Source organism: Jaculus jaculus, chromosome 12 (assembly GCF_020740685.1).
Source record: "Jaculus jaculus isolate mJacJac1 chromosome 12, mJacJac1.mat.Y.cur, whole genome shotgun sequence".
Taxonomy (NCBI): Eukaryota; Metazoa; Chordata; class Mammalia; order Rodentia; family Dipodidae; genus Jaculus; species Jaculus jaculus.
This window is the reverse complement of record NC_059113.1, coordinates 29,339,606-29,627,963: the sequence shown is the minus strand read 5'-3', so window position 1 is coordinate 29,627,963 and position 288,358 is coordinate 29,339,606. Positions and strand designations below refer to the sequence as shown.

Sequence of the window (288,358 nt, the reverse complement as noted above, 5' to 3'; positions counted from 1 at the left end):
TCTCCAGCCCACTAGCTCCGTTTTCTGGTGAATCAAGTGGCTGGAACACCTGCAGGTTGGAGGAATCTCAATGTTGAGCCAGGTGACCTTTTCTGGATGGGGTCCAAAACCCCTTTACTCTGAACCAAAGAGAGATGCAAAGAAATTTGATCACTGATTTGCAGTTGCTCTCTGTGTGACTTTGATTCACATCTTCAGGAGATTTTGAAGGGGGTATGAGGATGCCCTTCTCTGTTCTTAATTCATTTCTAGAACTTAGCACTTACCACATTACCCTGAACCTCACATGCTCCCCACTGTGTAGAGAAGTCTGGGACCTCTCTACCCCAAACCCTGCCTCAGACCCTCCTGGAGTGAGGATCCCTGGTCAGCTCTAGAGTTAGGATCCATGGAGTGGGTTCCACACCATAGCACTCCTTCACGGTGTCAAGGCAAATGGCAATCTCCCTCTCAGCACTCAGGAGGCTGAGGTAGGTGGATCACTGTGAGTTCGAGACCACCCTGAGACTACATAGTGAAATCCAGGTCAGAGCTTGGCTACAGAGTGAGACTATAGCTCGAAAAAAAAAAGCAAACAAAAAAAGTGTACTTCTAAACTCTGTCTAGATTTGCTTAACCTGTTTCTGCTCAAAGTACAGGTATAAAACTGTGGCTTCTCCACCATGAGACTACATAGTGAATTCTAGGTCAGCCTGGGTGAGATTGAGACCCTACCTTGAAAAACCAAAACAAACAAACATAAACAACAAAGGGGCTGGAGAGATGGCTTAGTGGTTAAGCACTTGCCTGCAAAGCCTAAGGGCCCCAGTTTGTGGCTTGATTCCCCAGGACCCACGTAAGCCAGATGCACAAGGTGGCACATGTATCTGGAGTTTGTTTGTAGTGGCTGGAGGCCCTAGCATGCTCATTCTCTTTCTGTTTCTCTCTCTCTCTGCCTCTCTCGAATAAATAAATAAAAATAAAAAGTTAAAAAAACAAAACAAAACAAAAAACTGGCCACTAAGAATGGCCTCCAGCCCATTCCACAGATTCGCCTTTGTGTGTCTGGCTTATGTGGGATTCCACTGGTTTTGTCTTGTGCTTCTTGACTTCCGCCTTCAGTATTTCCAACATGACCCACTTTCCCAGAGAAATCTCCCTATGACCAGCAGTCACATGGCAACACAAAGACTCTGTTCTCCCTCTGGGTGGACCCACACTTACATTCATGAGAAGTGGCCACACGGATTGTTTTTAGTGGAGCCAGTCAATATGACCTGTCCATCAACTCCATGCTATGCACCTTCTCCCAAGGCATGCAAGGCTCCTCCACATTTCAGTCATGAGTCTTCCCAGAGGCAAATAAAAAAATGTGTCACTGTGGGGGGAGGGAGGGTATTACCATGGGATATTTTTTATAATCATAGAAGTTGTTAGTAAAAATTTGAGAAAGAGAGAGAGAGAGAGAGACAAAAGCTGAGCTGGAGAGATGTCTCAGTCGTTAAGGTACTTGCCTGCAAAGTCTAAGGACCAGAGTTCAATTCCCCAGTACCCACGTAAAACCAGATGCACAGGGTGGTGCATATGTCTGGAGTTCTTCAGTGGCTAGAGGCCCTGGTGCACCCATTCTCTGCCCCTCTCTCTCTTTCTCTCTCTCTCTCTCTCTTTGTCTGACTCTTTCTCTTTCTCCTTCATTCTCTCTTAATAAATAAATAAAAGAGAAAGGTAGCTGAGCCCTAGCATTCATTGATCTCTTGCTTCCTCACTGTGAACTGAATGTGACCAGCTCTGCTTCAAAGTCCTGCCTTCCTCACTGTCAGCTAAAATAAACCCATCCCTTCTCTCTCTCTCTCAAAAAAATTAATTTATTAATTTAAAAACTGTGTCACTGTCACCCTATTGCTGAAGACTCCACATGCATGGGCTTCAGGTCACTGAGAAAAATGGGAGCTGAGTTTGAGCCTCCCCACAGTTAACTAGTTGTCAGGATGCCGGAAAGAGCTATACGGCCTTTGGGGGGAGAGAAGTCATCAATGGTCTTAATCAGCAGTGGGCCCTGCAAGCCTTACAGATGGCCAGACAGGCCAAATATGTCATCTGGTGCAATGGTGGCATGTCTGCTTTGGAAGAAACCAACTGCTCTCTGATTGGACAGGTGAGAATTCATGCCTGGGCTGAAAACTTTGTCAAAAGCCTATGGCTGGGGAAATCATAAGCCCTGGGAGGGGGGAAACTACTATTGCTGTCTGCTCAAATGCATACGGTATGCCCACCAAGCTGCCTCTAAATGCTTATGTTTATGCCCATGTATTAATGCTGCTCTCACTTTTGTTGGAGAAGCTTCTCTTTTCAGATGGGGGTGACCACTGGGGGGACTCAAAACTCACCATGGTGCTGAGGAGAAGTGATGGTGAGGTGTGAGGACTCGCGTGGATTTAAAATTCTCAAGTTAGCTCAAGTCCCTCTCAGTTTAAAGCATAACTAAAATTTTCAAGACAGAGACACCTATCACCTTTATTAGAATTAAATGTTCTTTGTCATCTGTCTAAGGCTGGCCAGCTTTTGTCATGTGTTCATGCATTTCATGCAGTCCGTCTTTATGTGTTTTGTGTCCAAAAACCACATAAATAAATCTGTGGCCATTAAGCATTATGATTTTTAAATATGCACACGTACTTGGATATATTTTAAGATACTAAATTGCTAAAAACAGGTTACAACATATTTAAAACAATTTCTGTGCTTTCAGCTTTAAAAAAAAAAAAAATCTCGGGCTGGAGAGATGGCTTAGCGGTTAAGCGCTTGCCTGTGAAGCCTAAGGACCCCGGTTCGAGGCTCGGTTCCCCAGGTCCCATGTTAGCCAGATGCACAAGGGGGCGCACGCATCTGGAGTTCGTTTGCAGAGGCTGGAAGCCCTGGCGCGCTCATTCTCTCTCTCTCTCTCTCTATCTGTCTTTCTCTCTGTGTCTGTCGCTCTCAAATAAATAAATAAATTTAAAAAAAATTAAAAAAAAATAAATCTTGTGGCGGGCATAGCAACACATGCCTTTAATCTCAGCACTCAGGAGGCAGATATAGGAGGATCACTGTGAGTTTGAGGCCGTATAGAGTGAGTTTCAGGTCAGCCTGGGCTACAGTGAAACTCTACCTAGAAAACCAAAAACTACTTGTTCAGCTTAATGCAATGATAGACAGGTGTCTTGAGAGGTAAACAAAAATGCCAGTTTAGTCTTTTTTTTTTAAGTCTTGCTTTTTTTTTTTTCTTTAATTTACGCAAAAAGACAATGAATAGTTAAGCATGCCAGGACCTCTGCAAGCGAATTCTTGACACATGCACTGCTTTGTGTATCTGACTTTATGTGGGTACTGGAGAATTGAACTCAGGCCAACCCAGGCTGGCAGGCTTTTCGAGCAAGCACCTTTAAATACAGAGCCACATCCCCAGTCCCCCTAATCTTGATTTCTAAATTGCCTTCCAGATTCAATTAAAAGGCAAAATTTTTAGATGTCTTTAAAAGTTTACTACAATCACTTAAATCTTTAAGATATTGATTAATTTTGGTTTCCTAACAAAGCACAGGACTATTGAGATGTCTTGCCTATATTTATAACTGTTAAGATGTGTACATGCTTTCTGCCAAGCACATCTTCCTGGGTTTTTATGTGGTAATAATTTCTAAATGTTATAATGACAACAATGATGGTAATAGACAAATAATACAAAAAAGGGGCCATCAAGTAAAAAGAGATATAAATATAAAGTGTGTGTTCAATTTTAAAAAAAGTTAAAATAAAAGGACATATTTGCCAGGTATGGTGGTGCACACCTTTAGTCCCATCACTCAAGAGGAGAGATAGGAGGATCACTGTGAGTTCAAGAGCACCCTGAGACTACATAGTGGATTCCAGGTCAGCCTGGTCTGGAGCAAGACACTATCTCAAAAAAAGGACATATTTAAAAAATATTTTATTTATTTATTTGAGAGAGAATGGGCATGACAGGGCCTCTAGTCACTGCAACCAGGACCTTATAAAGTAAAAGATTGGAGCCGGGTGTGGTGGTGCACGCCTTTAATTCCAGCACTCGGGAGGCAGAGGTAGGAGGATCGCCATGAGTTCAAGGCCACCCTGAGACTACACAGTGATTTCCAGGTCAGCCTGAGCTACAGTGAGACCCTACCTCGAAAAAGAAAAAAAATAAAAGATTGTTGCAAATGACAATAGAAACAAAAAAAAAAAGATGAACTGTTAAAAGAAGGTTATGAGAGCTGAAGTGAGAAAGATTTACTGCCTGATGACACAGATCACTGAGATTTATCCCATGACATAAAAATGCTCCAGATGCCTGTGATGAGAACGGTTATCACAGGAAGTATTTGGGTTCTCTGTATTTCCTCTCTTGCCTTAATTGTTTACAAAAATACTTGACAGTCCATGGTCTTCCTCCTTATATTACAAGATCTTCCTAGAACATAATTCAGATTCAACCCTTTTTAATAAGTTGGTAAATGTGTTTGTGTGTCATGTCTTATGATCTCAAAGTTAAAATTCAGCTGGACATGTTCTTAATATCAGCACTCAGAAGGCAGAGGTAGGAGTATTGCTGTGAGTTTGAGGCCATCCTGGGACTACAGAGTTCCAGTTCAGCCTGGGCTAGAGTGAGACCCTACCTCAAAAAAAAGTAAAAAAAAAAAACCTCACTGATCTTCTCATAATCACAGTTACATAAGCTGGCTTTGAGATGTTTGTTAGACTTTTAACTACTGAAGAAATTGAGTCTTAACAAGATGAAGATTTATTTAAACTGTTTGGGTTTTTTGTTTAATCTTAATCTAAATGTTATAGGAAAGCCCAAATGACAAGACTGATGTAAGCAACTTTCTGGGTGTTCAATAACCATACTTGGAAACAAAACCTAATGACTATACAGGGGCTAAAAGAGCATCCAGTGTTTTGGTCCCAAGGTCAAGCAGGAGGTGACAGGAGGGTCATATAGCTCCATAAACCCCCTAAGATAGTCCTACAATAATCAAAATCCATCTATCTAGGTCCATTTTGATTGTCCTCTAAGGCCTAAAAATCAAAAGAATGAAATCTCACTCCACATCCCACTCCAGCCTGAAGTAGCTAGATCAGTGAACACCTGTCCCTAATTGAATTTAGGGTCTCAACTCTTGAAGGGGGAATGATAGATGCCTAAGTAGGCGTTAGGCTTGGAGGTCAGTAAAGGATGGGCCCAAGTTCTTTCTCCATGGCAATGTTAGAAAGGAAAGATCCGCTCCCTCCTAACCAGAGGACGGTCCTAAGTGGATCTATAAAAGGTGTAATGTATACTGCTAAATTAAAAGTTTAGATTAAATCATACTAAATTTCTGATTAAGGCCTATTTGAGAAGTAAATTAAAATGGATGTCATGATTATGTTATAAAATTTCTGAAGTAAAAAAAAATCAAGTTTTTTAAAATATGGTTCTGATCATAATTTATGCAAAATGGTACATTTTCCCATTAGACAGAGCCTTTGTTTGTTTGCTATAACACCTGATTCTCCCTTTATAACAATGGGGCTTCTTAAATATTATTCTGCTCTTACATGGCTTTCCATTGGGCAAAAGATTTGTTTAATAGAGAACTTATTGTAGTAATAAAAATTACACATAATTATACATAATTTCATTGTGCCTATGAAATGAGCAACTGATGACAATAAATTGTCAAGGTTCATCAAAGGTTTTAGCTTTTTCAGCCTGACACACCTCTATTAGTTCTTCCAAATCTCAGACCTCTTTTGATCTTTGTACCACATAAGTAAAAATGATGAACCAAGATACTAATGACTATTATAAAGAACTTGTAAGCTGAGGGTGGTGGCACACACCTTTAATACCAGCCCTTGGAAGGCTGGGCTAGGAGGATCACGGTGAGTTCAAGGCCCACCTGGGGCTACAGAGTAAGTTCCATGTCAGCCTGGGCTTGAATGAGACCCTGCCTCAAAAACAAAACAAAACAAAACAAAACAAAAAAACAACTAAATCATTTCATGCTTAAATAAATTTAAATTACCTAAGATATTTCATATTTTTCTTGATATAACAAATTGGGCTAATCTCAATTTCTATTAAGATGCCAAAACATAAGTTTCTTATACTTCCTACCTTACCTATGCTGTCTTCCTATTTAAAAAATTAATTAACTCTTATTTTTTAATATTTTACTTATTTGAGAGAGAGAGAGAAAGAGAGAATGGAAACACCAGGGCCTTTGCAAACTCCAGATGCATGTATCACCTTGTGCATCTGACTTATGTGGCTATCAGGGAATCAAACCTGGGTCCTTAGGCTTTGCAGAAAAACACCTCAACTGCTAAGCCATCTCTTCAGCCCTAATTAGCTCTTCTTATCCAAATTAAGAATGCCTTCTTCCTTCCTTCTACAGACAACACTGTTTGTTTCCTCTCCTACCACCTATGTTAGTTACTATTTTCAACCTCAGACATACTACTCCTTTGATATGTCCTATCACATACAGAAAAAACTATGTACGAAAATACCAGATTGTTATAGTTACCTTCACATTGCTGGGACAAAGCACCTGACCAAAAGCAGCTGATAGGAGAAAAGGGCTTATTTGTGGGATCTAGTCGCAAGGGGAAATTTCACAATGGCAGGGAGAAGATGGTAGGACAGAGCCTGGACATCACTTCTTACCACAGTTGCTGGCAGAAAACAGCAAGAGAATGAGCTGAGCTCCAGCAAGGGAGAAACTGGCTATGACACTCCGAAAAGCCCATCCCTAATAACACACCTCCTCCAGCAAAGTTCCACCTCCCAAATTGTCATGAGCTGAGGACCAAGCAAGCAAGACACATGAGTCTATGGGGGAACATCTGATTCAACCATGAATCCTAATGGCTAACAGATTAATGTGATCCAAGAGTTTCTTCCCTAATGGCTCTGTTAATTCTCTCTCTTTCTCTCTCTCCTGAAGAGCTGCCTTCCTGCCTATTCAGCCTCATCCACAACAGACCCTAGGAGTAAAGCTTCTTAGCAATGTGGGCCAACAGCTTGCCATGTGCACAACATGTAACATGTAACATGCCTGGCAAAAAAGGGAACAGAAAGCTGAGGCTGCTAGAAGTCATAGAATTTACTGGAATTTTAACAACCAACCTCAGAAATTGTGGAGAACAAAACGTTACAGGTTCAGACTAAAATTATTTGGGACTATATTAGCCTTTCAAAATAGCCAGCTTATTATGTTTTTCTGTGGATGACTTGACTTCTCTGTGACCAGCAGAGACACCTGCTGTTCTTGGTTATAGTTTTTTTAGACATAGTCCTTTTAAGTTTGATTAAATGGATAGGAGATCTATGATTCCATTTAACCAATAGTTTTAAACTTTTTGACAAAATTCCCCAAATTAAAATATGAATTATGGTTTGGTTTTTTTTTTTTTTTTTTTTTTACTCCCACAAAACTGGGTATGAGGCCTGGCTCTCCTTCCACCTGACCATGCTCAGGCTAGGTCTAGGATTTTGAAAGTATCTCCTATTATGGTAACTTAGTAGACCTCTGGGATGAGAGAATGCCATTTCCCCCACCCCTACACCTCAGCACATCACCCAAGTCCTCTTCATCACAGGGCAGTTTCCCTCCTCTTCTCCCATAACCCTTAACACCCTCTTTCTCGCCTTCATATATCCATGCATCCTCCCCCCCTGGCTGTCCTCTATTCTCTCCTTCCTTTATTCTGATATCTCTATTTCTCTATGGCTTCAAATCCCACCAGTCTCTCCTGGCATTAAAATAAAATCTTAGGGCTAGAAAGATGGTTTAGCAGTTAAGGCATTTGCCTGCTAAGCCAAAGGACCCCGGTTTGATTCCCTAGGACCCACATAAGCCAGAAGCAACAAGGGACATATGTATCTGGAATTCATATGCAGTGGCTAGAGGCCCTGGCGTGCCTGTTCTCTCTCTCCGTGTCTGTCTCTCTTCTCTCCTCTCTCTGTCTCTCTGCTTGCAAATAAATAAAATTTTAAAATTCTTTGTAAAAAATAGGGCTGGAGAGATGGCTTAGTGATTAAAAATTCTTTAAAAAAATGAACTCAAATAATGTTTTTTTCAGTGTCTCTATCTCAAACCCAGATCCTGACATCTGGTGCCAAGTCTCAGATTGAGATATTACCAGAACAAACTGCCTTATTTTAATTTGTGTGTGAGTATGTGTCTGCATCATTGTGTGCACACGAGGGTCTCTTGCTGCTGCAAAGGAATAGCCAGTTGACTTTACATGGATGGCTGGGCAATCAAACTTGGGCCAACAGGCTTTACAAGTAAGCACCTTTAACCACTGAGCAATCTCCCCAGACTCCAGCCTGCTTCCTTGCCATTCTTTTTTCCTTTTCCATATGCCTTTGCTGTGGTTTTGGCCCCTTCCACTGTCCACACAGGCTGGCAAACTTATCAGGTCTCTGGGACGCCTGCCATCTTCAGAAAAACCCAGCACTGAGCCAAGTGGCATATCCCTTAGGCAAGGGATCTGGGGTTTTCCATTGCCCAAACCCAGTCAAGTTACAAAGATGTTTGCCCCCCCCCCCCACTTATTTTTAAAAAGAGATATACACACCACTTATTTCTGTCCACCAGTAGGTTACCAGACCGGCTCTACCAGGTGTTTGCCCTCCTAGAGCTAGAATCCCCAATAGGTTTCAGAGTTAGGATCAACATGGACTCTCCTTCCTTCTCAACAGCACAGTGGCAAATAGAAATCTCTCTCTCCCCCAGCTCCTCCATTTGGCAATCCTTCTCTCTCTCTCTTCCTGTGATTCTTCTACTCCAAATGATGTTTCCAGAATTTTTTCTATGCCTCTACTAAAAGATTGATTACAATGAAATCTGTTGCTGAAATGGTGTTTGTCTAGGTGGTCGCTCCCGCCCTATTTCTAATCAGATTACAAGAGTTCCAGTTTCTCCCAAGCAAAAGGAACAGAACTGCTTTGCCTGTAGTTTTCCCTTAGATAGGATTCCCAACAGGTCACATCCGGGTTGGCCAAACTTTCACATTTACCTCTGATGGCTTCAGTGGAGTGGACTGACTCACCAGGCAGTACTCTGTGGTACACTCTGCCTCTTTGCGTCTCTTCTCCCCACTCTTAGAACTTCCCCACCACTTCCTCCTCACCCTGGCCTCTCTGCTGCCATGACTCATTTAAAACTTCGTGTTAAGAAAAATAGTTCACCTCTGTGATTTTGGCATTAAAAGAAAAATGCTTATTCATGCTTCCTGCAACAATAGATGTTTTAGGATGAACACATAATGCCAAGCTGTAATACTGCCCTTCTTTTTTTTTTTTTTAATTTTTTATTTATTTGAGAGCGACAGACACAGAAAAAGACAGATAGAGGGAGAGAGAGAGAATGGGCGCGCCAGGGCTTCCAGTCTCTGCAAACGAACTCCAGACGCGTGCGCCCCCTTGTGCATCTGGCTAACGTGGGTCCTGGGGAACTGAGCCTTGAACCAGGGTCCTTAGGCTTCACAGGCAAGCGCCTAACCGCTAAGCCATTCTCCAGCCCTGCCCTTCTAAATCATCTCACAGGTTCAAAAGCTAAGGTTATTTTTTTTTTAATGGTTCGGCATTTTTTTTTTGTTTGTTTGTTTACTTGTTTGTTTTATGAGGTAGGGTCTCCCTCTAGCTCAGGCTGACCTGGAATTCACTATGTAGCCTCAAACTCATAGTGATCCTCATACCTCTGCCTCCTGAGTGCTGGGATTAAAGGTGTGCACCACCACAACAGCCCCTAAATGCCCCTTATAATGACTTGAACCTTTTTAAAAAATTACTTTATTTTATTTAGCTTATTTATTTGAAAGAGAGAAAGAGGCAGATACAGAGAGAGAATGGGCACACCAGCGCCTCTAGCCACTGCAGATGAAGTCTAGATGTATTTGTCATCTTGTGCATCTGACTTTATATCGATACTGGGGAATTGAACCTGGGTCCTTTGGCTTTGCTGGCAAGTGCCTTAACAGCTAAGCCATCTCTCCAGTCCCATGACTTGAATCTTTAACAAATTAATTTGGGTTTATTAATAAGACATGGGATTGCTAATATGATGACTCTGCACCCAGGTGGACACATGAGTGTTACTATCTGCCTGGCATCATCCATGCAACCCAGCTGCATAATAAGCTATTTCTGGGAGTAGAAAGGGTGCCACGTGACAAATTTATCAGGGTGAATTGGAGGTGCAGAAGTAGTACGTGGGTGTATTAAAGTCACAACAGGAAAACCAGACCCAAAAACTAACTGGATACACCAGACTGAGGAAAGGGTGAAACTCCCTCACCTGGTCCCCATAAAGAGGTAGACACCTCACACTGCCCCAGCGACTGCCCCATCAACCTGCTGTCTGACCACTCAGTGTGTGTATCCAGGACCGAAAGGTGGAGAATTCCTGACTGTCCCAGGGGCTTTAGCTCACCTCTGCCCTTGCTTTTGATGCAGCCTACTTGAATCGCTCTGCCCTGTCTCTATATGTTGATCTGAACCTGGGTCCATTGGTGTGGCTTTTCGCTAATCTGGACCCAGTTCTGACCTTTCACCTCTACAGCTAGACTCAGCTTTGCAGCTCCACTAAACCTGTTTATTTGGGGGGGGGGAGTATTTATTTGAGACACACAGAGAGAGAGAGAATGGTGCACCAGGGCCTTCTGCTGCAAACGAACTCCAGATGTATGTACCATCTTGTCCATCTGGCTTACATGGGTCCTGGGGAATCGAACCTAGGTCCTTTGGCTTTGCTGGCAAGCGCCTTAATTGCTAAGCCACTTCTCCAGCCCTAAACCTGTTTTGTTTTAAGATAAGAGAAATAAGTTGAACTGCTTCCATATTTTTAAATTTTTGTTTATCTCAAACCTGGTTGGAACCTGCATCTTTTGAGCAGTGTAACTTCATACATAATGATATTGTGAAGACACTTAGGTATGCTTCCTGCTGAGAAATCCACACACATCTTGGGTAAGTATCACTATGCTATTTCAAAGTGCACTCTCAGGCTGGAGAGATGGCTTAGTGGTTAAGCGCTTGCCTGTGAAGCCTAAGGATCCCGGTTCAAGGCTTGATTCCCCAGGACCCATGTTAGCCAGATGCACAGGGGGGTGCATGCATTTGGAGTTCGTTTGCAGTGGCTGGAAGCCTTGGAGCACCCATTCTCTCTCTGCCTCTTTCTCTCTCTGTCTGTCGCTCTCAAATAAAAAAAAAAAGTGCACTCTCAGCCGGACATGGTGGCACATGCCTTTAATCCCAGCACTCGGGAGGCAGAGGTAGGAGGATCGCTGTGAGTTTGAGGCCACCCTGAGACTCCATAGTGAATTCCAGGTCAGCCTGGGCTAGAGTGAGACACTATCTCAAAAAAAAAAAAAAAAAAAACCACAAAAACAAATCAAAGTGCACTCTCATTACTTTTCATCAGCTTATTTAATTCCATACAAACTGTTTTTTTTTTTTTTTTTTTTTACTGTTTTAATTTACTATTTGCAAGCAGAGAGAGAGGGAGAGAAAATGGGGGGGGATGGAGAATGGGCGTACCAGAGCCTCTAATCACTACAAAGGGCTCTAGATGCATACACTACTTTGTACATCTGGCTTTATGTGGGCACTGGGGAATTGAACGTGGGTCATTAGGCTTTGCAAGCAAGCACCTTAATTGCTGAGCCATCTTTCTAGCTCATAGACTATTATTTTTCTTTACCTAGTAGTTTTAAGAATCTCTCAATTTCTTTATCAGTGTTCTGAAAAATTATTTAACCAAGAGCATAATCTTAAGGCTACTAAATGTGTGCACTTACCTATAAAGTACGTACCACCCCTTGTTTCCACTTACTGAGCTCACTAATTTTGCTTCATTAGCCTGAATTATTATTTTATTTATTTATTTACAATTTTTGGTTTTTCAAGGTAGGGTCTCACTCTAGCCCAGGCTGACCTGGAATTCACTATGTCATCTCAGGGCGGCCTCGAACTCACGGCGATCCTCCTACCTCTGCCTCCCAGTGCTGGGATTAAAGGATTGCGCCACCATGCCCGGCTTCTCCTGAATTATTTTCTCTTCCTCCTCCTCTGCCTCCTTCCCCTCCCCCCTCTGGTGGTATAGTCAAGCGTCCCATTTGTGAGAGATGGAAGGGATTGCACGGCACACAAATGTGTAGTGAACCAGAGAACAGGGGTGGGGTGGCATTGCATTTAAGGGCAGTAATTGTATGACTGTGGCCCCATGCTGAAGTCTACATGGGCTTTTAATAGGGATAGACAACGAATAGGGGTCAGAGGAAGAAGGAGCCGAGGAATCTAAGGTCTCTCTCTAAGGCCAGAAAAGTTTAATCAGGACAGATTAACTCCAGCAGGACAGTGTGTTGTCTGAGCAGGTTACTGAAGTCAGTAAATATCCTATCTTTTCTCTTTTTTTTTTTCATTTTTATTTATTTATTTGAGAGTAACAGGCAGAGAGAGAGAGAATGGGCGCACCAGGGCTTCCAGCCACTGCAAATGAACTCCAGACGCGTGAGCCCCTTGTGCATCTGGCTAGCATGGGTCTTGGAGAACCGAGCCTCGAACCGGGGTCCTTAGGCTTCACAGGCAAGCGCTTAACCGCTAAGCCATCTCTCCAGCCACTATCTTTTCTCTTACAAGGAAATCTCAGATGTCCAGGCAACGGCAGGCTGATGTTCCAGCCTAATGAATTGTGTTCAGTACCTGTTTCCCTGCCTACTCGTGGTCTGCATGGCCACTCATCATGGCATCTCCCACAGGCAAAGATCTGGGTTTATCTGAGTCGGGGTCCTTCAGAGGAGAACTTAGACTACTGGATGGCAAGAAAATATCCTGGAAAACTCAAGAATACAGGAATTATGGGCTAGGGCTGTAGCTTGTCACATAGCATGCACAGCATGGTTGATTCAATCCACAGCACTACCCCTCCACACATATTCACAAAGCAATCACTTCAAATCTATATGTATTGTAGGGTAATGCCTGGAAAGCTCTTAAGAGGCTGCATTAGTTACATTTTGCACCACCATGACAAAATTCTGACAGAAACAATTCAAAAAGGAAAGATTTAATTTGGCTCATAATTTCAAAAAGTTCAGCACAAAATCCCTTGGCTCCGCATTTCTGGCCCACTGTAAGGCAGAACACTATGGCGGTGGGATTATGTGGCAGATGTGGCTCACATCGTGGTGGACAGGAAGCAGGGGGCTACAGGAAGGAGCCCGGATGAGATACATCCCCAAGAACATGCATCCAAGTGACCCACTTCCTCTGGTTAGGACCCTCCTCCTTTTACTTCTCAAAACTGCCACCATATTTTGAATTCATCAAGGGATGATCTGTTGATTAGCTCCGAGTCCTCATGATCTGGTTGTCTGTGGAAAACACCATTCACAGATATATCCTGAGGTGTGCTTCAACTAATCTTCTAGGTGTTTCCTAACCCGATTGTCAAAAGTCTCATTTAAGATTCCTTATTAAAAGTTCCAACTAGAACCTGGCATAGTGGTGCACGCCTTTAATCCCAGCGTTTGGGAGGCACAGGTAGGAGGATTGCCATGAGTTCGAGGCCACCCTGAGACTACATAGTTAATTCCAGGTCAGCCGGGACCAGAGTGAGACCCTACCTCAAAAAAAAAAAAAAAAAAGTTCTAACTAGGCTGGAGGGATGGCTTAGCAGTTAAGGCGCTAGCCTGCAAAACTAAAGGACCCAGGTTCAATTCCCTAGAACCCATGTAAGCCAGATGCAAAAGGTGATGCTTGTTTCTGGAGTTCATTGGCAACAGCTGGAAGCCCTTTCTTTCCTTCCCTCCCTCTTTCTTTCTCAAATATAAATGAAAATAAAATATAAAAAAAATTTTAAGTTCTAACAAAGCAGACTTTAAAAGAGGCTGTTCAGTAATGTTTGTGGAAGTAGGACCTCTACTCACTGATTAAGTCATGAAGGCTCCACTACCATGAATAGGATTCATATTGTATTGCAGGAATGAGTTGGTTAGCTTTGAAGTGTTTTATTGTAAATCTGTTCCTACTGCTTTCTACTATTGAAGCTATCCACCAATAACAGTCTTATCTCACTCCAGGGTTTTCATCTGAATCCATGTTCACAAAGTGAAACCAAACAATCCTAACTCCATGTTTTTGAGCTCAGACCTCACTATGTGTGGTAATCTATATTCTATGAAAAATTTACAATTTATTAAAATGTTTAGGGCTGAGCTGTATTGTTGGGAAATAGAATTGGAAAATATATTAAATAAAGTAACTCCTGACCTTCTTGTCTCCACCTCCCAAGTGCTGGGATTTCAGATGTGTGCCCACACATCCAGCTCCTTTTGCTTTGACGCGGGGTCTCACCATGCCTCCCAGGCTGGCCTTCACTTTGCAGTCCTCTTTAACTGAGCTCACGGTGTGTGCCTTTTCTCCCGGCTAGGATATTGGCTTTGATAAGTGCACACCATCAACATGTGTGGATGTACCACAGTAAACCCCACGAAGTTTGTTTTTAGTTAATTAATTAATTTATTTCAGAGAGAGAAATACAGAAATAGGCAGGGAGAGAAAGAATGGGCACACCAGGGCCTCCAGCACTGCAAACGAACTTCAGATGCATGCGCCATCTTGTGCATCTGGCTTACGTGGGTCCTGGGGAGTTGAACCTGGGTCCTTTGGCTTTGCAGATAAATGCCTTAACAGCTAAGCCATCCATCCAGCCTACAAATTTGTTTTCATTTTTAAGTTTTAGAGATTTACTGATCAGTGAAATCAACTCCAGGAAATCAACATGATATCATGCATTTAAAGGAGAAATATTCCTGGTTAAGTGGAAAATTGTGCGGATAGCCTCTGATAGATCTTCACTGTGTGCAGCTTTATAGCGAAACGTCTCACTTAGAATCCTGACCTTACTTCAGCTTGCTCTAGTCCACGTGCGCTGAGAACTTGTATTGATCACTGGGGTCCAGGTTGTTCCAGGGTTCTGGGTTACTCTTCCTGTCCCAACGACATTTGGATTGAATAATACCAAACGCATCACAAACAGCGTTGCTCCAATACCTCTTGCTCCAAGAAATACAAAGAAGCAGGGATTGAGCTTGGATGCTTCCTGGCCTGACCAATGATCTGGCTGAGCATGTTGCAGTGGAGAACTACAGCCAGAAAGAGAGCAACGGCCAGGGTGGGACACTGAGCGGACTCTGCACCAAGTTGAGCAAATGTCTAACATCCAACATGAAGGGCCCTTGGCACAGACAGCAGCCTAGGGAACTCTCCCCTTCCCCATTAATTTGTACAATTCGTGTACATTAATAAAAAAAAAAAAGAATTGCTCATACTGGCTTACAAGCAAACAATGTGCGCGGCTTGTATCTCTCTGAATGCCGGTTCTGTAATAAATATTTTCCTATTAAACAAGGGATTTACCTCCAGGCATGGTGGTGCACACCTTTAATCCTAGCACTCGGGAGGCAGAGGTAGGAGGATTGCTGTGAGTTCAAGGCCACTGTGAGACTCCATAGTGAATTCCAGGTCAGCCTGGGCTAGCGTGAGATCCTACCTCAAAAACCAAAAAAATAATTTTTAAATGGGATTTACCTACCATATCAGCAAAGCCTTATCCAAGTCAAAAAGTAAAGACAAGGTCAGCTATCAAATCTAGGAAAAGACGCAGTACTGGAATTAAAGATGGAATAAACAATTATAAATGTTCATGGTCAAATAGCTCAAAGGAGGATTTGATACTAAAAACAGTCCATACAGTACTCATGTACCCCTTTACCTCAAGGGAAAATCTGTAATTCATAAATGACAATTTTATTGGAACAAACAGAGATGAGTCAGAACATGAGAGGTGGACTGAAAGGCACGCATGAGTGAATCAACTCAGTCTATCAGGGGCGTAGCCCAAAGACTGAACTCACATCTGCCCTTCCCCAAGCTTAACGAATTGTACTTCATATTTCCCAAAACACTCATGTTGAACCATCAATGTGAAAAGCACTGGAGATTCAGGAAAGGTGCTGTCGAAAAAATAAAAGTAATTGTCAAAATTAGCAAAAAGCAAAACTCACATCTTTCGTATTAAAAAACGCAGAACTATACTCCCAATATCTTATCAGTTTATAGGTCCACAAGTCAATGAACAGCTCCTGAGCAATTAGCAGGATGAAGTCACTTATATTGCAAAATTGGAAGAGAAATTATTCATTGGGGGGAGAGGCCAATTCCACACAGAGATCATGGTCTAAGTAGAATTTAGGTTAAATGTTATCAATGATAACTTTCAGCAATGAACCTACCTAAAGCTTATTTTATGGTTTTATTTTTTTCTTCAAATTTTTTTTATTAACCACTTCCATGATTATAAAAAATATCCCATGGTAATGCCCTCCCTTCCCCCACTTTCCTCTTTGAAACTCCATTCTCTATCATATCCCCTCCCCCTCTCCATCAGTCTCTCTTTTGTTTTGATGTCATCATCTTTTTCTCCTATTATGATGGTCTTGTGTAGGTAAGTATCAGGCACTGTGAGGTCATGGATATCCAGGTCGTTTTGTGTCTGGGGGAGCACATTGTAAGGAGTCCTATCCTTCTTTTGGCTCTTACATTCTTTCTGCCACCTCTTCTGCAATAGACCCTGAGCCTTAGAGGATGTGATAGAGATATTGCAGTACTGAGCACTCCTGTCACTTCTTCCCAGCACCATGATACCTTCTGAGTCATCCCAAGGTCACTGCCATCTGAAAAGAGAAGGTTCTCTACCATAAGTGAGAGTAGCATTAATATAAGGGTATGAACATTAAGAGAAGTGCTTACTGGGCAGTTTTATAAGCATAGTATATACATTTAGCCAGACAGCAGCAATTACACCCCTAGGGTTCATGACTACCCCTGTTGTAGGTTTTCAATATCAGGGATGTATTTCCTCCTATGGAACGGGCCTCCAGTGCAATTAGAGGGCAGTTGGTTTCCCCCATAACAGACGTGCCACTATTGCACCTGCTGGCTCATTTGTCCTGGCTGGCCAAATATAAGGCTTGTAGTATTCACTGTTGAGTGTGTTCACTGGTGATTTCTCTTTCTCCCATTGAACTGCATGCAGAATGGCTTCTTCCAGCTTTCTGTCAGCTGGTCTACATGGAGGAGGTTATAAGCTCAGTTCCATCAGGATTTCTCAGTGGCTTTGCAGCCCAAGTATATGGAGTCTTTAGCAATAGGGTCTTACCACCTATTCCTGGTTGGGAAACCAAGGGCCTCAGCAGTGACCTATAATGTTTTGGGGGCATCAGGGACCTCCCTGATGGTTTTATTTTGTAGGATTTACTTTCGCATTGCTGGCACAAAGCACCTGACCAGAGCAGTTTATGGAGTTTATTTCTGGCTTACAGTTTCCAGGGGAAGCTCCATCAAGAGGGGGAGGAGGGAGCTTCCAGACAGCAGGCATCACATTCCCTCAGCAGGAGGAAGGAAGTGGGAAGAGTGAGCTAAGTGCTTCAAGTGGGGCTGAGCTATAACACCCAAAGGCCTTCCCCAGCAACACACCTCCTCCAGCAAGGCTCTACCTCCTAAAGGCTCTACAGGCTTCCTAAGCAATACCTCCATCTGGGGGGTAAATATGCAGCTTAATCACAATCCCACTAGGCCACGGAGGACACTTTACATTTAAACCATCACAATTCTGTTTTTTGTTTGTTTGATTTTGATGCTGAGGTATTGAGCCCAGAGCTTTGTGCATGCTAAGTACATGCTCTATACAATCATCATCTTCTTTTTCCTTTCTTTTTTTTTTTTTTTTTTTTTTTTTTTGAGTTAGGGTTTCACTCTAGCTCAGGCTGACCTGGAATTCACTATGGAGTCTCAGGCAATCCTCCCACCTCTGCCTCCTGAGTGCTGGGATTAAAGGCGTGAGCCACCACACCTGGCTAACACTATCATCTTTAAGGTTACTTTAATTAAAAAAAATTAAAGAAGATAAGTCTTGTTTTGATATAGGAGATATTATTTGTTGCTGAATAAAAATATCACTATCCCTTTTAGGTTTAAGAGCAACATCAATTAAGCTTCTTAGTTGCTTTAGTTCACCACATTCTCCAGCTATTAGACTCCTCCAGCTCCTCCCAGGCCTGAGCCAGCATCTCTGGAATTCCTTGCATGTTTGACCTCTGGCAAAGTGGCTGCTGCCCCTTTGCTGAGTGGCAAGTGGGCCTCAGCCAGAATACAGGAACAGAGCAAGAGCACTTCCTCCTCCCTGAAGGACCCAGGGCTTCCCTGGCTCCCAGTGGCCCCAACACTGCAGTGTCCAGGGGCCACCGCCTAACAGTGATCAGTGACTGGTGACCACGGACCAGCGCCATCTTTCCTCCTGGAGATCCCTGTCTGTACCACCTAGGTCCCAGCGCTCTTTCCTCTAGCAACTGACATCCCATCTAGGCCAGTCCTGGGAAGTCGTGGAATTCTCGAAACCCTCTGGTGGGCTGGAGCCAGCACTAGCAACAGAAGCAGGAGGAGTGCATTACTAGGAGTGGGCTCAGGAGGAGACATCAGCTAGAGAGGGCAGACCTGGGTTTGAATCCTGATCCTGCCACTAGGGAAACACTGACCTTGGTATTGTCATCAGCAAAAAGGGGTCACGAAGTCTGGCGTGGTGGCACACCTCTTTAATCCCAGCACTTGGGAGGCAGAGGTAGAAAGATCACTGTGAGTTCGAGGCGAGCCTGAGTCTACAAGAGTGAGTTCCAGGTCAGCCTGGGCTAGAGCGAGATCATTTATGATGAGATCATTTACGTAGTCCGCCTGGCTGAAACACAGCAACCCCATCCGTGGTCTTTCCTCTTCCCCCGCCCCCCACATATCCTGAGGATAGACTTAAGGGCTAGGAACAGGTGTGCATCACTTCTGGTGCACGCAGCTTAGTACGAAGCAAGAACCCAACCAGAAAGGCATGAAAACCAGTGCACGGGTAACTTGGGTTATGTCTCAGCTTGCATGGCGCAGAGCCCATTGTGTGGCTTGAATATAGAGGCAGAACATCTAATTCCTGGTCACAAGGCTTCCCAGCTCCTAGTAAGGATATCAAAAAGCAAGCAGCAAAATCAAGCAGCTGATCTAGATCTCATAACCAAGGCCAGCCAGATCCTTAGGACTCTGCAGTGGTCACAGGCTGTAACATCTGCGCACCGTGGTCTCATGGTGTCAGTGACCCATGATGCGGAGCACAGACTGAGGGAGGAGGTGTCATGCAGAGATCAGCAGAGAGAAGGGGAGCAAAGACCAGGGTCTGCTACCTGGCAGGCCAGCTCCCTCCTTACCCAGGTCAATGATTCCCTGGTCCACAAGCCCGCCTTCCATCACCAGGAACCAGCATGTGAAGTCCATGTTTTTCACAGTACTTCAGGCAGCTGCCTGCCACGGGCCTAACGCTGCTGGTTCCCGTGTCCCTCACAGTTCTCTGGGGAGAGTCTCACCTGGGAGCTGAGGTCGATACCAGGTGGTATTACACAGCGTTATTTATACAGGCAGACTCCAGTCAGACTGAATTAAATCCTCGTTCTGATACTCAGCTGCAGCTGTCAGTGCTTCTGTTTCCCCATCTGCAACATAGGGACAATCCCAGGACCTACCTCATAGGACAGAATATATTTGAAGTCCCTCTGCATGGAAAGTTCTGTGTAAAAGGTGTCTATGAACATTCCCCAATATGGCCTCTTTTTTAATTGAAATTTTATTGGGAACTTTAATATATGGGGTGTTTTGGCTTTTCAAATTTAGATTTTTAGTGAGAACTTTAATATATGCAGTATGGCCCCTTTTAGCAAATGTATAAAAATTGTATTTTAATTTATAGCCAAGTTGGCCAGTAGTGGTGGCATGTGCCTTTAGTTCCAGCATTTGGGAAACTGAGGTAGGAGGATCACCATGAGTTCAAGACCAGCATGGGCTACAGAGTAAATTCCTAGTCAGCCTGGGATTTTGCTTTAAAAAAAAAAAAAAAGTGCCGGGCGTGGTGGTGCACGCCTTTAATCCCAGCACTCCGGAGGCAGAGGTAGGAGGATCGCCGTGAGTTCAAGGCCACCCTGAGACTACAGAGTTAATTCCAGGTCAGACTGGACCAGAGTGAGACCCTACCTCGAAAAACCAAAAAAAAAAAAAAAAAGCTAGCCATATTAAAAAGCTAGGGGTGGTGACATGTTGGAGCCCTTAACAGCAGGAGTGGCAGTGGTCATTGTAGGTTCTGGCAAGAGGCAGCCTTCTTCCTGCGCATCTTATCTCACTGTGGCACAAGGAAGCCGCAGGGAACGGTGCACTTGCGGCTTCCCCAGCGCAGCCTCACCTGTGGACCTGACCCGTGCGCAGACAAGAATGCGGGCCCAGGGTCTCAGGAATGTTCCCTCGGCGGGGCGCGCCAACGTGTGCCGATCGGGGGAGTCACAGCCCTGTGATGGCTGTTCGTGCAATTGAGGAAGTTTGGACCATTGATTGTAACAAGATCTCCTTTCGGCACGGGAGGGCTGGTGACCTGAGTGCAGCAAGGACAGCTGTGTTTGACTTTTCGTCCAACTCCCAGCGGATCGAGCAGCTTCAGACGCATTCTTGTCGATCGCTTTACCTTGAATCACTTATAGGAATTCAGCACTCAGGCACCACTTCCTGTTTAGGAGAGGAAGAAATGCTTCAGGGAAATGGTGCCACAGAGCTTTCTTTTTTTAGCCTTTGCTCCCCGGCAACCCCTAGTGCCTAATTCCTGCTCCCCCTGCCCAAGAGCTGGCCCCCCAACAAAACCCCGGAGGCTGGGCTGTGGCGCCCTGGCCGAAGAGGCGGTGCACCTTTCCCCAGCACTTCTGTCCCACCTGCTTCCCCGTCTGGATTCTATGAAAGACCTTCTTAGGGAGTTCTTCTTTCCTTTTGCAATGCTGGGGTTGTCATCTGGGGTCTTGTACAAGTGTTCTACCACCAAGCCACACCCTCAACTGGGGAATAATAATTCAACGTACGGAGCTGGAGAGATAGATGGCTTCGTGGTGAAGGCGCTTGCCTGTGAAGCCTATGGGCCCAGGTTAGATTCCCCAGGACCCACATGAGCCGGATGCACAAGGTGGTGCATGTGTCTGGAGTTCGTTTGCAGTGGCTGGAGGCCCTGGTGTGCTCATTCTCTCTCACCTGCCTCTTTCTCTCTCTCTCTCAAATAAATAAATAAAAATGAAATAATTCAATGTATGTTGATGTACCAGTTATCACTGGATTTTCCCAGACCCCTCTGAAAGTCAAGAGCATCCCTCTTGCAGACCCATGCACAGGCTTGGAGAAGCTTTAGGCGCCTTGCTCAGTGGCCCTCAGCAAATGCTTTTGGACTGTGTCACTGCTAACACAGAATGCCGGAGCCTTCAAGCCATGTGTTTCAGATATAGCCCATTCATCCCACCTGCCTCCTCCTCCTCTCAGACAGTAGCAGTGGGCCAGGCCATTCTCTCAGAGGAGCCCACCCCCCCCACACCCCCATAGCTAAACACTGGCCAGCAAGTCTCACTGCCACCAAAGTACTCCGCACATCTACAATCTCCTCTGACCACAAGATGCTTTGGGGGTCTCAGGGAGGGAAGGAGGAGCCTGTTCCAAGCCGCACAGGGCTGAGAAGGGTGAGGCAAAGTGCCTCTATAGCTGCAGCTTCCCAGGTCAACAGCCTCCCTCAACCACAACGTTGTGGCCTTTGAGAGGACTCATTCCTGTGTGCGTGGGCGTGTGTGTGTGTGTGGGGGGGGGGGGGTTCTGATGGATCTGAGGGCAGAGAGACCCAGGGGGAGACCTGGTGATCACAGGACTCAAGGGAGGGGCCTTCTGCTCCCATCAGGGAGGAGATACAATTTGAAATCTCTGGAACACTCTGCAGAGGCCAGAGCCCAGTTATATTTGAGAACTGAACACGTAAGTCATGGAGCAAGCGGGAGGTGTCACTCGGCATGTGGCTCCGCCTTAGCAGACACTGGCTGGGCTCTGTGTGTAGCAAGCAGACAAAACCACAGCCACCTCTGTTCTCACTGAGGTGCCTGCTGGGAAAGGCTGACATTAGGTTCCCCATGTGCCACTGACATGGGGAGCTGAAGCAGAGCCTCTGCTGCCTGGTGTCCTGCTGGAGCCCAGGTTTTATTTTAGTTGGCTCTTAGGGTCCCCTCGTGTAGTGATGAACCATTTTGTGGCTACAGGCAAGTCACCTGGCCTCCCTGGGTCCTCTGGTGGACCCTTGCTTCCTTTGAGTATGAATGACACTATGATGGTTTGGATTTTGAATGTCCTCAAAGATTCCTGTGTTGGTTTAATCCATGGCCTTGTCTCTGGGGCTATCCTACTGGGATGAGCCATAGACCTTAGACTCAGTTGAAGGTACCTGGGTGACTGGAACATGCCCTTGAAGAGGATTAGGTGACCTCAGCCTGTCCTGTTCATTCTTCCTGACTCATGAGATAAGTGTCTCCCTGCCTCCCTCCTTCTCTCCCCCCACTTCACATGGTCACTAAAACCCATCCTTGGCTCAATGGGCTGTACATTTAAAATTGAAATGTTTACAATTGAAACTGTATCTTTCATGGCTAAGAAGCACCCTCCCAGGACCAAAGAGCTGTTCTTGGGAATGTAGTTCTCTAAAGAGAAATACCTCGGTCTGCAGGACTCCAGGAAGACAGATAGACTCCAAATTCGCTTTGGTCATTAGCAGTACACACACACAGCTGGCATCTCATTTACCCAGAACCCCTCACTGCTTCGTTCTGGCTGCCTTTCTGCCTCTGAGCAGCCTCCTCCTCCTCCTGCTTCTAGTTGGAAGCTTTTCTCAGAAATCGCCACCTCGGGTCTCACTATGTCCTCCTGCTGGCTTTGCTGATGCCTCCTGCATGTAGGCTATATGTACATGGAATGGACAATCGTAACCTGGGTTACCTTTCAGGGACCTGAAAGCCATCTTCGTCAAATCCACTGACTCTTTGTTTGGGTCTGCCCCAGGTGTTCATGGGTGAGCTTCAGATGTCAGGGTGCCACCACTGTGCTGAGGACACACCCATGGAGAGCCACGAAGAGCTGCGACATGTGCGTAGACGCTGATCGCTTTGCCTCTAGCTCCTTTCCGCACGCCTTGAACTGCCCTGCATCGCTTCCTCCTTTCCTTTTTGGTGTCACTGAGATTGAACCCAGGGCTTTGCATATGCCAGGCCAGTGCTGCACCACTGAGCCATATCCCCAGCACCCCGGCCTGCTTTTTTTTTTTTTTAAATTTATCTTTATTTATTTATTTGCACCAGAGAGAAAGAGGCAGAGAGAGAGAGAGAGAGAGAGAGAGAGAGAGAGAGAGAGAGAGAGGGAGAATAGGCGCGTGCCAGGGACTCCAGCCACTGCACATGAACTCCAGACGCGTGCATCCAGCTTTACGTGGGTTCTGGGGAATCGAACCTGGATCCTTAGGCTTTGCAGGCAAGTGCCTTAACCACTGAGCCGTCCCTCCAGCACCTCAGCCTGCTTCTTGATCTCACAAATATCCTAAACCCCATCCTGTGGGTTTGAGACCTTGTGCTCCTACCTCTGTGCTATGCTGTCTTGAGAAAGATCTCCCCCCCCCCGCAAATCCCATTATCTCAGTGACTGGCATACTACACAGTAGGCAAAGTGAGCCTGGTTGGGTCATGCCACCTTCCTTTGGGCATCATGGCCATGGCATGATGTAGTTGGGGGATCATGCCATCAAGAATTAGAAATAGGGCTGGAGAGATGGCTTAGCGGTTAAGCGCTTGCCTGTGAAGCCTAAGGACCCCGGTTCGAGGCTCGGTTCCCTAGGTCCCACGTTAGCCAGATGCACAAGGGGGCGCACGCGTCTGGAGTTCGTTTGCAGAGGCTGGAAGCCCTGGCGCGCCCATTCTCTCTCTCCCTCTACCTGTCTTTCTCTGTGTCTGTCGCTCTCAAATAAATAAATTAATTAATTAATTAAAAAAAAAAAAGAATTAGAAATAGGAGCCAAGCGTGGTGGTGCACGCCTTTAATCCCAGCACTCGGGAGGCAGAGGTAGGACTGCCGTGAGTTCGAGGCCACCCTGAGACTACATAGTGAATTCCAGGTCAGCCTGGGCCAGAGTGAGACCCTACCTCAAAACAAACAAACAAACAACAGCAACAACAACAACAAAAAAAAAGAATTAGAAATAGAGGGCTGGAGAGATGCTTAGCTGTTAAGGTGCTTGCCTACAAAGCCTAAGGGTCCTGATTCAATTCCCCAGTGCACACATAAAGCCAGAAACACAAGTTGGTGCATGCATCTGGAGTTCATTTGCAATGGCTGGAGGCCCTGGCATGCCTATTCTTTCTCTATGTGCTTCTCTCTCTCTTTCTCTCTTTCAAATAAATAAATCAAATATATATATTTTTTATTTTTTTGTTATTTTTGTTTATTTATTTGAGAGAGACAGAGAGGGACGGAAAGACATAGAGAGAGGGAGAGAGAACGGGTGCGCCAGGGCCTCCAGCCACTGCAAACAAACTCCAGACGCGTGCGCCCCCTTGTGCATCTGGCTAACGTGGGCCCTGGGGAGTCGAGCCTCGAACTGGGGTCTTTAGGCTTCACAGGCAAGCGCTTAACCGCTAAGCCATCTCTCCAGCCCAAATATTGTTTTAAAAGAATTAGGAATAGGGATTAAAGTAGCCAGTATAGTAATCAAGAGAGCCATCAAAATGCAGAGCATCGCCGGGCGTGGTGGCGCACGCCTTTAATCCCAGCACTCAGGAGGCAGAGGTAGGAGGATCGCCGTGAGTTCAAGGCCACCCTGAGACTCTGTAGTGAATTCCAGGTCAGCCTGGGCTAGAGTGAGACCCTACCTCAAAAAAACTAAAAAAAAAATGCAGAGCAGCGGGGACGCTAAGGGCCGCAGGCACCTGGATGCTCCCTTGATTACTCTACTGGCCATCTTCCCAGTGCTGGGACAAAATAATCCACTTGCTGCAGCCCAAAGGAGGAAAGGGTTTATTTTCGGCTCACAGTTCCTGGGGGTGTTCATCAAGGCAGGAGCAGGAAGCTGGCACACAGTCATGTTAGCAGGGAGGAAGGAGAGAGAGAGAGAGAGAGAGAGAGAGAGAGAGAGAGAGAGAGAGAGAGAACAGCAAGCAGAGCTGGGCTGCCACACTCCAAGGCCTGCCTTCCCTCCCCCCCACACTCCCCCCCACACTTCCTCCAGCAAGGTGCTACCTCTTAAAGGGTCCACGACCTTCTCAAAGAACACCACCAAAGGGGGACTGAGTATTCAAACACACGAGTCTATGCAGAATATTTGACAGTCAAAGCACCACAATTATTTTATTTTCCATTTCTTTCCCTCCTGTTCTTCTTCCCTCCCTCCCTCCCTTCCTCTTTCTCTTCTTCCTGTTTCCCTTTGCAGGGTTGGGATGGAAGCACACAGGGCTTTGCACTTCGCGTGCTAGGCAAGCTGAGCTATCCCTTCAGTTCACTTCTTTAATTTGTTTTGTTTTGTTTTTTTGGAGGTAGGGTCTCACTCTAGCCCAGACTAACCTGGAATTCACTATGTAGCTCATAGTGGCCTCAAACTCACAGTAATCCTTCTAACTCTGCCTCCCGAGTGCTGAGATTAAAGGTATGCACCACCACACCTGGCCATTTCTTTCTTTCTTTCGTTTTTTTTTTTTTTTTTTTTTTTTGTTTGTTTTGAGATAGGGTCTTACTCTAGCCCAGGCTGACCTGGAATTCACTGTGTAGTCTCAGGGTGGCTTTGAACTCACAACAATCTTCCAACCTCTGCCTCCCGAATGCTGGGATTAAAGGCATGTGCCACCACGCCTGGCCACTTCTTTAATTTCTTTTTTTTTTTTAACAAAAAAATTAAAGCTTTTATTATGTTGAGATCAATTCACGTCTTTAATTTCTAATAATAGCTGTAGACTCAGCCTCTCCTGCACAAGTAGTGAGACAGCTCAATTTGAGTTATCACCCATCCAGTCTGTGAGCACAATCAGGCAGGAAGGTCTGTGTCCCATAGATAAAGGAAGGCTGGGGTGGAAGATGATCTCAGAACTTTTTGGATTGGTAAATCCGTCACAGGAAAAAAATGTTCGAAATGAGGTACTAAAAAGGGCATCTTTATAAATCATACCATGTCATCCATGGGTGGGAGACAAAAGTGGTGCTGAAGTCATGTTCACTGGCAGCGGTGGCGGGGGTTGGGGTGATGCCTGGTTCAGGAAGAAGGCTGGAGATGAGTGTCCTGGGCTGTGGCACAGGGCGAGAGGACCCTGTGTAAACAGTAGCGTTCCTGTCGCCCTGGACATGGGCAGCCCCTGGTTGGAAAACATGATACAGAAGGACTCGCTGCTGACCGGAAGGTGCTTCTCTCCCGAGGAGCTTGGTGAGCTCGCGGCTGAGGTGGGGTTCTGGGGACTCTCCAGGAGTCCACTCACGAAGAGCCACCACCTGACACTTTGGGGTCACCATGGGGTCAAAAGGGAAAAGGATACCTATGTCCACTTGTCTTGGGTTATTTCCATTGTCATTAAAAAAAAAAAAAAAAAGACCTGGAGCTGGGCGTGGTGGCACACACCTTTAATCCCAGTGCTCGGGAGGCAGAGGTAGGAGAGCTGTGAGTTCGGGGCCACCCTGAGACTATGTAGCAAATTCCAGATCAGTTTGAGCTAGAGTGAGACCCTACCTTGAAAAACAAACAAACAATGACCTATTAGAAAGGCTGAAAAAGCAAACAAACAAGCAGATTCCTCCACATAAGGCCACCAGGAACAGAGGAACAAGGGCCTACACATAGTGTCTACACTCTGCCCGGCAGTGACTCAGGGCACTCAAATTCAAAATACCGAGGCAGAGCTGAAGAGATGGCTCAGCAGTTAAGGCACTTGCCTGCAAAGCCTAACAACCTAGGTTCAGGTTCTCAGTACCCATCTAAAGCCAGATGCACAAAGTGACACATGCATCTGGAGTTCATTTGCAGCAGCTGGAGGCCTTGGTGTGCCCATTCATTTTTCCTCTCTCTAGAAAATAAATAATATATAATAAATTATTTATTATACATACACACACACACACACACACACACACACACACACACACAAGACAGTGTGAGAAAATTTGAGACATAAAAAATCTTTAAAATCTGGGCTGGAGAGAGGGCTTAGCAGTTAAGGCACTTACCTACAAAGCCAGAGGGCCCAGGTTCAATTCTCCAGGACCCACGTAAGCCAGATGCGCAAGGTGGCACATGTGTCTGGAGTTTGTTTGCAGTAGCTGGAAGCCCTGGCACACCCATTCTCTTTCTTTCTCTCTCTTTTTCCCTCTCCCTCCCTCTCAAATAAATAAAAATAAACTATTTTTAAAAATCTTTAAAATCAGGCTGGAGAGATGGCTTAGCGGTTAAGCGCTTGCCTGTGAAGCCTAAGGACCCCGTTTCGAGGCTTGGTTCCCCAGGTCCCACGTTAGCCAGATGCACAAGGGGGCACACGCGTCTGGAGTTCGTTTGCAGAGGCTGGAAGCCCTGGTGCGCCCGTTCTCTCTCTCTCCCTCTATCTGTCTTTCTCTCTGTGTCTCTCGCTCTCGAATAAATAAATAAATAAATAAATAAATAAAAATTAAAAAAAAATCTTTAAAATCTCTAGAAAAGGAATAGGAAGCCTTCCTTTGCAAAGGGCTTTTCACCTAAGATGTAGGTGCTTTGCCAAAGGGCTACATCCCAGCCTGCCTAGGTGTGTAGAAGACACTTCACAAAATCCTCAACAGCAAGTCATTTAGCGGAAAGCACTTTTGTTCCCATGGCATCCTAGCTGAGTCACATAATAATCCTCTGAGTCTGCTACTCTCATCTGAAACACAAGAAAGCAAAAGTTGGGCATAAGGCAAACAGACTGGCCCACAGTCACGCAACCGACAGAAAGAGCAAACTTCCTGGTGGCCAGCCCAGGTCTCTGCATTGGGCCCCTCAGTTCTCAGGGTGCTTATTCACCCGATTGGATCCTCAAAAATTGAAGGCAGAGTTCTCTCCAGAAGCTCAAAAGAGGTAACTGTATGCCCAAGGACAGGAAGTTCTATTTTAGAAATTCAGAAAAAAAAAATCCTAAGAAACTCGGTTTCCAAAATCATGGATAGCTTCATAACAAGTTATTGAGGAAACTATCCTTGCAAGCTGCTCCTGGGGACAGCCATGCCTTTCCCATGGCTGTGTCAGAGCGAGTCCTGGGTGGGACACACTCTGTCTGGCATGCACCCAGTGTGGGCTCACTAATTATTGATCAAAGCAGTGTAAGTACCCTGAAAGGGATTGAGAACAATTCACCAATAACCGCAGTGCTCCGATACGAATGTTCTGTTTTAATCTTCGTCTGCACGTCCCCTATGGGGCTGACCTCACGTTTTGTACGTGAATGTTTTGTACATCTCTGGGGCAAGGTGACAGCATGATTGACATGTCCACATCACTGTGCTGACTCTGTTCAGCACTAGGCTGGCCTGCATGGCACTGGCCCTCTGCTTTTGCACATCTAAGTGATTTTCAGCTTCAGATAGTCCGAACAATGCTTCAGCCAGCCTCGATGGGGCAGGCCTTTTTTAATCTCAGCACTCAGGAAGCTGAGGCAGGATTGTGAATTTGAGATCAGCCTGGGTTACATAGCAAACTTGAAGCCAGCCTAGGCTTACATCGTCTGCCTCAAGCCGGAAACAGACAAAACTCAACGTTTTAGACCTATCATTATCATGTGTAGGGAATTTTGAAAATTATTATTATTGTGCTAACGTTTCAGAATTGTGCTCTAGAGAGATATAACCCGGTTTTTAAAACTTTTTGTTTTTATCATTTCAAACTCACCAGAGATTGCAAGAATAGTTCAAAGGCCTCACCGTACAACTTGGTGAATAATTCTTCCTAAGCGTCACCGTTTATCAGGGCTGCTTTCAGCTGTCAGCTTGTTCCGTCTGCTGTGTCAGCCGGGAGCTGACCAGTGGGAGTCCCTAGTATCCATGAAAGCCTAGACAACGCACATGTTGCGCTGACATTTCCTGGGAGATGTGAACCAACTTTTACTTACAACAAATAGGGCACCGAAGAAATCATTCCACCTCAGTCCAGCTTGGTGAATCAATTAGAGTAATCTGGGGTGACTGACCAGAGCAAGGGTGAGGGGCTATCTACAGGAGCATGGGTGCAGGGTTATTGCCGACCGCTTATGGGTGCTACATCACTGAAAGAAGATGTCCTCTCACCCCAGCAACTATTCACCCCTCATGTATCGCCAGGGAGGTGTGGAGCCTCAGAGGTGCCTATTTAGTGTCTCAGCCTCCCTCGATGCCCCATGAACCCTCCCCTCCAGAAGGAATGTTAGTGAGGGTTTCCCATGAGTAACCATATCTGTTCTGTTTTCAAGATGGCAATAGTTATGGCACGTGTAAGGCTTTCTGCCATAATATGTCGCAATAACACCAATCTCGGATCCATCCTTGTTCATTCCTGAAAAACCAGACCGCTTCCAAAATCAAACCCTCTTTGTTTATAGACAGTTTCTTTTTCCCTTCCCTCCCTTCCTTCCTTCCTTCCTTCCTTCCTTCTTTCTTTCCTTCTTTCTTTCTCTCTTTCTTTCTTTCCTTCTTCTTTCTTTCTTTTTTTTTTTTCAAAGGTAGGGTATCACTCTAGTCCAGGCTGACCTGGAATTCACTATGTAGTCTCAGGGTGGCCTCGAACTCATGACGATCCTCCTACCTCTGGGATTAAAGGCATGTGCCACCATGTCCGGCTATTGACAGAGTTTATAACATGCCATTCAAAGCCACATTGTCATGAACTTCCTGCCCACTTGTCTTCTTTGGCTTCCTGCAGCCATCACACCGCGTCTTACTCAGCCCGGTTCTCTGTTCCTCAGGTGGGGAGGAGTCCCCCTGCAGAAGGGCCTGTAGAGATCTTTCTTCCTCTTCCTCCTGGCCCACTCCATTCCCATGTTATCTGGGCCTGGGTTTTATTTCTTTTTCTCCAAATCAAAGGTTTTTCAGCAAGCTTCCCAAGATGTGATGTCACCAAGATTTATTTTCCTTCCCCCCACCCCCACAGTGGCCCTTTGACTAAAATCAAAGTCTCTATTGTCACCATTATCAACCGCCCCCTTCTCGGGCTTCTCAGGAAAACAAGCTCCTATGTACAAGGAACACAAAAGCCCGGTTTCTAAGGCTGCTGGGTTTTAACTGGTCTGAGTCAGTTGGGTACATTTCAGCAGAAGTCACAGCACCTATGACAACCAGCAAACCCTCCTCTTAGCTAAACGTGCTCCTTGCTGAGGCCCTCCGATGATGAGCTCACAAGTGCCTTGTCTCCAGTTCTCACACGGTGGGCAGATAAGGAAAGTGCTTGACTAAGCCCCAAGCCTGGGCACTGCTAAGCTGGATTCAAACCCGACTTCCCCACACAGTGCCCACAAGCTTTGTTATTTCCAGGTAGGAAATTTAGAATGTGGATTGGCTCAGGATTGGCTCATGGTGGTTGACGGCTCACCCAGTCCTTCCTTCACCTTGGAGAAGGGAGACAGTCCTCCAAGAGCTCCAGAGCAGGTGCTAGGTGGGAGCAGTCCCCCCTTCTGTGTGTGCTGTCCCCACCCGTCCGTCCGTCCGTCCGTCCCCAGTACCCTGATCCTGGCCTGCCCGCCCCCCTCCTCACGTGCCTCCCAGCAGGTGGTCCTGGTATCCTGAGGGGACAATGACTGCTTCAATTTCTAGAAGCCCCTCTTTCCAGCCCCCTCCCATCTTGTCCAGTGTGACTGCTCAGAGCTATAATCACTCCTTTTCATGAGAGGGACTTAGAGACACAGGATGTGGAGAGTCCCTTCTAGGCCTTTGAGAACAGGATTCTAAAGGAGGATGATTCTTAAGGTCCCTTCCAACTCCGAAATTCCTGTGTTTCGATGACATCAGGACGGTGAATAATCGGGCTGGCGTGCAGCCAGGATTGGCCGCGCGGCCTCCAAAGCGCACTTCCTCCCCCTCCTTCTAAACACTGGCCCTGCCCGGTGGCTCCCTGGTGGCCCTGTCCACTGAGCATCCTCCGCTAAGGAGAAACCCGCCTACTCAGGGCCACCAGCCCCACCCCCTCCCTGAACCTTAAAATTGGCTGGGACAGTTGAGAGAGTAACAGCCGCAGAGAGCTTGCAGGAGGCCAGCTGCCCCGAGGGAGGGAAAGGAGGCGAGAACTCTTGGTAAGTGGAATTTCGGTGCCTCTCGGACCGCCAGCTCCCTCTTTTCGGCGACCAAGCCGGTGCAAGAAAGCTCAGAAGGATGGATCGTATGTATAGCAGGCATAAAGAGGACCGGCTAGCATCCACCCAGTGGGGAGGGTTCTTTTGCGATGGCTTGGGGCGTGCTGACGTGATTTGGAGAGGGTGTGGGAAGCCAGGGAGACGGAGAGGAGAGGAGGGAGGTATTTCTTACAGAAGTCACAGCAGAGGGGAAAGTGAGAAGAGTGACACAGAAACGCGCTGAGCAGACAATGGGAGCGCCACATGATGACTAACAAGCACTAATGTAGAATCAGTTGGCTGGACTTTGGCCTGGAGAGCAGGGAAGGCCCGGCGGGAGCTGTCTGGCTGTTTTCTGCCCTGGTGTGCCATGCCCTGAAGAAGCCGAGCCGGGATGGGGATGCAAGGAGAAGGACGGCTTATCTCACAGAAGGAATCACTGGGCAGGAAGTGCTGGGGGAGAGAGCAGGTGACTTTTGGAGACCTTCCATTTCCACTTGGAGTGAGAGTGGAAAAGTGCCTCTGATTTCCTCGTATTCCCTCCAGCACTCCCAGCAAACAAAAATATATCAGTTTTGCCTTTTACTCAGCGTGCATCAGTCAAGTGTGCTGACATCTTTAGGCATTTTTAAAGCTCCCCTGCTGCAAAGTAGCAAGGCTCTCTCCATTCTCACGTCAGTACTTTTGTTTTCTCGGCCTCATGGGCAAGGTGGGAAGATGGAACAGAGGGGAAGGGGGAGGAGGGCGGAGGGAGGGCTAGCATGTTAGCTTCTGGTAACTGAAGTGGACTAGCGGCGACGTGTTTGGTGGCTGATGTGGAATGATATAATAGTCTTCTGCCGCCGGATTTTTGTGTGGGCTGTACTCTCATGAACAAATCCGCTAGTGAAGGGTCGCATGGAAACGGAGTGTCTGAAAGATGACCTGGCAGTTCTTGCCCAAATCCAGACTCTGGTCTGTCCGGAGCCAATCCATGTCCGCCAGCAGCATTCTTGGGTGCATGCAGGCAGCGAGGGCCGACCGAGTCAGATAGGGTAGCGGGAAGACTGAAGTATAAATTGCACCCTCCACCCATCAGTTCTCTGAGAAGCCAGCCTTATCTTAGTAGGAACAATGCTAGCTATGTCCCCCAGCTGGCTTAAGCTTGACCCAGAGTCCCCAGGACACTCCAGACGGGAGCCTCCTATGACATTAGTATCTGGCCTGCTTATCCCCCAGAGCCAGCAAGGTTGATGCAACCAGGAGGAACCATCCCAAAGCCCTCTGGCCTGCTTCCCAGGCTCAGCGAGGTTGATGAAGCCATGAGGAACTGTCCCCTCTAGGCCTTCTGTGTTGATGACCATAGCATAGGTCAGTGATTCAAGTCCTTGATACCCCTTTACCTAGCTGTAACCAGTAAGGCTTTGGCATTGGTGAAGGGAAGGAACGTGCACCCTTGGAAGGCTTGGTATCTGTTGAGGCTCGTACTTACCTAACCTGCCACAGTGGGCTCAGTCACAGGGTTATCGAGACACACAGAGGTCTTGAGGGGAGAAGCTCTCGCCCATTTGGAAGGACTGGCGTGAGCTTTAGGACTTCTAAAGCTTCCAGAATTTATGTGAGTTGCTCTCGTTCAGAGGGTTAAGGTGACAACATGACAATGGGAGTGGACTTTGCTACACGTATACTGCAAACCCCATATACTCCTCTGGGGCACGAGCTTCTGCTAGTGAGAAAATTTTGGGTTTTGAGTTGAAATGGTCAGTTGTAAGCTGATGACTGGGCAATTGGGCATCTGCTGTCTCAGGTATTTTCTGAGTGATTTTCAGCTCTGTTCTGATGAACTAGGGTAAACAATGGGGCCACTGGAATACTCCGCTCATGCCTTCTTTGGGACATGGGTTTTGGGCATGCCGTAGGAAAAATTTGTATGGGGAAGCTAATTCCAGAAACCCAGAACAAATGCTAGTCACGTGATGGCTCGCACATCAAACTAGGTCAGAGCGAGGATGACTTACATTAGCACTAGAAGGGGCGGGGGGGAGGGGGGGTTGTAGCTCAATTGGCAGAGTGCCTGCCTTGCACACAGGAAGCTCTGGGTTTGACTGCCAGCACTGCATAGATCATGTATAATGCATGTCATCCCAGTACGCGGGAGATCAGAAGTTCAAGGTCATCCTCAGCTACACAGTAAGTTTGTGCTCAACTGAGATACACGGGACTCTGTCAAAGAAGGTAAGGAGAGGAAAGAAGGAAAGGAAATGGAAAAAAAAAAAAAAAAGATTAGTGCTAGAGTGTCTTAGAGACACTCTAAGCCAGGGTCAAGCCCCAGAGTCTCATATACAACCTGGCTGTCCACTTGCACCTGACCTGAGAGAATCTGTAAGGCGAAGGCAGAAGGGAAGACAAACTCAATTTCTGGTTGCTAGAAGGGAAAATGACATGCGTCTCATGGTTATTAGAAAGGGAAAATGAGGGCTGGAGAGATGGCTTGGCGGTTAAGCGCTTGCCCGTGAAGCCTAAGGACACCGGTTCGAGGCTCGGTTCCCCATGTCCCACGTTAGCCAGATGCACAAGGGGGTGCACGCGTCTGGAGTTCGTTTGCAGAGGCTGGAAGCCCTGGCGCGCCCATTCTCTCTCTCTCCCCCTCTATCTGTCTTTCTCTCTGTGTCTGTCGCTCTCAAATAAATAAATAAAAATTAAAAAAAAAAAAAGAAAGGGAAAATGAAGTCTTTCTGGGCACATAGCATGCATCTCGTGGACATGTTTGAAGGAACAGCTTAGGACAGCACTGTGCTGGTCAGCATGGTCCAGGAGAGACCAGCCAGTTGCTCTCCCTGTAGGACTTCTACAGCTGAGTGTCTTTGGCAGTCGCTTGACATGCCGCTGGCCAACACCCTGGGGGTGAGCTGTGGCTGACAGGTCCTGCCGAAGTAGACAGACTGACTCTCCAATGCTTTTGACACATCAAATGGAGGTTTCCAGAAGTTTGTTTGGGGGTTGACCTAGTAGACCCGATCCTGCCTGGAGCTTCTGGAATATTCACTGTGGAGCTGGGCTGGTGCCAGCCACGGCAGATCTTTGTACCGAACGCCTATTCTGCTTATTATATCATAACAAATATATAACAAATGCGTAGCTTCTGCCTACGCATTAAGGAGTCCATGGGGAATTCCTCAAAGCCAACGCACGACTTCCTCAGAACTCTAAGGGATTCCAAAGCACACCTACCCCTAGGGGCATTCTCAGGAAGTGCCTGGCATGTGTGGCTCCTAGGCTCCTATCCCTTTGCCCCCAAGAGGTGTGTTCCCATTGATCTGGACTATGAATATCTAGTTATTGATCACCCCATCCTAAACGATGGGTTCCTTGAGCCCAAATCATGTGTGTCTTTGTTTTGGTTTTGGTTTTTGTTTTTTGGCTTTTCAAGGTAGAGTCTCACTCTAGCTCAGGCTGACCTGGAATTCACTCTGTAGTCTCAGGATGGCCTCCAACTCATGGCGATCCTCCTACCTCAGCCTCTCAAGTGTTGGGATTAAAGGCGTGCACGGCCACGCCTGGCCCACCATGTGTGTCTTTTGTCCCTGGTCCAGGTCTCCTATGTGTCAACGGGTATTTGACAGCAGGGGCAAATCAGGGCCTATGAGGGCCAGGAAAGAAGAAGTGCGTCTGAGCTGGGTTTGAGGTCCTGGGAGATGGCGATGGGTCCCACAGGTACTGGAAAGATAGCGTCCTATTGTTTTGGAGGTATTTAATGAGCACCTTGCTGTCAGCTGGATGGCTGAGGACAGCCGTGGGGAAGCTAAGCCAGTAGTGCAGTGCCCACAGCACAGAAGAGGTCACTTGCCACCACTTCACCCCTCCTGGCCATTGGCACTGCACGAAGTTCACAGAGGGGGAAACCTTTCCTCCCACCAAGCCGTGGCAAAAGCTGGTGTCTGCCACCTGAGCTCCAGAAAGAGATCAGATAGGGAAGCTCCAGTGTCCTTGCTGTCCTGATAGCCTCCCTTGCTTTGTAGTCCCAGACACAGGTGCCAGGTATCTCAAAGGCTTGATCTGTCCTGACACCTTGATCTCCCAGATGCCTCAATGGCCAATGCAGATTCCTCAGAGGGTGACGGAAGACCTGCATATGTTCTAAATGGGCCTGGGAAAGGCACATAAGAAAACAGATTAGAGATAAGATGCAGGACACCACCTTGCATCCAGGAAATAGTGGCTCCTGTGTACACTGGTCTCTGAATGTGGATGGAGGCCCTGGCATTTTCTGTCAGTTGCCAGGAATAGATTATAAGAACCGGGTTTGGCACAAACACTTGAACTCCATGAAGGGCCCGCCCCCTCCCCTCACCAGAGCTTGACCTCTCTTTTCCTGTCTAGCTTCAAACAGTTCGCACCCCCCCCACGTTTATAAGAGAGTTAGTGCTATAAACACAGTTCACACCTATCTGCTGCTTCTCCAGCTTCCAGAATAATTCAGCAAGGTGGAAATGAGTGTTCATTAGCAAGCCAAGGGAACCGAGGGTCACAGAAGCCATTTGGCTCACCCACACCTTCAGGTGGCAGTTGGGGGTCCACACTGAGAGTCCAAAGGTCGTGCTCCTTGCACTGAGACACGCTGCTCTCAGATGTCAACTGTGAGCACATTAAGAATGTCACCAGCAGGGAAGAGGTGTAGCTGAGTAGTAGAACATGTGCTTAGCATGTGCAATGCCCTGGGTTTGACACCCTCACACACCTACCAAAAAAGAAAAAAAAAAATACCAAAAGCCTATTGGGCTGGAGAGATGGCTTAGTGGTTAAGGTGTTTGCCTGTGAAGCCTAAGGACCCATGTTTGACTCTCCAGAGTCCATGTAAGCCAGACACACAAAGGTGAGGCAAGCACAAGGTCGCACATGCCCACTAGGTGGTGCAAGTGTCTGGAGTTCAATTACAGTGGCTGAGGCCCTGTTGTGGCAATTCTCTCTCTCTCTCTTGCTCTTGCTCTCTCTGAAAAAAAATAAAAATTTAAAAATTAAAAAAAGAATGTTTCTGTATGCTTTGCTTTTCTATTAAAAAAATCATGCAGACAGTGAGTAGGCAGAGTGCAGGGTTTTGACTAGGAAAACTCAGTATTTTGGGTTTCTGTCCCACTGTCACCTTGGGAGAAGTCCCATCTGTTGCTCTTTTGAGCTTCTGTCCTCAGAGCTATAAAATGAGGTGATGTTGCCCTAAGTGGCTTAATGGAGATATGAAGACCCACTACCAGCAAGTAGCATGAGCTCAGATCCCTGCTGAATGTCATTCATTCAGCCATGTGTATTACTATTTTTCAATATTTTATGTCTATTTATTTATTTGAGAGAGAAACAAGCACAGAGAGAATAGGAGCACCAGAGCTTCCAGCCATTGCAAAGTAGTCCAGATGCATGCACCACCTTGTGCATCTGACTTACATGGGTCCTGAGAAATTGAACCGAGGTACTCTGGCTTTTGCAGGCAAGCACCTTAACCATCTCTCCAGCCCCAGCCATGCACATTTCTCATTCAGCATATCACACCAGCCCACGAACCTGCTGAGACAGATGAATTTGTGCAACGATGTCTTCACTTGAAAAAAAGTTATTTATTTATTTGAGAGAGAGAAAGAGGGAGGGAGAGAGAGAGAGAGAGAGAAAGAGAGAGAGAGAGAGGGAGGGAGGGAGAGAATGGGCGCACCAGGGTATCCAGCCACTGTAAACAAATTCCAGATGCATGTGCCTCCTTGTGCATCTGGCTTACATGGGTCCTGGAGAATTGAACCGAGATCCTTTGGCTTTGCAGGCAAATGCCTTAACTGCTAAGCCATCTATTCAGCCCAGGTCTTCACTTTTAAAAAATATATATTTTTTATTTATTTATTTACTTGAGAGGGAAAGAGAGAGAAAGAATGGGCACACCAGGGCCTCCAGCCACTGGAAATGAACTCCTAATGCATACACCTCCTTGTGCATCTGGCTTATGTGGGTACTGGAGAACTGAACCAGGATCCTTTGGCTTTGTAGGCAAAATGTCTTAACCGCTAAGCCATCTCTCCAGCCCTGTACCACGTCTTCACTTTTTGATACAAGTGTTTTGAAGTCAAGAGGCAGACCATTTGTCAAATATCATTGTTGCTGGATCAGGTGCTGTGTGATCGAGGCAGAGGAAGGAGCATGAGGATGTATCCTTCTAGATGACTCTGGGTTCTCTTTGTTTAGATTCAGAGATAGGGTGAACATTTTATGGTACTGAGTTACCTTTGGCCAGTTGAACTGGGGCTTTTCTTAGAATGATCTGAGTTTATTGAAAAAGGTCTGGGAAGCTAAGAAAATGCCTCAATGTACAAATGTGAAAGCCTGAGTCTTATCTCTGCTATCCACATAAAAAGCACCCCCTCCCAGCCTAGAGAGTGTGGAGACAGGAGGATCACTGGTGGAAAAACAGTGGGTTCCAAGCTCAGTGAGACATTCTGTGTAGGGAAATGAGATAGAAGAGCAATAGAGGAGGAGGACACCTGATTCCTCCTCTGGCCTCCACACGTGTGCACATGGGCTGCACACATCTGCAACATACCACATGCACACACAAAAAATTAACTAATAAAAATAAAGGCTTTCTTTTGTTTTTAATCCCAAAATGAGGCAAAAAAAGAAAATCCAACACATGGCCCGGTCACCTGATTGGAGGGGGTAAGTGGAGGAGGCAACCACTCTGTGCTCAGTGAGGTCTCCCTGAGGTTAATTCCACGCCGCTTACACACAGATCATGCTTACATGCTGGAAGTGCTTCGGGGAGAGTCGTACCCTGAAGGGTCAGGCGAGGGGTATAAGAGGGGACTCTATTCTGTTCACTTACTTACAGTTGACCAAATTACATCCAGAAACAGACTCTTCTCAGATCTTGGGAAGTAGTAGCAAGAGAATCAGGAGTTCAAGGTTAGCAAGTTTAAGGCCAGCCTGGCTTCCATAAGACTGTTTCAAAAAACAAAAAGGAAAGGAATGCAGAAAGAAAAAAGAAACAGATTCTTCTCCATTCCCCTTCTTGTAACAGAGTTGAGTTCAAAAGGGAGAGGGAGTAAGCATTTGGCCTATGGAAAATTCCCTCTAGGGAAAGTAAGAATGTCTCATATGATAGTAGTTTTTGAAAATAGTTTAGTTGGGTGTAGTGTATGCCTGTAATCTCAGTACTTGGGATTATAGGATGGTCGAAGGGTTCAAGGCTAGTCTGGACTAGGCGACAAGTTCCAGGCCTGGGTTTCATAGGGAAATTATATCTTGGGGAAAAAAAACACAAACAGGGAATGTGTCTCAGTGCAGAGCACTTGCCTTAGCGTGCACAACGCCCTGAGTCTCATCCCCAGCTGTTCTGCTCCCAAAAGGAAAGTCTGGCCTTCTACAGTAAATGGGACTCATAGACTAGAACTGCCACAGGACGTGTCTCTGATTGGACAAGACAGGGGAGCTATTATTATTGTATTTTATTTTTAGAAAGAGTCTATGTGCCTCTCCCTGGCATGGAGTTCACTATGTAGTTCAGGTTGGCCTCAAACTTGCTACAGTCCTCCTGCCTCTGCCTCACTTGTGCATGCTAGGCAAGTGCTCTACTGCTGAGCTATGTCCTAAGTTTCTGTTCATTTGCTTGTTTGTTTTTGTCCCACCAGCCCTGCCTCCTATAGAATCTCCATATGTAGCCCAGACTAGCCTGAAACTTGCTATATAATCCAGGCTGGCCTTGAACTTTTGGCCTTCTGCCTCTGCTGAGTGTTGGGATTACAGATTTGTGTCACTACGCCTGGTTTAAAGGTGAGCTTTGCTGGGACTCACTACCCCTGTATAACTACGCCTGGCTTAAAGGTGAGCTTCCCTACCCTTGTATCACTACGCCTGGCTTAAAGGTGAGTTTCCTTGGGACTCACTACCCTTGTATCACTACGCCTGGCTTAAAGGTGAGCTTCGCTGGGACTCACTACCCCTGTATCACTACGCCTGGCTTAAAGGTGAGCTTCGCTGGGACTCACTACCCTTGTATCACTACGCCTGGCTTAAAGGTGAGCTTCGCTGGGACTCGCTACTATTCCCGGACATAGTTCCTCCTCTCAGCTGCTTACATCTTCTCTCACCCTGTTCTGGAAACATGGCTTTGCTGTTGCAGGATTTCTGGCCACCTCTCTTCTAGCTTGCTGGGATCCTTTGTGGGCAGTGGGGAGTGGGGATGGTTTAGGGGTGGGGCTTCAAAGTGGTGAGTCGTTTTAGGGTTATTGGTTCTCTTGGAGGCTGCCTCTCTCTTACTCAGATTTCCAGGGAAGAGTTTGGCCAAGCAATAACAACCTGGGAGTCTCCACAAAGAGTAGCTGTAAACCTTGCACATGGTATGATGTCAGTTCCCTTCGGCCTTTCCTCGCAAGCGCAGGCCTGCTCTGGTTTGTTGGCATTTCTGCATTCGCTCTGGCTGGAGTAGGAAGTCAAGTCACCCAGTGCACAGACACTTAGGCTGCACGCAGTGGGCACACAGAATCCCAGGGTTGACTGCATTTGCATAATTCCTTATTGCGAATCATTTTCATGTGTGATGTAAAGAACTACATAGCCCACTGGGTGTGAGAATAAAATAGGACACCGGGTTATAGGAGTGTCACCGTCAGTGCATCTATATCACATATTCTTTAACAAAAGTCCCAGAATGTTAGCTCTGGAGGACGCTTCCAACAGTACAGCCCTCTTGGTTTGGCTCTTTTGGGGAGCACATTTTTCTTAGTATCAGTGCTGCTTGTAGTGGCAGCACATTAATTCTTTTAATGTTTATTTAGAGCTGGAGAGATGGCTTAGTGGTTAAGGCGCATCACTGCAAAGTCTAAGGACCCAGGTTCGATTCTCCAGGTCCCATGTGAGCCAGGTGCAATTTGTGGGGCATGTGTCTGGGACTCCTTTGCAGTGGCTAGAAGCCCTGGCGTGCCAATTCTCTCACACACACATACACTCTCTCTCTCTGTCTCTAATAAATAAATAAAATAAATCTAAAAACACTTTAAATGTTTATTTATTTGAGAGAGACAGAGTATGGATGTGCCAGTGCCTCTTCCTGCTGCAAACTGGAGAATCGAACCTGGGCTGACAAGCTCTGCAAGCAAGTGCCTTTAACGGCTGAGCCATTTCCCCAGCCCAACACATTAATTTTTATGCCAACATTTTTACTATCTTCTGGAGGTAAGATGATAAAGGTCTGAGGAAAGTAGAGGAAAGGGTGACGCAGAAACTCTGAGGATATGTCACCTAGCCTTTCCAGAACTTTGTGCCAGCTAGCTTACTGCCACTGAAGTGGTTTCACTAAATCTAGGATCAAGCTGCCTGGTGCCCATCAAACGCCACTCCCCCAGGCTGAACACTATGCATGCTTCCAATGTAACCCCTCGCTTCTTGAAATAGCTCATGCCCAGGGCATGGTGGTACATGCCTTTCATACTAGCACTCAGGAGGCTGAGATAAGAGGAGTGCCATGAGTTCAAGGCCAGACAGAGCTACAAAGTGAATTCCAGGTCAGCCTGGACTACAGTGAGCTCCTGCCTCAAAACAAAACAGAAAACAAGTCATGCCGTCGATTCTGGAAAGCAATCCATTTCCAAGGAAAGCCAGTTTACAGCCAGGTCCACCCTCCCTGGTTACCATATCATTCCCTTTATCACGAGAATGGTCATTATTGACAGGTCATTCAGAGGGGCCAGTAAACAGGATCACTGTTACTGTAGCCACGGGGACTGCAGGTGGTGTCCAGACGGGAAGGCAGAGTTGCCCCACAAGGTCACACACATTTCACAAGCAGATGCGGCGCGCTAAGTTTCGACGTGCGGGTTTATATACTGCACAAGAACGCCTGCCCACACTCCCTTGAAATGCAGGCAGTGCTTCATTGTTAAAGCCATACATCCTGTGTTTTCTAATTCACAGGTGTTGTCAAGTTGCCAAGCCAGGAGCTGTGGAACTCCTTCCACCAAAGAGAATTAACTCTTTCCAATCTGTAAAATCAATTTCGTGTGCTTAGAATGTGTGCCTATCAGGGTTGGGGCTCTGAGGCCTTGGAGGTCACAGGCCTTATAGCCGCCACCTCTCTCGGTGACATTTAGGGAAGACAGTCCGAAAACTCAGGTTGCACTTTTTTTTTCCCTTCCTTCCTCTTGTTTGCTTCCGTGTGTGTGTGTGTGTGTGTGTGTGTGTGTGTGTTTCTTTAATAATTTTAGGGAATTGTTATATATAGCAAAACACAGAGAACACTGGGGTGGGGAAAGCCTTAAGTCATTACACGCATGAAAGGAAGGCTTTCTCTGATACGTAGTCCTCGAGACCTGCTGGCCTCTGTGTGAATCCACGAGCACCCCCTTCTATGGGTGCCCAGGTTCTGCCATCACGGGGTTCTTCTCCAGACACTGCCCTCACCCCCATCTCTGCACCCACACCTTCACAAAGGTAAACCAAGGCCACAGCTTTCTTCCCTCCCTTCCTTCTCAGACTCTGTGGATCACACTGTTTTTTTTGCCTAGTGGGTGACTAATTCCCTTGTCATCCTCTTACCCCACGCAGCCCATCCAGACGCTCCCCTGGAAAGCATGGAGCGAGCTTTTGTGTTGCTTATGTGCAAATCATCCTTACTGGCTCAAGGCCCGGCAAGGCCAACAGCTCCAAGGAAGATAAGAAACAGTTCTAATTCTCAAAGCTAAGACTCAAGCACACTCCTGCGCCCAATCCTGCTGCTGAGAACACAGCCCTGCCTTCCCACCTGCTTTCCAGGAAAAGAGCTGGCCCCTTGGGGAAGGGCAGGGAATGCAAGTGTGCCCGGACATCACATTTCACTCTGCAACTGTCCAATGTCTAGAACTGTTTTCTGTTTGGGAGGAACTTGAGTTGTTGAAAGGCACTGGTCACTTGCCTGGGTGGGGATGGCTCATGCTTGTAATCCTGCCACCCCCCAGGGGCTGAATGAAGCAGGATTGGAGTTCAAGATCAAACTGGGTTGCACAGCAAAATCCCATCTCCAAACAACAAAAACAAGCCCAGTCATTTGGTGGGTGTCAAGAACAAAAACTCATCCAGCCTTCCAGGGGGAAGCCATGTAGACCAAATGGGCGGGTTGATTTGACAGAGAAGGACAGGCTTTGAGAATCTTAATCCCGAGAGTCCCCAGCATGCAGTGCATTCCTGACCTCCAGGCTGCTTAGCTAACCAAAGGCCTGAAAGGCAGGGGAATCTACAGTAGGGAACAGCCCGGAAAAGTTTATGACAGCTTCTTTTCAACACGTTAAAATAACATTAAGGGAGAACTTTGGGAAATTTTGAGAAAGGGGAAATTTGAAGAAAGCTGAGAGGGAAAATTTCCTGTCATCAGAAAATTCCACCATGTACCTCTTCAAGGTGTCCTCTACTGCCCCTTGCTCCCCTCTATCTCTGGAACAGACAAAAGCGGAGAGGTGCTCACCCTGAGGCCAGAGTGAGTCCTCAGTCTACTGACATGGGGCATGAAGGTGGGTAAGGACCCAGAAACGCTTCTGTTCCTGCCACAGAGAGAGTTCCCAGAGGACCAGACTTCTTGTGAGCCTGAGCCTGCACTTGCTCACTGATCCACTGGTACTCCACAGCTCCGGCAAGGCTACCCTGACTCGCTCTCTGCATCTGAGTCTCCTCTGCCTGTGGCTCTGTGCTCCTCTGCATCTCTGTCTCCTCCTCTGCATCTCTGTGTCTCCTTCTCTGCATCTCTGTCTCTTCCTCTGCATCTCTGTGTCTCCTCCTCTGCATCTCTGTGTCCTCCGCTGCATCTCTGTGTCTCCTCCTCTGCATCTCTGTGTCTCCTCCTCTGCATCTCTGTCTCCTCCTCTGCATCTCTGTGTCTCCTTCTCTGCATCTCTGTCTCTTCCTCTGCATCTCTGTGTCTCCTCCTCTGCATCTCTGTGTCCTCCGCTGCATCTCTGTATCTCCTTCTCTGCATCTCTGTGTCTCCTCCTCTGCATCTCTGTGTCTCCTCCTCTGCATCTCTGTCTCCTCCTCTGCATATCTGTGTCTCCTCCTCTGCATCTCTGTGTCTCCTTCTCTGCATCTCTGTGTCTCCTCCTCTGCATCTCTGTCTCCTCCTCTGCATCTCTGTGTCTCCTCTGCATCTCTGTGTCTCCTCCTCTGCATCTCTGTCTCCTCCTCTGCATCTCTGTGTCTCCTCCTCTGCATCTCTGTCTCCTCCTCTGCATCTCTGTGTCTCCTCCTCTGCATCTCTGTGTCCTCCGCTGCATCTCTGTGTCTCCTCCTCTGCATCTCTGTGTCTCCTCCTCTGCATCTCTGTCTCCTCCTCTGCATCTCTGTGTCTCCTCCTCTGCATCTCTGTGTCCTCCGCTGCATCTCTGTGTCTCCTCCTCTGTATCTCTGTGTCTCCTCTGCATCTCTGTGTCCTCCGCTATATCTCTGTGTCTCCTCCTCTGCATCTCTGTCTCCTCCTCTGCATCTCTGTCTCCTCTGCATCTCTGTGTCTCCTCCTCTGCATCTCTGTGTCCTCCGCTGCATCTCTGTGTCTCCTCCTCTGTATCTCTGTGTCTCCTCCTCTGCATCTCTGTGTCTCCTCCTCTGCATCTCTGTCTCCTCCTCTGAATCTCTGTGTCTCCTCCTCTGCATCTCTGTGTCTCCTCCTCTGCATCTCTGTCTCCTCCTCTGCATCTCTGTGTCTCCTCCTCTGCATCTCTGTGTCTCCTCCTCTGTATCTCTGTGTCTCCTCCTCTGCATCTCTGTGTCTCCTCCTCTGCATCTCTGTGTCTCCTCCTCTGCATCTCTGTCTCTTCCTCTGCATCTCTGTGTCTCCTCCTCTGCATCTCTGTCTCCTCCTCTGCATCTCTGTGTCTCCTCCTCTGCATCTCTGTGTCCTCCGCTGCATCTCTGTGTCTCCTCCTCTGCATCTCTGTGTCCTCCGCTGCATCTCTGTGTCTCCTCCTCTGCATCTCTGTGTCTCCTCCTCTGTATCTCTGTGTCCCCTCCTCTGCATCTCTGTGTCCCCTCCTCTGCATCTCTGTGTCCTTCTCTGCATCTCTGTGTCCCCTCCTCTGCATCTCTGTGTCCTTCTCTGCATCTCTGTGTCTCCTCCTCTGCATCTGTGTCTCCTTCTCTGCATCTCTGTCTCCTCCTCTGCATCTCTGTCTCCTCCTCTGCATCTCTGTGTCCTTCTCTGCATCTCTGTGTCTCCTCCTCTGCATCTCTGTGTCTCCTCCTCTGCATCTCTGTGTCTCCTCCTCTGCATCTCTGTGTCCTTCTCTGCATCTCTGTCTCCTCCTCTGCATCTCTGTGTCCTCCTCTGCATCTCTGTGTCTCCTCCTCTGCATCTCTGTCTCCTCCTCTGCATCTCTGTGTCCTTCTCTGCATCTCTGTCTCCTCCTCTGCATCTCTGTGTCCTCCTCTGCATCTCTGTGTCTCCTCCTCTGCATCTCTGTGTCTCCTCCTCTGCATCTCTGTCTCCTCCTCTGCATCTCTGTCTCCTCCTCTGCATCTCTGTGTCCTCCTCTGCATCTCTGTGTCTCCTCCTCTGCATCTCTGTCTCCTCCTCTGCATCTCTGTGTCCTTCTCTGCATCTCTGTCTCCTCCTCTGCATCTCTGTGTCTCCTCCTCTGCATCTCTGTGTCTCCTCCTCTGCATCTCTGTCTCCTCCTCTGCATCTCTGTCTCCTCCTCTGCATCTCTGTCTCCTCCTCTGCATCTCTGTGTCCTTCTCTGCATCTCTGTGTCTCTTCCTCTGCATCTCTGTGTCCTTCTCTGCATCTCTGTGTACCCTCTCCCCGTGGCACTGTGCTCCCTTCTCCGTGCTCTGTGTTTCCTTCCTTGGCACTCTGCCCCCTCACTCTATGACTCTAGTCTCTCCTCTGCCTGTCACCAGCAGCCCCAAGTGAACCAGCCAGGTGAACAGTCTCCCAGCTCACTCTCCCTTCTGCATTCATACTGGCCCTGAAAGGAGCTTGGAGCATATGAGAAGGCTTGGATGGTACTTTCAATAGTCAGTTTTTTTCTTTTTTTTCTTTTTCAAAGAAGCAAAGAAGCCCAAGCCTACCCCGTGCAGGATGGAGCCTAGCACCCTCTGAGACAGTGGGCCCTGGGGTCCTGAGGGGGGAAGGATGGGAACCAGAGTTGTTGTGACTGAAGGGAAGTGAGTCAGGGGAAGAGAAGTCCTGCTTTGATGTTGTGGATAGAGAGTGAGAGGGCCTGCCAGACCACAAAACAACACATGGTTAGCCAGTCTATTTAACCTACTTTCAACTGCTGACGACTCCTAAGCACAGGAGCTGTGCAGAAAGCAAGTGGACTTTGGAGTTGGGGTCCAGGGAGGAGGGAGTTCAATGAGCAAACACCAGATGCCAACTCTGCTTCTGCAAGTCTATGCTTTGACAGAGAAAGAGAGAGGAGAGGAGAGGACACAGATCTCTCAAGGGAAATGGAGGTGGAGGTGGAGGGAGCTCTCCCTTTATGGGAGGAGATATCCCTTTGGAAGTAGCTCTGTCTAGTATACTGACAAGAGCCCAGGTATCTGAGGCAGGTGGGTTGGCACCTTGACTTGCCAGCCATGGACTCCCTGCAGGTAGAGAAGACAAGACTCCATGTAGCCCAGCCCAGGTCAGGGATCCCCTCCCAGGAAGCCAGTCCTTGATGCTGTGGTCCCTGGGTGGCCAAGATGTGCCAGAGATGGCCCTGTCTTGCAGGAAATCCCTGGGTAAAAACATCTTCAGCAGCCAGTGTCCATTACCCAGTGACTGGATAAGCAAAATGTGTCTGATCAGACAATGGAATGTCATCCAGCTTCAGAAAGGCTACGAATTCTGACACCATCGGCCCTGTGGGTCTCTCTTGAGGAGACCACAGTAAGTGAATTAAGCCAGTCATGAAAGGATTCCTCGCCAGTGGTATGTGAAAAGCAGTCAAATCTGCAGACACAGACAGAAGTCTGGTGGTGGCCAGAGCTGGGAGAGCAGAGATTCCTTCCTTAATGACCAGTCTCAGTTCACCATGATAAAATTCTAGAAACAGTGGGGGTTGTGTGACTGTGTGTAATTAATACCACCAAACTGAACACCTAATAATTAAGGTGGTGAATTTCATGCTGCCTGAACTTTGTAGCCATGTATATAGTTTAAGAAAAAAATCACTTTCCAGGGGCTGGTATGTGAGCTGATGTGGGCAAGCTTAGCTGGGATAAAGACTTAATTTTTTTTTTTTAATTTTAGTGGGGAAGGGAGAGAGAGAATTGGTGTGCCAGGGCCTCAGCCACTGAAATCGAACTCCAGATGCTTGCACCACCTAGTGGGCATGTGCGACCTTCCGCTTGCCTCGCCTTTGCGCATCTGGCTTACGTGGGATCTGAAGAGTCAAACGTGTGTCCTTAGACTTTGCAAGCAAGCGCCTTAACCACTAAGTCATCTCTCCAGCCCAAAGTCTTGAATTTTGCTGTGCCCTTTGCCCTCATGCATCACACTCTTGATTTTCTCCTTCTTCCAGATTTTAAGGGACACTGAAGAAACTGGTAGAAAATGAAGAGTGAGCTCCTGTGGGTACTGCTGCTTTGTGGAACGGTCCTTACTGTGCCCAACCAGGTGGGTGCCTGGCCACCTCCATGTTGTGCCTCACACCCAGCTAGGTCGCCAGATGTTCACTTGCAGAAGTTCCTGCTGTAACCAGGAGTCTACATCCTCCCAATTACCCCAGCATGGAAAAATTTCCTAGAATGGAAAGGCAAAGGCACACAGGGCCCGCATAGCCACGGACACACATGCACACACTCCCTCTAAATGGAATACTTGGGATTCAAGTTCTAGCAGTAGAACTTAGGCCCTTATTCTTTTTGTCAGGGTCTCACTCTAATCCAGGCTGGCCTGAAACTCAGTATGCAGCCCAGGCTGGCCTCAAACTTAGGGTGATCCTCCTACCTCAACCTCCTGCGAGCTGCCCACTTGGCAGCACACTTGCTCTGACTCAATCAAGTGGTTCTTAATTCCACGTACCTGTCTTTGACTACCCTGTTTGGAGTCTTTTTTTTTTTTTTAAATGTATTTGTGATCTCTGGGGATATAGCTCAGGGGAAGAGTATTTGCCTAGCACATGCAAAGCCCTGGGCTCAACCCTTAGTACTGTTTTTCTTTTAAAGGAAAAGGAAGTAAGTGGAAGAAAGAGAATCAGTTCAGGGTCAGGCTTAGCTACATAGTTCAAGGTGGCCTGTGACACTCTATCCTAAAAAACCAAACAAACAAGAGTTTGGGAGGATGGTTCAGCATTTACAGGCACTTGCTTGCAAGACTGCTGGCCTGAATTTGATTCCCCGACACAAAGTGGCACATGCATCCGTGACCCCAACATGCCTCTAGCGGTGGGAGATGGAGCCAGGAGAATCCAGAAGTTCAAGGGCTAGATAGACTGGTGTGTGCAGTGGCAAAACAAGAGACCCTGTTGCAAAAAGATGGAAAGAGAAGACAAACATCATAAGTTGCCCTCAGACTTCCACACGCATGCTGAGGCATGTACACGTCCACATGCACATGACATATACATCCACAAAAACCTAATGCCACACACATGCAGGTGTGTTGGTTCACGCCTGCATTCCCAACACCGAGTAGTGGAGACAGGATGATCATGAGTTTGAGGCCAAAATAGGTTACATAGCACCCTTGCTTCAAAAGCATATGAGCTCTGCTATGCCCAGTGTAGCTTAGTGGCAGAGAGAACTTACCTAGCATGCATATGGCCCAGGATTTGAACTCTAGCATGGCAAATGTGTGTGTGTGAGTGTGTGTGTGTATGTGTATTCTTAAAATTCATCAAGAGCAACAGACATAGGTAAGTTGATAGGGATAGAAGCTTTACTGACAAAAGGGCACCATGACACAGGGCATCATATAAGACCCAGTAAGCAATACCTTAACAGCAAGGTTTTAGAGAAGAGAGTCCTGGAGGGCTACAGGAAGGGCAAGAGGAGCTACAACTCTGCTGTCTATTGTAGAAGCCAGTAACCACAGGCAGGTACTTTAATTTAAAATGAATTAAAGTCAAATAAAATTGGAGATTCAGTTTATCAGTCACACTAGCCATATGTTCAAGTCCTCTGTGGCCACAAGAGAATCGTCCCTACCATATTGGACACAGCACAGACTGGAAGCATTGCTGCTGTGTGTAAAGTTCTTTTGCACAGCACTCAGGCAGAAGAGCGAGGATTAGAAAAGCAGGAAAAGACTAGCCCAGCTGGGCTGGTTCCCCTCCGGGAAGATCATGAGCAGCTGGCACCGTACTGGAAGACTCATGGTTGGTCTTCCCCAGCTGGTGCTGACCGTTCTCCATTGCTGGTCTCTTTGCAGGAAATGTACAGTCGGTTCAGAAGAGGAGCCCGGTCCTACAGAGGTGAGGGGCGAGGCAGGGGCAGGTGGGCCTCAGGGTGTTTTGTCAGGAGATTCAGCTCCCACCCATGCCCTGCTAGGGTGCGGGTAAAACTTTTCAGGTGGTTCTGCAAAGATGCCTACTTATTTACCATTTACTTGTTGGCTGGCGCCAGTGAGCCAGATTCCATGGGGAACCAAATCGGGCTGCCCAGGACTCCCAGAAGCTGGTGGCACATAGCTGGATGTGGTGGCGCATACCTATGATCCCAGCACTTGGGAGGCTGAGGCAGGAGGATCACAATTTCAGAGCCAGCCTAGGCTGTACAGCCTTTCTCAACATGGCCCCAAGTCCTTGGTATAGAGATGAAAAAACTGAGCCCCACAGAGCTTGAGTGGCTTGCCCCAGAGATGCCAAACCACCAGCTGTAGAATCTGGGCAGCCATGGCTGCCAGGTCCTACCAGGCTTCCCTGGGGCCATGGCTTGGCCAGTGTCCACTGCATATTTGCTAACATCTCTGTGCTCAGATCAGGGTGACTAAGCTGGGCTGCTTCATAGACACAGTGTGGAAGGAGCTTCTCTGCACAAGCCCATGTCTACAGTTGATCTAGACAGCAAAAGGCATTGCCATCATGATTCCAAGAGGATAAAATGCCAAAGCTGACTTCCTTGGCTTGGATTCAAGGAACTCTTAAGTCCAGCTTCAGGTCCAAAACTACCAACTTAGGTCCTCATCTCTCTTTCCCTTCATGATCTGGTTCCTTTGAGTCTGGAAAACTTTGGTGAATGGGCTGGGTAGACAGGGAAGGGGCTGGAGCTTTGAACCCAGACTCTCATACACACACACTGCCACTGAGCTATGCCCCAGTTCTCTGACTTTCATTTCTTTCCTCTCCTTCTCTTCCTTTCTCTTCTCTTCCCCACCCCCATCTGTTTTCCTTTTTTAAAAAAATTTATTTTTTTATTGGCAAGGAGAGAAAGAGAAAGAGAGAGAAAGTGGGCTTGCCAGGGCCTCCAGCCACTGAAAAAGAACTCCGGACCCATGCACCACAATGTGCATCTGACTTTATGTGGGTACTAGGGATTCAAATTGGAGTCACTAGGCTTCGCAGGCAAGCATCTTAACCGCTGGGCCATCTCTCCAGCCCATCCCCCTTTTTATTGAGAAAGGATCTCACTCTAGGCCAAGCTGGACTGGATTACACATGAGCACCACCACACCTGGCTTTGGAAGAGTTTTTCAACACCCACTTTAGAGTGGGGAAGTTTCATCTTTAAAAAATGTAAAGTCATACTTTAATTCTATGGCTTTGTGGCTAGATAGGCCAGTGATTTCTTCAAGGGAATAATGGCCTCGATAACCCTTCAAATAAAGAAGCAAGAATGGGCTGGAGAGATGGCTTAGCGGCTAAGCGCTTGCCTATGAAGCCTAAGGACCCTGGTTCGAGGCTCGGTTCCCCAGGTCCCACGTTAGCCAGATGCACAAGGGGGCGCACGCGTCTGGAGTTTGTTTGCAGAGGATGGAAGCCCTGGCGCGCCCATTCTCTCTCTCCCCCTCTATCTGTCTTTCTCTCTGTGTCTGTCGCTCTCAAATAAATAAAAATTAAAAAAAAAAACAAAAGAAGCAAGAATATTATCTTCAACAATCATATGTTACTTTTTATGAGGTTCTGGGGGTCAAACCCAAGGCACTGCACATGCCAGGCAAGCACTTTGCCTGGCACAACATCCCCAGACCCATATGTTACTTCTTTAATTAGAAATCTAGTTTTCCCCCCTAAGTTGGCATTCTGGTTTAAAAACAGAGAAAGATAAACAGAGAATATTTAGTGGGACTATTTTAACTTTTTTGTTTTGAGGCAGGGTCTCACTCTAGCCCAGGCTGGCATGGAGCTTACTCTGTAGCCCAGGCTACCCTCAAACTCATGGCAATCCTCCTACCTCATCCTCCTGAATGTTGGGATTAAAGATCTGAGCCACCATGCCTGGCTTATTTCAATTTTTAAAAATTTTTATTGTTTATTTGAGAGAGAGAGAATGGGCACATCAGGGTCTCTAACCATTGCAAATGAACTCCAGATGCATCACTTTGTACATCCGGCTTACATGGGTCTGGGGAATAAAACCTGGGTCCTTAGGCTTTGCTGGCAAGTGCTTTAACTGCTGAGCCATCTCTCCAGCCCTATTCAAATTATTTTATAAAAATTTTTATTGGCAACTTTCATAATGTACATAATGTATTTTGATCATAAGCCCCGTTCATTCCTCACTTAGTCCCTCTTTCTGCATCTCCCTTTGACTGAGCTCCCTCTTTTCAACTTCAACTAATTTTTAACCAGTTTTATGGCAAAAGCTGGGGTTCTGGCAGCAACAGACTAGGCTTGGCCACCCATCCACATATACGAATGAAAGGCCAGCAGTGGTGAAGAGTGGAGAGAAGGGATTTAATTCCTAGGGAAGAGGAACATAAAACAGGGATAGCCGGGCGTGGTGGTGCACGTCTTTAATCCCAGCACTCGGGAGGCAGAGGTAGGAGGATCGTCGTGAGTTCAAGGCCACCCTGAGACAACATAGTGAATTCCAGGTCAGCCTGGACTAGTGTGAGACCCTATCTCGAAAACCCAATAATAAATAAAAATAAAAACAGGAGTCCACTGGCGTTAAGTCTGTCTTCGTGGTACTAACGTGAGCTTTAGGTTATGTAGAGGAATAACTGGGGCAGGGGCAAGAGGTGTGCAGAATGAAGCAGTCCTGGCCAAGGTGTGGTCTGGTGGATCATAATCTCTCAGTTCTAGTTCAGCAAGATGGTCTGAGAGATCCTTATTGTCTGAGGGGAGGCTCTGGCTGCTATGAGGCAATTGCTCTTACTCTGGGTGCAGCCTGGCCATGGAGAACTGCCCTTATGTGGTGTTGGTTTTTCCTATAAGGCCTTGCTTGCTTATTCCCTGAATTCAAGGTCTAGGACAATGCTAGAGACCTTTAGACATCTTTTGGAATCTGGCAACGGAATTGTAAAAGCTGTGGACAATAAGATATCATGGCTACTCTGATCTCTGGCTTCGGCTTGATGGAGAATAAAATTGGGTAGCTATCTCTGGCTTGTAGATGGATGCACCTTGAGTGATTAGCATGCCTGTGCTGACCTAAACAGGGAACCAACTCAAAGTAAAGGGCACAGACTAAGTGAAGACCGTGGTGGCAGGCTCTCATCTGCTGCCAGTCACCTGTGGGCACAGGCAGGCATTAGTGCTTTCAATCAAAAGCAGCTGCTATGTGCCTGTTATATTTTCATCATATGAAAAATACTAATGGGACTGGAGAGATGGCATAGCAGTTAAGGCACTTGCTTGCTAAGCTGAAGGACCCAGGTTCGATTCCCCAGGACCCAGATGCACGTGTCTGGAGTTCATTTGCAGTGGCTGAAGGCCCTGATGCACCCATTCTCTTTCTCTCAAATAAATTAAATTAAATTTAAAAAAATACTGATGGATGCAGATCATTTTCCTTACAACTAAAATGCCAAATTTTCATTATTTTGAGCCCAAAGTGCATCATTCCTGTATGGTAATTCTCATACAGATCACAATCTCTCAAAGGCAATTATACAGAGATGTATATTCTTGATTAATTAAAATGTAAAAAATGGAAAATTGCTTAATATAAATTTCTTTTCATAGACAAGTTATCCTAAACAAGAGTTCATCAAAGGAAAATCAATAAAACAGTTTTTGGTGACAAAACATTAGATATTTGTTTTACACAGTACGTCACAGTTGTCCCTCAGCATCCATGGGGAATTGGTTCTAGGGCCTCCCTGGGATGCCAAAATCCACTAATTCTCAAAGCTTTTATGTAAAGTGACACAGTACTTGCACAAAACTTATGCACATCTCCCTGTATACTTTAAATCACGTCTGGATCGTCAGTAGCACCTAGTATAATGTAATGCTCTAATGCCTGATACAAAAATAACTAGCCATTATACTGGATTTTGTAAGGAATAATGACAAGAAAAACCCTATACGTGTTCAGTACATACACGATCATTGTAGGCCTCCTTACAATGTAGTTCTGACCTGGGTTGAACCTTTGGGTGCGGAGGGTTGGCTTGGTTGAAAACAAGGGAGGGGTTTTGTTCAGCAGCTCCCGGGGGCGGGGCGGGGGGTCTCTCCTCTCTGGAATCCCATCCTGAGGCGAAGGCCCGCCTTGTGTTGCAGCAGCCTGCAGAGATGAGAGGTTTTCCTCAGCAGGTCCCAGGGTGGTCTTTCCTCTCCTCTGGACTCTCATTCTGAGAAGCAGCCTGCCTTGTGTTGCAGCAACCTGCAGAGATGAGCAAACGCAGATGACTTTTCAGCAGCATGAGTCATGGCTGCGCCCCGTGCTCCGAAGCCGCCGGGTGGAATACTGCTGGTGCAACAGCGGCCGGGCGCAGTGCCACTCGGTGCCCGTCAAGGGTACGTACTGACCTCACCATGAGGCCTCACACCTGAGTCTGGGGCTCATGACCCACACCCTCCCTTTATGGTTCCTACCATGTTCAGATCTTCAGCAGAAGGCTTTTCAGGCACGATCTACCCAGGCAGGTGTGAAAGCACTCTTCAGAACTGAGGGGGAGCCTGGCAAAAATGCCTTCCCTTGGGCAGACTCGGTCTCCTTGCACGTGACACGGGGGGTTGTGTGTACGCTTCTTGGTTGGCTGTGAGGTTTCAATTTCACGAACAGAGGCTGCCATGCCGACCACCCTTAAAATTTTAATTCCTCTAACCTTGGAACAGGTTCAAAGGTAGTTAAATGGCTTTCTTGTTTGTACTTGACAGGCTGCAGCGAACCGAGGTGTTTCAACGGAGGGACGTGTTGGCAGGCTCTGTATTTCTCAGACTTTGTCTGCCAGTGCCCTGATGGATTTGTTGGGAAACGCTGTGACATAGGTAAGTGCCTTGGTAGGTGGGTATGAGAGACACTCAAGTCCCACCTCTAAGATGGACCAGAAAAGAAAAGGTGCATGCTGGAGGGTGGGATGGGGCCTGGCACGAAGGAGGGTGGGCCCCGGCTGCAGAGCCATTAGTGGCCATGTAGGGTGTGGCCTGGCCACAGTCCACTAGGTGATCCTGAACACCCAGCTCACTTGGGCTCTTGCGGCTTTAGGAGCCAGCCAGCCTAATTGGGACGAGGTGAGGCAGAAGTCCACGTGAGAACCCTTTGAACAAAGGGAGGCTCACATGTAAGGGGTCACATGTCCTACTGTCAATCAGATACTGGTGTCACGTGCTTCAAGGAACAGGGCATCACCTACAGGGGCACGTGGAGCACAGCGGAAAGTGGGGCTGAGTGTATCAACTGGAACAGCAGCGTGCTGGCCCTGAAGCCTTATAACGGGCGGAGGCCAGATGCTACCAAGCTGGGCCTCGGGAATCACAACTACTGCAGGTGAGAGGTGTCTCCTATACTCCAGTGCCTCTGAGAAGGTGCTTGAAACCTGGGTAAGACCTGGGCCTATTGGTCAGTATTCCAGGGAAACAGCTGGTACCAGGTGGACAGGCAGGCGGCTATGTATGTACATGCATGCATACACATATTCATGATGCATCAATGATAGACACATACATTTAGACATAGATGGCTAGATGAACATTAGATGCCTACATATATACATACATAGGTGGGTAGGTGCCTAGATAGCTACGTACATGAGGGCATGGACCGGTACATAGACGATAGGTATGTTATATAAATACATGCGCAGCTAGATGCAAAGATGGAATATCCATACACACACACATACATAGATGGACATGTAGATGATTACAGACAGATACACACCGAGGTGGAGAGATGGTGGATGGGTGACAGGTAAGAGGCTGATTGGAGGAACCAGTCCTCCATGGGGACTCCAGAGCCCGCAGTTGTAAGGCAAGACAGAAAGCTGGAAACTCACCCAGGAGTTGCCATTGTGGCCTTGAGGCTGAATCCCTTCTCAGTTCTGGCTCTTGGGCCTTCAAGCAACTAGACATGGTGTGTGTTCCCTTCCTGGGATAATCTACTTAAAGCCAACTGATGGAAGATGTTAACCACAGGTGTGAAACACCTTCATAGCAGTGTTTGATTACGTGCCTAGAGACTGTATACTCTAGGATGTTGCCACAAAGACTGTTATGGCACACCCTTCTCAACCTGGCACCCTTATACATTTCCTTAAACCATACTTAATCTCCAAATAAAGGCCATAACTAAGCCATATTTCTACACTTGATCTTAACCAAAAGGCCAAGAAATGATGACCAAGCCATATTTCTGCCTAACATGACTCAGCTTTCCCATGTTCTGTCTAAGATGGACTAACCCTGCCTCTGAAAGAAGGTGCTTAGCTTCTGAGGCCAAGGGAGGAGGCTTCCCATTCAACCCTCCCTGATTTTTCAGAAACCCTGATCGAGACTCGAAGCCCTGGTGCTATGTCTTTAAGGCGGGGAAGTATACCTCGGAGTTCTGCAGCCTGCCAGCCTGCCCCAAAGGTAAGTGACAGCCTCACCCCTGCTACCTTACCGTGCCTCTAGAGGAGAAACTTCTGTGCCCAGGGAGAGAAAGAAGCAGGCTGGACGTGAGCCGCAGAGAGAAGAACATTGAAAGCTTAAGTCTTCAGCCAGGCCTGACTTCTAGAACTTGTCTCTACCTTGAGCCCATCACTTTACCCTCTGTCAGTCTCCTCATCTATGAAGCAGAGAATGGGACCAGATTTATGGTTTCTGGGCCTTTGTGAAGATCAATAGAGTCTACCCTTTTGAATTAATATGCTGTGATGCCTGCTCCCCGGCCCCATAATGGGAGATAACTTCCCACATTAAAAAATACACATTATGAGCTGGCTCAGTGGTTAAAGGTGCTTGCTTGCAAAGCCTGACCACCTGGGTTCCATTCTCCAGTACCCACATAAAGCCTGATGCACAAAGTGGTGCATGCATCTGGAGTTTACTTACAGTGGCAAGAAGCCCTAGCATGCCCATTTTCTCTCTCTCATTCTCTCTACTTGCAAACAAAATAAAGAAATAGAAGTATTTTTAGAGTACAAGTTATGAAAAGCACTATTAACTCAGTGGTGCTTTCACAAGTCATGTTTCTCACAATGATAATACGATTTCTTTAATGTTCTAAACACACTCGCCAAAGAGTGATGTGCGTTGAGTCTGTGGACCTGCAGACAAGGCTGGTAACCTGTGACCGGGGATGCCTTCCTGATGGTTGTAGAGCGCCCTCCTCACCCCAACACTGGCATTCCGGGATGGAGATAAGCAGACAGATCCCTTCTAACTATGGCACTCACACACAGCACCAGGCTTTGTACGTTTCACACAAGGAGAGGAGAGTGCAGGACGGGGCAAACAGAAGTGGGCAGCCCTTTAAGGCTCGCACTCTCGCCTTTAAGCCAAGTTCTCTAGAGAATGGCAGAGCAAGGTGGGATGCCAGTGTGCCTCCACTGAAGCAATCTGGTGGCTCGGCATCAAGGAAACCCCTAATGATGTTCAGAGCAGCTCCAGGAACCTTCCCCACTGGTGGAGAAGCCCCTTCCTGCCTGCCTGGATGGACCTGTGGAATCTGCCTATGCGCCAGGTCGGGAAGCCGACGTGGGTATGAGCTGATGGTTTTGTGTCATATATCAAACACCTCGGATCATCAACTTATAAAGGAGAAAGGTTTATTTTTATCACAGTCCTAGCAGTTTCAGACCATGATCACATGGCTCCGTTGCTTTGGGTCTGTGGTGGCATGTCGCTGTGGGGCAAAATTGTTTACCTCACAGCCAAGAGGTGAGAAAGAAAAGAAGAGCTCAGAGCTCCCTAGTCATCCCCACCTTGCCTGTTTCACCACTCACTAGTTTTGACTTCAGTTTGAAATCTATTTTGTTCCAGAAAAAGGTGAGGACTGCTACGTTGAGAAAGGGTTGGCTTACCGTGGTACCCTCAGCTTCACCACCACCGGTGCCTCCTGCCTCCCATGGAACTCCATGATCCTGATGGGCAAGAGTTACACAGCATGGAGGACCAATGCCCAGGCTCTGGGCCTGGGCAGACATAACTACTGCCGGTACGTGGCACGGGATCGCAGGGAGTCCTGGGTGTGGGGTTAGGATTCAGTGCTGAGCAACACATGAAAGATCCGGCGGGTATACAGGAACCCCGGACATTATCTGATCCAACCTATTCACTTTCTGAGAAGTAAGCCATGTCCGTTTTGCAAACATAACCCCGGGTTCAGAATATGTGTCCATAACCATTTATTTACTCCTCTGTTCTGTTCTCATATGGCCCTTCCATTAGGGTATGAAAGATTCTTCACAGCCCAGCTCCCAGCTCCTCCCAACATTGCTGGGTAACAAGAACACTGTTTCTGGTAGTCTTTTCCTCAATAGTGGGGCCCTGCTAGAATCAAGCAGGGTTTGTGATCCCTCCCCCACTCCCCCACCCCCACCAAGGCGAGACAGTTCTGCTGTGGCCTGCTGAGCCTCCTTCCACTTTTACATGACCTGTGACCTGTGATGGACACTGTGACTTTACTACCCAGGAATCCGGATGGAGATGCCAAGCCCTGGTGCCATGTGCTGAAGGACCGCAAGCTGACGTGGGAATACTGTGATGTGCCTCCTTGCTGTAAGGACCACCTTCCTCCCTGTGCCCAGGCCCACTTTTCCCACTAATTCTTCTGCCACATAAGGTGTCTTCACCACTTTCTGGTTCAGTGTGTGACTTCCAGGAAGGCCAGGTCTTGGTGGGAGGAGGGCCTTCCTGTCCGAAGCAATGGTGGGCAGCAACACTGGGGCAGACGATGGAGACCAAAAGAAAGATAAGAGCACACCTTTCTTTCAGACCTCAGGAGGCTCTACACTTCCTCTCTAGCTGGCTGTGTTGAGGGTGATGGTGGTCATGGTGGAAATGAGGAGGAAGAGGCCTTACATGTGGTTCCTTAGACAAAAAGCATTTTCACTTCACTTTTCCAATAGCCTGGGATAGGCAGGAAGACAAGACTTCCTGTCAGAAATTCTCTCAGAAACCATGTAGCCCCCCCAAGGTGCATGCGCTCTGAGCGTGAGTTTGGGGCTGGTCCCTGTGTCTTTTGTAGCTGGTACTTCTGAAGACTCTTCTGCTTTCCCACAGAACCCATTTCCATCGGGGAACTGCATTAGTGACACAGGGTGAGAGAGAGAGGAGGTTGACACATGTTCCCAAAGTGAAAGTTGAGTTTGGAGATTACGTGAAAATAGACTAGTACTCACTGCCTGTGAACACACAGATGAGCCAGAATGTCCGTAAGGCAGAAACGACACTAAACTCCTACCCGAAGGCGGTCCTGATGCGTCCTGTGGGAGCTGAGCTGGGCCCTCGCGGGTGGGGATGGCAGCGAGAGCCGCGTGGGGTGATAGGAGCCTGGCCTTGAGGGATTCTTAAAGCTGAGTAGTCAGAAAAGAAACAAGTTCTCAGCAGGAAGTTTGTAATGTGCTATCTTTTTTAAAAAAAATATTTATTTATTTATTTGAAAGAAATACAGAAATAGGCAGGGAGAGAGAGAGAGAGAGAGAATGGACGTAACAGGGCTTCCAGCCACTTTAAACAAACTCCAGATGCATGTACCCCCTTGTGCATCTGGCTTACATGGGTCCTGGGGAGTCGAACCTAGGTCCTTTGGCTTTCTCCATGTGCTATTTTATCTTAAGCCAGGAAATGGCTACAGGAAAAAATGAGACCCCCAGTTTAGGAGTGAAACAGACTTGGGTTCTAATCCAGATGACCTTGTAATCTGGAGGAAAATCTTGTGCCCTCCTGCAGTTCAATATTGGGAAAGATAAAATATATACACACAAACCAGGAGTGATGGCGCACACCTTTAATCCCAGCACTCGGGAGGCAGAGGTAGGAGGATCAGGAGGATCACTGTGAGCTTGAGGCCAGACTGAGACTATGTAGGAAAAAACCCCCACAGGGGGTCCCCACGCTCTGCCTGGATAAGGCGACACCCCAAATCACTCACTCACGAGAAGCGGTCTTGATGCAAACTGCAAGAGGATTTTATTCCAAGCACGCTGGGGCCCACAGTCGTACACCGCACAGGGGTAGAGGACTGCAGAGCCCTGAATGCAGGAACAGGACAGTTTTTATAGGGTTTCTAACAAAGCCTGTGCCTTAGACCAATCATTTTCTAATATTAGGAGCCCCGCAGGGTGTTAGCCAGTCAGTTGGTGCCACCCCATAGTTTCTAAGCCAATTAGTTTATGACCTTGGTGGTCAGCGTTTGCGCAGGTCCTTGGGTGGGAGTAGCAGAGTGTGGTATCAGTCTCCTGTGACCTTGGAGGTCAGCACTTGTGCAATTCCTTAGGTGGGGGTAACAGAGTATGGTATCAGCCTCCTATGACCTTGGTGGTCTGAGGCAGGCTGCTACAGCCTATGGTGCGAGTTACTAAGGCTTACAGTGTAGGCTACTAAGGCTTACAGTGTGGGCTATTAAGGCTTATGGTGTAGGCTATTTACAGAAACCAAATAAGTGGTTCACTTCATTACTCATTTCCCATCCTTGAGGGCTATCTCATGCCCTTTTACCTAGTTTTATATTAGGAGTGGGCTCTGATACAATGAGAAGAGGGATTCTTTACTTGCTTCTGACAGAGAGTAAAACCTGGAGTTTGAGGTATGCAGGTGGCCCGCTTAAGCTCCCTTTGGAGCGTGATAGTATTTCTGAGCTTCTGAATTCTTGGGCCTTTCAACTACATAGTGAATTGTAGGTCAGCCTGGGCTAGAGTGAAACCCTATCTCAAACAAAAAAAAAAAAAAAAAAGAGGGAGAAAGAGAAAGAAAGGAAGGGAGGAAGGGAGGGAGGGAAGGAGGGAGGGAGGGAGGAAGGGAGGAAGGAAGGAGGAAAGAAAAAGATACACATACAATATTCGGCATGCTAGTCAATGTACTGAGCAAATTAAAACTATAGTTTTGTTGCCATGGAAACAGCTTAGCAAAATGTTGAAGGCCAACAGCCTACAGAAACTCGGGATTCCAATGGAATAAGCCATGGTGGATGCTCCAGGCCTCACCCCCACGGTGCGGGTGGAATGTTCCTTCTCTGCTCTTCCCTCTTCAGCCACCTGTGGCCTGAGGCAGTACAAACAGCCCCAGTTTCGCATTAAGGGAGGACTCTTCACAGACATCACCTCGCACCCCTGGCAGGCTGCCATCTTCGTCAAGAACAGGAGGTCTCCTGGCGACAGGTTCCTGTGTGGAGGGGTGCTGATCAGTTCCTGCTGGGTCCTGTCCGCAGCTCACTGCTTCCTGGAGAGGTACCCGCTTGAACCACGCAGGCTTCCTGCTCTTGAAGGAGTCATTCTCACGGAAAATAAATAAAACGAAATTAAAAACAAATAAACAAACATCCTACCCCTGTTTCTCCACTAGGTTTCCTAACCAGCACCTTAAAGTGGTCTTGGGGAGAACATACCGGGTGGTCCCTGGAGAAGAAGAACAGAAGTTTGAAGTTGAAAGATACATCGTCCATAAGGAATTCGATGATGACACTTACAACAATGACATTGGTAAAATGCCATTATTCTCTGCTCTAGTTCATACCCCGGATCACAAAACAACCCTTCTCCTCCTCACCCTGGCACCTCCCTACTGCTCCCCCCAAAAATGAGGAAGGGTTTTTTTTTTCTTCACCCTGGGCTCCTCTTCCTGTCTCCCGCCCAGCTCTGCTTCAGCTTAAGTCGGATTCCGCGCAGTGCGCCCCGGAGAGCAGCTCCATCCGCCCTGCCTGCCTCCCCGATGCCAGCCTGCAGCTGCCCGACTGGACCGAGTGTCAGCTGTCCGGCTACGGCAAGCACGAGGCGGGTAAGTGGAAGGAGTCTGTCTGCCTCCTGCCTGTCACAGGACAGCAGGCGGATGTGGTGGCGGAGCAGATGGAGTTGATGCGGTCAGGGGTTCTGGATCCAGTTCCAGCCAGCGCAACACTGTGAAAAAGGTAGACAGGTTTCCTGCACACCCCTGCGCCTGCCTGTGGGGAGAAGCCATTGTCTCCTCACCTGCCTCACAGGCTCCCTGTGCCGAGGTGAGGGCTCTGACGAGCCTTAGAGGCCAGGTGAAGACAGGGGGGAAGGGTGTGTGTTCTTGGACACTGGCATTGTTCGGGCTGAGCTCAAATCTAGATATGTTACCTAGCTCTCGGATCATGTTAACAAACATGAAATAACTTACGAGTAGGAGCGGTAGATTTTGGCCTCGGGGGTTCCAGTGGGCGGGTAGCGGGTGCATGGTCTCTGGCGGGGTGTGAGGCCTTCACAGCAGAGGAGGCTGCTCTCCTCATGGTAGCCGAGAAACAAAGGGAGAGGAAAGGGAGACCAGGCTCCCAGATCCCCTCCAAAGACCCAATTGCCTGCCATTAAGTCCCGACTCCTACCATCTTCCAAAATACCACAGGGCTGGGACCAAGCCTCCAATGTATGGGCCTTTGAGGGGCATTCAAGATCCAAACTATAACCTCAAACATGGATTTACTCCATTTTCTTTCTCTTTCTTTCCTTCCTTCTTTCTTCCTTTCTTTCTCTCTCTTTCTTTTGTTTCCCAACATACGGTCTTGCTATAGCCCAAGCTGGCCTGGAACTCACTATGTAGTCTCAGGCTGCCCTTGAACTCACCATGGTGGGCCTACCTCTGCCTCCTGAGTGCTGGGATTAAAGGTGTGCGCCACCATGCCCGGCATTCATTTCATTTCATTTCACAAAGGGGTCTCATGGTGATGTCCAGGCTGACCTGAGACTTGCAATCCTGCCCAGCTCCCCAAGATTACAGGCCCCGTGTAGGTGTGGGTCTTTTGATTTTAAGCTACTCAAGCCTGTTTTCTCACTGCCAAATATAGAACTAAAGAATAAATGAGATCCTTAATTAAATGGGTGTTCTTACCTGGGGTGATTTTCCACCCAGGAAACATTAGGCAGTATCTGGAGACATTCTTGGGAATGTTGTATCTTGGGGGGAAGGTGGGTCCTGGCATTCAGTAAGGCAAGGCAGGGCCTATGCTAAACACCTGTGGTGTGCTGAACATTCCCCACGACAGATGACCCCTGGCCAAAAATATCAGTGTTGCTGCTGCTGGAAAAAGCCTTACTCACCCTAGAAAGCTGCCAATTCTGTAGGTCGGAATAAAAGACGAGAGCAGTGCCACAGGAGTCAACCCAACGGGTGGGAATGTTTGATCGGTGCTGTTAGTGAAAACGTTGGCCTTGTCTTTCTGAAAGATTTACAGCTAACTTTCCCTAAAACCCGAAGACATTTGTTCCTTCTCTTTCAGCTTCTCCTTTCTTTTCTGAACGGCTAAAGGAGGCCCACGTTAGACTGTATCCATCCAGCCGCTGCACGTCACAACATCTGTCCAATAAAACCGTCACAAACAACATGCTTTGTGCTGGAGACACGCGAAGTGGAGGTGACCAAGACCTCCACGATGCTTGCCAGGTGAACGCGAGGCCCTTGAGCCCTCCCCTGGGCCCAGCCAGTGGGTTCTTAACCAAGGAAAAGAGTGCGAGCCAGAATGGAGTGGGATCATCTTGGAGAGGCCCTGGGGATGAGAGATTTGGGCCTCCCAGAAGAAAATGACTAGAGAAAGGTCAAAGTTACCTAAACCTAAGAAATCAAACTGAAGGAAATTTCCCCAGTGTTGACACAGGAAACTCCACCTGGTACAGGATTTCCTGTAAGCCCAGGCAATTAATCTATTGACGTGATGGGTACAGCAACATAATTAAGAAATTCTGACTTCTGAAGGTGCTGGGGAGTTTGAGTCTGCTTTGTAGGACAAGAAGCAAGGCAGCTTATCGGGAAGCAAGATGTGGATGGGTTGTGAGAAATGAGTTTTGAAAGCTCATATTCAGTCCCTAATGCTCTGAAAACAAAGCATTTTAGGATTTCAGTGTTGAGAGCTCGCCAGAGTTGGCACTTCTGTTTCCTGATGAACACGATACTAGGGCATGGAGACAGAGCAACCTGCTGGTATAGCCAAGGAATTGCTCTTGCTCAGAACTCTAAGCCTGAAGTGCCAGGCTTCACATATGAGAAACAAGATGAGCCTTCAGTGTTGGAGTTGGTTTTCATTCCTTAGGGTAATAACATCAGTAATTTCAGTCCCTGGCTCCTAAACAGGATTTGGTTTCTTTTTATATGGTTTCTTCAAAAACCTCAACTGTACCACCTGGCCACTGTCAAAACAAGTTTGTACACAGTGAACCATGACCTAACCACAAGCTGAAAGCCAAAACCAACAACAGCAGATATGTTTTTCTTTTTCTTTTTTAAAATATTTATCTGAGGGAAGAGAGGACGAGCATGGGCATGCCAGGACCTCCTTAAAAAAAAAAAATGTGGCATGCACCACTTTGTGCATCTGTCTTCACTTGGGTTCTGGGCAATTGAACCCAAGTTGTTAGTCTTTGCCAGCCTTAAGGTTGGTCTTAAACTTGTGACCTATTCCTGGCCAAAATATTTTTATTCAGCTTGACAATAGCAGTTGTCATATATCTTCCCAGTCAATTTCCCTAAAAACCCCTTGAGGCAAACACTGAACCATGGTTAGCCTGAGGCCACCACTTAACTCGTCAGTGGTAGAGTTCAAACTAAGCTATATAAAGCCTGAGCAATTTCTTTTTTCTGGTGTTGGGGATAGAACCCAGGGTGCTTGCACATGCCAGGGAAGTCTTCTACCCCTGAACCACACCCACCACACTCCCAGCTCTGAGTAGATACAGCCTCACCTCCTAGAGGATCAAGATCCCTGAGAGAAGTTTCCCTCTCTAAGCTAAGTATGTAGAGGACTCCAGTCTCAGAACTATAAATAAATAGCAATCCTTACTTTCTCCCAAATATTCTGCCATGTTTATAAGTACCTTCTGCTCTTTGACAGGGTGACTCAGGAGGGCCCCTGGTGTGTGAAAGAAATGGACGCATGATTTTGGTTGGCATCATCAGCTGGGGCCTCGGTTGTGGGCAGAAGGATGTTCCTGGGATATACACCAAGGTCACTAATTACCTGGACTGGATTCAAGACAATGTGCAGCAATGAGTAAACCCAGCTCTTTGAAGCCAGAGGAGACCCTGGCTTCAGAAGAAACACCTCATCGGTCAAGTGTCCTTTCCACCGACATCTCTATAAGCATCACTTGGTGTGGGGGGAGGTCAGTGGAAGTGTTCAGGGGCAAACATCTGGTGACAGAGCACACTCCGTCAAATGAAAAGACAGATAACTGCCACCCTGAAGCTCCACGTAGAGCAGAGAGGTGGAACAAGGGTCACCCTCCTACTCCACCATGTTGCATGAGAATTAGGACAAGGATTAAAGCGTGTCTCAACAGTAAGAACTACTGGATCCTTCAGGAAAGAAAGACTGCATCAGAAATAACAATGTATACTTACAGTTACCAGAGGGCCCAACAGAGCTTCCAAATAAAGGATAGGCTGGCCGGCCAGGTCATGTTTTCCAAAAACCCTTAAAAACCAGTATTCTTCCTCTTCCCACCCCTCAACTCTCAGGAGGTACTCCTTTATGTACAGTATAAATCTTTTTTCCTTTATAAACTTTATAAATGGGTGAATTGTATAATTTTAGTAACCGATAAACTACTTTGGTATATTTATATCTATTTTAGTTTTTATTTTGTTGCCGTAACTTTGTATTATACTATGTTATGAAGAATAAATTCAGGGGTATTTTTCACATTTCTTAAATGCTGGCTACACAGTATGCCGTGGCTTCTTTATTCATCTTTTTCATGTTCACATATTTTGAATCATTTGATTCATTCAACATGCATGGAGATCCTGCTGCCTCCAAGGCAACTTTCTGGGGCTGTGGACAGTAAGAAGGGGGCAGGAAAGAAATGGGATAGACCAGAGCACGAGATACTTACAGAAACCACGAGGTAGAAAGGAAATGGCCACGGCAGAGACCTTACTGGACCACAGCTGTGGGGAGCATCGCTCCTCCAGAAGCGGGATTAGGAACTCCGTCACACACTGAGTGAGACTGGGCGAGTGGGCACACCCAGGAAAGCCAGTACTGAGACTCAGATGAACAATGCAGACCTGGTGGTCAGAGGCTATGGCCGGGGATGTGCACCAGGTTGTCTGAACTCCTGAAGAGGATGGCAGGCTAGACCATGGGACCTCGGAATGCCAAATGAGTTTTGCCCAGGGGAGTATGGAATGAAAGACACCTCAGGAGAATCAACCACAGGGTGGCCACAGAGTGAGCAGATGGCCACAACTGCATATGGACATAACTAGAGCAGTGTACAGGGAAAATGCCCTAAGCAGACCCCTGCCAAATTAGCAACAGCTCAAGTACTGGTTCTGACCAGATATTACTCCTGGGCCATGTTTTCCCTAATTTCGTTTTTGTGCTCAGAAAAAAAAAAAGAAAAAAACCAGCTTGCAGACCAGCACACACAATATGTTACTTAAGTCCTGCTGCTCTCAAAGTAACCTCTTACCACTGTGACACAGACTCACGTTATGAACAATGCCTCCAGATCTCCTCACCACAGGCTAGGGTCTGCCCACTCACCCAGCCTCAATCAGTGTGTGATGGGGTTCCTAATCCTACTTCCGGAGGATCAATGCTCCCACAGGTGTGGTCCAGCAAGACTCCATCCAGTTTCCACACCACAGCCTAGATCCAAGACTCCATCCACCTTCTATACCACCAGCTAGGTCCAAGACTCCATCCAGTTTCCACACCACAGGCTAGACCCGGCTTCATCCAGCTTCCACACCACAGGCTAGATCCAAGACTCCATCCAGTTTCCATACCACAGCCTAGATCCAAGGCTCCATCCACCTTCCACACCACAGGCTAGATCTATGACTCCATCCAGTTTCCACACCACAGCCTAGATCCAAGATTCCATTCAGCTTCCACACCAATGCCTAGATCCAAGACTCCATCCACCTTCCACACCACAGACTAGAGCCAAGATTCCATTCAGCTTCCACACCAATGCCTAGATCCAAGACTCCATCCAGTTCCCACACCACAAGCTAGATCTGAGACTCCACCCAGCTTCCTCACCACAGCCTAGATATGAGACTCTATCCAGCTTTCACGCCACAGGCTAGGTTCAAGACTCCATCGAGCTTCCACACTCTAGGTGAGGTCTAATAAGACTCTAGTTACTGTCACCAAAGCTAGATAGGTTAAGAATCGATCTAATAGTACATTGCCTGCTCTTGGGCAGTGCTGGCATTTCTTAGGAGAGTAAAAGATTATTCTCTTAAGAGTTGTCAGGATGGCCCAGTTTAGAGGTTCTTATCTTCAACTCATAAAAGTGATTCCCTTTTATGCTCAAGAGTTTGACGTGGGAGACACTGGAGGTGGTCAAACCTGTAGACCAGGTCCATCAATGTGAGCTAGAAAGACAGATTTCTTGACTTCACGTATCTTCTGAGATTTTAGACAGAAATGCATTTCAGCCCTTTTCCAAAAATTCTGGTTGAGGACAGCAGTAAGCAAGACTCCCAGATCTCTGTGTCTCTGGCCTAACTCATGCAGTGAGATTCACTCCACCCCTTCATAGCAATGTCTTCTTGGGACAGTTGTGTTAAATAAGATAAAACAAAGCAGAAAGACTTTCTAGGTTGGAAATACAAAGTCAAAATGTCCCAGCATTCCTGAGCACAGTCCTGGAAACCAGAGGCAGAAGAAACAATTGTTCAGAAGAGGCCCCTGCCTGATTTACTAGGCGGAGTCCCAGCCCAGCAAGACAATCATCTGAATTACATACACCAAGATGTCACATGTCAGAACAACAATCTCTACCAAGCACAGGTTAGGAAATGCAGGACAAAATGTCTAAATTTGACAGGGGAAGGGAATGAATCTAAGAGGATATGAAATATTTCATTATCTCTGATTAACAAAACAAAGCAGTAAGGGGACAAAGTTCCACACTGTTACTCTCAGCTGCCTGAGGTGTCTCCCTAATAGTTTAGGAACCTTAACTTGGACAAACCAAAATTCATGGCTTCAATGCTGAAAAGAACTTCAGGGGCTAGAGAGATGACTTAGCAATTAAGGAAATTGTGTACAAAACCTAAGGATCTAGGTTCAATTCCCCAGTACTCACACAAACCAGATGCACAAGGTGGCACATGTGTATGGAGTTCATTTGCAGTGGCTAGAAGCCATGGTGCATCCATTCTCTCTCTCTCTCTGCCTCTTTCTCTCTCTCAAATAAACAAATAAAAATAAAATATTTTTTTAAAAAGGAACTTCAGGACTAGCAGATACAAAGAAGAATTAGAGATTTTATTAGATATTTTAGGGCTAGGTAGATGGCTCAGAGGTTAAAGGTGCTTGCTTGAAAAGCCTGATGGCATGGGTTCGTTCCCCAGCACCCATGTAAAGCCAGATGCACAAAGGAATAAATGTATGTGCAGTTCCTTCGTAGTAGCAATAGGCTCTGGCACATCCATACTCTCTCAAATAAATAAACTTTTTCAAAAGATATTTTAATCTAAACCAGGAATGGTGGCGCACACCTTTAATCCCAGCCCTTGGGAGGCAGAGTAGGAGTGAGTTCAAAGCCACCCTGAGAATTCCAGGATAGCCTGGGCTAGAGTGAGACTTTACCTCAAAATACACACACAAAGATATCTTAATCCAGACTTAAAGTTGAGAGAGATGTTCTGAAAGACGGACGTACCCGAGTGGGAATGCGCTCAAAGGAGTGTCACAGAAAGTAAGATAGACCCAAGCATGGTGTGGGCTCCTCAAGGGAGAGTCAGTATGCACATCTGCCATATGTGCCATTGTGGAAATTCATAGTTGCATCTCACAAGCTAGCTAAAGAACCTTTCTCTCTCTCTCTCTTATTTTATTTTATTTATTTGCAAGCAAAGAGAGAGAGATGAGAGACAGAGACAGAATGGGCGCACCAGACCTCCAGTCACTGCAAACGAACTCCAGACACATGCGCCACCTGATCCATCTGGGTCCTTTGGCTTTGCAGGTAAATGCCTTAACTGCTAAACCATCTCTCCAGCTCTCCCTCTCTCTCTTTCCCTCTCTCTTGATAAGTGAGATTACAGGGTAGCTCCAGTGTTAACTTGGGCCAGAATAATAGTGGATAAGGTAAAATCAGAAGCCACTAAAATTCCTCATAAATAGGTTTTCTGGTGAGATTCCTAGAAAATTGCAGGTTTACAGCTGGGAAGGGAGAAAAGCCTTAGTTATTAACTGTGTTCCAATTCTCGCTTCTCTCCTGGTGAGAGGCTCTTCTCTCCCTTCTCCTGCCCATAATTGTCCCTGACTTTCCATCCTGCCTCATTTGAATCTGTTTCAAAAATTAACAGGTATTGCTCAGGAGGCAGAGGTTGGAGGATCGCTGTGAGTTCGAGGCCACCCTGAGAGTACACAGTGAATTCCAGGAGATCCTGAGCTAGAGTGAAACCCTCCCTAAAAAAAACAAAAACTGAAGAGATAGCTTAGCGGTTAGGTGCTTGCCTGTGAAGCCTAAGGACCCAGGTTCGAGGCTTGATTACCGAGGACCCTCATAAGCTAGATGCACAAGGGGGCGCATGCGTCTGGAGTTCGTTTGCAGTGGCTGGAGGCCCTGGCGTGCCCATTCTCTATCTGTCTCTTTCTCTGTTGCTCTCAAATAAATAAATAAAAATAAATATTTTTTAAAGTTAACAGGTATTGTCTATATGTATGGAGGTTGTCAATAAATGTTTTTTTAAAACAGTAACAGGGCTGGGAAGATGGCTCAGCAGTTAAAGGTGCTTTGCTTGCAAAGCCTGCCAGCCAGGGTTCAATTCCTAAACCAATCATGTAAGGTAGATGCATAAAAGGGTACAAGCATCTGGTGTTCATTTATAGTAGCAAGAGACCTTGGTATGCTCACACACTAAAACAAAAAAGTAAAAAAAAATAAAATTTAAAGTTACAACTCCCAGTACTTAAGACCTTGAAGGAATTTTGAGTTTCTAATTCCCTTTTTAAAACACTAAAAGCGAGCCAGGCATGGTGGCACACACCTTTAATTCCAGCACTCGGGAGGCAGAGATAGGAGGATCACCGTGAGTTCGAGGCCACCCTGAGACTACATAGTAAATCCCAGGAGAGCCTGAGCTACAGTGAATCCCTATCTTGAAAAACCAAAACCAAAACCAAAACCAAAACAAAACAACAACAAAAAAAACCCCAAACACTAAAAGTGCCAGGTGTGCTGATGTATGCCTTTAATCCCAGCACTTGGGAGGCAAAGGTAGGAGAATTGCTATTAGTTCGAGGCCAGCCTGGGCTAGAAGGAGACACTACCTTAAAAAAAAAAAAAAAAAAAGAAAGAACCTACTAAAAGTACAAACATTAGTACTGATGGCATCTAGTCACCACCTACTGGCTCTAGAGGAAACTGCAAGAAAGTGACTGCTCCTCAGCCATCCAGAGCAAGGGAGAATCAGTCTGACCTGTGAGAACATGTTCCAAGACCCCAATGGGTGTCTGATGCCACAGCCAGTATCCAACCCCACTTGGACCATTTTTCCCATAAGTTTATAAATGAGGCGCAGTAAGAAATCAGCTCTAAAACAACAATTCTTTTTTAAAACACACAACTCAATTAAAATTACCTTTTGTGTGTGGTTCATGTGTAGTGTATGCACGTGTGCAGATGCGCACATATTTGGAGGCTGTATCATAATTCTGCTTTTTAAAATATTCTATTTATTTATATGAGAGAGAGAGAGAGAGAAAGTGGCAAATAGAAAATGGGTGCATCCGGGCCTCCAGCCGCTGCAAACTAACTAGATGCATGTGCCATCGTGTGCATCTGGCTTACGTGGGTAGTGGGGAATCGAACCTGGGTCCTTAAGCTTCACAGGTAAGCACCTTAACCATAAGCAATCTCTCCGGCCCTCAACAATTCTGCTTTCTACATGGGTGATGGGGATCAAGCTGAGGTCCTCACAGCTTACACAGTAAACACACTTACCCACCGAGTCACCTCCCCAGCCCAAGCAGAACGAGGCTGACATACTATTACGCAAGAGGTGTCTTAGTGTGCACACAGTCCTCCTCTCATCTCAGTCCTCACCCATGGCCAATATATGGGTGCCTCTTGTTCCAGGGGAACCCTTGTTGAAGCATGGTGCAACACCCCGGCAGTCACACATGCTTTCTGCTCATCTTCCGCCCACAAAACAGAGCCCTCTGCCGTCCCCACCACGCACTTACAAGCGCCGAGGGAACTGCGGGTTGCAGTGGGAGAAGTTAGCACAAGTTTCCTTCTCTACAATTTCAGACAGTAATTTTGTCCCCTGAGAACTTTCCATTTTTCAATTAGAAACACTGATATTCATTATTTATCTGCTTATCTAAACTCCCTGCATCACTGACCTTGTGCCCCAGGGCCATTACTAAAGGTTACTTGAGTAGAAACACTCTAACACTATGATCAGGACATCTGACCTGATACCCAGGATGGCTCCTTGGTGGCCGCTGGCTGGCAGTGCGCAGTGCGAGGACCCTGGGCAAGGGGTCGTGTGTTCAGGGCAGGAGGGACGGTACCTGACGGACTGGGACGGGACTGAGCAGGACAGTGAGAGACCTCATCGAGCTACTCAGAATGGTGTGCGGTTTAAAACTGTTTGTTTCTAGATTTTTCCATTTAATATTTTTGGACTGTTAGTGCTAGAAAAAAATATAACTACAAATGGAGGGGTCAGTGTGTAAAAATAGCCAAAAGGGGAGGGTCCATGGTCCTCACGAACACTACACACGTGTGGATGGTCAACAGGCGTCCTCAGAAGCCGGCCAGTTCCGACGTGGAGCACCAGCCCCCTCCCGGCGCGGCGACGCCGCGTCATTTCCTCGGCACCTGGGAGCTCGCGGCCCTGCTGCCGGCCGAGCTCACCGGCCACTGAAGGGAACGGAGAAAGCGCCAGGCAGCTCAGGCCGTTCTGCTGGCTTTGTCCTCGACACCTCGGGACCCTCGCCGCCACCAGCCTTCAGAATGTTCGGAATGGCCCTGCCACCCACGCTCCCTGTCCTCCGGACCACTGCACCGCTCTGGACACGTGGCTTAGAGCTGCCAGGAGGAAGCCCAGCAGGCATCGTGCTCGTCCTCGTCACCACGCGGAGGCCCAGCGCTGGCAAAGCTTTATCAGGACCTGCGCCGGGACGTCCGTCTGCACGCTGCCCGCCCCGAAAGAACGGCCAAGCCACCGCTGTACGCTACGCCGGCTGCCACGGGCCGGGCGGCGGCCGGGATGCTAGGCTGTGCTCCAGAGGCCAGCCACGCCGTGATGTGACAGGGGCCTCACACGTGACTAGGCCTGCAGGCCCCACCCTGGATGCGGGCTCTTCCTACGGGGACAAGCCGTCCTGACCCAGAGGAAATTAACAGCTGCACTTATAACCCTAAACAGGCCTAGGGACCACCACGGTTTCCTGTGACCCAGGAACGCCCTCCCCTCCCCACAGAACCTTAGGAGAAGAGACTCCCGGGATTTACAGAATCTCTCCTACATGGCGGCTGCGGGGGGGGGGGGGGGGGTAGCCCAGGACAACTTCTGGAGTCACGCTGTCAGAAGCATGTGGTTGGACATAGCACAGTTTATCCCACAGGCGAACCACAAAGCAGCAATACTGTGTATCAAAAGCAAGAGGGAGGAAGGGAGGGGGCAGGGGAGAGAAGAAAGAAAAGCAGCTTATATAAGCACTTGAAAAACAGGACTTCGGGGAAACGACGCAGTTTGGAGCAGGCAGGTCTTCCTTGTTCTCCAAGCAGATGCAGAGCATGATCCGGCCCTACACTCTAAGTTAACAACCACCCGTCTTTTATTCAGAGAGCACATGGGTAGTAGACACAGTGAAGTAGAATAAAACTTATTCTTTGGGAAAGTCTTAAGTAGTCCTTCAGTTGCCACAGCTTAAACCAGTAGGTTATCCATGATCAACATGGCCTGACCACCTACAGCGTTAATTTAACTCAAAGATTCAAGGGATTTTTGTCTTAAAGCTACCTAGGAATGTGACAGCATAGGAAAGACGACAAGGAAATGTCACCAAGCTGCTTCAAAGATTCACACCCTCAATGGTGGGCATTCTTTCTACTCAGGGCTACTGATGGGAACACTTCTGACAAGAAGGTTCAATCTAGCAATGTGACAGTCTAGCATTGGCAAAATATAGGGGTCACATGGTATAGGTATAGTCCACCACCATGGGAAATGAGTTATTTCGACTCCACTACTGTGGTTCATAAAATCTGAGAATACTGAAATTTGATTACTTTTGGGAAATTGTGTCAAGGAATCAGGTAGCCAGTAAAACTAGATGAGTTCTGTAAACTTCTCTGAGATGCAGACAGATCACCTTGCCACTGAAAAAGCCTGGGCCAAGTTGAAAACAAGTTAAAGTAAGAATCTGAAAGTTAGGCCAATAGCACCTTAGTCTTTAAGGTAAAAATCTGGTATCACTGTGGGGTTCCATGTCAAGAGTGGATTTGAACTTAAGAAATTCTGGAAGTATAAACCATTTTTATATATGAAGGGTCAGAAAAAAACAAGTAAACTCTTCTCACCCTCTTCAATGTACAATATGGTCACTTTCCTTACCAATTCTTCCCTGAATTATATGTCCTCACAATTCTTTCTTCCTATTACTTCCTCCTCCTCCTCCATTTTGTGGCGTGTGTGGTGCTGGGCATGAACCCGGGCCCTGCATGTTGGGTCAGAGCTCCATCACTAAGTTACAGCCAAGCCCCACCATCAGGTCCTTAGCTAGCCTTTCTTGAACTAACACTTACTTTTTCTTCCAGTTTCTTTCAAACTTTTGTATCTTAAAAAAAAATCAATAAAGACATCATCTATTGGCTTTAGATAATTAAAACCAGACAAGCAGGAAACACTGGCTGCCTTCTACGACCGTGTAGTGGAGTAACGTGCTGGGTAGAGCTGTCCCCTACCACACACCTCTTCTCCAGAACTCGGTCAGTGCTGACTGCTCCGCTCGGCCATACTCTCCCTGTGACCCTCTTCTCCCTTAATTAGTTCCATGGCACTGAAGGCTGAGAACAAAAGGAAGCAGGTGGGCCCTTGAAGGGACTGACCTAAGAGACAGGCTGATATTTTACTTTAGACAAGTAAGAAATGAAAAAGTGTTCATGACTGCTCCCCCGGGAAGAGGCTCCTTTCAGGTTCGAACTTGGAACTTCCCAGCTTTGGTCATGTACTTTATACCCTTAAAGGGCTTGTACTTTTCTCCATACATGTCCAGACGGTTCACTTTGAGTCCTGGAGGAAAGAAGAGGAGGAAGATGTGAGTGTCACTGGAAAGAGGCACGTAGCATAGTTGTTTTCACTTATTTCAATTCAAAGACAGCAGTGTGCATGGAAGAGACTGTTGTACCCAAGAGCCACTTGGCAGAGCTGCAACACCAGTTCTGTGGTCTTGGCACATACACTCACAGCCAAGACTGCATCAACAAACCAGCTATCCTGGGGAGAGAACTCCTCTAGGTAGAAAGTTAGATGCAGTCCATCATGGGATGAGGGCAGAGTAAGACCATTGTGTATTCTGCTCAGGTGAGTGGACCAAATGAATTAATGATAATACAATTAGTAAATTAATAATGAAAAACAAAAAATTCATTAATGAATGCTACCTAAATATTCTTAACATATCAAATGGAAATATTTTGTACAAGGCTTTATTTATTAAGTGGTTTCAGATGAAAGAACTTATTACTTAGCTAAGTTTTAACCACTTAAATTAGACATAGTCTGGCTGAAAAGATGGCTAAAACGTTAAGACTCTTGCATGCAAAGCTTAATAACCAGGGTTTAATTTCCTAGTGCCCACGTAAAGTCAAATACATAGAATGGCACATGCATCTGGAGTTCATTTGTTATGGCTAGAGGCCCTGGCACTCCCATGTTCATATTCTCTCTTTCCTTGCAAATAAATAAATAAATAAAATTAGATATAGTCTTTTAGTAAAGAAAAATAGGAATGTCATGTATAACTAAAGTCAATGTCTTCCAGTGTTACAGGGTTGGCCCAAGAGTTCAATGAGAATACACGAGAAAGGCTTCAGAAACAGGTAACACACAACAGATGCTCAGGAGATGTTAATTATGACTACTGCCCTACGCAGGTGCAAACTGAACCAGACAAGCAGTGCTCCAGAGACAGTGGGACAAATAGGAAAGTACTGAACTGGGAGAAAGGAATGGGGATTACTCTTTCCTTTTACCAGCTAAGAACGAAGAAGCACTCTTGTACTGAAAACCTTGGGATGCTAACGTCAACAGCTCTGTCATGACCAGCAATTGCCTGTGAACACCTCTGCTGCCCACTTCTCACTGGTATTCTGGACACTTTGACTTGGGGCCCTTAGTTTAGCTTTCAGGTAAAGACTACAAACTTTACCCAGAAATGTGCTGGGAAAGACTAACAATTTTATATCAGGAATAAAACCCAACACTTGGCAGCCATCATCAGAGATGAGGAAGGCACTTGAGAAGGGAAAGCTATCTCTCCTCTCTTCAAAGCCACCCAAGATCCATCACTCACCAGAAATGGCCAGCTGCTGGATCTTAAACTGCAGGTTAATTGTGGGGTTCTCATCTGGTTTGGAAGCACCGGCCTGAAGACTCAGAGTCCCCTTCAGACTTGGCAGCTTTTGTGGGTTTATTTTTCCTACATCCCAAGATAGCATCTTGGAAGAAAACAGAAAAGGAGAAGTAGGTTTCCCCACATAACCACAGCCCTCTTCTGAGCTGTGAGCTCCAGCCTCAAGGTATCTGTCCTGGTGTCCAGAGAAAACCCTCTCTGTCACCCAAACTATCTTGAGAACACTGTCCCTTTGAAGTCTCACTTTCCAATCAGGCACAGCCTGTGTGCAGGACGCCTGCACACACTTCTGCTACTCACACCCACAGTTCTCATGCCTGCACACACTTCTCCTCACACCCACAGTTCTCATGCCTGCACACACTTCTGCTACTCACACCCACAGTTCTCGTGCCTGCACACACTTCTCCTCACACCCACAGTTCTCATGCCTGCACACACTTCTCCTCACACCCACAGTTCTCATGCCTGCACACACTTGTCCTCACACCCACAGTTCTCATGCCTGCACACACTTTTCCTCACACCCACAGTTCTCATGCCTGCACACACTTCTCCTCACACCCACAGTTCTAATGCCTGCACACACTTCTCCTCACACCCACAGTTCTAATGCCTGCACACACTTCTCCTCACATCCACAGTTCTAATGCCTGCACACACTTCTCCTCACACCCACAGTTCTAATGCCTGCACACACTTCTGCTCACACCCATAGTTCCAATGCCTGCTCCCTACCTTTGTCACTGGGTCAAACGTGTGTGTCCCCTGGGATGGAGTGAGGCTCATGTTCAGGACTCCTTTTGGCATCTGGCTGGTGACAGTCACTCCTTCTATGGTCTTGCCCATGGTCTGCTTGGGTCCCACAGTGATTTCAAAGCGTCCAAGGGAACTACTGTCCCGGAAGCTGATACTATGCTTAACATACACTGGAATTGCAACCAGGCTGCCAAAAATTAAAAAACAAAACAAAACGTAAAATAACCTCTTCAATGTTTTCTTTTATTTTCCTTATTAAATTTTCATGTATTTTTTTGATTTCTTCAATTTTTGTTTTCTTTTCTCTCCTCCTCCCCCTCTCTCTTCACCCTTTCCCTTCTTCCTCCTCCTTCTTTTTGACCTTTTACTAAATAGTAGAAAACTGCCGCTATTTCTGCCATGATGCTTCTCTTGCCTCACTGGCAGTTTCTCCTCATCTACGTCCTGCCATTTATATTAATATCAAAAAGGAAAACAGCAATCATTATTTGCCTTTTTGAAAGCTGAATATAGGACCCAGAGAATTAAGTATCTTCTGGTGCCTGGGTAACAAGGAGCACGCTGAGCTGTTCTGGGAAGCCACGGGAAGCAGGAAGAGCCACAGCATTTCCACCAGGTATTTATGACTCAGGTCCACTGTCTTTTGGACTGAAGGCAGGACACCTCACACCTCACAGACCTCTCATGACTTCTTGAGCCTGTGACCTCATCTGTCCTTCCAAGACCCTGCCAGGAGGGGGCTGTCATGATCTGGCAACACAGAGAATAGTTTCAAAGCACCCTAAAGGAGTGAGAGCTCCTAACATTTATGGAACATTTCCTGTGTGCTGATCGTTGTACTAGATGCTTGTTATTACTCAATCCCTAGCTGATTTAATCCTGCTATTAAAGGCGAGCAGGTTCAGGTTTTATAGATGCACACTAAGGTCCTTACACTTCACTGAGGTTAAGTAATTGCCCAAGGTCAGAGCTATAAGTATGACTGTGGGATTTGAGACTGGGCAGTCCAATTCTAGAGCCTTTGATCTCAAAAAGCAGACCTTTTCCTAAAGGACAGCTCCTGAGTCTCCAGAGAGGCGCTGGTTCTGAGCCTTTGCTCCTGACTCTCAGGCCTCCCAAGCCATGACCTTCCAAATAAAGAACCCGGGTAAAACCATACTCACTGCATTGTATGCTCTTTTAAAGCATAGTTACATGTTTTGGGGAGGGTAGGGGATGGATAAGATATGCTACTATTTTGATAAAAATGTTATTTGGACATATAAAAACGAAGATAACAGTCCTAGCTGGGCTTGGCAGCACATACCTGTAACCTCAGCCCTCAGGCGGCAGGAGGCCTGTGAGTTCAATCCACATATGAAGGCAGAGCAAACCGGACTACAGAACAAAACCCTGCCCTAAAACTCAACAAAACAGTAACAGCAGCAACCTTAAGGAACATTTATTCTGTGAAGCATTCAATCCTCACCAAAAGCTACTCATTTTCAGAAAACAAAGAAACACACAAAAACAAAAACACAGACCCAGGGTAGGGACGCAGACTGGAGAAGCAGCTCACTACAGTGATACAATGAGCGACTTGAGGGGCTGGAACCTGAACCCAGGTAACCTGAGCCCAAGGCCCTAATCACTACCAACATCAGACATCGCTCCGACACGCAGACACGGATTCCGCTCCTGCGGGCTGCTTACTTCTGCGCGCTGACGTGGTAGGAGAGCAGGCGGAAGTTGCCATCGGGAGGAATGAAGGAGAGAATGCGCTCCGACTCCCAGCGCTTGAAACGGACGCAGGGGTGGAAGCTGACGTCGTCTAGCAACCTAGGGTTCTGCAGCAGCAGACAGGGAGAACAAGAGTCAGACCACCAGGGTCTCCTTTGGAAAGTAATTCAGAGGGTGTTCTCTCTGTCTCTCTGTGCTCTCCCTTGTAGTCACTTAAAAAACCCAAGCCTGGTATAAGTTTTGTGGCTGCCCTGATTACTGCTTGTTCGATTTTATTTCCATCATTCTCCTAGAAGCATCTCATTTCCCGTCCCACGAAAATGAGCACTGGTACTAGGGAGATGAATCAGCAGTGAGAGGAGCTTCTTTGCACAGCCTATCAGCCGGTTCAATTCCCTAACACCCACGTAAAGCCAGATGCAAAACATGGTGTTGGTTTGCAGCAGTAAGAGGCCACTGCGTGCCCATACACACGCAAGCACACACACATGCTTGCTGTCTCTGTCTCTCTCACACACAAGCACAGGCACGCACAAATAAATAAAATATAATTTAAAAGAAAGAGGGGTGGAGAGATGGCTTAGCAGTTAAGGTGCTTACCTGAGAAGCCAAAGGACCCAGGTTCAACTCCCCAGGACCCACATAAGCCAGATGCACAAGGGGGCGCATGCATCTGGGGTTCATTTGCAGTGGATGGAGGCCCAGGCGTGCCCATCCTCTCTCTCTCCCCCCCTGCCTATTTCTGTATCTCTCTTTCTCAAATAAATAAATTAAAATTAAAATTAAAAAAAAAAAAAGAAAGAATGGGGCTGGAGAGGTTGCTCACCAGTTAAGGCACTTTCCTTGAAAGCCTAACAACATGGGTTCAATTCTCCAATACCCACATAAAGCCAGACGCAAAAAGTAGCACATACATCTAGAGTTCATTTATAGTGGTTAAAGGCCCTGACATGCTCATTCTCTTTCTCTGCATGTCTCTCTTCTCTCTGTCTCTCTCTTTGCTTCCAAATAAATAAAATACTTTAAAAATTTTTGTTAAAGAAAGAAAGTGCCTACTGGCTCCAGATGTTACCATGAAGGACAGAGTGAGGTCTGGCATCCCAGTCAGCTTGACGCAGGCGTCAATCACTCCCTGGATCTCTGCAGTGACTGTGGAACCTGAGAGGGACACGACAAGGAACGATGGAGACCACAGAAGCCCGCTCTGTCTGCCCCTTCTCCTCCCTCCATCTAGTTGTCAGGTCATTTATCCAGTCCATCTGTCCATCTTCCAAGCTCAAGTTTGAGGCACTCTGAGGAAGTCATGGAGATGAGAGAGCACTACACCAGTTGCTAGCCCGCAGGGCTTTTCCATTCTGCCCGAGTTACACAGAACACAATCCCACTGTCTTAGCCGGTGGGTCAGAAAAACATGATTCCGAAGGGAGCTCAGCTGCTGCGCCCAAGGGTGCTCGCGGCCCTTGTCCCAGCAGGTCTCTGAACTCGCACCGCAGACCCCTCTTCCTTTCCCACCGCTCCTTGCCCGAGACTTTCCCGCGTCTTCCTTGGTGTGTGCAGGTCTGTCTGTAAACCCTGGTATGTAATGGATGTGCCCAGGTTTGAAATTCCCTTTTCCCATTCTCCTTATGGAGCCTCATCTTTCATTCACAGCCGTTTATTTCTAGTGTTTTCCATGCAGCCTCACTCCCGACCGACGGACATCCCCAAAGGACATTGCTGACACCTGATGTCAGGGGTCGAGGAAATGGCTCTGTGGGTAATGGTGCTTGCCACAAAAGCATGAGGGCTTGGGATAGTTGGGTTCAGTCCCCAGCACATGATCATACATGCCTGTAACCCAAGTCCTCTGGGGAGCAGAGACAGGAGAACTGCTGGGGCTCCCTGGCCAGACAGTCTGACCAAAACCAGCAGCTCCATATTCAGTGAGACTCTGCCTCAAGGAAACAACGTGGGGGAGGACAGAGGAGAAGACTGGACATTCTCCTCTGACCTCTGCATGTGAGTGCACAGGGCATGTGCAGCTGCACATACATGCATCCATCACATACACAGCACACAATACATACTGTGAGTACAAACAGTGCACACACCGAGCCAGATGCACCATGGACTGCTCCTACCTCTCTCTGCTCTCTATGTCCAGCCAAGTACTAACTCCTCTATGCAGCCTGAGCTGGCCTCAAATTCACTCCTGCCTCAGCTTCCTAAGTACTGGGATGGCAGGCATGTCATCAGCTCTTCTTTTCCTGGGACATTTCCTTATATACTATGGACATCTATTTTTTTTTTTTAATTTATTTGAGAGCAACAGACACAGAGAGAAAGACAGATAGAGGGAGAGAGAGAGAATGGGCGCGCCAGGGCTTCCAGCCTCTGCAAACGAACTCCAGACGCGTGCGCCCCCTTGTGCATCTGGCTAACGTGGGACCTGGGGAACCGAGCCTCGAACCGGGGTCCTTAGGCTTCACAGGCAAGCGCTTAACCGCTAAGCCATCTCTCCAGCCCTGGACATCTATTTTTTGAGCCAAGACTTCTGCCACAACCTTCTCTTGCCTCCAGCCCGGCTCACTTCACATCCCTCTCCTGCACTGCAGCCACAATGACCACTCACAATGACCATCCTGACCAGGTCATTCTCCAGCTTTAAATGCTTACAAAGTTCCTTGTGTTCTGGCCATCTGGTTTTCAAACTGCACTGAGGCAAAGTAAGAAATCTGGGGCCGGTGGGACGGCTTAGCAGTTAAGGTGTTCACCTACAAGGCCAAAGGACCCAGGTTTGATTCCCCAGGACCTACGTTAGCCAGATACACAAGGAGGTGCATGCATCTGGAGTTTGTTTCCAGTGGCTGGAGGCCCTGGCATGCCCATTCTCTCTCTCTCCCTCTTTCTCTGTCAAATAAATAAATATAAAATACTTTTTAAAAAAGAAATCTGGAATTTCAAAGGGGAAAGTGTGGCGGAGGAGGGAGGGAATTACCATGGGATATTTTTTATAATCATGGAAAATGTTAATAAAAATTAAAAAAAAAAAGAAAAAAAAAAAGAAAAAAAAAAAGAACTCTGGCCACCAACTCCTCTCCTTCCCTGGACAATTCCTCCTACACTTATTCACTGTGGACATCTGCATTTTGAGCTGGGGCCTCAGCTACACAGCCTGCTTCTGTTTCCCCCATCTCCAGCCCACCTTGCTTCGGGCTACTCACAGCTCAGAGAATTTCTAAACATCTGCATAAACACCATCTATATCAGATGTGGAAACTTTAGCATTCCAGCATGATCCCTTTTGTTCATTCCTGCTAGTTTATTGTCAAAATTCTGATGTTTTGTTTTGTTTTGTTTTGTTTTTTTGGTTTTTCGAGGTAGAGCCTTTCTTGCTCTAGCCCAGGCTGACCTGGAATTCACTATGGTGTCTCAGGGTGGCTTCGAACTCACGGCGATCCTCCTAGCTCTGCCTCCCAAGTGCTGTGATTAAAGGTGTGTACCGCCATGCCCAGCTGATTTCTTTTTTTAATAAATATTTTTATTTATTTGCAAGCAGAGAGGAAAAGGGAGAGAAACAGAAAAAATGGGTATGCCAGGGCCTCTTGCCTCTGCCAGTGAACTCCAGATGCATACACAACTTTGGGGAACTGATTTTTACATGGGTACAGGGGAATTGAACCCAGGCAGGCAGGCAGGCTTTGTAAGCAAGTGCCTTTAACCACTGAGCCATCTCCCTAGCCCAAAATTCTCATTTCTGGGCTGAGGAGATGGCTCAGTGGTTAAAAGCATTTGCTTGCAAAGCCTGCGGTCTCAGTTTCAATTCCTCAGTACCCACGTAAAGCCAGACACAAAGTGGCACATGCATCTGGAGTTAATTTGCAGTGGCAAGAGGCCTTGGTTGTACCCATTCTTGTTTTTTCTCTCTCCTTCTCCTTTTCTCTCCCTTCCTCCCTCCCTCCCTCTGATTTTTTTAAAATTCTGATTTGTATCACCTAAAACTGTACCTTTTACTCAACCTGCACCTAAGTGTAATCACACAGTATATACAAACATGCAGCGGGTACTGTGTATGTTTGCTTTGTGTTTTGTTTTGCTTTTTAAGGCAAGGTCTCACTCTAGCCCAGGCTGATCTACATAGAATGTACTCTGTAGCCCTAGGCTGGCCTCAACCTCAGAGATTCTCCTACCTCAGCCTGGGTTTGATTCCCCAGGACCCATGTAAAACCAGATGCACGAAACAGTACCTGTGTTTGGAGTCCGTCTGCAGCGGCAGGAGACCCTGGAGCTCCCATACTCATCTCCTCCCTGTGTCTGCCTCTTTCTCTCTGTCTCTATCTCTCTCTCAAATAAATAAATAAGGGCTGGAGAGATGGTTTAGCAATTAAGGCATTTGCCTGTGAAGCCTAAGGACCTAGGTTCAATTCCCCAGTACCCACGTAAGCCAATACACAAGGTGGCACATGTGTCTAAAGTGCATTTTCAGTGAGTAGAGGCCCTGGTGTGCCCATTCTCTCTCTCTCTCAAATAAATAAAATAAAATAAAAATAATTAAGTAAATATTTAAAAAAGAAAGAGAGAGAAGCTGGGAATGGTGACGTATACCTTTAATCCCAGTGCTCAGTAGACAGAGGTAGGAGGATGGCCGAGAGAGATAAGACTACAAGCCCCTCAGCCTCTTGGCTTTTTGAAACAGGGACCAGATTTGTAGCCCAGGTTGTCCTCAGACTCAGCGTTCCTGTGCTGGCTCTGCACGAGCTCGGGTCACAGCTGTGTGCTTCTGTCCCCGGCCTTCTTACTCCTCCTTGTTATTGAAGAGGTGATATAACACCATTACCGAGCCTGACTCCAAGGAAGCCCTGAGTTACAACGAGCAGTCCACAACCCACAGGGGGTGATTCCTTGTTAGCACGTGTTGCAAGACAGGCTTTTCTGCTTTCACACTCACAGAACGGCTGGAAAGCACCCACCTGACTTGTCCATAATGGCATCAATCTCTTCAACCACATCAAAATAGGCCTCGTTGTTGGTGTACTTCACCCCAGTACGTCGCCAAGGCACTACTGACAGCTGCCCAGTTGGAAGCTGGTCACCCACATTGGTACTTCCTGTGACAATATCGGTACTTTAGAATCAAATGAGTACTTTCATGTCAATTCTAGTGCACCGCCTATGTGGGGCACTCCAGTCTATGTTTCAATTCATTGTCACCATCTGGTCGGCTGTCCGAGCGAAGGTTTACAAAGAGTCACCTGAGAAGCAGGTATCATACTTTGGTTTTGGGAGTAATGTGAACTGAAGTGTCTCAAATTCCACAATAGCTTGCAGCTTGAATAATGCACAGGGTCTCAGCAGAGCTGGGCATCCACAGATTGATAAAAAACCTATCTAGTTTGAGGCAGGCTCTCAGGCACGTTAAATGTTTATACCAGCAGAATCTCCCATTATAATACTGAAGCTGGACACACACACACATAACATGCATACAAAAAAAAAAAAAAAAAGGCAGATCCTCCCTGCCCTGCAGAGCTGCTACTGGATTTTTTTCCTCCGGCAGGATAATCCCAGCAGCGGCTGAGGTTGGAGGATCTCTGAATTGAGGCCAGCCTGGGGCTACAGAGTTCCAGGTGAGACCCTACTTCAAAGAAAGCACGCACGCACGCACACACGCACACACGCACACGTTAGGTCAGGACAAAATGGAGTCACCCAGGACAGCAGGAGTGCAGGATGGCAACAGAGATAAGGAAGTGAATCATCCACATTCCTCAAGAAATTGTCTAGCCATTATCCCTCCCCCGCCTAACCAGGCTCCAAGTCTAGATTTACTGCACCCCTATCTCTCACTGGGTCACTTCTGGTCTCACCCTATGGCTAATGTAAAGAACAGAGATTTATACTCTGGTTTCTCTTCAGATCGCATAAATCTTTCGCCTTTTACTAAAGATTTCCGTGGAGAGGAACAACTCTGAGTCTTAAGCCAATTTTTTGAGGCCTTGTGTCAGCAAGGCTAAAAAAAAAAAAAAGAACAGAGATTTACTGCCCCAACAAAGAGATTCCTTCCCTTCCTCACCTTCCCCCAACTGAAGAGCCTATAAAGCCACTATCTGTGACCCAAAGCTGACTGCTCCGCTCTTGAGAGTCAGTCCTGGCTGACAATCGTGTGTTCTCCTCCCCCCCTCCCAAATAAAAACTTCCATCTTTGCCTCAGAGTGGTCTCCGTGGTCCTTGGTCACACCTGAACCTTACAGCACGCATGCACACATGCACAAAACTTTATAAAATCCAAAGCACTCATAAAGATTCTAAGGCTTAATCTAAACTCAGATTGGGATTAACAACACAGGATTCCCATTTTACAGGAGCTCTGCCTTCTCTCCTTCTTTTATGCTTTGAATACATTTTTGCCCTGCTTGACTTTGCAAAACAAAACAACAAGAAAAAAATAAACTAACCTCAGTGGTGACACACCTTTAATCCCAGCACTGAGAAGGCAGAGGGAGGAGGATCACTGTGAGTTCAAGACCAGCCTGAGACTATACAGAGTGGATGTCAGGTCAGCCTGGGCTAAAATGAGACCCCACCTCAAAAAACAAAAACAACAACAACAACAACGACAACGACAAAAAAAGCCCAATAACCTCAGACTATTGACAAACATAAATGTTACTAAGCCAATACTATATTTTTAAAGTTATCCACACTTAATAACATATCCTGCTTCTGGTCAACATACTTTTTCTCTCACTGTCTTTTAAAATAATGCACTTGCAAAACTGTTCTGGCTCTTCTAGCCTGGCACCTCCATGGCTTTCTTCCTGTGTACCACATGACCTTAATGTTTCTTGACATTTGAAAGGACAAATCCTTCCAACTCCTTTGTAATTCTTTTTCAGAACTGTCTTGGCCATTCCTCCTATTTGTATTTTTTAATGCATTTTTCAATTAGTTTGTCAAATTCCATGAAATCCTTGTTCACACACTGAACAAGACTCAAATGCAAAATCTCAATTTGATTAAATCAAGACATTTCAAATATAGTTCAAGAAACATCGTAGCAAGGTTAAATGACAAGTCACAGATTACAAGAAAACTGGCAATGCCATATTCAAAATATATAAAAGAGCCTCCAAAATATCATGACCATATCCATGATAGCTTTGTAACTTTAAATGAAAGGGATTCTTTCAAATAAATACTAAAAAATAACTTAGCCAAAAAAAAAAAAATGAGCAAAAGGCATTAAAAAGAAATTCAGGATAGAGAAAAAACAGTCAATATTTAAACTGGTTTTAACATCTCTAGCAACAAAAAATGAACGTGTAAATAACAAGATGGCAATCAGCTATCAAACTGCTAACATTCCTGAAAAATTAACACAGCTGACTGCAGAGGCTGGCACCTGTGATGGAGAAGATAAACTGTTGTGAATGTTCTAGAAGGCAATGTGGCCCATCATGCACAAGTCTCTAAATTGTGCACAGCCCCAACCTACCTCCTCCACTTCAAGAGAAGAAATCCTCCAGATGTACTCAAGACTTAAGCATAAATTCCCTTGTCATTTAAAGGAACAAAAGAGTCAGTAACAAATAGGGACTGGATAAATGTTAGGGTCCATCCAATATGGAAGAAACCTAAACAGTCATTTAAAATGAGGTCAGAATATCACAGAGATGTTCATAAAATTCTGATGAGGTAAGATTTTAAGAAATATATAAAAGTTGTTTTAAAATATGGGCTGCAGAATGGCTTAGCAGTTAAATGCTTGCCTGTGAAGCCTAAGGACCCTGGTTCGAGGTTCGATTCCCCAGGGCCTATGTAAGCCAGATGCACAAGTGGCACATGCATCTGAAGTTCGTTTGCAGTGGCTAGAGGCCCTGGTGGGCCCATTCTCTCCCTCCCTCTCTCTCTATATATAGATATAGATATAGATAGATCTGTATCTACTTCTTTCTCTCTCTGTCACTCTCAAATAAGTAAATAAAAATAAACAAAAATTTAAAAAAGAATATATATGTATGTGTGCATATATACGTGTGTATATATATATATGAATGACAGTATGGTAAGAAAATAGTAGAATTAGGGGATTTTCTAGTTCCTACTTCCCCCTAACTTTTTTTTCTTACTCTTTCTTCCTAACATCTTTATCTAAGTTTGTCTCCCTACACTATACCAATGAACTTTTGGAGTCACTTTGACAAGACTCACTGGAGAAATATCCCAACTGCCACATGTGACAACCCCACACAACTAAGAAGAAGCCAAATCTGTCTTCTACCCAATTCCTTCCAGCAGTTAGGGTTACTTCTTCAGAGGGGGTATTGAGACAGGTTAGGGTGACAGGGCCCTCAAAATAAAAGTAAAATGTAATGCCAAATAAAAAAGACGGCTGGGTGTGGTGATGCACGCCTTTAATCCCAGCACTTGGAGGATAACTGTTTGAGGTCATCCTGGGACAACATAATGAATTCTAGGTCAACCTGGGTTTCAGTGAGACCCTACTTCGAGAAACTAAAGATAAAAGAATTTTCTTGATGTTTATGCTTTTCTATATTTCTAAGGTTTATAATGATCACATTTTTTTTCTTTGTAATCAGAAAAAATCCTGTTAAATAAGGCTTTTTTTTTTTTTTTTTTTTTTCTTTTGGGGATTTTTGTTGTTGTTGTTTCTTTAGTTTTTTGAGGCAGGGCACGCTAGCCCAGGCTGACCTGGGATTCACTATGTAGTCTCAGGGTGGCCTCGAACTCTCGGTGATCCTCCTCCCTCAGCCTCCCAAGTGCTGGGATTAAAGGCGTGCACCACCACGCTCAACTTTAAATAAAGCTTTTTGATTCTCGGAGCTGGAGCTCAAATGGTAGGAAGTGCTATGCCCTGGGCTACATGGAAATCAAAGGTACTTCACATACAACAAAAACATGGTCCCTCATTAGACTCAAAGCACCTAGTTCCTTCCCTGAGATTCTCACCCAAACACTCAGAGCAACATGCACCAGGTGGGGCTGTACTGAGGTGGCCACAGCTTTCTGCTGATCCGCATACCTGTTATGGTGTTGACCACTGTCCGGAGGATGGTAGGTGGCTTGATGAGCTCCTTGAGGATGTTGGACTCCGTGGCCAAGGGAAAGCCATTGTCAAGCATCTCCTCCAGCACCTCGTAAACCACGACCACATTGTCTTTGATCACAGGCTCAGAGCAGACTCCAAAGTAGTCCTGACAAAGATGAAGCACACAGGTATCACCCAGAGACAAAAATAAATAAATAAATAAGATCCCACTGTTCCTGAGAGTAAGGACATACTCAGTGTCTCGTTGAGGCACTCTCCAAGGAGAAAACGGGGTGGGGGGGGGGGGCGACCATTGTCTTCCTAGACGGCCAGGCTTGGTAGCAACACTGCGCTCATGCTGTTGGCAGCTTGTGCACAAGCCACAGGAAGACAACCTCTTTGGGCGGATTTCCTCAACTTGAAAAATAGAAGAAGCTAAATCTAGACTAGATATGTTCATGAGCAAGATCTGAGTTATACAAAATTCTAATACTTGATATGACAAAATTGTACCCAACACGTAAGTCAGTTGCACAAAGGTAAGGCAAGTGCAAGGCTGCACGTGCATGCTAGGTGGCGCAAGCATCTGGAGTTCGAGTGCAGAAGCTGAGGCCCTGACATGCCAATTCTCTCTGTGTGTCTCTCTTCTCTCTCTCTAAAAGTTAAAAAAAAAAAATTTAAACCCCTTCTACTGTACTATTTTTTTTTTAATTTTTTATTTATTTATTTGAGAGCAACAGACACAGAGAGAAAGACAGATAGAGGGAGAGAGAGAGAATGGACGCGCCAGGGCCTCCAGCCTCTGCAAACGAACTCCAGACGCGTGCGCCCCCTTGTGCATCTGGCTAACGTGGGACCTGGGGAACCGAGCCTCGAACCGGAGTCCTTAGGCTTCACAGGCAAGCACTTAACCGCTAAGCCATCTCTCCAGCCCTGTACTATTTTTTAACATCAGAAAAAGATGAATGGAGGGGCTAGCATAGCCAAAAATCTCTTAAGATCATCCTTTAATTAAATAATCTAAAGACTTAATTAAATAATCTAAGAACTCTTTGTCTTTTTATGTAAAAGGCTCAATGTAAATACTAAATTATCTGGGTTTTACAAAAGAGTAGGAGACCTAGAACGTGCTCTCTTCTTTCCTTTTGCTTTTTTCTCCACAGTGCTTTGGATCAGTCCCAGGGCCTCCTGGGTAGTAATCATAACAGTCACTTACTAGATTGGTCATGTCAGTTAATTTGGGTCTTGACTTACTGGTATAATGGTAAAGCACTGTGCAAAATGGAACATGCGATGACAACGGTGCCAGAGGGAAGAAAGTCTTCAGTCGGTCAGTGAACACTTCTGGTCGTGCCAGGGCCTCTGGGATAGTTATGCACCCTGTGACAATCACTGAATACAGGAAAGGCACACTTCTGAGGAAGCCCATTCTGCTCTGCTCATGAACAGCGATTAGAAGGTTCTGTTGCTAAGCTAAAGCCTGCCTCCAAGCTCTACCTTCCAGAGCAAGCTTGCCCTGTCATTATCTAAAGACAACTCACCCTTTCATTTCATTTTCTTCTTGTATCAGTTCCCTTCTCACTGCTGTGAACCAATACCTGAACAGAAGCAACTTACAGAAGGAGTTTGTCTCAGCTTACATTTTAAGGGGATATAGTTCATTATGGAAAGGAAGATATGACATACCAGCTTGGCTGGGCTCAGCTCATCACATTCAGAAAGCAAACAGGGGCTGGAGAGATGGCTTAGCGGTTAAGCACTTGCCTGTGAAGCCTAAGGACCCCGGTTCGAGGCTCGGTTCCCCAGGTCCCACGTTAGCCAGATGCACAAGGGGGCGCACACGTCTAGAGCTCGTTTGCAGAGGCTGGAAGCCCTGGCGCACCCATTCTCTCTCTCTCCCTCTATCTGTCTTTCTGTGTCTGTCGCTCTCAAATAAATAAATAAATAAATAATTTTTTAAAAATTAAAAAAAAAGAAAGCAAACAGAAAGTAGAATCTGACTATCTGACTACAACACTCCCAGTGGCTTACTTCCTCCAGCAAGACTCCACCTCTTTTTCTTTTTTCTCTAGCCCAAGCTGACCTGGAATTCACTATTTAGTTTCAGACTAGCCTTGAACTCTAAACAATCCTCCTCTACTGCTTCCCAGTGCTGGGATTAAAGGCATGTGCCACCATGCCTGGCAAAACGCCATCTCTTAAAGGTTTCACAACCTTCCCCAAAAGCACTACCAGCTGTGGATTAATTATTTAGACACATGAACTATGGGGGACATTATGCATTTCAACTGCACTTCTCAAGGCCAAATTTCTGAGTACCTTCCACTGTTCATGGTACATTGTCAGATCCTTTTATCACCTTGCCATTTCTTTGACATCAGAAACAGAACAGGCCTTACCAAATATGATCTAAACTACCACAAGCCAACAGCAAGTAGCAGTGAGATGCTAAGACCTAAGTCACAAATATATTGTTAAAACCAAAAAGTGAAGATAAAAGAGAGGGGGAGGGGCGAAGAGATGGCTCAGAGGTTAAAGTACTTGCCTGCAAAGTCTAAGGACCCATGTTTGATTCTCTAAGTTTCACGTAAGCCAGATGCACATGGTGGCGCAGGTGTCTGGAGCTTGTTTGTAGTGGCTACAGGCCCAGGTGTGCCCATTCTCCCTCCCTCTCCTTCCCCTCCCCCATAAATAAAAATAAAAAAGATTTTAAAAAGAGGGGGAGGGAATGTCCTTTTCCCTGCCCAAGAGTGATGATTTTAAAAAGAGGTATGTGGGGGGGGGGGAATGGGGTACTAGAGAGATGCCTTAAGCATTGAGGCATTTGCCAGCAAAAGCCAAAGAACTCAGGTTCAATCCCCCAGTACCCATGTAAAGCCAGATGCACCAGGTAGCATATGCATCTGGAGTTCAGTTACAGTGGCTAGAGGCCCTGGCATGCCAATTCTCTCTTTATCTGCCTCTTTCTCTCTCTCAAACAAATAAATAAATGAATAAAATATTTTAAAAGCACACACTTTACTAGGTTCTGTAGGCCAGGCGTAATGTGAACTGAATAGCTAGAAAAGAGTTTGCGATAATACAAAATGTCGCAGCAAAACTTTGTGGTTCTGTGGCCAGGACTCCTGTCAAGAATAGGGAAAGAAGCTGGGAGATGGCTCAGTGGATAAAGCACATGGTTGCACAAGCATGAGGGACCAGAGCTCAGGTCCCCAGCACCCCTGTAAATGATGGGTGGGTATGGCAGCCCACTTATTATCCCAGAGCTTGGTAGTTGGAGACAGCAGATCCCAGAACAAGCCAAACTGGTAAGTTCTAGTTTGAAGTGAGAGACCCTGTTTCAGTAAAATAATGTGGTAGCATTATTATATTATATTATATTATATTATATTATATTATATTATATTATATTGTATTATAGATTGAGAAAAATACCAAAAGTCAACCTCATACATACATGCCAACACATATATGAACACACATGCATGCCACACACACACACACACAGGAGGATAGAAAACAAAGAAAACAAGAGGACATGCATCACATTGGATTTTGTTTGTTCATCTGCTTGTTTGAGGTACGGTCTCACTCCAACGCAAGCTGACCTGGCACTAACCCAGGCTGGCCTTGAACTCATAGTGATCCTCCTGCCTCCACCTCCCGGGGTCTGGGATTAAAAGTGTGTGCTACCACACCCAGCTCAATATCACACTACATGTTAAGTTCTAGGTGTGTCTGCTTTTTACAATGGCTTCCAACTGACAAGCACTGAAGTCCCAGACTTCAGAATTAGCAACTTTATTCTGTGTTCCCAAATTTCTCTGTAGTTTTCAATAAACGATTTTCCTCATGTCCTGCTTGTCGCAGTTATATGACATTGGGACAGCGATGTAAAGCAGCTGCGCAGTTTCACCCCTGGACTGTTACTCCGACAAGGGACACCATATCACATGTGGAAATCACAAAGGCCCAGTTAGAGTGGCTTAAGATCTTAACACCCTGGTTCTCGTTCCTCCACATATAGGGCTTACGATTCTTAGGTCTCCACTGAGCAAAGGGGCTAGCATGCTGCATGAGAATTCCAATTTCAGCATAGCAGCATCTGGAGGAAAACACTTGTAAAACATATTCTAATTCTCTCAAAAACAGCATATCATGTGACATGGGCATAAGCACACGTGAAAAAACTCTGACTTGCTCTTTTACTTGAAGTCAGGACTGACTTAATTTCCTCTCTAATTCCACAATTCTTACATACACGTGACCAAATCCACACCTTACAAAACAAAGAGGCAAAACTGAAGGTCCTGCTTCTAATGCATCACCGTCACCCAAGCAACGCAGACAGTCACAACAGCTAGACGTAGAGAAGATTTCAGGAAGAGGGTTCTATGGTCTGGATCCAGAGTCCAGGCAGCCTAAAACCCTATGCCTAAATGGTCCTCACATTCTGGTATAACTCACCTTCTGTCTCCCTGATACCCTAAGATCTACAAATCCAAATGAAAAAGGTACCCTGTAAAATGTGTCACTAATTCTTACAGAGACATAAAATTTCCCAATCATCTTTGCCACAAAAGCTCATCACTTGCACACACATGCCACGGGCACAAATGAGCACAGGTTATGAGAACCCAACGCCAGCCACAGTGACGGCTACGCTCATAAATTATCCACCCCAGAGACAGTTCAAATGAACATCACTTAGCTTTTTCTGCCTATCCTTTAGTTGTGTGTTCATGGGTGTGCAAGGGCACACACATCATGGTGCACATGTGGAAGTCCACAGACAACTTTTGAGCAAGTCCTTGCCTGGTCACCTCATTTGAGGCAGTGTTTCTTGTTCTGGATTCGGGCTCTGCTGTTCTTTGCTGTACTCACCAAGAGCTCCAGGAAGTCCTGTCTCCACCTCCTGTCTCAGCATCAGTGTGCTGGGATCACAGAAGCCTGTCGCAGCTTCTGGCTTTTTATAGGAGATCTGGAGATCAAACTCACATACTCAGGTTTCAGTGGTGAGCACTTTATCCACTGAGCCATCTCCCCAGCCCCTTCTGTCTATTCTTCAGAAAACTTTACAATTACTACGAATTTTGGTGTGAATGCGTGTGTGTGTGGTGCATGTGTGGGCATGTTCATGAGCGCCGGCACATGCGTGCCACAGTGCATGTGTGGAGGTCAGAGGACAACTTCAGTGTTGGTACTCATGTTCCAGCATGTCGGCGGCAGGTCTCTCAACGTTTGCACTACGTTTGTCAGGCGAGCTGGCCTGTGAGCTTCTGGGATCCTGTCTCGACCTCCCTCCTGCCTGCAGGCGCACAGTGATCACAGGTGCTGGTGACAGAGATTAGGGGCCAGGTAGCTCCCACGACGGACTGTTTAATCAGAGTCACAGGCCCTCAAGGAGAGGCGAATATCGATCTGCCTAAGACACCAGCTAGCCACCTGTTCTTCCATTTCCTGGGCCCGCCGCTTCCTTAAAACTCTGGCTGGCTGCCCACTTCCTAGCTTTTTTAGAAATCTGGCAGGCTCCCTTTGAGCCTGCATAATCTCGTCTCACATCTTCGCTAATCAGGGATGTGTCTATGTAGACCTACCATGATCTGTACTTCTCCAGTGCCTAATTTCCATGAGTCACTACTTGGACTCATTCCAAACCTACAGAAGTTGCTATATTCCTGAGTGTCCGCGCATCACTCGGTTCAAATCTCTGCCCGCTGCTCTGTGGGGAGCACTGGTTTATATCTTTCCAATACATCTGCCTGCACACTCTTCTTTGTGTGCCCTCCTTCTGTGCCAGTCCAATGATCTACACCACCGGGAGACAAGAAACTCAAGAGTCATGGGGCTTGGGGTGTTTACAGATCATTGAGAGTCTGGCACTCTCACACCCAAACTCTGCCCAGCCAGAGCCAAGAAAGTCCGCCACTCTCAAAACCAGCAACACTAGCACTACAGCGTTCAGGTTCACGTGGGTCCTAGGATCCAACCTCAGTTACTTGACGCTTGTGCAGCAAGTACTTGATCGAAAGCCACCTCCCCGGCCTTTTGACTTTGTGCGCAGCTCAAAGCAATGTAGCTAATCATGGTCAGTACCAATTCCACTATATTAAAATGATCTAAAAAAATATCTTCTATGAATAAAACGTAGGAAATTTAGGAGAAAACACTCAGGAGATCGCACAACCATGAGCTTCATGGCTTTCCCATGAAAAGAGTTTAAAAGTACTTAAGCTGTGATTTTGAATGCAGTCAATTCAACTGATAGAAACATAAATCTTACAGACGGCAGGATAGAGGGATGGCTTAGTGGTTAAGGCGCTTGCCTGCAATACCAAAGGACCCAGGTTGGATTCCACAGGACCCACGTACGGCAGATGTACAAGGTGGTACATGTGTCTGGAGTTTGTTTGCAGTGGATGGAACCCCTGGCATGCCCATTCTCTCTCTCTCTCTGCTTCTTTCTCTCAAAAAATAATAAAAACAAAAATATTTTAAAATATATTTTAAAAAATCTTACAGATGGGACAGGAAGTGATCAATATTCAGTTTTTTATTTTTTTTTTAATGTTCTTGCTTCAGGCTAAATACAATGGAAACTGGGCTACAAAGATATTTCACAAGCCAGCATAGTGGCTCATGCCTGTGACCCCAGCCCTCAGGAAGCTGAGACAGGAGGATTGCTGTGAGTTTGAGGCCAGCCTGTACTATATGAGTGCTAAGCCACCCTGAGCTGAAAAATGAGGCCCTGTCAAAGAAAAAATAAAACACAAAACACTATGCAGTTTACATATGTAAATCTTTCCACATTTACAAACCTGAAATGTGTCCACTACTCGGTGAAGGAACTCAATGACAAACAGAGGTGGGACTTCCGTCTGGATCACAGCCACAAAAAAGATCTTGTGGCGGTAAACACTTAAGAGATAGTGGTGAGGGGTTGGGATAACCGGAGGCACATTTTCTGCCTCAGTGGCTCTCTCCTGTGCCTCGAAAAAGTAATCACAAACAGACCGACTGACCACACTTTTCCAGTGTTTCTCCAGGAAAATATCTCCAGAGGAGTTGATCAAGAAAAGACTGTGAATCATGCTGGAGGCTTCAGTGGGAGAGGAACACCCTTTTTGCTGTGGATACCTCAAAGTTCTTCAAATGTTCAAACCTAAAAACAAAAGAAGCTATGTTCAGTTCTATTCCAGCCAAACACCCTCCCCATTATTTCCAACAGTCAAAGGCTTTCTCGTCTTTCAAAATCAGGCTCAATTATTCCTCTGCTACTAGGCCTGAAGACTCCTTCTCCTGGATTCCTGAGAACAATTGTCAGCCACCTAGCTTATCAGTCATATATTCCCAGTTAGAGTTCCTATTGCCAGAATTAAATCCATTTAAAATACTACTTTGGGGCTGGAGAGATGGTTCAGCAGTTAAGGTGCTTGTCTGCAAAGCCTTAAGAAGCTAGGTTTGATTTCCCAGTACCCATGTAAAGCCAGATGCACAAGGTGGCACATGCATCTGGAGTTCATTTGCAGTGGCTATAGGCCCTGATGCAGCCATTCTCATTCTCTCTCTGCCTGTTTCTCTATCTCAAATAAATACTACTTTGCCAAGCATGGTGACGCATGCCTATAATCCCAGCACTTTTGGCAACAATGCACCCATAAACAAGAAAATTTACAGCTTAAAATGTGGCAGCCTCCAGGGATTAGGGATGGAGTTCACAACACCCACCCACGCCCTCCCAAAATAAATGAGGCCAAAGAGCACTTGAATGTGGCTGTAAAATACACAGCAGACTTGGAAAGCTCTGAGTGGGGGAAAAAATAGCAATTTCAAATACCTTACCAGTAATGTGATTCTAATATGTCGTAATATCCTGGATATATTGGGCTAAATAAAAAATATTTAAATTAACCTATGGTTGTTGCCTTTATGTGGTTACTAGAAAACACAAATTGGTCTTCTTCGTGGTTTTTATTTGGCAGAGTTGGCCCATAGGATCTTTGCCATGGTGGTCTTCAGTCCTTCACTCAGACCTTGCTCCCTGAATTACTTGTGCACAAGGCACTTCGTTGGACTAAAAAAAAAAAAAAAAAAAAAAAAAAATCTCTGGCGACAGCGCAGGTTCCCCAGGCCGCAGCATCTCTACGGCGCCAGCAGCTCTAAATTGGACCCCCCAGGTAGTGGCCCAGATGGTTAAGAGCGCAAAGGCCTGTTTAAGCAAGTGCCCCAGCCCCAAAGCCTAATCCCTCTGCCAGCCCACCAGGCCACAGGTAGAGGCTGTGATGGAGGAGCTGGCACTGGCCCCAGCGGGGCAACCTGTAAACCAGGGGGGTAACGGGGACCCTTTAGGGCCGGGTGTGCGCGAGCCGAAGCCGAGGAGGAAAAGGGGTCCAAGTCCCTAGGCCTCGCCAGTTTGCGCACGTGAGTTGCCACGGCAACAGTGTCCCCCCCCCCCTCCGCCACCCGGCTGGAGCGAAGCCCCTCCCCGAGCCCGCTCGGTACCTCTCCTGGGCGCGCGCCGCAGCTCTGCGGGGTCAGCCCGGTCCCGCCCCGCCCCGCCCCGCCCCGCCCCGCCCCGCCCCGCACCTCGCGCGCGCCGCCCGACCCCGCCGGACCGCTCCACCGCTCGGCTCACGCGCCCGGCTCCGCGGCGCCCACCGCTCCGCCCTGCGCCAGGCCCCGCCCCCGCCGCCGCGCGCCCGCTGATTGGCCGGCGGCGGAGGCCGTAAGCCCGCGATTGGGCGTCCGCCAGCCGCTCCTCTCCTCCGGTGGGTCGATGTCGGCGGGCCGAGGCCTGCGTGCGAGGGGCCCGGGCGGCCGCCGGCGGTCAACCTGCGTGATTGGGGTTTCACCTCCGAGGAGATGCTGAGACGTGGGAAGCGTTGGGGCGATTCCCAGGGCACGGTTTCTGTCGTAGCACGACATAGATAATTATTCATTGGCAGACATCACACAGGTGCATTTGAAAAGCCTCTCTTCGTGGGCTGGAGAGATGGCTTAGTGGTTAAGGCCTGCAAAGCCAAAGGACGCAGGTTCGGTTCCCCAGGACCACTGTAAGCCTGCAGCGCAAGGTGGCGCATGCGTTTGGAATTCATTTGCAGCGGCTGGAGGCCCTGGCGCGCCCATTCTCTTTCTATCTACCAACCCTCTTTCTCTCTCTCTCTCTCTCTCTCTCTCTCTCTCTCGAATAAATAAAAAAATTAAAAAGCCAAAAACCAACGCAAAGCAAAAAGAATAATTAAAAAACTAAATAAAAAAGCTTAGACTGGAGAAATGGCTTAGTAGTTAAGGCGCTTGCTTGCCTGCAAAGCCAGACAACCTCAGTTGGATTCCCCAGTACCCACATAAGCCAGATGCACAAGGTGGTGCATGTATCTGGAGTTCATTTGCAGTGGCTGGAAGCCCTGGCGCACCCATTCTCCGCACCCTCAGCCTCTTTCCCTTTCTCAAATAAATATAAATATTTTTTAAAAACTAGAGGAGACCCTGCTTAAAAGAAACATAAATTCTTGGACTGGAGAGATGGCTTAGTTATTAAGGCACCTGTGTGCAAAGCCAAAGGACCCAGGTTCAATTCCCCAGGACCCATGTAAGCCAGAAGGGGGTGCATGTGTCGAGTTCGTTTGCAGTGGCTGAAGGCCCTAGGCCCATCCCCTCCCTATCTCTCTCTCTCTCTCTCTCTCTCTCTCTCTCTCTCTCTCTCTCTCTCTCCCTCCCTCCCTCCCTCAAATAAATATTTTGAAATTCTCCTTTAAAAGCCTCTTATATACGGTGTACACTTGACTGGTAGCATAGCTCCTCCAGATCTCTGCACCAAGACTCGGGAGGTCTTTTTCCAGTCCCACTAGGCCACCATCTGCCTGACCTTGGACAAGGCACATCACCTGTTGTGTTAACTTTACCTTGGGAGGCATAAACAAATCCAAATTCCAAGGCTCAGGGAACAAGAATTGAAACATTCGTCCTGAAGGGAGGCTCATGAAAATTCAGAAAGGAAAACTTCCAAGGGTTAGCAAGTAAGCAACTTCTTATGCTCCTGTAAGTAACCCCTTCACATTCCAGGCAAGTGATCCAGTAAACTCACTGGTCCACCCATTGGACTGTGGTGGAATCAGTCTTTCAGTAGTGCCCTATCTAGAGGGAGCGGTCATGCGTTCACGCTCCCCAGGAAAAGTTTACACATCACCTTTCAGAATTTCAGTTCAGATCTGAACACGAAGGGGTTGGCAGGTCTTTCATACTACTTGAAGTATTTCAAGATATTGTGATCCAGCATTACGATCAAGATTCAACTCAGACTAACACAAGGCATTCAATAAGAGGAGGTGCTGACTGTGGCGTTGGGCACACTGTGAGTATACAACGGAGAAAATGACAAGCTGTGGTGATAACGGTAACATGGACCTGCATGATAGGGGTTCACCCTTCCTGGACTTAAATTTTCACTTTGAGAAAATGGACTAAGTGGGAGATTCTCCGCACACAGAGCTTGGCAGAAGGTGGTATGCATTGTTCTTTCCCGCACATGTGAAGGGCAGATCACTGGCTAATTCTGAATTGAACAAAAAGGGAAGCCCAGAGGAAAATGGCTGAATGGCGCAGTACTGTGTAAGCTCAGGGGCTTTGGTACCAGAGTCCTGGGTTTGAACCCTACTCACTGCTTTCCATCCATGTGACCTTGAGGTCCTTTCTTTTTTTCCATTTCTCAACCAAAGATGCTAATAGTACTTACTTCCTAAGACTTTTGTGAGGGTTGTGCTGGGAAAATGTTAGTAATTGATGTTACTTGAGGCAGCATAAGATACAGTAATACATGGCTAATAGGTAATGTGTGTCTATGGCTCAGAAATACACTCACTGCCGTGGGCATTCCTCACTCACTCACTGGTTAGCATTTACTGCAGATACTGCATTGATTACTATCATGGACACTTCCTTTCTCTCAGAGTCTAGTTGGGAAGGCAAATAAGAGGAAATGGGCTAGGGAGATGGCTCAGCAGTTAAAGGTACTTGGCTTGCACAACCTGTTTTCCTGAGTTCAATTCCCCAGTACCCACATAAAGCCAGAAGCTCAAAGTGACACATGCATCTGGAGTTACTTTGCAGTGGCAAGAGCTCTAGTGTGCCTGTTTTCTTTCCCCTGCCTCCTTGCAAGTAATTTTTTTTTTTTTAAAAAAAGAAGCAAGTTATTTCGGTAATATGACAGGAGCATGTGCAAGGTTAGAAGGGTTCTGGGGAAGGGCACTGAAGTCCTTCTAAACTGAGATCTTAAAGTGAGTGTGGATTCCTTAAATGAAGGAATGGCAAGAAAAAGAACACCTGTGGAAGGCTCTAGAGGTAAGAGCTCAGTACAGCCAAGTTGGAATGGGAGTACACAGAGGTGAGAGGTTGGGAAGAAAGGAGGAGCCAAGTGACCAGAGCCTTGTCTTAATAATGACTATAGAGCAGTGTCCAATTCATTCCACAGCAGCTCTGGGTTGAGGGAGAGACTCCCTCTCAAGGAAATACACAGATGAGCAACAGAGGAGGGCACTTGATAGTCTCCTCTGGCCTGTGCAAGAACATGCACATGCATATAACATACACACATGTTCTACACACGGACACACCAAAAAAAAAAAAAAAAACCCAGTCCTCATGCATGAGCCTCCATTCTAGTTGGGGAGACAGATAATAATCAATAAACATAGTAAGGAAATTATGTTCTATAGGAGACAGTGGTTGGCCGGTGGGGGAGGGCGTTGCAGCCAGGTTTGATTGCTGGTAGAAATCACCCAACCAAGAGCAGCTTCTGGAAAAAAGAGGCTTATTTTGGCTTACAGACTCGAGGGGAAGCTCCACGATGGCAGGGGAAAATGATGGCATGAGCAGAGGATGGACATCACCCCCTGGCCAACATAAGGTGGACCATAGAATAAGGAGAATGTGCCAAACACTGGCATGGGGAAACTAGCAATAACACCCATAAGCCCACCCCCAACAATACAGTCCTTCCAGGAGGCATTAATTCCCAAATCTCCATCAGCTAGTAACCTGGCATTCAGAACACCTAAGTTTATGAGGGACACCTGAATCAAACCACCACAGGGGGCAAGTCATAGCTTTTAAGGAAATAGTGAGAAGACCAGGGGTATAGCTCTGTGGTAAAGCTTTTGCCTGGTGTGTAAAAAGACCCTAGATTCAATCCCAACATTGCAAATAAAATGACAGAGAGTTGGGCTGGAGAGATGGCTTAGCAGTTAAGTAGCTTGCCTCCAAAGCCAAAGGACTCAGGTTCGATTCCCCAGGAACCACGTAAGCCAGATGCACAAGGTGGCTCATGTGTCTGCAGTGGCTGGATGCCCTGGCACACCCATTCTCTGTCTGCCTCTCTCTTCCTCCCTCTAACTCTTTCTCTCAAATAAGTAAACCTCCCCAAGAAGAGCTATTACAGACTTGAAGATGAGGAAGTGAGCTAGAGATACCTGGGGAACAGTAGTCCATAAGGAGAATGGGCAGTGTGAAGGTCAAGGCCTGCTCATGCCTGGAGAGTCCTGGGAGCAGAAAGGATGACAGTGCAGCTGGGGAAGAATGAGCAAGGGTGTAGGAGGAGGTCCTTAGGCTTTGCAGACAAGAGCCTTAACTGCTAAGCAATCGCTCCAGTCCCTGTATTCTATACTTTATACCACCATCCAAGTTGCAATTACACACACACATATATATGGTATTTTTGAGACAGGGATCTCACTCCAGCTCAGGGTAACCTGGAATTCACTCTGTCATCTAGTCTTTCAGGGTGGCCTTGAACTCTCAGTGATCCTCCTACCTCTGCCTCCCAAGTGCTGGGATTAAAGGTGTGTGCCACCATGCCTGGCCCTATATTTATTTATTTATTTATGAGAGAGAGAAAGAAGCAGATAGAGAAAGAGAATGGGCACACCAGGCCCTCCAGCTGCTGCAAACAAACTCCAGATGCATGTGTCACCTTGTATATCTGGCTTTAAGTGGGTACTACAGAACTGAACCCAGGTCCTCAGGCTTTGCAGACAAGCGCCTTAACAGCTGAGCCATCTCTCCAGCCCCTCTTTTCCCTGCTGGAGTATGTGAGCTTTGGGGCAGGCACCGTATCTGTTCTGCTCTCCTGTACAGCCCTGGCCTCACATGGTATCTGACACACAGGAGCCCTCAATGAATGCTCGTGGAAGAAATGAGCTGCTTGCCTGTTTGCCTGCATTTTGAGGTTCCCTATCCTACAGAGAAACCTGAATACATGACTCTTGACACTGGGCACAGGACAGCAGTAGCAGTTTATTAGTGACACACACTCACCACGTGGAGGAGAAGGGCACCTTACACCAAGCAGGACATGTGTAGTCACCCTCTGGAGCACAGCAAACCATCAGAGTGTGGAGGCATGCTTGATAAGGACAAAGGCTGAGATGGGGGCTGGGACATGACTCATGATAGATCACTTGCTTAGCATATATGAAGCCCTGGGGTTTAATCTCAGCATCACACACACACACACATGTGCAAGAGGACAGATGAGCTTCGGTGCCCACGATTGTGATCAGTTTGTTTGAATAATGTCACTAGTTGACAAGAATAGGAGACCCACTAGCTTGAGAACCACATAAGAGGCAGCTTGTCCTGCTGACGGAGTGACTAAGCAGGCAGAGAACCTTTCTTGACAAGCGGGGTTTTACCTGGGGAGACTTGAACTATGGAAGTAAGTTAGTTATTATTTGTTTTAAGTTATTTGAAAGAGTGAGGAAGAGCCAGAATGAGAGGGAGTATGGGAGCACTGGGGAGAGGGCCTCCTGCCACTGCAAACAAACTCCAGACACATGCACCACTTTGGGCATCTGGCTTTACGTGGGTACTGGGGAATCGAACCTGAGCCACCAGGCTTTCAGGCTTCACAAGCAAGCACCTTAACCACTGAACCATCTCTCTAGCCCAAGTTAGTTATTTATAATACTGTGGTGGTTTGAGTGTGAAAAAGTCCTCAATAGCCTCATGTGTTTAGAATTAAGCCTCATACTCAATCCCCAGCTGGCGGCCATTTGCTGGAGAAGATATATTGCTTGGGGCAGGCCTTGGGGTGTTGTAGTCCAAGGCCCCTTTGCCAAAGTTAGCTCACTCTTGCTGCTACCTCCCAGCTACTGTATCAAAATGGGAGGCTCAGCCTCTGCTTGCCTCATGGCTGTAAGTCAAAACAAAGCCTTCCCATGTGCTGCTTCCGGTCACTTGTTTTATCCCAGCAGCAAGAAGGTCACTGCTATAAATACCTTACTATTATATAGACAGATTACTATATGAGCAGGTAGTAGGTGTGCAAAAAATATCATTCAGCCGGGGGTGGTGGCACCCACCTTTAACCCCAACATTCTAAAGGCAGAGGTAGGAAGAGTGCTGTGACTCTGAAGCCACCTTGAGACTACTGAGTTTCAGGTCAGCCTGGGGCTTCAGTAAAACCCCACTTGAATCTCCCTCCCAAAAATGTATGTATTGAATTTATTTATTGAATGATATGTATGAATTTATTTATTGAATGATATATATTGACAATATATATCATTCAATGATCTATATACATTCAACATCTGTCATTCATTGAGATCTCTAAATATATATCATTCAATAAAACCAAGTTCTAAACTATTTTGTCCTTGTCCTAAAAGGGGATTTATGCTCAGTTACACTCAACGAAGAAACCAAGTAACACTGGCATGAGCCAAACAAGAGATGGAAAATCCAAGGCTCGAATGGAAGCTTCCATCGAAGAATCAGGTTTCTTTCAGATACTTAGCCATACGACCGTTCCTAGGGTCACAGTTAACCTCATGCTCATGACGTTGTTGCTATGGATCTGGTCATCACACTGGCCTCGAGGCAGACAGGGGGAAAGACCAAGAGTAAATGGGTATGAGACAGCTGAGTCAGGTCCCTTTAGTGATTTCTTCCCGAAGTCCCATTCATGTTCAGAACTGTGCTAAAAGAGGTGCTGGGACTATCAGCCGGACACATTACTACAGCAGCTCCCCAGAGGGACTCTTGTTAATAAGGAAGATAGGCAAATGGATATTGGAAAAGCCACTGACAAGCTATCCATGGCCAGTGGGAGTGAACAGCGCAACCACAATCAATGAAAAGATTTAAATATTTCAAACAAGCTTTGGAACCAAAGACGTGGGGAAAGCAGATGGGAAGACAGGAAAGTGCCCCGAGATTGCTTTCATTTTATTAGAAGAGAGAAAGATGTCCAAATAAAAAGACAACCCAGTAAGATGGCCCGGGAGTAACGACAAGCAGGGAGTCACAGCTACAAACTTACGCGTGGCTTTGGGCAGGCTATCTAGAGACACTCCTTGGGTCTCAGGGGCCATGTCTATAAATGAGAAGATTGGATTAAATTACCTTGAGAACTGTTTCCAAAGCTACAAGTCTATTACAACAGTGCTCTTTGAAAATTATTTTTATTTATCTGAGGGGGTGGTTATGGAGCACAAGCGACCAGGACCTTTTGCCACTGCGAACAAACTCCAGATGCATGCACCCACCATATTGTGTGTCTGGCTTTACCTGGATATTGGGCAAGAAAGCACCTTAACTGCTGAGTCATTTCCTCAGCCCTCAACAGTGCTCTTAATTTTGTTTTGTATTTTGAGGTGGGGGGGTTCAGTATGTAGCCTAGGCTAGCCTCAAACTCATGACCCTCTTGCCTCAGTCTCCTGAGTGCTGGGATTACTGGTGTGTGCCACCATGACTGGTTTAAGCTTTTAATTTAGTAAAATCTTATTAGGTCAATATAAGCTTATGCATAAAACAAATAATGCACAGGTGAGATCCTAGTCCCACATGTAGCTTTCTTTGGGGGAGTGGGTTTCAAGGTAGTGTCTCACTGTAGTCCAGGCTGACCTGGAATTCACTACGTAGTCTCAGACAGGCCTCAAACTCACAGTGATCCTCCGACCTCTTCCTCCCGAGTGCTAGGATTAAAGGTGTCACCATGCCTGGCTTCTGTGTGTAGCATTAAAAAAATGATGCATTTACCGGTTTAGAAAAAAAACAGACTACAGATATAACTATGATTGTAACTCAGACAAGCAAAGTGGTATGTACTTGGAAGTAACGCTCTGAAGTACTCTTTCAAAATCGACAGATTGGGCTGAGGATGTGTAGCTCAGTGGGTAGAGTGCTAGCCTAGCATTCATGAGACCCTGGGTTCAATCCCCAGTACCACATAAAGTGAGTGCAGTGAGGCATGCCTCTGATCCCAGCACTCAGGAGGGGTATACAGGAGGTGATGTCACATATATTCAAGGTCATCCTCAGCCACATAGTGAGTTTGAGGCCAGCCTGGGCTACTTGAGACCATGTCTCAAAAAAGAAAACAAACAACAACAACAACTAAAACCCAGATTACTCAACTCAAGAGTTACAAAGAGCTGGAGATGTAGCCTATGGGGAGAGCACTTCCCTGACATACACAAGGCCCTACCATGAAGAAAAGTGTGTCACTGCAAAAAGCCAATTGTGATGCTGCTGTGTAACTCACCAGAAATCACTGGGAAAATGTTCATCAAATGAAAGCCGGGCGTGGTGGCGCACGCCTTTAATCCCAGCATCGGGAGGCAGAGGTAGGTGGATTGCCGTGAGTTCGAGGCCACCCTGAGACTCCATAGTGAATTCCAGGTCAGCCTGGAGACCCTACCTTGAAAAACAAAAACAAAAACAAATGAAACAATTTCCTCCAAGATTTACTGCCGGAGGAAAAGTTTCTGCTAAGAAAAGCTACCAGAGTAACATTTATTTTCTAGATAGTTATTTCGATTTTAAAAATTGTTCGGGGGGGGGGGGAATTCTCTAAACCTCTGCTTTGCAAATACTTGTGCCAGACATAGCCCCGTCCTGTTTATCAAATGTAATTGCTGGTAACTGGAAGCAAAGACCAGAAAAACTTACCTCTTGTCAGTTACCTGCTGAACTTCCTTTTCCTTTGTTGACATATGCTTAGCTTTGCCAAGGGTTCTGAAACATCTTTGTTATAATTTGGCAATTATTATTATTATTATTATTATTTTGGTTTTTTTCGAGGTAGGGTCTCACTGTAGCCCAGGCTGACCTGGAATTCACTATGTAGTCTCAGGCTGGCCTCAAACTCACAGCGATCCTCCTACTTCTGCCTCCCAAGTGCTGGGATTATGGCAATCATTTTTTAAAGATTTATTTTTATTTATTTATTTATTAGAGACAGGAAGAGAGAGAGAATGGGTACTCCATGGCCTCCAGTCACTGCAAACAAACTCCAGATGCATGCACATGCCACATGCATCTGGTTTAGTGGGACATGAAGAATCTAACCTGGCTCCTTAGGTTTCGCAGGCATGTACCTTAACTGCTAAGCCATCTCTCCAGCCCTTGGCAATTATTTTTAAACTTGATTAAAAATAGTCATACCTTTCAATGAGATATGAAGCAGCTGTCCTCAAATTGCTTCCTCTAGGATCTTTTTAAGCGTTGGATAAAAACTTACGAATACTGGAGCTGGAGACAGGGCTGTTTTTTACAAGCACTTGCTTGTAAAACCTGTTGGTTCCTGAGTTTGATTCTATAGTACCCACATCTAAAGCCAGATACACAAACTATCTCCATATGTCTGGAGTTTGCAATGGCAAGAGACCCTGGGGTACCCATTCTCTCTCTCTTCTTGCAAATAAGGGAGAAAAAAAATTAAACAACAAAACAAAGAACTTTATGAATACTAATCATTCCCTCCAACACAAAATCTGAATTGTGTCTTTATATACTTTAGTGAATCCTGCTCTAGTCTCTGCACGCCTTGAGTGACTTCTCCATTTTCCTCTGCACAGCCTACTTTCTCCTCCTTGATCCTTTCTCACACAATATGTAACCTTTTTTATTGCCAGATAGATCTTGAAAACATCATCTGTTGCAATTTCAGGACCCAAGTAGTAGATAGGTACAAGGACTCTGTTCTGTGAGCCCCAAACACCCAGCCAAAGATTTTTTTTTTTTTTTTTTTGTCTTTTAAAGTAGGGTCTCGCTCTAGCCCAGGCTGACCTGGAATTCACTATGTAAACTCAGGGTGGCCTCGAACTCTACACGATCCTACCACCTCTGCCTTCCGAGCGCTGGGATTAAAGGCGTGTGCCACCACACCCGGTTTACAGGTTGTTCTTAAAACTTTTTATAAAGCTCCTCCACAGGAAAGTATTTAGGAATTCATCCAAGGCAATATAACACTTTTTAATTTTTATTTATTTATGAGAGAGAGAGAGAGAAAGAATGGGCGTGGCAGGGCCTCTGGCCGCTGCAAACTCCAGACGCGTGCACCCCCTTGTGCAGCTGGCTCACGCTCGAACCTCAGCGCCCTTTGGCTTTGCAGGCAAGCGCCTTAACCGCCGAGCCCATCTCTCCAGTCCGTTACAACACTTTTGAACACACATCATCATCTGAAATGACAAGTTCGAGAACAGCACGGGTCCTGACCGTTGACACGGCTGCTCTTTTTAGCCAGGAAGGGAACGTCAGTCAGCTGCTTGAGCGCGAGCGCCTCTCCAGCAGCGAAGCCCGGGGGTCGCGGCTGGGAACGGGCGCCGGTGACGTCATGGGCAGGCTCGCCCGGGAGGTGGCGCTGTTGGGCCTGCGCGGGACCCACTCGCCCCGTGCTGCCCGCGACCGAGCTGCCCCGGAGCCTTGGGGCTACCCAAAGGTGGCACGGGCTCGGGAGGGGGTGGGACGGCAGAGACGGGAATGCTGAGGGCGCGCGGCGGGACCCCGGAGAGGCCACGAAAGCCGCCGGCCGGGTGGCGCTCGGGGCGCGCCATGGGAGCGTGGGCACGGTGCGCAGAGAAAAGGTGGCGGCGACGGCAGCGCCGTCCGTCCTCCGGAGACAAAGAGGCGGCTTCGGCGGACGACAGCTGCGGGCGCCGCGCCCGCCATACGGCGAGGCCAGGCCGCGGGGAGGGGCGCGAGCGTCGGCCGCAGGCGCGACCCGCTGGGACTGTCAATGGTACGCCGTTGCCACGGCGACCGGCCAGGCATCCGAGGGGGGCGACTTGAAAGGACCCATTGTTCTGAGCCGGGCTGCCCGGGCTGTTGCCTGTCTCTAAGAGACACCTCGGCGAGGGAAGGTTGCCGGCGGGACGGTCCCGCCCGCAGCCACAGCCCCGGACCGCGGACAGCCCGCCTGCCGCCCGGGCACGGCGCCCCCGCCGCAGCCACCTGCGTGCGGCGCCCTGCGCAGGCGCGTCCGCTGACGGGCTGGACCAGCGCCTCCCGCCGCCGCCGCGCCCCTGCTGCGGACCCGCGCCCGCCGACCTGGGAGCCTGGGACCCGGGGGTGCCGCAGGAGCCCCAAAGTGGCTCCCCAGATACTTGCCAAGGTCTGCGACGAAGGGACTCCGGGAAAACACTCTCTCTCTCTCTCTCTCTCTCTCTCTCTCTCTCTCTCTCTCCCCCCCCTCTCTCTCCCCCCCTCCCTCCCTCCTCCCTCCCTCCTCTCTCTCTCATTTTTGCGGTCCGTGCTGGGAGAAAAGCAGAAAGGAACCACAGTTTTAAAGATTAAAAGTAGCAAGGCGGCGCTGTTACCAAAGTAAGAGCGAGCAAATGGGACAAACCTGCAAGCCCATCCCTGGGGCTAGTTAAGGACGGTGGGGACACACTGATGGATGCCACTGACATCCCACTGTCTCTTAAACCTGTGTTAGCCCCCGTGAGTTACTTTTTAAATTCACCGAAACTCCAGGCTGTATATGGCTTTCTAGTCCTATGACTCTACAAGCAGACTAGAAAAAAAAGTAAGATAATAAAGAACACCACTTCCTAGGGGTGCCGCCAGGTGTTACCAAGACTTTAGTACTCAGCTTCTTTAAAAAAAAAAAAAAAAAAAAAAAAAGTAAACCGGGCGTGGTGGTGCACGCCTTTAATCCCAGCACTTGAGAAGTAGAGGTAGGAGGATCGCTGAGAGTTCGAGGCCACCCTGAGACTACATAGTTAATTCCAGGTCAGCCTCAACCAGCGTGAGACCCTACCTTGAAAAACCAAAAAAATAAAAAATTGGAGAGATGGCTTAGCAGTCAAGGCACTTGCCTGCAAAGCCTAAGGACCCAGGTTTGATTCCCCAGGACCCATATAAAGCCAGGTAGGGTGGCACATGCATCTGGAGTTTGTTTGCAGTGGCTGGAGGCTCTGGCATGCCCATTCTCTTTCTCTCTTTTAATTATTTAATCATTTGAGAAACAAAGGCTGGAGAGCTGTGAAGCCTAAGGACCCAAGTTCAATTCCCCAGTACCCATGTAAGCCATGCACCACAAGGTGGTGCATGTTTCTGAAGTTCGTTTGCAGTGGCTGGGTGATATTGCATACTTGTAACACAGACTATGTGGCCTATGAGATTTGCAGCATTTGCTTTACAGATGGTTGCTAGTACTCGAACTGCACGTGCTCAGAAGGGCAAGAGAGGAAAGGACTTTCGTAATTTCAAAAATCCTTCCCTATCCTAAAAGTGTTGCTTTCCTATTCACCCAAGTACTCCACTCTTGTTCAGGGATGTGCCTTCAGTGATGAGAAAGGAGCTTTAGCACGGAGACTGGCATCTGCTGTACAAGCCAAGAATGAACCTGTGCCCTCTGCTTACCAAGTTTACAATGTAAGGGCTGCAAGCTTACTGCTGAGCTCACGTCTCTGCTGTAGCGAAGAAGGAAGCTAAGAATAGACAGTGCTTTGCCAAAATGAAGCAACGCTAGAGACTTGAAATACACAGCTTGTTATACCACATGGTGGTTGGAGCCAGCTTAGAAAGATGACTACCTACCTCTGTGTTACCCTTTAAAAAGCTTTGCTAGCTCTAGGAAACAGAAGGGTGTGTGAATGTGGAGAGAACAAGTGTTACCTGGGCTGACAGTTGCTTCTAAACTCAGGGCATAACTTCCAGGAAAACTTATGCTGAGGGAATGTGCATACCAGAGACCCTTTCCTCTCCCTCATAGTCCAGGTCCCCTTCCAGCCCAGCGCAGTGACCCTTTCCTCCCCTCTCCTCCCTAGTCTTGGTCCCCTTCCAGCCCAGAGCAGTGACTCTCTTCTTTCTTCCTTATGTGGGTCTCCTTTCAGCCCAGAACAGTCTCAGATGCTCCTCTTTTGTCCATCCGGAAGGTCCTAAGTCTACACCAGTGAACGTCACCTGCTCCTAGAAGCCAAAAGCTGTAGGTGTGTTTAGGCAGGAAGCCAGATGGCTTCGAAATTTGTTTCTTTAAGCTGGGAAGAGCTCTTTAGAAGCTCCTCCACCCAGCTAATAGCTGACAGGTGTTGACTTGTGTGAAACCCTCGCAGAGTTGGCCGCATTAAGGAACTCTCCCCAAGCACTAGGCTTACCAGAAGGAAGGGGACACTGCCGCTCTACTCAATGTCACTTGTAAGCTTGTGAAGGTGATACTTCTGCCTGATAAATATCAAATTCTGATGATAGACTCCAGCTGGTAGGTATGTGGGCTTGTATATTTCTTTCACCTTTTCTGTGTTTGCATTTTTTTCTCCTAATCAAAAAAATAAATTTGTGGGGGGGGGGGATCAGATTCTGACCGGAAAGCTCTATTTTCTCCAGCTTTCTGAGGAACAAAGAAAATTGTTTACATATTTTAAAAAGTATTTGAACTCGCCAGGTGTGGTGGCACACGCCTTTAAACACAGCGCTTGGGAGGCTTAGGTAGGAGTTCGAGGTCAGCCTGCTTAGGACTAAAGGTGCACACTGCCACACCTGACCAACATTTTAAATTTTATTTTATTTATTTGAAATCAGAGAAAGAGAGAATATGAGCACACCAGGGTCTTTTGTTACTGTAAACAAATGCCAGATGCACATGCTACTTTGTGCATCTAGCTTTACGTGGGTACTGGGAAATTGAACCTGGGCCATCAGGTTTTGCAGGCAAGCACTTAACCACTGAGCCATTTCTCTAGCCCCACATTTTCTAATAAAATAACTCCAAGTATTATCTGTTAATTATCAATTAATAGCCATAATATTAATTGCATATTAGATAGAGTGGAATGTTCTCCCATTCCACTCAATTTTGAATTGTATTACTTAATTGCCTCTAAGTCTCAAATATCCTTCTTTGAATACCTAAGGTTCTAAAGAGCCTAAATCCATGTTGATGGGTTGATGTCAAAGCCTCCTCCATGGCTCTCTCACCTTCATAAGTGTCTATATGGTCTCTTGTCCACAGCTCCAACTCTCACTAACTTCTTCTCTGTCCTTCTGCTTTTTCGGCACACATATAAAGAGAAAGCAGGTGTCGCAGTCAGGTACGCATTGCTGGCAGAAATCACCCAACCAAGGGCAGCTTGTGGGGAAAAAAAGGTTTATTTTGGCTTACAGACTTGAGGGGAAGCTCCATGATGGCAGGGGAAAACGACAGCATGAACAGAGGGTGGACTTCACCCCCTGGCCAACATCAGATGGACAACAGCAACAGGAGAGTGTGCCAATCGCTGGCAAGGGGAAACTGGCTATAATACCATAAGCCCGCCTCCAACAATACACTGCCTCCAGGAGGTGTTAATTCCTAAATCTCCATCAGCTGGGAACCTAGCATTCCGAACCTAAGTTTATGGAGGACACCTGAAAAGAGCCACCACAGCAGGAAACAACTAGAGAACATTGTGCACTTAGCTAATCAGACTGTATGACCTTTCTTCACTTACTGATCTTTTTTTAGATTTTCGAGGTAGGGTCTCTCTCCAGCCCAGGCTAACCTGGGATTCACTATGTAGTCTCAGGGTGGCCTCGAACTCACAGAGATCCTCCTACCTCTGCCTCCCCAGTGCTGGGATTAAAGGCATGTGCCACCACGCCCGGCTTTGATCCTTTTTTTTTTTTTTTTGTATTAATACACTCATACAGTAGCCTTAGGTCTAACTCCCTACTTCACAAAAAGTCTAACAATAAGGATATAAGGTGCTAAGTGTCTATTTACTCAATTCAGAAAAAGTAGATAAAATGAAAATAACAGTAAAAGTTGAAGTTAATGAAATTGAATATGGATCAAGAAAAAAAGAAGTTAAAAATGGAAAAGAGTAAAAACAGATATAGCTACAAAGGAGATTTGAAAATAAAGGTTTCATCAGGTATGGTGGCTCACACATTTAATCCCAGTACTTGGAAGGTTGAGGTAGGAGGATCACTATGAGTCCAAGGCTAGCCTGGGTTAGAGTGAGACCCTGTCTCAAACCAAAGCAAAACAAAAATAAATAAATGTAAATTTTCCTTGTGGAATTATGTGAAAACAAATATGAATATCTAGATAATACAGATAAGTCCCAGGCAGAATAGAGATTACAAATAGTGACTGAAGAACAAGTAGAAAATCAGAATGGTCTGTTACAATAGAGAAATGGGAGCAATAATTAAATACCATCATTAGGATAAGACAAAAAGATCCATGAAATGAGAACAGGATGATATGAAAAAGGGAATGTCAAAGAATAAGAAAGAACTCTTAAAAAATTAAAATATGACTAGCTACACACACACACATAGAAAAAACAATGGGGCTAGAGGGATGGGTCGGCACCTAAAGGCACTTGTTTGTTCCTGGTTCGGTTTCCCAGCACCTACATGTAAAGCCAAATGCAAAGTGGTGCGCTTAGGGTGGCTGAAGTAGAGCCAGGAGAGTCCAGAAGCTAGACTGGTAAATGCAGTAGTGAAATGAGAGATCCTGGCTCACAAAGAAGGTGGAAGGAGGGCTGGAGAGATGGCTTAGCAGCTGACACTTGCCTGTGAATCCTTAAGGACCCAGGTTTGATTCCCCAGTACCCATGTAAGCCAGATGTACAAAGTGGCACATGCACCTGGAGTTCACTTGCAGTGGCTAGAGGGCCTGGTGTGCCCATTCTCTCTCTCTCTCTCTCTCTCTCTCTCTCTCTCTCTCTCTCTCTCTCTCTTTCTCTCAGATAAGTAAATAAGTAAAATATTTTTCAGAAGGAGAGGACAAATGCCCTGTGTTTGTCCTCAGAACACTATCCCCACCCCTGCTACAGAAACACATTTAAAAAATCAATTAAAAATTTCAGATAGTAGGGCTGGAGAGATGGCTTAGCGGTTAAGCGCTTGCCTATGACGCCTAAGGACCCCGGTTTGAGGCTCGGTTCCCCAGGTCCCACGTTAGCCAGATGCACAAGGGGGCGCACGCGTCTGGAGTTCGTTTGCAGAGGCTGGAAGCCCTGGCGCGCCCATTCTCTCTCTCTCCCTCTATCGGTCTTTCTCTCTGTGTCTGTTGCTCTCAAATAAATAAATAAATAAATAATGTTTTAAAAATTTCAGATAGTAAACCTAGGAAAGCTCCAAAAAGTGTAGGGGACCATATTACATATATATATATGTATATATATCAAAGACCCTTGTGCTGGGGAAATGGCTCAGTGTTTAAGACACTTGATAACAGGGTTTGATTCCTCAGCCCACATAAAGCCAGATGCACAAAGTGGTGCATGAGCCTGGAGTGCATTTGCACTGGCAAGAGGCTCTGGTGTGGCCATACTAAACTTCTCTCTTGTGAATAAATAAACAATATATTAAAAAAAACATATCCAAGGGTCTGTTTTACTAAGAGGGATATTACTGATAGAAAATAAGCAAAAGGAATTCATATTTTAAAATTATTATTTATTTATTTTCAAGGAGAGAAAGAATGAACACACCAGGACCTCTTGCCACTGCAAATGAACACCGGGTGCATGTGCCACGTTGTGTATCTGGCTTTATGTGGGTGCTGGAAAATTGAACCCAGACCATTAGGCTTTGCAAGGAAGTGCCCTTAACCACTGAGCTATCATCTCCCTGGCCCTATTTTTTTTTTAATTTTTTAATTTTTATTAACATTTTCCATGGTTATAAAAAAATATCCCATTGTAATTCCCTCCCTCCCCCACCCGACACCTTCCCCTTTGAAATTCCATTCTCCATCATATTACCTCCCCATCTTAATCATTGTACTTAAATACATACAATATCAACCTATTAAGTACCCTCCTCCCTTCCTTTCTCTTCCCTTTATATCTCCTTTTTCCTATTTTTTTTTAATCTAGTAAATTTCCTAAAATTGAAGGGAAAGAAATCCATGAGTATCTAAACTGGAAGGAAACATGGAGAGCCCAGTCCAATCATGCAAACAAACCTCTAGTCAGCAAAAGAAGTATCTAAAACTTACATGATCTAAAAGAGAGAAAGAGGGCTAGAGGGATGGCTTAGGGGTTAAGGCACTTTTCTGTGAAGTCAAAGGAACCAGGTCCGATTCCCCAGGACCTACGTAAGCCAGATGCACCAGGTGGAACATCCTTCTGGAGTTCGTTTGCAGCAGTTGAAGGCCCTGGTGTGCCCATTCTGTCTCTGCCTCTTTCTCTCTCTCTCAAAGTAAATAAATAAAAGTTTTTAAAAAGAGAGAGCCGGGCGTGGTGGTGCACACCTTGAATCCCAGCACTCGGGAGGTAGTGGTAGGAGGATTGCCATGAGTTCAAGACCACCCTGAGACTCCATAGTGAATTCCAGGTCAGCCTGGGCTAGAGTGAAGCCCTACCTCAAAAAAACAAAAATAGATAAGTAAATAGAGAAGAGGGAAGAATTGACAGATTACCTGGTGCATTTGATCTAGTGGAAAATAATGGGGAGACTCTAGAGAGTCTTATTGAAAACTTGAAAGATTTATTTGAGTACATAGAAACCTGAGCAAACAAACAAAAACGTAATTGTGACTTTGTTTTGACTACTAATGTATAAATGCAAAACAATAATTTTGTTCATTTTTTATTTAGTTATTTGAGAGCGACAGACATAGAGAGAAAGACAGAGGGAGAGAGAGAGAATGAGCGCGCCAGGGCTTCCAGCCACTGCAAACGAACTCCAGACGCGTGCACCCCCTTGTGCATCTGGCTAACGTGGGACCTGGGGAACCGAGCCTTGAACCAGGGTCCTTAGGCTTCACAGGCAAGCGCTTAACCACTAAGCCATCTCTCCAGCCCGCAAAACAATAATTTAACATTAATCATGTTATAAGAAGACTAGAAAAAAGAGGGAAGGAAAGGCTGGTAGAATGAAAAAGTGTTCAATCTTTACCTTGTATCATTGAAAATTCATAAATATAGGGGCTGGGGAGGGGCTTAGTAGTTAAAGGATCTTGCTTGCAAAGCCTCACTACTGGTTTTGATTACCCAGTACACAGGTAGAGCCAGATGCACAAAGTGACACATGCATCCGGAGTTCCTCTGCAGTGGCCAGAGGCCTTGGTGTGCTCATGTCCTCCACCTCTTCCCCCTCTCTCTTCCTTAAAAAGCTGATTGTAAGCCGGGCGTGATGGCGCATGCCTTTAATCCCAGCACTCCGGAGGCAGAGGTAGGAGGATCGCTGTGAGTTCGAGGCCACCCTGAGACGACATAGTGAATTCCAGGTCAACCTGGACTAGAGTGAAACCCTACCTTGAAAAAAATAAACAAACAAAAAAGCTGATTGTGATGGTACCTGCCTGTAATTCCAGCACTTGGGAGGAAGAGGCAGGAGGATTGCTACAAGTTGCAACTCAGCCTGATCACATTCCAATCAAGCAAGGGCTGTTTATCAAAAAAAAAAAAAAAAAAAAAAAGAAAGAAAAGAAAGAAAGAAAGAAAGAGAACAAACTTTAAAGATATGAGCACTAGGAAAGAATGAGATTGCTACAGTTAACTAAGTAGAGAAAAAGAACTGGATTAGGTTTGAGCGAAATACCAGAGGGCTGGCTTTTGACAAGTTAAATTTGAGATGACTTCCAGTGGAGCTTTTCAGGAGGTAATAGAATAAAAGCATGTCTAGTCTTTGTTTTGGACTACTGACCCATGTCTTCAGAAACTCCTGGACTGCCAGTGCTGACGCTAAGAGGAGCTTGGTTATGTGGAGGAGACATCTCTCCCGGATGGGAGTGGTCACCACAGGGACCGACCATGTGATTAGAGGCTTAGAACTTTGGGCCAGTGATCAAAAAGCAAGTAAAACTGTGGACCCAAAGTTTGGAGGACTGTTCTGGTTCATGTGCACACTGATGTGATGTATAGTGAACCCACACAAAGAAGATGCTAGAATTCTCTATCTTTCTTTCAAGCTCTCACCCTTTATAAAGAAACTAGTGAGGGCTGGAGAGATGGCTCAGCAGTTAAGGTGCTTGCCTTCAAAACCTAGCAACCTGGGTTCGATTCCCCAGTACCCACGTAAAGCTGGATGCACAATGTGGTGCATGCATCTGGAGTCTGCAGTGGCTAGAGGCCCTGATACGCTTATTCTCATTTGTTCTCTCTCTCTCTCTCTGCAAATAAATAAATAAATAAAAATATTTTTAAACAAGCCGGGCATGATGATGCACACCTTTAATCCCACCACTTGGGAGGCAGTGGTAGGAAAAATCGCAGTGAGTTCAAAGCCACCCTCAGACTACATAATGAATTCTAGGTCAGCCTGGACTAGAGTGAGACCCTACCTCAAAAAACCAACGTATACATATATTTTAAAAGAAACCAATCAAACAAGCCCATTATTATTATCATTACTGCTATTGAATCTGAGGGGATCATGAGAATCTACAAGTTTATAATCAGTTTGTCAGAATGGCAGGTAGCTTTGGAAGCCCACTGTGGCTGGTATCTGAAGTTAAGGACCAGGCTTCAGGGGCAGTTCCCTTTAACTGGTGGACTCTGGTACTAGTTATTAGCATCAGAATTGAATTACATTTCGATATGCCCAGTGATATAAAGCCAGGTGGAATAGAGATGGAAAAAGTTGTTAGTCTGATGTTTGATTTTGAAGATTCCAAGAAACAACATTCAATAGAAGACACTATCAATTGTAGATATGTCAGTAGTACTTAAAGGCCCTAGACTGGATGAATTTACTCAAGGAATGGGTGTAATTGGAAAAGAGGAGCTGACTGTGATAATGACAAGATTCCAAAGTAAGGAAGATGAAAAAGAACCAGCAGGGACACTGGGGGAAAGTGACCAGAGATGAACACTCTACAAATCTGGTTCCTGAAGAAAAGCAACAGTGTCTAAGCCAGTCACTGGGGAGCACATCTGTAATCCCAGCTCAGGAGGCTGGGAAAAGATAGTGAGTCCAAGGTCAGCCTGGGCTACACAGGGACACACTGTCTTGAAAAACAAAAAAGAAAAGAAAATGGGTTGAATACTGCTGATGGGTCAAGTAAGATGAGGAGTAAGACTTTTTCCATCAGATTTAACAATATGGCTGCCAGAGGAAAACAAGATCAGAAATATCCCAGTGGGGTGATGGAGGTCAAGAAACATGGGAGATAAGTTATAATAACTCATTTGAAAGTTTTGTGAGAACAGAACAGAAATGAAGCAATGGCTGGAGAAGGACTTGTTTTTTTTTTATATTTATATTTTATTTATTTATTTTTTCTTTGAGATAGTGTCTTTTTTTTTTTTTTTTTTTTTTTTGGTTTTTCGAGGTAGGGTCTCACTGGAGCCCAGGCTGACCTGGAATTCACTATGGAGTCTCAGGGTGGCCTCGAACTCACAATCCTCCCAACTCTGCCTCTGGAGTGCTGGGATTAAAGGCGTGCGCCACCACGCCCGGCTCTGAGATAGTGTCTTGCTATGGCCCAAGCTGGCCTGGCATTCACTATGTAGTCTCAGGTTGGCCTTGAACTCACAGGGATCCTCTTACCTCTGCCTTCCGAGTGCTGGGATTAAAGGCAGGTATGCCACCACGCCCAGCTTTATTTTTTTAATAGAAAAAAACTTCCATAGGATGATATGCTAAGAGATATGATCCAGCAGAAAGGAAAGCACTTAGGAGGCAAGAGAACTGTGCTGGGGGACCTGAGTAAGTGACTGGTCGGCAGGGATAGGACCTGGTGGAGCTCAGCCCCATTACAAGGGACCTTATTAGACACAAGTCACCGCAGGAACAAGAAAGGAGCAGAGGCGGCCACAGCTGAATAGTTCTGTAGATGTGTGGTAGGGTGCTTGCAGAAACTGCTCTAATTATTGTTTTCACAGCTTGGGTTTTCCGGGAGGAAAGGTGACAGAGCTGAGTGCTGGAGATTAACACTTATGAACGAACAGAACGGGAGGAAGCAAAATAAGGAAGGGAATGCAGACTGAGAGCCAGGCCCAACGAAACCTCGGCCATCCCAGTAGAGTGCTCTGGGGGATAGATGGCCCACCAAAGTCACCCTGCAGTGGGCTGTCCTCTGCACACCCACCTCTCTGCAGCTTACTGGGTGGGATTCTCCTGACTCTGAGGAACAGGCCATCAGGTGTGGGGGTGGTACAATGCAAGTTATAAGCCCTGAGTGTATTCTGAGAACTGTGGCAAGCACTCAGGGTCCATGAGTCCCCAGAGGCTTGTCATGTATAGACCGGTACAATATCTGTGATCTGGGAAGACTGTATGGGACAGAAAAGGGCATGTATGGTATGGGAGAGGGGGAGCTTTTGGTAGCCAGTGTAGGGGACAAATGACGCTGACCTGTATCATTTAGCACTCAGCCCTGTCCAGCATGGGCTGACCGTAGTGGAGAGTGTCATCCGGGAAAGCAGGAGCAGGGAGGAGGCGCAAGTGAAGGGCTGGGTCCCTGGGCTCCCCTGTGGTATAACCTGGGCAGGCTGTGTCCTTTCACAGTAGGTCACTGGTACGGCTACTTAGTGTCTCTCACACTGGGAAAGTCGTTCACCTTCCAGCTGTTCTCAAGGGTGCAGTGGTTTTTAACCCTTGGGCTGCTGGGTGTTTTCCTTTTTTGCTGTCCCAAGGCTAGGGGCCAGGCTGCCCCGGGAGAAGGGGCATCAAAGGCTACTTTGACATAGCATGTTTGAGTCTGGCATGACGGCAGCCACCCTGTCCCGAGTCAGCTCTCCATGCGCTCAAGCAGCACATGACCGTCTGCTGTTATCACATGGTCTTGCCATCCTTGTCAAAAGCCAACTAGCCATAAGAATATGGGTTTATTTCTAGACTCTCAGTTTCTCCATTCAATTCCATTGATGTGAATGTTTACCCATGTGCCAGTACCACACTGTCTTGGTTACTGGAGCTTTTATGGTAAGGTTTGAAAGTCAGAAAACATAAGCCAGGCATCATGGTGCACAGAATCCCAGCAGAGGTAGGAGGAATGTTGAGAGTTCAAGGCCAGCCTGAGACTAGTGAATTTGAGGTCAGCCTAAGCTAGAGTGAGACCCTACCTCAAACAAACAAACAAACAACAACAAAAACAAAAACCACGTGTCTTCTAACTTTGTTCGTTCTTCTTCTAGCTTGGACAGTTTGGGGCCCACTGAAGTTCTATGTTTTTCTTTTGTTTGTTTGTTTTGGCTTTTCAAGGCAGGGTCTCACTCAAGCCCAGGCTGACCTGGAATTCACTATGTAGTTTCAGGGTGGCCTGGAACTCACAATGAGCCTCCTACCTCTGCCTCCTGAATAACTGGGACTAAAGGTGTGCGCCACCATGCCTGGCCTCTGTTTTATGTATTTTAGGATCAGTTTGTCAATTTCTGCAAAGAAGTCAGCTGATAATTTGATAAGGACTGCATTGACTCTCTAGATCCCTTTGGAGACTCTTGTTATTTTTTTCTTTTTCTTTTTTTCTTTTTCTTTCCTTCCTTCCTTCCTTTACTTTTATTTACTTATTTGAGAGTGACAGACTTTGAGAGAAAGAGGCAGAGAGAGAGAGAGAGAGAGAATGGGCATGTCAGGGCCTCCAGCCACTGCAAACGAACTCCAGAGGTGTGTGCCCTCTTATGTATCTGGTTAATGTGGGTCCTGGGGAATTGAGCCTCGAACCGGGGTCCTTAAGCTTCACAGGCAAGCACTTAACCACTAAAGACATTTCTCCAGCCGGGCGTGGTGGCGCACGCCTTTAATCCCAGCACTCGGGAGGCAGAGGTAGGAGGATCGCCGTGAGTTCAAGGCCACCCTGAGACTACAGAGTTAATTCCAGGCCAGCCTGGACCAGAGTGAGACCCTACCTCGAAAAACCAAAAAAAAAAAAGAGACATCTCTCCAGCCCTGTTGTCGTTTCTTAAATATTTGGTTTTATAGCCCATGAACAAGGGATTTCTTTATGTTTATTCTGTTTCTTAATTTCCTTGTAGTTTTCAGAGTAAGAGTTTTGCATTTATTTTGGTTAAATTTATTCCTAAGTACTTTCTTTTCTGAATTTTACTTTTAGATTATTCATGGTATAGAAAACTATTTTTGTATTTTGGTTTTGTTTATTATAACTTTGTTGAATTTGTTTATTAGTCCTAATGGTTTTTATTTGTGGATTTCTTATATTCAAGATCATCTCATGTACAAATCGGGTTATGTCTAAAATAGAAATAGGGGCTAGAGAGATGGCTTAGTGGCTAAGGCACTTGCCTGTGAAGTCTAAGGACTCAAGATCAATCACCAGTGCCCATGTAAGCCAGATGCACAAGGTAACACAGGTGTCTGGAGTTCATTTGCAATGCCTAGAGGCCCTGGTGCGCCCATGCTCTCTCTTTCCATCTGCTTCTCTCTCAAATAAATAAATAAATAAATAAAATATTTTTTTAAAAAATTAAAACATAGCCACGTCTGTTATGGGGGAAACCAATTACTCTCTAATTGGACTGGAGGCCTGCTCCATGGGAGGGAATATATCCCTGATACTGAAAACCTGCAACAGGGGTAGTCATGAGCCCTAGGGGTGTAACGTCTGCTGGTCTTTGGCTAAATGTATATACTGTGCTCACCAAACTGCCTGGTAAGCACTTCTCTTAATGTTCATACCCATATATTAATGCTACTCTCACTTTTGGTCAGAGAAGCTTCTCTTTTCAGATGGCGGTGACCTTGGGATGACTCAGAAGGCACCATAGTGCTAGGAAGAAGTGACAGAGGAGTGCTCGGCACTGCAATATCTCTGTCACATCTTTCAAGGCTCAGGGTACATTGTGGAAGAGGTGGGGGAAAGAATCTAAGAGCCACGCTTTGCAGACGCCGCTGTTCTGGGTCGTAGGTTCTTGTCAGCCATGGTCAACCCCACCGTGTCCTTCGACATCGCGGTTGATGGCGAGCCCTTGGGCCGCGTCTCCTTCGAGCTGTTTGCAGACAAAGTTCCAAAGACAGCAGAAAACTTTCGTGCTCTGAGCACTGGAGAGAAAGGATTTGGTTATAAGGGGTCATGCGTTCACAGAATTATTCCAGGATTCATGTGCCAGGGTGGTGACTTCACACGCCATAATGGCACTGGTGGCAAGTCCATGTATGGGGAGAAATTTGAGGATGAGAACTTCATCCTGAAGCATACAGGTCCTGGGATCTTGTTTATGGCAAATGCTGGCCCAAACACAAACGGTTCCCAATTTTTCATCTGCACTGCCAAGACTGAATGGTTGGATGGTAAGCATGTGGTATTTGGGAAAGTGAAAGAAGGCATGAACATTGTTGAAGAAATGGAACGCCTTGGGTCTAGGAACGGCAAGACGAGCAAGATGGTCACCATCGCTGATTGTGGACAGCTCTAATACGGTTGATTGTTCCATCTTAACCACCAAACCATTCCTTCTGTAGCTCAGGAGAGCACCCTGCACTCCCCATCTGCTCACCATACCCTGTAACCTGTGCTCTCACTGCAGTTCTTTGGGGTTCCATATTTTCCTTATTCTCCTCCAAGTCTAGCTGGATTGCAGAGTTAAGTTTATGATTATGAATAAAAATTAAATACCAATTAAAAAAAAAGAATCTAAGAGCCAAAGGAAGGGTAGGACTGCTTATAATGTTTTCCTCTAGACACAAAATGGCCTGGATATCCATGACTTCACAGTGCCAGATACTTCCTACACAAGACCATCACAATAGGAGGAAAAGATCATGACATCAAAATAAAAGAGAAACTGATTGAGAGGGGGAGGGGGATATGATGGAGAGACGAGTTTCAAGGGGGAGAGCGGGGGGGGGTGAGGGAGGGAATTACCATGGGTTATTGTCTACAATTATGGAAGCTGTCAATAAAAAATAAAGCATAAATAGTTTTACTTCTTTTCTCCCATTTTGGATGCCTTCGATTTTATGGCCTGTCTGTCTGGAACAATGTAACACAGAGCTGGTGAGAAGGGGGGTTGTGGGTGTCTGGTAGATATCCTTTATCAGCTGGGGACCTTCTGCTTCTCTGCAGTGCCATGTGTCCCTGTCCCCTGGAGAAAGGAGTGTGCCAGGTCAGCAGACCATGGGACTCCTGGCTCTGGGGACCATGGCTGTCTAGGGTGCTCGCTCGCTCTCCGTCTCCTCCCCCTCTTTTGTGTGTGGTGTGTGCAGGTGTGCACCAGATGTCTTCCTCAGTGACTCTCTGCCTTATTCTTTTTTAATTAATTTGTTTATTTGAGAAATAAAGAGGCAGAGAGAGAGAGAGAGAGAGAGAGAGGGAGAAAGAGAAAGAATGGGCACACCAGGGCCTCTAGCCATTGCAAACGAACCCCAGATGAATGCGTCACCTTGTGCATCTGGCTTACGTCGGTCCTGGGGAATTGAACGTGGGTACTTTGGCTTCCCAAGCAAGAGGTTTAACTATTAAGCCATCTCTCTAGCCTTTTTTTTTTTTTTTTTTTTTTTTGAGGTAGGATCCAAGTTGATGTGGAATTCACTATGTAGTCTCAGGGTGGTGTCGAACTCACTGTGATCCTCCTACCCCTGCCTCCAAGATTAAAGGTGTGCTACCTCGAAAAACAAAAATAAAACAAAAAAGGTGTTCACCACAATGCCCAGCTTTTTTTGTTGTTGTTGTTGAGGTAAGATCTACCTTATTCTTTGAGAGAGGGTGTCTCACTGAACTAGCTGGTCAAACAGCCCCAGGGATTCCCTGAACCCACTTCCAACCCCCAGTGCTGAGATTACAGGCACACGTCACCATTCCCAACACTTCCATGGGTGCTAGGGATTTAACTCAGGTCCTCATTGTTTGTGCAGCAAGCACCTTGCCCCCTGAGCCACCTCCCCAGCCTCAGAGCCTTCCCAAGATTAAGATAGAGGCCAGGGTTTCACATCCGCCAGGCAAGTGCTCTGTCCCTGAGCTACATCTTTATTCCAGGATACTCACTTTAAAAAGAATTATTTTTATTTTTATTTATTTTTATTAGAGACTGAGAGAGGGAGGGAGAGAGAGAGAGAGAGTGAGTTAACATGCCAGGGCCTCTAGCCATTGCAAACAAACTCCAGATCCATGCACTACATTGTGCAAATGCCTTACATGGGACCTGGAGAATTGAACCTGGGTCCTAAGGCTTTGTAGGCAAGTGCCTTAACCACTAAGCCATCTTTCCAGTCCTTTTTCTTTAAAATTTTTTTTTGTTTATTTTAATTTATTTATTTAAGAGCAACAGACAGGGAGAGAAAGAGGCAGAGAGAGAGAGAGAGAGAGAGAGAGAGAGAGAGAGAGAGAATGAGTGCACCAGGGCCTCCAGCCACTGCAAACGAACTCCAGACGCGTGCGCCCCCTTGTGCATCTGGCTAACGTGGGTCCTGGGGAATCGAGCCTTGAACCAGGGTCCTTAGGCTTCACAGGCAAGTAAGTGCTTAACTGCTAAGCCATTTCTCCATCCCCCAGGTCTTTTTCTGTAATTTTATTTAGTGTTATTAGAGACAGAGAGAGGGAAAGAGAGGAGAGTACTCACTTTTTAAATACATTTTTTGATTTATTTGTGAGGAGATACAGAGAGAATGAACGAGAATGGGTGTGCCAGGGCCTAGTGCCACTGCAGACAAACGCCAGACACATGTGCCACTTTGTGTATTGAGTTTAATGTAGGTGCTGGAGAACTGAACCCAGGCCACGAGGCTTTGCAATCAAGTGCCTTTAATAGCTAAGAGATCTCCCTAGCTTGATACTCACTTTTTTTTGAGGGGAGCATTAAAAGAGGGTCTCATCTTGCCCAGACTGACCTGGATAGAACTTACTCTGTAGCACAGGCTGGCCTCCAACTCATGGCAATCCTCCTACTTCAAACCCCCAAGTGGTGGTGGTAAAGGTGTGAGCAGGACATGTAGGGCAGGACACTCACTTTTGAACCCCATTTAGGCAGCAGGAATGTAACTGAAGGATCCCCTGAATGATGCCTGCCCTTAGCCCTTTGGGTCCCCCATGGAAGCCTCAGACCTGAGGCCTCCCCAGGCATTGTCTAAGCAGCCCTGGGAGCATGACCAAGTGAGGGTCCCATGGCTTGTCAATCATCACCTCTGAGGCTTTTGCCTAAGATCAAGTGTGGGCTTGTTACACACCAATGGATTTCTATAATGGGTCTCAAGCCTTCAAAAGCAAGTCTTTCTTGGGTGTTCTTCCCATTCGTGGACAAGGTTTCTAACCCTGCATACAGTGGGCCTGAGGTGGGGATGGGGAGAGGAGGAAATTGCAAATTTTTCTGTAGCCAACGGCAGCACCAGCCTTCCCAGTCCAAGAATACATTTTTTAAAAATATTTTTTTTAATTTTTTCGTTCATTTTTATTTATTTATTTGAGAGTGACAGAGAGAGAGAGAGAGAGAGAGGCAAATAGACAGAGAGAGAGAATGGGTGCGCCAGGGCCTCCAGCCACTTAAGCAAACTCCAGACGCATGCGCCCCCTTATGCATCTGGCTAACGTGGGTCCTGGGGAATCGAGCCTCGAACTGGGGTCCTCAGGCTTCACAGGCAAGCGCTTAACCGCTAAGCCATCTCTCCAGCCCTAGAAATGTTTTTTAAAAATTTTATTTATTTATTTGAGAGAGAGAGATACAGAAATAGGCATGCACCCCCTTGTGCATCTGGCTTATGTGGGTCCTGGGGAGTCAAACTAAGGACCCTTGGCTTTGCAGGCAAGTGCCTTAACCACTAAGCCATCTCTCCAGGCCCAAGAACACGGTTTTAACCACCATGTCTCCATGTTTCCTCCACATCGACGGTGGAGACCCTGAAGTAAGCTCCAGAGCCCTGTGTGCAGGTTGGTGGGGACAGCTCCAAAGACGAGGGTCGGGACACTGGTCCTTTGGTTGGCATACATAAGGTGGGGAAGTAAAGGACACAAGGAGCATGGAGGAGGTGGCCACTGTTGACGCACGGCCAAATCTGGGGGGTCTGTAATGAAAAGACAGTGATGAACACATTCCCTTTTCAGCTTCAGGGCTGAGGAGTTTAAACACCTGGGCACAATCACCTCACTGCTGAGCCCTGGGAAGAATGAGATGCCCTTAACTCCCTCCTCCAGTCTTGCCCATAGCCTGGGTGTCATGCCCAGTCAACATGTCTTGATGGTGAAACACACATATTTCAAGCTCTGCAGGTCAAGCAGGGACTAGATCAGTTGCTTGAGAACAGTCTTTTGTATTTGTATTTTTTTTTTTTTTTTAAGTAGGTTCTCTCTCCTAACCCAGGCTGACCTGGAATTCACTATGCAGTCTCAAGGTGGCCTCGAACTCATGGCGATCCACCTACTTCTGCCCCCCGAAGTGCTGGGATTAAAGGTGTGCACCACCACACCCGGCTTGAAAACCACTTTAACAGACTGCTTATGGCCATGAATTTGGACATTGCTCCCTAAATGTAGCCTGGAAGTTCACGTCCTAGGGCCTGAATGTTTTTGTCTCCTCCACAATTCATGTTGAACTGTAATTCCCAGTGCAACAGTATTAGTAGGTGTGTGTGTGTGTGTTTTGGGGGGGTGCTTAGAAATTAGATAGGATCCACCCTTGAGGGTGGGGATAGGGCCCTGGTAGCAGGATTTGAAGAAAGACACAGCAGAAAGGGTTAATCCTGGGAACAGAGGCAAGTCCTTTCCAGAAGGCTCAATCTTGGGGTTTCTAGCCTCTGAGACCATGAGAAAGAAGTTTCTGTTGCTTATAACTTGCCTAGCCTGTAGCGGTTTGCTATGGCAGAAGAAATGGGTAAGGACAGCGGCTTTCCGTTCACCACTCAGTAGAGCCTCATCAGCTTGAAGGTCTTCACCAGCCGGCCCTTCTCAGCCCAGGTCTGGAAGAGTTTAGAACAGCAGAATCTGGCTGCAAAGCCACAGAACTGTATGGTGACAGAGAATTCAGCAGATGTTTATCAGGAAGAAGGGAGCCCCGGCAAGTGAGGAGGTGCACAGTCTTAGCAGGTTTGCGTTCTTGGCTTTGAAAAGAAGACATCCATGGGCCAGGAACTGGGGGGATGGAGGAAGTGGGGGATTGTTGCAGTCAGGTTCGCATTGCTGGCAGAAATCACTTGACCAAGAGCACCTTTGGGGGAAAAAAGGATTTACTTTGGCCTACAGAGTGGAAGCTACACGATGGCAGGGGAAAACGATGGCATGAGCAGAGGGTGGACATCGCCCCCCGGCCAACATAAGGTGGACAACAGGAACAGGAGAGTGTGCCAAACACTGGCAAGGGGACACTGGCTAACACCCATAAGCCCACCCCCAACAATACACTGCCTCCAGGAGGCGTTAATTTCAAATCTCATCAGCTGGGAACCTAGCATTCAATACATTCAACTTTATGGGGAACACTTGAATCAAACCACCACAGGGATGGAGGAAGAAGAGGGATGGAGGAAATCGGGGAATGGAGAAATTAGGGGGATATAGGATCCAAATGAGTAAATCAAAGTTTTTGTGAGGAGATGCCTATACCATCTCAACTCAAGAGGTAAGACTATAAAATGAGCATGTACTAAAGAAATGGGGTGGATAAAGAAGAGTTGGAATCCTCCAGAGAACACAGAACAGGTGAAGGAGGGCTTGAGAGTTGGCTCAGTGGTTAGGGCATTTGGCCTGCAGAGCCTAATGATGCAAGTTGATTCCCCAGTGCCCTCATAAAGCAAGATGCACAAAGTGGTGCATGCATCTGGAGTCCATTTGCAGTGGCTAGAGGCCCTGATGCACCCATTCCCTCTGTCTCTTCTCTTTCCCTGCTTGCAAATAAATAAATAAATAAATAATTTTTTTTTAAATAAAAAGAATAAGTCAGGTATAAATATTAAGAGAAGTGCTTACTGAGCAGTTTGATAAGCATACTATATACATTTTTCCAGACATAAGAAGATGTTACACCCCTAGGCTCATGACTACCCCTGTTTTAAGTTTTCAGCATCAGGGATGTGTTTCCCCCCATGGAGCGGGCCTCCAGCTACCATCACTTTGGGCAGAGAATCTTCTCTTTTCAGATGGCAGAGACTTTGGGATGACTCAGAAGGTATCATAATGCTGGAAAGAAGTGACTGGAGTACTGCGTTACATCTCGATCACACCTTCCAAGGCTCAGGGTCTAATGCAGAAGAGGTGGCAGAAAGAATGTAAGAGCCAAAGGAAGGGTAGGACTCCATACAATGTGCTCCCTCCAGACATAAAATGGCCTGGATATCCATGACCTCACAGTGCCTGACACTACCTACACAAGACCATCATAAGAGGAGGAAAAGATCATGACATCAAAATAAAAGAGAGACTGATTGAGATGGGGAGGGGATATGATGGAGAATGGAATTTCAAAGAGGAAAGTGGGGGGAGGGAGGGTATTACCATGGGATACTTTTTATAATCATGGAAGATGTTAATAAAAATTGAGAAAAAAAATAAGTCTGGCATGGTAGCACGTGCCTTTAATCCCAGGACTCGGGAGACAGAGGTAGGAGGATCTCTGTGAGTTCGAGGCCACCCTGAGACTACAGAGTGAATTCCAGGGTCAGCCTGGGCTAAAGTGAGACCCTAACTTGAGAAACAAACCAAAACAAAACAATTAAAAAAAAAAAAAGGTGAAGACGTTCTCTGGGAAATAGAAAAGGAAAGAAGTATTGAGAGGGAGTCCCCTGCAGTCTCTTCCTGTGACTTGCTTTTCTGGTAAAGAGGAGGGTTAGGGCGTACTTGGGTCCTCTACAGGTAGGAGCTGAAGCAATCATTGCCAAGCCCATGGGAGGAAAAGCCCTGGGAGAAAAAAGGGAATAAGGAGAATTCCCAGCAGCTTCCTAAAGCTAAGGTATAGTGCGGCATCCTGCTAGTGTCTGGAGATACTAGAACAAAGAATTGACAGTTAGTCAACATTTCACATGTCCATTTAGGAAAAGAAATACTGGGTTGGAGATAGGCTTAGCAGTTAAGGCGCTTGCCTGCAAAGCCCGAGGACCCAGGTTTGATTCCCCAGAACCCACATGAGCCAGATGCATGTGGTATTCCCATGTATCTGAAGCTTGTTTGCAGTGGCTGGAGGCTCTGGCATGCCTATACTCTCTCTCTTTCTCTCTCTCTCATGAATAAATAAAATCAAATGAATATTTTTAAAAAGAAATACTAACAACTTTTTATTTTATTATTATTATTATTTTTAATTTGAGAGTGACAGACAGGCAGAAAAATAAGTATATATATATATATATATAGAGAGAGAGAGAGAATGGGCACGCCAGGGCCTCCAGCCACTGCAAACGAACTCCAGACGCATGCACACCCTTGTGCATCTGGCTAACGTGGGTCCTGGGGAATTGAGCCTCGAACCAGGGTCCTTAGGCTTCACGGACAAGTGCTTGACTGCTAAGCCATCTCTCCAGCCCAAATAAATATTTTTTTTTTTAAAAAAGGAATTTTCACAGAGCTGGAGGTGAACCATAGTCAGTTAAGATAGTGGTAAATATGTGTCCTTGGTCACCATGCCCCGCTCAATTAATTTCAAACTGCAAGCCATCCGTAGGTGACAGCTCTCTCTAGCGCAGAAGGAGCCACACCTCTTCAAACCTGGATTCACAGGTTGAATTAGTCTGGCGTCCCCTGAAGCTGGCTGTGGTTCACTTGCATACATCCTACACTCATGCCAACAGAGTATGTGGCCTTGCCTGTGCCTGCAGGGCCAGCCCTCTTCCTGTCACAGCAAGTTGCTCAGGAATAAATCTGAATCTCAGCTGAAGGGATTTGCCCTTCATGAAAGTTATTAGTTGAATAAGAGATCCTAAGTTTCATGGGATCCCCAGTTATTACAATGAAACCCAGAAATGCAGGTGTGCTCATGACTAGATACAGAGGTCACGTCTCAGTTTCTTACCTGGCTTAATTTTCACAAACAAGCCTGTTTTGGCAGGACAAAGTCGCGCGTGTTACCAAATGATAAACTTCAGAGGCATGTAGGTGAAGGTCAAGTGTGTCTGCTAGCCAGAAAGCAGCAGGTGCGTGGAGGATGGCCACAAGGAGAGCGCAGACAATGTCGTAGAGGAGGCTCCTGTCTTGCATCGTGACCCAGACATGAAACTGACGCCTAGCTGTTTCTTCCTTATTTCTCCGCAGTGCCAGGGAAGGGCCCCAGTGCCTTGTACATGCCAGGTGAGTAAGCTATATTCCCAGCCCACCAAATTTTTCTTGTAGCTACACTTTGATCTGCATTCCCCTGATGACCAAAGTGTTAGCCGTTTCTTACCTTCTCAATTGCAAATATTGCCTCCGTTCCTGCCTTACTGGAATCCTTCACACTGCCTTCAGCATCAACAGAGCCACTCCATTGTCAGAAATCCTACAATGAAACCCCACTGGGAAGCTACAACAAAATGAAACTTGCTTTTCATTAGTTTTTTTTCCCTTGACCCACACACGTGTATAATATGTATGGTGGTGGGTGTGTGAGCAAATATACGTACCCCATTTATATGTGTGCAGAGGCCAAAGCAGAACATCAGATGTCCTCCTCATCCAGGGGTTTCCTGGAAAAGGAACTAAACTTGGAGTTGTGGTTTTTTTTCCTCAGACAGACTGGTTGACCAGCAAGACCCAGCGATTCTCAGATCTTGGCTTCCCACAGGCATGGGGATACAGGCATGCATGGCCACACCCAGCTGTTTACATAGGTGCTAAGAAATCAAACTCAGGGCTAGTCAGGCTCTCATACTTGCATGGCAAGTGCTCTTACAGGCTGAGCTATCTTCCCAGCTCCTGACTAGTGTTTATTGTAAGGTAGGCATGATAACACACATCTGTAACCCAAGCATTGGAGAGGCAGCAAGATCAAGAATGTGAAGCCAGGGCTGGAGAGATGGCTTAGTGGTTAAGTGCTTGCCTGTGAAGCCTGAGGACCCCGGTTCGAGGCTCGATTCCCCAGGACCCACGTTAGCCAGATGCACAAGGGGGCGCATGCTTCTGGAGTTCATATGCAGTGGCTGGAGGCCCTGGCGCACCCATTCTTTCTATATATATGCCTCTTTCTCTCTCTGTCGCTCTCAAATAAGTAAAAATAAACAAAAGAAAATTAAAAAAAAAAAAGAAGAATGTGAGGCCAGCTTGGGTTATATAGCGAGTTCTAGGTCTGCCTGAGCTACATAGTAAGACCCTGTTTATAAGAAGTCATTATACAAATTGGGCAATATATACACACAAAAAGGCCAATCGTAACCTATAATTGTCCCATCCAAAGACAACAGTGAGGACTTGTGATGGAGTATGAATACGCCATGGGAAACAGGTCAGATCACCTTGACACTAATTCCTAAATGACAGTGGCCTTTAGACCTCATTTCACAATGCTAGTGTTTTAATCCTTCCTTCCCTCAAGGCTCCCTCAGTTACCTCTAGGATGCTCCCACGGGTGCTCAGAAAAAGCAAGCCAGCTCTTGATCCTTCAACATAGCCTCTTTCTGGAAATCCCGCTGCATTCCAGCCCATGAGCCCATCAGAGGACGCTGCATGCCAGTTTTTCCCCCAACACAACTGGCCCTGCTGCTCCTGTGTGCCCACAGGGTAGACACTCTTCCCCATCCTCCGAGGGAACTTGATCATGAGCAACTAAGATGTACTGTTTGCATTCAGCTTCTTGAAGTCTGGGGACGAGATGGGTCCCACACCGTGCCTCTCATTCATTCTCTGAGCTCCTCCCAGTCACTCAGACACTCAGAGCTGTCACCAAACAAGGGGGAAAATAAAACCACAGTAACTACAACAAAAACTTCTTCCTGGGCTGGGGAGATTGCTCAGTGGTTAAGGCACTTGCTTACAAAGCCTGCCAATCTGGGTTTGATTCCCCAGTACCCATGTCTAGCCAGATGCACAAAGTAGACCATGCGTCTGGAGTCCATTTGCAGTGGCAGGAGGTCCTGACACACTCATTCTCTCTCTCTCTCTCTCTCTCTCTCTCTCTCTGTGCTTGCAAATAAATAAACAAAATTTTTTTAAGCCAGGTGTGGTAGTGCACCCCTTTAATCCTAGCACTCGGGAGACAGAGTGTTGCAGTCTGGTTCGCATTGCTGGTAGAAATCACCCAACCAAGAGCAGCTTCTGGGAAAAAGAGGTTTATTTGGCTTACAGGCTCGAGGGGAAGCTCCACGATGGCAGGGGAAAACGATGGCATGAGCAGAGGGTGGACATCACCCCCTGGCCAACAGAAGATGGACCACAGCAACAGGAGGGTGTGCCAAACACTGGCATGGGGAAACTGGCTATAAAGCCCTTAAGCCCGCCCCCAACAATACACTCCCTCCAGGAGGCATTAATTCCCAAATATCCATCAGCTGGGAACCTAGCATTCAGAACACCTAAGTTTATGGGGGACACCTGAATCAAACCACCACACAGAAGTAGGAAGATCACCATAAATTTGAGAACACTTTGAGACTACATAGTGAATCCCAGGTCAGCCTGAATGACGCACTACCTTAAATATATACATATAATATTTATTTTAGAGAGAGAGAATTGGTGTGCCAGGGCCTCAGCCAGTGCACTCAAACTCCAGACACTTGTGCCACCTAGTGGGCACGTACGACTTTGGCACTTGCCTCACCTTTGTGCGTCTGGCTAAAATGGGATCTGGAGAGTTGAACATGGGTCCTTAGGTTTCTCAGGCAAGCACCTTAACCACTAAGCCATCTCTCCAATCTAGACATATACATATTATTAAAAAAAAATCCAGGCATGGTGGCACACACCTTTAATCCCAGCACTCCGGAGGCAAAGGTAGGAGGATCATCGTGAGTTCAAGGTCAACCTAAGACTACATGGTGAATTGCAGGTCAGCCTGGACTAGAGTGAAAGCCTACCTCAGAAATAAATTAAATTAAATTAAATTAAAAAAAAAAAACTTCCTGAGTCAGTAATGGTGGTACAAAGCTATAATCTCAGTACTCAGTACAAAGGCAAGTCGAGGTCCGGATGGACCAACCTGAGCTGCATAGGAGACCCTGTCTCAGAACAAAGCCAAGCAGGAGACTGTTTCAGAAAGAAGTTCCACACAGTCTCCCCAGCTTACAGCAGCAGCAATGGCAAACTTCTGCGCTGGGCTGTGTTCGGTGTTAGGTGTTGGTCTAAGTGCTTTCCACATGTTAGTTTATCTGATCCTCAGCAATCCTACAGGACAGTGCTGACACAGCCCCGCCTCACAGATGAGAAAGTGGATGCACGGAGAGACTGATTCGTTTTCTCAAGGACATACACCTATTGGGTCTTGGAGCAGGGATGTGAACCAGACAGATCAACTTAAGCGTAGTGGTCACGCTTATGAGTCCTGAAATTAATAATCTGGTTTGGCCTACCTGCAGTTACAAGTGCATATCCTTCTAGGTTTTCTCAATGCGTATATACATGCTCGTAAACTTCAGCTTCTTAACATTGCACCCTGGAAAGCCTCGTTTTCGCTTTTCTCCATTCCCCACCTGAAGGGTCTGCCAGCCTGACCATGGAGCCCTTCAAGAGTCCTGATGCCCCACAGACCTCTGGGCCTTTGCACATAGCTTCAGCCTGCTGAACATTCCTGCCCTCTGGGTTGCCCAATGGATTCTAGACCATTTTAGCCTGATACAGATGCTTGGGTTCTTAGGCTAGGTGGCTGGATGCTCTTCCCTTCAAACTCCCATGCCGTAAGCCTGCCAGATGACCTACCCATGGTATTAAGGATCTTACCTGTAATGCTTTTAGATGATTCTTGCCCCAGCCTCAGTTTCCTCACACAGATGCACTCTCAGCACTTAGCCGAGTGTTCCAGGCAGACTCTGCTGAGCCCAGAGTTCCCTTGCTGTGTGCTGATCTTCTCTAAGTTATGTTGGCCTGCGGACTTTGGTGGCCTTGGTCTTTGCCCACTCTTAGCTGTACTTTTTGGTTGAAAGAAGTCCTTGGATGAAGTCTAGTGTCATCTACCTGTGCCAGAGCCTGGGATTCCCTCAAGACAATGTCCTGAAGCCATGGCAGCATTTTCCTTCACCTCACAGGCCTCCAGTCTCACAAGAATCCCAGTCCTTTGTTCACTGATGTCATGTTCTTGAAAACCAGTGTTCACTCATTTTGCCTTCATTGCTGTTATTTCTGGCAGAAAAAGGCAAATCTGACCCCTGTTACTCTATGGTGAATGGAAATGGAGTTACTATAATTGACAGTTAAGATAATTTTCTTGTTTTGGTTTGTTTCTTTTTCGAGGTAGGGTCTCACTTTAGCCCAGGCTGACCTGGAATTCACTACGTAGTCTCAGGGTGGCCTCAGACTCACAGTGATGCTCTTACCTCTGCCTCCCAAGTGCTGGGATTAAAGGCATGTACCACCATGCCAGGCTCAAAGATAATTTTTTTTGTTGTTTTGTTAATTTTTATTAACATTTTCCATGATTATAAAATATATCCCATGGTAATTCCCTCCCTCCCCACCCCCACACTTTCCCATTTGAAATTCCATTCTCCATCATATTACCTCCCCATTACAATCATTGTAATTACATATATACAATATCAACCTATTAAGTATCCTCCTCCCTTCCTTTCTCTACCCTTTATGTCTCCTTTTTACCTTACTGGCCTCTGCTACTAAGTATTTTCCTTCTCACGCAGAAGCCCAATCATCTGTAGCTAGGATCCACATATGAGAGAGAACATGTGGCGCTTGGCTTTCTGGGCCTGGGTTACCTCACTTAGTATAATACTTTCCAGGTCCATCCATTTTTCTGCAAATTTCATGACTTCATTTTTCTTTACCACTGAGTAGAACTCCATTGTATAAATGTGCCATATCTTCATTATCCACTCATCTGTTGCCAAAGATAATTTTTTAAATATTTGAACTTAATCCTCAATGTATGTCTCAATCCAGATTCAGCGCCAACAACCAGTATGTTAAAGGTCCTAGAATGCTTGCTTCCAAGCTGAGATTATACCATGATCTCAAGATCTAGGAAAGTGCGAGAACAACAATGTGATCACTTTTATAATAAGAGTCCTTCTGCAGCCCCAGCACAAGGCTGGGTGGTGGGCTGGGCAAACCTTGAATTATAACCTCACTCTCTTATCTGTGTGCCTTCATGCTTCCCCTAGACCCCTATCCTCACCACAAGCTAGAACAAAACAGCCCTCCTCCATTACAAACAGATCTTGAAAGACCAGAGACCTCTATCTTCCATTCTCCACGGCTTCTGTTGCTCCTAGTAGGTAGGCTGAGTCACATGGCTTGGAACTTTTTCTCTCCCCTGAAATTTATAAAAAGCAAGTAGCTTTTTGTATTAGGTATCTTTTTAAAAAAAATTATTTATTTATTGCAAGCAGAGAGACGTAGAAAGAAGAGAAACAGAGAGAATGGGCACACCAGTGCCTCCAGCTGCTACAAATGAAGTTTACATGTTGTAGCAGACCAGCCACTTTGTGCATCTGGTTTTATGTGGGTACTGGGGTGCTGTCGGTCATAGGCAGGGCCCTGGGTTAAAGCAAACCTAAGCTGGCTGACACTGGGGAACATGGGTCATTAGACTTTGTAGGCAAATGCCTGAACTGCTGAGCCATCTCTCCAGCCCAGTTATCCTCTTATTGCTGTGACAGAACACCCAGCCAGAAGCAGCTTATGTAAAGGAAAGGGTTTTTTTTTTTTTTTCCACTTTACAGTTTTGAGGGAAGTTGCATTATGGTAGGAAAGCATGGCAGAGCAGGAAGCTGGCTCACGTCATCTCATACTAGTGAGGAGCACGCTTGAGATCATTGGTTAGCACTGGAATGCTGGGCTAATAAAGCTCAAGGACTGGCCCCAGTGGTACACCTCCTTCAGCAAGGCTCCACCGACTGGGGACCAAGTATGAAGCTTAATCATAAACATATGAGGCTATGGGGGATATTTTATGTTCAAGCTACCACACTTCCTCTCTCTCTCTCCTCATATCTCACCATGTCCAGCCTGGTACTGTAACCCTTCTAAATAAAGCTTTTATTCTACTAGGGCAATTGTCTCAACTACCTCTCATGGAAACAAACTGCTCTTCCTTTCAAAATTATCAAAAAGGGTCACCCACTCAGATCGGGCTGAAGTGTGGTAGGAATCAATTTCTGATAGCTACTTAAACTTACTCTTTTGAGAACGTTTAAGGGGCCTGAGGCCCTGGGCTCAGCCTCTAATATATATACATACATATATACATATATATATAGTTTTGTTTTGTTTTTTGAGGAAGGGTTTCACTGCAGCTCAGGCTGACCTGGAATTCACTATGTAGTCTCAGGGTGGCTGTGAACTTACGGCGATCCTCCTACCTCTGCCTCCCAAGTGCTGGGATTAAAGGTGTGCCCTACCACACCTGGCTTGTTTATTAATTCTTTTTTGTTGTTGTTTATTTTTATTTATTTGAGAGTGACAGACAGGGAGAGAAGGCGAGAGAGAGAGAGAGAATGGGCATGCCAGGGCTTCCTGCCACTGTAAACTCCAGACACATGCGCCCCCTTGTGCATCTGGCTAACATGGGTCCTGGGGAATCAAGCCTCAAACCAGGGTCTTTAGGCTTCACAAGCAAGCGCTTAACCACTAAGCTATCTCTCCAGCCCATTGTTTATTAATTCTTACGTGAATGTCCTGAAGACACTTGTAATTATTTTGCAGTACACCATATGACTCCTAATGAGCCTTACATTTGCACATGTAAACTGAGATTCCATGACAGTGTTGTTCATGGTCAGGTGGCTGATTAAATCCTTGTGTGCCAGAGTTGACCTTCTTCCTGACCATGGGTACTGAGACAGTATTCTGTATACTCCCTCCCTTACTCAAAATACTTCCATTCAAATACATTAACATTCCTACCTTACTCGCTTCATTTGATAAGGACAGAAAGCTTACAGTGTTGTAGCAGACCAGGTAGACTGGCTCTCCTAACCTCCTGCCAGGGTACCTTCTTGTGCTGCAAAACCAAGAAAGGTAAAAGTGACTTCCCTGCAGTTCTCTGGTAGTTGGGAGTCTGGATTTGATTTCAGTTCTCCTAGCCAGATGCTGTCATGCAAGAAGAGAATCTGAAACCAAGCAAAGTGAGACACAGGCTCAGGCATTCCTTGTGCTGGTGTGGATGGCAGCAGGCGACCCTGGCTTTGGAGCTTGCTGTCCCGGGAGTGTTGCTGACCCCAACATGTTCCTGGGCATTTCCAGGAAATATGAAAACATGACCATAGCTCCCCCAAACTCCTGGTAGCTAAGATTATGATATTCTAGGCTACTGGTTCTAGACCAAGGGCTAGTTTGCTCCCAGCATGGGCATTTCCACAGTCTGGAACATACACTTACTTGCCTTTAACCTGCTGGTCCAGGTTCAGTTCTCCAGAAGCTATGTAAGTCAGATGCACCAAATGGTCCATGTGTCTGTCCATGAGTTTGTTTGTAGCAATGTCAAGAGACTCTGGTACACCCATTCTTCATTCTCTCTTTCAAATAAATACGTAACTAAAGTATTAAAACAATAATTATCCAGCTTCAAATGTCAACAATATTCATGCTAGAGTGCAAATTTTGGAAAATACTATGCCACACCCTGAATCTTCTCGTCATAGCAAAGCAGCCATTTCCTCAAAGGGTCACTTTTTAGCTATTATCTACTTACTAATTGTTTGCAGTGCTAGGGTTAAATTCAGGGCCTTGAACATGTTAGGAAATTACTATACTACTGAGCTACAGCCCCAGCCCCTGTTATTTATTTGTTGCTGCATTTATTTTCAAGATGAGTTTGCTCCTGAGTCATAGTGTTTTAATTTACTTTCAAAAAAAAAAAAAACTTTACTACTTAGGGCTGGAGAGATGGCTTGGCAGTTAAGGCACTTGCTTGCAAAGCCTAAGGCCCCATATTTGACTCTCCAGATCCCTTGTAAGCCAGATGGACAAGGTGGTGCATGTGTCTGGAATTCAATTGCAGTGGCTGGAAGCCCTGGTGTGCCAATTCTCTCCTTTTCTCTCTCATCAAAAAACTATTTAAAAATAAATTTATCTGGGCTGGAGAGATGTCTTAGTGGTTAAGGTGCTTGCCTGCAAAGCCAAAGGACCCAGGTGTGACTCTCCAGGACCCACGTAAGGCAGATGCACAAGGGGGCGCATGCGTCTGGAATTCTTCTGCGGTGGCTGGAGGCCCTGGTGTGCCATTCCCTCCCCCGCCTCTTTCTCTCTCACAAACAAATAAATAAAATAAAATAAATTATTTATTTATTTGGTGTGTGTGCACAACCGTGCCTTGGCATACTTCTGGAGGCAGAGGACGACCTCCAGGTTTCTGTGCTTTGCCTTCTGAGACCACAACTGCAAGCTCCATTGCAGCAGGCTTCACAGAGCTGCTGGGGAATTAGACTTTAGACTTGGGCCTGGACAGCTTCACAAGTGGGGTTTTTTTTGGTGTGTGTGTGGGGGGGTGTGAACATAAATATTGGAACATTTTAATTTGCACAATTTGTGGTAGTGGTAGGGCTTCCTGGGTAGTTTTTGCAATCACTTCAAGCTCAGTCTGGCAAGAGCAGTCACTTCACCAATGCCACCTGAAGTTTCACTCCTAAAGATTCAATAGAAAGCTCACTTTCCCAATACCTCAAATAGTGTTCGTATGAACAGAATTTCATGGGTTGAATTCCTTTTCTGTACTTGTTTGCAAAGCCTGCTGGCTTGGATTTGATTCCACAGTACCCGTGGAAAGCCAGATACTAATGTGGCACATGCATCTGGAGTTCATTTGCAGTGGCAAGAGACTCTAATATGCCCATAACCCTCATTCTCCTTCTCTTTTTCTCTCACTTGCTATCAAATAAGTAATATATAGAGATTTAACTTTTGTTTGTTTGTTTTTTGAGGTAGGATCTTGCTCTAGCCTAGGCTAACCTGGAATGTACTATGTAGTCTTAGGCTGGCCTTGAACTCACTGCAATCCTACTAAGGGAAGGGTCTTGCATGGGATATGTGAGATTTGGAAGGGGAGCTCTTGGATCACCTTAATCTATTGGCCACAATGATTCAAGATATTGTGTGTGTGTGTGTGTGTGTGTGTGTGTGTAAAACTTTTCTCTGTATCTAACATAAAATTTACATGTGACACATAATAGAAACATAATATCTAAGGCTAAAAACAGTAATTAATATATGAGGTGGTATGTGAGAAAATGAGGAATATTGTCTATAGAAGTAAGGAGGGCAATAAATGTTGTTGAGGAAAGAGGAACCTTTCTTTATTGTTGAGGGGAAGGTAAGCTGGTGCAGGAGGTTCCTGAGACAGCCAAAAAAAACATATGATGACCAGTTATACCACTCCTGAGTGTGTTTCCTAAGGACTCTACACAGGACTATAGTGATGCTATAAAGATGCTGCTTTACTCACAATAATTAGGAATTAGAACTAACCTAGATTCCCAATAATTGACAAATGGATAATGAGGATGTGGTATATACACAAAATAGAGTTTTATTCAGGAGTAAATAAAAATGAAATTATAAAATTTTCAGAAAAAATGGGTATATCTGGAAAAGTGAGGTAGCCCAGGATGAGAAAACCAAATGCTGCATGTTTTTTTCTCACATGTGAATCCTAGCTACAAATGTTTAGATTTGTATGTAAGTTGGAGCAAGAGTTAGTAGTAGAGGCCAGGAAGCTAGAAAGGAGTCATGAGAAAGGAAGGAGAGGGGAGGGCTTAAGGCAAGGGTACAGTAGATATGTAAGTAAAGGAACAGGACACTGGGGATGAAAATATCTAAGTGGGCTCAGGGAAGGGTCATAGAAGAGGATGGGCTGGGAAGAGAGGTAATCAAAATTAAAGATGTTATTAATAATCCATATAGAAACCAATTTCTTCACTAGCTGAATAAATAAATAAAATAAATGAAAGAAGCTGAGTGTCCCAGCTTCTTAATTACAGAACTCAGGAGGCTGAGGTAGGAGGATCACTGTGAGTGAGTCCCAGTCCAGCCTAGGCTAGAGTGAGACCCTACTGAAGTGAGGAAAACACTCAGTGAACTCTACTGTGTCAAGTCCTTATCCGGGGAGTGATAAAGAATTACTGCTGGGCTGGAGAGATGGCTTAGTGGCTAAGGCATTTGCCTGCAAAGCCAAAGGACCCAGGTTCGACTCTCCACAACCCACATAAGCCAGATGCACAAGGGGGTGCGCACATCTGGAGTTCGTTTGCAGTGGCTGGAGGCACTGGTGCACCCATTCTCTTTCCCTCTACTTGCCTATTTCTGTGTGTCTCTCTCTCTAAAATAAATAAATAAAAGTAAAAATAAAGAAGTACTGCCCACAGATCATGGAACAATTCACAAGGCCAATGAGAGAGGAATGCAGCAGGCTTTCTTGAACAGGAATGAGAAGTACAATGAAAGCATAGACAGCCGACTTTATTACAAGCATAAGACCACCTGCCAGAAGGGGTGGGAGCCCTAGAGCCTGGATACTCCCAGAAGGGACCTGTCCCTCACTAACGTGAGAGAGAGCGTGTGTGTGCTTGGGCAAAAGTGCCCTGTAGGGGGTCAATAATGCTGTACTCAGAGGCTGTAAATCGCTACAGAAAAAGTTTAATGCCATGGGTGAACTATCTCCCAGCGAGTGTTGGTCAGGCAGCCTCCTTATGCTCTCAAACAGTATAGGCTATTGCCAAGGCTCCTGGTTGCCTATCGGAACTAGATGATAAGACATTATTGCCAAAGAATGTAAGTGGATGTAGAGGGGAAAACAGCAGCAGGAGAGTGAGCCAGGTCTGAATGAGCTGGCTATAATGCTCCTAAGCCTGCTCCAACAGCACAGCTCCTTCAGCAAGACAGTACCTCCCAAATTGCCATCAGCTGGGAACCAAGCACCCAAAAACATATGTGTCTTGGGAGGACATCTAATGCAAACTACTCCAAGAAGGAGTAATCTTTTCAACAAATGTTGTCAAAAGTGACTCCTTATTTCACACCATATACCAAAATGTAACTAAAATGTCTCAAAGGTCTAAGTGTAATTCTATTTTTTTTTCTTTGATAGTGTGCATTTATCCCAAGGATAAGAACACTGTAGATAATTAGAAAACCAAAGCATCAAATTAAATCAAGATGCAAAAATCTCTACATTGTTATATGAGAAACACAAAAAATCAAGACAATACAATCTCACCAAAAATTATAAATCCATCAGAAATGACCTCCAGTGAGACTGCTTTAGATGAAATGCCTGACAAAGATTTTTTAAAAATTAAAGAAGAAAACCAACTCTTGAAGGAGAACACAGGAAATCAACTTAATGAAATAAGTAGGTCATTATAAGACATGAGTAAGGAAACCGAAATAATGAAAAAAATACCAATCAGAAATACTAGAAATGAGTAAGTCAAATAGAAAACTGTAAAAAGTCTCACCAGTAGAATGGATCAAGGAGAGGACAGAACATCTAAACTAGAAGACCAGGTGGCAGATCTAATACAGTCCAACAAAGAGAAAGACAAACTAATAGGAAGACATGAATGGGAATTCCAAGACATTTGGGACAAGGTGAAGAGATCAAACATAAGAATTCAGGGCATAGTAGAAGGAGAAAACTTTCACTTCAAAGGCATAACAGGTATTTTCAACAAAATCATAGAAGAAAACTTTCCCTAAGTAGGGTAAGTGATGTAAATACAGATACAGGAAGCCTATAGAATGCCAAACAGACAAAATCAGGAAAGAAGCTCTCACCATCATATTATACTTACACTGCAAAACACACAAACCAGCCTGGCATGGTGGTGCACGCCCTTAATCCCAGCACTCGGGAGACAGAGGTAGGAGGATTGCTGTAAATCAGAAGCCACCCTGAGACGACATAGTGAATTCCAGGTCAGGCTGGACTAGAGCAAAACCCTACCTTGGGAAAAAAGTAAAAAAAAGGAAATAAGAAAGAAAGAAAAAGACACAAACCAAAGAAAATATATTGAAAGCAGTTAGAGAGAGAACTCAAATTACATACAAAGGCAAGCCCATCAGGATCACAGCAGATTACTCAACATAAACTTTAAAAGCCAGAAGGGCTTGGAATGATGTGTTCCCAGTTCTGAAAGATAACAACTGTCAACCAAGATTACTTAATCCTGCAAAGCTATCCATTCAAATAGACAGAGAAATAAGGACATTCTACAACAAAAGCAGGCTAAATGAATACATGAAGACTATACCAGCTCCACAGAAAATACTTGACAGGATCTTCCATGCTGAACAGAAAGAAAAGCATACACATAAGGAATCTGGAAAAAGCAAACCCTGCTCAAATAGCAGTTAATACAAGAGAGTAAAACTGGAAGAACTACAAAATAAGAAAAGTGGCAAGAATAAACACACACCTTTCAATAATAACTCTTAATATCAAGGGTCTCAATGCCCAAACCAAAAGACACAGGTTTGCAGAATGGGTTAAAAAGCAAAAACTTTTGATTTGTTGCCTGCAAGAAACTTGCCTTTCTACAAAAAAAATGGCCACTATCTTAGGGTGGAAGCTTGGAAGATGGTGTTTCAAGCAAATGGACCTAGAAAACAAGCAGGTGTCACTATCCTAATATCTGACAGGGTAGACTTCAGTCCAACATTAGTTAGGAAAGACAAGGGAGGTCACTTTATTTTGATTAAAGGAACACTCCAACAGGAGGACATTACAATCCTAAACATATAGGCACCTAACATGGGGGCTTCCAATTTCATCAAACAAACACTATTAGAACTAAGGACACAGATAACACCAAACACAGTTGTAGTGGGTGACTGCAACACCCCCCTCTCATCAATTGACAGGTCATCCCAGCAAAAAATAAACAGAGATGCATCTGGATTAAATGAGGTCAAAGAATAAATGGACCTAGTAGATATATACAGGACATTTCATCCAAATGCTGCAGAATGCACATTCTTTTAAGTAGCACATGGAGTATTCTCTAACACAGGCCATATATTAGGACACAATGCAAATCTTAATAAATACAGGAAAATTGAAATAATTCCTTGCACTCTATCTTATCACAATGTGGTTAAACTACAAATCAACAGTAAGAAAAGCTATTGAGCATACACAAAATCATGGAAACTCAACAATACACTACTAACTGATGAATGGGTCAATGAAGAAATCAAAAGGGGAATCAAAAAATTTATAGAATCAAATGATAATGGGAACACAACATACCAAAACCTTTGGGACACAATGAAGAAAGTTCCAAGAGGAAAATTTATAGCTTTAAGTGCCTATATTAGGAAATTAGAAAGGTCACAAGCAAATAACTTAATGCCCCACCTTAAAGCACTGGAAAAAGAACAAGGCAAACCAAAAATCAGTAAATAGGAAGAAATAATAAAGATTAGGGTATGTATAAGAAGAATAAATACAATTGAATTTCAAAAAAAAAGATTAGGGCATAAAATTAATGAAATAGAAACAACAACAACAACAAAAAACAGTGCAAAGAATCAATGAAACAAAGAGTTGGTTCTTTGAAAGGATAAACAAGATTGATAAGCCCTTGGCAAATCTGACCAAAAGAAAGAGAAGAGACACAAATTAATAAAATCAGAGGTGAAAAAGGCACCATTACAACAGATACCAGAGAAATTCAGCAAATCATAGGAACATACATAAGAACATACACTCCTCTAAGTTTGAAAATCTAAAAGAAATGGATGATTTCCTCTATTTATATGACCTACCTAAATTAAGTCAAGATGAGATTAACCACTTAAATAGACCTATAACAAGTATGGAGATCTAAGCAGTTATCAAAAATCTCCCAACTAAAAAAGTCCAGGCCCAGATGGATTCACTGGTGAATTTTACCAGACCTTGATAGAAGAACTAATACCAATACTTCTTACACTTTTCCATAAAATAGAAAAGGAAGGAATCCTACCAAACTCCTTCTATGAAGCTAGCATCACCCTGATACCAAAACCAGACAAAGAAGAAAAAACAAAAACTACCAAAATTCTCAACAAAACACTGAATACAAGAATATATCAGAAAGATTATTCACCCTGACCAAGTAGGCTTTATCCCAGAGATGTGGGGATGGTTTAACATATGCAAATTGATAAATGTAATACACTATATAAATAAACTGAAAGCCCATTTTATTTAAATATTTTTTATTTATCTGAGAGAAAGAGAGAGGGAGCGGCAGATAGAGAGAAAGGGAGTGGGTGCTCCAGGGCCTTTAGCCACTATAAATGAACTCCAGATGCATGTGCCACCTTGTGCATCTGGCTTACATAGGTCCTGGGGAATCAAACCAGGGTCTTAGTCTTTGCAGGCAAATAAATGCCTTAAGCGCTAAGCCATTTCACCAGCCCGTTTTATTTAAATATCATGCTAGTCTATGGGCAGCAGGGGGTGCTGTAGATCAGTCTCAATCAGACAAGAGTTCCTTTATTGCCAAGAGTTCCAATCTGTGCCAAGGTGAGGTGGCATGTGGTGTGGCATCTCCTGGTTCTCTTTGGGCCTCAATCTCTAACTAAAACTGCCTTTAAAGAAAGCTAGCTTTCTCTTGTCTTCCTTCAAAAGCATGACAGTGCCCATGCCACAGCCTGGATGTTATGTTGTCCTGAAATTTTTTCTGTCAAACAATTTTGTGAGTAGAATGCTGCCAGATTCTTTTCCAGAATATCACATGAATTACCTTTAGTCTTTAGTCTAATTCCCAATAGAGGCTTTGAAGCTCTCTGAAATCTCACTAGCCAAGCCTTCATTACCCATGTTTCTCCTGGCATTCTGGTCTTCCGTACTTCAACCAAAGGATACCATTTAGCTCTGCTTTGTAGCCCAGAGTTTCAAACTCCTCCGTATTCCTCCTTCAAGCTAGTTACAAAGGCCTACAAATCACATGGTCAGGTTCATTACAGCAATAACGCTGCTTCTTGGTACTAACTTTCTGTATTATCCATAGTTCTCTAGAGGAAAATACAGATAGAATGCATTGCATTGCAAAGGAAATTTGTTAGATTAGCTTAAAGCAGTCCAACGATATCTGCCTGTAGGCTTGAGTGTAGAGGAACTAACTCATCTGCTCAGTCCATGTGGCTGGATGCCTCAGCACTCCCAATCCAACACTGAAGACTGCAGGACTCCTGAAGAGACACTGATCTTCAATCCCTCTGGAAGACTAATGAAACTTGGCTCCACTTTAGATAAACCAGGTAGATGCATGTACCAGTGACTAGCAGGGGCAGCCAGGTGAAAAGGGTCTATGCTCTCTCAGAGCTTCCTTATTTATAGCCCACCCACTCTGGAGGAAGGACTTCATCCTTCAGTTAATCCCTCCTGGAAGCAACCTCAGACCCACCCAAGAGGAATGTCTGCGGATTCCTCATCTGATCAAGTCGACAACAGAATTTAACCACCCCAAGTCTACTTACTCCTTGTCAACTTGACACCGAACCATATCTCCTTATATCATACTTAATATTCAAATGAAGACAGGACAAGGTCATAGTTCTACCTAAGGTGATGTAAGTACGCACGTACAAGCAGAATCACATAATCGTTCACCCAAAATACATGGCCAGGTCCCTTGAGGAATGCTTAGCCTTCTTTTTTTATTTTTCAAGGGTAGGGTCTCACTCTAGCCCAGGCTGACCAGGAATTCACTATGTCATCTCAGGGTGGCCTCAAACTCATGGCAATCCTCCTACCTCTCCCTCCCGAGTGCTGGGATTAAAGGAATGTGCCACCATGCCCAGCTCTACTTAGTTTTTTTTTTTTTAAATATATATATTTATTTATTTATTTGCAACTAGAGAGAGAGAGAAAGAAAAGAGAGAGAGAGCACGTGGATGCACAAGTGTTGGGAGCTATGAACCAAACCTCGGCCATGTTGACAGAAACCGCCATATAGCAAGTTAAGTTTCTATTTCCTCATTTAATGATCTATTACCAGAAATGAAGGAGCCGTTATGCCTGGGTGATAGCCTCTCCTGGTGCTGCCGGTAATTGATGAAGAAACAAAGAAATTGCATTTAGCCAATAACCCTGTGATCTCTGACCTGATTATGACTCCTTTCCCCTACAACCCTATAAAAACCTATGTGTAAAAATAAACTTCGAGTCCTTGACAAATACCTAGCTTGGTCTCCTTCTTGAGTCTGTTTGCCTCCCCCCATTCAGGTTAGCTTCTCCTCGAGTCCTTGTTCAACTCCCCGCTGGCCGGGGCACACAAGGACCTCTTGCCACTGCAAACAAACTCCAGATGTATGTGCCACTTTGTGCATCTATCTTACATGGGTACTAGGGAATTTTGCTAGGGTCATTAGGCTTTTCAAGCAAGCACCCTTATTTTAAAATATTTTATTTACTTATTTGAGAAACAGAGACAAAGAGAGAAAGAGATAGATACAGAGAGTGGGTATGGCAGGCCCTCTAGCCACTGCAAATGAACTCCAGATGAATGTGTCATCTTGTGCATGCATGTGGCTTACGTGGGTATTGGGGAATCAAATCTGGGTCCTTAGGCTTCACAGGCAAGCACTTTAACCGCTAAGCCATCTCTCAAGGCCTTATTTAATTTATTTTTATTTATTTGAGAGATAAAGAGGCAGATTGATATGTAGAGAGAACAGGAGAGAGAATGGGTGTGCCAGGGCCTTCTGCCACTGCAAACAAACTCCAGACATATATACCACCTTGTACATCTGGCTTATGTGGGTTCTGGGGAATCAAACCTGACTTTTTTGACTTTGCAGGCAAGTGCCTTAACCACTAAGCCACCTCTCCAGCCTGGATTAGCCTTTAATATCCAATAGTTTAAAAATAAATTCAATATACTTAACTAATGATATAATCTCAATTAATATTAATTACATATAGAGAAAGAGAGAAAAGAAAAACAAAGGAATTTTAATATTTGTGTACACATACACAAATATGGCTGAGTGTGGTAGTACATGCCTTTAATTCCACCACTCGAGAGGCAGAGGTAGGAGGATCACTGTGAGTTGTAGGCTAGCCTGGGAATACAAAGTGAGTTCCAGGTCAGCCTGTGCTAGAGTGAGACCCTACCTCCAAAACAAATTCCATATACACAAATACTTTTAACAAAGTAGGACTCATGGTGATTACCATCCTCACTTTTGTAACTGGCCACATGGCCTTACCTGGTATTTGTAACTACCTTCTTCTATTACCCATTCTGTATTTCCTCCACCTTCAGCAAGCACCTCAGCAGGTTTTGGTTCATTACATGGAGTGGTGACCCATCCCTTCATTCCTGAGGGGTTTAGGCCATTTATTACACTTTGTTGATTGGGTTATTGGAGTTTCCCACTGACCTTGATCAGAGCTCAAGGTAACACCAAGAAACACCACAATGGACCTCCTGCACTCCAGACACTGTTCCTTGCAGTCCAATTCCCCTCTGGTAGTCTGGATCAACCACACCTGCTACCACTGTAACTCCTTTCTTTTTTTTTTAATTTTTATTATTTTAATTTATTTATTTGAGAATGACAGAGAGAGAACGAGGCAGTTAGAAAGAGAGAGAGAGAGAGAGAGAATGGATGTGCCAGGGCCTCCAGCCACTGCAAACGAACTCCAGACACATGCGCCCCCTTGTGCATCTGGCTAACGTGGGTCCTGGGGAATCGAGCCTTGAACCGGCGTCCTTAGGCTTCACAGGCAAGCGCTTAACCACTAAGCCATCTCTCCAGCCCTGTAACCCTTTTCTTAAGGCCTATTGACTCAGGGGCATTGTAACCCATAATGGCCAGAGGGATGTCTTAGCTTTCAACTCAATGGAATGCTTTTTGTGTCTCCTAGAAAAAGTACTCCCCTGTCTAGAACCAAGACTTCTAGGCCAATAGGGCATAAAGTTGCAGGCACAAGAAGCAAAATTTGGGGTAATGGGTCATTTGGCATGATAGTAAGTGGTACCATTCCACCCCTTGATTCTTGGGCTTATAAACCCAGGATATAAGAGAAACAGTACCATATATAGGATACTGATTCGGAGCATATGCAGCTTTTGGAGAACCCTGCCCTAGCCCTCTAGGCTATTACCACCTAATTGGTGCTGTAACTATTTCTTTAAAAGGCTGTTCCACCATTCTATCAATCCATCTGCTTCAGGATTGCTGGGGAACATAGCAAGACAGGAGAATTCCGTGAGTATGAACCCAGTGCCACACTCCCATCGCATGAAATGAATTCACTGGTCAGAAGCAATGCTGTGTCAAAAACTTTGATAGTGGACAAGACATTCCATAAGCCATCCATGGGTGGTAGTTTTGGCAGAAGCACTATGTGCAGGAAAAGCAAATTCATACCAAGAATAAGCATCCATTCCAGTAAGGACAGAATGCTACCCATCCCATGATGGAAGTGGTCCAATGTAGTCAACCTGTCACCAGGTGGCTGCCTGGTCACTCTGAGGAATGCTGCCATATCAGGGGCTCAGATTTGGCAGTCAGCAGCCGCCATAGCCAGGTCAGCCTTAGTTAGCGGAAGGGTTGTTGGGCCCATGCATAACCTCCATTCCTGCCACCATGGCCACTTCGTTCATGGGACCGTTGAGCATTATCAGGGGTGGCTGTGGAAAGAGGTGAACTGCTATTTACAGAACATGTCAGGGGCTGGAGAGATGGCTTAGCGGTTAGGCGCTTGCCTGTGAAGCCTAAGGATCCTGGTTCGAGGTTCAATTCTCCAGGTCCCACGTTAGCCAGATGCACAAGGGGGTGCATGCGTCTGGAGTTCGTTTGCAGTGCTGGAGGCCCTGGTGTGCCCATTCTCTCTATCTGCCTCCTTCTCTGTTTGTTGCTCTCAAATAAATAAATAAACATAAATGAAAAAAAAATTAAAAAAAAGAACAGGCCAGCTTACCTGCTTAATTATTAAAGTCATCCTCAGCTGAGGTCACCCATTGATGAGCATTAACATGGGACACAAGCATTTTTACATCCTTTGCCCATTCAGAGATCCACCCAGATACACCTTCCCTAAATATCTTTCTTGCCAACTTTCCAACTGTGCTCCCCACCAAGTTCCAGTCCATTCAGCCAAACCACTGGCTCTTTAATCAGTGTATAACCACACATCTGGCCATTTTCCCTTCCAAGCAAAATGTACAATCATGTGTAGTGCCCAAGGTTTTCCCCATTGTGAAGATTATCCTTCACCACAGTCCTTCAGAGTTGTCCCAGGAAGGAGCTGTAAAGCTGTAGCTGTCCACTTCTGGAAGGTGCTTGCCCCTTGTTTCACAAGGAAAATAGAAGAGAGAAGAAAATAAAAAGGAAGAGGGCTGGAGAGAGATGGCTTAGCGGTTAAGCGCTTGCCTATGAAGCCTAAGGACCCCAGTTCGAGGCTCTCTTCCCTAGGACCCATGTTAGCCAGATGCACAAGGGGATGCACACATCTGGAGTTTGTTTGCAATGACTGGAGGCCCTGGCGCGCCCATTCTCTCTCTCTCTCTGTGCCTCTTTCTCTGTCACTCTCAAATAATAATAATAATAATAAGTTAAAAAAAGGAAGAGTAGTGGCTCTTGCCTGTAATCACAGCACATCTGAGGCCAGCCTAGGCTATATTCTGGATTCTGGGTTACAGAGTGAGACTGTCTCAAGGAAGCAAAAAAAAAAAAAAAAAAAAAAAGCAACCATACAAAAAATTCTCCAGATTATTTTTGTAGCATTTTTGTACATTTAAAATTAATTCAAAATAAAGGCTTATAGGGCTGGACAGATGGCTTAGCGGTTAAGTGCTTGCCTATGAAGCCTCAGGACCCCGGTTCGAGGCTCGGTTCCCCAGGTCCCACGTTAGCCAGATGCACAAGGGGACGCACGCGTCTGGAGTTCGTTTGCAGAGGCTGGAAGTCCTGGCGCGCCCATTCTCTCTCTCCCTCTATCTGTCTTTCTCTCTGTGTCTGTTGCTCTCAAATAAATAAATAACTAATTTAAAAAAATATTTAAAAAAATAAATAAAGGCTTATAAAGCCGGGGCATGGTGGCGCACACCTTGGATCCCAGCACTCAGGAGGCAGAGGTAGGAGGATCACTGTGAGTTGGAGGCCACCCTGAGACTACATAGTGAATTCCAGGTCAGCCTGGGGCTGGACAGAGACCCTACCTCGAAAGAACAAAAAAAGACCAATCGGTGACTCCCTGAGTGAGCAGGCAGGCTTGCGGGTTCCATGAGGCATGGTGGGGCTAAATGTGCAGGTGACATGTGGCGTGGGTGGGCCTTCCTCAGGCCTCTCACCAGGCCTGGTGGTGGTATGGGAGCCAATCATAAGCTAGAGGGCACTGTGAAGGGGCAGGGCCAGGACTCTGCTTCCCAGGTACTCCCCATGCCCTGTGCACTTTGAGGTGTGTGGGGTTTAAGTTGCTGTTGACTTCCCTCATTTTACAGAATGTGGGGATCAAAAGTACCCAATCCCAGTCGCCTTCTGGGCACTGAGTGTCAGGTTATGGACAAGAAGCTTTGGAATCTGCTCATGTTTGACTAACAAATACAACAGATCCAGGAAATGAAATTCTTAAAAACTTGGTACTACCAGGTATTGGATCATTTCCAATTATTGATGGAAATCAGGTCAGCAGAGACGATGCTGGAAGCAATTTTTCCTTCAGAGAAGCAGTACTGGCAAGAACGGAGCTCAAGCTGCCATGGAATTGCTACAAGAATTAAATAGCAATCTCTGGTTTGTGGAAGAGAGTCCAGAGAACCTTCTAAACAATGATCCTCCATTTTTCTGCAGGTTTACTGTTGTGGTTGCAACTCAGCTTTCTGAAAGTACATTCATACCCTTAGCAGATATTCTCTGGAATTCCCAAATCCTTCTTTTGATCTGTAGGACATATGGACAAGTTTCATATATAAGGACCATTGGAAAAGAGCATCCAGTAATAGAATATCATCCCGATAATGCAGTAGAGGATCAGTAATTAGATAAGCCATTTCCAGAACTGGGAGAATATTTTCAGCCCTGTGATTTAAGGCATATGGGAAAAAGGACCATTGCCACACACCATGGACTGTGATGAAAGCTAAATATTTAGCACATTAGTCTAGTGAAACAAACAGATGATTTCCTAAACCTATGGAGAAGATGGACTTCAGAGATTTGATTAGACAAGAAATTTCAAAGAATGCCAAGGGAGCACCACAAGATGAAGAGTATTTTGAAGAAGCTATTAAAAATGTGAATACATGAGAGCCAGGCGTGGTGGCGCACGCCTTTAATCCCAGCACTCGGGAGGCAGAGGTAGGAGGATTGCCATGAGTTCAAGGTCACCCTGAGATGACAGAGTTAATTCCAGGTCAGCCTGGACCAGAGTGAGACCCTACCTCGAAAAACCAAAAAAAAAAAAAAAAAAAAGAATAAGAAAGTGAATACATGGGCTGGAGAGATGGCTTAGCAGTTAAGTGCTTGCCTGTGAAGCCTAAGGACCCCGGTTCGAGGCTCTCTTCCCTAGGACCCACGTTAGCCAGATGCACAAGGGGGCGCACGCGTCTGGAGGTCGTTTGCAGTGGCTAAAGGCCTGGGGGCATCCACTCTCTCTTTTCTATCTACCTCTTTCAATCTTTCTCTTAAATAAATAAATAATTTTTATTTTTAAAAAGGCCTATTCCTTGCTTTTCCTCATAGCTCTTTTTGAAATTATTATTTTTAGTTTTTCAAGGTAGGGTTTCACTCTAGCCCAGGCTGAGCTGGAATTCACTATGTAGTCTCAGGGCAGCCTCGAACTCAGGCGATCCTCTGCCTCCTGAGTGCTGGGATTAAAGGGGTGTGCCACCACACCCGGCTTTTATCCCCCATATGAGCTCCACTAAAAGCACTGGCTGCCCATTTTTTAAGTCCACATGAGTAAAATCTTATTGTGATTCTTCTTTTAATTCAATATTATGTTTGTTTTTATTTATTTGAGAGAGAGAAATGCAGAAATAGTCAGGTAGAGAGAGAGAGAGAGAATGGGTGTGTCAGGGCCTCCAGCCACTGCAAACAAACTCCAGATGCATGCACCACCCTGTGCATCTGGTTTATGTGGGTCCTGGGGAGTCAAACCTGGGTCCTTTGGCTTTGCAGGCAAGTGCCTTAACTGCTAAGCCATCTCTCCAGTCCCCCAATATTATGTTTTGATGAATTTTCTATGTTAAAGATGTTTGCCTACTGAATTGAAAAGTGGACTTTAGCCCAGGTTGACCTGGAATTCACTATATATAGTTTCAGGGTGGCCTCAAACTCACAGTGATCCTCTTACCTCTGCCTCTCCCAAGTGCCTGGATGGGATTAAAGGCATGCACCACCACATTGGATTGGATTTTGATTCTTTTTTTTTTTTTTTTTGGTTTTTTGAGGTAGGGTTTTACTCTAGTCCAGGCTGACCTGGAATTAATTATGTACTCTCAGGGTGGCCTCGAACTCACAGTGATCCTCCTACCTCTGCCTCCCAAGTGCTGGGATTAAAGGTGTGTGCCACCACACCCAGCGGATTTTAATTCTTAATCAAGAAATCAAGCCAGGCATGGTGGCACACTCCCTTAATTTCAGTACTCTGGAGGCCAAGGTAGGAGAATCGCTGAGTTCAAAGGCATCCTGAGAGTACATAGTGAATTCCAGGTCATCCTGTGTTACACTGAGACTCTACCTCAAACTGCACCCCCCCCCAGAAAAAAATAAACCAAGAGAATTAACTATGTTCTCTTTATTAAATTTTCTACACTTTCCTCCAAGTAAAATAAAATAAAGCAAAGTAAAATTGAAAAATACATGCCTGGTTATACCTTCTGAGTCTGGTCCTCTTGCTGGCTTGGATAAGCATACTTGTCCAAGAATGTATGGCCAACAGTGACATTTTTCAAGGGTTTTATACTTGACCACATGATGACCTTGAGCTATATCATGGATCAGTGACTGACTGGGTAAGTATTCTCGTTTTTTAAAGTTGTCTACAGGTTTTTAAAAATATTTTTGTTTATTTTTTATTTTTATTTGTTTATCTGAGAACAACAGACACAGAGAGAAACAGGCAGATAGAGAGAGGAAGAGAGAGAGAGAATGGGCATGCCAGGGTCTTCAGCCTCTGCAAACGACCTCCAGACGCATACGCCCCCCACATACATCTGGCTGACGTGGGTCCTGGGGAATTGAGCCTTGAACAGGGATCCTCCCTCTTTAAAGTAGGAACTAGAATTTGTTCAGTCACTTCACTAGGTTATAGTATTCTTTTTTTTTTAAATTTTTGTTCATTTATCTATTAATGTATTTGAGAGTGACAAAGAGAGAAAGAGGCAGATAGAGAAAGAGAGAATGGGTGCGCCAGGGTCTCCAGCCACTGCAAACAAACTTCAGACGCGTGCACTCCCTTGTGCATCTGGCTAAACGTGGGTCCTGGGGAATAGAACTTCGAAGCGGGGTCCTTAGGCTTCACAGGCAAACACTTAACCACTAAGTCATTTCTCCAGCCCTAGGTTATAATATTCTTTCAAGGAAGTCAGTGCTACTAGAGACCACCATGAAAGGAATATCACATGTCCTAGATTTAAAGAAATATCCAATTTTAGGTGCACCATTTATTGAAAGCTATTTATTACTGAGAAAGGAAAGAAAGAAGGGAAGGAGAATGATAGAAGAGAAGAGAAAGGAAATAAGAAAGGTCACTTAATTGAATTTACAAATCTTCCTAAAAAGTAAATTATACCAGCAGAAAATATAGTAATTAACTTCCTTCTGCTACAGAATCATCCTGTCTTGGCCTAGCCACCCCTCCAATATGTTAACAGATGGAAGAAGCCATCTTTCTGCACATTTCTGTTTCCTTTTGCAGATCTCCAGTCTCCATCCCATATGACTAGGAGATGTGGCCATGATTGAGGAACTTGGTGAAATGTTAGTCATGCCAAGAGAAGGGGTTGACACATATTACTAAATACATACATCTAATTTTGTTCCCTCCTGAAAATTTAAAACTAAAATGAAAGGCACTATGTGTGTGCATGTGTGTGTAGCAAAGGTGCACTACATATATATATATATATATATATATATATATATATATATATATACACACACACACACACATATACGTATACACACACACACACATATACGTATACACACACACACACATATATCACAAACACACACACACACACACGTCACCTTTCATTCTATTTTTGTTTTGTTTTGTTTTCTATTTTTCGAGGTAGGGTCCCACTCTGGTCCAGGCTGACCTGGAATTAACTCTGTATCTGTAGTCTCAGGGTGGCCTTGAACCTTCGGCGATCCTGATCCTCCTACCTCTGCCTCCCGAGTGCTGGGATTAAAGGCGTGCGCCACCACGCCCGGCCACCTTTCATTCTAGTATGTATATATATACAACACTAATGGAGAGAATGGGAAATGAGAAGCTGGGTATGGTGGCACACACCTTTGATCCCAGTACTTGAGAGGTACAGGTAGGAGGATTACTGTGAGTTCAAGGCTACCCTGAAACTACATAGTGAATTGCAGGTCAGCCTGAGCTAGAGCGAGACCCTATCTCTAAAAGCCAAAAACCAAACAAACAAACAAACAAAAAAAACCCACAGCGAATGGGAAATGAGATAAAACTATGAACTATAAAAGATTCTGATTTACAGACCTCAGGAAGCTGGATTCCCAAAACTACAGTAGAAGGCATTAAGAATGTATCCAAATTCTGCTGAAGGGTCCTGAAGAAACAAAGAAGTCCTGGGCAAGGGCGTGGCCAAGGAGAGGAGCTGCATGAAGCAAAGGCACCTGCGCCTTCCTCCCCAGTTGCACACCATGTGCAGCTGTTCCTGACCCACAGGTTACAGGCCAAGTCATATTTGCCCTCTAGAAGGAGTGAAATAAAGTCTCTGGATCTGGGGGTACCAAGCACATTTGAGGGTACAAGTCACACATAAAAAGACAGAAGTATCAAGAGATGGTGTGTAACATTTTGCACTGGATATCCATGACCTTGCAGTGCCTAGTATTACCTACAAAAGGCCCTCATAATAGGAGGAAAAATGATGACATCAAAATAAAAGATAGAGGGCTGGAGAGATGGCTTAGTGGTTAAGCGCTTGCCTGTGACGCCTAAGGACCCTGGTTCGAGGCTCGGTTCCCCAGGTCCCACGTTAGCCAGATGCACAAGGGGGCGCACGCGTCTGGAGTTCATTTGCAGAGGCTGGAAGCCCTGGCGCGCCCATTCTCTCTCTCTCCCTGTATCTGTCTTTCTCTCTGTGTCTGTCGCTCTCAAATAAATTAAAAAAAAAGTTTCTTTTTAAAAGATGGTGTATAAGAACATTTGTGTGCTCAGGAAAAGCACAGTGACGTATTAAGAGCTTAGTGGGCAGAATGTACCAATCTTTATTCTCAAAATGTTGCAAAAATTAAAAAAAAAAGAATAGGCTGGAGGAATGGCTTAGCAGTTAAGGTGCTTGCCTGCAAAGCCTAAGGATCCAGGTTCGAATCCCCAGAACCCACTTAAGCTAGATGTATATGGTGGCACATGCATCTGGAGTTCATGTGCAGTGCCAGAGGCCTTGGCATGCCCATTCTTTTTCTCTCTTTCTTAAATAAATAAGAAAAAGAAAGTGTGTATGTATGTTGGAGAGGGGGCAAATTTTTAAAATTAAAAGAAGTGGTGGGGCTGGAGGGATGGCTTAGTGGTTAAGGCATTTATCTGCAAAGCCAAAGGACCTAGGTTTGATTCCCCAGGACTCACATTAGCCAGATGCACGGGGGGGGCGCATGTGTCTGAAGTTTGTTTGCAGTGGCTGGAGGTCCTGATGTGCCCATCCTCTCTCCCTCTCTCTTTCTCTCTCTCTCTCCCTCTTTGTCTGTCAAATAAATAAATAAATAAATAAATAAAATATATTTAAAAAGAAGTGGTGGAATCTGGATAAAGATACATAGACATTCTTAGAATTGTCCTTGCAACTTCTAAGTTGGAAATTATTTCAAAATAAAAATGCACACTAGATGATAAATGCATAGGCTATCAGGCCCTCTGCTTCCATCCATTAGCTGTCAAAACTAGAGCCTGACCCTTACCTTACAGGAAGGAGATCTGAGTGTCCATCTTTGGTAATGAATATCTCAAAGGAAAGGATCTAAAGATAGTTAATTGGGGGATTCTCTACCAAATGCCCACCAAGCAGACCTTCCTGAAGCTTAGGGACCTCAACCCTCCTGGTCATATCTTTTAATCACCTTTTTACCCCATATGTAATTTTAGACAGTAGGGAGGCAAGGCAGAAATAAAAGCAGACAGAAAGTTCAACTTATAGACTATTCAGAAAACAAAAACCTTCAAAAGAGGTATTCCATTCATAGAATGATATACTATTGAAAAGAAAATTAAGGGCTGGAGGGCTTAGCTGTTAAGGTGTTTGCCTGCAAAGCCAAAGGACCCAGGTTCTATTCCCCAGGGCCCATGTTAGCCAGATACACCAGTGGGTGCACGTGTCTGGAGTTCGTTTGCAGTGGCTGGAGGCCCTGGCACGCCCATTCTCTCACTCTCTCCCCCTCTTTCTCTGTCAAATAAATAAAAAAAGAAAAAATCAAATATTTTAAAAAGAAGAGAAAATTAAGAGAATTTTTTAAAAAAGGATCCATTGAGCTGGGCATGGCGGTGCACACCTTTAATCCCAGCACTTGGGAGGCAGAGGCAGGAGGATTGCTGTCAGTTCCTGGCCAGCCTGAGAATATGCAGTACATTCCAGGTTAGCCTGGGTTAGAGCAAGACCCTACTTCAAGAAACCAAAAAGAAAAAGAAAAAATGTTCCATAGCGGGGTTGGAGAGATGGCTTTGGTTAAAGGCAGTTGCTTGCAAATCCTGCCTGCCCAGGTTCAATTCCCCAGCATCCACGTAAAGCTGGGTGCAAAGTGGGGCCTGCACCTGTGATCCGCACATCCCCCTGACAATGGGAAGCAGAGTTGGGCTCAGCTAGACTAGTGTTCATTTGCAGTCTGGCAGGAAGTAATAGTGCAAACAACCCCCCCCCCCCCCGCTGCAGTCCCAGAAGCCTTTAACTTAGTACAGAGAAAGACCAGGAGGAGACGATGTGCTCCCAGTGACTCCTTTCTCCAGCCCTCTGTCTATCACCATGGCTGGGAAAGGTCAGATCTGGATGTAGCATCAAACTCTAGTTATCCACAAGCTCACAGAAAATGTCCTGGGTTCTTATATTAGTTACTATTCTCATTACTGTGAAAAAAAATTCCTGGGCTGAAGCGATGGCTTAGTGGTTAAGGCGCTTGCCTGCAAGGCCAAAGGACCCAGGTTCGATCCTCCAGTACCCACGTAAGCCAGATGCACAAGGTGGCCGCATGTGTCTGGAGTTCATTTGCAGTGGCTGGAGGCCCTGGCATGCCCATTACCTATCTGCCTCTTTCTTTCTCTCTCTCACTAATAAATAAAGGACAATTAAAAAAAAATCCTATGAAAAGCAACTTAAAGGCTGGGGTGATAGCTCAGTGGATACAGCACTTGCTACACAAGCTTGGAGATGGAGTTTGGGTCCCCAGAACCCACATAATGCTGGATGCCCAGCACAATGTGTGCAATCCCAGTAGGCCCATGGTGAGAAAGGAGGCAGGAGCATCCTGAATCTTGTGGGCCAGCTACAGGGACGTGAGACCCTGCTTCAAAACAAAACAAAAATAAATAAAACATGACCACCGGCTGTGGTGGTGCATGCCTTTAATTCTAGTGCTCAGGATGCAGAGGCAGGAGAATTGCCATGAGTTAGAGGCCTCCTCAAGACGACATAGTGAATTCCAGGTCAGCATGGGTCACAGAGAGACCCTACCTCAAAAAACCAAAATGAAATTCAGACACGGTAGAAGGGGAGGACTTATACTTCAAGTTGCCTGCGGACCTCCACACGTGGGGTGTGGCATGCACGAGCCTGAATTCACACGAACACACTCGTTCCCACATTTTTCCCCACATTTTTTTTCAAAAGCGACTTAAGGAAAGAAGGGTTGGTTTTGGCTCACAGTTTGAGAATACAGTTTTTTACAGCAGGGAAAGAATAGTGAAGGAGCATGAGACAGCTGGTCACATGGGTCTGCAGCCGGGAAGCTGGCAGAGTGACTTCCTCATTTTTCCTTTTGCTAAGTCTGGGATCCTGGTACATGACATGGTGCTTCCCTCCTCAGTGAAACCATCACAGACACACCCGCTGTGTGTCTCCTAGGTGATTCCGATCCCGGTCAGGTCGACAGTTAAGATTAACCATCACAGTTCTTCAAGCAAGTAGGTTTTTATTTATTTCTTTTGAACAGCAGCTCTCGGCTTGAGATGAGGAGGCTTTGGTACCCACTGAACACCTACTTGTTAGACACCGAGATGCCATGTAACTGAAGCTACCTTACACACACCAAGTCTCAGCTGCTCTAATTAGCCATCGCGTGGCTCCTACCCGTAGGCACTACAACATCAAAAGCAATAGGTATGCCCAGCAAGGCTTGTGCCTAAACATGTCCTGAGACACAACTGTTTGTGTCTACAGCAAACTCAGTGACCCTCTTTCCAGCACTTTTTATACTCCACAATGCCAGGTAGGGTGCCAATTTATTAATCTAGGAGGAATAAATCAGACTTTGAAGAACTGGACACTCCTGGAGCATTCAGGCCCCTTCAAAGAGTCTACATTTCTTTTTGTTACCCCAGTGCAGGTCAGCTAGCCCAATCTCAAAGGTTGTAATCTCTTAAACAATTTGCAGGTGAACAGGCAGCAGTTTAGGCCCAAAGATTTTTTTTTTTTTTTGTGTGTGTGTGTGTGTGTGTGTCATATCCCTCTGTTCATACCAGTTCGTTTCTACGCAAAATAACCCTGCACAACTTCTCAAGACACGGGCATAACTGCAAGCTTTTCACATAAACTGTCTCTAGCCAAGTCCAAGCAAAGCTCTTTTTCACCCTCATAAGCCAAACCTCACAGTTTATAGTTCTTACTGCATTTAGGTCTTGCAGCCCTGACCAGAATAGTCCATCAAACTGTAGTTACAGCACTGCAAGGCATCTCTTAGGCCAAGGTTTCAAATCCTCCCACATTCCTCTTGAAAATCAGCTCCAAGAGGCCAAAGCCACACAGTCAGGTGTCTCGCAGCACCCCCACTCCTGGTACCACTTTACTGTTGCAATTAGGTTTGCATTGCTGGTAGAAATCACCCAACCAAGAGCAGCTTGTGGGGAAAAGGGTTTATTTTGGCTTACACCATAGCCCATTTTTGAATTGGGTTGTTTGATTTCTTATGATTTAGTTTTTTGAGTTCTTTGTATATCCTAGATATTAATCCTCTGTCAGATCTATAGCTGGCAAAAATTTTTCCTCATTCTGTGGGTTGCCTCTGCTCTATTTACAGTGTCCTTTGCTGTATAAAAGCTTTGTGATTTCATGAGGTCCCAGTGGTTGATCTGTGATTTTTATTTCCTAAGCTATTGGAGTTGTATTCAGAAAGTCTTTGCCAAATCCAATATGTTGAAGGGTTTCCCCTAGTTTTTCTTCTAGCAGTTTCAGAGTTTCAGGTCTGATATTAAGGTCTTTGATACATTTGGACTTAATTGTTTTGCATGGAGAGAGATAAGGATCTATTTTCATCCTTCTACAGATACATATCCAGTTTTCCCAGCACCATTTGCTGAACAGGCTGTCTTTTCTCCAGTGAGTATTTTTTTTTAGCATTTTTGTCAAAGATCAGGTGGCTGTAGCTTACATCTGGGTCTTCTATTCTGTTCCAGTGATCTACATGTCTGCTTTTGTACCAGTATCATGCTGTTTTGTTACTATGGCTCTGGTATGGTGATACCACTAGCCTTATTTTTGTTACTCAAGGCTGTTTTAGATATTTGAGATCCTTTGTGTGTGTATGTGTGTGCTTCCAAATGAATTTTTGGATTGTATTTTCTATTTCTGTGAAGAATGCCATTGCAATTTTGATAGGGATTGCATTAAATGTATTTTTGGTTTTTCGAGGTAGGGTTTCATTGTAGCCCAGGCTGACCTGGTATTCACTATGTAGTCTCACTGTGGCCTCAAACTCATACTCACAGCGATCCTCCCACCTCTGCCTCCTGTGTGCTGGGATTATAGGCATGCACCACCATACCTGGCTTGGCAAAAAAATTCAGAATCTTTTTTAATCCAAAATCAATTAAGGGAGGTGGAGAGATAGTGGCTGAGGTGGTTTGATTCAGGTGTCCCCCCATAAACTTAGGTGTTCTGAATGCTAGGTTCCCAGCTGATGGATATTTGGGAATTAATGCCTCCTGGAGGGAGTGTATTGTTGGGGGCAGGCTTAAGGGCTTTATAGCCAGGTTCCCCATGCCAGTGTTTGGCACACCCTCCTGTTGCTGTAGTCCACCTTATGTTGGCCAGGGGGTGATGTCCACCCTCTGCTCATGCCATCATTTTTCCCTGCCATCGTGGAGCTTCCCCTGGAGCCTGTAAGCCAAAATAAATCTCTTTTTCCCAGAAGCAGCTCTTGGTTGGGTGATTTCTACCAGCGATGCGAACCGGACTGCAACAGTGGCTAAGCACTTCCCTGTGGAGCCCGAGGACCCCAGTTTAAGACTCAATTCCCCACATAACAGATGCTCACGATGGAGCATGCATCTGGAGTTTGTTTGCAATGGCTGGAGGCCCTGGCGTGCCCATTCTCTCTCTCTCTTTCTCTGTCTATCTCTCTCAAATAAACAAATAAAAATAAACAAAAATCAATTCATAAATATAGAAATATAAATATAGAAAGAGAGTATAAATAGAAACTAAAAAGCACCAGTAATATGAGTAAAATTTATGTTCTAATTAAGCAATAGCTATCAAATTGCCTTTGAAAAAATGAAGGCATGGTGACACACAACTGTAATCTCAGCATTCAGAAGATAGAGGCAGAGGCTGGCCATGGTGACACACGCCTTTAACCCAGCACTCGGGAGGCAGAGGTAGAAGGATCGCCGTGAGTAGAAGGCTACCCTGAGACTACATAGTGAATTCCAGGTCAGCCTGAGCTAGAGTGAGACCCTACCTTGAAACACCAAAAAGAAAAAAGAAAAAAGAAGAAGAAGATAGAAGTGGGGGAGGATAAGGAGTTCAGGACTGGCCTTGGCAACAGTGATTTAAGGCCAGCCTTCTTGGGTACAAGAGATGCTCCCCCCTCCACATCCATCAAAAACTGCTTATTCCATGACATCAAAATAAAAGAGGAACTGATTGAGATGGGGAAGGGATATGATGGAGAATGGGGTTTCAAAGGGGAAAGTGGGGGGAGGGAGGGTATTACCATGGGATTTTTTTATAATCATAGAAGTTGTTAATAAAAATTTGAAAAAAATTGCTTATTCCAGTACCTGTAAAATATATTGTTTTAGAATATATATATTTTAAAGCCATGCATTATGGCTTACATATTTAATCTCAGCACTCAGGATGCTGAGGTAGGAAGATTGTCATGAGCTTGAGGTCAGCTTGGGCTACAGAGTGAGTTCCAGATTAGTCTGGGCTTGAGACCCTGCCTTGAAAAACAAAGGCAAAACAACAACAACAAAACCCTCAAGGTCTCTTAACTGTGGAGCTATAAAACAAAAACACACAATGGCATAGAATAAACATTCATGCTGTAAAAGACCATACTATAAGCAAAGACTGGATCAATGCAAGATCTAAAATAAACAGGGCAAACATCAAATCCTGTAACTCTAAGGCCAACATCTCTAACCAGTAAAGTCTCTGGAGTTCCAATTCTTCCCTTCCATCTGGGCTGATCACAGCCTGGGGAAAACTCTATCCCAAACCAGGACCTCTCTTTAGTAGCCATCCCATAGTCCTGGCATCTTCCAAAAGTTCTAGGGTTGCCACTGAAACCCATAGTTCATCCTAATGGCTTCACTGGTGTACCATGAAGGGAGTCCAACAATCCTACCTCACATTGTCTACCTTTCATAAGCCAAGCCTACACTCCACAGTTCTTATTGCATTTAGGTCTTTGAACTCTGACCAGAACCATCCATTGAACCTAAGAGACCACAACACATCTTTTAGACTACGGTTTCAAATCCTTCTCTGTTCTTCCTGCAAATCAGTTACAAAAGACCAAAAGCCACACAGGATTCTAACAGCAATGACCCCACTTCTTGGTCCCCTTTTTCTCTTGTAGTTACTTTCTACTGCTGGGATAAGGCACCCAAATAAAAGCAGCTGATGGGAGGGAAGTTTTTCATTTTGGCTTATAATTTTGAATGCATGCTCCATGATGCCAGGGGAAAGAATGGCATGAGCAGAGGCTGGACATCACCTCTACCACAGCAGGTGGACAACAGCAGGAGGAGAGTGAGCCCAGGTGACAGTGCTGAGTTAGGGCTTGGAAACCTCAAGGTTTACCCCCAGCAGCACACTTCCTCCAGCAAGGCTCCCCTTTCCAAACTGCCATCCGCTAAGGATCAAGCATTCAGAATACAGGAGTTTATTGTAGACATCTGATTCAAATAACCTCATCCATTATGTTACATGCTAAGAAATTTAATTTAAAAATGCAAAGCCAATAATATTCAGAGAATGTAAATACTCAAGACTTGCTCTTTTTAAAGTTATATGATCTTTTTAAAAAATATTTTTATTTATTTATTTGAGATAGGGAGGAGACCGAGAAAGAGGCATGGGGGGGGTGGATATGGGCATACCAGAGCTTCCTGCCACTGCAATATACTTGTCTCCAGGAGGTGATAATTCCCAAATCTCCATCAGCTGGGAATCTAGCATTCAGAACACCTAAGTTTATGGGGGACAATTGAATCAAACCACCACATTCCACCCTTAGCCCCCATAAACTGATAACCATAAATGATGTAAAATGCAATGCATTCAGTCTAACTTTAAGAGTCCCCATAATGTTGCAGTCAGGTTCCCATTGCTGACAGAAATCACCCAACCAAGAAAAGCTTGTGGGAAAAAGAGGTTTATTTTGGCTTACAGGCTCAAGGAGAAGCTTCATGATGGCAGGGGAAAATGATGGCATGAGCAAAGGGTGGACATCACCCGTTGGCTCACATAAAGTGGATAACAGGAACAGGAAAGTGTGCCAAACATTGGCAAGGGGAGACTGGCTATAACACCCATAAGCCAGCCCACAATACACTGCTTCCAGGAGGTGTTACTTCCCAAATCTCCATCAGCTGGGAACCTAGCATTCAGAATGCCTAAGTTTTTGGGGATACCTGAGTCAAACCACAATACCATAGTTTTTATCAATCCCAGTGATGTCTGAGAGCTTTTAACTGAGCCATAATACCAAAAACAAAATCCCCCTAAAACCCATAATGGCACAGAATAAACATTCACACTACAAAAGATGGCACTGAGCATAGCAAAGAAACATTCAACCAATACAAGATTTAAACAGGGCAAACATCAAACTCTGTAGCTCCAAGTTCAACAACTTTAGTCAATGACAAATCTCCAAGTCTGATAATTCTAACCAGCAACAAGTCTCTGGAGTTCCAATTCTGTCCCTCCTTCACAGTCCTGGAAAACTTCATCTGGGGCCAGCAGCTCTCCTTGGAAGCTAGCTCATGGTCCTGGTATCTCCACTGAGTCTCCATTGCAACCCAGAGTTCATCTTCACAGCTCCATTGGGTCTCCGTGCAGGCATCCAGCAAACCTACTTCACGTTATCCATGGTTGTTTCCAAAACACAAGACCATGTTGCAAATTCAGTGACCCTCTCCTGCATTTCTTATACTCAATAATGCCAGGTCGGGTGCCAATTTGTTAATCCAGGGGGGGATAAAGCAGACTTTGAAGAACAGGACACTCTTTTTTTTTTTTTTTTTTTTTTTTTTTTTTCCATAGAGAAGGGACATATTTATTTTTGTATCTATTAAAGTTTGCAATTTGTTAATGTCAGAGCAGGACACTCTTTTTGACAATCAGGCCCCTTCAAAAGAGTCTACTTTCGGGCTGGAGAGATGGCTTAGTGGTTAAGCGCTTGCCTGTGAAGCCTAAGGACCCCGGTTCAAGGCTCGGTTCCCCAGGTCCCACGTTAGCCAGATGCACAAGGGGGCGCACGGCGTCTGGAGTTCCTTTGCAGAGGCTGGAACCCCTGGCGCGCCCATTCTCTCTCTCTCCCTCTATCTGTCTTTCTCTTTGTGTCTGTCGCTCTCAAATAAATAAATAAAAAATTAAAAATAAAAAAAAAAAAGAATCTACTTTCTTCCTGTTGCCCCAGTGCAGGTTAGCTGGCCCAATCTTAAAGGTTGTAATCTCTCATATAATTGCAGCTGAGTGGGCAGAAGTTTCAGCCCAAAGATTTCATTTCTGTGCCATATCCCCCTGTTCATACCAGTCCATTTCTACACAATGCAGCCCTGCACAATTCTCAAGACACAGTCATAACAGTAACCCTCTCACACAAATTGTTTCTAGCTCAGTCCAGGCCAAGCTCTTCTCACCCTCACACGCCAAATCTCACAGTCCATAGTTCTCACTGAATTCAGGTCTTTCAACTCTGACCAGAATAGTCCATCAAGCAAGACAAGGAGTTTACCAAGTGTGCTACCTCCTGCGCCAGGATTTGCCTCTTTTAATTGGCTTATATAATTTAGCACAATGTCCTCAAGGTTCACCTGTGCTGTGACATGTGTCAGATTATTACTTTCTGCCCTTATACAGAGTCTCACTGTGTGGTTTTAAGATGGATCCAAATTCAAGATCCTCTTGCCTGAAGCTCCCAAATGCTGAGGTTACAACTGTGTCCCACCATGCCTGGCAAGTGGAAGGTTTTTAACTACAAATTTTATCACTTTGACAGCTCTAAAGAGCTGGGCCTGTAATTTTAGTTGTGGGGGAATGACCACAAGTTCAAGGACTATCTGGGTAACTTAGTGAAATCATGTCTCAAAAGAAAAGTATAAAAGAAGACTAAAGAAGTCAGGCGTGGTGGCGCACGCCTTTAATCCCAGCACTCGGGAGGCAGAGGTCAGAGTATCACTGTGAGTTCAAGGCCACCCTGCGACTACATAGTGAATTCCAGGTCAGCCTGGGCTAGAGTAAAACCCTACCTTGAAAAACCGAAAAAGAAAAAGAAAAAAATCTTAACCTTTTCTTTATTGGCAGCTTCCAAAACTATAAACAATAAACCATGATAATTTTTTCATTTAACCAAAGTTATAAAATATACTGGTAGCCAGGTGTGGTGGTGCACACCTTTAATCCCAGCACTTGGGAGGCAGATCACCATGAGTTCGAGGCCACCCTGAGACTACATAGTCAGTTTCAGGTCAGCCTGGGCTACAGTGAAACCCCACCTCAAAAAAACCAAAAGAATAAAATAAATAAAATAAAATATACTGGTATAAAGTTCTATATAACCTTCCCTTATTGTTCTTTTTCTCTTTTTCTTTTCTTTTTGTTTTTTTCAGACAGGGTCTTATGTACGTCAAGCTAGTCTCAAACTTGTTAAGTAGCCAAGGATGACCTTGAAATTCTTTTTCTCTGGGGGGGGGGGTGTACAGGCATGCAATTGCCCTGGCTTGCATGTGGACGTCAGAGGATAATGTGGCAAGCTCATTATTCACTGAGCTATCTCTCCAGCCCTGGCCTTGAACTTCCTGCCTTCTCTTCCTGAGTACTGGGATTATAGATGTCTGCCACCATGCGTGGTTTGTACAGTGCTGGAGATTGAACCCAGGCAACACTACCAACTGAGTTGTGTCCCTTGGTTTTTCCCTCCCTCCTGCAACCATTCTGGCAGGAAGGAAGACACTCTAATCTATAGAAGCAAGTGCTTTGCCCTTTGACTATCTGATTATTGAAACAATGGACCCTAAGAAACTGGCATTACTCCAGGAATCTCATGCTGGGAAAAGGCTGAAATCCAGTGTCAGCCAGAGGAGGAACATTCCTCCAAGAAAGATGCAACAACCTTGCAGGAGACTGTAGCTGAGACAGTGGCCCAGCCAGGACCAGACCTTGATGGGGACTACTTAGCTATCTACATACCTCTTGCCTTCTCTTTAAACCCAAACCCTATGTCAGATCTGAACACAAATCTCTGTCCCTCTTCCCAATGTTGCAACATTGAAAGGATCTCCTTCTTCACTGTTATTTGGTATTTGGGGGATGGTGTATGGTTGTTATGGCTCAAGTTCTGACCCTAATAACTCTGGTTACCTTCCTCCCTTCCTTCCTTCCAGCTTCCTTTTTTCCTTCCTTTGAGTTGGGGGATCTTACTATGTGTAGTAGACAGCTCCATGTTGCTGGGATGAACATCCAAACCAGTTTATGGGAGGAAGGCGTTTATTATTTCAAGCTTACAGATCCAGGGGGAAGTTCATCAGTGGTGGAAAAAGCTGCTTCCATACGTGCAAGCAGAGAGACATGACCAAACAGCCACCACACACCAAACGGCAGCAAGCAGGGTCCCAGGGGAGAGCTCAAGCCTCTCTGCACACCTTTGGGCTGGAATCCAGATCGGCCCCCAGTGACTCCTTCTCCAGCCAGACAGCTGGAGACCCAAGTGACAAGGTTTTATACATATATGTAATATTTTATTTCTTTTTTTATTTGAGAGAGAATGAGAGGAGGAAGAGGCAGAGAGAAAGAGAGAATGGGTGCACCAGGGCCTCCAGCCACTGCAAATGAACTCCAGATGCATTTGCCTCCTTGTGCATCTGGCTTACGTGGGTCCTGGGGAATCAAACCAGGGTCCTTAGGCTTCTCAGGCAAACACCTTAACCACTAAACCATATCTCCAGCCTTCAAGTGGCAAGTTTTAATAAAACACCTGAGTCTATGGGGGACATACATTCAAACCACTGCTCCATGTTACCAAGGTTGACCTTGAACTTGTAGGCTTAAATGATTCTCCTGCTTCAGTTTTCGAGTGCAGGGACACGAGTGCCACTGCATCTAGCTTTTTTTTTGTTTTTCAAATAAAAGACCAAATAGTTGAATTCATGAAGTTTATACTAGCCTACTCTAAACAGTTTTTTTTTTTTGCTATGTTTTAATTTTATTTATTTATTGAGAGAGACAAAGAGGCAGATAGAGGCAGTGTGTATGGATGCACCAGGGCTTCCTGTCACTGTAAATGAATGCCAGACGCATGAGCCACTTACTGAATCTGGCTTTATGTGGGTACTGGGGAACTGAATTCGAGCCATTAGACTTTCTTTAACTGCTGAGCTATCTCTCCAGCCCTTTACCATTGTTTTTATTTATTTATTCAGGAGGAACTGACAAAGAAAGAAAGAGGCAGAGAGAGAGAGAGAATGGGCATGCCAGGGCCTTCAACCACTGCAAATGAACTCCAGATGCATGTGCCCCCTTGTGCATCTGGCTTATGTGGGTCCTGGGGAATCAAGCCTCAAACCAGTGTCCTTAGGCTTCAGAAGCAAGCTCTTAACTACTAAGCCATCTTTCCAGCCCCTTTACTGTTGTTTTAATAACTATAGGATCTGTGGTTATGTTTCCTTTTTCATTCTCATGTATTAATTTGATGATTTTAAAAAATAATTTAATTCCCAAGGAGAGATAGAGAGGAGAGAGAAGGAGGAGAAAGGGAGAGAGAGAGAGAGAGAGAGAGAGAGAGAGGGAGAGCCAGGGCTTCTAGCTGTTGCAAATGAACTCCAGACACATGTACCACATTGTGCATCTGGATTTACATGGGTACTAAGGAATTGAACCCAGGTCGTTAGGCTTTGAAAGCAAGTGCCTTAACCACTGAGCAATCTGTCCAGCCCAGAGGGTTTTTGCTTTGCAGTGCTGGAGATTGAACCTCAGGGCCTTCTAGGTGAGCACTGTACCATTGAGTTGCATCCTCAGCATCATTCTCCATATTGTCTTCTCTCTCGGTTCTCCTAGTCAGTCTTCTTGGAATTTTATTTTTAAATTTTTTCTAAGCCTTTTCTTTCATTGAATTTCCACTGTCAATTTTCTGGTTTCCATTTAATTGGATACTACTCTCTATTAATTTCTGCTTACCAAACTTCTTTTTCTAATATAATACTTAGTTATTGATTTGAAATATTCTTCTTTTCTGGGGCAAAGAGTGTTGGTGTTCTACCACTGAACTCTGCCCTCAGCCTCCATTCTTTTTTTAATATAACTTCTCAGTTTCCCTGTATGAAAATTAGTTATATTCCACTGAGATGATTCTCTTTATTTTCTTTATTCTAGTTTCTCTTGTAATTTCTTCTCTGACTCAAGCTGTTTGATTTGTAAATATCTGCTGAACTTTTTAGGTAATTTATGAAAAATATTAATTTTTTGGAATTAATGTTCAGTTTCATTTTGAACTGAGGTCATTTAATTTCATATGATTTCAACCTTCTTAAATTGATTGAAACTTGTTTTTTTTTAGTTTCTCAAGGTAGGGTCTCACTCTATCCCATCCTGACCTGGAATTAACTGTGTAGTCTCAGGGTGGCCTCAAGCTCATGGTGATCCTCCTATCTCTGCCTCCCAAGTGCTGGGATTAAAGGCATGCACCACCATGTCTGGCTGAGAATAAGGGTTCTTCTCTGGTTAGGGGTAATGTTCTAGAAATACTCACATCATATTGATGACAATGCTGTTCAAGTGTTCTATATTATTGCCCACTTTTTTTTTTTTTTTCAAGGTAGTGGTTTGCTCTACTCCAGGCTGACCTGGAATTCACTATGTAGTCTCAGGGTAGCCTCAAACTCACAGCAATCCTCCTACCTCTGCCTCCTGAATGCTGGTATTAAAGATGTGTACCACCATTCCTGACTTTTACTTTTTATACACTTTAACAACTTTTATTATTTATTTATTGGTTTTTGGTTTACTTTTTATTCATTTTTTAAGATAATCTTTTAAAATATTTTTATTTATCTATTTGAGAGTGACACAGAGAGAAAGAGAGAGAGAATGGGCGCATGAGGGCCTCCAGCCACTGCAAACGAACTCCAGATGCGTGTGCCACCTCATGCATCTGGCTTACGTGGGTCCTGGGAAATCAAGCCTCAAACCAGGGTCCTTGGGCTTCACAGGCAAGTGCTTAACCACTAAGCCATCTCTCCAGCCCTAAAATAATTTTTTAAAAAAGATTTATTTATTTGAGACGGAGAAAGAGGGAGAGACAGAGACAGAGACAGAGAGAATGGCAGGGCATCCAGCCACTGCAAATGAACTCCAGATGCATGTGCCACCAGGTATGTGTGGCTTTCTTGGGACCTGGAGAATCTAACCTGAGTCCTTAGGCTTCGCAGGAATGCACCTTAACTGCTAAGCCATCTCTCCAGCCCTAAATAATTTTTATCACTTATTTACTTATTTATTTATTTTGGTTTTTTTGAGGTAGGGTCTTACTCTAGTCCAGGCTGACCTGGAATTCACTCTGTAATCTAAGGATGGCCTGGAGCTCATGGTAATCCTCCTTCCTCTGCCTCCTGAGTGCTGGGATTAAAGGTGTGTGCCATCATGCCCGGCTTATTTATTTATTTTTTGTCTTGTTTTCTTTTGTTTTTGGAGGTAGGGTTTCACTATAGCTCAGGCTGACCTGGAATTCTCTATGTAGTCTCAGGGTGGCCTCAAACTCATGGTGATTCTCCTACCTCTGCCTCCCAAGTGCTGGGATAAAGGTGTGTACCACCATGCCCAGCTTAGTTTTTATTATTTTTTATGAGAGAGAGAGAGAATTGATGCACCAGGGCCTTCAGCCACTGCAATTGAACTCCAGATGTGTGCACTATCGTGTGTACATGTGTGACCTTACGTACATGTGGCTTTGGCCTTTGGAGCTGACTTTCAAGAGAAATATGGAAGAATTTGAAACCTTGGCCTAAGTACAGCTTGATGGGCTATTGTGGTCAGAGTTGACAGACCTGAATACAGTAAAAACTATGGACCATGAGTTTTGGCTTGTGAGGGTGAGAAGAGCTTTGCCTGGACTGGGCTAGCAGTTTGTGTGAAGAGCTTGTTGTTACACCTGTGTCCTGAGAACCTGTGCAGGGTTGCATTGTGTAGAAATGGACTGGTGTGAGCAGAGGGATATGGCACAGAAATGAAATCTTTGAACTAAAACTTCTGTCCATTCAGCTGCAATTATATGAGAGATTACAACCTTTGAGATTGGGCCAGATGACCTGCACTGGGGCACAGGAAGAAAGTAGACTCTTTTGAAGGGGCCTTAGTGTCAAAAAGAGTGTCCTGTTCTTCAAAGTCTGCTTTATTCCCCCCTGGATTAACAAACTGGCACCCCACCTGGTATTGTGGAGTATGAGAAATGCAGGAAAAAGTATTTCATTGAATTTGCAACACGGTCTTGTATTTTGGAAATGGCCATGGGCAGTGTGAAGCAGGTTTGCTGGATGCCTGCATGGAGACCCCATAGGGCCATGAGGATGAACCTGTGATTTGCAGTGGAGACTCAGTGGAGATGCCAGGACCACAAGATGGCTGCTAAGGAAAGCTCCCCGCCCCAATAAACCTTTCCAGGCCTGTGAGTAGCCTAGCTGGAGGGGTGGAGTTGGCACTCCAACGACTTGCTGCTGGTTAGAATTATCAGATGGACATTTGTCACTTAGAAGAGTTGTTGGACTTGGAGCTACAGAGCTTGATGTTTGCCCTGTTTGAATCTTGTATTGGTTGAATACTTCTTTGCTATGCCCAATGCCAGTTTTTGCAGTGCATTTATTCCGTGCCATTATGGGTTTTGGGGGGAATTTTTGTTTTGTTATTATGGCTCAAAAGATCTTGGACTATGAGGATGTTTGTCATTGGTATTGATTAAAAATTATGGGGACTTTTAAAGTGGGATGAATGCACAAACATCATGTTTGGTTATTGGTTTATGGGGCCAGGGATAGAATGGGATACAGGTATCTCCCATAAACTTAGGCGTTCTGAATGCCATGTCTTTAGCTGATGGAAATTTGGGAATTAAAGCCTCTTGGAGGCTGAGCATTGTTGGGGTGGGCTCATGTGTATTATAGCCAGTGTCCCCCCAGTGTTTGGCACACTCTCCTGTTGCTGTTGTCCACCTGATGTTGCCCAGGATGTGATGTCCACCCTCTGCTCATGCTATTGTTTCCCTCTGCCATCATGGAGCTTCCCCTTGAGTCTGTAAGCCAAAATAAACCTTTTTTTCCCCACAAGCTGCTCGTGGTTGGGTGCTTTCTGCCAGCAATGCGAACTTTTCCTGGACTAAGGTCTAACTTATTAAAAGGCTGGGGCAGACAGGTTACATCACCATCTACACGGGCTCTCTGGGAACTGTTTTACCGTTGGTGGTTCTTTCCTAGTGATTTTCCATTCGATTTCTTCTCCACCATGTGCAGATCAGTACTCATGCACTGAATCAGGGGGATCATCCAATAGACATCTGGACTTCTGTATGTGAGTGCCCCCCCCCCCTTTCTAGATCTCTGTCCTTGGCTGCCATGTTCTGGCATTTGTCTTCTCAAATCAGCAGTGGCATCACTGGGCTCTGAGCTTCTCCTTCCAAGGCCTGGACATGATCTCAAAATGGGGGAAATTATATGGCTCAACTTATTTGTTTTGTTTGTCCCAGTAACCACTGCCCTACACTGTTGTTCAATGTCCAAACACCACTGTTCATCTGTCGTTTCAGTTTCTCCAGTTGCATAAAGGGGAGAATTAATCCAGCCCTGTTAGTCAGGGTCAGAGCGGGTGTTCTTACCTGGAGAGAATGAGAAATACAGAGCCATTCATTTCACTCCCAGAAATTCAGTTGAAGTAGGTCTGGTGTGGACTTGTGGACTTTTTCCTCATTAAAGAAGTTCTCATTGATTTTTACATGGGTGATTATAGGATGCTGTATCTGGATGCTTCAGGCAGAGCCTTACTCAGGCATTTTTCTATTTAAAAGAAAGGTCCTATCTTCCCTCTCTTGTTGCATTATAGTACGTGTGGTGTATGTGTGAGTGTGTGTGTGTGTGTGTGTATGTGTGTGTGAGCGCAGAGGACAGAAGATGAGTGTCCTTCTCTGTTGCTCATCTGCATATTTCCTTGAGTGAGACATGTCCATCTCTGAACTTGGAGCTGCAGTTTCTGTGAACCCCAGCACTTATCCAATCTCTTCTCAGCACAGGACTGGGGTTAGAGGCCTGCCGTGGCCACATGAAGCTGTTTACATGAACACTGGGGAATCGAACTTAGGGCAAATCAGGTCCGCATGCTTGCTCAACAAGCATTTCACTCAAACCGCTGGTGTCTTTGTTTCTCTCTTGACTTTTTTTTTTTTGCACGGTCTCATTCTAGCCTAGACTAGCCTTAAACTCATGGCAATCCTCCTACCTCAATTTCCCCAAGTGCTGGGGTTATTGGTGTGAGCCACCATGCCCTGCTCAGCCTTTCTCATTTTTAAAGACGCTTCCTTGTTCTGAGAATGATGGAGCAACCAGCGAGTCATCTGAGAACAACGAAAAAGGCCAGATAAAACACAAAACCATGTGACTGCATCAGTGGGCTGTTGAGAAAACCAAGCCTCAGAGAAGGGGAAGCTATGTTAAGAGCTAAGATGACATCCAGCAATACCTTTGGCTCTCTGGACCGAAGCAACTCCAGCAACTGGGCTTGGGTTCTGAGTACAGAAGCTCTAGGGGGCAAAGATATTGTGAACAATGTGTTAGTTCAGTAGGGCTAGAGAGACACAACTTATCAAGACCAAAGGGGCCCGATTCACAGATAGGAAGTGGGAACACCTGAGCCCAGGACCTTGCTAGTTTTCCCCATGTCACCTACCAAGTGCTGACAGGAGGTTAACTGAGTGGAACACCTCTGCTAAGCAGGAGGGAGGTTTGGGCAGCCCGGGCGATTTCGGGAAGAGAGGATTAGAGAGCACCCATTGAAAGGAAGGCGTTGGGGACCACACCAGCTGCTAGTGGAGCCCTTGCAGGCATGCTTGCCTCTCCTCCTTTTTTCTTTTCTTTTCTTTCTTTTTTTTTGAGGTAGGGTCTTGGTTTAGTCCAGGCTGACCTGGAATTCACTAGGTAGTCTCAGGGTGACCTTGAACTCATGGTGATCCTCCTACCTCTGCCTTCCGGGTGCTGGGATTAAAGGCGTGAACCACCACACCTGGTTTATTTATTTATTTTTAATATACATAATTTTAGTATATATTAAAAAATAAAATTCACCATTCTAGAAAACCCAAAATTTACTAGTACTACAAATTCTTTGAAATTTGCTCTGCTACTATACACAAGAAATTAAACCATTGCATATTTAGGAACACTCAACATTAAAAACTTTAAAAAAAATCTAACTGTACATCATAGCCCCTCAAAAAGCTACAACCTTTTTATATACAAAGAATCTCATCAGCTTTACAAAAATTTGTACAGTTGAATTTCACATTCTTAGCAAAACAGTTACCTGAGTGTGTGTGTGTGTGTGTGTGTGCATGCATGCACACACACGTGCACACACTCCAAACACATTACAGGACAGCCATTTTACTCTTCATCTTCATCCTCTTCCTCCTCATCTTCTTTGAGCTGGTAGGCCTGCCAGGGTCCTTCTTTGGTGCCTCACTTTGTCCTTGGCATGGTATGCAGCAACATCCTTTTTACACTTCCTTTAGTTGCTTATCTTTGGCTGACTGCTCAGACCACATCTCACTCCTCTTTGCAGTATCCCCAATGGACAGGCTTGGGTGTTCACTTTTATCTTAGGGTGGTGTTTGGAGGAAGAAAGCAGATGGTGGGCTTTTAGGAACATTTTCCTTTTCTTTCTTATCACCTTTGGAAGGAGCATAGCTTTTCATCTCCTAGTCACAGCAAGCTCTGTTGCCTTGGGTCCCATCTTCAAGCTTTGACTCTTCCTTTGCAGACATGGTCTTCTGTGCGGCCGGGGCACTTCTTGCAGAACTCAGTGAGGTTGACTGAACAGTCAGGGTGTTTTTCTTCTTCTGCTCATCAGTGGATCTGCATGAAGGAGGACATCTTGCCCTGCGGCTTGTTGGGGTCTCATTTCGCCCCAGCGGCAGAGCTGCTATCTGGTGTGAGCTTCTTTTCCTGAGTGCAAATCCAGGCGCTTCTTCCTCCAACCAAGCTCTGGCACAGACTGGTTTATCCAGGATTTTTGTTTTTTCTAACTTACTTTGGAGGCCAAGTCTATCATAGCAGGAGCAGGAAGCCAGCTTCCCATGTCACATCAGTAGAGAAGAAGGAGAGAGAAATGATTGCTGGGGATCAGATATCTTTCTACTTTTTATAGAGCTCAGGACTCCCAGCCAAGGAATGGCACTGCCCACAGTTAGGGTGGGTCTTCACACCTCAATTAATCTAATTTAGAAAATCATTAACTGCCACACTAAGAGATTTATTAATTACCATGGTGATTTTAAATTCTGTCAAATTGACAACTCTACTACAGATTGACTATCACACACATTTATCAATAGCAGGTATTTGTATAAAAAATGTGGAAGGAGGAAGTAAACTAGCTATCTGAATCATCTCAAAAAAATTTGTTTTTAAAAAGGAAGCAGGGCATGGTGGTTGAGGTAGGATTGCTGTGAGTTGGAGGCCAGCCTCGGTTAAATTGAGACCTTGCCTTGAACCAGCACACCAAAAAAACCCTCAAAAATTCAAAAAGTACAACCCCCCCAAACTAAACCTAAGACCTAAGACCTATTTGAGAACCTTGTCTTGCTCCTGGTTCCCCTGTGGCTGGTGTGGTGCAGCTGGAACCCTCATCACGTGTGATATGGAGGGGAACACAGGAGAGAACAAGGAGACTTCAATATATCAAGAAGAGTCAACTGTCTACCAGGAGATGGGTCACCTCCACCTCGTCTGCCTGGACCCCAGAAATCATTACAGCGGCACAAATGCTGCTGTCATGGCTAGCCTGAAAACCAGTTTCAGGGAAATGGCGACAGTCATTGTGGCCACTCAAACCTCATAAAAACAGAGATCCAGAATCTACAGAGACAGCAACCCTGAATCACATCTCTTATCTTGCCCGCCAAGGCTCAGGGAACACTGCAGAAGACAGGGGGAAAGACTGTTAACAGCCTGAGACACCATGCCCCCATCCCTGAAGAGACTGACATCGGTTGGGCCCCAAAATGAATGCCAAAAACCCCACTGAAGACTCTCAGCAGAACTGGGGTGAGGGAAAGGGTGTCTATGTGTGCAACCTATTTATAAAAATAATAATAATAATAATAAAGAACTTGGGCTGGAGAGATGGCTCAGCAGTTAAAGGTGTTTAGGTTGGGCTCAGTTCCTCAGTATCTGCAGAAAGGCAGATGCACAAGGTGGTGCATGCATCTGAAGTTCATTTGCAGTGGCAGGAGGTCCTGGTGCTCCCATTCTCTCTGCTTGCAAATAATAAATAAAAACACAAAATACAGAGGCTGGAGATATGGCTTAGTGGTTAAGGTACTTGCCTGCAAAGCTTAAGGACCCAGGTTCAATTCCCCAGTACCCATGTAAGTCAGATGCGCTAATCGGCACATGTGTCTTGAGTTTGTTTGCAGTGGCTGGAGGTCCTGGCGCACCCATTCTCTATCTGCCTCTTCCTCTTTCAAATAAACATGTAAATAAAATATTTAAAAAGATAAAACACTATACCTTTTTAGAGCTATAAATTCCTTCTGAGCTTGTAAAAGGTGAGGACTTTAATCTTTCTTGGCTGCAAAACTTTTTAGATGACTTCCTAAATGTGTCATTTAGTTCTATAAATGTAAAAAAATACTTGTTATGGAAACTGCTTGAAAGCTCCACTGTGCTTTGTTGTTGAAATTGTTTTCCATTCTTGCTATTGTGTGCTGAAGCTCCAGTTTGGTCTTTCCTTAGGGTTCCCTGTGGCTAGTTTTTTTCCCCCTAGTTTTTTCAAAGCCAATCCAGTTCATCTCTGATTTGTTTTTTCTTCTGAAAACCAGACATGAAGAACACAACCACTCTTGATATGATTTTATCTGTCCCTGAGAATAAGAAACTTCTCTTGTTCTCCTAGGAGAGATTTTTAAAAAATATATTTATTTATTTGAAAGAGGGAGGGAAGGAGGGAGAGAGGGAGGAAGAGAGAGAGAGAGGGAGGGAGGGAGAGAGAATGGGTGCACCAGGGCCTCTAGCCACTGCAAATGAATTACAGATGCATGTGTCCCTTTGTGCATCTGACTTATGTGGGTCCTGGAAAATTGAACTGGGATCCTCTGGCTTTGCAGACAAACGCCTTTTTGTTCTGTTTTTTTCCTTCCATTGGATGTATTTTCATTACAAATAATCCCTGTTTTACCTTGGAATGTGTACTTCTCATTCACATAAGCTGGAAGATACCCTTTAAAAAAACATTTGATTTTTCTTTATTTACTTATTAGAGACGGGGGTGGGGGGGGGAGGGAGGAAGAGGGAGGGAGGGCAACAGACAGAATGGGTGTGCCAGGGCCTCTAGCCACTGTAAACACACTCCAGATGCATGTGCCACCACGTGCATCTGGCTTTCATGGGACCTGGAGAATTGAACCTGGGTCCTTAGGCTTCACAGGCAAGCACTTTAACTGCTAAGCCATCTCTCCAGCCCAGATATCCCTTCTTGTATCTTGAAAGTTCTCTTCTAGTTTGGGGATGAGGCTGGGAAGTGGGTGAAGGGGATTGGCAAACTTCACCAAACCAGCTTTGTTACCAATGCATGTCCAGGTAGCAAGTCGGAGGCCCTTTAGTTGACTATGAAAGTTTTTAGGTTGTTATTGTTGAATGGTCTTGACAGTCTACAGTGGAGAAAAGTTGGGTCAAAGGTTCCAGTGGACAAAGGCTACACAGGAAAAAATGGGTGGTGGTGTAACAAGACAGTCTATGAGGTGAGGTGGCTTACAAATTGTTCATTCACTAGAAGCTTTGCTCTTTTTGAGCCCGTATACTTGTACATGATGCTAGGTAGACACTGGCAATACCAGCAGGCACTGTGGAAGAGCATTTACCTGGGAATCTATCACCAAGTACACATAAAGGCTTCATATTAAGTGCAAAACGAATACAGCAATCAATTGATATTTCAGAAGTTCAGAAAAGGAGGTAAACCATCAAAGTTAAGGCAGGAAGCAACAGGCCATCTTTTTATTTATTTTTCACATTTTATTAATGTCACACACACCCCAACACCTGGGCTACACATGCATTTCAGGCACATGGACCACTTCATGCATTTGGCTTTATGTGGGTATGGGGGAAATCCAACTTGGGCGGATAGGCTTTGCAAGCAAACGCCTTTAACTGCTGAGCCACCTCCCGGCCATCGTTTCAAAGAAGAAAAGCTGGGATAAAACAAGGATGTTGGGGAGTCTATTCTGGGGGAGCGGGGACACAAAGCATATAAAGGTCGGATAACAGCAGTACACTTTAAAAAGCAAATGTCTGCCCATTTGATGCCTTTTCATTCGCCAGCTCTGCCTTTTCAGCGAATGCAGGAGAAAAGTGTTGACTCCATCTCTTCCAAAGTTGCTAATGGATGAGAGACAAGACAAAGAAACATCATAGCCAGTAGAGGACAAGACAGGCCACGGGAAAGTGACACTCCGCGGTTCAGCCACGGACGAGGAACCCAGCACCGGGGCATGGAGGCCAGCCAGGGACAGGCTTGGGAATGACACCGACTGAGGTTCCACACCAAGGTGTGCGCGTCTGCGTTAGCTGTGTGACCTTGGGCCAGTCCCAAGGGCCGGCCGTGTCCGTGCAGTGTCCTACGAAGGTGGCTCCTCGGAGTTGCAACAACTCTGGCTGGCTCACGGGGTGTCTGCGGCCGGCGTGAGAACTGACCGGGGTGTCCCACTTTCTGCACTCTCCCCCACCCTTCCCGTCACGCCGAATCGGCTCCCCGGGGTGGGCTGGCCTGGGTGGACAAGGCTTTTGGGGAGGTGTGTGTGTGTATGTGGAGGGTTGCGGAACAAGGTCAAGCGGATCAAGCGCTCGCGCAGCCGTGAGTTCGAGTCCCAGGCATCCACGACAGGGAACCGTAAACACGGACGCCGCCGCCGCCGCTCCAGAGTTCCGAGACCCCCCGACCAGCTCCCGGATGTCGGCGCCGCGCCCAAGCCATCCCCCGCCGAGCGCCTGCCCTTCAGTTTTCCCCGACGGAGAACTGGGGATGTACCTTCTCCTTCCGTCCCCGCCGTCGGCCTGACCTCGGCGCGTCAGGCCAGGGGGAGCCCCCCGCCCTCCCCAGCCGCGGGCCGCCGGCCGCACCGAGTGCTCCTCCTCCCACTTTGGCTTTGGCCTTTTGTACCGGCGTCACGTGACCCGGCCGGCCGGCTCTTCCCTGCAGCCCCTCCCCGCCCTCCGGCCCTTCCCGGCGCTGGGGCCCGCTCTTCCCGCTCTCGGCCGCTCCCCCCTCGCCCCGCACACACGCTCCCGGCTCCCCTCCTCCTCCCCTCGGCCTCCCGCCCAAGCTGTTCCCGCTCCCTCCCTCCCCCAGGCCGCCGTTCCCTCGCGACGCTCCCCTCCTCCCGCGGCTGTTCCGCCGCCTGGCCTCCCCTCCCCCCGGCCGGAGCTCACTGTCTCCAAGATGGCGGCCGCGTCAGTTTGGGGCATCTCCGCGGTCCGGCCCGAGGCCTCGGGATCCCGGCTGTCTTCCTCCCCGGTAAGTAGTCGAAGGGACATCGCCGGCCGTCCCCGGCCTCCAGATCCGAAGTCGGGTCGCTCCGGGACCCGCTCGGCCGTCTCGCGGGGTTCGGCGGGCTGCTGCAGGCCCCGCCGCGGCCTGCGCGCTCTCCCGCTGCTCTGCGCCAGGCCTCGGGCTGGGCGCCGCGGCCGCCCCCTCGCGCCCGGCCGGCGCCTGAGCTCTCTCTCCCCCCCTTCCCCCCTCCTTCCTCCGCCGCCGCCGCCGCCGCCACCGCCACCACCACCACCACCACCACCGCCCGCTCCCGGCTCCCCGCCGCTGCCCGCCCGTTCGCCCGCGGCCCGTGGCTGCCGGCCCGCTCCCGGAGCTAACCGGCGCTCAGCGGACGGCCAGGCCGCGGAGCCTGGGGCTGGTGTGCGGGCGAGCCCGCTCTCCCTCGGGGGCGCGCCCACTGCCCGCCCCACCTGCGCCGCCCGCCCGGGCTCGGCTCGGCTCCGCTCCCCGGCGCGCTCGCTCGCTCGCTCGCTCGCTCGCTCTTCCGCTCGGGTGGCGTGCCCGGGAGCCGGGCTTGGGCTGCGGGCTGGCGGGTGTTGTGGTGCGGAGGAGGCAGCACGTGTGGGGTTGTGTCTGTCGGGCTGTCAGTCCTGCCCCGGCGCCGGGGCGGGGAGGCAGCGGGCAGCCTGTCAACCTGGACAGCTTCATGCCGGACCTGTCAGGCCCCGCGCGCCCCTCGCCACCTTGGGCCCCTTGGAGCTCGGCGTCCGCGGGAGCTGGGGAAGCCGGGCTTGGGGGGTGGGGTGGGGGGGGATGCCGAGCTCTGCACTCCACGTGATCTCATTGTTAACTTACTCTTTCGGGTTCTGTTCCCATCGAATCGAAGCGGCGGAGCACCCCATTGGGCAAGCTGCATGGTGGTGCCGGTTCAAGTTTTTTTCTTTTCTTTTCTTTCCTTCTTTTCTTTTTTTAAGTTCCTGTCTCTTCTTAGAGGTGGCGGGGGGAGAAAGAATGAGAATACGAATGTGTTTGGGGGTGGGGACCGGGCCGGGAAAGGCTGTTGCCAGCCAGCTGCGCTTTCCTACGGACCGCTGGAGTACTTTGCGAGAGTTGAGGTTCGGGTCCGCAGCGCTTTCCTTGCTGCTCAGCCTGCGTACCTCCTGGAAAGACAATGACTGTCATTCATTCTTTTTTTTTTTTTTTTTTTCCTTTTTAACCTGAGAGCTGAGTCCTTTAGGAGGTTCCCCGCTCCTTAAACGTGGATCGTCATTTCTTCGTCTAGTTTAACGTTAATGTCTATACAGTGAACTTTCTTGTAATAATATTCTGATAACTTATCCTCTTGAGAACCTCATCAAAATGAAGCAGAGCCCTACCAGGGGTCTTCAATTTAAGCAACTAATCTTAAAATAAATGTTGGCCCAAGTTCTAGTGTTTTGCTTCAGTCTTTGCTATCTTATCAGAGTCAATAATAGTACACCTTCTCTTTCTTAACATGTATTAGTTTTCCTTTTGCTTTTAATGTCACTGTTAAAAGTTGCTGGAGGGGGGAGTTTTTTTTTTCCTTAGCATTTATATTGTAAATGCTGTCCTGAACAAGAGCACAAGTCCAGAAAGAAGTTAATCTTAGTTTTGGAGGCTAATGAGTTATTTAGGTTCAGAATTGATTATTTTAGTGATCAAAAAATGAGCATGAAAGAATATTGATTTTTGATCCAGAGAGGCAATATATTTGTTTTTGTTTTACTGATTAATGTCCACTCTGAGAAAGGAGTCTTGAATTCAAATCTTTGTCAGACCCATTTCTCTCTAGGTGCACATGGGCAGTTTGTCCTCCCCCCCCAACACTACATTGATATGTAATATGTGAGTCTGATCCCAGTGATTGTGGGCCTTTCTCATTTCTAGTTTCTCTACCTGTATATTGCATATAATTAATTGGACAGTTGTTACTCCCTCCAGCATATGGATATTAGTGAAAGTTTGAATAAAATTGTGTTACTTTAAAGTTCTTTAAGCATGCCACACTATGCTGTTTTCATTACTTTGTTCCAATACTATTAAGGTAATATTTCACTTAAATTGTAAGCTGTGAAACATGTATTTCTTATTTCTTTTCATATGTGAAAAAGCTAAAATTATCTTAGTAGTTTTTCTTCCTACCTTACTGTTTTTATCCACTCTGAATGTCTGGAATTTTGAAAGATGAAAGATTCACTCTTACTTTCATTGCAGATTCTTTCTACTAATCCAGATACTTGTTGAAGTGCTGACTAGTTTCTTGGGGAAAGATGTGAAGGAAGAGTTGAGATTCATAGACTGGTGAGCAGAGATTGCGGAGGACAAAATAGCCAGCACTCCTCCGGTTAGTTGTAGCTTAAGGTCATTCATGGAACATCTCATTTTGTTTCTTCATTATACCGTAATTACTCATCTTTTTTATTTTTTTATTCCAGTGGTTTCCAGTACTTATTTTGGAATATTAATAGAACCATATTAAAACTCTTAGTAGTGCTCAGCAAACACTTTGCTTGATTGCTTAAAAAAAAAACAACTAGGATTTCAGTTTATAGATTATTTGTAGAAGGAGCTTTGATAGAAAACTGACGTTGTTTTAATTGCTTTTCAGGCATAAGATGCTTTTTTCTTTTTTTTTGGTCCCTTTTGCTGGGAAGCTGGAAATGAGATGTATGGAGTTCTTACAACTTTATGAAGAGACTGATGTGTGGTGCTATTGGGAAGTTTGAAGATATCTCAAATAATCAGTTGTTTTGGTTTCTAAGGTAAAAGTGGGAAGTCATTCTATTTTGTGAAAGGAGGAAGGACTCAGGCAAGAAAACTTGTATGCTATGGTTAACTGGTTCTCAGCCTCCGAGAATCTTGTTTTCCATTGTGTAAAACTTACTCAGCATCAGGATAAGGGATAACGACTCTATGGATATACAGAATCCTTCACCATGGTAAAACTCGCTAACCCGCTGTACACGGAGTGGATTTTGGAGGCCATCAAAAAAGTGAAAAAGCAGAAACAGCGACCTTCGGAAGAAAGGATATGCAATGCAGTGTCTTCATCCCATGGCTTGGATCGCAAGACTGTCTTGGAACAGTTGGAGTTGAGTGTTAAAGATGGAACAATTTTAAAGGTCTCAAACAAAGGACTCAATTCCTATAAAGATCCTGATAATCCTGGGCGAATAGCACTTCCTAAACCTCGAAACCATGGGAAATTGGATAATAAACAAAATGTGGATTGGAATAAATTGATCAAGCGGGCATTTGAGGGCTTGGCAGAGTCTGGTGGCTCAACTTTGAAAAGTATTGAACGCTTTTTGAAAGGTCAGAAGGATGTGTCTGCATTATTTGGAGGCAGTGCTGCCTCTGGCTTTCACCAGCAATTACGATTGGCTATCAAGCGGGCTGTTGGCCATGGCAGACTCCTTAAGGATGGACCTCTGTATCGGCTCAACACTAAAGCAGCCGGTGCTGATGGGAAGGAGAGCTGTGAGTCTCTTTCCTGCTTACCTCCAGTGTCACTGCTTCCCCATGAAAGAGATAAGGTAAGAAAAGTACATGCCTCACTGTCACCAGAGCTGGAGAGAATGGCACGCCACACACAGTGCTAGGAAGTTACAAAGAAGTTCAAGTTTGTCTTTGGGGACTTCTGATGAGTGACCCTTTCTGTCCCCTCCCCCCCCCCCCGTTCGTGTGTGTGTGTGTGTGTGTGTGTGTGTGTGTGTGTAGGTCAGAGGACAATGTGAAGTGTTGGCCCTCACCTTCCACGATGTTTGTTCACCACTGCATTCACCAAGCTAGCTCACCTAGGACTTTCTGGGTGATTCTCCTTTCTCTTGTCTCCCTTCTTGACATAGTCATGCCTGTGTTCCAGATGCTAGCACTATAGTATCTAGCTTTATTTGGGTTCTAGGGGATCTGATTTCAGGTGCTCATGCTTATCAGGCAAGTATTTTACCTACTGAGCCAGCTCCCCAGCTTCCTTTTGCTATTTTTTACTGGTGAGTTCCAGCTCTGAGAGCTTAGTAGATGCCTATTGTTCTGGTAATTTTAAAAACATTTCAAGAGTAGGATTCAAATTGTAGAGTGTCAGTCCACCTATTAGAACATACTTAGCTTAGTATTAAAACTTCTGACTAGCGATTCTTCGAGTCCCATACTGGTGGAACTTGAGTTTAGAAATGCTGGAGATTCGACTTGGAAAGAAGTAGATTATTCCGAGAACCTTTTACCTTTTTCCATTTTGTTTTAGGCTATCATTAGACAGGAATGAGACAGGGTCTTATGACTCATAGTAGGAACTGAGCAAATTTAGCAATTCTTATTTCTGCTGTTTCTGTATTATAGCTTCCTGTCACATATTGTGGTGTTTTTGGAGACAAGGTCTTGCTTTGTGCTCCTGGGTGGCATAAGACTTGCCATCCTCCTGCTTTTGCCTCAGTTTGTGCAACTATAGGCATATACTACCACACTCAGTGTTTTATGACTTTGTATATAATGAAATTCTAAAACATTATTATTTGTGACATCTTATAGGATTATAATGTCTTGTATTGTAAGGTTTTGGAGAATTGGGAGTTTTGGTGTATAGACAAGTATCTTCCTCTCTTGTGTGTTAAGGCTGTTGTTTTGTGCATTTGGAGGTATGTCTTTTTTTTTTTTAATGTTTTTTCTGATTTATTTATTTGAGACAGAGAGAGAGAGAGAGAGAGAGAATGGGCATGCCAGGGCCTCCAGCCACTGGAAACAAACTCCAGATTCATGTGCCACCACATGCATCTGGCTTACATGGGATCTGGAGAGTCGAACCTGGGTCCCTAGGCTTCCCAGGCAAGGGCCTTAACCACTAAGCCAGCTCTCCAGCCCTGGAGGTATGTCTTAACGGTGTATTTTGGTCCATAAGTAGACATTTGGGGATGAGAAATTTATGTGTATCTATTTCTTTACACAGATTTAGTGTCTTACTTGTCAGTTTATTCCAGGTGCTCTGAATAGTTCTGTGGCTCAGAGTGACAGTAACTTAAATTGTTGCACACTAAGCATGGTCCTGCACTCCTGTAATCCCAGTGCTTGGGAGGTGGACACAGGAGGATCTCTGTGGCAAGCTGTGTAGCTACAGTAGCCTAATCTGTGAGCTCTGGGTTTCTCTCAGCACTGGGATTACAGATATGTACTATCTATCATGCCAGGCAACACTAGTTTTTCATTTAAATTTTTCTCCCTTAAAACATGGTCTCATATAGCCCAGGCTGGCCTTGAACTTGCTGTGTAGTATATATAGGATGACTTTGAACTTCTTTCTGATCCTCCTGCCTCAGCCTCCCAAGTAGATTTCAGGCTTTTGCCATCACATCTGTTGTGCTGTATTGGTAGGGATTTAATCCAGGGCTTCCTGCATGCTAGACAAGCACTCTGCCAACTGAGCTACATCTCCAGGCCTCATTTTTAGGAATCTGTTTCTGAAGGGTCGAGTTTTCTCTGTGAACTTGTAGCTAGGATCATACGTTACAGGTTGAAGGTCCTTAATGTGAAAATCCAAAAAGTTTCCAAATCTTCTTGAGCATCAGAAAGTAGTGAAGTTTCATAGTTCCAGGTGCTTTGAGGTTTGGGTTTGGGATTTTCAGATTGGGGATGTTCAACTGTTGCATAAGTCTTCCATAATGTTAAGGACTCTGAAATCTGAAGTAATTCTGATTCTAAGCGGTATTTGGTAAGGAGTAAAGGATACATGATAAAATCTTTGTTTGATTTCTCATGAAGTTATTAATTGATAGAAAATCCCACTCATAAAATGGTTCTATTTCGTCTGGGCATTTTTATAGGATTTATGTTAAAAATCTAAGGTAGGTAAGCAACTAAAGTACTATTTTATATTCTGGCATGGAAATTATTTCTTGGTCACATGACTGAAGTTAAGTAAAATAGGATTGGGTTGTTACAACTATTATCCAATGATTTAATGGAACAAATTCAGTGGCATAGCTGTGAATTGGTTATTATAAATTCTCGGTACTTGATTTTATACTAATTTCTCTTGCTTGAATTTTTTATCACTGAGCTAAATTCATATCCCTATAGAATTTAATTAAATATTAGTCATACATAAAATGTAATTTGTGCATATTAGGAAAAGTTGTCAATTTGAAACAGTGCAGGTTAAGCCCACATTCTAGAACCCTTTACTTCTGGAAGGGACCCTGAGGACCGTCCTATGGTCCTTACTTTACAGCTGAGCTGGTACCCTTTGTTGAAGGTATTGTGTACTATCTTTCATTCAAAAAGTTTCATTTGCAGAGATCTGATGTGCTTGGTTTACAAGTGTCTGTTTATGTAGTGTTGCTAATGGAAATTACTATATTTGGAGTATACATTTGGGAAGTTTGTGTTTCTTCGAGTAGACTTCCATGTGAACTGATGATCAGAAGAGAGTGTACTTTGAAATTGGAATTTTATTCTTTCCTCAGGCTGATTTTATGACAATATCTTTGAAATTAGAATGATGAGTTCTGTTCTATATTTTTTAGTGAAGTCCTACTTTTGGTAGTGTATTTTCTGAGTCACTTTCCCAAAGATGTGAAGAGCCCACATACAGAATTACAGTACAGTAAACTCTAAGGTGAGAAATTATTCTTCCTCTGAACAGATTATATATCTCCCCCTTTTTATTATATTTCAACTACTACTTTTAATTTCCTTGAAACTTTCTAGTCAATTTCTGCGTAGAATGGATTGGCTTGCTATTATGAACATATTCTTGCACACACATTCATATTCTCATTCTCTCTGTCTCTCCTCCAGAGTATATTTTTGATAGATTAGGGCAGGAGTACTTTTCACTTTTAGTCATCAATAATTATTGAGTACTTACTGTGGAATTGGATCTGATAGGGCTATCTTTGTGGACTGCCTGGTCAGCTTTGGGTTAGAAATGAAATTCAAGGATTATTTGTAGTAAACCATGCAAATATCTCTTTCCTTCTTTCCTGGATCAGTTCTGTTTTATTTTATGATATTAACCTCTGGAAAGGGAACTGTAGAATTTTATATTCAAGTTTAAATAACCAAGTAGTTTCTTTTTTAGCAAGATGAGAAGACTGTATAGAAATATTTTTAGGAGACATTGTGAAGTCACTTGAAGTTTAGTGTTATTTTCACACTAAGGTAGGAGAATCCATGGAATATTAATGTAAGAGTTTGATCTGTATGGTAGGGGAATTTCTGAGCTGCTCTAGGGTATTGGACTTTATGTTGAGTTAAATTAGACAACTGTTTGCTGTTTTCCAGGTTTGCTCTGCAGTAGTTGCTGTTTATCTGAGGAGAATATAGCCCAGACCCTAGTGATGTCTAAGTCCAATTGTAGTCCTGAACCCTGTACAAATGGCTCCTGATGTACCATGACCTAATGTATGGTTTTTCTTTTACAGTGTCATGAAAGCAATACACCAGTAAAGTGTACTTTGAGTTTTGATCTGTTCTTGGGCTTGTGTGATGCCTGGGCATGGCAGAGGGCATCAGCTCCCAGTCAGCCTAGTGATCATTCTGTTAAACAACTGATACTATGCTGTGGTATTGGGTAGGTTGGGGATGTTAAATACATTTTCAGTTTATGATGCTCAGATTCCTGTGGGCTTATCAGTAAATCAATCATGTGTCTAGGATCATGTGTATATACTGTCTGTTTCTATACATACATACATACATAAGATACAATTTGATATATAAATTAGGTATAGTAAAAGATTACCAGTAATTTAATACAGTAGAACAATTGTAGCAAGATACTTTAATAAACTTAATTAAAACTTGGGGATTATTCATTTCTGGAATTTTCCATTTAATATTTTGGACTAGTTAACATTGAAGTAACTGAAACTTTAGAAAGCAAAAGTGGGTAAAGGGGTACTCTTATACATATGTTAACCCATTTAATCTTCATATAACTAACACTGACATGTACCAGCAATGAGGTAGATAGATGATGATATTTTAGAGATGAAGAAACTGAGAAATAAAAGAGTTCGGAGTAGTCGCTCTAATGTATCTGGGATTTTTACCTAGGCAGCCTAGTCCCAGAGTCTTTCTAACAACTGTACCACTCACCTATTGCCCCCAATATGTCATATGTAATGTTTACCAGTGCACTCAAATCCAGAATTGTGCATGTCCTTGATGCTAATTTCATAGCTTCATAGCACATCCCCTAATTGTAAAAGGATGCATCCCCCAACCTTCACTGTTTGTATCTCTCATTTTCTTTTTCTATCATGGAATAAATTTCAGACTCACTTTGAACCATTAATATGTTAGGAACTAAAGGTTATGAATAAACTAACTTTGTAACCTGAGGTCCATTAAAAAACAAAATTTCATCTACACAACATTTTTACTTTTTTAAAAAAAATTATTTATTTGTGAGAAAGAAGCAGGTAGAGAGAATGGGTGCACCAGGGCCTTCAGGTGCTGCAAACAGACTCCACACGCATGTGCCACTTTGTGCGTCTGGCTTACGTGGGTCCTGGGTAATCAAAGCTGGGTCCTTAGGCTTCACAGGCGCCTTATCTGCTAAGCCATCTCTCCAGTCCCATTTTACTTTTTCTTAAAAGATAAGTTTTGTGTTTATTTTTCATTTCAGAAAAATTAAAAGTTTTCTTGATTTGTAGTCTGGGCATTGGTTATCTGACTGGAATAGAGTGCTTTTATTGGGAAACAATGTTGAAAACAGATTGATCTCAATAATCTTTATATTTCTTCCTTGAGACAGGCTTTCATGTAGCCCAGGCTAGTCTTGAACTTGCTTATAGCTGAGGATGACCTTGCACATTTGCTCTTCCTGCCTCTTACCTCCCCAGTGCTGGACTTAAAAGGCATGTACCACCACATCCCATTGATGTAGTGCTAGGGATGGAACCCAGGGCTTTGGGCCTACTATCAAGCAATTCTACTAATGTGGCTACATCCTTAAGCCTTTGAATGCAATGTGTGTGTGTGTGTGTGTGTGTGTGTGTGTGTGTGTGTGTTGTTGTTTTTGCTTTGTTTTTTTTTTCAAGGTAGGGTCTTATTCTAGCTCAGGCTGATCGGAATTCACTATGTAGTCTGAGGGTGGTCTCGAACGCATGGTGATCCTCCTATCTCTGTCTCCCAAGTGCTGGGATTAAAGGCATGCGCCACCACACTCAGCTTGTGTGTGTTATTTCTTATGTCATTTGTCTTACAACATTGTTTAAACCATTTTTTTGGTGACTATAACAATTTGCCATTAATAAGTCATTAAAGTGGATTAATTGTAAATGTGTTGAAAATTGAAGCCAGGCACAGTTAGGTCCTGCCTGTAATTCCCAGCACTCTAATGGCTAAGATAGTAGGCTGTGGCAGGAAGGTTGTGGATTTGCAACTAGCCTGAACTATACATATTGAGATCTTATCTGAAGAAAAAAATTCAGATATTTAAGAATAACTGAGATGAAGATAGGTTGTAATATAGTCCTTCTTTAAATGTTTGTTCTGTTAACCAGACTTATTTGTTTAAAGGTAATCAAATGTACTGGTACTTCTTGATTTTCTAGTTATCAGATAAGTACATTCATTTTTCTTGATTTTCAGTCCAGGATGCACCTTTATTTTTGAAATGTCTTTTTCTGTTTTTATCACTTATTTGTGTGTGTGTGTGTGTGTGTGTGTGTGTGTGTGTGTAAAATGGGTCTGTGTATGGGCATGCATCTGTAGCATGCTTGTGGAGATTAGAGGAGAACTTCGGGTGTTTCTCCTTTCCTACCACTCTCCCATTGCCATGAGTGCTTTGGGATTACAGATGCATGTGCCTGGCTATGTCCAGCTTTATGTGGGCAACCTGTAGAGTGCTCTGAGGAGGCCAGAACTTGGGTTGTCAGGCTTGCCAGCCTATGTCTCTTAAGTACTGAGCCGCACATGTTGAGGAAAACTTGAGGTTCTAAAGCACGGGTTAGCCATTGTTAATCAAAACCCAGTGTACATAGCATTTTCTTATATCTTAGCTACTTTTTAAATAAATTGCTAGAATTAATGACGACTCAGATAATCACAAATTACTTCAGAAATGCAGATCTAGCCAGATGTGGTGGTACTTGCCTTTAACCCCAGCACTCAGAGGTCAGAGGCAGGAGGATAAGTGTGAATTCCAGGTCAGCCTGAAACTACATAGTGAATTCCAGGTCAGCCTGGTCTAGAGTGAGACCCTACTTTAGAAATCCAAAAAGAAAAAGAAAAACAAAGAAATAGAAATCTTGCTCCCCTACCACTTGCCCTTATCTATATGTCGATCGAGGGAATGTAAACAATTCTTTATAGAAACATACCAGTAGTTACCATTTGTTAAGGGTTATGATGCATGATGCGTGGGGCAGTGTTCTAAGTGCTTTTTAAATTAAAAAAAATTTTTTTTGTTTATTTATTTGAGAGCAATAGAGAAAGAGGCAGGTAGAGAGAATGGGCACACCAGGGCCTCCAGCCACTGCAAATGAAGTTCAGACACGTGCATCCCCTTGTGCATCTGGCTAATGTGGGCCCTGGGGAATCGAGCCTCGAACTGCGGTCCTTAGGCTTCACAGGCAAGTGCTTAACTGCTAAGCCATCTCTTCAGCCCGTTCTAAGTGCTTTAATGTGTGCTTTCCTATTACGATCTCAAAAGAACTCTACAGGGTTAAAGTTTATAGGTATATAATATTTGTATAATAGCTTTTTAGTAGTGTTTAATACTACAAATTTCCATTGAGGCTTCTCATTAAAAACAAAACAAAACAAAACAAAAAAATGGAGCCGGGCATGGTGGCACATGCTTTTAATCCCAGCTCTTGGGAGGCAGAGGTAGAAGGATTGCCATGAGTTCAAGGCCGCTGTAAGACTATGTAATGAATTCCAGGTCAGCCTGGGCTAGAGTGAGACCCTACCTACCTTCAAAAACCAAAAAAAAAAAAAAAAAAAAAGGAAAGTGAATCTAAAGAAATGCATGCTCCATCACATTTCTGACTTCTTTTTTAAAGCAGGATCTCATTTTAGCCCAAGTTGACCAGGAACTCATTCTGTAGCTCTAGGCTGGCCTTGAACTCATGGCCATCCTCCTACCTCAGCCTTTCCAGTGCTATTATTATAATAGACATGAGCCAGTTAAATTTATTTTTATTCTTGCTGCCTGTGTGCAGTTTATCCTGGACCTATGGGCCAGGACTTTTATTTCAATCTGTTAATTAATTTTTACATTATGCTTATCTTGAGTGCTGTGAAAGCAAATATGTAACAGGAACTCTGCTAGGAACCTGGGGATTTTATCATTCCAGTCCTACTGAGGTTGTACAAATCTGCATGCCACCTATTGGATTTTTATTTTCTCTTTAAAATTTTGGAGAAAACACATTCCCACACTGATTTAGTTCCTAGCTATAGGAGAATGCAAATCTACTTGTCATTTGCTAGTTAAAATAATTTTTTTTTTCCCCACTGAACTGGAGAGTGTTTCTTTTTGTTCTCTTTAAACTCTTCAGAAAACAAATATGTGCTATGTATAGGAATTATTAAGTGCTTCATCCTGGTAAAGTTGTTTATCACTTGCCTACTCAGGGGTGGAGTCATTTCACAAAGGATCTGAGCAGATGAATTAGACAGTAGCAATTTAACCCTTCTGCTTGTCCCAGCTGGAGCAGGATTAGGATTCATTCAGCTGCAGCTGGTTCCCAGGAAAATGGAGGTTGCTCTTTCTGGCTTTTTTTTTTTTCTTCCTGCAACAGGAAAGCCATAGTTCCCAACAGATGGGAAGCCCTATATATTCAAGGCTAAAGGAAGACTTTCAACCTCATTAGGGAACAGGTGAAGAAACAGTAGCATGTCACTGTTTGTTAAGGGTTGGAATTAAGCAGATATTACAGTAATGTAGCATTTCAATGTGCTATGCATCAAAATAGTTTGTAACTGCTTGCAGTGGAAAAACCTGAGAAAACATGAATTTGGCTATAATTTTTTTAAAGAGCTGAATTACAAGTACAAAGAATACATAAGTTTGAAGCTGGGTGTGGTGGTGCACACCTTTACTTTCAGCACTGAGGGATGCAGAGGTAGGGGGATCACCTTGAATTCCAGGCTAGCCTGGGGCTACAGAGTGAGTTCCAGGTCATTGAGGGGCTAGAGTGAAATCTTGTCTTGAAAACAACAACAACAAAAAAAAAAAAAAAGAAAGAAAGAAAGAAAGAAAAAGGAAAGTTCTAGACAGAAAAAAACTAAATAAATGCTTTACATTCTTAGAATTTTGACCCCCCACCCAATCTTGGATCACAGGGTATTGCAGTCAGGTTCACATTGCTGATAGAAATCAAAGAGCAGCTCCAGGAAATTCTCCTGTCTCTGCCTCCCATCTCCCAGTAAATGTGCTAGGATTAATAAGCCCAATCAAAGAGCAGCTTGTGGGAAAAAGTGGTTTATTTTGGCTTACAAGATCTAGAGGAAGCTCCACGATGGCAGCGGAAAATGGTGGCATGAGTAGAGGGTGGACATCACTCCCTGGCCAACAGAAGGTGGACAATAGCAACAGGGAAGTGTGCCAAACACTGGCTTGGGGAAACTGGTTATAACACCCATAAGCCTGCCCCAACAATGCACTGCCTCCAGGAGGCATTAATTGCCAAATCTCCACCAGCTGGGAACCTAGCATTCAGAGCACCTAAGTTTATGGGGAACACCTGAATCAAACCATCACACAGGGATTCTAATCTTATTTTACAGATAGGGAAACTGAGGGACAAAGATGGTGTCTTGCCCACGATCACACAGCAAGTTGTTCATTGGTCAGACTCTTCTGGGTTCTGTACTTTTCCCATTATATAGTATTAGAGCAGTGAGTATAAAACAGTGTGGTTAGAACTCTCTTCCTTAATAGGAACTGTATAGCAAACCTGAACTGGGCAGTGTTGGTAGTTTTGTAAACCCAAATATATAAATTTATCTCAGAGTTGAAACTCTAGTTAGAGAGTTGGAACGTTTTTGGAAGGACAGTTTTCTGTGGTTCGTATTAGCGGAATTAGAACATTTTCTTGTGTTTTTAGCTAAATATTAGAACAATACGTTGAGCTACCTTAGTGCTAGAAGGAAGTGTGCTGTTTTGAGTTTTGAAAAAATATGTCCGTTTACATGTGAGTTTGACTTTCAGTAGGCCTATAATAGAGATAACCTGGGTGACTTGACTAATTGGTTGACATTTAAAATCCCTTTTTAAAATCTGTAGCACCTTGCATTTTATTTTTTATTTAATTAAAATACTTATCTTTGATGTGTGTGTTTGTATGACAAGTGTGTAATATGTGTATGTGTGTCCATGTTCATATTTGAGTACAAGTGCAAGTGTGTCATAGAAGATGGTAACTTTCAGGGTACCCTCTTCCAGTGTCCTCATTTTGTATCTCATTTGTTCACTGTCTCATTCACCAGACTAGCTGGTCCATGAACCTCCAGGAAATTCTCCTGTCTCTGCTTCCCATCTCCCAGTTAATGTGCTAGGATTAATAAGTAATCCACAACTTCTAGTTTTTACATGAGGACAGGGGACCCAAACTCAGTACTCAAGTCTTTTATGGCAAGCATTTTATCCACTGAGCCATGTTAGCCCCTAGAATTAAGAATTCTAGAGAATGAGACTAGCAAAGTATAAGGCTTTCTACTAATTAGGGAAGTGATTTTATTAAAGGCATTGAGTATAAGTAGTAGTTCAAGAGTTAGTAAAGCTAGACATGGCACGGGTCTGTTAACCATGCACTAGGGAGGCTGAGGCCAGAGGATCTCCACTTCCAGGCCAGCTTCAGTTACATAGTTATAGCCTGTCTTAAAAAGCAAGAGGTTTGTACTCTAACACTCATTATGTATGCTTAGTATTTAATATCTGGGAGAAGCTTGAGAGATGGGTAATATTACAGTAAATCATAGTGGGAGGGCAGCAGACACTACATCAGGGAGTGGAAAAAGTATTTGGGAAAGATCTTGCTGTCTGTGAACAGTTGACTCCTGTGCATTTACCTTTTATGCTGTGTAGGTAGATTCTGTGTACATAGAAGGGTTATCAGACCTATATTTTGGCTGACTTTTGCCTCCTGGAAATTGTGAAGCCGCAATTGACTTTGAGATCTGTTGCTAAGTGTTAGTTTGCAATTTTTCAAGTTAGCAGAGTACAGGTCCCGTTTTTCTTAGTCTGGCTACAGCAAAGCATTTAGCTCCAAAGTTTTCTACATGTAATAAATAGAACTTTTAGAAACATGTTATGTTTGCTTTGAATGTGAGGTTGTGTATCAGTGGTTTCCAAATTTTACTATTTAGGTTACCTTTATTTATTTATTTATTTATTTATTTTTGGTTTTTCGAGGTATGGTCTCACTCTGGTCCAGGCTGACCTGGAATTCACTACGTAATCTCAGGGTGGCCTTGAACTTGGCAATCCTCCTACTTCTGCCTCTTGAGTGCTGGGATTAAAGGTATCCACCACCATGCCTGGCCATTTAGGGTATCTTTAAATGTCTGAATAGTAGTGTTTATGCTGTCTTTCCCCATTTTCTTATCTTATTTACTCAATTTCTTTTTTTTTTTTTTCTTAAGACAGGTTCTCACCCTGTTACCCTGGTTGGCCTGCAACTCAGTGCATGGTACAGACTGGCCTTGAACTCATGGCAGTCTTCCTACCTCAGATTCCCAAGTTTTAGAATTGTAGGTGCAAGCCACTACATCCAGCTTCAGAAATTCCTGTTCTTTCTAAAGTAGTGGTTCTTGATGCTTTTAAAAAAAATAAGCATGAAGCTAATTAAGTTTGATTCTAGCAGTGAAGCCTAGGTTTGAGATTGTGTATGTTTTAAAGGATGTGTGTCTAAGGTGCAGCCAGGGTTAAGAAACTGTGTTTAAGAACCAGTAGCTCTGGAATGGAAACTGGTCAAGGGTTGCAGGGAACAAAAGAAATTAAGATATTTCATGTAGTAGTTGGAATTTAGACAGGTGAAATAACATTCTTCATGCTTTCTCTTTTGAACACATTTTGGACTCAGGATTGTATACTTCTGGAAACCTAAATTAGGTTTCATCTATTTCCTGATCATAATTGCCCAAATTGTCCACTTTCTCTTTATTCCCACTGCATCTGCTGTTAGTTCATCAGGACCTCATACAGTACAGAGTTTAGAGACAGTCACCTCCATGTTTCTGAAGGTGGTTTGGGCTGCTACTTCACTCACAGGATCTTAGGAGTCCTCCATTAATCCCTGTACTCCTGCATCCTTTTGGTAAACCCTTAGCATGAAGTTAAAGCAAGCATTTGAAGCATTTTCCTTTCCTGCTCTTGAATAGGACTCCTTTGATCTTAAAGAAGGTCACGCAGCCATATAATAGGGTTCCATTCACAAGTTTGTGGTCTCCCAGTCTCATTTTTGTCCTCTGCTTGAGTATGCATCTTCATGTAATCTGTTCTCACTACTTGAGTGCTGGGATTATTTTCTCCAATCCCTTTGTCTTTCCTATTCCCAGGTTATGCTGCAATATGTTCTTTCAAAGTGCTAATCAGATCTCTTCATTCCTATGGGCTCAGTCAGTTTATGTCCCTTTCATGCCAACAGACAGACACCTATGCTTAATTATGCCCCCTTGATACCTTTCAGAGGAGAGTAAGAGAAATGGCAAAGGTTAAGCTCTGTTTATATGTAGGATCTATCCTTTTCTGCCTCAAGGGCCTTGCTCCATCTTGACTGTTCCTGACTTTTGACTCTGCTTTCTCTCTCACTTCTTAGCCCTTTGCTAAGAAGTCTCCTTTTTCATCAGAGTAAAAACAAACAAAATACTCTCTCCAGATCCGTCTCATTAATGGTACTGTCTGTCTACTTCCTTTCATCTTTGAGTTTTATGTAAAAAGTCTATATTCCTGATCTTCTTGCATTCTGCATTTGTCTCTTTAGCACTAGTTTGAATTGCTCCTGGACTCTCTTAGGACGTAGAACCTTGTCTTGTACTTCAGGCTATCCTTGAACTTTTCATCTTGCTTCTGCTTCCTGAGCATGGAGAATACACCTGGCTTGAAATTACTCTTGTGGACAGTTTTCAGGGTTACCTCTCAGCAGCAGGTTGTACTTATTGACCATTCTTTCCTCTTCTCACCTCTGAGATAGTTCTTTTCTAATAACTCATATCCCCATCCTGCCATCTTTCTAGTAATTTCAGTTTCCTGACATTTTGTCTTTTACTTATAGCTTACATTTTGATATTCTTTTTTTCCAAGATAGGGTCTCACTCTAGTCCAGGCTGACCTGGAATTCACTACGGAGTCTCAGGGTGGCCTCGAACTCACAACAATCCTCCTACCTCTGCCTCCCGAGTGCTGGGATTAAAGGTGTGCGCCACCACGCCCGGCCACATTTTGATATTCTTTAAGGCACTGTTCTTAATGTTTTCATTTTCCTGAGTTATATCTACACTCCCTCTTCTGATGGCTAAGTTCATGTTTTTTTAAAAAAAAGCATTTTAGGGCTGGAGGGATGGCTTAGTGGTTAAGGCACTTGCCTGCAAGCCAAAGGACCCAGGTTTGATTTCACAGGACCCATGTTAGCCAGATGCACAAGGGGCATATGTGTCTGGAGTTCCTTTGCGTGGCTTGAGGCCCTGGCATGCCCATTCTCTCTCTCTCTCTTTCTGTCAAATAAATAAATAAAAATAAAAAATAAAAAATAAAATTTTTTTTTGAGGTAGGGTCTCACTCTGGCCCAGGCTGACCTGGAATTAACTCTGTAGTCTCAGGGTGGCCTTGAACTCACGGTGATCCTCCTACCTCTGCCTCCCAAGTGCTGGGATTAAAGACGTGCGCCACCTTGCCTGGCAATAAAAATAAAATATTTTTTAAGAAGTGCATTTTATTTATTGATTTATTTTGAGGGGGAAGGAAGAGACAGAGAGAGGGAGAGGGCAGGCGATAGGGGAGGGAATGAGAATGGGTGCACCAGGGCCTCCAGCCACTGCAGACGAACTCCAGACACATGTGCCACTTTGTGTATCTGGCTTTACGTGGTACTGGGAAATTGAACCTGGGTCCTTTGACTTTGCTAGCAAGTGCCTTAACCACTAAGCTATCTTTCCTGCCCTAATTTTGTATCTTATTTTCAGACTTCTCTTTTGAGCTCTAGACTTGTATATCCCACTATGTAGTATTTTATTTTACTTCACATTTATAATGACAGAAGTGGAATTTGTCACTTTCTTTCAACTTGCTTTCCTGATTTCTTAACTATATAGTTCCTATTTATTAATGCTTTACATGTGAACTTTGATGTCATTTTCCATACTTATATGTTTTAGGTTTAATTCTAGTGTGTACCCATTTGTCTCTCAGTATTAAATGTCTTAATTTATTACATTCAGATTTCTCTTAAATTAAATGTCTCTTAATTAACCTTGTCTCCATTCCATCTGCTGCCTCTTCTCTTAGAGTACGTCCTCTGCTTTTCTTTTTCCCCTTACTTTCCTTTTGCCTTTCTTTTTTCTTTTTTCCTTTCTCCTTTCCTTTCCTTCCCCCTCCCCTTTCCCTCTCTTTTCCTATCCCCCTTCCCTTCCTCCTTCCCTTTCTTCTTTCCTCCCCTAGTCAGGGTCTCACTTTAGCTTAGGCTGACCCACTCTGTATCCCCAGGCTGCCCTTGAATTCACTGTGATCTTTCCAAGTGCTGGTATGTAATGTAATGGCATGTGCCACCATGCCTGGCTCCTCAGCATTTCTTCACTGCTTTACCTTAGCATGTTCTTCATCAGTTTTTCTGCCTCCAGTATCCTCTCAGGATGATCTCACTGAAAGGGAGCCACAGACTTAAGGACCACTGGGGTTAGCATTCCAAACTGGTACTCTTTGCTTTAAGACCTTAGGTTTAATCTTTCCTTTCCACAATTTTTCTATAAAATGGAGATAATACACAGTTTATTTCACAATGAAGCTATAAGGATTTAATGAGTTAATATACATCAGTACTTTACAGAGGATCTTTGTGCAGTGATAAAAATCCTGCCTGCTTACTCTTTTCTATGGCAGTCATAGCCAGAATGTAGGTAATGAGCTCTTGAAATGTGGCCTAGTGGCCTGAAGAATTAAAGTTTTAATTTTGTTTCACCGGAATTCAGTTGAAATATAGCCACATGTTGGCAGATAGTTACTATATGAAATAGTACAGAATGTGTGACATGCTTAGAACAGTGAAAGTGTGCTCTACTAGTGTTAGCTATTAGGATTGCCCTTTAAGATGAAAGTTAGGGGCTGGAGCAGTGGCTCAGCTGTTAAAGCACTTGTTTGCAGGGCATGATGACCTGGGTTCAGTTCCCCAGTACCCACATGAGCAAGATACACAAAATGACACATTCGTCTAGGGCGTGTTTGCAGAGGTAGGAGACCCTGGTGTACCCATCCTCTTCTTTCAAATAAATAGTTTAAAAAAATGAGGGCTGGAGAGATGGCTCAGCAATTAAAGTGCTTACCTACAAAGCCTAATGATCTGAGTTTGATTCCCTAGTGCCCATGTAAAGCCAGATGCACAAAATGGTACATGCATCAGGAGTTTATAGTGGCTAGAAACCCTTTTACACAATTCTCCTATTCTTTCTCTCCCTCCTTGGAAATAAGTGAGTAAATAAAAATATTTTTTTAAAAATGAAAGTTAGGGGCTGGAGAGATGGCTTAGATGCCTGTGAAGCCTAAGGACCCCTGTTCGATTCTCCAGATCCCACTGTTAGCCAGATGCACAAAGGTGAGGTCAGTGCAAGGGCACATGACCACTAGGTGGTGCAAGCATCTGGAGTTCAATTTCAGTGGCTGAGTCCCTGGTACATCAATAGTCTCTTAAAAACACCACCACCAACAACAAAGGTACTCCTTTGCTTAAAATTCCTTAGTGACAAATTCTACAGCATAGTATTAATTTGTAATCCTACCCCGAGTTGCTCCATCTGTGTTCCCCTGTACACAGGCTTTCCCAAAGGTGTCTTTGCACCAGCACCAGCACCAGCAAACTTGTTGGCATGTCAAATCTTGAGTTGTCTTTAAGGCCTACTAAATGAAAAACTGGGGTGGAATCTGCAGCCTCTGTGGTAGTGATCACTCTAGGTGATCCTGTTGTACCCCAAAGTTTGAGAACCACCACATTGTATCAATCAGACTTGTATTTCCTTAGGTCTGCTTTGTTTTTCCTTCTGTAGTTTTCTTGTGTAGAGTGATCATCACTTCTTTGTCCCTTAACTTATATTTAACCTCCTCTTCACCCACCTTCATCCAAGGCTGACTTAGCTCTCTTCATACCATTGTATTCTGTCCATCTCTTTGTCATGGCCCTTTTTACACTGCGTTATCTTAGCCTATCTCCATTAGTAAATTTAGGACCTTGCTTTTCCCCATCCCTTCCCCTCTGAACTCATAGCAGTTCCTTTGCTTCCCCAGTGTCATGATTCCAAGTGTATGCCACCACATTAGACTAGGAACTCACTTTCATCTTTGTATCCACATACATAGTGTCTGGTTGCTTTGCAAGTATTTGGTGAGGATCTCAGAAAAGGGGGTTTAGTCTGTAATTAGCACATGTTGATTAAAGAGCTCCTGTGGGGTCAAGCAATGCTGTGGAAGTTGAGGGTGGTTGAGAAAGGCCAGGAACATCTTCTCAGGTAATTACATGTGAGGAGTTAAGAAAGCAGGAAGTCAGTGGTGGGGTGCATAAGAAAGTGCTTATGCAGAGGGAGCTGTCAGCAGAGTAAATGCTTGAGTGTATGGATTGAAAAATGCCATGTCTGACTTTTAGGTCTCAGTTTTGAAGTTCATGCCCTTTGCAGCAAGTATTGCATTTGTTTTTAAAAATTATTTATTTATTTATTTAATTTGTGTGTGTGTGTGTGTGTGACAGAGAGGGACACAGAGAGAGAGAGAATGAATGAGAATTGGTGCACCACGGTCTCTAGCCACTGCAAAAGAACTCCAGACGCATGTACCATCTTGTGCATCTGGCTTACGTGGGTACTGGGGAATCAAACCTGGGTCCTGTGGCTTTACAGGCAAGCACTATAACCATTAACCCATCTTTCCAGCCCGCATTTGTATTTTTTTTTGTCCATTTATTTATTTATTTATTTATTTGAGAGCGATAGACACAGAGAGAAAGACAGATAGAGGGAGAGAGAGAGAATGGGTGCGCCAGGGCTTCCAGCCACTGCAAACGAACTCCAGACACATGCGCCCCCTTGTGCATTTGGCTAACGTGGGACCTGGGGAACTGAGCCTCGAACCGGGGTCCTTAGGCTTCACAGGCAAGCGCTTAACCGCTAAGCCATCTCTCCAGCCCTGCGCATTTGTATTTTTTTAAAAAAATATTTTATTTATTTACTTGAGAGAGAGAGAATGAGAATGGGCATGCAAGAGTTTCTAGCTAGTGCAAATGAACTCCAGGTGCATACACTATCTGTGAATCTGGTTTACATGGGTACTGGGAAATCGGACCTGGGTCCTTAGGTTTTACAAGCATGCACCTACCCTCTAAGCCATCTCTCTAGCCCCTGCATTTGTATTTTTGAAACAGCCTTTTATATACAATACTGTGCTTTTCTTTGAAATTTAATTCATTCATTTATTTGCTTGTATGCCAGGGCCTTTTGCCACTTCAAATGAACTCCAGACACTTGTGCTACTTTTTGTGTCTGGCTTATATGCTGGTTCGGAAAGTGAACATGGACTAGCAGGCTTTGCAAACATGCTGCTTTAACCACTGAACCATCTTCCCAGCTTCCCAATCCTACGCTGTGTTTGAGCTCATGGTTAAGGTGTGATTGGGTAACCCCCAAGCCAAGCAGAATACATTTATTGATTGATTCCTCTTAAACCAAAAGAAAGGATTAATTTAGGGCAAGGAACATATCAATGGTAGCAAAGTAAACATTTCTGTCATTGTATAAGACTAGATTGATTTTGGTTTTGTTTAATGTTTATTTATTAGAGAGAATGAGAATGGACATGCAAGGGTGAACTCCAGAAACGTGCACCACTTTGAGTATCTGGCTTTTTACATGGGAACTGGAGAATTGAACCCACGCCACAGGCTTTGCAAACAAGTGCCTTTAACTGCTGAACCATTTCCTCAGCTCCAACTAGACTGATTTTAAATATGCTGTTCTATACCTGGAACACTGAAAATATGTATTGCTTACGAAAACTGCAAGACAGCCAGTAGTATGGCAACCACAGCTGTTTCCACTCTTGTAGCCCCGTTTGTATTGTCTGTGGCTGCCATCCTAGGCCGTCTGTTGCTTTCATTTACTCTCCTTTTTAGAGTGACAAGACATTGATAAATGTTCTGAGTGAGAATCAACTGTAGTTTGCTGTTAAATTCCTGCTTTTGGATGTTTGAAACTTTATGTAATTTTTCAGTGAAAACTTTCCTTTTACTTTCCCTGAACACTATATAAGTTAGTTAGCTTCATCAATTACTAACTTCCTTTTTTATATATTTAACTTTTTTCTTTTGGTTTTTGAAGGTAAGGTCTCGCTCTTGCCCAGGCTGACCTGGAATTCACTTAAATTTTTTTTTTTTTTTTTCCTCAAGGTAGGGTCTCACTCTAGCTCAGGCTGACCTGTAATTCACTATGTAGTCTCAGGGTGGCTTCGAACTCATCATGATCCTCGTACCTCTGCCTCCTGAGTGCTGGGATTAAAGGCGTGCACTACCATGCCTGGCTTAATAAGTATTTTATTTTATTTTAAAATATTCATTTATTTATTTGAAAGCAGAGAGAGAAAGAATGGATGCACCAGGACTTCTAGCCACTGCAAATGAACTCCAGATGCATGTGCCACCTTGTGTATCTGGCTTTATGTGGGTACTGGGGAATCAAACCTGGGTCCTTAGGCTTCACAGGCAAGTGCCTTAACCATTGAGCCATTTCTCCATTCCCTTACTAAGCTTTTTAAAAATTAGATATAGATGTATTTAGTATGTAATAAGCTTTTTGAAATGAAAATATTCGGTTTTATTTAAGACAGGTTTCATACTGCCCAGGCAGACCTCACACTATGACTGTAATGGAGGGTAACCTTGAATTTCTGATTCTCCTTTCTTCCTCCCAAGAAGTGTGCCACCACAACTGACTCTAATTTATTTACTTTCAAAGACAGTGATGCAAATAGTTTTGTTTCTGGTGCTGCCAATTTAGCAGAGCAAATATCTATAGAAGGAAAAAGGGCACTGACATTTTTCTGAAAACTTTTTTGTGGGTAATAATGTCATGTTTCTGAAGTATCTCAGATTATCAAGAATTTTTCCATGTAGTCCAGGCTGGCCTGGAACTCACTGTGCAGTCCATGGTAGCCCTGAATTTTAGTCTCCTGTTTCCACCTCCTTACTGTTAACAATTGCAGATGTGTGCCACCATGCTTGGCTAAGATATATTTTATTTTGACATAGCACTTTTGTGATAAGGTGGGAATCTAGGTGCTGTGATGACCAAGTTTTACTTAGGTAACATGATAGGACTAATGAAGGGAGTACTAGAGCCTAGTTCCTTCAAACCGGGACCTTTTCCAGTCACACCATGCAGCCCCTGAAGGAAAACTAGCTCATGGAAATGACAAGCATTAAAAAAAAAAAGGAGCTGTCTTTTTAGCATTTATTTATTTTGGTTTTCTTGAGGTACGGTCTCACTCTGGCCCAGGCTGGCCTGGAGTTCACTAGGTAGTCTCAGGGTTGCAGTATGGTGATCCTTCAACTTCTGCGTCCCGAGTGCTGGGATTAAAGGTGTGCCCTACCACGCCTGGCTCACTTACTCCTATTTTTACTCCAATTTTTTACTGTCATTGAAACCTAGTGACCAGAGGCAGTATCTCATCTGTAACTCTATTAGGCTGTTTTTACATCTGGTTGTTTAAACACTTGTAGTTGATGCACATAATCAGATTTTTTAAACTGTTCTGTTGCTTTAGAAATGTCTAGGTTTTCTTGTGAAGTCTTCTATAAATGACCTGCACTAGTAGAGTGTGCTCCTGTAGAATGAGCTTCTACTTTCACCCAAAATAAAAGTCTTAGTCTGCTTTTTTTGCTGATGACAAGAAAATTTTATTTAATAGAGCTTTTGTATGTTGTGGCTTGTGAATCCTTATAAGAACACATTATATAATACTTGTATTTGAAAACCTGTTTAGTTTTGAGTAGGTATCACATGTAGGTTACAAAAGCCTTTGAGGAAGGTTGCCTGTCCTGTAGAAAGGAACTTCAGCTGAGTCAGTCATCAGTCATAAGGCTTTTTTTTTTTTTCTTTTCTATACTAAAAGACCAAATAGTAAAGAGTTTAGGCTGTTGCAATCATAGTCTCTGACCTAACAATGATAGCGAGCCCTCAGGAGATACTGCATTCTTTTCTTCTGACTGACCTACACAGCAGTTTATGAGTCTACTAAGAAACTGAGGACACAAAGTTTATTCTTGGCACATCAAGATTTTAATTTTCTTAGAGATATGAAAAGGTCAAAGGAACACTTTCAAAATGACATGCAAGGGGCTAGGGCCATATCTTAGTGGTAGTGTGCTTGCCTAGCATACACAAAGCCCTGTGTTTGATCCCTAGCACTGCCAAAATACCTACCTACCTACCTACCTGTCATCCATCCATCCATCCCAGAAAACCTATGCAAACAAAGGTAAGACCTCTCAGAATAGTGACTATCTCAGATTGGTAACAAAAAATACTTTTCACTCTACAACTGAAAGTGTTTCTTTAAATTTAGACCTTGGTATTTACAGAAGAGAATGAAATGAAATGTTTTCCCTGTTTATATGTTAGCTTTATGTGTAGAGGAGGTTCTTTAACCTTACTGGTTAGCTGAGTGTGACTTGGTGTATCTCTGAGTTAAGTTCATCTGCTTCGGTTCATGTACTTAATAGCTTGCTGCACACATTTGAACACTTAGTGAACATTAAATAATGTTCTGACGTCAGTAGAGATGGAAAGTATTCACAGTGCTGGCTGTAAATTAAGTTATTTTGATTCCTCCTCCTTGCTATTAGGAACAATTTTCTATGACATTTTTGTAGCTCTGTGGTAAACTAACATAGATATTCAGCAGCACTTTGTCATGGAATGTCTCTATTTCTCCATCTGTTTGAATGGATAGCTTTGCAGGATAAAGTAACCTTGATTGACAGTTGTTATCTTTCAGAACTTGGAATACATCACTCCAAGCCCTTCTGGCTTTTAAAATTTGTGTTGAATAATCTGTTGTAATCCTGACGGGCTTGCCTTTGTAGGTAACTTGATTTTTCTCTCTAACTGCTTTCAACATTTTTTCTTTGGTTTGTGTGTTTGGTAGTTTGATTATAATATGACGAGGAGAGGTTCTTTCCAGGTTTTGTCTGGCTGGGGTTCTAAAGGCTTCCTGCATCTGCATTGGCACCTCTTTCCCAATTTGGGGGAAGTTTTCTTCTATGATTTTGTTGAAGACGCCTACTATGTTTTTGGAGTGGAATTCTTCTCCTTCAACTATGCCCTGAATTCTTATATTTGATCTTTTCATAGTGTCCCGAATATCTTGAAATTCCCACTCATACTTTTCTATAAGTTTGTCTTTCTCTTTGTTGGACTGTATTAGATCTGCCACCTGGTCTTCTAGCTTAGATATTCTGTTCTGTCCTCCCCTTCATCCATTCTACTGGTGAGATTTTCTACAGAGTTTTTTATTTCATTAACTGTGTTCTTCATTGCTAGTAATTCTGACTGGTTTTTCTTTATTATTTCTATTTCCCTATTTATGTCTTGTATTGCCTTCTTTATTTCATTAAATTGGTGTCCTGCCTCTTCTTTGATTCCTTTGATTTCCTCTTTGAGTTCCTCTTTTGACTCCTTTGATTTGTTCTTTAACTTCTTTGAACATATTTACAATCATTCTTTTGAAATCTTTCTCAGGCATTTCCTCTAACTTGTTCTCACTGGAGGTCATTTCTGATGCATCAATACTTTTAGGTGGATTTATATTGTCTTGCTTTTTAGTGTTTCTTCTGTTATAATGTATATATTTTTGCATCTTGGATTAAGTTAATGCTTGGATTTTCTAGCTAGCTGGGTGTTCTTAGCTGTATCAATTGATCTGATGTTATATATCTTCAGGGTAGGAGCTTAAGTAATTAGGCGTGGCTCTTAAGACTCTCAGAGTATCTAAAAAGGTGTTCATAGGGGTTGAGTTTGCTTGCTATGGGAGTATTCAGGTAGGCTGAGTGGAATAAAATATAGGTAGATTCTAAAATTTAAACACTGTACACATTCAATCAAAAACCGCACCGAATATTTATGTAACAGTAGGTATTATAACAACCAGATCCTCTATCAACAAAGAGGTTAAGATTTCTGGTCTGTTGAGGGATCCAAGTCAGCTGTGACCAGGTGAGACCCTTCCCTGGTGCTATCCCAGTTACCTTTTTGGATGATTTTGGTCTCAGTCAAGTTGCTGGCTGGGTCGTTGGGCCACTGTTCTGATTTCTGGAGCTGGGCACTGGCTTTTCCTGCGGGGGCAAACCGAGTCTGGCAACTGTGGGCCTGCAGATTGGCATTCCTGGTGCTGGAACCGCTACTGCTGCTGCTGCTGCTGCTGTAGCTGCCACTGCTGGATCCACCACTGCTGCCTCTGAAGCTACTGTTGCTGGAACCGCCGCTGCTACCGCTGAAGCTGCTGCTGCTACCGCTGAAGCTGCTGCTGCTGGGGCCACTGTTGCTGGTGCTGGAGCCGCTGATGTTGCTGCTGGACTCTGCTCCTGCTTGGGTCCTGCTGTTGGCTCAAGTTGGTGTGGCCAGGGACTGCTGCTCTGTTCACTGGAGCTGGGCCCAGGCGGTGGGGGAGGGGAGGGAGCTGCAGCTGCTCTGGTTCTCTCACTGTTCCATGTGTTCTACCTTGTGATCTGCTCCTTCGTTGTTTACTGCCGCTCTCCCTTCACGATTTTAGAGTTAACTCCCCTCACCTGGTTTTTCCTGCGGCTCAGGCCTAGTCTGGCAGCTTTCTGGTGCGCTGCCACCGTGGAGAGACCTGCCGGGGCCGCTTTTGCTGGCCTTTGCAGGCTCTGGACGCTCTGGATCTCTTCTACTTCCCCGCTGCCATTTCAATTTCCTATACACCTCGCTTTTTAGTAAAAGTGTGTATTTTGCTGATTTTTTTTGGTCTTTTTTCCCTTAGGCTGCTTTGGCGTGGTACCTACGCCGCCATCTTAACCAGAAGTCCCTTCAGCAGCACTTTGAATGAATAATGCTGCTTGTTGTTTGTAGGGGAGTGAAAACTTTCTTCCTACTGAAGGTTCCATAGTTGAGTCCAGGAAACTGACTTCTGGCAGTTTAACAGAATAGTAGTGGTAGAAGAAACATTTTAGTTACATGCACTTGCATGACTGTGGAATGTGAAGAAAGGTCAGAAAGGGATAGGGCCCAGGTCACTGATAGTGATGAGGAAAGGACAGTGACCAAGCCCCCAGCTAAATTTCATGATGAAGTTTCCCAGGTAATAACAGTCATCTCAAATTGGCTTTCTTCATGCTGCTGCTGCTTTACTAATGTAGATTTCCTTTAGAAATGCTTTTCTGAGCCAAGGTGCCTGTAGTTTCTCAAACTGCAGCTCAACCGGGATGGTTTTGCAGTGGGACATTCTGGTCTTTGGAGCTGGAATTTCATGTGGTGTGTCCTGAGCCTTGAAGGTGATTGTGGCTACTGCTGAGCTGCCAAGACCTCCTGTAGCTTTCTCTTATTGCCTTCATTCAGGCCTTCATCTGTTCACTGTGGAGTTGCTGTAATTAACTTTCAAGATGGTTTCTTTTCTTTCATTAAGTATGAAGATGTAACTGACACAGGGAGGACTATTCTAAGTGCTAGTGAACCACGTGGGTGAAGATATTTGTCCTCATGGAGCTTCCAGTATCCAGCCAACTACAGCTCTAGACCATAGTGGTTACCCAGTGGTTTTTATGTAAGTGTGCTTTTATCATATTCTCCTTATTATAACACTGAACTCCAGGTGCTTCCAGTTGCCTTCTGGAGTTAAGTTAAAAGGAGTTAAAACCTTTATCCAACACAAACATAGCTAATACAGTCAAGTAGCCTAGACAATTTTCTATATCCTCAGGTTCCATATCTGCAAATTCAATCAGCTGCCGATTGAAATAAAACAATTTGCACTGTACTGAACATATATTTTGTTGTCATTTCCTAAACAGTACAAATGATTTAGAGATGTTTTAAAGCATGTTGGAAGGATGTACCCACATCATATGTGAATGTTATGCCATTTTATATGAGATCTTATGCATTCTTGGATTGTGATATCATGGTGTGTGTGTGAAGGGGTGGTCCTGGAACCAATTCTGCTTGCATACTTGAGGGTTTGTTGTACTCATCATTTAAACTTCATTGACTTATCCACTATGATTTCTGTGCTTTGGTGAAATGATTTTTTTTTTTTTTTTGAGACTGTCTTCATACATAGCTCAGGGTGGCCTTAAACTTACTGTGTGTTGCTTTGTAATCCAGGCTTATCTGGAATTTATAATTCTCCTGCTTCAGCCTCCCAAGGGCTTGGATTACAGGCTTGTACAACCACAGCTTATCTGAATACTCTCCCTTTAAAATATATTTATTTATTTGCAAGGAGAGAGAGAGAGGGAAGAGTTGGGAGGGAGGGAGGTGGAGAGACAGATAGGGACGAGGAGAGGGAGAGAAGTAATATATGGGCATGCCAGGGCCTCTAGCTGTTGCAAAGAACTCCAGATGCATGTGCCACTGTGTATCTGGCTTTACCTGGGTACTTGGGAATCAAATCAAGGCTGTTAGGCTTTGCAGGCAAGTGCCTTAATTGCTGAGCAATCTCTCCCCCCGTCCCTTATTTTTTCTTCGTAGGATCTTACTCTAGCACAGGCTGATCTGGAATTCACTATGTAGCCTCAGGGTGGCCTCCTACTTTGCCTTTCTTTAAAGGCCTTCCTTAGAGGCCTGTACCACCACTCACAGCTCCCTTTTTTAATATAAGGAAACATTCTTGTGGTACACTAGGTATTCTTATGTTTTGTGATTGCCCCCTGTATTATGATAATACTTTTTTTTTTTTTTTTCTTTTTCGAAGTAGGATCTCTCTCTAGCCCAGGCTGACCTGGAATTCACTATGTAGTTTCTGGTTGGCCTCAAACTCACAGGGACTAAAGGAGTGCACAACTACGCCCAGCTAATGACCACGTTTTGTTTAGTTTTTTGGTGTCCATCAAGGGACCTTGCCTATGGTGGGGTTTGAAATACTTGATTATCTAAGTGACAGGAGGCTATTGAAGATTTCTGCTTTGGGCTTCCCCCGCCCAGTTCTTCCAGGTACTGGGAAGTGCTAGGCAAACACTCCACCACTGAGCTATTATCCCCAGCAGATTGTCAGTTATTATTTCTTTGCAGTGCTGGGAATTCAACCCAGGGCCTTGTGCATGCTAGGCAAGTACTCTACCACTGAGCTAGTAGTAGTTATTGGGGGTTCATTCAATAATTCTTCGAATTGTAGAATTTATTAGTATGCCAGGTGTTAGAAAATAGAGAACCTGTCCTTTAATGAACAGCAGTAAGGCTTTTAACTGTTTACTTTCGTGAGACTTTTTTATTTGATACATACTTACAGAAAGCTAACATTCTCTGTTAAGTGTTCAAACAGTGCCAAGAGTATTTTCTTAGTTAAATGGTGCTTTAAACGATTATGTGGAAGTGTATGTAATGCTGATTTTTTGTTTGTTTGTTTTTTTGAGGTAGAGTCTCACTCTAGCCCAGGGTGACCTGGAACTCACTATGCAGTCTCATGGTCCTTGAACTCATGGTGATCCTCCTACCTCTGTCTCCTAAGTGCTAGGATTAAAGGTGTGAGCCACCATGCCTGGCTGATGCTGATTTATTTTAAATACTCTTCAGAGATCCAAAGTTGTTTGGTTAAAACATGGTGATACATAAAATATATTTTGAACTACTGTTTCCATAACAGTATCTTTCCTTTTTTTTAATGGGTAGTTGTCTGTGTTTATACATATATGTGTGTAGATATGTGCACACTTGTGTGAAGGCTAGAGGAAAATATTTGATGTCCTCCCTTATTGCTTTTTGGCCTTCTTCTTTTTTTAATATTTATTTAAAGAAAGAGAGAATGAATATGAATGGGGGCACCAGGGCCCCTAGCTGCTGCAAACAAACAAAGATGGTGTGTGCCACCTTGTGCATCTGGTTTTTGTGGGTCCTGGGCGATCAAACCTGGGTCCTTTGGCTTTGCAGGCAAGTGCCTTAACCATCATTCCAGTCCTGGTCTTATTTTCTTATTCAGTCTCTTACTGTGCCTAAAACTACCATTTCTTCTGTCAGATTTCCTGACCAGAGAACCCTAGTTATTCTCTTCCTCCAGTACTGGCCACACCCAATTTTTTAAGTGGGTGCTAGGAATTAAGCTCATGTCTTCATGCTTACTCAGCAAGTGCTCTTACCATTGAGCCATCTCCCTAGCCCCAAGTCACTTTTATGTCTTTGAAAATGTGAAGGCTTGTACAATTGAGGAAAAAGTTTTGATCTTTAAAATTTATCCTTGGAGAACTAGATACTTGTGTTTATTTTTTATTTTTATTTTTTTAAATTTTTTAATTTTTTTTGTTGTTATTTTATTTATTTTAGAGACAGACAGAGAGAGAAAGAGGCAGAGATAGAGAGAGAGAGAATGAATGCGCCAGGGCTTCCAGCCACTGCAAACGAACTCCAGACGCGTGCGCCCCTTGTGCATCTGGCTAACGTGGGTCCTGGGGAATCGAGCCTCGAACGGGGGTCCTTAGGCTTCACAGGCAAGTGCTTAACCACTAAGCCATCTCTCCAGCCCAACTTGTATATTTTTATTTTTACCACATTCCCCTTTAAAAATAGATTTGTTTTAATATAGGTGTTCTTGTTGGCCTTCATTTTATGGCTATTACACTTTGACTTTTATGTTTGCTATCATTAATCTCTTAGTCTGTTTTATGGTGTCACTGTTCCTTGACCCCAGTCAGTACCATCTTGTCCCATCATTCTTGTCTACCTTCCTTTGCTAAGAAAGTGCTCTCCCACTGAACTACATACACTCTCAATCCTCCAGTTTTATGTTTATATAGATACTAAAATGTTTTTCTGTACGAAATTCATACTAGTTTTTCATTTTGCCTTTTTTTTTTTTTTTTTTAAGACAGGGTCTTGAACCCTGTAGCCCTTGCTGGCTTTGGAATTTGCTATATAACCCAGGCTGACTTTGAAAATAAATGATCCTTCCAGTTTCCCATTTCCGGGATTATAGGCTCCCGCCACCACATCTAGCTCTGGCTTTATAATTTAAGGATACACATGTAAATACATTACTGTGCAAAAATATTTAAATATACTTTGTGCACAGCACATTTGTTATAGGGAAAAAGTTTATTAATCTTTGACATCAACTTTGCTTTCAATTTCTATATTGCCACTTTTAATATTGACTTTAAAGAAGAGTTGTGTTCCCTTGATACCTAATTTCTGACTGTGTGCCTAGAGAACTAACTCTCATTGTCTGTTCCAGTTCATGTGCATATACTGCTAGCATTATGGGATTCCCACCTCTGCCTGTGTAACTTTGCTGCCTGAGCCTGTTTGTATAACCTCTTACTTTACTGCCTGTAAGGCTTGTTGAGGAAGTTCTGTTGTTCAATCTTTTCTGGGTTCTCATGTCCTTTGGAGGACTTGGCCTTTTCACAGTTTATGGGAGCACACTTGTCTGCATTTGCAGTATTGTCTGTGAAGGTAACTTGCACAAGAGGAAAGAACCAGCTTGTTTCAACAGGAAAAGCTCATATCTTGAAATAATTGTGGAAACTTCTTTGCTATTTTTAAGTAACTGTGCGAAGATCAGGATTGTTATGATACTGGAGTAGGTTATCACAGAAAGGAGAATATTGCTGTTCAGGGACATGATAAAATGTGCCTTGGAATAAACAAGTAAATTGATATTCACCTCTATTATTCATGGCATTGGAAGGGAGAAACAGATGGTTGACAAAAATTATGATTAATTAAAATGCTTTAAAAAAGCTTTCAAACACAGAAAAAGACCCTTGAACATACTTATTTAGCTTAACCTTTGAAAAATTACCTATTTCTCTGGGGAAAAATACAGAATAGTACATCTACCAAGAGATGAAATGTACCTCTAAAGCTGTAGAAGAGGCTGTGATTTGGCAGTGAATGCTTTCTGCATGGACTGTTGAATGCCTTGAAGATGCAGTATGCAGTGTTCTGCATCTCTCACATCCATGTCTTCCCACATGTTTTATTTAGTGATTATTTGGTTCTGAATTTAAGGCAAGGAAGACTATATTTAAATTATTGAGTACCTTCTGTGTATCTGACATGTCATCACCTGAGACCTGCAGTTTAATGCTACCATGGTATCAGGAAAGTTGCTGCCTGTCTCTGCTTCTCTAGTTTCCTTAGTCTGAAAGAATCTGCCTGTAGTCTACAGTCTGCTTACTGTAAGATAGGCTGCCATGGTGGGAGCTCTCTCTCTCTTTCTTTTTCTTTTTGATTTTCAAGGTATAGTCTTGCTCTAGATCAGGCTGACCTGGAATTCACTATGTAGTTTCAGGGTGTTATTGAACTCAAAAAGATCTCCTGCCTCTGCCTCCAGAGTGTTAGGATTAAAGGTGTGAGAGATTATTATTGTTTTTTTTTAATATATTTTTTTGTTTTATTTATTTATTTGAGAGTGACAGACAGAGAGTGAAAGAGGCAGAGAGAGAGAGAGAGAGAGAGAGAATGGGCATGTGAGGGCCTCCAGCCACTGCAAACAAACTCCAGACGCGTGCGCCCCCTTGTGCATCTGGCTAACATGGGTTCTGGGGAATTGAGCCTCGAACCTGGGTCCTTAGGCTTCACAGGCAAGCGCTTAACTGCTAAGCCATCTCTCCAGCCCATATTACTGGGTTTTGATGTCCTTGTGGGTAGTATTGGTGGAGCACTTCTGACTTTGACACTAGCTTACTGTGTTTTCTCCAGTGCCAGGGCCTTTAGCCACTGCAAATGAACTCCAGACATAGGTGCCACTTTGTGTGTCTGGCTTATGTAGGTCCTGGGGAATCAAACCTGGGTCCTTTGACTTTGCAGACAAGTGCCTTAACTGCTAAGCCATCTCTCTAGCCCTTAATTGATTTTTCTATGTAGTTTGGCTGAAGTGTGGGTATAGGTGACAGACCGCCTACAGTAGCTGATTACAGAATTATGAGTCTTGTTTCATTTAACATATATTTGAGATTCATGTTGGTGATTTAATAGAGTATTCCTTCATTTTTATATTTTTATTTATTTGTAAGGAGAGAAAGAAAGGAAGTGAATGAGTGCACCAGGGCCTCTTGCCAATGCAAATGAACACCAGACACATGTGCCACTTTGTTCATCTGGCTTTTTCATGGGTAGTGGGGACTTGAACCCAGGTCATCAGGCTTTTGCAAGCAAGTGCCTCCAAGTGCTGAGCCATCTCTCCTGCCCAAGTATTCCTTTTCTTTGCTGACTAATATTCCATTATACGCTTGTACTTTATTTTATTCCTCCATTGAAGGATAGTTTCGGTTTGGGAGACAGTTGCAAATAAGGCTGTTACAAACTTGTACCTACAGATTTTTTTGTGAACATAGGCATATATTCTGTTGCTGCTGCTTAAACAAATTGGCAGACTAGGTGGCAGTTTGTCCTCTAATGTGCAGGAGATCAGAAGTCTGCAGTCACAGTTACTGGACTGAAATCAAGGTGCTGCTAGGAGCACACTCCCTTTGCAGGTTTTTCCAGCTGCTCTAGCTCTTGACATTCCTTGGCTTGTGACCAGCATCACTGTAACCACTGCCTGAGTCTCATTCTCCAGCGTGTGCATTTGTATGTGTGTATTGGGGGAGGGGCTAGAAAGGGGAGGGAGAGATAGAGAAGGAATTGATTGAGCTCCTCCTGCCTCTCTAAGGACATTTGGGAGCCACTGGATAGTCCTGGACAGTCTCCCAATCTCAAAATCCTCAGTCACATCTGAGAAGAATCTTTTATTTCCCCCCAAATAATTTAATATTTAGAGGTCCTAGGGATTCAGACCCGAAATCCTTGGGGGCCTTACTCAGTACTGTAAACTTTGATTTCTCATAAGTAAATTCCTAGGGAGGGTGTTGCTGAGTTGTGAGGTTAAGAATATGCCAAATTGTTCCAGAAGTGCTTGACAGTGGCTGTACTATTGTGCAGTCTTACAACATAGTGTGTGATTTGTTTGCTATGCATCCTCACTACTTAGCACAAGGTTGAGCATCCCTGATCCAAAAATGAAAATCTGAAAGCTTGTACACCAATAATGACATCAAAACAAGTACTATAGAATTTTTCCTAAAACTTTAGGTTCCAATTGGGTATTGATAGGAACGTCATTGAGATTAATAGCTATGGCAGTATAAAAGGACCAACTATAAAGATAAGCTTATCAACCAGAATTGTTTTTGTTATTGTCATTAGACATGTATATACTTTGCTGTAATGAGAAACTGACTACATAGAATTTGAATTAAGTGATTATTGTGGTATAAAGTTAATTCATATCTTTTGATTTTGACAAGGCTGTTCATGCTGGCTGCTTAGGGGAAGAACAGAAAAACATGAATTGCTTGAAGGATGTAAAAAAAAAAAGACCACACAAGCTCATATGCAAGTTTTTGTCTTTATAGAGATTACTTTGTCCATGATGACACTATTGTTAAAGGTTTTTCATGTAGATGTTGTTTCTTTTCATCCCTTACATCCCTAGAACAATTCATATTTGGTTTTTCAGCCAAAATTCCACTACTGTGAAGTAACCTAAAATAATAGCACTAAAAATAATAATTTTAATGCCGGTCAAGGTGGCACACACTTTTTATCCCAGCACTTAGGAGGCAGAGGTAGGAGGATTGCCATGAGTTCGAGGCCACCCTGAGACTTTATAGTGAATTCCAGGTCAGCCTGAGCTAGAGTGAGATCCTACCTCTAAAAACCAAAAACAGCAACAACAAAAATAATATTTTTAAAGGTTATTCTTTTTTCCCTTTTAAAAATATTTTAGAGAGAGGGACAGAGAGAGGGCGTGCCAGGGCCTCTGGCCCCTGCAAAGGCATGGCTTACGTGGATCCTGGGGAATCAAACCTCGGTGCTTTGGTTTTGCAGGCAAGTGCCTTAACCACTAAGCCATCTCTCCAGCCTCCTAAAAAGTTCTTTTTTTTTGAGGTAGGGTCTCATTCTAGCCCGGGCTGACCTGGAATTCATTATGTAGTCTCAGGGTGGCCTTAAACTCCTGGCGATCCTCCTACCTCTGCCTCCTGAGTGCTGGGACTAAAGGCATGTGCCACCACGCCCGGCAAAATGTTATTCTTATATAAAGTAACAATGCCTTTTTATGTCTTAATTCAAATTACCTTATGGTTCTCCTTTTATTTCATTTATATCAAATTAAACAGCTCTAGTTACTGTTATGTTCATTTTACAAGGAAAGAAATCTGTATAGTTCATTAGCTGATTATCTCAGTTTTGTGGCTTCCTGCACACCGTGCTTTCATTAATGTATTTTTAGTAACCAATTAAAACAGTTACTATACCACTGTATTAAAGGGTGAATGAGGAAATGTGATGAGAGGTGCTTGGCTTAAAAGCCACCATTGCAGAAGTTGCTGTATACTCCCAGTCATATATTACAGCTTTTCTGTTAAAATATTACTGTTCCTGAACTGGATGTGGTGGCTCATGCCTTTGATCCCAGCATTCAAAAAGCTGAAGTAGGAGGATTGTAGCCTGGGCTGTAGAATGAGTTCTAGGACAGCCTGGCTAGAATGATACTGTACCTAAAATAAAAATAAAGCCCCCAAACCAAATTACTCACTTTAAAGTTACAAAACTTACAGACAGTATATATCATCTTTTATTACTTTCCTCAACTTTAAAATTACAGTTTTAAGATGTCTTCCTTCTATATAGTCTACTTGTGCCAAGGATTGCTGTCACCTTTGAGCCATTAATATTGGACAATATACATACAGAATTTTCTATTAGACAACACAATCTGAAGATTAGTATTAGGGCTAGAGAAATGGTTCAGTGGTTAAAGGCACTTACTTACAAACCTGACTGCATGGGTTCTATTCTCCAGTACCCACAAAAAGCCAGGTGCACAGTGGCTCATCTATCTGGAGTTAGTTTGTAGTGGCTGAAGGTCCTAGTGTATGCATATTCATACATTCTCTTTCTCTCCTTGGAAATAAATAACTAAAAATACTTTTAAAAAGAATAATATTAGAGAAAATACTACTTGAAAACAAGGTTTTATGTGTATTTATTGAGCTTTAGGATTTTATTTATTTATTTATTTGTTTTTGAGAGAGAGAGAATGAGAATGAGAATTAGCATGCCAGGGCCTTAGCCACTGAAATCGAACTCTAGACACGTGTGCCACCTAGTGGGCAGGAGTGACCTTGCACATTGCCTCACCTTTGTGCATCTGGTTAATGTGGGATCTGGAGAGTTGAACATGGGTCCTTAGGCTTCTCAGGAAAGTACCTTGCTTCTCAGAAAGTTCCTTAACCATAGCCATCTCTCCAGCCTGGGCCTTATGATTTTTGAAGTTGGAAATGTTGGCTGTAGTTTATCTTAATAAGAGGAACTTTGTGGGCTGGAGAGATGGCTTAGCGGTTAAGCGCTTGCCTGTGAAGCCTAAGGACCCTGGTTTGAGGCTCGATTCCCCAGGTCCCACGTTAGCCAGATGCACATGAGGGCGCACGCGTCTGGAGTTCATTTGCAGTGGCTGGAGGCCCTGGCACGCCCATTCTCTCTCTCTTCTCTCCCTATCTGCCTCTTTCTCTCTCTGTCACTATCAAATAAATAAAAACAAAACAAAACAAAAGTTAAAAAAAGAGGAACTTTGTGATTTAATATTCATGAATCAAGCCAGTATTATATTCATACTCTTGTCTCATTTTTTCAACTTTTTAATTGACAGTTTTCAAATATGTATATAATGTATTTTAATCATAATCCCTTTCCATTAACTTCTTTGCTCATTCTTCTCCACCTCCTTACATTGAACCCCTTGTTCTTTCCAACTAGCCCCTCTTCTATTTTGATGCCTTTTTTTGTTTTTGCCTTCATATGTCATCCATGATAAAATGTTGAAGAGTCTAATGTTGTGCAGATCTTGTACAGGTAATGATAGCAGCTTTTGTGAGGTTATGAATGTAATAGGCACTTCATGTCCAGAAGACAGTGTTCCAAAGCACTTCTCCCCATCCTCTGGCTCTTACATTCTTTCTACCCCTTCTCCCGTAGTGTTCCCCAAGCCTTGGAGAGGGTGATAGAGACACCTCACTTAGTGCTGAGCCCTCAAATAGTCAGTTGTTCTCAGAACTTTGATGAGTTTTTGGTGTTTTTTTTTTTTTTTTTTCCTTCAAGGTAGGCTCTTGCTCTTTAGAGCAGGCTGACCTGGAATTAGTGTCAGGCTGGCCTTGAACACACAGCAGTCTTCCTGCCTCTCCTCAGTAGACACTGATATCTGCAAAAAGAAGTTTCTCTGACTAAAAGTGAGAACAGCCGTAATCTGTGAGCATATACACAAATCTTTAGAGTTGCCTCATCTTTCATTAGTTTTTTGGTTTTTGTGTAAATCATTTATACTATACTAAGGAATATTTTTGGGTTAAGTAGTATAAAATTTACAAGTGTGCATTTTATATAAAGATTTAATTCCTAATATTTTGTTCCTTCATGGAATTTAGATTGTGGTTATGAAGTTAACAGTTCAAATCCAAATGAGCCTGTTATGTTTTATGTTATTTCAACTTCTGCTTTCCATCTCTCTAGATCCTTAAGCCTTGAAAATGCAGTAGATTCTCAGAACTCAGTGCACACACTCATTATTGCTAATTTATCGATCACTATTATGATCACCTTTAATCGATTTATAAATTTCTTGAGCATAGAGAATCTTGATGTATATTCAGAATCATTACAATTTGAGACATTGAGAACTTAAAGAGACTTTAAAAATAATTATGTCAAATATTTCATTTTGCATGTGAAGAGCCCTGACAGGTTAAGTTATAGCTTCATACTTGGAGAACTAGGACTAGAGAAGTAGCCTTCTGTGAAGCTACCACTGTAACTGTCGATAGTTAGACATAAAGTACTGTGAGTTGAGACTGCTGTGAAGTACATATGAATTATGCCAGTTATTTATAACTGACTTCAGCCTATAATATTTCTTGTTTGTTTATTATGACTCATTCTTTATCTGTTTATTTGTATGTATGTGTGTGCCACTTTACATAGGTGCTAGGGGCTTGAGCTTGGATTACCTTTAACCACTGTCCCCTCTCCCTAGCCCACGTTTGTGGTTTTAGATTACATTAAATAGATTGGCTCAAAATCAGTGGGTTGGGGTGGGGTGACAACACCATAAATGTAGCTCAGTTACAGAGTCTTGCTTACTGTGTACAAAGACCTGGGTATCATCCTCAGCACCACACAGACAGGCTTGGTGTTACACACCTGTAATCCTGGCACTCTGAAGGTGGAGGCAGAAAGTTCAGAAATTCAAGGTCAACTTTGGCTAAATAGCAAGTTTGTGGCCAGCCTATGATATGTGAAACCCTTTCTTCAAATGAAACTCTTGTTTTAAATTAAAAAACTAAATCAACAGTTTGTTAGGTGGAATAAATACCTCAGGTTTTTACTATTCATGTATCATGTGTGGTGGTAGTAATTTTTGTGTTATGGGGTTGGGATGTTCACTTACAGAATGTTTAAGAGCTATGACTTCGGATATGTAATTTTATACTCCCAGTTACAGTGTGGGTTTCAGTATCACTATTATATTATCTGCACATGCATGTTTATGCATCTACCTGCTCACAGACACATGCTTGTTTGTACATCCACATGCTTAGAGCCACCTGCTAGAAAGAACAGTAGGCTCGCCTAGACAGAGACACAGTGGTGTGTTTCTAGAGCACCTGAACCATTTTTGCTTGATGCAGGGTCTTGCTTTAACACAGGCTGACCTAGAACTCATTCTGTAGCCCAGGCTGCTTCAATTTCAAGGCAATCCTCCCACCTTATGTTCCCGAGTGCTGGGATTAAAGGTGTGAGCCATCATGTCTAGCCTGGTACCTGAACTGTATCTTAAAATTCATTTTGGTTTTCCAGGATCCTTAGGAAATTGGTGAGTGTACATTAAATATCTATGAAGTAATTGTTATTTGATAGGATAGTCTTGTGCTCAGGAACATGGCTGTGTTTATAATTCTATAGCTTTACCTGTTTATAGTTGACATGATGAATTTTCAGAAATCAAGTTATTTTCTCATAGGGCTAGAATCCTCCTCCTCTGAACTGAAAACAGTTTTACAAGGAGTCTTTGCTTGGTCATCAAGACTTTAATTATAGAGGTTTTTTTTTTTCTTCTTTCTTTCTAAAGGCAGGTCCCGTTCCTAGAGTTTTTCTTTGAGTAGAAAAGAACACACTTAAAGAATATGAGTCTGTGAAGTACATTGGCTTTCTGGACATCTTTGTGTAATAACAGCATGTGCAGAGGGATTAACAGTCTGTAAGACAGTTTTCAACTTGTCCTTTTTTTGAAACTTACTCCCTTCCTAGAACTGATGATATTACATGTAGCTAAATGCTCCAGTTAGGAAAAGGATAAGAATTGAACATTAACCCAAAATTTTACAGTGTGAACTCAAGCTGGCTGCTTCCGCCTCCTTTTCTGATCACTGGAGCCTGTGCAACCTGCACTTGTCAGTGTTTCCTTTTTGAGCCACCGTACTCTCCATCCTTATTGCACTGACTTTTCTTTTGAATGCTACTGTCTTTAGGCTTTATGCTTGTTAATCACTTAGAGTTTGTACTGTTATGGAGTAGCATTGAAGAAGAAAGAATACACTTAAGTCTGAAGTAGAAATTTTAATTTGGTATAAGGTCAACATAGGGTGTGCTTGTGTATACATAAGAAAAGATATTAACTACCTGAAATAATTAGATTGCTTTGATGACAATGTCTTTGAGCTTAGAAAAGTGCTATTTTTTTTTTAATGTGAGTGTTTATGGAGGCTGTTTTCATAAGAACCAAAGTGTAGAAGCAAGGCTGGGCATGGTGGTACACACCTTTAATCCCACCATTTGAGAGGCAGAGGTATGTGGATCATTGTGAGTTCGAGGCCAGCCTGGTAATACAAAGTGAATTCCAGGTCAGCCTGGGCTAGAGTAAGATCCTTAAACAAAAACAAACAAACAAAAAAAGCAGTCTAGAAGAAGCTCAAGTGGTCCTCAGGGATGGATAAGTGAACTGCGCCTCTCCATGTAGCAGAAGGTTAGTGACAATAAAAAAGAGCAGACAGAGGTAAGAGGACCATTGTGGGGTAGAGACGAGCCTGGGATTACATAGTGAATGCCAGGTCAGCCTGGGCTAGACTGAGACCCTCCCTACCTTGAAAAAACAACCAACCAACCAAAAAAAAGTAGGCTGGGGTATAGCTGTCACCAAGAATAAATGTCAGTTGTGTTGTGCTAATAGAAAGAAACAAGACCCCCAAGGCTCAGAAGTATGGAGATTGACTGCTTGTTTGTATTATGAACAGTTACGCACTAAGAATAGGAATGATTTCATTTATTTACTCTTTAATATATCAAGAAAGATAATGTGGGATCTTGGAATTTGAGATGCTTGCTTTTGATATTGTATCCAAAAGAGATGTCAGTGATTTTTAGAGAAAAATAGGCTTTTTATTTTTTTCTCTAATTTGGTTACATGGATTAACTTTTAAAGCTTAAAAATAAATTTGTTAAAAAAATAAATGAATTTGTTGGGGCTGGAGAGATGGCTTAGCAGTTAAGGCACTTGTCGGAGAAGCCGAAGGACCCAGGTTCAATTCCTCAGAACCCACGTAAGCCAGATGCAAAAGGTAACACATGCACACGGTGGCACACATGTCTGGAGTTCAGTTGCAGTGGCTAGAGGCCCTGTTGTACCAATTTTCTCTCTCATTAAAAATTTAAAAAACATAAATTTGTCTACTAGAGCTTTAAATAGTCCTTTTAAAAAATGACATCCTATTTTTTTTTCTCTCCCGTATCCTTTTGGATGCTATAGTTTAGGAAAGCATTATCTTGAATAGTTTCATTTGGGCACCTCGAAGTCCAGTACTTTTGTTTGTTCCTTACCATGTCCTGCCTGTGTTATTAAACACAGTTAGTGGATATGTTGGGTTCTTTCAGCTAGAGTCTGAGAGACCTAGCAATAGGGAGCTGGCTTTATTACTTTTTTGTTTCTCTAACATGTGACTAAATCCTTATACATAATAAATAGAATGGCTAATAGTATGTAGAGATAATTGAAGATGAAACTAGTATGAACTAAGTTCACTGATTATCTTAGTCTGCTAGGACAGTCATAATGGAGAACTACAGAGCAGGTGGCTTAAACAACAGACATTTGTTTCTCATGGTTTTGGAAGCTGGAAGTCCAAACATGGGGCCAATAAGGTTTGTTTCTGGTAAGGTCTTTATTCTTGCCTTACACGATGGCTACCTTCTTGCTGTGTCTTCTCATGATATTTTTTTTCTCTCTGCCTCATTTAATTACTGTGTTAAGATATGCATTTTTTTGGGGGGGGGAGGCATAACTGTTTATAATAGCAGCCTGTAAATAGTTAGGTATGCTGTATTAGTTACTTTTCTTACTGCTAAGACAAAGTACCTGACAAAAGGAACTTTAAGAAGGGTTTATTTTGGCTCACAGTTTGAGAAGGAATACAGTCTGCCATGGCAGAAAAGTCATGGTGGCAGGAGAGTAAAACAGCTGATTACATTGCATTTGAAAAGTGGAGAGAGATTAATATTGGTGTTCAGCTCACTGTTTCCTTTTTATTCAGTCTGAGAATCTTGCTCTACAGGGTCACATTCAGAAGGGCCTTTTAATCTTTCTGGATATACCTCCATAGATAAACCCACAGGCATGTTTCCACGGCTATTCTAAATCCAGTCAAGTTGACAAGATTATAGTATTTTAGATAGTTTGTTAGTCCTGCTCCGCTAGCAAAAGCCAGTCAGTGCATGCTGGACATCCCAGTAGAGACATTGCAGGATGGGGAGTTGGTCAAGCAGGTTCAAGGTCTGAGATGCAGAGTAGGAACACCAATGTAACACATAGGGATTCCCGAAGTAGCCACTGCCCCTTTTGACTATGAACAGAGAAACTGGTGTGAGATTTTCTAAGATTGGAGAAGAAGCTCCTTAAAGCTATGCCTGAACCCTGTGAGAAGGGTCTACTGCCTGGTTGCTCTTGAAGCTTTAGACAAGGGTCTCCTGAAGTTGAGACTCAGACTTTGAGAGAATACGCTGCTGTGCTTCTGGGGAGTATGATGAGTTTAGTCCTAAGAGCACTAAGAGAAGCTGAGAAAAGTGACTGCGATAGGGAAAGGGCTAGCAGTAGTAGCCCAAGTACTAGGATGATATTGATAGGAACAGGAGACAGACTGGAAGGAGAAAGGTGTTTTTTTTTTTTTTTTGTAAAGAGTCTTCAAGAGTTTGAACCAGAAAGTGAATGTAGAAAAGTGAGTGTAGAATTGAGAGACAAGAGCATAATGGTGGACACAAATTCAGTTTGGCAGTATGTATCTATAAACTGAGAAATGTACATAACTTCTTACCTAGTAATTTCAGTTCAAGTTATATGCTTTAAAGAAATAATCCAAAAGTGAGGAAATAAGTGTATATGTGTGTATGTGTTTGATTATAATTGCATATAGTTAAAAAAGAAATTAGCTTTTTGTTTTATTATTTTTTTTTTTTTTTGAGGTAGGATACTACTCTAGCCCAGGCTGATCTATGTAGTCTCAGGGTGGCCTTGAACTCATGGAGATCCTCCTACCTCTGCCTCCCAAGTGCTGGGAAATCACCATGCTCTGCTCAGAAATTAGCTTTGAAGGACAGATACAGTTTTGAAAAAGTAGGGAAACCAGTGTTTATTAGGCATTTCTTATATTTGAGTTACATTGCTATATCTCATTTAATCTTCAAGATAACATAAAATTTATACCTGTAATTGTTCCCAAAAGTAATTCTGGAATTGGATGAATTTAGTCTGCCATAAGGCACTACTATAACTGATTCTCACAAGGAAGGACACCAGGGACTTAGGGGAAGGGATGAAATAACTTGGAGAAAATAAAAATATGGCCATTGTGGTGGCTCACATCTGTAATCTCAGCACAGACAAGGGTGGTTGCAAGTTTGAGGACAGGTTGATCTACATTGTGAATCTCCAGCCTGCAAGGGCTGTGCAGTGAGATGCTGTCACAAACAAAACAGATCTCTGAAAACAGTGAGTAGATTGAAAGTAGAGGAAGACAGGGTTAGAAAGCAAGGTGATTTAGTACATGGAGAAGAGAATTTAATGCTAGCATGAAGGAAAGCTAACTGTTGGGGTATGTTGTATGAGTTTTGAGCTATCTGAGTAACTAGATAAAGTAATATTTCAAGAGGACTAACCTGGTAGCATTGTACAGAAAAACAACCCACAGGGAATAAAGATGACGAGTCAGTACATGACTTGAAGTGAGACATATAAGTAGATCAGGACTGCAAAGGAAGTGAAATGGAATCAGTTTGGGAAAAAATTCCTATTTGGCTTAATGATAAAAATGAGATATCACTAACAGATGTAAAACTGCTAAGCACATGAGAGGAAGGAAAGCCTCCACAATTTCTTAGGGTTAAATTTAAATTTGGCAGCCATTTATATTGTTTTTTTTTTATGTCAGTTGATTCTGAAATAGAAAATTATTTACTAACTTAACAGATGATTGCTTTCTAATCTAAATTTATAGTAATCTACATACAGTAAAAATGTAAATTGAAATTGATCTTTACCAATCTAACTTTCTTTGCCAATCCTATTTTATCTGATTGTAGAAGTCATCGCTACCGTTAAGTGGGTTATATTGGAACTTACTAAAATTAGTTGTTTATAAAGTATAAATAAGGGAAAATGGGCTCTTTCCCAGGCCATTCATGTTGTTTTATTACATATATTTTACAACTATATACTTAAAAAAATTTTATTTGAGAGCGCGAGTACGAACCAGGGCCTCTAGCCATTGCAAATGAACTCTAGACACATGTGCCATCTTGTGTATCTGGTTTTACGTGGGTGCAGGGGACTCGAACCTGGTCCTTAGGACTGCTGAGCCATCTCTCCAGTCCTGTACACTTTTTTATAAAAAGCAATTTTGGGCTGTTGTATTAGGTGGTATCTTTCACTAAACTGAAGACTCACTGATTTCATTTGATTAGTTAGACTAGCTAGCCAGCACGTCCTGAGAATTCTTTGTCTTCACCTCCTCAGCACTGGGGTTATAGGTATGCACCACCACTCCTAACATTTCCTGTGGGTTCTGGAGATCTGAACTCAGATCCTCATGCTTGTGTGGCAAGCACTTTACCCACTGAACCATCTCTCTAGTCTCAGCAACTGTAACTTTAAGAAATATTTATTTATTTATTAGAGAGAGAGAATATATGAATTGGGCACGCCAGGTCTTCCTTCCTCTGCAAATGAACTCCAGATGCATATGCCACTTTGTGCATCTGGCTTTACATGGGAACTGAGGAATCAAACCCAGGCCATCAGACTTTGTAAACAAGTGCCCATAACCTCTGAGCCATCCCTCCGGCCCCAACAAGTATAAGATTATTCTAAGAAATGTTGGCTAGGCTGGAGAAATGGCTTAGTGATTAAAGGTGCTTGCTTGCAAAGCCTAATGACCCAGGTTCAATTCCCCAGTACCTATGTAAAGTCAGACAAAAGTGGCACATGCATTTGGAATTTGTTTGCAGTGGCAAGTGCCCATACTCTACCCCCAATAAATAAATAAAAATATTTTTAATTTATTAAAAAAATTTATTGAGCGAGAACAAGGCAGATCGAGAGAAATGATGGGCGTGCCAAGGTCTCTAGCCACTGTACACAAACTCCAGACACATGTGCCACCTTTTGCATCTGGCGTTACATGGGTATTGGGAATCAAACCTGGGCCCTTTGGCTTTGCAGGCAAACACCTTAACTGCTAAACCATCTCTCCAGCCCAAATAAAAATATTTTTTAAGAAATGTTTACTTACCATCAACAGAGTGCTTTGTGATTAGTATATGTGATGCTGAAGAATTTAAATAAATTATACCAATTACAGTTCCTCAGATTCTAGAATTGAAGAGGAGAGGGAGAAGACTTAAGTAAGTGATTGATTATTCTATTTGGAGCTCAGCAGCTAAGCATGGATACACAGCACCTTTTTTTTTTCTTTTTTCCTCCCCTGAGGTAGGGTCTCACTCTAGCCCAGCCTGACCTGGATTCACTATGTAGTCTCAGGGTGGCCTTGAACTCAAGGTGATTCTCCTACCTCTGCCTTCCAAGTGCTGGGATGTGCCACCATGCTCAGCATGGCACTGTGTTTTAATTCAACAAATGCTTATTTAATATTATTGTGCGAGGCACTGGAATGATTTCTGCATGCACAGGACTGTCTTTTTTGGAAAAAGAAAAGAAAAATGCAACTCTAAACTGTCAGAAAGGATTTGGAAGGAGATGAAGTTATGAAAAAGCTGATTAGTAGTGAATAAATGGACCGATAGAGAGTTGACCTGGCTAGATGAGAACATAATGTTTTAGAAAGTTTAGTTTTCTCACCACACTAGAAACACTGAACAGAGTGAATTTTCTCAAGTGAAGTCTGTGCCACGTATTTTTTCTTGTAATTTCATGAACATTAAATTGGGCAGAGATTCTCTGGAAAGCTTTCAGGGCTTTGGTTTCTTGTTATGTAAGTAGAGATTATGAATAGTATTTAGTTTCTAGTGACTATATGTGTACTTTGTCTTGTTCTTATTTTTTTTTTATTGACAACTTAAATAATTATAGACAATAACCCATGGTAATTCCCTCCTTCCCTCACTTTCCTCTTTGAATTTCTACTCTCCATCCTATTCCTTCCCCCTTTCAATCAGTCTCTCTTTTTTTGATGTCATCATCTTTTCCTCCTATTATGATGGTCTTGTGTAGGTAGTGTCAGGCACTGCAAGGTTATGGCTATGCAGACCATTTTTTTGACTGGAGGAGCATGTTGTAAGGAGTTCTGCCCTTCTCCTTTGGCCCTTACTTTCTTTCTGCCACCTCTTCCGCAATGGACCCTGAGCCTTGGAAGGTGAATAGAGATATTTCAGTTGCTGAGCACTCCTCTATCACTTCTCAGCACCATGGTGCCTTGTGAGTCATCTCAAGGTCACTGCCATGTGAAAAGAGAAGCTTCTCTAACCCAAAGTGAGAGTAGCATTAATACATGAGTGTGAACATTAAGAAAAGTGCTTGCTGGACAGTTTAATGAGCATAGTATATGCATTTAGCCAGAGACCAGCAGACATTACATCCCTAGGGCTCATGACTACCGCTGTCTTAGGTTTTCAGTACATCAGGCAGGTATTCCCTCCCATGGAGTGGGTCTCCAGTCCAATTAGAGGGCAGTTGGTTTCCCCCATAACAGACACACCACTATTGCACACGTTGGCTCATTTGGCCTGGCTGGCCAAATTTAAGGCTCTCACTGTCCACTGTTGAGTATCTTCACTGGTGATTTCTCTTTCTCCCATTGAACTGCAGGCAGCATAGCTTTTCCAGCTTTCTGTCAGCTGGTCTACAGAGGAAGTTTTCAGCTCAGTTTCAGCAGGATTTCTCAGTGGCCTTGCAGCCCAAGTATGTGGAATCTTCAGCAGTAGGGTCTTATCATCTATTCCTGGTGGGAAACCAAGAGCCTTGGCAATGGCCTGTAATGTTTTGGGGGTATCAGGGACCTCCCTGACCAACAACTCATTGGAAGGTATCTCATCCCTGGCCCTGAAAATTTTCTAGTAACAATCTATGGCTTCTGGGTGTTCTATTGTCCAAAAAAAGGGGGTTTCCATATGACTTATTCATACCCTTATAGATTTTGACTAGCCCTCTCTCCACCTTTCCTTTACTCCATCTCTTCTTCCCCTGGCCTCACTTAGGCCTTTCCATCCCCATTAATCTGTTTTTCTACTTACATATATATAATACCATCCGATTAAGTCCCCCCTCCCTTTCTAATCCCTTTGTATCCCCTGTCTAGCTTATTGGCCTCTGTTACTGAGTTTTATTCCAACTCACATAGAAGTCCAATCATTTGTAGCTAGGATCGACATATGAGAGAGAACATGTGATGTTTGGCTTTCTGGGCCTGGGTTACCTCACTAAGTATCATCCTTTCCAGATCCATCCATTTCCCTGCAAATACCGCTGAGTAGAACTCCCTTGGGTAAATGTGCCATATCTTCATTATCCACTCATCAGTTGAGCGACATCTAGGCTGGTTCCATTTCCTAGCTATTGTGAATAGAGTGGCCATAAACATGGTTGAGCAAGTATCTCTAAGGTAGTGAGACAAGTCCTCAGGATATATGCCTAGGAGTGCTATAGCTGGGTCATATGGTAAATCTATTTTTAGCTGTCTCAGGAACCTCCACACTGATTTCCACAGTGGCCGGACCAGATTGCATTCTCACCAACAGTGTAGAAGGGTTCCTCTTTTACCTCATCCTCACCAGCATTTATGGTCATTTGTTTTCATGATGGTAGCCATTCTGACAGGTGTGAGATGGAATCTTAATGTAGTTTTTTTTTTTTTAAATTTATTTATTTATTTGAGAGCGACAGACACAGAGAGAAAGACAGATAGAGGGAGAGAGAGAGAATGGGCGCGCCAGGGCTTCCAGCCTCTGCAAACGAACTCCAGACGCGTGCGCCCCCTTGTGCATCTGGCTAATGTGGGACCTGGGGAATCAAGCCTCGAACCGGAGTCCTTAGGCTTCACAGGCAAGCGCTTAACCGCTAAGCCATCTCTCCAGCCCTCAATGTAGTTTTAATTTGCATTTCCCGGATGGCTAATCTGCTTCTTTGGTCTGTTCAGACTTTTGTAATGTTAGCTCATTCTCCAAACGGTAACATTTATCAGACTTCTTGTGTATTGCATCATCTCAAAATCCAATAATACTTCTTTTCCTAGTGTTCAGCTAGTGAACATTATTTTCATTTACTTCATAGTACTGTATCTGAGAATAGTCCAATTCCTAGTCTCTTAAGTTAAGATTTGGTTATTGTCCTTTAGGTATGTATTATGCATAGTAGAGTTCTTCAGCAATAGGTGTTGTTATCAAGTGTATAGCACATCTTTTGCAATTTATCTAAGTCTTAGGTTCTGTGAAATAAATGTCTATGGAAGAAAATTAATTTGGAGCTAAATTTGCTTGTTATAATTGTAGGAGAAGAAAGGATCAGGACAGACAAACAGCCCAGAACCACTAGAAGATTCAGAGGTAGAATCTAGGCTGTGGCTTTGGGATAGATTTGAGAGAAGCTCAAGGCACTTCTGCCTGGATGAGATGAAGTGTGGTCAGAAGGAGTTTGCATTGTGAGATTTTGCAGAGCTTGACTGGTTGTTAATTCTTAGACTTGTCTTACAAGACAATTGTTAAGAGGATTTATTTTCATATAATTGGATATTTTAAAAACCCATCTTTTATGTAGGCACAATAAAAGAGGGAAATGATTAAAATTTAAATTCAGTAGCCAAGATTTAATTGTTAATAGTTGATTTCTTTTTTAATTTCGTGGAGCACTACAGTTACATTTCTAAGTCTAGTCAGGACACAAAGGGTTCTATAAGAAAGGAATTTCAGTTCCACAGCAGCAGTTAAAACAGATTTCCAGAGAAGGACAATTTATAGTGCATGGAGTCTTGATCTGTTACTTAAATTCTCTGACTTGTGAGAGAGAACATGAGAAATATATAGATTTTTGCTTATTTTTTATTACAGTGGTAAAATTTGCATAAAATTTACTTTTAGCTATTTTATGTGTACTGTTTAGCGACATTAAATGAATTCATAGTGTTGTGAAATCATAACTACTGTTTGTTTCTAAACATCATCTGAGAAAACCCCTATCCATTAAACATTGACTTATCATGTCTACTCCTACACTCTTATCTCCACAATTTTATCTGTTCTAGGCCGCTTATAGAAATAGTCATATGTAGGGCTGGAGAAGTGGCTTAGTGGTTAAGGTGCTTACTTGTAAAACCTAATGACCTGAGTTTGATTACCCAGTACCCAATATAGAGCCAGATGCAGAAGGTGGCACATGCATCTGGAGTTTGTTTGCAGTGACTAGAGGCTGTAGCACCCATTCTATCCTTTTCTCTTTCAAATAAATAAATAAACTATTAAAAAAGGGAAATAGTCATATAGTATGTATCCTTTTGTGGCATATGACTTGATTAAACATAGGTTGTAGGGCTGGAGGGATGCTTAGTGGTTAAGGCATTTGCCTGCAAAGCTGAAGGACCCAGGTTCTATTCCCCAGGACCCACGTTAGCCAGATGCACCAGGGGGTAGGGGGAATCAGACATCTGGAGTTTATTTGCAGTGGCTGGAGGCCCTGGTGTGCCCATTCTCACTCTCTCTCCCTCTTTCTCTCTGTCAAATAAATAAATAAAAATAAAAAATTTAAAGAATAGGTTGTAGTAATTTAGCCAAACATAATCTTTTATATGCATCATAGATCTTTTGTATTGTGAAAAATGACATATGACTATTTCTTTTTTTAAAAGGTGTGTGCGCCACCATGCCTGGCAGCATTGGGAGTTTTTAAAATTAATTAATTAATTTGAGAGTGTAAGAGAGGGAAAGAGGCAGACACACACACACACACACACACACACACACACACGGGGGGGGGGAGAAAGAAAGAGAATGGGTATGTCAGGGCCTCCAGCCACTGCAAACAAACTCCAGATGCATGCGCTCCCTTGTGCATCTGGCTAATGTGGTTCAGGGAAATTGAACCAAGGTCCTTTGGCTTTACAGGCAAATGCCTTGACCACTAAGCCATCTCTCCAGCCCGCATTCTTTATTGCTTAGTATTTAAGTGTTATTGAAAGTCTTACATGAATTATATACTTCTCATACTTTTAAAATTTTGAGAAAGGGCTTGCTTTCTACCCCACACTGACCTTGAACTTGTTGTCTTGCTAGCTCAGCCTGGGATTACGGGCATGTGCTACTGCGCCCCATCTCTTTCAAACTCACTCAATACTGGCTAACCTAACTTGTCTCGGTAATTTTCAGTTGACTCACATTTGGGGAATTTTGTAGCCTTTCATATGTCACATGTTGAATTTTCTTTGTTCTATTTATTAAGATTTGAAACACAACTAGGCTTTAAAATGATAGTATCTCAGATGATGGGTCTGGGTATCTAGAAAATGTCTTTATGTACAATAGGCTACACTTGATCTTATCCAAAGGGCCAAGAAGCAATAAGATATTAAAAATGATTATGTCTAAAAATTCTTTAACGATATAAACCCCAAGTAGCTGAAGTCATTAAGCACATTTTAACTGTCTTTGTTTCTCAAAGGTATTTATTTTCAAAAGCTCAAGTGATAGTTTGCTTGTTATAAGAGCATGTACCATATATTTGCCACAGTGCTGCCACCTGGTGGTTATTGTGAGGGTCAACATGATGCTTAAGGTCACATAGTGGGGCCCAGGTGCTTAGCTAGGGTAGCAGTGTAGGGCTCAGGTTTTATTCTATTTATTTATGAATGAGACAGGAGGGAGGGAGAGAATGGGCACACCAGGGCCTTTACCTACTGCAAATGAACACCATATGCATGTGCCATCAAGTGCATCTGGCTTATGTGGGTCCTGGGGAATCAAACCTGGATCTTTAGGCTTTGCAGGCAAGCACCTTAACTACTAAGCCATTTCTCCACCCCAGGCTCAGGTTTGTATTTTAACTTTGGGATGTGACTTCCTTATGGACATGTAACGGACTGTGCAGGCTCATGCAAAATTGACAATAATAAAAGGTTTCTGAATGTGCAGTAGCCAAAAATTAATTCAAAATCAAATGTGGAAATGAATCTGAGTTGTTTTTAGACTGTACTCATGTTGCACCCCTCAGACTCTGCAGCTTCACCACGGTCTTGATCCTTGGCCCGCAAACACGCACGTTTTCTAGTGTGTATGCATCACACTACATAACACCAGGGCCTTCTGACTGTAAATACCTCAAGTTGGATTCGACACTGTTGTATATCATGAATTGCAGTGCTTTTCTTGTACATACAAAGTTGTTTTTTTTTTTTTACCTCTTTTAATTATAGAAAAAAAGGCTTTTACTATTACTGTCGTTCTTCAGTATTTAAGTATCAAATTTTAGTATATTTTTGGGTTGCATTGCATTAGAATGTGTTTTTTTCATTCATATATGTGTGTGTCTGTGTGTGTGCATACCCATGTGTTTGCAGGCATACATCTGCCAGAGGTTGACATCATCTGTCTTCCTCAGTCACTGTCTTTGCTAATGCTGGGCCTCTCACTTGAACCCAGAGCGTGATGATTCTGATAGTCTAGCTAGTCAGCTTGCTCTGCATCCCCTATCTCTAACTCCTGAGTTCTGGAATTACAGGTGGGCTGCCATGTCCACTCAACATTTACATGGGTGTTGGGCATCCAAACTCAGGTTCCCATGCTTGCATAGCAAGCACTCTTATCTTCTAAGCTATTGTTGGATTTAAACAATGCTGTTTTTAAGTTTCTGAGTTTTTTTGTTTGTTTGTTTTTGTTTTTCAAGGCAGGGTCTCACTATAGCTCAGGCTGACCTGGAATTCACTATGTAGTCTCAGGGTGGCCTTGAACTCATGGTGATCCTCTTACTTCTGCCTCCTGAGTGCTGGGATTAAAGGTGTGCGCCACCACGCCTGGCTTAAGTTTCTGAGTTTTATACAAAGTTACTCAGTGGATTTTGGTTTGGGGTCAGGCCAGAATTTCCAGTAGTTTCTGAATGGTCCTAAGCATACTTCCACCACTTTGTGTTTGTGCAAAGCAGCATTCTGTGCATTGTCCATTATAAAATCAGAATACTAATCAATGCTAAATAATGTTGAAGAGTGGCTGACCCTGCAGCATTAAATATTCAGCCAAGATTCAGTTCTTTATGTAAAAGTGAAATCTCACTAAATTTTTAATAAATGGATAGCAAGGAATTGTTTTTTGTTAACTCCTTTCATTTATTTATTTGCAAGCAGAGAGAGAAAGAATGAGTATGAATATGGGTACACCAAGGCCTTTTATCACTGCAAACACACTCCAGATACATGCGGCACTTTGCATCTATCTTTATATGGCTACTGAGGGATTGAACCTAGGGTATTAGGCTTTGAAAGCAAGTACCTTTAACCACTGAACCATCTCCCTAGCCCAAGAAATTGTTTTTGTGGGTTTTTTTCCTTTTTTTTTCCTTGAGGTAGGGTCTCACTCTATCCCAGGCTGACCTGGAATTCACTATGTAGTCTCAGGATGGCCTCGAACTCACAGTAATCCTCCTACCTCTACCTCCTGAGTCCTGGGATTAAAGGTGTGCACCACCATGCCCGGCTCCAAGGAATTGTTTTAAAGTAAATGTCCTTAGGATTTGTTACCAGTAAATGTTGGATTTATATCCTATTTTATGTATCTATATAATTGGGCTAAAACAAGTGGAATTTTTTTTTCAAAAGTCTTTCTGCGTGTATATAGTTGTGTGTGTGTGTGCACATGTGTGTGCCATAGTCCATATGTGGAGGTCAGAGAACAGCCTTAGGTATTGGTCCTTGCCTTCCACCTTATTTGAGCAGGACTTTTTAAAAATTTTTATTTGTTGACAGTTTTCTACATATTTTTAATGCAGTTTGGTCATAATCACCTCCCGTTACCTTTTCCCATCCCTTCCATTGACCCCTTTCTTCCCAACTAATCCCTCTTCTGCTTGGATGTCTTTTTCTTTTTTGCTTGTATGTGTGTGATCTGCTGAGTTTAATTAGGCTTGTCTGTATCAGCAGGAGTGGGGGTGGAGGGTTATTTACCAAAGCACATGCTACTTACCGGTGACTACACCACTGCAGATATGTCCCCTACTCCCAGCAACTCTTAGCTGACAAACTCCCTAGGGAGGGATGAAGGCCTCATGTTCTCCTTCATGATTCATGACAGAATGTTGACGGGTCTAATTTTAATTTTGTGCAGTTCTTATGCAGGTGAAGACATTTGTTGTGAAGTAATGAATCTAACAGCCATGTTAGGTCCAGAAGGGCAGCATTCCACAGCACTGCTCCCCAGTTCTCTGTCCCCTTCACTCTTTCTTTCTTTCTTTCTTTCTTTCTTTCTTTCTTTCTTTCTTTCTTTCTTTCTTTCTTTCTTTCTTTCTTTTTCCTTTTTATTTATTTGAGAGCGACAGACACAGAGAGAAAGACAGAGGGAGAGAGAGAGAGAATGGGCGCGCCAGGGCTTCCAGCCTCTGCAAACGAACTCCAGACGCATGCGCCCCCTTGTGCATCTGGCTAACGTGGGACCGGGGGAACCGAGCCTCGAACCAGGGTCCTTAGGCTTCACAGGCAAGCGCTTAACTGCTAAGCCATCTCTCCAGCCCCCCTTCACTCTTTCTGTCCTCTCTTCCACAGTGTTCCCTGAGCCTTGGAGAGAATGATAGAGATGTCTTGTTTAGTACTGAGCACTCAACAGTCACTTATTCTTAGCACTTTGACAAGTTTTGAATCTTCCCAGTAAAAAGAAGTTTCCTTAACCAAAGGTGAGAAAGGCACTGATCTGTGGTCATAGACATACATATTTATAGGGCAGTTTGATGGGTACATACATATCAATTTAGCCGAACAGAAGTAGTAGCTTTCCTCCTAGGGCCTATGACCTCCCCAGCATAGGCTTTTGAGTAGGTTTTCATTACCAGGCATGAATTCCCTTCTATGGAGTGGGCTCAAATGCAATCAAGAGAACAGTTGTTTAACCCATGATAGTCATGCTACCATTGTACCAGTAGGCACATGTTGCCTGGCTGGTCAGTGGTATAAGCATACAAGGTCCATTACTGGGCAAGACTATTGGTGACTGTTCTCTACCAGCAATCTGCGTAGTACCTTCCAGCACTATGAGAGCTAACCGGCAGGTAGAAGGCTTCCAGCTCAGCTCCAGCTTGGTTTCGTTGTGTCCTGCAACAAAAGTGTATGTTGTCTTACCATCTAGTTCTGGTGGGTATCCAAGAGCAGTGGTCATAACTTGTATTGTTTTGAGGGCCTCTGGGGCCTCCCTGACCATCAGCTCACTAGGGAGGTATCTGAGACACATCTGTTGTTCACTGCTACTAGCTGACCTGAGAGCTTCTGGGGATTCTCCTTTCTCCACCTCCCCTCTGACCACATGAGTACTGAGATTACTGATGTGTGTTCCTATGTCTGGCTTTCCTTGGGTTCTAGAGGTCTCAATTCATGTCCTTACACCTGCCTGGCAAGTACTTTACCTACTGAATAATCTGTCCAGCCTGGAAAAACATTGAAAAAGCCCTGATGGAGGGCAACAGACACAAAATACAACCCAAATATCTCTAGCCAAAGCTGCCCCTCTGCTTTTGTGAAATTGAGTGGAGGTGAGTTGCTGTGGCAGAATCTTAGTTACTGAGGATATGAAATCACTGTGTGATATTACTTTGTAAAGAGCAAACCCATTTATATACTATTATGGTTAGTTTTATCTGAATTTGACTTTATTTTTCTTTACATGCAGGGTACTGTTCTTATTATTTCTAGTTGTACCAGATAATATATTTAATTATTCCACAATAGGTTCTGAGTACCTACTACATGCTAGGTACAGTTCTCAGTACTACAATACTAAACAGACAAATCAGAGTTTACATGTAGTTAAGGACAGGTGTGCATACACAGTAATTAGTGAAAATGATTAAAAGACTAAATAAAAGCAGGGAAGAGTGTTCTGAATTATTGTGGAAGCTGGATTGCTTTGAAATACACGATGGTGTATTAAGAGAAACCCTGAGAAAGGATTCTTAGTAGAGATCTGAAGAATGTGAAGGGACACATGGAGGGGGGGCGGAGGGAGAAGTCTTGCAGTTGGTTGGAGCATTTGACTCCTTGAAGAAAACAAAAGCATGTGCATGCACAAATAAGTAACTTAAAATATTTATTTAGGGTAATCTCCCTAGGTTCCCCCCCCAATTTTTTAAAAAAATATTTATTTATTTATTTGAGAGTGACAGACAGAGAAAGAAAGGCAGAGAGAGAGAGAGAGAGAGAGAATGGGCACACCAGGGCCTCCAGCCACTGCAAACAAATTCCAGACACGTGCGCCCCCTTGTGCATCTAGCTAACGTGGGTCCTGGGGAATCGAGCCTCGAACCGGGGTCCTTAGGCTTCACAGGCAAACGCTTAACTGCTAAGCCATCTCTTCAGCCCACCCCCCCCCAATTGTTTTTTTAAAGGAGTTACTTCTCTTATCCAACTCTCCATACCTGGAATCATTAACAGTCTCCCCCTACCCACCTTTCCAGGGTGAGTAAACACTATTGTCTGTCTTCTTCTGTTGGATAAACTTTTTACTTTCCATATTTAAGTGAGAGAATAATAGTTTTGTGCCTGACTCATTTCACTTAATACTATGTCCCCCAGTTTCATCTGTGTTACTGTAAATGACAGCATTTTATTCTTTTCTGTGTAGAATACTATTCCTTTGAAGACATAATATGTAAAAATAGTACTATATAGATTATTTACTCATTCATTCACTTACAGGAGTCTTGTTGAAGGTGCTTATCTCCTGATTCAACAACCACCTCCTTTTCTCCTCTCTCCTTGTTCTTTCCAGCTTACTCTGAAGCCCAGGCTACTCTTGACCTCAGAAATCCTTTTAAGTTTCAGCTTTTTTTTTTAAACAGAGCCTCAAATTCTAGCTGAGGATGACCTGGACCCCTTAAATTTTTTTTTTTTTTAACTTTTGTATTTATTAGAAGGGGTATAGGGAGGATGGGTGCACCAGGTCCTCCAGCCACTGCAGATGAACTCCAGACGCATGCGCTACCTTGTGCATCTAGCTTATGTGGGTCCTGGGGAATTGAACCTGGATTAAGTTTTGCAGGCAAGCACCTTAATCACTAAGCCATTTTATTCAGCCTGATTAAACCCTGTTTTTAAGTTTAAAAATTTTTATTTATTTATTTTCAAGCATAGAGGACAGAGAGACAGAGAGAATGGGTATGCCAGTGCCTCCAGCCTCCACAAATGAACTCCAGACGCATGTACCATTATGCATCTGACTTTATCTGAGTACTAGGGAATTAGTCAGGCAGTTAAGCGTTGCAGGCCATGCCTTAGCTGCTGAGCCATCTCTGCAGCCTGACCTTAAACTTTTGATCCTTCCTCCTCTACATGGGACTGTACGTATGGCCCATTACTCCCAGATTATGCAGTGTTGGGGTTGAACCCAGGGTTTCTCATGCTAGACAACATTCTACCAGCTGAGCTACATCCCTGATCCCACCTGCTCAGTAATTTCTGTGTTTCTTTTTTGTTTTTAAGAATAAAGTCCCACTTCTTAAAGTCATAATTTTTAAATATATTTTTAACCTTTTTAAATTGTTTTTATTTTTATTTTATTTTACTAAAGAGAGAGTGGGAGAAAGAAGCATATAGAGAAAGAGAGAGAGAAAAAAAAATGGGCATGCTAGGGCCTCTAGCCACTGCACAGGAACTCCAGATGTGTCACTTTGCGCATCCGGCTTTACATGGGTACTGGGGAGTTGAACCCAGGTCATTATAATTTGCAGGCAAGCACCTTAGCCCCGTGCCATCTTTCCAGCCCTGAAAGTCCAGTTTTGTCAAAAGACATTCAGTGATAGTTTTCACAAACTGCTCTGGCTTCTTCATTTTTTCCCCCTTCCCCCTCCCTATTCTTAACACAGCAACCACATACTTTATACACATGCTTTAGTATTGCCTTTTGCTCTATTACTAGTTGGGGAAGCTCTGCGAGAGAGGAATATGTATACTTGAGGTTGTGTCTTACCCTCCTTGGACTAGCCTCCTAGGATTTTATAACAGAGTACCTGCACTGTGTACATGCTGTCTTTCCCTCCTGAAACCACAATGGGAATTTCTTTCCCCTGCTGCTGCAGTGTACTTACTGATGATTTTTATAGTGCTCAGCTGTGTTCCACCTTATGTTTATATATACATCTTACTGCTTCTCCAGAGAGCGCATGCCTTCTTACTGCTGTTTTGTGTCTCAGTTGAATATTTCAGTTTTAGTTGTAGGATTGCCTTTCTTTAATCATGTCATTTAGTTTCAACATGATTGGAGTATATATGTATTTTTTATACTTAGACCCCAGCCAAAAGCAGGCTTTGTAAAATCTCATTTACTAAGTTGGAATTTTAGGATTGTGATATAATATATAATATATGTTATCTATTATTGTGATATAATAAAGTTATGTACACTTAGAACAGAATGTAAAGCTGTAATTTTTTTGTTTGCTTGTAACAATCTTGGGGTCACTTCTGTATTGTAATTAGGATAATTATTTCTGTTCTGAAAGCCTGGAGCCTTGATTGTGAAAATTAGTGGTATTAGTAATAGTATCACATGCTTCATGAAGTGTACAGGAGACAGATACAACAATCCTCTGGAGGAGCGTTTCTTCTTTATTAACTTTTTATTGATAAGTTTCCTACATACAAATCATGTATTTTGATCATAATTCTCTTTGATTACTTATATCCCCCACCATCCTCTTTCACTGAACCCTACTACTTTCCAACTAGGCTCTCTTCTATTTTGAGTTCTTTCGTTAAAAGTATAATTTAAATTTTACACTCATACTAAAAACAAATTACTAGGCTCAGAATGAATTGTTTTTGTCTTTGCAGCCGGTTGCTGAACCAATCCCCATCTGCAGTTTCTGTCTTGGCACAAAAGAGCAAAACCGAGAAAAAAAGCCTGAGGCACTTGTCTCCTGCGCAGACTGCGGCAACAGTGGTATGTGGCTTCGCGTTGCCGTGCCACAGGCCTACAAAGCAAGGCGTGAGGGCACTGGCCTGAGTGACTTGGTATCTGCAGTCCTTGGGAATTGAATGCTTGAATTTGACTACAGTTTTAAGTTGCTGAATTGAGCTTCCACACTATGTAGAACTTAATTGTTTAGTTAATTTAAATCATGTTTCTGATTTCTTTTAACCATTTCAGATTTTTAAATAAATTTTCTGTGAACTTACTTTTTTCTCCTGACTTTTATAGTTTGTTTTTGAGTACTGCTTAAGCATACCAATCAGTCTGAAGGTATTTCTAGTTTCTTTAATCGCTGCATAGCTTTGTTGATTTGTGACTCAGGCTTGATGCCTAGAACCAGAACAAGATAACAGAGGTGTTTTGTTTTACTTGAGGCACTTAACTTGTATCACATTAGGACTGTGTGGACACTGCAGTTTATTGAGCCTTTGAAATTCTAGGCCATGAGAAAGATTTTGCAGAATCTTCTAACTTATCAATACCAAAGATATCCCCACTGTACATTTTAGGAACTCACAAGACCACGTTATAGGAAGACTTCAATAAACTAGCATTATTTGTTATTATTGGCTTCTCACTGTATGTAACTGTAACAATGAGGACATCAGCCAGCAAACATCCTGTACTAGCTAATTCAAAAGGAATTTAGTGCTGTGTTGCAGTTAATGTCACGTTGCTAGTACAAACACCCAACCAGAAGCAGCTTGTGGAAGGAAAGGGTTTATTCCAGGCTTCCAGAATCCAGGGGAACACCATGAGTGGCAGAAGAAGCTAGCTTGCTTCAGCATCCTCAGAGAGAGAGAGAGCTGTCAACAGCAGCAAGCTCAACAGCCAGAGCTCCACCTGCTCTGCACACACCTTAGGGCTGGACTCTGATTTGTCCCGGTGACACACTCCCTGTAGCAGGGATCTGCCTGCTAGGGGCTCAAGGTGCAAGCTTTATTTTATATTTTATTTTTATTTATTTATCTGAGAGAGAGAAATAGGGAGGGAGGGAGAGAGAGAGAACGGATGCACCAGGGCCTCAATCCAATGCAAACGACAAACTCCAGATGCACGTGTTACCTTGTGCATCTGGTTTACATGGGTTCTGGGGAATCGAACTAAGGTCCTTTGACTTTGCAGGCAAGCATTTTAACCACTAAGCCATCTCTCCAGCCCCACAAGCTTGATTTTAATAAACCACATACCTATGGACCATGCATTCAGAATATCATGTTCAAAGTACCTCTTGGTGGAATTACGTACTGTTGAAGTTGTTGGAAGAGCTAATAGGTTGAACTTTCAATTGGGCTTTGACACCTAAGCTGTCTGCAGGGTGACCTACCAGGCTGGGGAGTTGCTGTGTCTGCCTTCAGTAGGGCATATTGGAAGAAGGAGGACCTCATAGAACTATTGAATTTTGTAGCTAGGTACCAACATGCTGACTTTGACAACATCACTAGCAACTGGATAGCCACAATGGGCACTGGTGTTTTTTGTTTTTCTTTTTTTTTAATGTTTATTTAATTATTTATTTGAGAGTGACAGAGAGAGAAAGAGACAGAGAGAGAGGGAGAATGGGCATGCCAGGGCCTCCAGCCACTGCAAATGAACTCCAGATGTTTGTGCCCTTGTGTATCTGGCTAACATGTGTCTTGAGGAATCAAGCCTTGAACCGGGGTCTTTAGGCTTCACAGGCAAGCGCTTAACTACTAAGCCATCTCTCCAGCCCCTTTTATTTTGCTTTTTGAGGTAGGTTCTCACTGTAGCCCAGGCTGACCTGGAACTCACTATGTAGTCTCAGGGTGGCCTCGAGCTCACAGTGATCTCCTACCTCTGCCTCCCAAGTGCTGGGATTAAAGGTGTGCACCACCATGCCTGGCTGGACACTGGTAATTTTATAAGTTGGCTTATTTTTAGACAACATTGCAAGAGGGAAGATGATTTTTGCCTCATTTCTGCTTTTAAGGTATCCCTTGAACATGTTTAGTTTCTAGGTCTCAGTTTATTTCTAGAACCTAGCTAAAAGGTGCCTAGCAAGTATAGATTTTAGCTTTTTATTACCCATTCCCCATCACCAGCAGTGGGACACAAGGTCATTTGCATGCTGAGCAAGTGCTTTATCACTGAGCTATACTCCCCAGACCAGGCTTTCAGTTTTTACTTATAGAAGCATTAGAAGAAGGTATGAATAGACCTTGAGTACTAGGTGATCATATGAAGCATAGTATCATAAGTCACAGTGAATTCTTCATAGATTTCATAGTTAAATAAAAACAAAATCATGTAGCATGCTATGCAACACAGTGAGCGTTTTCCCAACTTTAAATTATAGGATTTGAGTATATATTAAAATTATTAAGTAATCTTTTCTCATTAAAAAATGAGAACAAAAGAGTATAAAGTGAAACATGAAATCTTTTTAAAATGCCTATAACTTCTTTCTAGGATGTTAATCAATATAAATAGATTATGTATGTTCTTTCAGAAGTAGCATGGGCATATTTATATTCATACATAGCAGTGTGTATGATAACAATGCTTTGATGTCAGCATGATACAAATTTAGACTCTAACAAGGTTTTTATACCCAAATTGTGGGAAGGCATTCTACAACCAAATTAGCGTTGGTAAATTGAGTTAGAGTGCCAAGTCCTAATGAGATACTATATGGCAAACTTCTGAGAGTATCTTGTTTTAGCTGACATATACAGTATTTTACTTATTTGAGAGAAAGGGAGAAAGAGAAAGTATGGGCACACCAGGACCTTTTGCAACTGCAAATAAACTCCAGATTCATGTATCGCTTTGTGTGTCTGGTTTTACATGGGTACTGGGAAATCAAACCTAGGCCAGCAGGCTTTGCAAGCAAGTGCCTTGAAGTGTTGGGCCATCTACCCAGCCCAGTTGATACACACACACACACATACATACACACACACACACATACACATACACACACACACACATATATAATATTTGAGATAATTGTCATTTTCTGCATCACTTACTTAGCATAATTACAAAATAATTTATTACTGACTTTTTTCCCCACTCTGATTAGGTCATCCGTCTTGCTTAAAGTTTTCCCCAGAACTAACTGTTAGAGTGAAGGCCTTACGGTGGCAGTGCATTGAGTGTAAAACATGCAGCTCCTGTCGTGATCAAGGCAAAAATGCAGTGAGTATTCTGCCTTCCAAATAGGCATTTCATTCACGAGTAGAAGGTATAAACAGACATTTCCGTCTGGCATGTCTAGCTGTATTGCTTTCACTTGATTCAGTAGAATTGTAACATAACATCTTTCTAATTACTTACCATTAGTTTACAATACTTTATGATTTAGACTTAGAATGTTTTTAGATAATTTGCAAAATAAATGGTAGAGAAACTTTGAGCAGCATAGAGACATTCGTTGAGGTATGCTTTCTTACAATTATAACTCATCCTTTTTAAATTAAGATAGACCACAGTTAGGTTTTTATCTGACTGTGAATGTTCTGGAAAGAATGAAACTGTAGCTCTTTATCAAACATTAGGCTTTCTCATTTATACTGTTTAGTTAATACAAATTATGGCACCTTTTGGTAGAGTATATCTTGAGATCTTTGAAGCTTCCTATGTGTAATGAAACCCTTTCTGTTTTATGAAATTAAGCAGAGCAACTATCTTTTCTTTTCCCTTTTTTTTTTCCTATTTTTTTAAGGATAACATGCTCTTTTGTGATTCATGTGACCGAGGTTTTCACATGGAATGTTGTGATCCACCACTCACACGGATGCCCAAAGGTGAGAAATCCTTTCTGAGGTTCAGCCCAGAATGAATGTGTTAGTGAAGTACTTTTATCTATTGTTAAAATGAAAGCATAATTGACTCATTCTTTTGGGGGCTTTATAACGTCTGTTTCGGCTTGTTAACAGTTTTGTAAGGCATGAATTAGTTTTGGCTATTATAAGCATCCATGAAATGGTTCATTTATAAATACTTGCTAGTCTCTAGCTACAGATCATAATACTTGTGTTACGTAGTATCTTGAAATTTCTTTATTTTTTAAGGAGAAAATGAAATTAATATTTTGATTACATCACTGTTCAACACTTCTCAAGAGCCTAGAGTGAGATCTGCTTTATTTTTTTGGGGGGGGGGAATGCTAGGGGGAAGCAAGGCATGGTGGTGCACTCCTTTAATCCCAGCACTGGGGAGTAAGAGGTAGGAGGATCACTAGCCTGGGTCTGTAGAGTGAGTTCATATTAGCCTGGTCTAGAATGAAACCATACCTCCACCACCTTACTACCCTCCACCCCTTGCCCCCCCCACCAAAAATGAAACAACTTTATAAACTTGTGACCAAATAAGTACCTAAATCACAAGAGTTATAGCTTAATATTATTTGATTCTTTTTATTCTCTCTTTTCTTCCCTGAAGTAGGGTGTCATTCTTGCCCAGGCTGACTCATTCTTTGTAGCTCCAGGCTGGCCTTGAACTCCAGGCAATCCTCCTACCTCAGTCTCTCAAGTGCTGAGACTAAAAGCATATACCACCATTCTTGGCTTGATTCTTTTTACTCTTGTTCCTTAAAAGCTATTGGTTGGGATATAGTTGCCTTTTGGGTAGGCTTCCATATTATATGTTTAAAATGTGTATGTGAGTGAGTGTGTGTGAAGGTGCAGATAAGAGGTTGACATCAAGTGTCCCTCAATCACTCTACTCTTTATTCTACTGAAGTAGGGTCTCTCACTTAACTCAGAGCTTGACCCAGGGATTCCCCATCTCCACCTCGCACATGTTAGCATTAGAAGTGGCTGCTACACTTAACCTGCACCTACCAGGCATTTACATGGGTACCAGGGATCCCAAATCTGGTCCTCACATTTGTGCGGCAAACACTTCACTGATTCAGCCATATGCCATCCCATTTGAGCCAGGTCTGGTGGCATAGACTGGTAATCCCAGATGTTAGCGATTCTGAGTGAGGAGGACCACAATTTTAACATGTTCCTGAGCTGCAAAGTGTGTTCAAGGTTCAGGAACAGCCTGTCTCAAAATAAAAAGTTTAGGGACATAATGCAGTGGTAGAGTTGGGGTCAGAGTCAGGGTTACGGTTAGTTAGTGTGCCTTAGATTCATTCCCTTGCACTGACGGGGAAAGAGGCAGTTTCATTTAGTACCCTCAGTTTCTCTTATTATAAGTTCAGTTTTAACTCTGATTTCTCTGAATTCTCTTAGGACTTTTTTTTTCTGTGTGTTTTAAGCTTCTACAAAAAGGGTTTCATAACAGCTTAAAGCAGGAAACATTTCACTTTGAATTTTTTTCAGTCTTTGAGAAAACTGGCAAAAATAATATTCTGTATATATCTTTTACCTAGCTCCCTCTAACGGTATAATTGTGCAACAAACAACAGAACATTTATTAAAGCCAGGAAATCAGTGTTGATAGATTAACTAATCTAAAGCTCTTACTTGACTTTTCCGAATCCATCTATGTTCTCACATTACCCTTCATTGTTACATGATCTTAGTGATCAGCCTGGCTTTTCTGACCATTTGCAAAGTACTGGTCAGTTATTTCACAGAGACACCCTCAAATTGGGTTTATTTGTTACTTGCTTATTAGATTGAGGTTGTGAATTATGATAATGCTACAGAAGGAATATAGTACCCTTCTCGGCATTACAACAGGTATGTGGTGTGCAATGTTTTATTACTAGGATCGTTAATTTTGATCACTTGATTAAAGAATACTAACAGATACCTCAGTGTTTTTTCCCTTTGCCCAATAACTAGCATCTATCAGTTTTTCTTTTCTGTGCAGTTATTAATGTGATGCTTGCGTAATAGTAACTTTCCATAGCTATCTCTACATTTACCAGTTAGATTTCTGGTGTAAAGATCAGTTAGCCCTTTTCTACATTTATTTATTTGATTATTTAAATCATTATCAACTTAAGAGTTGTTCTATTTTTATTTATTTTTTGCTCTGATTGTCTCAGATTTGGCCATTGGGAACACCTTCAAGTTGACTCTTGACTCTTTTTAACATGTCTCTATGAGTTTATTTTCTGGAACTAAAATCTTCCAAGTTAATTTACATATATGTATATATATATGTAGGGTCTTGTTCTAGCCCAGGCTAACCTGGAATTCACTATATAGTCTCAGGGTGGCCTCAAACTTATGGCTATACACCCACCTATCTCTCTCTCCCAAGTGCTGGGATTAAAGGCGTGCGCCACTACACCCCACTTCCAAGTTAATTTAGATTTTCCCCTCCTTGACTTGGATCCAACTGCTATCCTAAGAAACCTGACTTCTTTTTATTGAGGCTGGTAATTAGGCACTAATCTCTTGAGTCCTGATTATAGATTTTAACTGAGAATCTATGGATTTCATCTATTTTGTAATCTTGAAGGTACATGTGAGTCCTTTCTGCTGTTTGTAGGAGTTTATGTGTATATGTTTTCATGTTTATTTTTTGGAGGCATTTCATTTGACTTTTCATATTACTACTTGACCTTGAAGAGGTTAAGTTCTTAAATTAGGCTATCTGAAATCTTCCAGTGTATTAGTGGCTATCATACTTTTCTATGGAATTTTTTTTCTTTACAGGTATGTGGATATGTCAAATATGCCGACCTAGGAAAAAAGGACGGAAACTTCTACAAAAGAAGGCAGCACAGATAAAACGGCGCTATGCTAACCCAATAGGACGTCCAAAAAACAGGTTAAAGAAACAAAACACGGTGTAAGTTGTACTTGTGGCAAGGTGAGGGGAGAAAAGGATAGGGTTTTCTCTATAGTGTAGGATTCACTTGTTTTCTCTATTAAAACAATTCCGTTGGTACACTTGGCAACTTTATATAATGATGGCTTCCACTTGCTGAGTCCTTAATAAAGTGCCAGGCACTGTTCTAAGTGCTTTATGTGCATTGAATCATTTAGTTCTCCCAGCAACTCAGTGAAGTGTAGATATTTCCGTTTCTCAAAAGCGGAAACTGAGGCATAAAAAAAGTAAATTTGATCCATGCTCCACATTAGGCGTTGAACTTGGATTAAAACTTGAATCTGGCACCAAAGTGTGACTCTTCATCATTGTCTTAAATTGCTTCTTATAGAAAAATTTTTCAGCTTCCTTTCCTGATACAGTCATTGGTTGTCTCTATCAGGATAGAAACAAATCACTGAGTATGTTCTTCTTGAGTGGACAACTAGATCCATTTTTTTGTGTTCCCCTGGTACAAATTATATGAATGTTTTCATCTTTTAGCAGAAATCTTAAATTGTGGACTATGAAACTAGGGCTATGTCTTAAGCAGGTGGGGCAAAAATCAGTACCTTTATGTCTTTAAAAAATCTCTATATCAATTCACCTTTAATGATATATAAAATGTCTTCATACCTGTAAACCATTTTATTCTCAAAAAAGTACCTACCATTTGTATATTTAATACTGAATTGAAGGTCATATAACAGAAGTGAATGAACATTAGCAGCCTAGGATACCCAGAACCAGTATTCTATTTGAGATATAGATAGATAGATAGATAGATAGATAGATAGATAGATAGATTGATTGATTATATATATATATTTTGGAGGTAGGGTCTCCCTCTAGCCCAGGCTGACCTGGAATTCACTATGTAGTCTCAGGGTGGCCTTGAACTCATGGCAATCCTCCTACCTCTGCCTCCTTAGTGCTGAGATTAAAGGCGTATGCTGCCACACCCGGCTTTCTAGTCAGTATTTTAATTTAAATCTAGCTCTAATGTTCCTTTTATTTATTCTTTAAAATTTTTTTATTATTTATTTATTTGAGAGCAACATACAGAGAAAGAGGCAGAAAGATTGAGAGAGAGAGAGAGAGATGGGCATGCCAGGGCTTCCAGCCACTGCAAACTAACTCCAGACACGTGTGCCCCCATGTACATCTAGCTAACGTGGGTCCTGGGGAATTAAGCCTTGAATCGGGGTCCTTAGGCTTCACAGGCAAATGCTTAACCACTAAGCCATCTCCAGCCCCTAATGTTCCTTTTAAAATGATCATTTAAAAAAAAATTTTTTTTTTATTTGTATGATAGAGTGAGAGAAAGAGAGAGAGAATGGGGCTGGAGAGATGACTTAGTGGCTAAGGCACTTGCCTGAAAAGCCAAAGGACTCAGGTTTGATTCCCCAGGATCCACATAAGCCAGATGCACAAGGTGGCACATGCCTCTGAAGTTTGTTTGCAGTGATTGAAAGCCCTGGTGCACCCATTGTCTTATCTTTCTTCCTCTTTTCTCTCAAAATAAATAAGTAAATAAAATGCTTTTAAGAGAGAGAGAGAGAGCCAGGCATGGTTGCACACGCCTTTAATCCAGCACTCAGGAGGCAGAGGTAGGAGGATCACTATGAGTTCAAGGCCACACTGTGACCACATAGAGAATGCCAGGTCAAACTGAGCTAGTGAGTCCCTACCTCAAAAAACAAAACAGAGAGAGAGAGGGAGGGAGAGAAATAAAGAAAATATGGGTGCACCAGGACCTCTAGCCACTATAAATGGACTCCAGTTGCATATGCCACCTTGTGCATCTGGCTTACATGGGTACTGTGGAGAATCAAACCTGGGTCCTTAGGCTTTGTAGGCAAGCACCTTAACCACTAAGCAATTTCTCCAGCCCCATCTTTTGATTTTTGACTCCCAGAAAGTAAACTTACCTTTACATAGAGGGACACAGTGGTCACAATCCCAGGGCTCTGTACCTGTAAAGATTGTACATATCAGACGATGTTGTTCTTTGGTAAACTCATTTTTCTGATGACAATAATGATACCTAGAGATGTGCTTTATCTAAGATGTGTAGCTAGTAAATGATAGAATTGTGTACACATGTATTTTCTGGCTTTTGGTTTGGCACTCTTTTCACTGTGAACTAGGCTTCCTGGAAATAGATGTTTCTAATATAGTATTCATTTATATACTACTTATGGTTTACAGAACTTTCTTAATATATACCTTGAAAAGTAAAGCTATAAATTATTTTCTGTGTATATGCTGTGTGTTAAATAGAAACCTTATAGTCGATTCTTTTTAATAGTTACATTTTTCTCTATTTATTTATTTACTTATGGTTATAGCTCAAAAGGTTCCTTCAGCAAAGTTCGGACTGGCCCTGGAAGGGGCCGGAAACGCAAAACCACTCTCTCCAGCCAATCAGCATCATCATCAGAAGAAGGTTACTTAGAGCGAATAGATGGTTTGGACTTTTGCAGAGATGGCAACGCCCCCTTGAAATTTAACAGGAAAACCAAAGGGCTCATTGACGGCCTTACCAAATTCTTCACCCCTTCTCCTGACGGACGGAAAGCCCGTGGGGAAGTGGTAGACTATTCTGAGCAATACCGAGCCAGGAAAAAGGGCAGCAGAAAATCAAGCACCTCCGACTGGCCCACAGGTAAGGGTCTGAACCATGCGTAGGAAGCAGAAGTATTCTAAAAATGCATGGTTTCCATTAATACTAGCTATCTAGAATAGATTATATTTGATTTTTTTAATTATAGCCTGGTGAACAAAACTATAATTGTAGCATTTAGGAGGCTGAGGCAGTAGGAGAGCAGGTACAACACTAACCTGCAGTATATAATGGATTCCATCTGAAAATGAGATAAAATAAAAACTGACTGTTTAAAATATTAAAAATACATATTGTTACGATGTTGTGGCAGGAATTAGAACCAGAGATGAAGCTGTAGGCTATACCACTTAAAGTACTTCCTGGAAGGAAATTAGACAGGATTAAACTGCTGGTGATCTAAGCATACTGAAAAGACCAAAATATATGCAAAGTCAGGATATATGATTTTCTAGTACAGATCTTGGAAAAGATATTTGTAAAACTTCATCTGTTAAAATTGAGGGAAGGAGATGAAGACAGGTTATAACTATGGACTATTTGTATTTAAGTCAACTTCCTAATTTTTTAAGTAGGAAATACCCATAGAGAGGGCTTACTACTGTGTCACATAATTCAAATCAGAGGAATTTTATTAGCTATCCAGGTAATTAAGACTTACACTAGTCTCTGTCTTAAGAGCCTTGAGCTGAGAGAACCTTAACTAATCCTGTGAAGAGAGTAGAAAGGGCTTTGTGGCATGTAGAATAAGAGCAAAGTAGATCAGGAGGACCTGAGTGCTAGGCTTTCACTATGGCAGAGTTTCTTCACTCTGGTTTCCGCTGTAAAGCGGTCATATTCACTGCTTCATCCTTCCTGCCTATATAAATGGTTGGCTGTCCCAGGGAAGAAAATTCTTATCCTTTTCTGGCTCTTCCCCTACTCCCCCTTTTCTTTACTGAATTGCATTTTCACCAGAGTGGACAATTACTGTCTAAGCATTTAAGACTTTTATGTCTCTTTAGTCATAGAGACTGCAGATAAGCTGCTATGTGAGCATTTTATCTAAGAAAATAACACAATTCATTTAGGTTAGGCTTAGAAAAAAAAAAAAAACTAAAGCAACTCTGATAGGCATTTGCACTGGAGATGTATATTAGAAGAATCTACTGGAAACTTTTAGAAATAGAAATTGTTAAGCAAATGTGTATAGAATATATGGAGAAATAACATTAAGCCTTAGTCATTCATTGGTGCATTTGCTTTGATAGGCTCTGTCATTTTCTTTATGTATTGAAGACATTAAGAAGCAATATGAATCATCTTACAGAATGCCTTTGAATGCTACACCAGTCTTTGCCTGCTTACATCTGCATTGTGCACCAGGGGGCGTTAAAGCCACTTGGAACCCTTAGATTTGACTGTTTTCAGTTTGGCAATTTTTCCACCTGAGTCTTTTGTCTTTCTCTTCTTGCACTGAATGTAAAACAGAGCCAGTATGTGTAGTCAGTTTGAATAGAACTGACACCGATTGGTCTTTTCAGTCATAGTCAAAGAGGAAAGGAAGTCATTAGTAGTGTCATAGTCTAGTGCAAGAGGTAGTGAGCTGCATAATTCCATATTCCTATCACTGTTTTGTTTGTACAGTTGAGGAAGAGCCATCATTTAGTGGATATTTACCTTAGTTTTTTCCTACTTAACCAAGAGGATTATTATCTGTGATTATTGGGTTAGTGGAATTCGTGCTTTTAACAGGATACACAGAATGGGAGGGGAGGTGATAACTTCCTGATATATTAGGCTAGCTCCTTTGATGATTATCTGGTGACTACTATTGACACATTAAATTCAGTAAGTTAATTTTTTAATTTATTTAATTTTTATTTATTTGAGAGAGAGAGAGGCAAAAAGAGAGACAGGATGGGCACAACAGGGCCTTCAGCCAGAGCAAACGAATTCCAGATATATGCACTTCCTTGTGCATCTGGCTTACGTAGGGTCTGGGTAATCGAACCTGGGTCCTGTGGCTTTGTTGGCAAGTGCCTTAACCACTAAGCTATCTCTGCAGCCCCAGTAAATTAATTTGAAACTCTCTAGGTTCTTTTCTTGTTCTGCCCCTTAAATATTATAAGGATATTTAAATTTGAAAACTTCAGACAAGATTTTTGCCAGAAGGCAGACTCTATTGAATAGTGTGTTTTCGTTTGTTTCTTTGTGGGAGGATATACATGTGTGTGTCAACTCTGTGTGTGGGGGCACATGCATACCATGATATGTGAGTGAAGGTCAGAAGACAACTCTCAGGTGCCAGTCTTTGCCTCCCACCTCATTCAAGGCAGGTGTTCTTGTTCGTTTACTGCTCTATTCAAGCTGGCTGGTCCCTGCACTTCTGGGAAATTCTCCTGTCTCCTTTCCCATCTTGCCATAGGCATGCTGGGATTGTAGGTGCTGGCTGCAGCATGCAGCTTTTTAACTGGGATCTGAGGATTTGAACTCAGGTACTCACACTTGCATGGCAAATGCTTTATCCACTGAGCCATCTCCCTAGCCTGAGTAGTATGTTTTTGAGAGTCAGTTTAATGTCATCATTTGTTTGGCTACATAAATAGCTGAAAGTTCACATATTAAATTGAGGATAATACAAATAACATATGAGTTCTTTCTTTATGTGCAGACAATCAGGATGGATGGGATAGCAAACAAGAATGTGAGGAGCGACTTTTCGGGAGCCAGGAAGTCATGACTGAGAAAGATATGGAATTATTTCGTGATATCCAAGAACAAGCACTTCAGGTAAAGTTGCAGCTTTAGGTTGGACAGTCAAGGAAATCCTGTAAATGACAAACTGGAATAATTATATAGTGGATAAACAATATTAGAAACTTCTGTGAGAACCCATAACTGCTTTGGTTGTGCACAGAAATGCATTGCTTTCATTCCAACACAAAATGAGCATATTATGTCTATTTTCTGTTATAACTGTATGAAGTAGAGTTGGGAATGTGATCAGAAAACCCATACTTCTTAGAAGTGATAAAGCATCCATATTCATTAATTCAAGGCACTTTAAAAAACTTATGTCTTAATCTTTTATGACATGTGGCAATATACAAATATATAGACAGCTTACTAATGTGTCAGATGTAGGAGATTTCCAAAGTGATTGACAGAATTCTTTCTTTTTCTTTTTTTTTTCTTTCTTTCTTTTTTTTTTTTCTTTGAGGTAGGGTCTCACTCTGGCCCAGGCTGACCTGGAATTAACTGTGTAGTCTCAGGGTGGCTTCAAACTCACAGTGATCCTCTTACCCTCTGCCTCCCAAGTGCTGGGATTCAAGGTGTGCGCCAACACACCTCGCTTAGAATTCTTTTTTTTTTTTTTTTTTTGGTTTTTTGAGGTAGAGTCTCACTCTGGTCCAGGCTGACCTGGAATTAACTCTGTAGTCTCAGGGTGGCCTTGAACTCACGGCGATCCTCCTACCTCTGCCTCCCTAGTGCTGGGATTAAAGGAGTGCGCCACCACGCCCGGCAGAATTCTTTTTTAAATACAGTGTAAGAGATATTTGTAAATAAAAATCATATAAATGAAAATTCTTATGGAATGGTTTTGGGAAAGTAGGAAAACAAGCATCTCTGTCTGGGGATCACAAGATAAGTCATTCAATGCTCTTTTTTTCCTTTAGTTTTTTTTGGGGGCGGGGATAGGGTCTTGCTGTGTAACGCAGGCTAGCCTGGAGCTTGGGGATTGTCCCATCTTTGGCTTCCAAGTGCTGGGATTACAGGCATGCACACCACCACCAGACTCACTGAGGGATCTTGAGTATTACAGGGAATTGGGTCCTATATAATTCAGAAGGAACAGAAGTGAGAATGAGATTGGAGATTGGACAAACAGCATTAAACTGTTCAAATTAAAGTGGTTTAGGACAAACAGAAGAGTGTAGAGAATGGCAGTTGAGGACAGAATATCATAAGGACTAGGTCATAAACATTCTTCCACATTATGCTCTTTTTTATGTCTTTTCATTCTTTGCCACCAATCACCACATAAGCCACCGCCTCTATTTCTTGTCTTGTAAGTCTGAATTCCAGTTATATAAGTAGAACATCTTTGTTTGTCAATATGTAAGTACTTTCAAAATTTATTTATGTATGTATTTATTTATTTGAGAGAAAGAGGCAGAGAGAAAGAGAAAGAAAGGGGAGAAGGAAAGAATGGGTATGCCAAGACCTCTAGCCACTGCAAATAAACTCCAGATGCATGTGCCACCTGGTGCATCTGGCTTATGTGGGTATTGGGGAATTGAACCTGGATCCTTAGACTTCACAGGCAAATGCCTTAACCACCAAGCCATCTCTCCAGCCCTATAAATACTTTCGAAAAGTAAAAGACAGCAATATAAATACTCAGCAGCCTTCTATATCTGTGTGTCAAATAGGCCTGGTTTTATGTCTGGTTCTATTATTTACCAGCTTTACTTTGGACAGTTTGCTTACCATCTCATGGCTCATTTTTTTTTTCTCTATCTTTTTCTCTTCTTTCTTTGTTTTTTTAGGCAAGCCCAACAGACTGGCCTTTACACACACACACACACACACACACACACACACACACACACACGCACGTGCACGCACGCAAGAGAGGATTGGCATGCTAAGGCCTCCAGCCACTGCAGTTGAACTCCAGATGAGTGTGTGCGGCCTTGGGTGCTTGCATCACACTGTGCATCTGGCTTTGTGGGACCTGGAGAGTCAGACACGGGTCCTTAGGCTTCGCAGGCAAGCGCCTTAACTGCTAAGCCATCTCTGCAGCCACCTCCCCCCCTTTTAAAAATAAACTAGTTGTTTACAAACAGAGAGAATACAAGTAAGTGAATGGATGAATATATATGAGCTTGACAATAGGGCCTCCAGCCACTGCAAATGAACTCCAGATGCATGCACCACTCTCTGGATCTGGCTTTATGTGGGTACTGGGGAATAAAACTCTGGTCATTAGGCTTTGCAGGAAAATGCCTTAACCACTTAGCCATCTCTGTAGCCCAAGGCTTATTTTCCTTTCTTACTAGTAAGTAAAACAAGATACTGTAAGTACTGTAATAGAAATATGAGTTCAGGGGGAATTCAAAGTGGTGAGTAACTTTCTTTGTGATTGAAAGAACTTTTTGTTGAAAGCCAAAGCTAGCTTTGTATTTTTTAAGTTTATTTATTGACAGTTTTTGTACATGTATACAGTATATTTTGATCCACTCCCTTCTCTTGTCTCCCACTCCTTGTTCCCAACTTGTCTCATTCAACTTTGATTCCTTTATGTGTGTGTGTCCCACTGAGTCTAGTTAGGGTTGCTTGTGTATGTATGAGTGAGATAAATTTTTTAAATCTCGGATAAGTTGTAGACATGGTATACTAATACCCCTGTATCACTAATTATTTATGTGCATTTCCTAGAAATAGTGACATTCTCATACATGAGCATGGTCCAGTCACCAAGTTAGAAACTTAGCACAAAGTATTGTTGTCTAAAAACATTAAAATTGCACTACTTGTACCACTCATACTGTTTATAGTAAAGGAGGAAAAGAATTTTTTTCTAATTTACTATCCAGTCAAGGATCTTGTGTTTTATTTACTTTTCCCCTCCTTCCCTCTCTTCCTCCCTCCCTCCCTTTTTCTTTTTTCTTTTTGTTTTGTTTTTCAAGGTAGGGTCTCACTGTAGCCCAGGCTGACCTGAAACTCACTCTGTAGTCCTATTCTGGCCTTGAATTCACAGCAATTTTCCTACTTCTGCCTCCCGAATGATGGGATGAGCCTCCATGCCTAAATCCAATATTTCTTTAATCCCTGTCTAATCAAATCAGTTCCATAGTCTTTCATGACCATGCCAGTTTTAAAGGCATTTCATAGGCTATCACATTGAGTTTTTTTCATTGTGATTTTAAAGCGCCACTGAAGTTGTGTTCTCTTCAGTGTACCATAACATGTTTTATATCTCTGTCCTATTGTAGGTCATACTTTTTGCATGTTTAGACATGTTTGATGTACATGCATGTGTGTGTTCACTTATCTATGCACATATGTATGTACATGTGTGCACATGTATGTCAGGGTCAGAAGTTGAAGTTCGTTGTCTTCCTTGATCACTCTCCGGTTTATTTTCTGAACCAAGGTCTGTCACTTGAACACAGGACTCGCCAATTCAGCTAGTCTAGCTAGCCTCCTTGCCCTGATGATCCTGTTTCCATCTCTCAGGTTCTGGGATGTAATCCCTTACCCACCTGGCATTTATATAAGTGTTGGTGATCCTGACTATTATTCTCATACTTGTATGGCAAGCATTTTATACTCTGAACCTTCTCTCCAGCCCCACAGGTCATAATTTTGATCTCTTGGTTAAGGTGGTATTTACCATGTTTCTTTATAAAATTGATATTTTCTATCTATAATTAAATTCTTTACACAGGGGCCAGAGGAATTATTTTGAAACTTAAGTTAGATCGTGCCACTCCTCTGCCCAGAAAATCTCCAGTGTCTTTTTATTTATTGCTTAGTATTGTGTGTGGGCACGTGTGTGTGCAGGTATGCGTGTGGGGGTGCATGTGTGTATGTGGAGGCCAGAGGACAACCTTGAGTGTTGTCTCCTCAGGAATGCCATCTTTCTCCTTTGAGACGGGGTATCTCATCAGTTAGGTTAGAGTAGCTGGCTAGTAAGCATTCCACAGGTAAAGGGCTGGAGAGATGGCTTAGCAGTTAAGGTACTTGCTGGCAGTGCCAAAGGACTCAGGTTCCATTCCCCAGCACCCACATAAAACCAGATGCACAAGATGGTGCATGTGTCTGGAGTTCCTTTGCAGTGGCTAGAGCACCTGACCCGCCCATTCCCTCCCTCCCCCCCCTCTCTCTCTCTCAAATAAATAAATAAATAAATAAATAAAATATTTTTTAAAAAATCTTTAAAAGTCCAAGTAAAGGTCTGGGGAAATTGCTCATTTGGTAAAGTACTTACCTTGCAAGTATGAGGCTCCTAGTTCAATGCCCAGTACTCCTGTAAAAATGCTAGGTATATTGGCAAAAACTTGTAATTGCAGTGCTGTGGAAGCAGGGATGTCAGATACCTGGAGCTTGTGTTTGCTGTGTCTGAGAAGAGTCTGTGACTGGAACATGCAGCGCAAGGATGGAGACCAGTCAAAGAGGGAAGTAGGCATAAGAGTATACAGGAACTAGAGGATGAAGATGATATCTCATTGTAGGAACAAAATACCTGACCAGAAGCAGCTTATGGAAAGAAAGGTTTATTTTGTCTTATAGTTTCAAGGGGAAGTTTCATCATGGCAGGAAGGCATGCCAGGTCTGAGCATGAAGCTGCTTATAGCAGTCAGAAAGCAGAAAAATGAAAGCACATGAGCCCAGGTGATAATACCTCAAGGCCATTCTCAGTAACCTACTTTCTTCAGCAAGACTTCACCTCCTAAAGGTTCCACACCTTTCCCAAATACCACTATCAGCTGGGGATCAAGCATTTAATCATGTGAGCTAATTGGGGACATTGTATATTCAAGCTACCACATAAGTGTATTATAAAAGGGCATTTAAGAGGGTTGCTTACATGATAGAGGTATATAATCCAAAATGACCATTTGTATGCTGGAGAGGCAGAAAATCTGGTAGCTGCTAAGTTCAGTAAGCTGTATGCCTCAGCTGGCCCAGTCTGACATTGAAGTCCTGGAGAGATTCCTGGACACTGGCCTTCGGTCAACCTTCAAAGTCCCAAGAAGGTGGTGTCTGGTGTCAGTGGAGGATAGCAGCCAGCAGCAGTAGCCACTGCACTGTCAACATCACACCATAGATGAGACCATGGTCAGGGTGAAGCAAGGCGTGCAGGCAACACTGCTTTTCTCCTCAGGCCTCTTCAGATCTGGGCCACCTGTTGGAGGGTACCATTCACTCTGAGGGCAAATCTACCCCTCTGTGTTAACCTTGTCTGGAATTTCCCTGCAGAAATGCCCAAAGGTATATCTTAGGTGATTCCAAATCACACCAAGTTGACAATCAAGATTAACTAACACACACACACACACACACACACACACACACACTAAAATTCTAGCCGGGAGTGGTAGCATACAACTTTAATCCTGGTAGTTGGGAGGCAGAGATAGGAGGATTACCATGAGTTCAAGGCCACCCTGAGACTACATAGTGAATTCCAGGTCAGTCTGGGCTGGAGCAAGACACTACCTCAGAAAACCAAAAACAACAACAACAAAAAGATGAACTATCATACCTAACATTTTATTAATGGCCCATGCATGTTTCTTGCATGAAGGATACAAACAGCTAGATATTGGAAGTCTGAGTCATGATTTAAATTAGGAATGCACAAAAATTTGGGCAATAGTGATTTTCTCCATGAAATTTATTCATTTAGAATTCATGTAACTGAGTGGTACTGGCAGTATAGATAAATGCATAGACTCATGAAGCCTTTGTTCTCTAAGTTACACAGATAGTAAATAATCATAAATTTGAAAATAAGCTGTAAATACAAGCTAATAGCAGTGGAAAGAAAGTAAGAATGCAGGGCTGGAGAAATGGTTTAGTTGTTAAAGTCCTTATCTTCAAAGCCTAAAGACCCAGGTTTGATTCCCCAGAATCCATGTAAGCCAGATGGACATGGTAGTGCATGCATTTGGAGTTCATTTGCTAGAGGTCCTGGTGTGCCATTCTGTCTCCTTACCCCACAGTCCACAAAAATAAAAATATTTTTTAAAAAGAATGCATTGAGAGGTTATAGCGGGCTTCCTGTTCTAGATTGATTGCTGGGACCTGAGTTCAGAGGATATGTGGGAAAGGAAGACTTGAAACAATTACAGAGAGAGCTAAAAGATTGATACAGAGTCAGAAGGCGAGAAGAGTGTAGCCAGTGGCTTCCCAAGGACATGTCCTAAGCTGTGAGCTAACCAGATGAAATGGAGGACCTGGGACTAGTTGACTAGAGTATGATGAATCAGTCACACCTACTAAGCTGGGTTGATAACAGGGCCTATGTTTAGTGTTGGGGTTTTAAATCTGACTGTAAAAGGAAGCCATCAAGAGGATTTCAGTAAGATTAGAGTCTTAAAAATACTGATTTTTTTCTTGGGTGTTACTTAGTAGAATGCTTGCCTGGCATGTACAAAACCCTGGATTTGATCCCAGCTCCTTACAGTAACTGCAGGACTATCCAGATACATAAAGCTTTTTACCGTGAGCTCTTTGGCAGTCTTGTGTCAATACCAGTGAAAGGGAAATGAAAAGTAGTATTCAACTAACAGCTTATCATTTATTGCATGCCTATTATGCCTTAGAAACTGCCATTTCTAGGAGCTATTCTGTTATTGTAGACCTTATAGTCCAATAGGAAACTCAGTCAAAAAAGAAAACCCATTGTTTGTTCATAATGATTACTCTAATAACTAAACTTGGTGTGAAACACTGTCTAAATAAGGAAATAGTTGGGAATGTTTAACAACTTTCTTCTCAAAAAACCATTAATTGGTTTTGAATTTTTTTAAGGGATACAGTTTACTTGATCCTGTATCTGAAAGCAAAAATTAGACCATAGGTTTTTGTTGTAGAATTTTATCTCAATTATGTATTATCTCATGAGCTTGGAGGAAGTGGTACTCTTAATTTTAAAATACATGTATTTAGGCTGGAGAAATGGCTTAGCAGTTAAGGCACTTGTCTGCAAAGCCTAAGGACCCATGTTGGACTCTCCAGGCCCCACATAAGCCAGATGCACAAGAGGTGAGGCAAGCACAAGGTTGCACATGCCCACTAGGTGGTGCAAGCATCTGGAGTTTGATTACAGTGGCTGAGGCCCTGGCATGCCAATTCTCCCTCCCCCAAAATAAAAAATACATACATTTACTTTTTATTACTAAATTTAAACTTACTTATTTTGAGACAGTCTGGCTGTGAGTCCTGGACTGGTCGTGAACTTGCAATCCTCCTGCCTCAGCCTCCCAAATACTAGATTACAGATGTGTGCCACCAGGCCCTACTTCCTTTTTCATATTTTTGAAAGTATGTGGCTGTGTGTGTATGCATATGTATGCATGTGGAGGCCAGAGGACAGACTCAGGGGTTGTCCTTAGGAATGCTACCCACCTCTTTTTGAGACAAGGTGTCTCTGAGCTGGAGCTAGTTAGTGAGCTCAAGGCACACTCTTTTCTCCACCTCTGCAGTGCAACAATTGCAAATACACATCATCATCATCATGCTTATAGTCAGCATTGTACATAGATACTGGGGATCTAATTCAAGTTTTCAAACTTACAAGGCAGGCACTTTACCAGTTGAGCCATCTCCCCAGATAACTTTTTTTTTTTCTAGGTAGGGTCTCACTCTGGCTCAGGCTGACCTGGAATTCACTATGTAGTCTCAGGGTGGCCTCAAACTCATGGCGATCCTCCTACCTCTGCCTCCTGAGTGCTGGGACTAAAGGCATGTGCCACCACGCCTGTTTACAAACTTATTTTTGATGTTCAGTGTGATACATATACGTGGTTGTAATGAGCAAATTGAAGTAATTAGAATATCTTCATTTTAACCATTTTTAGGTATAGTTCAAAGGGGATACATATATTTACATTGCTATGTTCCTATTAACACCACTGATATCTGGTACTAGTTCATCTGTCTTGTAAAGTGAAATTCTATATCTAGGAACAACTCTCCAACCACCACCTTAGCAGTCTCTGTTTATTAGTTTGACCACCCTGGGCACTTTACATGAGGGGGACTTACAGAATGATTGTCTTTGTTCACTTAACATGATATCTCTAAGGATTATCCATGTTTTGTCATATGTGTACTGTCCTTTGTCAGACAGAGATTCCATTGTTATATCACATTTTGTTTATCCATTCACCTATTAATGGGCATTTGGGGCTCTTTTACTTTCTGTCTGTTGTAAATATGCTGCTGTGATCATTGGTGTACACACAAGTATCTGTTTAAGAACCTGCTTTCAGTTCTTAGGAGTTTATCCCTGAACTAATTGCAGGGTCATGTGGTAATTCTGTGTATATGATGTGAAAAATTGCCATGTTCTTTCTAAGGCATTTTATGTTCCCACCAGCCCTGGGCCAAGGGATCTAATTATCCATATTCTAAATAGTACTTGTTTTTTCTTAGTGTTTGAGTTTTAGGAATAGTAACTATCCTGATAAGTGTGAAGCAGTATTTTATTGTGACTTGGTTTATATTTCCCCAGTGAGTTATGACAAGCATATTTTCATGTTCTTAAATCCATCTATATATCTTCTTTGAAGAATGAATAAAAACATTGTAACTCATTTTACAAAATGAATTACTTAAACATTCAAAATACAAAATACTTACATTCTTTTGGAAAAATATAATTTAAACAATATAAAACTGATTTTTTTCTTTACTTATCCTTCTTAATGTGAATAGTCATACATTTTGCTAAAGAAACACTGATGTGTCTGATGATGGAGTGCTGCCCCAAATCCCACTTGGCATTAATTTAGAATATGTTTATGTGCTATAATACTTTTCTAAATTCAGCAAAATTCATAGTTCTAAAACATTTTACTCTAAAGGCTTTGGATAAGAGGTTATAGAATGTAACTTCACCTCTTTGGGAAACATATGTTCTGATTTTTGAGCATTGGTTTTGTTTTGTCTCATGTAGCCCAGGCTGGTCCGGTACTTTCTGTGCAGCTTCTACTCTGATCCTCCTGACTCCACCTCCAGGCTCTGCGGTTACAGACCTGTGTCACCAAACCCATTTTAGGTTCTAATTTTTAAAAATGTATGAAGTCTGATTTTATCAGAAAGGAATATGTGCTTGTGCACTAAGGCTAACTTTTTATACTTTCTTGTAACTCTGTCCTTGAGAGTCTTTAGGCTTCTCTTGTACTATTCCTACCCCATGTTCTGCCTCTTTCCTCTCTGAGCAAGGATCTCTCATGTGTAATGTGGGAATGTTGTCCCTGCTTTAGAGAAGGATGGTAGGGTTTAAATAAGATAACATGGAAGACTTGGGGTCTGGCACAGTACCTGCTCTGTGAATCCTTTTCCATATCTTCCTTCTGTCATGTTCTCTACAACTTGGAGCATGTGAATTCATTCTTATATACATCTTTAATTAGGTCACTTTTAATCTCTAATGAATGGAATTACTATGATCTTTCTGTGGGAAAATGTTTGAATACCAGAAAGATATTTTTTCTCCCTATATTTCTGTTTTGTATTGACAGGGGCCATTCCCACTGTCTACTCTCAACTCAGGACGTCTCCCAAACCCATCCTTAGGGGAAAGTAAGGTAGATCCACAGGGAGCTGAGTGGAGAGATGGGGAAAGGAGAAGGGTTAGCAGCTATATAAATTATAACTTGAGTGTTTGTGCCAGATCCAGAGGTGGGGTCATTGAAGAACAGCCACTATAGATTAGAGCATGGAATAGGAAGCTTTTTGCCATGTATTCAATAAATCCATTTACTTAAATCTTGTCTGATTCTTGGAATATATTAGATACCCGCTGCTTGGAAGGTTGCAGTTTTAATGGATAAGCATTTTGCCTAAGGTTTTTAACCGCCTCCCAAAGGTGACCTTGTAATTCAGAGTGGCATTTGGTCAGGCAGGGTCTGAGTGAGCAAGTGTCCGTATGCATAGTCACTTCCTCACTGTGTAGAACCCCTTGCTGGCTATAAACCGCTGTGAGTGGGAAACGCCTGGGCTCCAGAGGCAGCATAGCACAGGGGAGTTGAGGTTGGTAGAGTACACATGTGCTCATGCGCATGTGCCAGAACGTTGCACAGGGAGAGGGGAAGGTAGGTGTGGGCAGAGGGGAGCTGCAGGTCTGGCTCTGTATTGATTGTAAGCTGTGGTGATGTGCAAACAATTATATTGGAACTGGATCTCCACGTCCATGTTCACATCTGGCATCCACCTGGAAGAGCACTGGGCAGCAGACGGGAAGGCCCGCCTGTGGCAGGCGGCGCTCCAGCAGGTATACACTGTAGCTTCTGTACCTCTTTGATCCAGGCCTCAAAAAGGTAGACTTGAGTTCTGATATTTTCCTGTACTACTGATATTATTTGGAACTGCAAAGATAGGTGAACAGATTATACTTTGTGAATGAGAATACTTGATTCTGGAATGCAGTTTCAAGAACAGCCCTTTCACAAAGTTCTATTTTAGTTTTTGAGGAGTGAAAGAAATTGTTTTAACTTTGGTGAATTTTTCTGTAATTTTTTACATTGGAGGAACCGTCTGACTCACTGTTACAGCATAATTTATCTAACTAGTAGAAGATGGTTATCTTTTGTTTTAAGGTTTCTCAGGGAGAGCTTGAAGTCTCACTTGGCTTTATTCCTGCGTGAAACCTGAGATGAGTCCCTTGGCCTTTTATGAAAGGCAATAGTTAGGAAGAAGGCAGGGTTCTCACATGAGTTGTGATTAAGAGTTTCTTTTTTATTAATGGATTTCTGTCAAACCAGTGAGTAAGTCTTTAGTTTTGTATGCGTGTCTGTGGACTCAACAGGGGACTTTAACTTGCTTAGTATTTTTTCAAGCTTATGTTGTAGAATAATTTGTGTTGTTCTTTTGATGAAATTACGAACACATTTAATCAGAGTAAATTGTATCTATTTCTTTTATCAGTTAATATTTATAAAACATCCATGATGAACACACAGTATATATGCATGGATCTGTTGCTAGGTTATGTCAGAACAACCAGATTGTCTTTAAATTAAATGTTTTCAAACTTGGCCTTTGTTGTCTTTGTCAGGGCTTGTGTTTGATATACTGACAGCGAAGACAAATAGGTCATAAAGGTTTCAGCACCACTCTTCTTGTATGTAGCAATTGTTCAGTTTATTGTAGGAGTGAGAGGGGAAACACTGACATTATTATTTGTAAACAGAAGTCAGAAAAAAGTAATAGTCTGTGTAAAAACAATTTTGTGTTCAGTCAAATCTGTACAGAACTATTAATGAAGAAAATTTGGGTTTTACTATGAAGACTTTCTTGAGACATGCTTTGTCATTTTGTATGTTGTTCCTAAATATTTACTCTTCCAAATCAGAAAAATGTTCTTCCCTGAACGTCTTATATGATTGTTTTCATTGTTGTCAGCTGAGTCAAGGATGCAAAAATATGCCCTTTATTTTTTATTATTTTATTTATTTATATTGGATTTTTGAGGAAGGGTCTCTCTAGCCCAGGCTGACCTGGAATTCACTATGTAGTCTCAGGGTGGCCTCATGCTCACAGTAATGCTCCTGCTTCTACCTTCCAAGTGCTGGGATTAAAAGCGTGCACCACAATACCTGCCTCTAATCTGCCCTTTAAATCAGCAATTTCTTTTAATAATTAAATAATTAAGGGAGTAAGTGTAGAGATATTCTTAGTGTTATTAAAAAGAGCAAGTGCAGTTGGTTCTAAAGGATTTATTAGCATTTTTATTCTTTATTTGGGTGCTGTATTTAAAGAATTATATAATTTACTTTGAAATTTGTTAGCTTGTTCCTTACTGCTCTTGTACTCCTATGGAATTCTGAGAAGACAACATTTAGATTCAACAAGCTTTTTATTGTTATGCAGTGTATTTAATTTAGCTAACTTGTGTAATATATTTCTTGACTGCACAGAAAGTTGGAGTGACTGGCCCCCCTGACCCACAAGTCCGCTGTCCCTCTATCATTGAGTTTGGGAAGTATGAAATTCACACCTGGTACTCCTCCCCATACCCTCAAGAATACTCAAGGTATGTTTTGAGAGCCCTTTGCTTTCTGTTTTAGTCTCATAGGACTCCAGAACTAGAGGTATTTGATGGTGTTTCAGCCCATTCATCTGTTAGCATCTGAGGAAGATAGGAGCTTCGGTGACAGAAGCTTGCTTTGGCACCCACTTCATTCCATTTGGCTTTAGACTTTCCCCTGTGTACCCCATCCAAAAGCTGTTAAAAACTAGAAGCATTGCACATGGTCAGAATGAGAGACATACTTCAAATTTGTTCTTTACACTGACCTTTTTTTCCCCAAAAAAGAAATAGTAGGACTTACATACAACTATAATCATAAAAAAGTTTCACTTGCATATCAGTTGATCTAAATTGTTATAATTAAGTGGTGGAACTTTAGAAGTTGCCTACTCTGTGCCTTAGTTTTCTCCTCTGTAAAACAGGGATGGTAATTGTACTTGCCTCACAAGGTTATTGTGGACAGCAGATGAGTAAAGCATGTAGATTACTTAGGGTTGACATTCAAAGAGATTTTTAAAAGTTCAACAATATTGTACCATGTGTGTGAACTTATGCCCTAGTTTCCCATTTAGGTCTGGTAAGGAATAATAAATTTTAGCATTTTTCAGGTTAAGCACATGTTCAGAGTATTCTCATATAACTTTTTACTTAGGGTCCCAAAATATTAGCATAATTATTTATAACATTTAGTGTCTACAATGCGTAGGGCACTGTAACATGAGGAATTTCTAAGAAACTGAGAATAGGATAATGTAGTTGTTAAAATTTACTTCCTCTGAAAGGCAGCATCTTTTTATTTATTTTTTTCTGTGTAATTTGCTTATATGGTTTCAAAGTCTATAGCAGCAGAAGAAAACTAGGAGCAAGAATGCTATTGTAGACCTTGCTGTTAGTGAAGATCTAACTGAAGCAAACCCAAAGTCCCCAGAAACACAGCATGTGACAGCTACTTCCTGCAGGGTCAGTTAGCCAACTGGTCAGTATACTATGGTAGTTTTAAGGCATTAATATATATCCTTAAATAACAAATAAGATGAATTTGTTGAAAGATGATTAAACTTTATATGTTTATTATCCACTTATATGTGTATGTATAAGTATGTATACACGTAACAAGAAGGCAATCCATAATTCATAAATGCAGATACTCTGGCAACTCATTCTGTGATGAGGTTTTAGATAGTGATGATCTTACACGGTCAGGAAGAAAAAAGCCAGTTATTTTCTTCATGAGGTTTAAAATAAGTTGCTGTTGCTGTTATTAAATGAAGTCTTTTTGAAGTTGCCCACATCACAGAAGCACTCAGCATAGAGAAAGAAAGCTATTTCATAAGCTATCTACTATTCCAAGATTTTGGTGCAGCTAGATTAATAATACCACATGCACCTGTACTTTCCCGCTCACGGGAAGAATGGCAGTAGAGAGCCAGCCTCAGCATTCACCTTTTCAAGAGATGGTGGGAATGCACCCATGGACTGTTGCCTTTTAAGACATTAAGAGGATTCTTTGAAATTGTTGCTTTTTGTTCTGATGACATTGTCACTAGAACCAGTGGTGAAGGGCTTGGTTATCAATGAAGGGGTAAATATTGTCAACAAAAAATAAATATCAAAAAACAGTATAATGAGAATCATAATATGTACAACTTCCTTAAGGTAAGAATTTAGATATTTCCTATCAATCTTATCCATTATAGTTCTTTGAGTTTTCTACAAATAGTATGTGTCAGGCATGGTGGCCTGTAATCCCAGCTCCTTGAGAGGTTAAGGCAAGAAGACCACAAGTTCAAAGCCTGCCTAGGCTAGTGTGAATTCAAGGCCACTCTGAGCAATTTAGTGAGACCCTGTTGTGAAAAGTAAAAGGAGCACTGAGAATACAGCTCAGCAGTAGAGAACTTGGCTCTAGCATGGACTCAATCTCCAGTACCATAAATTAATTAATTTAAAAAATAATATAATAGTGTCTGGTAATTATAGCTTTTTTCTCATATTCTTGTATTCATTCTCTTAGTTGAATTTGTTTGTCTGTGTGTGTGTGTGTGTGTGTACACACATGTACATGTATGTGCTGGTGTAATACCTTCTACCCTCCCTTGTAGTGGCCAAAGAACATCCAATGACCCTTCCATCACTCATTTCACTGTTTTTCTTTGCCTCTGATTCTCTTAACAATTCCAGAGCTTGCCCAGAAATTCTCCAGTCTCCACTCTTCACAGGACTGGGGTTACAGACAGGTGTAGCTATGCCCTGCTATTTACGTGGGTTATGGAGATTCAAACTGGTAATCTCAGGCCCTCATGTTTGCACCAGAAGTACACTGCTGAGCAGTCTCTCCAGCCCTCCTACCCCAAAACAGTTTTTTAAAACTACATATCTCTATCCAAAGTAAGTTTTGTGATTTAACTTCTCAACTCCTTTAAATGTGAGTTGAGTAAAAATAATAAATATTTTTAATTTTAGTAATGCCTTTTTATGGTTTTATAGTAAATTATTTATTAAGATTTTAAAGCACTTTTTAAACAAGTTCTAAATCCCAAAGTATAAAAACATGATGATTGGAGCAAATGAAAACAATGGGAAGTAGGATTATATGTTAGGAAGTATCTCATAATACCCAAATATTTACATGTGCTTTATATATTAACTAAGCCTGTATCTGGTTCAAACAAACAGGGCAGCAAAACAAAAGGAAGTGATAGCAGTGAAGCAATAATGTATAATATAGATGGGCTGAAGGCGGGAGAAATTGTCATTTTGAGGTCTTGACAAAGCAAGATTCTCTTCCTACTTTGATTTGATACCTAGATGATGAGATTGTGACTAGAACTAGATTGGATTTATACATAATTCCGGTTCCTGGAGAGTCAGATAGAATCCAGACAGAATTTTGGCTATTAAATAGTGAAGTGAGTTGGATGAAAGGAGTATAAAAATAACAGTCATAAATAATAGCAGGTATAATTACCATTTATTGAACTTGGTACTGGACTGTACAGTTTATAAGTGACAGAAGTGGTATGTAAGCTCCCTTCTCTCTTAACCATATAGCCATAGCCTCTAACCATTGAGCTTGTATAGCATGTGTACCTTGGCTTTGTACCTTACGTTTATTTAATTTATTTTTTTGTTTTTCAGGGTAGGGTCTCACTCTAGCCCAGGCTGACCTGGAATTCAATATGTAGTCTTAGGCTGGCCTCGAACTCACAGTGATCCTCCTACCTCAGCCTCCCAAGTGCTGGGATTAAAGGCGTGTGCCACCACCCTTGGCTGTACCTTAATCTTTAGGAAATATTTGGTGGGGGCTAAAGAAGTGGCTTAGTGGTTAAGTAATCGTACTTGCCTGCAAAGCCTAACAACTCAGATTTGATTCCCTAGTCCCCACGTAAAGTCAGATGCACAAAGTGGAACATGCATCTGGAGTTTGAAGAGGCTGGAGGTCCTAGTGTGCCCATATTCTCATTCTCTCATCTCTCTCTGCAAATAAATATAAGATAAATATTTTATGGTATAATTGCAATGCTGAAATTTCCTTAAAAATCTACTGTCTTAGGTAGTGTTCAGAAGGCAGAGGTGCTATGAAAACTCCTGCAAAAAATGTTCATGCTTAAGGGAGTGACATGTAGGTGCAACACAACCCTGATTTCACAGGCTAGACTTCCAGCATATTGGCCATTTGTAGAATGAGCTTCAGATGTGGAGGCCATACATTGCAGTACGGTTGAATAAAGCCAAGGCCCAGAATGAGGCTGTTGGAAGGAAGAGCACATGCTTGGGCTGCACAGCGAGACTTTGCCACAAACAGAATAAGGGAGAGCACCAAAGCCCTGAGCCGAGTTCCTCAGGGCTAGCAGTCTGTCATCCCCACCACTGTGTTTCATTGCCTGGTGCTCTTTCTGTGTATTTTCCAGTGAGAGAATGGTTGCTATCTCTACTTTGAAAAGAACTGCTTTGTTTTTCCAGGTGGTGTTTTTAGGTGATTCCCTTTAGAACAACAGTGACATCCCAGTGGGCTTGGTTGTAATGATCAGGGACATTTGAAATAGCAAGAAATGAATTAGAATAAAGTAAATTATATTGCTTACATTTATTTTTTATTTGCCATGGAGCAAAGTGGGTTTTTTTTTTTTTTTTTTTTTGGTCAATAAAATGCTCCTTTTTATTTAATGGTAATGCCATGAATTTAAAATTTGCCAGATAAGACTTGGCTTTAATTTTCTCAAGAGATTTCATTTCTTCTAAAATTTAGTTGAGCAACTTAGTTACTGTTAAACTTGAAAAAATATCCTCACCATGTGAAATCAACTACTTTCTTTTTAAAAATATTTTCTGAGAAGTAGCATTTGTTGAATGTGTGTTTTTAAATTGACAGATAAAGTTATGTTTTTCATGTACAGCATAATGTCTTAAAGTATGCATACATTGTGAAATCACTCTGTGCATAGATCATTAGTATAAATTGCACTTTATTTTCATGTCTCTGAGACCTAAAACATTTGGGTTAAGTGACTGGTAAGTATTTCCTGAAACTGAGATGTTAGTGACAAAGCAACAAAGAATCCATAGCCCAGCGAAATGATGATTTATTTGTGTGTTCTTAAGGTAAACTCTGCTCTGCTTATTGAACATGAGATTTTTTTTTTCCATGTCTACTGATTGAGAGGCTTAAAGACTAGGCAGTTTCATTCTAAAAGCAAAAGCACTGAGCTGAGTATTGTATTGAGTATCCTGCGGCTATCTAAATTACCTCCTTTTCCTTCCCTACCTAGGAGAAATACTATATATTCTTCTGCTTTTTAATACTGGGGATAATGAGAGAGAGAAAAAAAGAGAGTCATGAAACTATAAAACCCTATTTTGATTATTATTTACAGGTTGCCTAAATTGTATCTTTGTGAGTTCTGTCTAAAATATATGAAAAGTAGAACTATTCTACAGCAGCACATGAAGAAATGTGGTTGGTTCCACCCTCCTGCCAATGAGATTTACCGAAAGAATAATATTTCTGTCTTTGAGGTAAGGTAGATGTTTAGTACCTGACTTTCTGACTATTTCAAAAATAATTCCAAAGCCAGGCATGGTGGCACATGCCTTTCATCCCATTACTCAGGGTACTCAGGAGGCAGAGGTAGGAGGATCACTGTGAATTCGAGGCCACCGTAAGAATACATAGTGAATTCCAGGTCAGTCTGGGCTAGAGTGAGACCCTCTTTCATAAAACAAATAAATTCCATGCATATTAATCTAACTGTGCTACTTGATTCATTGGGAAATGTTTTACTGTTGTTGACTTAGTACTGAATCAGGTAATTCAACTTTATAAGAAGCAGAGTCAGGTCTGTCCAAATGGTACCAAGTTTGCAAACTTGAACTCACTAGCATTTAGAAATATATAACTTTATATTATATTGAATCACAGATAACAACCATAGTATATCTTATAGTTTTTAGGTAAATTCCATGTAACGAAATACCAACCAGTTTTGCATATGTTAGATCTCATAAAAGTAAATCTTAGGAATGTGAAATAGGACATTGAGAAAGGATTTTGAAGCCCAGTGTAGTAGCTTGTGTCTATAAGCCCAGCACTTAGAGTGAGACAAGAGGATTGCTGTAAGTTCTAGGACAGCCTAGGCTACAGACCAATACTCCGTGTCTTAAAGAAACAACAAAGGGAGTTTCTTTTTATTATTATTATTTTTGTTTTATTTTTATTTATTTGGGAGAGACAGAGAGAGAGAGAGAGAGAAGGGGGGATGGGCAGAGAGAATGGGCGCAACAGGGCCTCCAGCTGCTGCAAACGAACTCCAGATGTATGCACCACCTTGTGCCTCTGGCTTATGTGGATATTGGAGAATCAGTCCTCAAACCAGGGTCCTTAGGCTTCACAGGCAAGCACTTAACCACTAAGCCATCTTTCTAACCCCAGTTTCTTTTTTTGTTTTTAATTTTATTTATTTGAGAGAGAGAGGCAGATAGAGAGAATGGGCATACCAGCGTCTCTGGCCACTACAAACAGATACCACATGGCCATGCCACCCTTGTGTATCTGGCTTACATGGATCTGGGGAATCAAACCTGGATCCTTAGGCTTCACAGGCAATTGTCTTAACCACTAAATCATCTCTCCAGCCCAACAAAGGGGGTTTCTGTTATTAAAAACATATATCTTAATAGAATTTTTTTTAGCATTAGTAAATCTTAATATGATGGCATGAGGTGTATTCTGTGATGCTGTGTTGCCACCAAGACCACCACCAAAATGGTCTTTAATTTCTTTATCTTTGACTCTGTAGCTTAAGTGCTAAGTATTGAGTACTAAGTATAGGGGAGACCTGTTAATCACTATACAGTAATGAAATCTCAGATTGTGTGGATCCACTCAGTGTCACACTTGGTCTTTCCCTCTACCATTTAGCTCATCAAGTAGAAGGGAGGTCTTTACCTGGCAGTCAGGGAACTTGGCCATGTTATACAATATTGTTTCATAATATCCAACAGCAAATTACTTTCTGAGCTTTATTTATTAATAGGTCTGTGTTTCATAAGAAATAATTATGGTGTTAGGTTTTTGAGGAATACAGTTAGTATGTCAGTATCTTGGCAGCTCATTTGGGAGTCCGTCAGTATTCTCATAAAAGAGAGCCCCAAAGTTCCAGGAGCTCCAGTCAGTGGTTTTCCTGACCTTGTCTCCCTTGCCAGCTGTTTACCTTGGGCACTATCTGGTTAATATTTATTTGAGAGAGAGAGAGAAGTGAGGCAGACACACAGATAATATGGGCATGTCAGGGCCTCCTGCCACTGCGAAAATCTCCAGACACATATGCCACTTTGTGCATCTGCCTTTACATGGGTACATGGGACTCACACCTGGGCAGTCAGGCTTTGGAAACAAGTGCCTTTAACTGCTGAGTTCTCTCTTTCAGCCCCTGCGTTTTTATTATTATTTTTTATTTAATTGCCAGGAGAAAGGAAAAAGGGGGAGGGAGGGAAAGGTGAAGGAGGATGGATGAGAATAGGCACACCAGAGCCTTTTGACACTGCAAACAAATGCGACACTTTGTGCATCGGGGTTTTACGTGGGTACTGTAGTATTGAACCCAGGTTGCCAAGCTAGCAAGCAAGTGCCTTTAACCACTGATCATATCTCTAGTCCCTTTTTTCCCCCCAAAGTAGGGTCTCACTGTAGCCCAGGCTGGCCTCAAACTCACTGATCCCCCTACCTCTGCATTCTGAGTGCTGGGACTAGTGGTGTGTACTGCTTTGCCTGGTGGCTCTTTTGGGTTTTTTTGAAGTAGGATCTCACTGTATCCTAGAATGACCTGAAACTCACTCTTGTAGCCCAGGCTGGCATTGAACTCATGGTGGTCCTCCTACTTGACTCCTGAATCCTGGGATTAAAGGCATGAGCCTCCATACTTGGGATAATATTTCTATAACTGTCCTTTGTGCAAAAGTAAAAAATGCCATTTTAAACTTAGGCTATCACCTCTTTCTCTTTTTTTTTTCCTGGCTTTTTTGATATACAGGTTTGTACGTCATCTAAAAACAAGTACTATCAAACTGCCTTTTTAAAGGACAGATAGCTTTCAGGCTCCTGAGTATTCCAATTCCTGACAGCTTAGGCTAGACTTGAGCTATCCAGCATTACTGCAAGCTGAAGTAGATTCATTACTGTAGAGCCAAAGGACATTTTATTGACCACTTTGTTTTGTTGGTTTTTACCCTGTAGGTTGATGGGAATGTGAGTACCATTTATTGTCAAAATTTGTGTCTCTTGGCAAAGTTGTTTCTTGACCACAAAACACTCTATTATGACGTGGAGCCATTTCTTTTTTATGTGCTGACACAGAATGACGTCAAGGGCTGCCATCTTGTTGGCTACTTTTCTAAAGTAAGTATGTCCTTTTCGAATGTTGGAATTCATATAGATGTTTTCGCTAGTTCGAGACTGACAGCAGAACTAATGGCAGAACCTTCTGTAACATTTAGCTTTTGGAAAAGGAAAGGAAATAGAAGGAACATTCAAAAACTTACATTTGTTAGAAGGTGCCTAGTAACATTCAACAGATTATATTCCCCTAGGAAAAAGAACCTACTGATAATTCTCAAGAGTAAAGTTTTAAAATTACTTCTAGTCCCATGGTAATAATAGAACCTGTAAAATAAACACAATTCTTACTTTCCTGAGTTCATTCTTAGCTTAAATATTTTCTACTTCAATTTTTAGGCATAAAAATAGGAGTAAGAGATCATTTTTATTGAAGTTCTCTTCTTTAATTGTCTATTTCCTTAGTGAGAAAATAGTTTCTAGTCAACATAAAAGCTGTATTCAGAAGTAAGCTCAAGGTTATAATCCATGTATATAAAACAGACTATTGGAAAATACTTGCTTTATAAGAGTTCTTTAAGGACTACCTCACTAGCTAGATATGATTCAAGATAGATTGACTGCAGCCTTTCAAAAAAAATAAATTGGCTAATATATTAAAATATATAAACATTGGGCTGGAGAGATTGCTTAGTGGTTAAGGTGCTTATCTGCAAAGCCAAAGAAGCTAGGTTCAATTCCCCAGGACCCACATAAGCCAGATGCACAAGGTGATGCATGCATCTGTAGGTCATTTGCAGGAGCTGAAAGCCCTGGTGTGTGCATGTGCATGTGCTATCTCTCTGCCTCTCTCAAATAAATAAAATAGTACACTATATTTTTTAAAAACTTTTTAAAAATATTTTTATTTATTTATTTGAGAGAGAGTATGGGCACTCCAGGGTCTCCTGCCACTACAAACAAACTTCAGACACATGTGCCACTTTGTGTATCTGATTTTATGTGGGTACTGGGAAATTGAACCCAGGTCATCAGTATTTGCAAGCACCTTTAACCATTGAGCTATCTCTCCGGCTCCTAAAAATATTTATACTCCACATTCAAGATTTTTTTCTTTTAAAATATTTATTTTTCTATGAACAATAAAGCAGAGAGAATGGGCACACCAGGGCCTCTAGCCACTGTAAACAAACTCCAGATGTATGTGCCACCTTGTGCATCTGGCTTTACATAGGTACTAGAGATTTGAAGCTGGGTCCTTTAGCTTTGCTGGCAAGCACCTTAACCACCATCCCTCCAGCCCCTCAAGATTATTTTATATAAGGTTAGCTTGGTACTAGAGCAGGAAATAGGAAACAAAATAGTTGCTGACACCCCCCCCCCCCACACACACACCCAATGCTGTATTCACCTGGCATTGGCAGATTATGGAGGTTCAGATTCCTCTGCTGGTCTTAGACATTGACATTTCTGGTTTTGAGTTGCAGGTGGTATTAGATGGCATCATGTTATTGTGCTTTTATTCTCCTGGGATGATTGCTTTGTGGGTAATGGCACTGACTTCACATTGTCCTATCTTCTCCCAGTGGTATTTTTTTTCTTGATGTACATTGCTATTCCCAAAGGCCCAGGACTGTGGTTCACGCTGCTAGTGTTTGTTTCTTAATAATTATCACTACCAATCAGTTTTGCCATCTTCTTGTTCTATAACTTGGCTTCAATTTTCTCTACCAGGAAAAGCACTGCCAACAGAAATACAATGTCTCCTGTATAATGATTCTTCCCCAATATCAACGTAAGGGCTACGGCAGGTTTCTCATCGATTTCAGTAAGGATTGTATTCACATACCTTTATTATCTCTTTCTTTGAACTTTTTGGATGTGTATATTTAAAAATTTGTAGCTGATGTGTTGAGTTCCTATTATTTCTTGTCAGTTTCTTGTATGGGCCTTTTAAACTTAAAGCCACAGTCTTCTATTCTTTTTATTTATTTATTTATTTATTTATTTATTTATTTATTTATTTATTTATTTTATTGTTTGTTTTTCAAGGTAGGGTCTTGCTGTAGTTCAGGCTGACCTGGAATTCACTATGTAGTCTCAGAGTGTCCTTGAACTCACGGCAGTCCTCCTACCTCTACTTTCCAAGTGTTGGGATTAAACGTGTATGCCACCACACCCTGATTTATTCTTTTATTTAAACATGTATATGAGATAGGTTTTTTTTTTTTTTTCCTTCTCTTCAAGGTAAGGTAGCACTGTACCCCAAGTTGACGTGGAATTTACTCTGACAAACTCATGGCAATCCTCCTACCTTTGCCTTCCTAGTGTTGGGATTAAAGGCATGCACTACCATACTCAGCTGTATAAACATAAAATTTTTGGAAAAACTAATTTTGAATACAATTTTTTAGTATCTATAATAAATGCCTTTAAGGAAGGTTTAACTGTTTATTTACAGTATAACTTAGTACAGTTATACTACTTTCATGTCAATACTGAAAATACTGTATAACTACTTAAATGAATGCTTATGAATGCTTATAAGGTACAGTACCTGTCCTATTTCATTACCCAATTATTGGATTGCGTCTAGTGGCTTAAAAAATGCAGCATAACTTTAAATACCCTAAAAAGGAAATAGTGCAGGAAACAGTTTAATCTATTAAAAAGTGAAAGCAAGCAGGTGTTTCTAAAGAGGACATTATAGAGCTTGTATTCTGTTCATATATTGACTGTCTTGCCTAGAAAGTTAAAAATGTATGTTTGCAATTATAAAATGGTGATTTGAGGAAATAATTTCCCCAGGTATTATTATGAATGATATTTAAAGGCATATTTGCAAAAGCAATGGCTCAAACTAGAACTTTTCCATTCAAGGCCTCTTATACTTCTTTTACTTCATTTTTTACTATATTTCTAAGTACCCCCCCTTTGGAAAACTTGGGCATGGTGATACACACCTATAATCTCATCATTAAAGAGGCTAAGCCCCAGGTTCCATGCTAGTCTAGGCTACATAACAAGACCCTATCCAAAAGTAAAACAATCAGAGTTAGGGGAAGTAATTTAATGTTGGTTAATATTTTTGAGATGTGTAAATAATTGATACAGCATTTGTTTTAACTTTTTCTAATGCATTATATTTTCCCAGATTACCGTTTTTAGACTAACTTTAAATATTCAAAAAGCTACATCTTTTCTGTCATCTCCATCTCCAGTGCCTTTCTCCTAAAAGTTGCTCCCTTTTTCCAGTTCTTTCTTTCTTTCTTTCTTTCTTTCTTTCTTTCTTTCTTTCTTTATTTATTTATTTATTTATTTATTTTTATTTATTTGAGAGCAACAGACACAGAGAGAAAGACAGATAGAGGGAGAGACAGAGAATGGGCATGCCAGGGCTTCCAGCCTCTGCAAACGAACTCCAGATGCATGCGCCCCCTTGTGCATCTGGCTAACGTGGGACCTGGGGAACCGAGCCTCGAACCAGGGTCCTTAGGCTTCACAGGCAAGCGCTTAACCGCTAAGCCATCTCTCCAGCCCCCTTTTTCCAGTTCTTGAAAGCCATATACTAAACCAGAGGCCAGAGTAATATGACCATATGCCCTCAGTGACACACCTATGCTGACTGACTCTCTCTCAAGTGTTAGGAGAGTTTTGGATGAAGTTTGCAGTTATCTGTTCTCTCACCAAAGGAACTACAATCTTAGGATTTCACATAACTGAGGCACTCTTTAGCCCTCCTCAGTTCTCATATAGTAGTTGTCCTCTAGTGGTCCAAATAAATAAAACATTCCACAGTAGTTCCCTCCCCTTTCTTGTAGTTAGCTTGTTATTTAAGCTTTGCTTTATAACAACCTATTTCAACAAGGTGATCAATATTGAATGTAAACAGTGTAAGTGTAAATTAATCTTCCTATTTCTATAAAGAAGTTTTTGCAGGTTTCCAGTTTTTGAAGAAATTTGGCTTTGTAATTATTATACTGCCTGTATACTTGAATTGGTTGTAAAAATGTTATTTTGAGGAATCAGACTTACTAAGAGTCTCTGACATGTTGGCATTTGGGTTCTTCAGGTTATTTATTGTCAAAACGTGAAGGCCAAGCAGGGTCTCCTGAGAAACCACTATCAGATCTAGGTCGTCTTTCCTACATGGCTTATTGGAAAAGTGTAATATTGGAGTGCCTTTATCATCAAAATGACAAACAAATCAGCATTAAGAAATTAAGCAAGTTAACTGGAATCTGCCCTCAAGACATTACTTCTACTCTCCACCGCCTGCGAATGCTGGACTTGCGTAGTGACCAGTGAGTGTCATGTCTCTCTGCACACTGTAGAAAGGAAAATAGGTGGAAACTTTGGACTCAGGAACGAGATTAATGATGTAACTCATTTAAGTGGTATATTTGGTGGTGCCAACTCACATTTGCTGTTCTATAATACTTTGGTCTGATGATTAAACTATTTTTCTGATCCTTTTTTGTAACTTTTGGGTCTGAGCCACCAAATCTCTTATCTTCTAGTATTGGGAGCTCCCTCCCCCCAATATGAAGTAACACCTTTTTTTTTTTTTCCTTCGGTTTTTCGAGGTAGGGTCTCACTCTGGCTCAGGCTGACCTGGAATTCACTATGTAGTCTCAGGTGGCCTCGAACTCTTGGCGATCCTCCTACCTCTGCCTCCTGAGTGCTGGGATTAAAGGCGTGTGCCACCATGCCTGGTTGAAGTAACAACTTTAAAAACAATCTCACTAGGTAAAATGTGCCCATGATTAATTGTCCATGTAAGTGGTACTGAGTCCTGGAATTAAAGGCATGTGCCACTATGCCCAGCTAGTTTATGTTTTTGATGGCAAAAGGTATTTGGTTTGTATGAGTATTTGAATAGGTATTATGATGTCCTACAAACAAAATAAATTTGTGCAGGAATTTCAGGTTTCTTTTAATGGTAGAAGCTTTAGTAAAAAACATAGTGACAGGAAGGACAGAGTTCATCTTTGCCTCAAGTGGTCAATAAAAGGCTACAAAGAAAGGAAGTACTTGAGCTAAAGAAATGGAGCCCAGGAAAAAAGAGCAGCAGAGTAGGAAGAGTTGCACATGTGGGAGGGTAAATCACTAACAATGACTTGAAGGACAAGCCATTGCTGTAGGGGAGGGTGTCCATCTAACACTTTGTTGTCTCGTGTTGTGGCCTTTTTTCATCTTCCAAGCACACTACTTTTGATGCATTCTTAATTGTCATCTCTAGAGTTTTTCATGGGCTGTATCTACATATTCAGAATTACATATTTTAGACATTGTTGATTGCTATAAACTTTTCTCTGGTTGTAGATTTGTGATTATCCGCCGGGAAAAACTTATCCAGGATCACATGGCAAAACTGCAGTTGAACTTGCGACCTGTGGATGTGGATCCAGAGTGTTTGCGCTGGACCCCAGTCATCGTCTCTAACTCTGTTGTCTCAGAGGAGGAGGAAGAAGATGCTGATGATGGAGAGAAAGAAGAGCTGCAGTGCCAGGAAAGAGAATTAGAGAGCAGTGTAAGGGTATGAGTAATTCATGGCATTTGTTTTTAATTGTTGTTTGTCTCTTGGGTTTTTTGTTGTTGTTTTTGAGGGAGGGTCTTCCTGTAGCCCGGACTGACCTGGAACTCACTCTGTAGTCCCAGGCTGCTCTCAAGCTCACAGCATTCCTCCTACCTCTGCCTCCCGAGTGCTGGGATTAAAGGTGTGCACCACCATGCCCAGCTAGTTTATGTTTTTATGGCAGAAGATATTTGGCTTGTATAAATATTTGAGTAGGTATTATGATGTCCTCCAAACAAAATAAACATGTTATTGATGGACTATATTGTATAGTTTTCACTATTTTTCTTCATGTGATGCATATCTTCCTGTGTATGCTTTTCTTTCTTTTTTTTGCATGTATATGCATGTGCATACATATTGGTACACATATATGTGTGGGTCACTGCACAAGGAGGCCAGAGGTCAGTAGTCTTCGTCTATTGCTTTCTACCTAGTTTTGAGACCAGGTCTCTCACTGAACCTGTAGTGTACTGATTTGATAGACAAGCCAGCCAGCAAGCCCCAAAGAGTCGCTTGACTTCCCATACATGGTTCTGGATTACAGGTGCATATCACCATGTCCAACATTTGAGAACTGAGATCTGAATTAAAGTGTTCTTGGTTGAATAGCAAGTGCTTACTGACTGAGTCGTCTCCCCAGCCCATCCCCACAAGGAGGCACCTGCACCACTGTGCCATCTCCCCAGCCCCACTTCTTTTCTTTAACTTATACTTTCAGCCTTTAGGTCTTTTGATAAATGTAAGGAAAAACCTCATGTCATATGAACAGTTTAATTTGAATTAAATATTCAGAATAAAAAGAATCAAAATTTGTATATTTTCTTTCATATTTCTCAAATGTCTGCCTTTTTATCCCTGCTTTACCAATTTTTATTTCTGGAAATTTTTAGTCCCATTTAACATTTAGAGCACCAGTACTGAATCTAAGATCAAAGGTAGTTTTGTAATGGGCTTAGTACAGAATCTAGTGAGATGACCGGGGTCTATGCCCTGGCTTCTTCACTGAGCCCTGGTCGGGGCGGGTTGTGCTTCAGTTCCCTCAGTTGCAAAACAGGGATCTAATAACGCGTCATTGTCTTGTTCTAGTTAAATTAGTAGTGCATCTAGAACATTTGAAGCAATTGCCTGCCAAGGAAGAAGCATTCATGCTAGCTCTTAAATAATCATTTTCTTCCTAAGTTCTGTTTATCTCAATTATTTTGAAAGACAGACTAGGTAAATATAACTTAAGTAGAATGAAAAGTTAACTAGCATTGTCTTATGTTTTTAATCAGACCAGAAAAGCCATGTCTCAGGAGAGCAAAGAACAAGACCCCTATCCTTTGGACAGTGAAAAGAAACCAGAAGTTACACCTCCAGCTGGTTCCACCCGTTCGAACAAACAGGCCCTTCCTGGGGATAGTCTTCCTGCAAATAGCCAGCCACCTAGGAGAGGACGCTGTGCAAGGAAGAACCGGAAGACCCAGGAACGCTTTGGTGATAAGGATTCCAAGCTGCTCTTGGATGAGACATCATCAACTCCTCAGGAACAATATGGAGAATGTGAGGAAAAGTCAGAACCCTCCCAAGAACAGTACACTGAAAGGGAAGAACATTTGACAACCTCTCATGTGCCGACCAGCTTGGACGGGAAGCCCGACATTCCCAAAAGAAGATTAAGTGAGGGCATTGAGCTATGGCGGGGACAGCTAAAGAAAAGCCCTGAGACCCTGAAGTGCAGATTGCCAGAAGGAAATGATAGACTGCCTCGTTGCTATAGTGAGGGGGACAGGGCTGTTCTCAGGGGTTTCAGTGAAAGCAGTGAGGAGGAAGAAGAGCCAGAGAGTCCCCGGTCAGACTCCCCTCCAGTTCTCACAAAGCCCACACTGAAGCGCAAGGTAATGCATTTTTGTGTCTCGTGCCTACAGTTGCCCTGACTGCACTGCTCTGTTCCCCAGCTCTGAAAGAGGCCAGGTAGACTCCTGGGGTGTTACTTTGTAAACTTTATGCTTAGATTAGCTGACTGCAAGTAATGATAGCCATAGTGAAGCTGCTGATAAGTGGGCACCAACTATACTGTGGCAGAACTTCCACATTGCCACAAAACAGCCAAAGAATTCTTGTTCTCCAAATGAGCCCCAGTCTAGCAATGAGTGACAGAAAACTTTCATGCAAAGTAGGGCCTTGGAAACAATGTAGGGCCGTTTCAAAGAAAAGTCCTGGGGCTGAAGGGATGGCTTAGCAGTTAGGCATTTGCCTGCAAAGCCAAAGGAGCCAGGTTTGATTCCCCAGGACCCACATAAAGCCAGATGCATAAGGTGGCGCATCTGGAGTTCCTTCACAGTAGCTAGAGGCCCTGGCATACCTGTTGTCTCTCTCTCCCTCCCTCTCCCCCACCCTCTTTTTCTCCATCAGATAAATAAAAACATACCGGGCATGGTGGCACATTCCTTTAATCCCAGCACTCAGGAGAAGTAGGAGGATTGCTATGAGTTTGAGGCTACCCTGAGACTATATAGTGAATTCCAGGTCAGCCTGAGCTAGAGTGAGACCCTACCTCAAAAAGCAACAAAACAAAACAAACAAACACCTTTAATAACTTCTTTTAAATTTGTATCAGTATTACAAATAAGGTACACAGTTCCTATATGCCCATATCTATTTCCCCTACTATGTGTGTCTCAATCAATTAGTGGAACACTGGATACATTAGTTACTGGTGTCCATACTTTATTCAGGTATCCCCGGTTTCCCGTCATACTCTCTGGTCAGGATTGCACCCAAAATTCTAACTACAGCTATTGGTTGTCATTATACTCTTCTTGATTGTGAGCTTCTAGGCTCTCACTGTGTTTGATGTTCTTGACAGTTCTGAGGATTGCTGGTCAGGTATTTTATAGGCGAGTCCTCATGATTCTACAGTGGGGTTAAGTGTTTGAGAGGAAGACATAGAAGGGCCATTTTCATCGCCTTGTACATGTCAGTATATATGTGTGTATCAGTCTAAATCAATGACAAGGCTATTTTTCTCCACTGTCACATTCATTGTTGATGTTAATCCAGGCTGTGCTGTCACCTTTCTCCACCATTGCTGCTCCTTTTTCCCTTTCATACTGCAGTGGAGGAAAGGCACTGTACACAACTTGTAGTTACCTATAAGAGCAGAGGATCTTCATCACTTACTTGCTTGGGAGATTTGTCCACCCCACCCTGATTTATTCAGATGCTCATTTGTAACCCTCCCCACTGCATTTTAAGCCTCTGCTCTGGCTGACCCTCCCTCCACATCTGCTCCCTGGAGCTGCCTTATCACCTACACTCAGCTTCATCGTTGTGGGGACTTCATTTCAGTCCAAATGCTTCCTTTTGGGCACTACAAAATGTCCAAGTTGATCTTGTGTATTTCCTGCCTCACTCTTAAAATCAACCATTTCTGTAGAAACAAGATCCATTTTTAATCTAATTTGAAGATTCTCAGTTAAAACTTGTAGATGTGAACTAGAGAAAACCTGAGCATTGACTATTTATTTCATGAATCATGAAGAATATCTTTGTCACCCTATTGCTTATTTTGATTTTGCTTATTTATGAACTAAAACAGATATGTTTCCTTGTGTAAAAACAAGAATATTGTTATAGCCAGTGACATGATATATAAAGTACTTAGACATGTTTGATAGGCTATTATGCAGGGATGCCTATGCTAGCTAGATGTAGGACCTTGAGCAAGTCCTAGAACCTTTCAGCCTCTACAGAATGCAAAGATTCAGTTAGATCCTCCCTGGTCCACTGTCTCTATTACTTGGTGATATCATAAGCATAATTTAAGATAGTAGGGCAACTCAGTACAATGATAGGCCAAACATGCCAAATGTCAGTAACATTTTTTCTCACTTGTGAAATATGTCAGTAACACTGACTATATTCTAGCTCTATATTTCTATACTCCATTGTAATTCTTTATGGATAGTTCAGTAGTTCACAAAAATGAAATACTACTTTACTTAACTGCTAACCTTGATAGCAATGTATGAGACATAATGTGTTTTGTCTTTTTGTTGTTGTTTCTTGTTTTTCAAGGTAGGGTCTTATTCTAGCTTAGGCTGACCTGGAATGTACTATGTAGTCTTAGGGTAGCCTTGAACTAGCGGCAATCCTCCTACCTCTTCCTCCCGAGTGCTGGGATTAAAGGCGTGTGCCACCATGTGTAGCTAACATAATGTGTTTTTATGTTTTTAATAGCATATGCTAATGAATGATACACAGTATGTTTCCTAATGACATTTTCATACATGTACATAAAGTATTTCAATCATATCTCCTCATGTTACTCCCTTGTCTCCCTCACCCAACTCCCACTAAGCACCTTTCTTTTTTCAGTTTGCTCACCTTCTATTTTCAGAGACATGATGTTTTTGTTCCTTTTCACTCTGGAAAAAAAGGAAGTTTAAGGGGCTAGCATCTGGGTTATTCAGTATTGAAGCACATAGTTTCCGAGGTGTAAAAATGTTTGTAATTTTATTTTTGTGTGTATGTGTGTGTGCGCACTCGTGTGCACCAGGGTTTTTTCCACTGCAAAGGAATACCAGATGCATGTGCCACATTTTGTATCTGGCTTATATAGGTACTGGGAAGTTGAACCTGGGCCAGGGAGTTGAACCTAGGCTGGCAGGCTTTGCAAGTAAATGTTTTTAACTGCTGAGCCATCTCTCCAGCCCTAGGGTGTAAAATTTAAACAACTAATAAGGCACTTAGAATAGTCATTTCTTTGGATGTACTCACATATTCTTTTATCAAATTATATCATCACTTAACATTTTTGTATCGTAATATCTTTGCTAAAGTATCTTATTGTAAACAGTATTCTGATTTTATATGTGTTAATTTTATAATTTGGATTTTTTTCATATTGCACTAGAAAATAGTGTTTGTTGCTATAAATACTTGCTTTCTTTATTAGAAACCAATTCTTCACCGAAGAAGAAGAGTTCGTAAGCGCAAACACCACAACAGCAGTGTAGTAACAGAAACTATCTCTGAGACCACTGAAGTGCTAGATGAACCTTTTGAAGACTCCGACTCTGAGAGGCCAATGCCAAGGCTGGAGCCCACGTTCGAGATTGACGAAGAGGAGGAGGAAGAGGATGAGAATGAGCTCTTCCCTAGAGTATACTTCCATCGCTTGTCCTCTCAGAATGTCCTCAGGTGTCGGTCCTCTTCTAAGAGGCAGTCTAAAGATGAGGAGGAAGATGAGGAGTCTGATGATGCAGATGGTATGTTCTACAGAACTGTTATTTAGTGGTAGTTAGTTTTACTCATTGTCTTTAAATACAGAGTGGCAGTGGCTGCAAACCCTTCAACAAAAGGTTGGAAATGAGCATGATCCACTAAGCAAGAAAGGAAGGCTTAGAATTTTCTGCTATAGTTAACCTGTTGTTTCTGGGATAAAGCACCCAATCAGAATTAGCTGATGGGAGGAAAGGTGTTTAACTTGGCTTACAGTCTCCATGGGAAGCTTAATGATGATAGGGGAAAGATGATAGAGCAGAGACTGGACATCACTTCTGTCACAGCAGATAGACAATAGCAGGAGACTGAGCCAAACTAGCAAGGGGTGAGCTGGCTATAGAACCCATAAACCTGACTCCCAACACCATGCCTCCTCCAGCAAGACTCCACCACCCAAATTGCCATTAGCTGGGGATAAAGCAGTCAGAATGCATGAGTTTACAGGGGCATCTAATTCAAACTACCGCATTGCTTAGAAATCTCTAAAAAGTCTATCAGGCATATCTATAGGTTTTTGTTTGTTTGCTTGGTGGTTTTGTTTTTTGAGGTATGGTCTTGCTCTAGCCCAGGCTGACCTGGAATTCCCTCTGTAGTGTCAGGGAGGCCTTGAACTTACGGCAGTCCTCCTGTCCCTTCTTCCTGAGTACTGGGATTAAAGGCATGTGCCACCACACCTGGCCATATCTGTATTTTTATATTTAGTTTGTCCTTTAAATTTTTTTACTTTATTTCTGATAATGTCACACATGAATATAGTGTATTTTGATCATATTTTCCCATTACCCTTGCTTATCTTCTTCCCACTCCCATTAGACCCTTTCTTCTCATCTAATTCTCTTCCTATTTTCATGGGGGTTTTCTGGTGTTAATGTGTGTGCATGCACACATATGCACATATACTCCACTGAGTTAAATTTAGTTTTTCCTGTAGTTCAGGACCTGTTTTTAAAGAAAATAATCCCAGTTTAGTAAGCTCTTCCTTTTTTACCTATCCTACAGGTAGCGAGCTCTTCCATTTTGCCAGTCTTACTGTAGTAGGCTCCTCCTCTTTGCCCAGCTGACTCTAGTAAGCTCCTCCTCTTTGCATAACTCTTTCTTCATTTTTATATGGCTCCTCAGCCAGCAAGTGAAATGAACTTAGCATTAGAAAGGTAGATAACCATTTTGCTGGGATATGTGTTCTCTGGATTTAGTCTGTTTGCTCACAGATTTTTGCTCCATACTTAAGCTAGGTGCTCAGTAACTACTGCTTAGTGAGTAAATGCTATGAAGACACAGGTTTATTAAGCCAGACCCGTGTATATTGGAACTTATATCACATCTAGTCAGGAACCCTTCCTGAATCATCTCTGCTGTATCTTACCGAACTAGTTGTTCATTTCTTTTTGTTGTTTTTGTTTTATCTTATTCTTTTGTTTGAGATAGTCTTGCTATCTATCCTACTCTGGTCTAGAACCTACAGTCTTGCTTCTGCCTCCTGCGTGCTAGGTTATGGATGTATACCGCACAGCAGCCAGTCATCCATTTATAACAAATGGCAGCAGTAATTTAAAATAAGCTAATTCTCATGGTGCAGACGAAAATCCAGTTGTTTACTTTTAACTCATTTGTTTGTTTGGTTTTTTGAGGTAGGGTTTTGATTTAACCCAGGATGACCTGGAATGCATTATGTGGTCTCAGGGTGGCTTCAAGCTCATGGTGATCCTCTTACCTCTGCCTCCTTAGTGCTAGGATTAAAGGTGTTTGCCACCCTGTGACTACATAGTGAATTCCAGGCCAGCCTGGGCTAGAGAGAAGCCCAACCTTGAAAAATCAAAAAATAAAGAAAATAAATGATTAAGTTTTATATATGTATATTTTATTAAAGTTTAGGAAAATACCACATATATTGAATTTATTTCTACTAGATGTTATTGGTGCTTAACTTTCTTATTTTAGGACTAAATGGCAGTGTTTCTGTAAGACTAAATGCCTTGCAACTAGTCCCATGTAAACACATTGATAGTTGGTCCAGTCATGGTCTGTGGGAATTGGTTTATGATACCACCCACCTTAAGTGATGGGTTTGTGGAAAGTACAAACCCTAGCGAGCTGATGTAACTTGAAAACAAACAAAGAGGCTGGCTTGTAATTTACATGGTTGAACTACAGACAGCGTGAAGAGACTGCCTGCTGCCTGTTACGTACACCTTCATGGAGTTCAGATACTTGAGCTGCTTTCAGATAGTGGATGGTGGCATCATGGTGCCCAGAATTCTTGCACTGTTATGCCAGCTCATTATATGACTTTAGAAGATGTCATTAATTGGCTTTGTTCTTCATGTGGAAATGAAGACAATCAATATTCAGTTAATAAAAGTTACAGTATGACTGGGGAGATGGTTCAGTGGATAAGAGCACTTGTTGCACAAGCATGAGAACTTGAGTTCTCTCCCCAGCACCCACATAAAAAGCCAGCATGCCATTATATCTATAACCTCAGTGTTCAGGGGACAGAGACAGAAGTAGCACTGGGGCTCACTAGTCAGCCAGCCTAACCAAAAAATGGCATGAACTCCAGGTTCATTGAGAAACTCTGTCTCAAGGAAATGAGGTGGGAGAACTGTAGAGGAAGGCACTCATCCACCATACATGTCCACGGGACACTGTGCCCACGCATGTATCTATGTATATATAACCCACCAAAAAAAGTGATGGTTAATAAAGCTATTTCTGTTACATGCTAGTCTCAGCGAAATACTAGGTCATGTAACCTATCTTTACTGTCTTTTATTTCCTCTATACAGACACTCCTGTCCTAAAGCCAGTATCTTTCTTGCGAAAATGTGATGTGAACAGTTCCCCACTTGAGCCAGATACATCCACGCCTATGAAAAAGAAAAAGGGATGGCCCAAAGGCAAGAGTCGAAAACCCATCCACTGGAAGAAAAGACCTGGACGTAAACCAGGATTTAAGTTGAACCAAGAAATTATAGCTGTTTCTACACAAGAATGCATTGTTGAGCCAATAGTCCCCATTCTAAAACCTGGACGTAAACCCAGAACTCAAGAGCATGAAGAAACTGCTGAGCCAAAAGAGGACTTGCCCTCACTGGAAGAAAGGAAGGAGGAGGAGATGCATATGGAGGCAGATGAGGCTGAAGAAGAGGACACAACTGGCAGTGACCTTAGAGCCACTTCTCCAGTGGACAGCAACAACAGTCCTGATGCTGAAGTGAAGGAGCCCGAGGAGGAGGAGGAGAAAGCTTGTGTCTTAGAAGAGCAGAGGCACTCAGAGGAAGAGCCACCGGAGCTGGAAGAGCAGGAGCAGGAGGAAGAAGATGAAGTGGCTGCAGAGGCAAACCAGAATGAAGACCATGATGCAGATGATGAGGATGATGGTCATCTGGAGTCTACCAAGACAAAGGAGCCAGAAGAGCAGCCAGTGAAAGACAGCAAGGAGGAGCTTAGTACTCAGGAATCTTTTTTAGACGCTAGCATGCAGAACAGCACGGAGAATATGAAGGATAAAGATGAAACTGAACTGGATTCTGAAGAGGAACAGCCTTCCCATGAGACATCCGTGTTGTCAGAGCACATGCCAGGGTCTGAAGATGATCACGAGGAAGACTCGAACACGAAGGAAGAGTTAATTGAGCTCAAGGAGGAGGAAGAGATTCCACATAGTGAACTGGACCTAGAAACTGTACAGGCAGTGCAGTCTTTGACTCAAGAAGAAAGTGGGGAGCATGAGGGCGCCTACCAGGACTGTGAAGAAACTCTTGCGGCGTGCCAGACCCTGCAGAGTTACACCCAGGCAGAAGAGGACCCTCAGATGTCAATGGTTGAAGACTGTCACACTTCAGATCATAACAGCCCAATATCCTCTGTTCCATCTCACCCTAGCCAATCAGTTCGCTCAGTCAGCAGCCCCAACGTGCCTGCCCTAGAGAGTGGCTACACGCAGATCAGCCCGGAACAAGGATCCCTGTCCGCACCTTCTATGCAGAACATGGAGACCAGCCCCATGATGGATGTGCCTTCCGTATCAGATCACTCTCAGCAGGTGGTCGACAGTGGCTTCAGTGATCTGGGCAGCATCGAGAGCACCACAGAGAACTACGAGAACCCGAGCAGCTATGATTCCACTATGGGGAGCAGCATTTGTGGGAATAACTCCTCCCAGAGCAGCTGCTCCTATGGTGGGTTGTCGTCCTCGAGCAGCCTTACCCAGAACAGTTGTGTCGTCACTCAGCAAATGGCAAGCATAGGCAGTAGCTGCAGCATGCTGCAACAGAACCCTGTCCAGCCTGCTACCAACTGCAATATCAAGTCACCTCAGACCTGTGTGGTGGAGAGGCCTCCCAGTAACCAGCAGCAGCCGCCGCCACCGCCACCACCGCCACCACAACAGCAGCAGCAGCAGCAGCAACCAGCACCACAGCCTCCCCAGCCTCAGCCACAGCCACAGCAGCAGCCACCGCCACCGCCACAGTCACAGCAGCCACCACCACCACAGCCGCAGCAGCCTCAGCCCCCTCCCCCGCCCCAGCAGCAGCCCCCTCTGTCACAGTGTAGTATGAACAACAGTTTCACTGCAGCCCCGATGATCATGGAGATACCAGAATCTGGAAGCACTGGGAACATAAGTATCTACGAGAGGATTCCGGGGGATTTTGGTGCTGGCAGCTACTCCCAACCGTCAGCCACCTTCAGTCTCGCTAAGTTGCAGCAACTGACTAACACCATTATGGACCCTCATGCCATGCCTTATAGCCATTCTCCTGCTGTGACTTCCTATGCAACCAGTGTTTCTCTGTCTAACACGGGACTGGCTCAGCTAGCTCCATCTCATCCCTTAGCTGGGACTCCTCAAGCACAAGCAACCATGACACCGCCCCCCAACTTGGCATCTACTACCATGAACCTCACGTCACCTCTGTTGCAGTGCAACATGTCTGCCACCAACATCGGCATTCCTCACACTCAGAGGTTGCAAGGGCAGATGCCAGTCAAGGGGCATATTTCCATCCGTTCCAAGTCTGCACCCTTGCCCTCTGCAGCTGCACACCAGCAGCAGCTGTATGGCCGCAGCCCACCAACGGTTGCCATGCAAACTGGCCCTCGTGCATTGGCTGTGCAGCGTGGTATGAACATGGGGGTTAATTTAATGCCAACTCCTGCCTATAATGTCAATTCCATGAATATGAACACCTTGAATGCCATGAACAGCTATCGAATGACACAGCCTATGATGAACAGCAGTTACCATAGTAACCCTGCCTACATGAACCAGACAGCACAGTATCCTATGCAGATGCAGATGGGAATGATGGGGAGCCAGGCATATACCCAGCAGCCTATGCAGCCAAACCCTCACGGAAACATGATGTACACTGGCCCCTCCCATCACAGCTACATGAATGCTGCTGGCGTCCCCAAGCAGTCACTTAATGGCCCTTACATGAGAAGATGAGCAAGATGAACTTGCAGTTAAAACTTAAATATATATATAAATAAAGGAACATTTTATACTGACAAACCAGAGAAAAATGGACCTTTTTTCCAGTTAAAATATTGGTGTAGACTTAGAGGAAATTTTCTTTGGTTTATTTTATTTTTTAGAAAACTTGATCTCTTTTTGGGTTCAATTTTGTTTTGGGTTTTGGTTTTCTTCACAGTCTTGAACATTTTACAGTAGATATTCATCTAACAATGGATTTGGGGATAGGAGAAACATGCACAAAATCTTTTCATAATTAAAGAGCCTTACTTTCTTTATATACCACATGGACAGAATTTGTGTAAAAGTGGATTATTGTTATTTTATTTTTAAATGTATGTTTCCCCTCACTGTTTGCAGCTCCCAGTGTTGTCATTTTTAAATGTTATATATACATCTCGAAGGTCAACCAGACCCTTTGCTCCAAGCCCAACCTTTCATTTCCTACTCATTCCAGCAGGAGGCACTTAGGGGAAACTAGGACAGGGACATGGAGAGCAAGCCAAGCTCCTTCAACTTAATGTCACTGTTAAGATTATTATTACTAAAGTGAGGCAGGAAAATGCTTCCCTCCACTCCCTTTACACACACAACTCTTGAAACCTTTCCCCAAGAATGTTTCTTTCTAAACGGACTTCATTGAAATCTCTTTTCTTGAATCAAGTGTAATATAAATCTTTTTTAAATATTCCCTCAGCACTCAGAGACACAAAAATACTGTAAGTCTCACTTAACAGCAGAATCTCAGAGGAAAGCTGTTTGCAATCCTAATCCAGCCTTTGGAGAAATACAGATGGTTAATTAACAATCAAAAGGAGGAAATAAGCCTCTTGTTTTTTTTACCACCTGGTGAATCAGCCATAACACACATCCTCCACCCACCTCTTGTGTTTAGTATGTACTTTGAAATGCCAACTAAGGGTCGCCACGCTTCATCTTTGACTGATAAATGCCTGTCACGTTCTTCCATACAGTCTCTAGAGGATGACTAGTCAGGACTTTAGAAAATGCCTGACAACCTTCAACACTGTTACTTTATGCTGGAGAGAGGATGCAGAATATGTTCAAAGGGAGGTCAGAGTGTGAGTTTTATGGCGACTTAAGTGAGACACACCTCTAACTTTCATTGCTCTTGAGACCCTGAGTTCACCCTGTAAGACAGAGTGCGCCAGCCCCTCTCCTATGAGTCACTCGTGAGCAGGAGAGACCACCACCAGCATAGTAGGGCACATCTGGACAGCAGGACTTCAGGAGGCTCATATGTTACTCCCAACCCATTCTCTCTTCTCTTAGGCAACCTGTTCACCCATTCTCTTCCTATTACTCCAGGGATAGGTAAAAAATATATATATATATATATACATATATATATATGTACGTGTATATATATATATATATATATTTCCATCATTAGAAGATGGAAACTATTATACCACTTGGTATGTGCAGTCAAATATCCAAAAGGGGGAAATACTGCTTAAAGAAATACCTGTAAGCATAAATTCTCTCCTTTATTTGTATATTTTATATAGATAAATTTTTAAAGTACTAATTAGGCATTAAATTTTTTCAAATGCACAAGTTTGTTGGTTTTTTTACACACTTTAATCGGCTTTCTCAATTAAGTGTGTTAGGTAGAAAGCAGAATTTCACACCTTACCGCTGTCAACTCCAAGCATGTGCAAGGCTGTGTAGGACCCAGTTTCTCTGTATATACTGTTGCAGTTCCCAATCATCCTGTAGAACGTGCACTGTGCTGCCCTCTCTACATCTTCAGCTATGTCATTGCTTCCTGGATGGGACGGGGCAGGGATATGGGTGGGGAGGGGAGGGAGGTCTTTTGGGAGGAGGGGTGGGTCAAGGCAGAAGGAGAAGCTGTTGAAATGAGGGCCGTGAATTCAGTTTCTGTTGGTTTGCGGTTGTGTTAGGTTTTGGATTTTGTTTTGTTTTTATTTTTGTTTTTAAAATTCAATCGGGCAGCTCCCTTTTCCACAAGCCTCTTTGTGACTGTAGAACTATTGTAGAAAAATATGTTCTTTTCTATAATATAAAAGAAATTATCCAACACAGTAATATTGGTACCTGTCATTTTTTCACTTCTGTTTTAAAAAAAAAATGTATTTTTAGCAAGATAACTTGGGTAATCTTCTAAAAAAAGAAATTTAAAAACTCACTGTTAGTGACTTTGATGCCTTTTAAAATAAGAGCTTTTTCATTTCATTCCATCTTTAAAATTTTTTATCTTTGTTGTAGAATATTAAAAACTATTTTAAGAAAGATAAAAATTCTCTTTAAAGAGATCTCTAGAGTGTGTGAATAGAGCTCCAGATGCCTCTAAAAGCCGCATGTACAAACTAAGTCTATTCCTGTCTGTTTATATTTGCTTTTCCTGTTTTGTAACCTCTTTGTACTTTGTTCCTGGTGACTTGTAAGCTAAGGGGAAGGGGTGCCTAGATGCCTTTGTATCTCTCCATGTCACACGCTCCTGGCCAGTCGGCCTCCCTTCCTCTCCTTGTATGTAATATCTTTTTTTCCCCTTTCTAGCAAGTACTTTCAAAAGAACTCTGTACATTTTAACATAAAAAATAAATTATGTTGAGCCATTTTGGATGTCTGTCTTGCATGTGGAGTTTTTTTTCCTGAGTATTTTACACTTTATAGTTTTCTCACATACACACAGACACCTGCACATATTAACCTTTTTCATATTCCTCTTTATTATAGCTAGCGTTAGTTTATGACATTTGCTTGGAAATCACCGTTTTAACTCATGTAAATACCAACGAAAGCATGTTGGGGTTTTCACTACCCTCCCCCACCTTTTCTAAAGAAAATAACACAGTGACTTTGGGTTTGGGGGAAAATCTATTGGAAAACCTAAAAGGATCATGGTTCACCCATTCAAAGAAAGGAAAAACAATTCAGTACAAAGTAGCTATGAGATTTTGAGTAAGAATTAATTTTTATTAACTTTATTTTACAATGTAACACATTTTTTACTTGTGACTTATAGTTTACTAGAAAAGACTCAACTCAGAAACAGCAAAATACAGAACAGTGTGTGGAAGAGATTCATGTATATGGTGGTCAGAGGACAGCCCCCGGGTGCCAGTCCTCCCCACTGCCTTGTTTGCTGCTGCGGAAGCCTTGTTGAAGGTTGGCTTCTGGAAGTCTCCTGGCTCCACCTGCTCTCCTGCTGGATCGCAGAGACCTCTGCTGCTGCACCTGGCTTTTCCGTGCTCCCGGGGATCCATACCTCTGTAGTGGGGTGTGCACAGCAAGTGCTTAATAGCCATCGCTCCAGCCCTTCAGTACTTCCAAATGAATTTATCTCCAGGACCAGATTGGCCACAGTCCAGCATGTTGCTGCTGCTGCTTGCTTGGGTGGGTGGGTGCTTTTTACACCGTTTTTTTTTTTTTTTAATACTTTATTTTTTGAGAGAGAGAGAGAGAATGGGTGTATCAGGGCCTCCAGCCACTGCAAACTAGCTCCAGACGCATATGTCATCTTACGCATCTGGCTTACATGGGTCTTGAGGAATCGAAGCTGGGTCCCTTGACTTTACAGGCAAGTACTTTAACTTCTAAGCCATCACTCTAACCCTTTACTCTGTTTTAAATTATCATTCAATATCCACTGGACATATTTCCCCACACCCTCCTACCCTCCTTTTTCTTTCGCCCAATAAGTCCTCTGTGTTCCCCTGCAGTTTAATTTCTCCATTTCTACTTGGATGTCATAATGTGTATGTTTACATAAGCATCTGTATATGGTTTATGTATCTACAATTTAGGAACCACAAATGATAACTTAGTATTTATTTATTATTTAAGTGTGTGAGAATACAAATAATATGAACATGCCAAGGCCTCTTGCTGAGAAAAATGAACTCCAGATACATGTGCCCTTTCGTGCATCTGACTTTATATGGGTTTTATCTGGCTTTATATCAAACCCAGGTCAGCATGTTTTGCAATCAAGTGCCTTGAACTGCTGAGCCGTCTCCCCCAGCATAACTCAGCATTTTCAAAGTGTCTAGTGTTTCCTCATGTCTATTTACCTGGGGCAAAGTTGCCCTTCTCCAGAAGTCAAGGTCCAGAGCAATGATGACCGTGTGTGTGTGTTTGTGTTCTGAGTTAATGTCTCTGCTTCTCATGACCTAAGAATTCTGGACGTGAGGCCAACTCCAGAAAATTGAGACTTAGCTTCGGCAAACTGGCCATGATAGAGTGGCGATGGCCATCACACCTCACCTGCCAGCACACCAGGTTAGCGAACCAGGAAGTCTGCATGACGCTATAGCAGACACTGGTTCTAAACTGTAGGTCACATCATCGTCAGAGGAGATGGTTTGTGTCTTTACCATGATTATTAGCACACATGCTTACCACTACACCATGCCAGTATTTGGGTGTCAAAACTTTGCTACTGCAAAGTACCAGCTTTAAGAGAATTCTACATAAAGCAATTCTGATTTTTTCTGCCAAAGAGATACTATCAGAGTATATTATAGACACTTTGACCATGCCTCTTGAGATCTGGGATTTCAATATACTCCTGTTCATAGACGTCATAAATGGTCATGTAAGGGAAGGAGATACTCCTGGTTCTTTGCTGTTTCACCATCCCAAGAGTATATGTAGGAAGAAAGTGGTCATGCACAAAATTAATGTGGGAATTGCTGAGGGTCCTGGCCTACCAACAGAAGCCCCTGCCATGCATCCAGACATCAGAGTGCCAGGAATTTGTTCCTTTAAAGCTGAGGCACCTTGTATGTGTTCCCTGTGTAGTCTGGTGACAGCTGTGTTTGTACTGAATGCCACGTCTTGTCACTTGTCATTGCTCACTGAGAATTCTTTCATATTCTCCAAAGTACAGTTTAGTTGGTGCATAGTTATTTTTTCTCACATTTAAATAATATACAAGATACGGATTAATGAAGGTGAAAATTGAAAGGAATAGTGAAAACAAATCAAAAACTGCCCGCCTTTGTCAGCAGAACAAAGTATACAGTACTATAAACCAGGGATAACATCGTATTTTCCATCCTTGGTTTGACTTTCAGGAAATCTAGAAACTCATGTGAAGTTAAATGAAAGATTGTTTAGAGTAAGAGCTTCAATGTTGGCAAATATGCAAAGTTCTTCATGCACGCAAAGCAGCATTCATACCCACAGACCTGGGAGCCACCCTGCAAGTGCACAGAGTTCTTGGCATGCCCATCCAATTAAAAGCCAACATGCTGCAAAGCAAAACCTACTTGTTTGTGCATATCTGTTAAGGGGCAGGTTATGTTCTATAAGGTGGTGTGGTTGTATAATTAATACAGACCCGTGTGTGTGTGTGTGTGTGTGTGTGTGTTATTGACATCTTTCATAATTATAGACAATAAACCATGGTAATTCCCTCCCCCCCCCCACTTTGTAACTCCTTTCTCCATCATATCCCCTCCCCCTCTCAATTAGTCTCTCTCTTATCATCATCTCTTCTTCCTATTATGATGGTCCTGTGTAGGTGTTGTCAGACACTGTGAAGTCATGGATATCCAGGCTATTTTGTGTCTGAAAAATTACATTGTAAGGAGTCCTACCTTCCTTTGGCTCTTTCCACAACCTCTTCCACAGTGAACCCTGAGACTTGGAAGATGTGATAGAGATACTTCAGTGCTGAGCACTCCTCTGTCACTTCTCAGCACCATGGTGCCACCTGAGTCATACCAAGGTTACTGCCATCTGAAAAGAGAAGTTTCTCTAACCAAAAAGAGTAGCATTAATACTTTGGTATGAACATTAAGAGACATGCTTACCAGACAGTTTGGTGAGCATAGTATATACATTTAGCTGGACATGAGCAGATGTTACACACCTAGGGCTCATGACTTTTCCCATCATAGGTTTTCAGTATCAGGCATGTATTCCCTCCCATGGAGCAGGGGTCTCCAGTCCAATTAGAGAGCAGTTGGTTTCCACAGACGTGCCACTAAGGATTGAACCCATTGGCTCATTTGGCCTGTCTGGCCAAACTTAAGGCTTTCACTGTTGAGTGTCTTAACTGGTGATTTTTCTCTCTCCCATTGAATTGCATGCAGCATAGCTTTTTCCAGCTTTCTGTCAGCTGGTCTACATGGAGGAGGGTTTTAGCTCAGCTCCAGCAGGATTTCTCAGTGACCTTGCAGCCCAAGTATGTGGAGTACTCAGCAATAGGGTTTTATTATCTATTCCTGGTGGGAAACCAAGGACTTTGGCAATGGTCTAATTATTTTGGGGGGGTGGTGGTGGTATTAGTGACCTCCCTGACCAACAACTCACTGAAAGGAATCCCATCCCTGGCACTGAAAATTTTCTAGTAAAAGTCTATGGCTTCTGGGTGTTCCATTGTCCAAAAAAAGTAGGCTTCTGTATGACTTATTCATAACCTCAGATTTTGACTAGCCCTCGCCCCACTTTTCCTTTACTCAGTCTCTTCCCCTGACCTCACTTAGGCCTTTCCACCCCCACTAACCCACTTACATATATACAATACCATCCTCTTAAGACCCCCCTCATTTTCTACTTCCTTTATATCCTCTTTCGAGCTTACTGGCTGCTACTGAGTTTTATTCCATCTCACATAGAAGTCCCAGTCATTTGTAGCTAGGAACCATGTATGGAGAGAATATGTGATGTTTGGCTCTCTGGGTCTGGGTCACCTCACTAAGTGTAATCCATTCCAGATCTATTCATTTTCCTGCAAATTTCATAATTTCATTTTTCTTTAATGCTGAGTAGAACTCCATTGTGTAAATGTGTTATATCTTCATTATTTACTCAGCAGTTGAGGGACATCTAGGCTAGTTCCATTTCCTAGCTATTATGAATAGAGCAGCAATAAACATGGTTGAGCAAGTATCTCTAAGGTAATGAGACGAGTCCTTAGAATATATGCCTAGACATGGTATAGCTGGATCATATGGTAAATCTGTCTTTAGCTGTCTCAGGAACCTTTACACTGAGTTCCACAATGGCTGGACCAGATTGCATTCCCACCAACAGTGTAGATGGGTTCCTCTTTTTTTGCATCCTCACCAGAATTTATGGTCATTTGTTTTCATGATGATAGCCATTCTGACAGGAGTGAGATGGAATCTCAATGTAGTTTTAATCTGCATTTCCTTGATGACTAGGCATGTAGAACATTTTTTAGATGTTTATATACCATCTTTATTTCTTCTTTTGAGAACTCTTTATTTAGTTACATATCCCACTTTTTAATTGGATTATTGGATTTCTTATTTAGTTTTTTTGAGTTCTTTGTGTATCCTGGATATTAATCCTCTGTCAGATGTATAGCTGGCAAAGATTTCCTCCCATTCTGTAGGTTGCCTGTTTGATCTATTCACAGTGTCCTTTGCTGTAGAAAAGCTTTGTAATTTCATGAGATCCCAGTGATTGATTAGTGATTTTATTTCCTGAGCAATTGGGGTTGTATTTAGAAAGTCGTTGCCTATGCCAATATGTTGGAGGGTTTCCCCAACTTTTTTCTCCAGCAGTTTCAGAGTTTTAGGCCATTGATCCATTTGGTGTTAATTCTTGTATATGGAGAGAGATAAGGATCTATTTTCATCCTTCTACAGATACATATCCAGTATTACCAGCATCATTTGTTGAAAAGGCTGTCTTTTCTCCAATGAGTATTTTTGGTATTCTTGTCAAAGATCAGGTGGCTATTGCTACCCAGACTTACATCTGAGTCCTCTATTCTGTTCTATTGATCTACGTATCTGTTTTTGTGCCAGTACCATGCTGTCTTTGTTACTATGGCTCTGTCATATAGATTAAAGGTATGGTGATACCACCAACCGTATTTTTGTTACTCAAAATTGTTTTAGATAAGCCAGGCGTGGTGGCACATGCCTTTAATCCCAGCACTAGGGAGGCAGAGGTAGGAGGATTGCCATGAGCTCAAGGCCACCCTGAGATGACAGAGTTAATTCCAGGTCAGCCTGGACCAGAGTGAGATCCTACCTCAAAAAAAAAAAAAAAATTGTTTTAGATATCAAGGTTTTTTGTGCTTTCAGGTGAATTTTAGGATGGTTCTTTCTATTTCTGTGAAGAATGCCATTGGAATATTGTTGGGGATTCCATTAAATGTGTAGATTACTTTTGGTAAGATTGCCACTTTCATAATACTGATTCTTCCAACCCAAGAACAAGGGGTGTTGTTTCATTTCCCAGTGTCTCCTGTAATTTCTCACTTTAGCGTTTTAACGTTTTCATTGTAGAGATCCTTTACTTCCTTGGTTAGGTTTATTCCAAAGCACTTTTTAAAAATGCAATTATGGATGGAAATGATTCTCTGATTTCATCCTTTGTGTGCTTGTTGTTATCATATAGGAAGGCTACTGATTTCTGTGTGTTTATTTTGTATCCTGCTATGTTGCAATATCAGCTCTAACAGTCTTCTGGTAGAGTCTTTAGGGTCCTTTATGTAAAGAATCACATCATC

The 288,358-nt window shown here is 43.6% G+C and overlaps 4 protein-coding genes, 1 long non-coding RNA gene and 1 other non-coding gene across 9 annotated transcripts; 4 read left to right on the top strand and 2 right to left on the bottom strand.

Annotated features, from left to right (window-relative positions):
- Positions 1 to 31,082: 31,082 nt before the first annotated feature.
- On the top strand, positions 31,083 to 64,267 carry Plat (plasminogen activator, tissue type). The gene is made up of 14 exons (XM_004669017.2): positions 31,083 to 31,236; positions 46,752 to 46,846; positions 48,602 to 48,644; positions 52,938 to 53,075; positions 53,439 to 53,549; positions 53,874 to 54,048; positions 55,039 to 55,130; positions 56,523 to 56,697; positions 57,175 to 57,260; positions 59,734 to 59,929; positions 60,045 to 60,181; positions 60,336 to 60,476; positions 61,933 to 62,096; positions 63,538 to 64,267. Exons 2-14 carry the CDS (start codon positions 46,784 to 46,786, stop codon positions 63,694 to 63,696), a joined length of 1,680 nt encoding a protein of 559 aa, XP_004669074.2. The 5' UTR covers positions 31,083 to 31,236; positions 46,752 to 46,783; the 3' UTR covers positions 63,697 to 64,267.
- Positions 64,268 to 71,451: 7,184 nt separating this feature from the next.
- On the bottom strand, positions 71,452 to 94,324 carry Ap3m2 (adaptor related protein complex 3 subunit mu 2). Of its 2 annotated transcripts, none has more exons than XM_045130502.1 (9): positions 94,277 to 94,324; positions 92,593 to 92,936; positions 85,769 to 85,940; positions 81,696 to 81,833; positions 77,819 to 77,904; positions 76,720 to 76,853; positions 75,007 to 75,214; positions 74,209 to 74,353; positions 71,452 to 72,926 (listed from the first exon to the last, which is right to left on the bottom strand). In XM_045130502.1, exons 2-9 carry the CDS (start codon positions 92,863 to 92,865, stop codon positions 72,826 to 72,828), a joined length of 1,257 nt encoding a protein of 418 aa, XP_044986437.1. In that variant the 5' UTR covers positions 92,866 to 92,936; positions 94,277 to 94,324; the 3' UTR covers positions 71,452 to 72,825. The 2 variants fall into 2 exon arrangements, with proteins under 2 accessions (XP_044986437.1, XP_044986436.1); XM_045130501.1 differs by lacking the exon at positions 94,277 to 94,324 and adding an exon at positions 93,617 to 93,811.
- On the top strand, positions 82,622 to 82,737 carry LOC123453796. Its single transcript, XR_006632974.1, has one exon. It is a non-coding gene; the product is annotated as a U5 spliceosomal RNA (small nuclear RNA).
- Positions 94,325 to 117,778: 23,454 nt separating the features above from the next.
- On the top strand, positions 117,779 to 118,511 carry LOC123453699 (peptidyl-prolyl cis-trans isomerase A-like). Its single transcript, XM_045131315.1, has one exon. The coding sequence runs from the start codon at positions 117,814 to 117,816 to the stop codon at positions 118,306 to 118,308; it is 495 nt and encodes a 164-aa protein (XP_044987250.1). The 5' UTR covers positions 117,779 to 117,813; the 3' UTR covers positions 118,309 to 118,511.
- A 54,457-nt stretch (positions 118,512 to 172,968) lies between these two features.
- On the bottom strand, positions 172,969 to 174,125 carry LOC123453532. The gene is made up of 2 exons (XR_006632879.1): positions 174,017 to 174,125; positions 172,969 to 173,367 (listed from the first exon to the last, which is right to left on the bottom strand). It is a non-coding gene; the product is annotated as an uncharacterized LOC123453532 (long non-coding RNA).
- A 300-nt stretch (positions 174,126 to 174,425) lies between these two features.
- On the top strand, positions 174,426 to 281,679 carry Kat6a (lysine acetyltransferase 6A). Of its 3 annotated transcripts, none has more exons than XM_045130511.1 (18): positions 174,426 to 174,502; positions 176,714 to 176,843; positions 177,108 to 178,035; positions 231,454 to 231,562; positions 234,639 to 234,754; positions 235,281 to 235,362; positions 238,180 to 238,294; positions 240,685 to 241,001; positions 243,613 to 243,731; positions 255,602 to 255,717; positions 260,586 to 260,727; positions 263,444 to 263,605; positions 265,277 to 265,370; positions 267,615 to 267,846; positions 268,868 to 269,081; positions 270,398 to 271,000; positions 274,063 to 274,375; positions 277,178 to 281,679. In XM_045130511.1, exons 3-18 carry the CDS (start codon positions 177,436 to 177,438, stop codon positions 279,844 to 279,846), a joined length of 6,003 nt encoding a protein of 2,000 aa, XP_044986446.1. In that variant the 5' UTR covers positions 174,426 to 174,502; positions 176,714 to 176,843; positions 177,108 to 177,435; the 3' UTR covers positions 279,847 to 281,679. The 3 variants fall into 3 exon arrangements, with proteins under 3 accessions (XP_044986446.1, XP_044986445.1, XP_044986444.1); XM_045130510.1 differs by having other exon boundaries at positions 238,180 to 238,315; positions 268,868 to 269,075; XM_045130509.1 differs by having other exon boundaries at positions 238,180 to 238,315.
- The last annotated feature ends 6,679 nt before the right edge of the window (positions 281,680 to 288,358 follow it).

Coding starts and splice junctions, on each gene's coding strand:
- Plat (XM_004669017.2), top strand. CDS start 46,784: ATGAAGAGTGAGCTCCTGTGGGTACTGCTGCTTTGTGGAACGGTCCTT. Junction 53,550..53,873: donor TGGGAAACGCTGTGACATAG/GTAAGTGCCTTG, acceptor ACTGTCAATCAG/ATACTGGTGTCACGTGCTTC. Junction 59,930..60,044: donor GCTCACTGCTTCCTGGAGAG/GTACCCGCTTGA, acceptor TTTCTCCACTAG/GTTTCCTAACCAGCACCTTA.
- Ap3m2 (XM_045130502.1), bottom strand. CDS start 92,865: ATGATTCACAGTCTTTTCTTGATCAACTCCTCTGGAGATATTTTCCTG. Junction 85,941..92,592: donor GAGTAGTGGACACATTTCAG/GTTTGTAAATGT, acceptor CATCTTTGTCAG/GACTACTTTGGAGTCTGCTC. Junction 72,927..74,208: donor CCAGCAGCTGGCCATTTCTG/GTGAGTGATGGA, acceptor TCTTTCCTCCAG/GACTCAAAGTGAACCGTCTG.
- LOC123453699 (XM_045131315.1), top strand. CDS start 117,814: ATGGTCAACCCCACCGTGTCCTTCGACATCGCGGTTGATGGCGAGCCC.
- Kat6a (XM_045130509.1), top strand. CDS start 177,436: ATGGTAAAACTCGCTAACCCGCTGTACACGGAGTGGATTTTGGAGGCC. Junction 231,563..234,638: donor CGCAGACTGCGGCAACAGTG/GTATGTGGCTTC, acceptor CACTCTGATTAG/GTCATCCGTCTTGCTTAAAG. Junction 263,606..265,276: donor TTGTTGGCTACTTTTCTAAA/GTAAGTATGTCC, acceptor TTTCTCTACCAG/GAAAAGCACTGCCAACAGAA.